At 39.3% G+C, this 243793-nt stretch overlaps 1 protein-coding gene and 1 pseudogene across 1 annotated transcript; both read left to right on the forward strand.

The window, feature by feature from the left end:
• Positions 1 to 3925: 3925 nt before the first annotated feature.
• On the forward strand, positions 3926 to 4002 carry LOC127666429 (uncharacterized; annotated as a pseudogene).
• A 97949-nt stretch (positions 4003 to 101951) lies between these two features.
• Col8a1 (collagen type VIII alpha 1 chain) lies at positions 101952 to 240459 on the forward strand. Its single transcript, XM_052158855.1, has 4 exons — positions 101952 to 102043; positions 185114 to 185232; positions 232288 to 232618; positions 235921 to 240459. The coding sequence occupies exons 3-4, from the start codon at positions 232291 to 232293 to the stop codon at positions 237828 to 237830; spliced, it is 2238 nt and encodes a 745-aa protein (XP_052014815.1). The 5' UTR covers positions 101952 to 102043; positions 185114 to 185232; positions 232288 to 232290; the 3' UTR covers positions 237831 to 240459.
• The last annotated feature ends 3334 nt before the right edge of the window (positions 240460 to 243793 follow it).

Below are 243793 nucleotides of genomic sequence, written 5' to 3' on the forward strand. Positions count from 1 at the left end.
TGCTTATCCTTTGAGTATTTTGGGGAAGTAGTTGATACCTGTGTCTAGAATTCAAAGAAATGAAGCTCAGAGATACAAATGGACAGTGTTCAAAACATATATACACAATTAAACCACCTCCACAAAATTAATTGTGCTGGAGAACTGACGAGGTCCAAGAAATATCTAATGTTGGAGCATCTCAGTGCAATGACCAATAGAAGATGAAGAACCAACAATGGCTTTTATATAACAGCAGCAGCAGCAACAACAACAACAACAACAACAACAACAACAACAACAAATGGAAGCAGAGGAGACTGAAATCAATACCAGAAACTATGGTGTCTGGAATAAAAGTGTTGAAAGAATATTTCAAAATGACCTGAGAGGTCAACATGACCACTGAGAACCCCAGGATTCTAAAACACCAAGGTCATGGTGACACTAACAAGAACTTTAGTGGTAAGGACAGCTAACCTCTCTTTAGAATAACTCCAAGAAAAAATTAAAAAAAAAAAAAAAGAAAGACCACAAGAATGGGCAATCTTTCCAGGAAATTTGTTTCATATTAAATGAAAAATGTCAAAAGATAGGGAAAGCTAGAAGACAAAGAGGTATCAAAGAGTGAAGGCACACACACATGTATAGATGTGTATTATTTCAAGTGAAACACATCACAGTATGACCCAGAAAAAATGTAAGATTTCATGAGATGAATGTAATTTCAAGACCAAGTATAAGCTAAACACAGGCAGCGGGATCTGGGAAAGAAGTAGCAGACTCAGTATAAGAAGGAGCAGGTCCAGATAACATGGAAAAGAAAAAAAAATCACAGTATAGAGACAATGTGGTTATAGAAAAGATAGAAAGCCTTATCCCTATTCTTTTCTTTTTCTGGTAATAGCAAGAAAGGTCAGCAGCTCAGAACAATAGGAGGAAAAGAGTGTCTCAGATGAAAAGAAAAAGAAGGTAGAGAAACAGCTGTCAGAGCTTGAGGACCAGTACGGTGGTCTGAGCGGCACAAATACGGAACAGAATGGTATTAGAGAATATCAGGTCAGTCCTTCAGTGAAGAGCAGTCTGCAGAGGCAGGTGTGGCTCTAAATGAGGCACAGAAAGGAGAAACAGGAAGTGTTTCAGAGGCTGCTTGCCTGTTTCAGTAATCTGACAGATCACCTCAAAGTAGAAAGGGTCAAGGCAGCCTTTCATTGGGATGCCAACGTCAGTCACTAATGAGATATTTTTCTGAATGAAAGATAGAAATATTTGCCTTTTAAAGTAATAGTTCTTTCAATTAATAAGTCAAAATTTTAAAGGGGTGGGGGTCACACTCCAAACCAGCAATTGTGAAATGTAGAGTCCATGAATATTATGACATTTAATTACACAATATATGTATCCTGTATAGAACAAAAGATTAATGGCTTGTTAAGTTGGAGCCATTATTAACAGTAATAATAGCAATCATGAAGTAGTTATATGTTTCTTCCAGGTGCTTTACAGTGTAGGGATTGGAAAGGCTTACTCATTAATTTGAAAACTTCTAGTATTTGTTCTCTATGGTACCTTTTATTTTTAGCTGCTTAAGGCTTTTCTATGAAAAGTCCTCATTAATTCCTTCTGCTGTTTTAGAAATATCTTAACTATGTTTTAGATAAGAGTGAGATTCAAATCTCCAAATTGTTTTTTAGAATTCCCTTTTTCCTCCAGCACTTATAATGCATATGAATTCCATGGTAGGAGATCCAAAGAAAATCAATGTAGAGTGTTGTAGAAAACCTGGGAGCTCTGTAAGCTAAAGGAATCCTGTCATTATGTTCCAAGTAAGCTTTTCACCTAACTGTTTGAGTGGAGGCTTTATAAAAACACACATTTGGACACAAAAGCAAGCATGTGCACACACATTTACAGGTGTCTTTTTTATCTAGTTCAAATGGATATAGTGCAAGTCTGCCTGGCTTTTAGACTTCATTTCCATAAAGTCCTCTCTTATTTGTTTTTCTTGTATCTTTATTCTGAATTAAACTTTCTCCTTGAGGCATCTGACTCCGGTCTTGACAGAATGATCTAAAAGTCATTCAACATTTTCTAAATTTCTAAAAATTTCCCCAAATTTCAGAAGCAAATGGTGCTTTCATTTTCCCCATATAAGCCCAAGCCACACAGTCAGAGCATTTCTGGAGGAGATGCACTATGACACAAGATGACACCTGCATGCACTCATGCGTATGCCTTTGAGTGAAGTCAAAGCCTTCGTGCCTCCATACAGCCAAAACCACATTGGGTCTGATGAAGATCAAAGGGTCCCTTTCATGTTCATTCTGGCTGCCATTATGTAGCTGCTATTCAGGTTGTTATACTTGGGTAATCAGCATAACCAGAGTGCTGATGGAAAACCCATGAGACCAGGCAGCAGATGATAAAGAGTGGAAGCCCCCCAAGTGGTGAATATGTCTCTGGACTAATGCTAGTAGCTTATCCAAGGTCAGACAAATGAAGCTGAGACATGAATGAGAACCCAGCACTGTGACACAAACTACCATGTAGTAATGATACCTGCTACCTTATGTGAGAACTCCAAAAGTAAAATCAAAACATTTAAAGCCTAGATTTTGGAATCAGACTTGTCTTAAGTCCTACCCACACAATTCAGGAGATGTTTTCTTTTTGACAAGCTGCTTCTATCTGACTTAAAATATGAAATTGGACAAAAAAATGTTTCTACCTCAAGAATTATGAGGGTGTAAGACGCAGTGTAAAGATAGCAGGTGCTATCATTTGTATAGCTGTCTCGCCCAAACTCATTAAAGTGCAATTATCATTGCAACAGAATTATAGTGAGATATTAAAGAAAAGCTTATACCCAAAAGCTCTCTTACTCTTGACAAATTGGTGCTGTTATAGAAAAGTGAGTTCAGCTTCCCAGTGTCCCCTGTTGTCCTTTCATTTTCCATCATAGAAAGATGCAAGAAGTCCCTCACCTGATACTCAATGTTCAATCCTGGTCTTCTTATTCACCTTATAAAACTATAAAATAACCTTTTATTCATTTCAAATGACTTAGTCGATGCCATTTTGTTACAGCAGCATAAAACAGATGAAGACACAAATCACTTACCTGCTGAGGTGCATGTTATTCCTTAGCTAGACAAGCTGTAAAGACTTGCTCTAGACACGTTTATATCACCATTAATGTTTAAAGTTTCAGTGAGGTCAGCTATATTTTAATTACTTCTGTTTTATTCTGTTGACAGAGATTAAAATTCTGTAGACTGAATTTTAATTAATTAGTTTAGCTGATGTAATTAAATATCCAGTAGTAAGAGATGAAAATCTGAACCCAGGCAATGTGGCTCTAGAAACTGTCCTTGTAGTCACTACATAATATTGCCTTTCAAAGTTTTTGTTGTACTTGTTTTGAAATTCAGTTCAAATAAAAGTGTCTCCGTGGTTAGAATTGCTTAGTGAATTTGACAAGCAGAGGAGATGGTGCCACTGGGACTCAGTAATATTTGCTGTTTTATGTGGCTTGTCAGAGCAAAGGCAAACCACACAGCAGGTGCTATGGTTTGAATGTGTCCTACAAAATTCATGGGCTGAAAGCTGGATCCCTAGTGTGAGACTGAGAGGTAGGATCTAAGAGATCATTAGTTCACAACGATGTGCTATAATAGATTAATGCCATAATCTATGGAGCAAGACATTGGAGAATCTCATATTCTTTCTCTCCCCCTCCCTCCCTCTACCCTCCTCTCTGTCTCTCTGATTCATCTCTCCCTTTCTTCCTCTTCCTCCCTCCTTCTCTTGCCTTCACACTTTCTACCACAGGGAATGTACCAAGAAGGCCCTTGCTAGACACAACCTTGGACTTCTAGGTCTTGAAAATTGTGAGAAATAAACCTCTGAACTTTTTAATGTTTTATCTTTTAAGAATGTCAGAGGTAGCTTTGCGCAGTGGCAGTATCGTAGCCAATGAGGTTTATCCGAGGCGCGATTATTGCTAATTGAAAACTTAAGAATGTCAGAGGTGAGTCCTGTTTTTACATTATTTATGTCATTCAAGCTCTGTTTTGCCCCAGCATGATCAGGTGGGTCCTGTGAGGGGAAACAAGGCAGGAATAGCTAGGAGCTTTAGAGACCTCAGGTAGCTATGAGTGGGGGAGAACAGACACTCGGGAGGAACCTCCAGTGAGACTGCTTGTTTAATGGGGGAAGCAAATGCTACTTAAACATTTGGGGAGTGGGTAGGGGCTTTAGGGACTGGGGATGCCTCATTTGCATAAAGAGGAATTCCAGGTGCTGCTGGATGTGGCCTTATAAGGGGAGAGGAAGTTTAACCTGGCTACTGGGCTATAGGACTTCCTCTGATTGGAAAAGGGGCAGAATTACCTGCACTAGGACATGCCAGCCTGGGCCAGACTGGAAGCAAACCTACTCCTCCAATCTCAGAACAAGATTTCCAAGGTCTGGGCTCTCTTACTGGGCTCTGCTCCCATGGCTCCATGGCTTCCCAGATTCACTCATTTACCCTGCTTCTTCTACCCCATTCATCTCCATCCATGTCCTGCCTATGCCCCCCTCAAATTCATGACCTCTTTTTCTTTAATTGTTACATATACATATATGTATTCTACATTTTTGTCCTTATACTCACAAAAAAAGTATATCTCTCACCTTTCATCAAAGAAGCCTCTTTTTGTAAAAGTTGGAGAATATTACAGAGATTCACACTCTGGATATTAGCCTGCATATACTCAGTTGGTTTTGTTTGACAGAAGCAAGACTCACAACTCCAGATGAGACAGGAGAGATTATGCTGGTCAGGGACTCCTTTCTCTTAAACCTTGGAGATCTGCTATCCTGTTACCTACTGCCCTCATCTTACACTGACCACTAATTTAAAGTTGCAAAACTGTAAACTCATTTGCTTTGGTTTTGATACCTTGACCAGTTATTTCCTTCAGTGAACTATTGAGCAAGTAGCAAAATGATCACAAGGCCAGGTTGAAACTGCATTTCCTCATTGACAAGTAGGGAAAGCCTTTGTCAGAGTTAATCTTCATCACTTAACCCATCTTCCCTTTGATTGGATTAAGAAATTGGATTTGTGGGCACATCTCTAAACTAGCTTGTGAGAGTGTTAACTGATAGAGGATTAACAAATGAAGCAAATTCAACCCTGAGTATTCGTGGCTCCAAACTGTGGGCTGGAAAGAGAATAAAAAGGGGAAAAGGAGGTTTCTTTCTTTCGTATGTGTATTTAGGTTGAAATATTTATACATATGTATGCATAAACATATAATATATATGTGCATGCATGCATGGCGTGACATATCACAGTGGAAGTGACATATTTGCTTAAGGGGAATAATAAGATACAGTGGAAGATAGAAAAAGGACAGAGAAGACAGTTGGCAGCAAATGAAAGTTGTAATGCCTGTGTGTGTGTGTGTGTGTGTGTGTGTGTGTGAGAGAGAGAGAGAGACAGAGACAGAGACAGAGACAGAGACAGACATACACACACACACACACACACACACACACACAGAGAGAGAGAGAGAGAGAGAGAGAGTGTCTACTTTTTGTACACCAATAGGAAAAAGTGAAAAGATTAATTTTTATAAAGCTAAAATAAAGACAAGCTCCAAAATCTTGTAAGATACCACCATCTCCTCCCCCTACCATGTCCTCCCCACCATAACAGGCTGACACTCCTGAAAGCCCCCACAAGAAAAGTAAATCCTTCTTCCCTAAAGTTATTTTTTTCCAGGTTCCTTGGTTACAACAATAAAAATTTTATTAACATACCCTTCTTTAATTACTAAAAGAAGTCTGGAAAAAATCGCAGTCAATCAAAAAGGACATTTTTACCCAATTTATATCTGTTACTCTTCCCTCTTCTCTTTTCTAACCCTATCTTCCTTCCCTTCCCCCTTCCCTTCCCTTCTCTCTACAGTTACTCTAGGTGAGACCTGTGGGAACCACAAGACTTTTACAGACACTTTTCCTTTTTTTTAATTAGACATATCTTTATTTAAATGTTGTCCCCTTTCCTGGTTCCTGCCCCCCCTGGAAATTCCCTAACTGACCCTCCCTCCCCCTGCTCAATAATCCACCCACTCCTTATTCCCTGTCCTGGCATTCCCCTATACTGGGGCATCAAGCCTTCTCAGGATCAAGGGCTGCTCTTCCCATTAATGTCCAACAAGGCCATCCTCTGCTGCATATGCATCTGGAGCCATGGGTCCCTCCAGGTGTAACCTTTGGTTGGTGGTTTAGTCCCTGGGAGTTCTGGGGGTACTGGTTGGTTCATATTATTGTTCCTTCTATGGGGTTGCAAACCCTTTCAGCTCCTTGGATCCTTTCTCTAGCTCCTCCATTGGAGACCCTGTGCTCAGTTCAATAGTTGGCTGAGAGTGTCCCCCTCTGTATTTATCATGCACTGGCAGAGCCTCCCAGGTGACAGCTGTATCAGGTTCCTGTCAGCAAGCACTTGTTAGCATCCATAGTAGTCTATGGGTTTTGTAACTATATGTGGGATGGATCCCTAGGTGGGGCAGTCTCTGGATGGTCTTTCCCTCAGAGTCTGCTCCAAACTTTGTCTCTGTATCTCCTCCTGTGGGTATTTTGGTCTCCTTTCTAAGAAGGAACAGAGTATCCACACTGTTCTTCCTTCTTCTGGAGCTTCATTTGGTCTGCAGACACTGTTTCTTAATGGGCAAACAAGCAGTAGTGAGTCAGCACCATGACTGGGGACAGCTCCTTCCCCAGGGCTTCCCACCCTGGTTCCCAGTTGTGGTTTTACTGTAGAACTAATGTTAGTAGCTAGGAGGTTCCCCAACTTCCAGCTCTTATCGAGGCTTTTAATATCATAATCAGACCAAACCATTAAATGTTTTCTGCTATAATATTTTCAGAATCCTCCAGGTCTGGCAGTAGACAAATGGAGTTGCAGACTCAAAGTAACACATTTGAACATGGCCCAGTCAAGTATTCAAACATCTACAGTTCTTCACTAACATTTGTTAAGCTTAGAAGTCTCACATACATGGCTGGTTACACTTAAAACCACAGAGAGCATGGATGACAAATAACCCCAGTGTCAGCATTTCACGATTCATCCTTGTCAGTGTTGAGCTTGCTTGGCTGAGTTCCTGTGCTATCCACTCTCTTGGGTCTTGAAAATTCTGTTGTGCATCCACAAACTTTCATGGGCCCCAGAACTATGCAGATGGACCTTACAAGTTCAAACAGGCAGTTCTAGCATAATTTGGATATGTGTCAGAGCACAGTCCAATATCTTAAGCAATCTTTTAGCTATCAATTTCAAATTTATATGGCACACCAACAATGATGTGAGTTGGGGATGCGTTTGAAAGGATTGTTAATTTTAAGTAGTCAGTGTTCAATGGAAGAACTTGGGGACTTAATTAAAACTCTTTATGGAAGTGGTCCTCAACCTTCCTAATGCTTTTAATACAGTTCTTCATGTTGCAGTGACCTCCAACTGTAAAGCTATTTTCATTACTATTTACAAGTGTAATTTGGCTACTGTTATGAACTGTAATATCTAATAAGCAGGATATCTGATATGTAACTTCATAAAAGGGTCATTTGACCCCTAAATGGTATGCAACCCACAGGCTAATAGTGCTTTATGCTTTGTGGCAACCCTAAGTGATACTCTCTGGTATGGTGGTAGAGTTGACAAATAATATTGTGTGATTGCACTTGGAGTCCAGCTGTGGTTCTGAATCTGCTGATTTCATCTTCTCTGGGTATGCAGATAGGGGGCTGGAAGGATGAAGCAGAGTCTAGAACAGGTAGGATTCTAGAGGATCCAAGTCAACCAGGCACTGGGAGGAAGTAGGAGGAAGGGTGAGAAGGCCTTTTCTGAGGTTCTCAGTGTTACAGCTCTTCTAGATGAAGACCTTCTCCTAAATTTTTCAACAAAGCATCTCTCTGAGACGACTTTAGTTGTGCATATACTTGCATGTGGGGTGGGCTTGTATATATACCTTCATTCAGGATGAACCATGAATATTTATGGACCTTGGAGAATGGGAAGGAGTTCTCAGGGCAAATGAAAATCATTGGCTAGAGTTTTAAAGTCCTATGAATGCCTTATTTTCAGGGAGAAGCATCCCAGGAATCCCAGGTACCTGTTGGGTAGGTTCTTATTGGGGAGGAGAGGAAGTTGAATTTGTAGATCTTCCAAGAACTTCTCGATCTTACCAAGGTAGACAGTGTGGGTTCAGGCTCCCCAGTCAAGGTCAGAACAGGGGAAGCCCCACTGGTAAAGGAAGTTCCCCATTTTGTGGGGGAGCTCGGAGAGTTATCCAGACAATGGTACACTGTGACCTTAGTTAGCAGGGTCAAAAAATATTGAGTTGCTACAGAACAGTAATTAAATTATTCAACTTACATGTTCAGTCATACGATTTGATAAAAAGAAAAAAATAGTCCAGCAAGAGGCCAAGCATATACTTTGTCATACATTGTCAGAGGAGTAAAGCATCTGGGTTTATTAGATTGATACCTGGCAACTCACTGTACATATATTTAGGAGGAGAAAATATCTACAGCACAGGTGGTGTAGACTTTCTAGGCTAAGAAAACAACTAAAAACCTTCTCAAACTCAAGTGTGCTAAGCTGAGTACACAATTTTATCTCAATAACAGGCTTAGGGGAAGTCACAGGCTAAGTTCAGGAGAGCTAACTAAGTAAGTGTAGTTAAAGGCTTAAAAACTCAAGCCACCAGTGTAACAAATTAACCCAAAGAGTGCGCTTTCCTTGGCCACCTGTAGGAAGGAGGTGTCTTATCAACCTCTGCAATACTAGGGAAATTACAACTGGATTTTTGACCAAGGTAAATATGTTCTGTTTGAGAAGGAGAATAGCTGTGGTCAATCAAGAAAATTTGTATAGCAATATAAATTCCTTGAGGGGAAGAATTTGCCTATATGGTTTGGAATTTAGTACACAGTGGGCATTGTCTATGTGCTCAGAAGTATTTATTAGTTGGTTACCATAGCAAACCAACACACAATTCAATGACTCCCATAAGCCTGGTAGATAGGAACAAAGGAGCCACAAGAGGCCTTTTTCCTAGGGTATTTTATGAACATCAACATCACAAAGGGAACATTTTTAAAATGAACATTCTAGTGCCTTTGTTCCAGAATTCTGATTTAATAATCTCTTTTTTTATTTTTATTTTCTATATTCTTTGTTTACAATCCAAAAGCTTTCCCCCTTCCCAGTTCTCCCCTCCCTATATGTCCCATAAGTCCCTTTCTCTCCATCCATTCTCCTATCTTTACCCCTCCCTTTTCTCTGTCCTGGTACTCCCCTACAATGTTGGATTAAGCCTTTCCAGGATTAAGGCCCTCTTCTTTCTTCTTCATGGGAATCATTTGATATGCTAATTGTATCTTCAGTATTCAGAGCTTCAGGACTAATTAATATCCACTTATCAATGATTGCATTTCATGTGTATTTTTTTTTTTTCTTTTTAGGCAAAGGACACCATCAAGAGGACAAATCGGCAACCAACAAATTGGGAAAAGATCTTCACCAATCCTACATCAGATAGAGGGCTAATATCCAATATATATATATATAAAGAACTCAAGAAGTTAGACTCCAGAAAACCGAACAACCCTATTAAAAATGGGGTACAGAGTTAAACAAAGAATTCTCACCTGAAGAACTTCGGATGGTGGAGAAGTAAATCAAAACAACCCTGAGATTTCATCTTACACCAGTCAGAATGGCTAAGATTAAAAATTCAGGAGACAGCAGGTGTTGGAGAGGGTGTGGAGAAAGAGGAACACTCCTCCACTGCTGGTGGGGTTGCAAATTGGTACAACCACTCTGGAAATCAGTCTGGCGGTTCCTCCGAAAACTGGGCACCTCACTTCCAGAAGATCCTGCTATACCACTCCTGGGCATATACCCAGAAGACTCCCCACCATGTAATAAGGATACATGCTCTACTATGTTCATAGCAGCCCTATTTATAATTGCCAGATGCTGGAAAGAACCCAGGTATCCCTCAACAGAAGAGTGGATGCAAAAAATGTGGTATATCTACACAATGGAGTACTATTCAGCCATTAGAAACAATGAATTCATGAAATTCTTAGGCAAATGGATGGAGCTAGAGAACATCATACTAAGCGAGGTAACCCAGACTCAAAAGGTGAATCATGGTATGTACTCACTAATAAGTGGATATTAACCTAGAAAACTGGAATACCCAAAACATAATTCACACATCAAATGAGGTACAAGAAGAAAGGAGGAGTGGCCCCTGGTTCTGGAATGACTCAGTGAAGCAGTATTCGAAAAAACCAGAACGGGGAAGTGGGAAGGGGTGGGTGGGAGGACAGGGGAAGAGAAGGGGGCTTACGGGACTTTCAGGGAGTGGGGGGCTAGAAAAGGGGAAATAATTTGAAATGTAAATAAATTATATCGAATAAAAAAAATTTCAAAAAAATGTGTATTCTTTTTTGATTGCATTACCTCGCTTAGGATGCTATTTTCCAGTTCCATCCATTTGCCTAAATAATTCATGAATTCATTGTTTTTAATTGCTGAATAGTACTCCATTGTGTATATATACCACATTTTCTGTATCCATTCCTCCATTGAGGGATATCTGGGTTCTTTCCAGCTTCTGGCTATTATAAATAAGGCTGCTATGAACATAGTAGAGCATGTGTCCTTATTGCATGCTGGGAAATTCTCTGGGTATATGCCCAGGAGAGGTGTAGCAGGATCCTCTGGAAGTGTCATTCCAGTTTTCTTAGGAACCGCCAGACTCATTTCCAGAGTGGTTGTACCATCTTACAATCCCACCAGCAGTGAAGGAGTATTCCTCTTTCTCCACATCCTCACCAACACCTGCTGTCTCCTGAGTTTTTAACCTAAGCCATTCTTACTGGTGTAAGGTGAAATCTCAGGGTTGTTTTGATTTGCATTTTCCTAATAACTAATGAGGTTGAGTATTTCTTAAGGTGCTTCTCAGTCATCCGAATTTCTTCAAGTGAAAATTCTTTGTTTAGATCTGTACCCCATTTTTTAATAGGGTTACTTGGTTCCCTGGGGTCTAACTTCTTGAGTTCTTTGTATATATTGGATATTAGCCCTCTATCTGATGTAGGGTTGGTGAAGATCTTTTCCCAATTTGTTGGTTGCCATTTTGTCCTTTTGACAGGGTCCTTTGCCTTACAGAAACTTTGTAATTTTATAAGATACCATTTGTCAATTCTTGATCTTAAAGCATAAACTATTGGTGTTCTGTTTAGGAACTTTTCCCCTGTGCCCATGTCCTCAAGGGTTTTCCCCAGTTTCTTTTCTATTAGTTTCAATGTGTCTGGTTTTATGTGGAGGTCCATGATCCACTTGGAGTTGAATTTAGTACAAGGAGATAAGAATGGATTAATTCGCATTCTCCTGCATGCTGACCTCCAGTTGAACCAGCACCATTTGTTGAAAAGGCTATCTTTTTTCCACTGGATGTTTTCAGCTCCTTTGTCATAGATCAAGTGTCCATAGGTGTGTGGATTCATTTCTGGATCTTCAATTCTATTCCATTGGTGCACTTGCCTGTCCCTGTGCCAATACCATGCAATTTTTAACACTATTGCTCTGTAGTATTGCTTGAGGTCTGGGATACTAATTCCCCCAGAAGTTCTTTTACTGTGAAGAATAGTTTTAGCTATCCTGGGTTTTTTGTTATTCCAGATAAATTTGAGAATTGCTTTTTCTAACTCTGTGAAGAACTGAGTTGGGATATTGATGGGGATTGCATTGAATCTGTATATTGCTTTTGGCAAGATGGCCATTTTAACTATATTAATCCTGCCAATCCACGAGCATGGAAGATTTTTCCATTTTCTGAGGTCTTCTTTGATTTCCTTCTTCAGAGACCTGAAGTTCTTGTCATATAGATCTTTCACTTGTTTGGTTAGAGTCACACCAAGATACTTTATATTGTTTGTGGCTATTGTGAAGGGTGTCATTTCCCTAATTTCTTTCTCAGCCTGCTTATCCTTTGAGTATAGGAAGGCAACTGATTTGCTTGAGTTGATTTTATAACCTGCCATTTTGCTGAAGTTGTTTATCAGCTGTAGGAGTTCTCTGGTGGAGTTTTTTGGGTCGCTTAAGTATACTATCATGTCATCTGCAAATAGTGATAATTTGACTTCTTCCTTTCCAATTTGTATACCTTTGACCTCCTTATATTGTCTAATTGCCCAAGCTAGTACCTCAAGTACAATATTGCAAAGATAAGGAAAAAGGGGAGCAGCCTTGTCTAGTCCCTGATTTTAGTGGGATTGCTTCAAGTTTCTCTCCATTTAGTTTGATATTGGCTACCGGTTTGCTGTATATTGCTTTAACTATGTTTAGGTATGGGTCTTGAATTCCTGTTCTTTCCAAGACTTTTATCATGGAAAAATGCTGAATTTTGTAAAATGCTTTTTAAGCATCTAATGAAATTATCATATATTTTTTTTCTTTGAGTTTGTTTATGTAGTGGATTTTCTTATATTGAACCATCCCTGCATCCCTGGGATGAAGCCCACTTGATCATGGTGGATGATCCGTTTTGATGTGTTCTTGGATTCAGTTGACAAGAATTTTATTGAGTATTTTTGCATCGATATTCATAAGGGAAATTGGCCTGAAGTTCTCTTTCTTTGTTGGATCTTTGTGTGGTTTTGGTATCAGTGTAATTGTGGCTTTGTAGAATGAGTTGGGTAGTGTTCCTTCGTTTCTATTTTGTGGAACAGTTTGAAGAGTATTGGTGTAAGGTCTTCTTTGAAGATTTGATAGAATTCTGCACTGAAACCATCTGGTCCTGTGCTTTTTTTGGTTGGAAGACTTTGTATGACTCCTTCTATTTCTTTAGGCATTGTGGGACTCTTTAGATGATCTATTTGATCTTGATTTAATTTTGGTGTTTGGTATCTGTCTAGGAAATTGTCCATTTCCTCCAGATTCTCCAGTTGTGTTGAGTATATGCTTTGGTAGTAAGATCTGATGATTTTTTTTAATTTCCTCAGTTTCTGTACTTATATCACCCTTTTCATTTCTAATTTTGTTAATCTGGATACTGTCTCTGAGCCATTTGGTTAGTCTTGCTAAGGGTTTATCTATCTTGTTGATTTTCTCAAAGAACCATCCTGGTTTTGTTGATTCTTTGTATGGTTCTCTTAGTTTCTACTTGATTGATTTCAGCCCTGAGATTGATGATTTCCTACCTTCTACTCCTCCTGGGTGAATTCACTTCTTTTTGCTCCAGGGCTTTCAGGTGTGTCATTAAGCTGCTCTCTCCATTTTTTTTTTTTTTTTGGAGGCACTCAGGGCTGTGAGTTTTCCTCTTAGCACTGCTTTCATTGTGTCCCATAGATTTGGGTATGTTGTTTCTTCATTTTCATCAATTTCTATAAAGTCTTTGATTTTTAGATCAAAATTCTTTGATTCTTTATTTCTTCCTTGACCAAGGTATCATTGAGTAGTGTTCCGTTTCCATGCGTATGTGGGCTTTCTGTTGTTTTTGTTGCTATTGAAGACAACTTTTACTCCATAGTGATATGATAGGAGGCATGGGATTATTTTGATCTTCTTATATTTGCTGAGGTCTGTCTTGTGACCAATTATATGGTCGATTTTGGCGAAGGTACCATGAGGTGCTGAGAAGAAGGTATATTCTTTTGCTTCAGGGTGAAATGTTCTCTCTATATATATCTGTTAAATCTAATTGGTCCAAAGCTTCAATTAGTTTCACTGTGTCCCTGTTTAGTTTCTGTTTTCCTGATCGGTCCATTGAGGAAAGTGCAGTGTTGAAGTCACCCACAATATTGTGTTAGATGCAATGTATGCTTTGAGCTTTAGTAAAGTTTCTTTTATGAATGAGGGTGCCTTTGCATTTGGAGCATAGATGCTCAGGACTGAGAGTTCTTCTTGGTGTGTTTTTCCTTTGATAAGCAAGAAGTGTCCCTCAGTGTCTCTTTTGATGAGTTTAGGTTGAAAGTCAATTTTATTTGATATTAGAATGGCTACTCCAGCTTGTTTCCTGAGACCATTTGCTTGTAAAATTGTCTTCCAGCCTTTTACTCTAAGGTAGTGTTTGTCTTTGACACTGAGGTGTGTTTCCTGTATGCAGCAAAATGTAGGATCCTGTTTACATATCCAGTCCATTAGTCTATGTCTTTTTATTGGGGAATTGAGTCTATTGATGTTAAGAGATATTAAGGAATAGTGATTATTACTTCCTGTCATTTTTGATGTTATCTTTTATATTTGATTGGTTATCTTTTGGGTTTGATGAAAGAAGGTTACTATCTTGCATTTTCCAGGGTGAAGTTTCCCTCCTTATATTGGTGTTTTCCTCCTATTATCCTTTGTAGGGCCGGGTTTGTGGTAAGATATTGGGTAAACTTGGTTTTGTCATGGAATATCTTGGTTTCTTCATCTATGGTGATTGAGAGTTTTGCTGGGTATAGTAGTTTTGGCTGGCATTTGTGTTCTCTTAGAGTTTGCATGAGATCTGCCCAGGATCTTCTAGCTTTCATAATCTCTGGTGAGAAGTCTGGTGTGATTCTAATAGGTCTTCCTTTATATGTTACTTGGCCTCTTTCTCTTACTGCCTTTAATATTCTTTCTTTGTTTAGTACATTTGGGGTTTTGATTATTATGTGACAGGATGTATTTCTGTTCTGGTCCAGTCTGTTTGGAGTTCTGTAGGCTTCTTGTATATTCATGGGCATCTCTCTCTTTAGATTAGGGAAGTTTTCTTCCATAATTTTATTGAAGATATTTGCTGGCCCTTTAAGTTGTAAATATTCTCTTTCATCTATGCCTACAATCCTTAGGTTTGTCCTTCTCATTGTGTCCTGGATTTCCTGGATGTTTTGGGTTACAAGCTTTTTGCATTTTGCATTTTCTTTGACTGTTGAGTCCATGGTTTCTATGGTATCTTTGGCATCTGAAATTCTTTCTTCTATCTCTTGTATTCTGTTGTTGATATTTGCATCTTTGGCCCCTGATTTCTTCCCAAGGTTTTCTATCTCCAAAGTTGTCTCCCCTTTTCATTTCTTAGTTGTTTCTACTTCTATTTTTAGATTCTGGATGTTTTTGCTCAGTTCCTTCACTTGCTTGTTTGTGTTTTCCTGTAAGTCTCTAAGAGATTTTTGTGTTTCCATTTTCATGACTTCTGCCTGTTGATCAAAGTTCTCCTGTATTTCTTTAAGTGATTTTTGCATTTCTTCCTCATTGGCTACTATCTTTTTACCCATATTCTCCTGAATTTCTTTAAGGGATTTTTGTGTTTCCCTTGTAAGGGCTTCAGGCTTTTGATTATTTTTCTCCTCAATTTCTTTAAGAGATTTATTTATGTCCTTCATATGTTCTTGTAACAGCATCATGACCAGTGATTTTAAATCCAAATCTTGTTTTTCTGGTGTTTTGGGGTATCGAGGACTTGCTGTTAATGGAGAATTGGGTTCAGATGTTGCCATATTGCCTTGATTTCTGTTAGTAACGTACCTACGTTTGCCTTTTGCCATCTAGATCTCACTGGTGTTAATTGGTCTTGTTGTCAATGCAGGACTCACCCGTGCAAGCTGCCTCCCTGCAGCCGGCCTCCAGATGCACCGCTGGCCCTCTGCACTGCTTGGGGATGGGTTGCATGGCCCAGGCTGCTCCTGAGCCAGAGGTGGCGACTGGAAGGCTCCTGCCAGAGGCCTCTAATAATCTCTTAATGTAGGATTTTACCCCCAATTTCATTATCACTTTTACTGATTGCTGATTGCTTCTCAGCCTTTTGGCTAAGATCAAGTGTACTTGTGATTGCTGAAACAATTTACAGGTTGAAAACTACTGACCTAATCTCTGCACAGAGGTAAACAAGTTGTCTCAACCCAAAATAGAGACATAGTTGAATTGATCTCCTAGAAAATGAGTACAGCATGCAAGTTTAGCTCTCTCTGTTTTTTTTCTTTGGGAAGAATAACATCATTCTCTGAGAATACTCAGGTGCCTGTTTGAACTCAAGAAAGTAATTGAAAAAAATGTATGTTGAAGGGATGTCTTGAACTTCTGTATCTATTTCAAATTTACTTGAAGAGACAGAGAATATGTAGTATTCAATTTTTGTCAAATTTGCTTGACACAAAGATGTTTTTACTGGGAGTGAAGGTGACTTTACATGCTTCTATAACTCAGTTGAATTCTAATACTGAGCCTCCTGCATCCTCAGACAAGATGAGAAATGACAATTATTAGTGGATGTATAGTTTATGGGAATTGACTACAGACAAGACATTGGTCAAAGTCAATGAACTTATAGGTTCATTGTATATGGGTCAAGTGATGTTCTTACAGGCCTATCCTATGTTAAAAATTCATATGAGCCCAGGAAAGAATAAAAGAGCTTAAGCTCAACTTCAGAGAATCTATTTATTCCTTATCTAATCTAAAATGTGAACATCAGCTTCTAAAGATGTGACAGGGCTAAGAATGTTCTGAAAATTATAAATGGATTTACAATACCTATCAGTTATTATAATTCTTTATAATGAACATTCACAAAGAGTGAGTGACATATTGCAATAGGCATTTATTCAGCTAATGTGATGCAGAACTACTGTTCACTAACAAATCCAAATTGAGCCCTAATAGATGATTCTCCCATGTCTCTATATATTCTTTTGAAACTAGTAAACTGGCAATGCTACTATCTTACTATAGCAAAAATATTAAAAAGCAATTAAATTTATAGAATCTGTATAATTTAAGTTCAGAACTGGAACTGGAATAGACTTGGCTGTGAGTTCATGGTCAGAAACAAGTATGTGATCAACTCCAGGGCAAGAGAGCAGAAGATAAACTACAGCCTCAAATGAGAGATAATGAATAATTATGACAATGAAAATGAACACAGGAAAGTGAATTTTAATACCTTACACAAAGTTAGTCAAATGACCCCAATGAGATTTCTGCAAAGACATGAAAGTGACCAGCAGATCTGTCCCATTAAAATATATGACCTTCACATGACACATCCTTTCCTATTGACTGCAGAGCAAGATTAGACATTGGACTAAATCTCCTCTTGCCAGTGAATTCCCCAAGAAATAGCTCTCTCTATGAATATAAAAACTAATGTTTATCTTTCTTCTTAGACATTAATTTTTAAATTCACTGAGTATATGACTACTTGTACATTACTAAATGTTGAAAGTACTTTACAAATCAATTACTTTTTGGACACAGTGGTAATCACTGGTTATTGTACAATTATAGTAGAAGGAAGAGCAGGCTCTCTCAGACTTTGCCAGGCTCTAATGACCTGACTATCTGGGTGGAGACAGCATGAACTTAGAATTTCTCTCCAGAGATTTCCAGATTAAGCTCTTGAACAGTTTGGCAGTGATTGTAGAAATGATTATGACTACCAAGTGAGAAAGCTATCTGTTGGCTTCTTAGAAGTAGCTAAAAAATTAAATGGAATTCTTTTGAGATTTGGCAACTATGTCCTTGAATTTTGAATAGAGTCTACTATGTCCTTCGAGACTGCTTTTACCTAGTAATCATGTGCTTTTTAAAAAAATATATAGTTGATTTTTAGACTATATTTTCAAGACTGCCCTGTGTCTACACAAACTTTGCTTGTTATTCCCTTTCAAACGTGTTGCCAGAGTATTTTATCTCAGAATACTTAACCAAGTACAGTTTGCCAGCTGTGTTTAGTCAATATCTTCTGGTTAAATCAGTACATGCAGTACAAGCTAAAACTTGCTTTCAGTGTTAGTGTTTAAAGGGGACAAGTCCATGACTACTCTAACACCTTATGCTGCCTCATCAGCGTTCAGCAAGTCAGGATTCAAAGAAGACCCAATCAATCAATACACTCGGTAAAATGAAAGTATTTTTAAAAAACATAAAAAAGCATTAAGGAAAATAAAATCCATAGTCTGTTAGCCATTTGAATTATCAATTATCTAGTATTACTAGAAAACATAAATGACTATGCAACCATTGTCTTTCAAAGCATACAAGTAAAGACACATCAGTACCATTGAATAATACCATGACCACTAGATAATCATCTTGATTTTTGTAAATAAGATGTAGCAGCATCTAACTTTTAGGGCAAAAGTAATAATATTTGCAAATAATTCTTTCTGCTACATAGCAACCAAATAAATATAAACTGTTCCTATGTAGGAAAAATCATGAGGGCTCTTGTGATATTTAAATACTTCTTTAAAGTAGAGAAATAGGCCATTAAATTTTCCAAGTATGACATTATATTGCTAAAGCAGAAGTCATAGTTAAAAACTGAATTCAGACAGCCAGTAGCCACTACTTAGAACAGGGGCTTCTAAGCTCTTTTGGTCATGACATGGTAATATATATATTTAAATGTATAATACCTGATCATACGCACACACACACACACACACACACTTAAGGAAGTGGTATTTACCTTTACTATATAAGGTACATTCTTGTATTTTTTTCTTTTTTACTTCATCATGCTTGTAGATACTGATGAAAATGCACTTTCAAGTGGCTGCATAAACTGTTTGGATTTTGAAGGAGTTGAAAGTTAGCAGATGCCTCATTCTGGGCAAACCCCAAGATAAAGTATTAATGCTTTGCAGAAGTTTTTCTCAAAAAAGAAAACTGAACAAAAATGAAAAGAAATGTTTCAGGAAATGAACAGCGTATAGATGATGAAGCATTAAGAAACTAATCAGTCCATGCACATATGTGTACACACACACACATACCCACACACACACACAGAAGGGCCCTTGTAAGAGTGGTCACATAGCACCAATATCCTTTAGAGGGGTTGTCAAGCTATTGACTTCAAGATGACTGCCCCATATACCTCTTTGGTCAGCTGTAATGTTATCTCCTTTCTTGCCTTCAGATTCTGACACACAATTCTTCTGGGCATTCTTCTCTTGTAATGTCAGACTTGGGCCAAGACTACTGGGACGCTAACAATGAAAGAGAAGATTCCCAAGACCTCAAGGAAGAAAAAAACACAATGACATGGAGGAAGGATAGAAGGGACAGTACATTGTCAGTGTTCTCTATCAACGAGATGGGCTATTATACCATCTAAACCTCAGTCACATATAGTGAGGGAGGCTTCCAAATCTCATCTACTCTAATGGGTAAAACACAGGCCTAAGAGTTTAGTAAGCTTAGGTGCAAATATCTGTGTGAATATTTTTACTTCTTTAATGGGAAAGTAATGATCTTAAGAGTCCTTGCCAAATTCATGTAGAAATTAGAGATTACAGGATTTTCTCAAAATATGTCTTTATCATCTTTATTAGACTTATACATAGTTTCTATTTTGATGCGTGTATAAATAGTGTTTGTTATGCTTTCACTTTTGTTTTAAAACTTCTCATTCCTAAGATTGAAAGGGAAGTTTTCATCACCAAATCATTAATTTTGATGTTAGCATCTTTTCTGCCCACCTCCCTGACCCAGTACTCTTATCATTTGGGGTTTGTTAAATAGCTCAACTGAGAGTCTATGAAACGCTCAACCTCCTCTCTACTACAAGGTAAGGTTTTCTATTAAGCAGTATCTCAAGACATAGCAATTGACAAGCAGGTTACAGACTTCTTGTCCCCATCCTCCATTCCCCTCTACCACCCACCCCTCATCCCCACTGTAGTGCAGAATTAATTAATCCATGTACTTCTCAAAGTCACTCATGAACTAAGGGGAAATTTAAGATGGAACATTTTCTGCCCCTAGGTTCACAAGCTGGGAAGCTTCCAGGTTAATGGGAACCTGTCCAGCCCTACTTACTAGGGACAATGACAACTCGTGGCATGCAAAGAATTTAAAAGCATATGATGAAATTTGCTCTGCTGCTGACAGCACATACTTGAAGAACCCTATAATACAGAGGAATGGCAATAAGCACCAGATATGATCTCCTGCCCTCCCACAGCAGACCTGGCGGGTTCCAGAACTAGAGGCCCTGGAAGGCAGCTCTGCCAACACTTGGGACTGTTGTACTTCTTGTTTTAATCTTTTCAGTATATTTAAGGTTGTTTTTACTTTATTTTTAAAATTATTTCTGTTCCATCTTTTATTCTTCTGACTCTTATCTATTATTTGTGTATTTTCCTCTATTTTATAATCATGTTTTGAAAATGTATTCTCTTCCAACTTCTCACATTCTTTCTGATATTGCTTTCTTTTACTTAAAAATACTTCATATGGGGAATCAAATAAGAAATACACAAGCATAAGAGCTCAGGAATAAATGAGCCGCACCACAACTGCGTGTATAAGCAATGAGTGACAGCACAGAACCAGAAACTACCAATGCAGTAAACAAGGATACCTCTAAGATGACGGAGGGACTGTTAGTATATCCACAATCACCATAAATATAAACAGCCTCAGTTGTTCAATTAAAAGACATACTGAATGGATCAAAAATATGTTGTCTGCAATGATGCACACAGATAATAGGAGAAAGAAGAAAGCACAAAGACCATTGGAGCAAGCAGCAACCACATTCATATCTAATGAGGGACCTCTAGCCAGTTCTAATGAGATGGGATTAAAAAGGACAACACATATTAATAAAGAGAACATTCAACCAAGAATATATAATAATAGTGAGTATATATGCACCCAATTTATAACAAAAAGACTTTTGGCATATAAGATATGTCCAGATACAATGATACTAGGTCACTTTAATACCCGAGCCTCATCAGTGGAGAGGCCATCTGGACAAGAAAAAAAATGTATGAACCAAGAGCTAATCTTTATCATATATCAAATGGACCCCCAAAGCATCTATAGTATAGTCACTTGAGTGATGATGACTTTTTTCAGAAGCCCAGGGATCTTTCTCCAAAATAGATTACATTTAGACTATAAATCAAGTCTTAACAATTTTTTTTTTAAAAAAAATCCAGTCTCTTCTATCTCATTAGATCAGAAAGGAATACATTTAAAAAAATTATCAAGATAAACTATAAACAAATGCTAATTTTTAAAATTACATTTTTGAAAACTTAATTAGTACAGTATTGAAAAAGTTAAAACTTCCCTAGAATAAAAAAAGGAGAAAACCCAGTATACAGAAAAATCAATTAGTAGTGAAAAGAGTTGTAGTCTGTATTGATACTCAACTAAATTATGTGTCTCAATGTCTTTGAAAAACAAAGGGAAGCTAAATCCAAAACTAGAAGACAGAATGAAATAATAAAGATCAGAGTAGAAATTAATAAAACTAAGACTAAAAGAACAAAAACATCATTTGGTTAACGAAACAAATAGTTGGTTCTTTGAAAAGATCAACAAAATCGGCAAACACTGAGCCAGAAGGGGAAATCATTTGCAATGTAAATAAAAAAAATTAAAAAAAATTAAGCACTGGGAAAAGAATAGGAGACACTGGAGCAGATATCACTGAAATACACACAAATGTAGAGACAGAAATCATAGGATCATCTCATTAGATGCTGAAAAGGCCTTGAGCAAACTTCAATATTTCTTTAAAAAAAATGCTGTGGATAAACTAGGAACAAATGGGTCATTACTCAGAGTTATGAAAGCTGTAGACTTGCCCAACATTCAAATTACATTTGAATGGATGTTATGTTAGTTTTCCTGGTCAAATGTAAACAAATATCTAGTCAGCCCCAAAAGCACATAGACAACATATGAAAGCGACAATGTCAGCCAAGCTTGGCGAAGGTATAAGTTTATTGGGCATGGATGATGGGTTCCTTACAGTAGCACAGATGAAACAAAATAGCTACATCACCTCAAGTTCCTGTTCCATGATTCATGACAGCTCTAGGAAAAGTGCTTCATGGAGCCTCCTCTTCAGTTAACCTTCTACCTATTTACTCACTCATGGTTTCAGAGCAGTACAGCTATGTGGCAGAGAAGAGAGGTTTGTAGGGTCTCAGGTGAGGATCTACTGAACCTTTCTCCTCTCCCTTTAGGATACACTGTCAGTCCCATTGCATAGCCCTAGCCAACACTGTATGTTCTGTGTATTTCATTGTCATGATTATGGAATCAAAATTATCCTGTCTAAGATTACAGTTTCCCAATAATGGCAGATGGGAAGAAGCAAAAGATACACTACAAAATAGGGGGAAAGTGGAAGCATTTCCTGACAGCATGGTTACTGGTTACTGCACTTAGCACATTTCACTGTCCCTATACAGTTAAAGAGAACAAAAAGCAGAATTATGCAGAAAACATAGTTTGCTAAGGAGAGAACTGTGAATCCAGTTAAAGTGAAGATAAGTTCAGATAATCCGTCTCAACTGTTAGAAATCGACAAAGGGAAACCAACTTTGTACAGAGGTAAAATGAAAGATGACTGGAGGAGACTCCTGCCCATCTAGCTAAAGGGTCTCTGTAAGAAAGTTTCGGAAGAGTTTCCTCAGTAATCTTTTTAGGGACCCACTGTGTCTTCACCAGAACTTGTGTATCCAAAGCTTTATGTTTTTCAACAATTCAGAAAACTCACTACTACAAACGATCCCAACATGGTAGGCAAGAACTCACTATTAAAAATAATTTAGACATTTCCGAATGGAATATATACACACACCATGAGATAATTTTAGGAGGAGGGGGGAATTGGTTTCTCAGTGAGCAGAGCTGAGTCACATGGCTCTTGTGCAAGATGTAAAACTAGAACAAAGGAAAACAGTCACCAGAGAGAGCCTCAGCTCACAGATGCTGGGAGCCCCTGCTGTGCAAAGAGGGTGGCTGCTTCCCTGGTCAGGTGCCAGGAGGAAGACATCAGAAGCATACAATAAAAGCTGCCTGCCTCCAGCCACCAGATAAATAAAGGACAGAGATTTATAAAATTTGACTTAATTCCTTTTAAAGGTAGAAGAAAGTATAATAGTAATAGTTTAAATGTTCTTAAGTATACAGAGATATTAAGCTCCACAGAAGAGAGAAGTTAGGGAGATTGAATTAAAAAAAATGCTTTGAAGAAATTTAAAAATCTTGCCAGGGCAAATTCTCAAAATCTTTGAGCATGGTCCACATGGGATTTCTGGGATCGTTTAGCCTGTTATGACAAAATAGAGCCTAGAAATAGGTTTATAGATTAAGTAGAAATAGATAATAAAGGCTTTTATTATCTAAATAAACAGATAATTTGAGGCTTATCATGCTTAAAAATTAGATTAAAAGGCAGGGCATAGGGAGCCTAACCTGTCTCAGACAGTAGAAACATATAAATATATCAATAAATTAAAAAAAATTATATAAAGAGGGGAGGCAGCAGAGTGTCTGGCGGAGAGGGCCGCCAACAGCAGAACTGAGGTGACAGGGACCAGGCACGTCCTGCGCCCCCCGCTATCACTGGCCACCGCTGACCAGCTGGGCTGTGTGTGGAGGAGTTGCAATGCTTTTTACTGCACTGAAGCGCCATTAGACCTCTACCTCCTGCCAGCCAGTTACGAGAGGCGCTCTGCCATCTTGGTTCCTGAACACCAGAGAGAACTGACAGAGCTAGGTATGCAGACATAGTCTGAGGCTAACATCACTTGGGTCTAAGCCTGGCAGGCTTTTGCCTGCACCTAGGCCCTGGGCAGCTCAGTGGGCCATCTGTGTACCAACCCGGCCAGGGGGTTATTTGCCCTGCAGACTTCCCAGCACTTGCAGGGGCATGCACTGCCTTCTTGGCTACCAGACACCAGAGTGATCTAAGGGACAAAGCCAGCTAGCAGACATAGCCCGAGGCTAACATCGCTTAGGTCTAAACCTGTCAGGCTTTTGCCTGCACGCAGGCCCTGGGCAGCTCAGTGGGCTATCTGTGCTCCAACCCGTTCTGGGGGTCATTTGCCCTGAAGACTACCCAACACTTGCAGGGACACACCTTGCCATCTTGACTACCTGACAGAACCAGTTAGCAGACATATCCCAAGGCAGACATCACTTGGGCCTAGCCTGTCAGGCTTTTACCTGGACTCAGGGCCTGGGCAGCTAGGCAGGCCGTATGTGCACCAACCCGTGGGGGGATCTTTTGCCCTGCAGAGGGATCAGCACTTGGAAAAGTTCCCGCAGCATCCGCCATCATCACTCACTGAAGGAACAAACAAGCAACACCAGGTTCACAGAGACAACTTGGGGCAGGGCACACTAGGGCTCCAAGGGAACCCAAGAGGAGAGCAGCACATCAACAATCTGTGCCAGGGGAAACCCAGTCATCCAGAGGTGTGGAAATAGCCTTACAGGATCACAGGAGGTTCAAACACCAGCCAGTGACAACAAGACCAACTAACACCAGAGATAACAAGATGGCAAAAGGCAAATGTAGGAACGTTACTAACAGAAATCTAGGCAATATGGCAGCGTCTGAACCCAATTCTCCAACAACAGCAAGTCCTGGATACCCCAGCACACCAGAAAAATAAGATTTGGATTTAAAATCACTGGTCATGATACTGCTAGAGGAACAGAAAAAGGACATAAATAAATCTCTTAAAGAAATACAGGGGAACATGAATAAGTTAGAAGCCCTTACAATGGAAACACAAAAATCACTTAAAGAAATTCAGGAGAATAGGGGTCAACAGATAGAAGCCAATAAAGAGGAAACACAAAAATCACTTAAAGAAATGCAGGAGAAATTGAGTTAACAGGCAGAAGTCATAAAAGAGGAAACACAAAAATCTCTTAAAGAGTTAAAGGAAAACACAAACAAACAAATAAAGGAACTGAGCAAAACCATCCTAGATCTAAAAACAGAAGTAGAAACAACTAAGAAATCACAAAGGGAGACAAGTTTGGAGATAGAAAACCTTGGGCAGAAATCAGGGGCCATAGATACAAATATCAACAACAGAATACAGGAAATGGAAGGAAGAATCTCAGATGCCAAAGATACCATAGAAACCATAGACTCAACAGTCAAAATGCAAAATGCAAAAAGCTTGTAACCCAAAACATCCAGGAAATCCAGAAAACAATGAGAAGGCTAATCCTAAGAATAATAGGTATAGATGAGAGTAAGGATTTACATCTTAAAGGGCCAGCAAATATCTTCAACAAAATTATGGAAGAAAACTTCCCTAACCTAAAGAGAGAGATGCCCATGAATATACAAGAAGCCTACAGAACTCCAAACAGACTGGACCAGAGCAGAAATACCTCCCGTCACATAATAATCAAAACCCCAAATATACTAAACAAAGAAAGAATTTTAAAGGCAGTAAGAGGAAAAGGCCAAGTAACATATAAAAGAAGACCTATCAGAATTACACCAGACTTCTCCCCAGAGACCATGAAAGCTAGAAGCTCCTGGGAGGATCTCATGCAGACTCTAAGAGAACACAAATGTCAGCCAAGATGACTATACCCAGCAAAACTCTCAATCACCATAGATGGAGAAACCAAGATATTCCATGACAAAACCAAATTTAAACAGTATCTTTCCACAAACCCATCCCTACAAAGGATAATGGGGGAAAGCACCAATGTAAGGAGGGAAACTATACCCTGGAAAAAGCAAAATAGTAACCTTCCTTCATCAAACCCAAAAGAAGATAACCACTCTTTTTTAAATTTTTTTATTTTTTATTTTATTTTATTTTTTTTTGAGACAGAGTTTCTCTGTGTAGCCCATGGCTGTCCAGGAACTCATGCTTAGAAATCCACCTGCCTCTGCCTCCCACGTGCTGGGATTAAAGGCGTGCACCACCACTGCCCGGCAAAGATAACCACTCAAATATGAAAATAACATCAAAAATGACAGGAAGCAATAATCACTATTCGTTGATATCTCTTAACATCAATGGACTCAATTCCCCAATAAAAAGACATAGACTAACATACTGGATAAGGAAACAGGACCCTACATTTGGCTGCATACAGGAAACACACCTCAGTGTCAAAGACAAAGACTACCTCAGAGTAAAAGGCTTGAAGACAATTTTACAAGCAAATGGTCTCAGGAAACAAGCCGGAGTAGCCATTCTAATATCAGATAAAATTGACTTTCAACCTAAAGTCCTCAAATGAGACATGGAAGGACACTTCTTACTGGTCAAAGGAAAAATCCACTAAGAAGAACTCTCAATTCTGAACATCTATGTGACAAATGCAAGGGCACCCTCATGCGTAAAAGAAACTTTACTAAAACTCAAAGCACACATTGTACCTAACACAATAATTGTGGATGACTTCAACACCCACTTTCCTCAATAGACCGATCAGGAAAACAGAAACTAAACAGGGACACAGTGAAACTAATTGAAGCTTTTGACCAATTGGATTTGACTGATATTTATAGAACATTTCACCCTAAAGCAAAAGAATATACTTTTTTCTCAGCACTTCATGGTACCTTCTCCAAAATCGACCATATAATTGGTCACAAGACAGACCTCAACAAATATAAGAAGACTGAACTAGTCCCATGCCTCCTATCAGATCACTGTGGAATAAGAATGGTCTTCAATAGCAACAAAAACAACAGAAAGCCCACATACACATGGAGGCTGAACAATATTCTACTCAATGATACCGTGGCCAACGAAGAAATAAAGAAAGAAATCAAAGACTTTTTAGAATTTAACGAAAATCAAGGCACAACATATCCAAATCTATGGGACACAATGAAAGCAGTACTAAGAGGAAAACTCATAGCCCTGGGTGCCTTCAAAAAGAAATGGGAGAGAACATACACTAGCAGTTTAAGGGCACTTGTGAAAGCTCTGGAACAAAAAGAAGCTAATTCACCCAGGAGGAGTAGAAGACCCAAAATCATCAAACTCAGGGCTGAAATCAATCAAGAGGAAACAAAGAGAACCATACAAAGAATCAACAAAACCAGGAGCTGGTTCTTTGAGAAAACCAACAAGATAGATAAACTCTTAGCCAGACTAACCAAAGGGCACAGAGACAGTATCCAAATTAGCAAAATTAGAAATCAAAAGGGGGATATAACAACAGAAACTGAGGAAATTCAAGAAATCATCACATCCTACTACAAAAGCCTAAATTCAACACAACTGGAGAAACTGAAGGAAATGGAAATTTCCTAGACAGATACCAAATATCAAAATTAAATCAGGATCAAATAGATCATCTAAACAGTCTCATAACCCCTAAAGAAATAGAAGGGGTCATAGAAAGTCTTCCAACCACAAAAAAAGCACAAGACCAGACAGTTTCAGTGCAGAATTCTATCAGATCTTCAAAGAAGACCTAACAACAATACTCTTCAAACTATTCCACAAAATAAAAACAGAAAGAACACTACCCAACTCCTTCTATGAAGCCACAATTATGCTGATACCAAAACCACACAAAGATTCAACAAAGAAAGAGAACGTCAGACCAATTTTCCTTATGAATATCTATGCCTGGTCTAGAGTGAGTTCCAGGACAGCCAGGGCTATACAGAGAAACCCTGTCTTGAAAAAAAAAAAAAAAAAACAAAAGGCATACTACTATATGTGCCCACAAAAGTATTATTCTCCATAGTAGGGAGGATTTAAATACACATAGATGTAGAAAATATTGATGCTTTTTATCTTAAATTATAGGTCAAAATTATGGAGATGGTGAAGAAGCACTGTCTCAATGGTTAATACTTGTTTAGATTGCTTTAAATGCTTTGAATTGCTTTAATTATCAAAATGCATGTGGGTATGTTTGGTGGTTATATTAAATTCCTCTCGGAGAAAAGTCAAACTATACCTTTAATGATTTCCAGTTACTGGACCAAGGACATGCTATTTTGGTGGAGAGAGGCTCTGTATTTGTATTGACAGAGTGATATGGATCAGATATTATAAGGTCCCTGAGGATCTTGGCTACATTAAAGAAATTTGAGACAATCAAACAGGACAGGTAACTTGATCTGTTGATTTGTTGACATGGTAACAGTTTAATGTCTAACTGGCTTAGACATAAAAATGTCTATAGGCAAAATGTCAGCTAAAATTAGACAATAAGTCATGTTGGTTATGGAATCCTTAAGATTCTTCATGCCCTCCATATGGTTATATTTATTACAATTGATTATTAATCAAATTAATTCATAAAAGGATAGTTGTCTTTCACCTGCTCAAAGAAGGAACAAAATTTATTATTAACTGATCTGTGCACCTTGCACAATCCATACAAATATCTTAATGGCCCTAACATTTTGGTTATGAGATTCATATATTACAGAATGTATATGAACTTTGGCAAGATTCATCCTTGGAGATGCTGAACTGACCTGCTGTTTCAGCCCCCTGCTTCCTAATGCTGTCCAGAGACTTCTGGAACAGCTTCAGCAATTGCTACTGATTCTAGATGGTCTTGCATCATCTAACCTTTAAGGCAGATTGAGTCAAAACTTCAGTCAATCCTGAGCCTTGTAAGCATTCAGAGACTGGATAACAGATGCTAAAGCTAGCTTTCTTAAGTCTAACCAAGTTTTCTAGTTTTCCTACTCCTCCCTATCCCATTAAAGAATTTCTTGTCATCCTTATTCAGGAGGAAGAAACCATGGAGAGTCATGAGTCAGATTTCTTGGGTTTGGGTGTCTGGCTGTGATTATTTTACAAATTACAGATACATCGTCATTTTAAGGGATAATTTGGAAATGGTTTTAATTTTGAACAGGGAAATAGAGAAAATGGATTACTAAATTGATGCTTGAATAAAGTATTATGTAGATAGCCATAATCTAACATTAATAGAAATCTTTATAATTGATGCAAAGTTGAAGTTATAATTTATTACATTAGTATAGAATTTATATATTAGTGTATAATTAAGGTTTTCATTGGTATAAATCTGTATACTGATATAAAATTCAAAATTGATACTGTTATTCTTAGATAGACATTGTGCCACAGATTCAATGCAATACCCATCAAAATCCCAACTCAATTCTTCACAGAGGTAGAAAGAGCAATTATCAAATTCATCTGGAATAACAAAAAACCCAGGATAGCTAAAACTATTCTCAGCAACAAAAGAAAGTCTGGGGGAATCAGTATCCCTGACCTCAAGCAATACTACAGAGCAATAGTGTTAAAAACTGCATGGTATTGGTACAGTGACAGGCTGGAGGATCAATAGATCAGGATTGAAGATCCAGAAATTAACCCACACACCTATGGCCACTTGATCCTCGACAAAGAGGCTGCAAACATCCAATGGAAAAAAGATAGCCTTTTCAACAAATGGTGCTGGTTCAACTGGAGGTCAGCATGCAGAAGAATGCGAATTGATCCATCCTTGTCTCCTTGTACTAAGCTCAAATCCAAATGGATCAAGGACCTCCACATAAAGCCAGACACTCTGAAGCTAATAGAAAAGAAACTGGGGAAGACCCTTGAGGACATTGGTACAGGGAGAAAGTTTCTGAACAGAACACCAATAGCATATGCTCTAAGAGCAAGAATTGACAAATGGGACCTCATAAAATTACAAAGTTTCTGTAAGGCAAAGGACACCATCAAGAGGACAAATCGGCAACCAACAAATTGGGAAAAGATCTTCACCAATCCTACATCAGATAAAGGGCTAATATCCAATATATATAAAGAACTCAAGAAGTTAGACTCCAGAAAACCAAACAACCCTATTAAAAATGGGGTACAGAGTTAAACAAAGAATTCTCACCTGAAGAACTTCGGATGGCAGAGAAGCATCTTAAAAAATGCTCAACTTCATTAGTCATTAGGGAAATGCAAATCAAAACAACCCTGAGATTTCACCTTACACCAGTCAGAATGGCTAAGATTAAAAATTCAGGAGACAGCAGGTGTTGGAGAGGGTGTGGAAAAAGAGGAACACTCCTCCACTGCTGGTGGGGTTGCAAATTGGTACAACCACTCTGGAAATCAGTCTGGCGGTTCCTCTGAAAACTGTGCACCTCACTTCCAGAAGATCCTGCTATACCACTCCTGGGCATATACCCAGAGGATTCCCCATCATGTAATAAGGATACATGCTCTACTATGTTCATAGCAGCCCTATTTATAATTGCCAGATGCTGGAAAGAACCCAGGTATCCCTCAACAGAAGAGTGGATGCAAAAAATGTGGTATATCTACACAATGGAGTACTATTCAGCCATTAGAAACAATGAATTCATGAAATTCTTAGGCAAATGGATGGAGCTAGAGAACATCATACTAAGTGAGGTAACCCTGACTCAAAAGGTGAATCATGGTATGCACTCACTAATAAGTGGATATTAACCTAGAAAACTGGAATACCCAAAACATAATCCACACATCAAATGAGGTACAAGAAGAAAGGAGGAGTGACCCCTTGTTCTGGAAAGACTCAGTGAAGCAGTATTCAGCAAAACTAGAATGGGGAAGTGGAAAGGTGTGGGTGGGAGGACAGGAGGAGAGAAGGGGGCTTGCGTGACTTTTGGGGAGTGGGGGGCTAGAAAAGGGGAAATCTTTTGAAATGTAGATAAAAAATATATTGAATAAAAAAATGTTAAAAAAAAAAAAAAAAGAATACAAGGCTTTGACCCAGTCTTTCTAATAGCTACTGTAACAAACTGTTTAGGATGACTGACACAAGTAAAGACCAGACAGAAAACCCATGGTTGTGTTAGATTTTGATTTAATTATAATAAGTTGTTTTCAATTTACTCAAATAGAAATGGCTAAGAGTAGTTAGGGTTTAACAGTTCAGATATATTTTTGCATAGATAGATAGTTTTCAAAAACATCAGAAATCCACATAATGTGACATTTAATGTAGTTTCATTATTAAAGATCCTTTGACAATGAGACATATCTGCTCCTGACAGCTTCTCCATTCTCCTCTGAAGAAGAAATTGCACATCAAAACCTCCATATAGAGTTGCTTCAGTAATGGCAAGATAGCCACTGGACAAAATTGCCCCTATTCATCTGTAGACAAAATACTGTCCAAAGAGGACAAACAGATGTGGGATAGACAGTTGCTAAGCTCTGCCAATACAGGGTAAGCGAGTCCTTCATATCCTAGCTTCATTTCGAGGTATTCCAGATGACTCTGGGCCAGAAGGCTGAAGACAGATGCTCTGCTGTTTTGACAAATAGAGGACTATTCCTCAAAGTCAGCTGTCTCTACAGATTGTTTACATTTTGGAAACTATTTTTTGTGCTTCCTAAATATTCAGGTAATATTTATTTTGTATTTCTGATGGGGTTGAAGACTAGCTATAGTCTCATAATCAAACTCAAGTTGTTTAGCATTGAGAGAGACAATATAGAGCTAAAAGGATGGTGCTCTATATTTCAGGTGGTGATATAGGCTAAAATCAGAACACAATTCAGGTACAGAATTATAAGCTATTTAATTAGAATAGGTGGTAGAGTATTTTATCTAATTGACAAATATGATGGAGTGGATATTAATTGTATATCATGCTTTGTAATTTTCATAATTGTTGTGGTTGCCCTCAATTTATGTCTAAGGGATGAGACTTTTAAAAAAAAATGGACAGAAAAGGTGAGATGTTAGGAATTGGTTCTAATGCTTTGAATTAATCAGGCCCCCCTAAATTGGGAATCTGTGTTTCTAAATGTGTTTCTAAATGGGGCCTTATCCCCAATTGTCTTTTGAGTCAATGGCCAATGGCTAGGCAGTTAGACTGAGGCAGGACCTTTAGTTTTGCAGGGGGTGGGAACTGAGAGAAAGGAACACAGAGAATGGCCATGACTGGGCAAGAAGAATTGGATGTAAATATAAGAACTGCAGGAGAGAAAACCAACTAGCCATGTGAGATTTCAAGTAAGTGGCCACTGCCATTTCCTTAATTGGGCCTGGAGTAGCAGGGGAAAGTTTAGGAGTTGTAGGAATACCTGAGGGGAATATTTGCAAGCAGGAGAAGTTTTAGGAGTGCCCAGACTTTGAGCTAGTCAGAGCATGGAAAAATTAACTAACCCCTCTCTCTCTGTCTCTCTGTCTCTGTCTCTGTCTCTCTTTCTTTCTTTCTTTCTCTCTCTCTCTCTCTCTCTCTCTCTCTCTCTCTCTCTCTCTCTCTCTCTCTGTGTGTGTGTGTGTGTGTGTGTGTGTGTATGTGTGTGTTTCATTCACAAATCCAAAAAGTTCCCGGGCAGGTGCATGCTTGTGTTCGACCCAGCAGGAGCCACAGTGGTTTGGCCAATAGCTACACTCAGCCTTCATCTCAGTATTTCTCCATTGTTTCCTCCATCTCCTTATGGAAATGAAGTAAGTCTAATATCTTGTTTCCCCTTTGTATCTTTTAATCTTGTGCATATTTTCCACCCATCATCCCTTAGTGGAGGGGAGTGACATTGATTCCAGTCTTTATGATTGTAGCAAAGTATCTTTGATTCAGCACCCTGTGGCCTTTGTTTTCTGTCATAACTATGCTTTAAAGAAACTCAAACTAAGAGCTGCTAGTTCATACATTTTTAGAAAGATTCTCTAGATTTATTTGATTGTTTAAAAAATTAGCATGACTGCTTATTTTATTGCCTGCTCATTTAAATTTTTAAGTATCATCAATACCATTTTTAGAAATTTTCAGCAAGCAGATTTATTTAGGTATCTAATACATAATAGAATATTTAAATATTAAACTGATGCCAATATTATATATTTAGGTTATTAAACATCAACTATGCATTTATTACTAAATAGCATTTGTTATATCTTAGTTTATTAAATATTTTACTTAATATCCACTTATGTACAATGTTTGTATACAATCCAAGCCTTAGTTCTTCCCTTCCAATTTCTCCCATCCCTCCTCCGAGTTTTGTTCTCAACTCATCTATCTATCTATCTGTCTATCTGTCTATCTATCTATCTATCTATCTATCTATTTATTTATGTATCTACTATCTCTCTATCTCTCTATCTCCTATTTAATATTTATTGAGTCCTTTTTGTGCTTTCTGTATGTGATGTGTGTATAGGAGTAGAACAGTCTGCTGAGGTGTAGGTAGCTAGCTTCCAAGGCCATAGTCTTGGAAGAAAAGTAACTGTTCCTCTCCCAGAAACCATCAGTTGCCAATAGGTGCCCAGACAGGGGTAGAACTTCATGAGTCCTCCACATCCACATAAAGGTTTTATCTGCTATGATCTTGTGCATGTCTTCGGCATGCAGCTCCAGCTGTTGTGAGTTCATGCGTACAGTTGCACTATCATGTCTGTTTCACTACCACAGTCCACTCCTTCTGTTTCTCATAATCTTTCTGCCTTTTCCTTCACAATGACTACAGAGCATTGGGGAAACAGGATGCCATATAGATGTCCCATTTAGAGATGAATACTCTACAGTATCTTATCCTTTGAAGATTAAACTGCTGTTTGTCCCTGCATGAATCTTGATCTACTGTAAAAAAAAAAATGAGCTTCTCAGATGAAAGTTGAGAGTTAGACTAATCTATGGGTATAAATAAATAAATAAATAAATAAATAAATAAATAAATAGTAAGTATTTAGGGAGGCAGTTTGTTACTATGTCCAGTTGTCCAGTTGGTAGAATAAAACTATTAAGTTCTCTTCAGGGCCTGTGACCTAACTATTGTAATATTTTCTTATCTTAGCTTGACCTGATCATTTCTCTTCCTAAATAAAAAAGTTATACATCTGGGGAGGGGTGATGATGGAAGCTTTGTAAGGAAATGATTCTTCACCATTTTCCTATTAATAGAACGCCAAGGCTATGTTCTGAATTCTAGTAATTTGAACCAGAAGGAAAAAAATTATAGTCGTGCATGTGTTCCAAGGCTCTCTAATAATAAAACAACAAAAAAAAGAGAAACAGCTCCTTTATTTTAAGTATGAAAACAATAAACTTGATCATGCAAAACACAGCGAAGTGTTGAAAAAAACAAAACAAACAAAAGAGAGAGAAAAAAATTATACAGCAAAGTTTGCCAGGCAAAGAAAAAGCCAGTTTACAAGTCATAAATATCAGTAGGTTAATACAAAATAAAAATTTCCCATGGCCGTGGGCAGCATCTAATCAAAGCCGCTGTGTTTGGTGAATGTTGCTGCTTCTGTGTGCAGGGATAGGAAAGATGAAACAATGCCAACGTCAGAACTTTTAAACCACCCGTCAAAGTCATCGTGATTCTAAACCATAAAAGTAAAAATGAGCATGCCTAAATGCCAATGTCTTTTTACTATCATCTCTTGCCAAGTTTAAACTGACAGAAATAATTAGAGCAAAAGAGACATTCTCCACATTTATTATCACATTGCTGAAATACCAGCTGGATGATGTTGTGAACTGTCAAGATAATGGCAGCAGTTAGCACATCTCAAGACATGGCGTCAGTTAAGGATCCAAAGTGTTACTTAGTCGCCCCCTTTCTGTTGTAAAGACACATTCAGAAGAGAGCAAGGAGGTTGTTTATAGAACAGATGCCACAGTATAGGAGACATTTTAGACACTGAGTTGGCATGCATACATAAGAGCTTCACCAATGAAAAGGATGGGAACAGAATGCCCTCTCCAATCAAGAACAGCTATAGAGCCAATGGTTGATCATTAGACTGCATACTGACATGAGAATTAGCAAGGAAAAAAATGCTAATCACACACAAATTATGTTTGTCAGAACAGATATGAGCACTGATTTGATAATTGCTTAATCCACTTCAGGTGTCAGGTATTAAATGTGATGATGATTGGAGCATTTAAATCATAAAACATAAAGGCTCGTAATTATTCCACATAAAAAACCCAACAGAAATCCTTATGAAGATCATGCAAGACCAAGCAACTTGAAGGGGAAGAGAGAAAAGCTGAACATTTAAAACTTTGGTTTTTTTTTTATTTCACATGTAATATAAGTTAAAAGCAGGGCCAGACATACAAAAGCATTCCTCAAGAATAAAATTCCAGCCCACACTAAGTCTTTGGCTCTTTGCTCCACAGCGTGCTACTAAGTCAACTATACTACAAAGCCATTCAATTTAGTGAGACAAATAGGAGTGGAGTACTATGGTTTGCCAGGAAGACTCAAGAAAACAAAGAGATAAATTAAACATTCTCCTCAGTAACATAGCAAACATTCTTTATGGAAAGGCCATAAAACCTCATGCAAATATTTAAAATAATTGCATGAGGATTCTCATGCAATTATTTTAAATATTTGTTTGGTGTTTGTGTTCCTGTAGCAGCAGAAATTGCATAAAAGACAGAGGCTCCACAAAAAACTACTGAATGAGTTATTTGGTTTGTGTATTACTTTTTTATTGCTTTCTTATCAAATAAGCACAAACTGTGTGGCTCAAATTATCCACCCATTATTTCTCCTCCAAATTCAGTGAGTCTCTTCATCTTTATGCCAACAAAAGTACTTCAAATCCCTGACCTCTCCTTTTGTTACTGGCCAGAAAAAAAAACTGTTTTCAACATTTATGTGAGTAGATTAGGCCTGCCCTGATAAATCAAGACCAGTTCCTTATTTTAATGTAAAAGCAGACATTGGTAACCTCATAACTGCAAAGTGTAATTACAACTGTCATGGGTCATGTACAGAAGATGTTCACAGTAGTAACATAAGACGGCCCACCTATTTGATTACAAGTAATATAAAACGGCCATGAGTAATTTAAGTCAAAATTAAATAAAAATGGAATTTATTGACTAAGTAGGAACTGTGGGAGTGAGGTGGCCATCATTATGGATGGAGTCATGCCTGAGAACACAGCATCAGGTCTCAATTGCTATCTTCCAATTTCCCAGCAATAGCCACTCTGTGTGTGGTCCCATTATCTCCTACTGCATACAAATGTCCTTCAGCTCCAATTTTTTATATTTCTAGATAAGAAACCCATAAAAAAGACTTTTTTAAATTCCAATATCTAGTTAGAAGCCTTCTGAAGTATAATAGGGTTCATCAAAGGCAGGAAAATGGGTTCATTTAACCCAATGCTATAGCTCAGTCTTGATCCTGAGACCCACAAAATTCTGTAGAGATGTCCTGGTCTTCATGTCTAGCCTAACTTTCTCATACAATTCTAGAAGATGCTACTTATCCTACCTCAGAGAATTACACTGAATAACTTGGAGTACCTAATCCAGAGATGCAAGAGGAGGGAGGCAAGGTCAGGTATCACTATCTTTCAATCCAGTGGGACTCAACCTTCCTAACGCTGAGACCATTTAATGCAGTTCCTTATGTTGTAGTGACCCCCAACCATAAGCGTATTCTCATTGCCATATCATAACTGTAATTTTGCTGCTGTTATGAATTGCAATATAAATATCTGTGTTTTCTGATAGTCTTAGGTGACCCCTGTGAAAGGGTCATTCAATCCCCAAAGAGACCACAACCCAAAGGTTGAGAACTGCTACCTTAATCTAAAATACCCAATGATAACATGGATGTACAAAACTACAGCCTCCACAGATATCTAAAGAGGCGGTTCCTTAAAGGGAAAAAAGAACCAAACAATTTAATTACCTTTAGCTAAATTAACTAAGAAAAGGGGGAAAGACAAATTAAATACAATGATGCTTTTTGAAAGCTCATATCCTCATTCTCAGGTGCATTTTGCTTTTTTATTCAACATCTTTCTTTCTCTTAACTTTAGTGTTTTAATGTGCTCATAAATTCCAATTCTGTTTTTAAAATTAAGAAAAATAAAAGATGAAAAGGGAGACATAGTGACTGACACAACAAAAATCATAAAGGATCAATGGAGAATATTATGAGTAAGTGTACCCCAAAGAACGTGGTAACCCAGATTACAGTAAGAGGTTCATATCTGGAAACACACATCTTGCTTGCCAAGCATGAATCATAAAAAAGCAGAAAACCTGACTAGACCAGTAACAAATAATGAAATTGAGTTCCAGACATCTAAAGAACTAAAGAACTATTCTAAAAAACTAATAACCCATTTTTTTAATAGGGTTATTTGGCACTCTGGAGTCTAACTTCTTGAGTTCTTTGTATATATTGGATATTAGCCCTCTATCAGATGTAGGGTTGGTGAAAATCTTTTCCCAATTTCCCAACAGTGTCCTTTGCCTTACAGAAACTTTGTAATTTTATGAGGTCCCATTTGTCAATTCTTGATCTTAGAGCATAAGCTATCGGTGTTCTGTTCAGGAAATTTTCCCCTATGTCCATGTGCTCAAATTTTCACCTGAAGAATTTCTAATGGCTGAGAAGCACCTTAAGAAATGTTCAAAATCACTAGTCATTAGGGAAATGCAAATCAAAACAACCCTGAGATTTCACCTCACACCAGTCAGAATGGCTAAAATTAAAAACTCAGGAGACAGCAGGTGTTGGCGAGGATGTAGAGAAAGAGGAACACTCCTCCACTGCTGGTAGGATTACAAACTGGATTACAACCACTCTGGAAATCAGACTGGCAATTCCTCAGAAAACTGGGCATGACACTTCCAGAGGACCCTGCTATACCACTCCTGGGCATATACCCAGAGGATTCCCTAGCATGCAATAAGGACACATGCTCCACTATGTTCATAGCAGCCTTATTTAAATAGCCAGAAGCTGGAAAGAACCCAGATGTCCCTCAATGGAGGAATGGATACAGAAAATGTGGTATATTTACACAATGGAATACTACTCAGCAATTAAAAACAATGAATTCATGAAATTCTTAGGCAAATGGCTGGAACTGGAAAATATCATCCTAAGTGAGGTAACCCAGTCACAAAAGAACACACATGGAATGCAGTCACTAATAAGTGGATATTAGCCCAGAAGCTCTGAATACCCAAGACACAATTTACATATCAAATGAATCCCAAGAAGAAGGAAGGAGAGGGCCCTGTTCCTGGAAAGGCTTGATGTAGCAGTGTAGGGGATTACCAGGACAGAGAAGTAGGAGGGAGTTGATTGGGGAACAGGTGGAGGGAAGAGGGCTTATGGGACTTATGGGGAGGGGGGAACTGGGAAAGGGGAAATCATTTGGAATGTAAACAAAGAATATAGAAAAAAAAGAACTAATTCTAACTTTTTAAAAAAAATTTTAGAATTCTTCCACCTTAACTCTACAAGACATGCATTACTCTCATATCAAAACTGGACAATGATGCCACAAAAATGAAAGCAGCAAAGAAAAATACTCAAGAAAATATTAGAAAACTAAATCTAACAATTCACAATTAAACCTGACTCGCTGTGTTCTGCTAGGATTCATACTAGTGATATAAACATGGGTCATTATATACATATCAATAAATGTGATAGACCACACAAGAGAGTTAAAGGCAAGACCAAAATGATCATCTTCATAGGTGCATAAAAGGCATTTGATAAAGTTCAATATCCTTCCAGAATGAAAACACTGAACAAACTAAATATAGAAGAATGTATTTTAACATATTAAAGACCATAAATGAAAAGCTGCCAGCTAACATTACACTGAACTGTAAAAGGCATCTAGATTTTCCCCTCAGATCCAGAAGAAATCAAATATACTCACTTTCAACATGTTTATTCAGCATAGATATCATAGCTAGAAGAATCAGGCAAGAAACAAAAATAAAGAGTACCCAAATTGGAAAAGAGCACATTGAATGGTCACTATATGACTTATATTGAGAAACACAAATAAAACAGAATCTCTTTTATAACTACTAAATAAATTTACCAAAGTCAAGATACAAAAGCAACATTTAAAATCAGTAGCATTGCTATACACCAATAGTTTTCCCAAAAAGAAATCAAGAGAGCTATCCTATTTTAATATATAATTAAAATTATTAAAATATTAATAGCTAATATTTTAAATAAATAATAAGTCAAAGAAAACACAAAAATGGAAATATAACACATTTGTGGGCTAGAGGAAACAGTGTTGCTAAAATATCCCAAGCAGTCTATAGAGTCAATGAAATGCCATAAAAAATGTCAATTACATTCTCTAAAAATCTAGAAAAAATTGTCTTCAAAACTTCAAAAAAAAAATAGAACTGAAAAAAAGCCATAGAACTTAAGAAACCCAGGAAAACTTAAGCCTACGGAACAAAGTAAGAGGTTAAAAGTTATAGTATCTGATTTTGAAATATACTACATACCTGTGGTAATCAAAGCACTATGGCATAGTCATAGAAAAGCAGAAGTAAGACTTCAAACACAAAACTATACATCTAAAGCCGACAAAATTCCAAGGAACTATGCTCAGAAAAATGCATTATAGAAAGCATATCTTCAATAATATTACTTAGAGTATTTGCCTATAGAAAAAATGAAATGAAATCCTATCTCTCACCAATTACAGAAAGAAACTGAAAACAGATTAAAAACATTTTGACATGTAAGACATGAATCAGTGGAATTACTAGGAGAAAGAACAGGGGAAATGCCTCAGGGATATTCAGGAACTCCAGGATACAATGAGAAGACCAAACCCAAGGATTATAGGTATAGATGAGAGTGAGGATTTACATCTTAAAGGCCCAGTAATATCTTCTACAAAATTTTAGAAGAAAGCGTCCCTAACCTAGAGAAAGAGGTGCCCATGAACGTACAAGAAGCCTTCAGAACTCCAAACAGACTGGACCAGAACAGAAAGTCGTCTCGGCACATAATAATCAAAACACCAAATTCACTAAACAAAGAAAGAATATTTAAAGTAGTAAGGGACAAAGGGAAAGTAACTTATAAAGGCAGTCCTATCAGAATCACACTGGACTTTTCACCAGAGATGATGAAAGCTAGAAGATCCTGGGCAGACCTCATACAGACCTTAAGAGAACACAAATGCCAGCCCAGGTTACTATACCCAGTAAAACTCTCAATCGTCATAGATGGAGAAACCAAGATATTCCATGATAAAACCAAATTTACACAATATCTGTCCATAAATCCAGCTCTACAAAGGATAATTGATGTAAAATGTCAACATAAGGAGGGAAACTACACCCTAGAAAAAGCAAGAAAGTAATCTTCTTTCAACAAACCCAAAAGAAGATACCCACACAAACATAAAAATAACATCAAAAATAACAGAAAGCAACAATCACTATTCCTTAATATCTCTTAACAACAATGGACTCAACTCCCCAATAAAAAGACATAGACTAATGAAATATTTCTCATGTAAATCTTCAATTTTATCAGAAAATGTTTGTAATTCCCCTTTTAATTAATTCAGTAATTTTTATGTCTACCATTTTATCTTCATTATTTTTCATGATAATCTTCAATTTTAATATATCTTTCTATATACTTCCTCTATTTTATCAGAAATGTTTTCAATGTAAATCTTTGATTTTATCACAAATGTTTATAATTCCACCTTCAATTAATTTAGAGTTTTTATATCTACCATTTTATATGTAAAATTTTCCATGAAATAGTCAATTTTAATGTGTTTGTCTATATATTTCTTGAATTTTACCAGAAATATTTTCCATGTAAATCTTGAATTTTATCTGAAAATGGTTACTTTCAACCGTCTTAGAATTATCTTTATGCCTATCATTTTATCTATATAATTTACATGATAATCTTTAATTTTAACATGTTTTTCTATATATTTCTTCAATTTTGTCAGAAATATTTTCCATGTAAATCTTCAAGTTTATCAGAATGTTTATAATTCCATTTTCAATTAACTTAGGAATATTTTTATGCCTACCATTATTATATCCATATAAAATTTTCCATGATAATCTTCTATTCTAACGTGTTTTCCTACATTTTTCTACAATTTTATCAGAAATATTTTCCACGTAAATCTTCAATTCTATCATAAAATGTTTCTATACCATATTTCAATTAATTTAGCAATGTTTTACATGTCTACCACTTTACTCTAATTTTCCATGAAAATTGTCAATTTTAACGTTTATCTGAATTATTTTCCATGTAAAACTTTAATCATGAAGTGTTTTTACTTCCCTTTTCAATAAATCAAAAAAATAAAAAACAAAAAAAAAAGACATTTTGACATGTAAGACATGTAACAGTGGAATTACTAGGAGAAAGAAGAGGGGAAATACTATAGGGACATTCAGATAGAAAAGTAAGACAAGACCTCAAAGCACAGGAAAAAGCTCAAAAACAAAGAGGATTAAACCAAAGTAAATGTTTCCACACAGTGAAGGAAACAATCATGAGCAAAGAGACAGTCTACTGATTTGAAGGAAATAGATGCAAATTCTTCATCTGATAAAGAATTAAATGCAGAATAAAGAAGATACTCTCCAAACAAAAATATATCCAAGTAAAAATTAGCAATATATTTAAGTAGATGTATAAATAATAAGCACAAGAACAGTGTTTCATATCATTAAACATCAGGAAATTTAAATCCAAAGTACAATTTTATATCACCACACTCCAGACAGAAGGGTAAAATGACAGAAGAGGTCTAGAGATGGCTCAGTGGGTAAAAGACGTGCTGCACAGGCATGAAGGTTCAAGTCTGGATCCTAAGAACTCACAAGAAAAGCCAGGTGTACCTGCTCCTGGCACTCTTGAGTTGACTGTAGTTCTTTGTCTAGAACTGGGCCTTGAGAAACTTTCTTTTTACAAATTAGTATGTATGTTGGCGCCATCCTTCCCCAGGTAATAGCTACCCAATGTGAATATCCAATCCTAAGAGATCAGCCCTGAGACTATATACTCACAATTAACATTATATGAACTCAGCAGACTGTATTCATGAATTTAGGAATGTGTACTGTGATATCTGGCACAGTGGTAGCTTCCATAGCCCAAACCTCAGGCTTTGCTTAGCATAGGTACTCAGTAAATATGAATAGAAAAGTTGCCCAGAAGTCAATTCCCCAAAGTAAATGTTACTTTTTAAAACATGACACTGTCCATGCTGCCTCTGAGGGCCATATCTCAATCTGTGGTCCTATTACAGCTTAGGGAATCTATTGGTGTCCATGGCCTGTGTAATTACCAAAGGTAAAGTGGATATCCATGGTCTGTGCTGTATCCTAAAGCCAAATTGATACCCATGGGCTATGCAGTTGCTGGAGACCATCTTGATGTGAGTGGTCTTTGTTGCCACCTGAGGCCAGGTGGATGTCCTTGGCTGATCCTTGCAAGGACTAGGATGATGTTCATGGCCCCTGTTGTGACAGAGGCCATGTTGATAGTTCATACTACTACTAAAGACCATGTTAAGGTTCATGGGACATAATGATGTCAGAGACCATGTAGATGTCCAGTGTCCATGTTGCTACCAGAAACCATGTTGAAGTCTGTGATCTGTGCTCCCACTGACTGTAAAGGGTTAGGAAGCTACTTTTGTAGTGGTTACAGACTCAGAGTTGAGAAATAGGGACACAGAAGGCTTCTGTAACAACCCCCAACCCTACCTTCCAACCCCTCCCCCCCCAAATGTAATTCCTACACAGAAAGCTATCAAGATAACCCTTAAAAACTATGGTAATGGCTGGGAGGTGGTGGTGAACACCTTTAATCCCAGCACTCAGGAGGCAAAGGCAGATGGATCTCTGTGAGTTTAAGGCCACACTGGTCTACAAAGCAAGGTTAGATAGGGCTACATGGAGGAGACCTATCTTTAAAATAAAACAAAATAAGGATAAAGATGCTTTCTATAATTGATTTCTTTTGCCCTGGGTACAGGGAGGAAAGGAGTCACTTCTCTTTAAGGGGATAGCCACTGGGAGTTTGACCATGCTCCAGTGAGAACATGGACAACACAAAGTCCTCCACCTCCTTCCCCTCCTCCTCCTCCTTCTCCTCCTCCTCCTCCTTCTCCTCCTCCTTCTCCTCCTCTGTCTCCTCCTTTTCCTCCTCCTTCTCCTCTTTCTTTTTATGGGGGAGGGGGTTGGTCATAAGGGCGAGGGGATGGACATGGGAGAACCTGGAAGTGAGTATGACCAGGGTTCTCAATATGAAATTTCCAATTAATCAATAAAAATACTATTAAAAACAATAAAAGATAACCCTAAGGGCTGAAGCTTCAATTTGCTTGGTAGAGTGCTTACCTAGAAGATCATGGATTTGATCCCCAGTACAGTATAAATTGCCTATTGATGCTGTATATGAAAACAAAGACAGGAAGATTAGAGAGCCAAGATTATCCTCAACTACATAGTGAATTTGGGGATAAACTGAGCCACACAAGCCTTTTTATCATAAAAGGGGGATGGGACAGAGAATAATTCAGATGCAGACAGACTGAAAAGGAACTAAAGTATCATTCATATATAGTAAGAAATTATTACAAATAACCTTTACATACTAGAACTGGGCCTTGAGAGATCCTTTCCTTTCAGGTTAGAATATGTGTTGGTGCCATCCTTCCCCAACAATAGATGCCCAAAATGGTTATCCAATGCCAAGGGGACAGCCCTGAGATCATATATACATGATTAATATCATATAAATTCAATATATTGCATTTACATATTTAGGAATGTGTATTGTGACTTTCATCACATTTATAGCTTCCATAGCCCAAACCATGAGCTTTACTTAACCCAGATCCTCAGTAAATACAAATAGAGCAGTTGCCCAGAAGGCAATTCCAGGTTAAAATCACATCTATATGCATAATTTCATTTACTCTTTAGGGCAATAATGCAAAATGAGTTAGAGCCTTATAGAGGTAGTACTTTGCCCAGTAAGTATGACTACTAAATATTGATCAAGAAAGACCACTCATCAGATCCAGCTGATATTCTGTCTGCTATTACTACAATCTCCCCCATAAAGAGTCACTTTGTACCCTCTGTCACCAACATGGTTTTCTCAAAATCACCCAGACTTGATCCAAAGAGGACCCTGTGTTTCATTTTTCTGGTAGAGAACGCCTGCACTGGTGGCCAGAAGTGTGTGCTCTGAGGCCTGACAGTTCTTTCAAAAGGAAACTGATAATGGCCTGAAGGAAAGCCACAGAGTGTGTCTAGATGACCTAGAGAAGACAATGCAGATGATCCAGGCACAGGTATATGGAGTGAGCGTTCCCCTCCTAACCACAGCCTTTGGAACTTGGCTTCCTGTTCTCTAAATCCTGGTGTCTATTGTTTCAGCTGTTGAGAACTTTGACTTTCTTCTCCTCGTTGACAGCAAAGGCGGTACAATTTCTCTTGCACTCTATAGTTTCACTCACATCATTTAAAATATAATTAATCAGGGTAGTATGTGGCCACTTCCTAACCAGGAGCCAAAACTTCTTTTTTAACCATTAAGAAAATATCCCACCCAATGAGAGAGTACTCCTTATTTCTCTTCAATGCCAAAGGCTGGGAATGAGCACCAGTCATCTGCCTTAACTCTACAGGTATCATCTGGGCAGCACATCTGGCCTTTGAGATTCAAAACACACAGGAGTTCTCTAAGGATCTCCTGAAAAGTCCTCTGCATATCTGTTTGGAGCTGTCTGCTGGCTAGAGCCTTTGCATTCACACCAATGATGTCTGATTTTCCAGGCACTGTTTAATGGCGTCCTTCTACCTGGGGCTGTTGATTCTGAGCAATTTTATTCTGCGGATGTTGGACTTGCCAGCTGGAAAAACAGGCAAACCTTCCCTGGGCATTAGGCTTCCCTGCCTGCCCACCACCCTCTGAGATCCCAACAGGAGTGTCTGTGGTCTTGCCTGGAAACATCCTTAATTTTAGTTAGAAGATTCTTCCAAGTAGAATCCCACACACACAGCGAAGACAAAATCAGCTGCCCTGATTTGTCCTTTGACCAAGAATTTTAAAGCACCTTTCCAAAAACCAAAAAAGTGAAATCTCCCTCCATAAACAATGTTTTTGGCCAGTATTGTTACAGTCAAAATAGCTTCAGCTGCTTTTTTGCCTATACTCTGATCTTAAGGTCAAAAAGAATTGCTTTCCAACTCATCCAGGGCTTCAGAAATCACAGGTGGCACTTTTTGCCACACCGCTCACTCTGGGTCTTAGCATATCTGTTTCCAAAATCCATGTCCTTTAAAAGAGTTTATAACTTATTCTTAAATCACATCAGTTATCTTGGAACTAGATTCTAAACAGCTACATTTCACCCTTTTGCTTTGCATGTGCTCAATATGTCTTAAGACTTATTTATTTTATGTATGTGAGTTCACTGTCACTCTCTTCAGACACACAAGAAGAGGGCATCAGATCCCATTACAGATGGTTGTGAGCCACCATTTGGTTGCTGGGAATTGAACTAAGGACCTCTGGAAAATCAGTCAATTCTTTTAACTGCTGAGCCGTTTCTCTAGCCCCCTCATGACTTCTTACTAATTAATTCTTATTTCTATTCTATAATAACTATTCTTAATTCAAATTCACTACTTCTTAATAACTAATGCTCATTTATATCACGGAAAGATAATATTAGATTAAAGATGGAGAATAAGATAAGAATACTGGAACAATGCTAACTCATTAAAAACATGGTGAAGAATATCAGTGAAGAATAATTCACAAATGTGAGACTTTGAGGGGATATACCAACACTAGTTCAAGCTAGTGAGAGTGGCACGTAATAATCTCTCTGCCAGTGGGTTGTAACAGAGTAGGAAAAAATGACTAGAATCCAGAGAACGTGCTGTGCCACGCCCCTTTATGCATTTTGTCAGTGGATCTCTATAGCCACCCATGTTTCCAAGAAGGATACCTTTCCCTATTGTCAGATAGATGCACATCTTTGACTGAAGGCTCTGTAGTAACCATGGAGATATGACTCTTAGTTCTCCATCTGTAGGAAGAGTAGTCACTAACCCCAAGGACTGCACTTTCAAATCTCCCCTTTGCCTAGTCTCTTAGGTCACACTTTCCTCCAGCTCTTTCAAGACAGACACTGGGAAGAGTACAAGGAAACCAAGCTTTTTTCTGGGAGATGTGGTATCCCTCTGGTAGGCAACTTCAGCTTGACAACTCTTTCTTCCCTTCATTTGCTATCTGATCTGTCATAGCCTGCTATCTTGAGAAGCTGAGACTTTCTCAAACGATCATCATTTTGGATTATTGGCTTTTTCCATAGACCTTTCTTGCAAGTTCAAGCCGGCATCAGTGTCTGCTTCCTGGCTGACGCCACCAACAGACAGCATAGCAGTCTTGCTGAAGTAGTAGTCTTGAATAGACTATTATTGACAGTTATTCTCCATTCACAATGATGAGTTACTACAAGAGATAGAACAAGGTCAATGAAACATCCATGCTAGAATCACTTGCCCTCAAATCTAGCCACAAGTGGTGTTATATGAATAACTATAGGCTGTCAGCTGCCTGCCTGATGCATCAGAAGGAGAGACACCCCTAAAAGGTCCCACCATCCTTTTGTGTTTTACCAGTGGGAATTTCATGCATGTTTCCTGGCAGTGTTTGTTTGTTTGTTTTACAAACTTAGTTCTAAATACAATATCAAACTCTGAGATTTTTTTTTTGAATCCTAAGTAGAAATGGCGTGGTAGGAAGGAGAAAAACTGAATCAGCTGCCCTTGTCCAATAGTTTAAAATATGTATTTTCCAAGCATCCCATTCTTTCCACTGCTTTTTCCCCCAACAGAGACCCCTCCTTCCAGCAAAAGATTTTTGCACTCAGGAAGTCCCACTTGCCTCGGAAGCAGATGACAGTAGCAATACAACTATTGGTCTCCAGAGCATTTTTTTAATATGTAAAATAAACTATTGTGTCTATCCCCCCAACCTAAAGTAGCAAAACTTTTCTTGAAGGTTTTGCACATAGATACTTGACCAGCTTCCTTATAATGCATTCATAGTGAATTTTTGGGATTGCTTAAGATATATAAAGCAGCTAGAGAGATGGCTCAGTGGTTAAGAGCACTGACTACACTTCCAGAGGTCCTGAGTTAAATTCCCAGCAACCATATAACAGCTCTTCTAGTGTGTGAAGAGAGGACAGTGTACTCAAATACATAAAATAAATAAATCTTTAACAAAAATGGGGAGGATCTGGAGAGGTGAGGACAGATGAGGGAGGAGGGATGGGATGCGGAAGAGTTGGAGGACTGGACTGTGAAAAAGATTAAAGAATAATAATAAAAAAACAATTCTTGCAATAGCATAAAAAGATACAAAGCAGAGAGAGGGAGGGAGGGAGGGAGGGAGGGAGAGAGAGAGAGAGAGACAGAGAGAGAGAGAGAGACAGAGAGACAGAGACAGAGAGAGACAGAGAGAGAGAGAGAGACTCATTCTTAATCTATTTATACTCAGTTCTGAAACAGATCTTGTCCAAGCTATTCAACAATCAGAAGACAATTTTAATTCTCTTCCATTTCCTTATGTTACAATCTTTATGGACATCTTATTTTTTAAGTATTGTGGAATACAAAACAACCACTTCCTACTTATACATGATTATTACCTTTTGATCAAGGATGAAGAGGATTAGAGCAGGACATGATGACTTCTGGTTATGCAATTAGTTTACTGAGTAGTTTGAAGGATTTCTCACCTTTAATGTAGACTAAAAATAAAAGTTATCAAACTATTACCTGAGGAGCCTCAAAGTCTTTAAGATGGCTTCCTAGTTGGCAGGGTGCCCCTGGCTTATTCTAGAAACAGTCTGTAAAATTTAAGCAAGAGGTTAATAGAGAAAGTCTGCTTTTCTAAGGTTTCTAAATTACGTGACCAGATGTCTTTACTTGTTACTCTTTTGGCATTTAATGAATTCTAAGAATCTCAGCATGAATTCTGACAAGGACCCAAACATCAATTCCAAGCCGTATCTCCTCACTATTCCCATGATGCTATCTTACACTTAACGTACGAGAGGCCACCATCAGATTCTTGGATACTTTCTTATTTTTTTTTTCTACATGTAGAAATTCACCTGAGAGTTATAATCCTCCCTACCTTATGGTCCAGACACCTCAAATAATTAACTGCATTTGAAAACATTTTGTGGTGGGAAAGAGACGGAAAGTAAGAAAGTATCTGTGCCAGAGTCAGGGGACTAAAATAGCTGTTTCTGATCATTTCAGTGTTGGGACCAAGCCCAGGGCTTTGTGTGTTTTCGGCAACCAGTCTACTACTGAGCTGCAGTCCATTTTGCACAAAGACTCGGGAAAAGCCTATATTTTCTCAGAAAGCCTTGTCTCCTATCTGTATTTATAAAATTGCACACTCTTACCATACCATCCCAATTTGCTTTAACTGCACTGTTCTTCTCTTAATGATGTTGCCTAAAATTAAGAATTAGAAATGTTCTAATGTGGATAGTACCTTGAGCTCGGTAGGAAGCCAGTTAACAGGTAATGAAAATCAGTGCTCTAGGTAAATAAACAATAACATTCATTTTAAGGCAAGTTTTAAATGCTTAGATAGCTGGCCGGTGACTTAATGATTTTAAGAGAAATACCAAGATTTTGTAGAAATAGCCTGTAACGTGGGCACAGGGACTAGTAAGCCAAACGACATTTGCCCTTCCATTTTCAGAACCCACATGAGCAGTGCAGCAACAGAATTGTGAGCTGGTTACTTTTTCTTGGGGGACAACAGAGTCTTTAAAAACAAACAAATCGTTCTCTTCCATAGCCTCTACTCATACCAGAAGCCTTGCTAGAAATTTCTCTTCCAACTTAGGTCAAAAAGTCATTTCTGTGGCAGACAGCTGCAGGAAAAATAAGAGTTGATAAGGGTGGGTTAGCTGAGCTTTGGTGGACATTCTCCTGCACCGCATGAATGGTGTTTCAAGATGGTTACCTGGGAGTCATCCGGCACAGTTGTTTTCTTCTAACTGGGTGGTTAAACTATTTTGAAATTAGGAAGCACCGATCAGAATTTAAGGGTCAATCTTGGAAGCCATTCTTAGTCCACATATAACACCAATCACACTTCTGTTTTGTTTCCTGGTCCCCACCCTTGGAGAGATGGGACAGGAGGAAGGACCTTAAAGAATGTTCTTCGCCATTTCGACTGCTTTTCTCATTATTATATGCAACAAGCTATAGTCCTCGGTAAAGATAAAAATACACTGGGGCTATTTTCACCTGAGAAGAATTGTATTCTGCAACTTAAATCTATCATATGCTTTTCTGAGCACATCTGGTTTATTTAACAGCTTGGATGGTGAAGGATTTTTCACTCCCTCAAACAAAAACACCAGCGGCCACATCAGTAATCAGAATTCTCAGCATCTGAATAGCTCAGAAATTAAAGACGCCCTGGAGCATTGCAGCCTGATATTAAGCACATGCCAGCAAAGACGTAGTTTCTACTGTTTGTAGACGCGTTCTCTGCTTCATTTTACTTGTGGTCTCTAGAGACAGAGCACTGGATTTAGAGCCTCTAGAGCCACGCATGAGCACCAGTGACCACTTACACTTTATAACATTGAGTAGGTTTCTTCCTCTCTCCAAGTCTGCACTCCCCCCACCCTATAAAAGAGGAATATTTTTATGTACCAAACTTAGACAAAAGGGGCTTTGTGAGGCTCAAAAGAGGAAATGGTAGGAAATCATTTAATAAATTATAAATTGCTATAAAAGAGGTTGTGTTTGGATGAATTGGCTGTCAGTTGGGTTCCTTTGATGGTCTCCGCCTGAGCTCCACTCACCACACTAACAGTTGGGTGGTCCTGTTCTAGCCATCAATCCGTGCTCAGGCAGAGAGTCCCTGCTGCAGCCCTGTACCTCACGGGGAGTGAGGATAAACTGGCACCAAATCAAATCTGTACCTGCCTAGTTCCTGACAGACCTCCTGGTAGTTAACAATCCAGGGTTGTTTTCAATGATTGTAAACAAAGAATATGGAAATATATATATATATATATATATATATATATATATATATATATATATATATATAAACAAACAAAACATTCAAACAAAACCCCACTGGGTGAGATGTTACAATTGCCTGGATTTAGATCCTTAAAATATAAGGGATAATCTGTTTCATGCATTCTCTTACACTGGTTTTGGGAAGCCCAAATCCAATGATATGACAAAGGTTATGCACTTCGTAAGAATGGACATAAATATTAATGCTCTCTGCTCAAATTCTAGGATGTGTGAGATGTTTGCTCCTTGGGTTCCAGCAAAGATTACTCTTTCTACTAAATCATCTCAAATTCTCTTCTGTGCCAGTGTGTACATTATATATCCTGCCAGTCAATAGCTAGACAGCAGTGGCATCCTTCCAGATTCTCATTTTTACATAAATGGCTTTAAAACACATTCTCTATATTACACTCTAATCTCATCCTGGCCCAACAAAATACACGCGATTCAATATAGTGCAAATAATATTATGTGGAGAAATAGTTACCAAGGAGTCAAAACGGTGTTATAAAGACTCGCTATAAAATCCATATGCTCACTCTGAAAATATTCCAGATCAGCACTAGAAAGTGACTGATGGCTTAACGTGGCGCTGAGAAGATCAGACCAAGCAGCAGGGGGATCATGACATCAAAACATACGCAAGAGACACAGCTGAAAGATGTCATGACTCCGGCAGAGAAGTCTATACTGCAACAGGCCTGGGTTTCTAGCCTCAGATTTAATGAACCTCTGTCCATATCAGAGTCACAAGGTTTTCTAGAAATATTAAGAAACAGAAAATGTGTGTTTCCTTAATCTAAGAAAAAAAATGAAAATTTTAGCTAAAAATATCTTCTTTAGAATCTATAGGCATGAATCCTCAGATTTTAAATGTGCAAGCATACCAAAATTCTCTCTGTTCACTGGGCATCTAAGTTGGCTGTTCCAATAAGATTTCTTCTTTGCTTGTACATAGGAATCTGAATTCATATTGTATGGTTTTTTTCTGGACTGTGTAGTAATGCTTAAGCATACTTATTGGTTTATACTTTCCCACCACACTTTTGCAGGGTGATGTTCTTAAATATATATTTGTTCTATTAACTGTAGCATAACCAAATGTACTTCTCTTTATAGGGGATGTGAAGGAACTGACAAGGCTTTATAAATATTTAAATGTATAACTTAGAACAGCACTATCCATATATTCTGCCATACTCTGCCATATGAATATTTAAATGTATAACTTATAACACTATCCATATACTCTGCCATATCCCCAAGTGGCAGATGGATAGGTTGAGGCAGAAAGGGGAGACCTTTGATTCTGAGTTTTCAGTGATTCAATCCAGCAACACAGTACGTGTTCCCAGATTCTTTTTCCTATAATCATTTGCTGGACCTGCCTTAGAAGTCCTTGCTCTAGGTATGATCTACTCCGACAAACAGCTAACTGCTTTTAAAAATAAAAAATTGACTCTTGGGATGCCTTCTAATTGGCTTGCATGAAATCAAAAGCTAAGAAAGAGAACTTAATAACTTCAGCAGGGGCTGTGTGACAATTCTGACAGTGAAACTCTGAAACACGTTCAACTTCATTCATATATAAATATATATGTGTGTGTATGTGTGTATGTATGTGTGTGTGTATATATATATATATATATATATATATATATATATATATATATATGGTAAAGAAGCCCAGAAAAATCTGTCTTTCCCCCCTTCTACATTTAACATTGGTAAAGTACCAGCCAGGCTCATCTGAAGTGGGGCCTACAGCCTCCTGAAGGGACATAGCAGAGAATGACCACACTCTCTTTAAAAGAGAATAAGCAGTTACAACTAAGTACTGAATCCGATGCTCTCTCTATTAAACAGACACACACTAGACTTGTGCCGGGCGTGGTGGCACAAGTCTGTAATCCCAGCACTTGGGAGGCAGAGGCAGGGGGATTTCTGAGTTCGAGGCCAGCCTGGTTTACAGAGTGAGTTCCAGGACAGCCAGGACTCCACAAAGTGTATATATATATACACATATATATGTATTACACCTTTTATATATCACCTTTTGAAAGAATCCCAGCACTTGGGAGGCAGAGGCAGGGGGATTTCTGAGTTCGAGGCCAGCCTGGTTTACAGAGTGAGTTCCAGGACAGCCAGGACTCCACAAAGTGTATATATATATATATATATATATATATATATATATATATATATATATATATATATATATATATACATATATATGTATATATATACACATATATATGTATTACACCTTTTATATATCACCTTTTCAAAGAATAATTAGAATGAGACATAAATAGCAGTGTCACAGAAAAGGGCAACAGAAATCAGAGCCAGAATGGGATTTTCCAGCCTTGCTCAGCCCTACAGAAAGAAGTTGGAAAACAAAAGAACAAAGCAGAGGTTGAATTTTTAAGATCCTATATGTTGTGGATACTGTCAAAGACCTTTAGATTCAAATTCAAAAGTTACTAATTTTCAGAGTAATGTTGGTAACAATGTATGCTTAGGAAACAGTGAGTTTTATTCCAAAATTGAGAGGTCATTCCTGTCTCAAAAAATTGTATTGGGGAGATAAATATATACTTCATTTGCTATAGTACTTGCTTCCAATGCACAAACCCCTGAGTCAGATCCCCAGCACCAGAGACACACAATGGGATGCTACTAGTTTGGAAGCTGAGTACTCAGAAGGTGGAGACTGGAAGAACAGGCAGTATCATTCATCTTCAACTACACTGTGTGTTCAAGGACAGCCAGAGATACATTAGAACCCGTCTCAAGCTGGGCGTGGTGGCACAAGTCTGTAATCCCAGCACTTGGGAAGCAGAGGCAGGGGGATTTCCGAGTTCGAGGCCAGCCTGGTTTACAGAGTGAGTTCCAGGACAGCCAGGACTCCACAGAGTATATATATATACACATATACATATGTATGTATATATATATACACATATATATGTATTACACCTTTTATATATCACCTTTTGAAAGAATAATTAGAATGAGACATAAATAGCAGTGTCACAAAGAATTCTGTGTGCAAGAATAGCAAGAAATATTTTTAAAAACCTCAAAATTGCTAGTTCACACATCATCCCTTTTTTATAGTGTTTAGTACAGCATAATATAATTTTACATTTACCTATCTCTTGAGATAGGCTCTATCTCATGACAAGTTCCACATTTGGTAATTCATTTTGAAAATATTTTAAAAAGCAGAGTTTCTTTTAACCATTGACTCCAGAGGAAAAAAACTGAGCCACATACAAGCAATGTTATGGGCCTAGATTTAGGCCCAGGCCTAAATCTAACTTGAGGTCCTTTGATGAAATCATTTGGTAATGTGTACGCTGGGATTCTATACATTCAAACATACCAGTCTAGGGGAGGAAACTGTTTGTAAAGACTGTATAAGCTTCAATTCTCTGGAAATCACTTCTTTAAATCCCTCAGAAGAAAATAAAATGGAGTCTATGGTACATATTCTAAGCTTCAGTGTGACAGTTTCAAATAAAAAATAGGTCTATTAGCACGTTGTTAATGACTTTTTAAAAACATGTTTGAAGAATATTGTTCCTCTGTTGAAGGCATGCTCCAACTCACTAACTAAAAAAAACATATTTGACATCATATAACTTGCTTCCTTAAATATTAGGAATCATATGCAACCATAGAAGGTCTTTATCTGTTGGACTTTTACATAGATATACATATATATTACATATATATTTTACATACAGTCACACACACACATACATATATATGTGTCCTTTTTTTGTCCTTTAAGATAATTGTTTTAAGTTGTATATGAGAAATTGTGTGTGTTTGTGTATGTGTGTATGTGTCTGTGTGTGTGTGATTAGCTGTCAGGAACATAATGGAAGCACGAATAGACGCTCCCTTCTGACATTTGAAGAGGACAATAATTAGTATGCACAACTACCAGCATAATATTTTCACTGTTGAAATTATTGTGACATTTCCGTGGGGAAAGTGTTACAAATTTTCCATGATTATAGCAGATGTGACATGAGTAATGCCGGTCAGCTGTGCTTTCTTCTTGCAGAGTGTATAGAATTCATGAGTCTAAGCCAACATATCAGACTATGCCATCTCAAGCATCTTTCTTTACTCCAAGAAGTATTTGTTTGATAACTGGCCCATTACGACAGGTAACTCTGGATCATAAATGCCCATCTTCCAGAAAAGGGGAAAGCAAATACAGTGCACTGACGCCCGAGAATCTGCTGCAGCCAATGGAGACACCTGGGGTCATCCCTGTGTTCCGTTTCTTCAGGCAGCTTTGTTCTGCTGTGTGCAGTCACCTGCCACCCTCTATTATCTTTTTCCAGAGAAATTATGTATAAGCAAAATCAAAAGAAAAATTTCTGAATAAGTAGAAAAGTATATTTGGTCTATTTCCCAAAACATTGTTTGAAAAGTTACAGTAGTCTAGGGTTACTGCCCAGTGGTATTGTGCATGTACAAGGCCTGCGATTTGATCCCATGTACTACCCAAAATATAAAATAAGAAAATTATACTAACTTATAACTTCACAAATCCAATCTCTACCAGACTTTAACACTGTCTTCTGAAAGCTTCTGAAAACTTGATATTTGAAACATTACATTTGTTGCTGGGCTGTGTTATGAACTGATTTGTGAGGACAACAACCCAGAAGTTACCACTGCAGATCTCAGGATCCACCCAGTATTCTACTTTGAACCCATTCTGTGTCTATGCTCCCCAGTATGAAGTTCTGTCATTGATCCATAGCTAACTCTGACTTGTGGTTATAGGAAATAAAGCTGGCTTTGAATTTGTCAAGTAAGCACTTTGACTTCCATACTTTTCATTAAATAGTGATTAATCACCTATTAGCCATTCCTTGTATTTCTCCAGTACATTTCTGGCAGCTACTGAAAGCATTTTGACTCTTATTAGCTGGGTGATTCCTAATAAGCAGGGCTCATATGGGCTCACAGAGAAAGAAGCAGAAAGCACCAGGCTTGCAAGTAGGTCTGTGCCAGGTCCTCTGCATATATATTACGGCTGTAAACTTGGTGTTTTAGTGGGACTCTTTATGGTGGGAGGAGGTGTTTCTGACTCCTGCTCTTGGAACTCATTTCTTCCCATTGAGTTGCCTTATTAAGCCTCAACACAAAGGCTTCCCCCTTATCTTATTATATCTTGTTCGATCCTGTTTGTCTGCCTTCTACTGTTCGTTGAAGACGAAATGGAGGGGGTGGATCTGGGAGAGAGAAGGTTGGGGGGAAGTTGGATGGAGTGGGGGAGGGGAACTGTCGAGTTGTATTGAATGAGAGAAGAACTTATTTTCAATTACACACACACACACACACACACACACACAGTCCTACTTCTGTAGAAACTCCCAACATCAGATAGTGCTTGATGATGCTCTAGTCCCCCTCCCATTTCATTACCTTAGCAGCCAGATCCCTACTTACACCAGTGATCTAGCCAGTAGGTTACCTAACTCCACAGTTCCATTTTAAAGGTGCCATTTATTAGATTACTCTAAATGGAATTTACACAGAGTTCTCTGGGAAACAAATTCTAAGCTGAAGCAACACCAGGAATAAAGACAGAGGACTAGGAAGAAGGAGAAGTTGAACTGTAATGTACAGTTGTTATCACCAGAACCTCATTTGGTCTTATTGAGAAGCTGTGAAGCTAAACTGGTCCTTCAGCTGTTTCTAGAATTGAGGCAGAGAGGCAAGCTCTCTGAACACTCTTATTTTTCAATTATGTGGCATAAGCTGGCTCAAAGGAGAAAGAACACTTGGGAATGCAGCAGCACCCTTTGCCTGAGTAATCTTGAAAGAGCTTCCATGTTGATGCTACCATGAGGTAGCTTCAGTAGTGCTCATCACCACAAATGTAGGGACAGGTGCCTCAGATCTGAAGGGAGCATCTGGAGAGGTCACAGCATCTATTACCCACTTCAGCAGTAAGGAGTTTAAATATTACTTCCTGAAATATTGGGAAAACGTGGTTATAAAAGTCAAAGAAGGACAGCAAATGATATCTACCAAGTAATATCTATCAAGTAAGAGAGAAAGAATATGCTCAATATCCTCAAACTGGCAATTTAAAGATTGGAGTTATCAGGAAAGATATTCATGAAAAGCAGAGTAACAAGCAGATGGTTCGATATATTTAGTTATGATATCCTTCAATGAAATAAAAATATCATATGGCGTTAGTAAATAAAATTTAGGAGTGACTAAACTTTGTCTAAGGACCTAAGAGCTAAGCTTTCTCATCCATGAGATGTGTTTTCTTAGTTGTACAGACGCCTCACCCAATCTCTCACTACTTTCAAGTTGATTTGCTTTGTATGAGTTACCTTCTGCTGCTGTGATAAACACTGACCAAAACCAATTGGAAGAATGGAGGTGCTTATTTCACCTTACAATTACAGCTAACCATTCATCACTGAGAGAACTTGAGGCAGGAACCTGGAGGCAGGAACTAAATGACCATGGAGGAGTGAGTGCTACTTGCTGACTTATTCTTCATTCACCTCTACAGCTATTGCTTTTTTTTTTTTAATCCAGGACTACCTAACCAAGGGTATTTCCATCATACCTTCACAGGTCCTCCTACATCAATCATTAATCAAGAAAAATGCACCACAGGCTCCCTATGGGCCAATCTGATGGAGGCATTTTTTTCTCAATTGAGGTTTTCTCTCTTCTCAGATAGCTCATTTGTATCAAGTTAGCCAAAACCTAGTCAACAGAACTGCCTTAAAAAAAACCTTACCAATGTGAATATTCACCTCTCCATCTCCCAAGGTTACTATTTCATGCTCAGCTCTCACAGGGGGCCCTAATGCAGGCAGAAGGTCACAGTCTCCAAACAGACACCATTTTATATAGTGCCCTAAACTCTTTTTGGTTACCTGTCTTAACTGGGAAAAGGTAGTAAAGGGAATATATTAAAACTTCTTCAAATCCTGTTCTATTTCTTTGAACTGATTTTATTAACTAGCATACCTTTTATAAAAAGCATTCATGTGTATGGTTGAGGTAATCCTGCCCAGTTGTCTAGATTTGCTTTCTTCATTCGGTGTTCTATATAAACTATTCTAGTTCAACACTGCTGAAAACTGCCAGTCCCACTACTCTTTCTACTGCGCCAAAGTAAATGCTTCATGAATTAATGGAAAAAAATGATACTGTTTCAAATAAAGAGCCAAATTAGAAGGTTTATGAACTTTACTATAGTCATAAAATCATGCTATTGAAGAAGTATATAAAATATTATCATAAATGTAAATATTCTACTAACCACCCGGAACTGTCATTTCATTTTGTTGTTGTTATATTGGTTTTGAATTTTCTAGACAGGGTTTCTGTGTAGCACTGACTGTCCTGACTGTAGGTTAGGCTGGCCTCGAACTCACAGAGTTCTACTGCCTCTGCCTCCTGAGTGCTGGGATTGAAAGTATGTGTCACCACACCTCCAAACGACAATATGGTCTAGTATGATATTTGGATTTCAGCAAGACTGGGTTTAAATTCTGACTCCAACTAAGTAGCTTTATTTTTATGAGGAAATTCTTTAACTTCTCTAAACCTCAAAATCAAGTTACTTCTTTCATCAGTGTGTATACACACACACACACACACACATACACACACACACACACACACACACACAAATGCTATTTTGTAGCATGGAAATAGGATTTGCTTTTGCAATAACATCAGCAAATAATGCTAAACCGCCCATCTAAGTAAACAATGTCTATACTGGCTGATATTTTAGTGTAATACTACGCATTTGTATTAATAGCAGTATTAATCTCCTCTCCCAGTATTCTCGGGCTGTGAGGATGTAACCTAACAGAAGCAAAGGTTGTTTTCTCATTGTTTTAAATTGTGGCCCTCCAGAGGACCAGCAGCTCAGCTCTGCTTGTTTAATGTGGTTTGTTCTGCACCATATGCGTGTGGGCTTTTAATAAATGCAATTTGATGATGATGATGAGTTCCTGGAGACAGAGCTGTGTTCAGCAGAGTCCCTACATTATGCTTGGCCTAGCTTTCCACTACTCAACTCCAGGAATGCTCTTGTGAGCGGTAGAGAAACTTCTGAAATTTCCATTTGAGGTGAACACCCTTGCCAGCAAGTCTCTCGAAGGGAGTCATTAACCCTCGCCTTTTTTTTTCTCCTGACTCCTTCCAAACTGACCGTCAGAAGGGCTTTCTCAGCAGGCTGCCCTGGAGCTCACGGGCAGCATTCCAAGGCGGTGCTATCTGACATGCTTTCTGAGAAAGCCAGGGAACACAGCCACTGAGCTGAGCAAGCCCACTCTTGAGGTCCAGCTATAGAGAACAGTGCATTACACCTCCATCATGAGAAAAAGCAGAACCCAGGACTGGCTCTCTATGGTCCCTAATTTGGTACAAAAGGGAGCTCTCAGTTATGGAGACTCACAGTTTCAACATGGTGGAGATGCTTCCATTAAAAACAATAAAGCCTCTTTCCTGAAACCCAGGATCAAAAGCAGTCTTTTCCTCCTCATACCTCACATTATAGTAACTGGGTGGTATAAAGGGATTTCAATCTCTTTTTTTCTACAGTGTCTTCCCTTCCTACTCCAACATGGGCTTTCCACTGTCTTTTATCTTGATACATCCCCAACTACTATAAAAATGTAGTTACCAACTGTTTCTGGATTAAAAGTCCCCTTGTTTCATTTGTCCATCTAGTCCCAGTGTCTAAGGATAAAGGAACCATTGCTGGATGAAATAGTAGCTCAGTGACTAGGCTTAAATTCTCTCCCGGAAGGTTTGTTGTTGGAAAGATCCTGGAGAGCCCAGGACAAGCCCCGAGAGCAGGAGTCTTTGGATGACCTGCTGTACATGAACACTGCTGCCTTTCAGGCTACCTGGGTTCTCCAAACACAGTTATCTGTGATGTTCTGCCAGGTCAAGAGAGGAGCTTGAGTTTAATAGTGATGACCTGGTCTTTCAACAGCGCTATGAGCTTTGTAGACAGTCTGTCTGTGCAAGCCAGGACCTGGTTTTCAAGGTTCCCTCAGACTATTGTCTAAAGTAGCAGAGAGGAGTGAATGAGTGTCAAGTGTGCAGAAGGACATCATTAGGCACAGAACAGACACAGGGGAAAGCCTGAAACAGTTGTGACTCTACTTTAAAAACAAGGCTCAATGCTTGCTGTTGCAAGCCCTGGTCTTGCCTTGCTGTGCTTGAGGCTATAAGTTTACAGTTACACTCTAAGCCACACTGTTCCTTGACTAGTCTGATCAAATTTTACAGCCAGTTGATCAATCATTTCATCAAGTTTTAAAATTCATCCATACAGACTTTGAAACAATATCCCAGATTTTTTTTCTTTCTTTTCCTTTTTATTTTTCTGCATTGTGAACAGATCTGTTGTTACTGGCAGTGTGTGTAGGAACTAGTCCTTGTGACCTTTCTGTGAACTCATCAAAAAGTCAAAATTTGCAATTTCTTGTTCAGTGTAAAACTGAGCTTTGACCTTGAAGGCTGTGTTGTGGTAGCCTTTCCCGGGAAATCAAAGAGACTGATCCTTTCCCAAGTCCCCCAAAGCAGTTCTGTCCTCAGAATCTCTTAAAGACCTCTATGTAAGAATCTTGCATGTTAAGGATACAAATAAGGGTTTTCACTGGTATCCAGATACTGTGATCTAACTTTCAAATCTTTCCAGGGTGACATGAAGACACACAAAAAAGAAAATGCAGAAGCAGCCACTTTTGAGACAAGAAGTAACAGAGCAATAAAAAGAGAAGGTAGAGGACCTTGTAAACTGCCCTCGCCCTCTGTTCTTTCCCAGAATGCCCAGCTTCTTAGGCAGAGATCTCTGGGAACTGCCTCCACCCTCTGCTCTTTCCCAGAATGCGTGGCTTCTTAGTTGATTCATTTCCATTGTTCTTGTTGGCTCTTCTCATACAGAAAGCAAATACTTTCTCTGTCAATTACAATGGAATCTCATACATCTCACCTGAGAACTTTCTGGATATTGGGTTTTAGGGCAGTTTACTTGTGTGCCCTTTCTAGTGACTTGCTTCTCTCCATGTATCAGTCCTGTATCTTCCCTTAAAAGTTAGGTACTTCTATTCTACAGCTCCCTCCGATGTTAACACAACTTTCATCACTAACAGTTACGCTTGTCAGAAGCAGTTATGTGTACTATCAAATGCCCAACGCTCAGCAGATCATCTTTACAATGCACTTCAGAGAGACACTCAATTTGTAGATTTATTCACCCATATCCTTCTCTGCTTGTCTGCCAGCCCATGGGACCACTTGTCTCCCTTAAAACCACAAGACTCTGTGAGGGCCAGGATCGGTCAGTATTCATTGGATGAGTACCCATTATGAGTCAAAACTATATGTGAGAAACAAAATATAAATCTTGAACAGAACTGGAAAAGAAGACACAACTTTAACCTAAAAACTTTGGCATCTTAGGCAACAAAATTGGAAACTAGAGAAACAATTTTTCAAGTCATTTACAATGTTGTGGTATTTAGAAGAAAAGAATTCTTATCAAGAATACTGGGCTTCCAATATCAAATTAAATGGAGAAATACTTGAAGCAATACCACTAAAATCGAGGACAATGTAAAGGCTGTTTATTCTCTCCATGTGTATTTAATACAGTACTTGATGTTCTAGATAGAGCAATAAGACAACAAAAGGAGATCAAGGGGATAAAAATTGGAAAAGAAGAAGTCAAAGCATAACTATTTGTGGATATTATAGTATTCATAAATGACCCCAAAAATTCTACCAGATAACTTCTACCAGATGATAAACAACTTTAGCAAAGTGGCTGGATATAAAGCTAACTCAAACAAATCACTAGCCTTCCTTTGTACAAATGATAGGTGGGCTGAGAAAAAAATAGAGAAGCAACATCCTTCATAATAGTCACAACATAAAATATATTGGTTTAACTCTAACCAAACAAGTGAAAGATCTGTATGACAACATTTCAAGTCTCTCAAGGAAGAAATCATCGAAGACCTCAGAGAATGGAGAGAGCTCCCATACTCATGGATGGGCAGGATTAACATAGTAAAAATGGCCATCCTACCAAAAGCAATCTACAGATTCATTGTAATCCCCGTCAAAATTCTAGCATAATTCTTTACAGACATGGAAATAGCAATTCTCAATTTCGCATGGAAAAACAACCCAGGAAAGGGAAAACAATTCTTAACAATAAAAAATTTCTGGGGGAAATCATCAACCCTAACTTCAAGCTGTATTACAGAGCAAAAATGATAAAAAAACAAAACAAAAAAAACCTGCATGGTATTGGTACAGAGATAGGCAGGTAGATCAATAGAATAGAATTGAAGACCCAGAAATAAACCTGCATACTTATGGACACTTGCTCTTTGACAAAGAAGCCAAAAACATACAATGGCAAAAAGAAAGCATCTTCAATAAATAGTGCTGGCCTAACTGGCATTCTGTATGTAGAAAAATAAAAATAGATCCATATTTATCACCTTGCACAAAGCTCAAGTTCAAATGGATCAAGGATCTCAACATAAAACCAGATACACTGAATCAAATAGAAGAGAAAGTGGGAAAGAGCCTTGAACTCATTGGCACAGGAGGAAATTTCCTGAATAGAACTTCAGTGGCTCAGGCACTAAGAACAACTGATAAATGGAACCTCATGAAACTGAAAAACTTCTTTTTTTTTTTCTTTTTTTATTCGATATATTTTTTATTTACATTTCAAATGATTTCCCCTTTTCTAGACCCCCACTCCCCGAAAGTCCCATCAGCCCCCTTCCCTCCCCCTGTTTTCCCACCCAACCCTTCCCACTTCCCTGTTCTGGTTTTGCCCTATACTGCTTCACTGAGTCTTTCCAGAACAAGGGGCCACTCCTCCGTTCTTCTTGTACCTCATTTGATGTGTGGAGAAAAACTTCTATAAGGCAAAAGATGCCATTAATAAAACAAATCGACACCCTACAGATTGGGAAAAAAATCTTCACTAACCCTACATCCTATAGGGGGCTACTATCCAAAATACATAAAGAACTCAAGAAGTCAATCTTCAAAAACACCAATTAACCCAATTAAAAAAATGGGGTACAGAGCTAAACAGAATTTACAACCAAGGAATCTCAAATGGCCAAGAAGCACTTAAAGAAATGTGCAAAGTCCTTAGTCATCAGCGAAATGTAAATCAAAATGGCCCTGAGATTCCCTCTCACACTAGTCAGAATAGCTATGTTTAAAATCTCAGGTGACAGTACATGCTGTTGAGGATGTGGAGAAAGGAACACTCCTCCATTGCTGGTAGGAGTACATATTTTGCAATCACTCTAAAAATCAATCTGGAAGTTCCTCAGAAAACTGGAAATATATCTACCTGAAGATCCAGCTATACAACTCTTGGGCATATACCCAAAAGATGCCCCACCATAGCACAGGGACTCACACTCCATTTGTTCATAGCAGCCTTATTTGTAATAGCCAGAAGCTGGAAACAACTCAGATATCCCACAAAGAAGAGTGGATACAGAAAATGTGGTTCATTTACACAATGAAATACTATTCAGCTATTAAAAATGAGAACATCCTGAGTTTTGCAGGCAAATGGATGGAACTAGAAAATATCTTCCCAAGTAGGGTAACTCAGACCCAAAGGTACATGCATGGTAGATACTAATAAGTGGATATTAGCCCAAAACTATAGAATACCTAGCATACAATTCACAGAGCTTAAGAAGTTTAACAAGCAGAAAGTACAACTGAGGATGCTTCAATCCCACTTAGAAAGGGAACAAAATAATCACAGGAGGCAGAGGGAGGGAGGGACCAGGAGAACAGGGAACAGGGTCAGATTTGTGGTTGGGATAGGAGAAAAGACAAGAGAGCCAGCAGAATGAATGGAAATATGCAGGCTCAGGGACTGGAAGGTTGGGGGACCCTCCAAAAAGTACCAGAGACCTGGGAGGTGAGAAACTCTCAGGACTCAATAGGAATGACTTTAGATTAAATGCCCAACAATGGGGGAAAGGAACTCAAAGAGTCTACCTCCAATAGATAGACAGGACCTCAGTTGGAGGGACTGGGTTACTAACTCACAGCCAAAATATCAGAAACTGGAGGAGATGCGAGAGGGGTATAGAGGGTCAGGAAATCGAACAAAAATAGGTAGCAGAGAGGATGAGGAACTGGGATAGCTGCTGGAGGGTCCCAGACACCAGAGAAACATGAGGCTCCCCAGCACCCAACAGGATTGACTTTAGCCTTAATGTACAGAGAAAGGGTGAGATAGAACCTGTTGAGATCACATCCAGTATATAGGCACCACTCCTGGTCGAGGGATGGGGCCGCCCACCCATCTCAAAGTTTTTTAACCCATAAATGTCCCTGTCCAAAGGAAGAACAGAGACAAAAAATAGAACAGAGAATGAAGGAAGAGCCAACCAGAAAAGGCCTCACCTGGGGATAGATCACATCTGCAGACACTGAACCCAACACTGTTGCCATGGTCAAGAGGAAGCTCTCACAGACAGGAAACAAGTGTGGCAGTTCCTGGGGAGGTCTGACAAGCAACTGACCAATTCAGATGTGGTTGTTTGGAGCCAACCATCAGACTAAACTCAGAGAACCTAGTGGAGGAGTTGGCAGAAGAACTGGAGGAGCGGAGGGGGATTGCAACCCCATTAGAAGAACAACATAGGCTGACCTGACTACTCAGTTCTCCCAAAGTCTAGACCACCAACCAAGAAGTGTACCTGAAGAGCTATGGCTCCAGATACATATATAGCAGAGGATGGCCTTGCCTGACAGCAATAAGAGGGAGGCTGTGAGCCCCCCCCACCCAGAGGAGGAGGATGCTGGAGCATTGGGGCAGGAGAGTGTGGGTGGGTGGTGGAGCACTCTCATACAGACAAAAGGGAAGGCAAGGGCAGATATGGGATATGGGGTTTGTGGGGAGGTAACTAGGAAGTGTGATATCATGGGAAGGGAGAGGTTGGTGGAGTGGGTAACCAGGAAGCAGGATATCATTTGAGATGTAAATGAATGGAATGATTAACATAAAAAATTCTGACCCAGAATTGATCCTATTTAAAAGAACTGCAAGGACAAAAGCAGAAGAAACAGAAAAGGAGGTCTAGTGTCCAGCCCAACTTGGGATCCATCTCTTGGGGAGGCACTAAGGCTTGATGCTTTGGTGTGCTTCCAGTTTAGGTGCATGGCAACTTAAATTATGTAATATCACTATTTGAAAGCATTCTCTATGAGCTTATATGGTTCTCTGAATTTTAAAGTGCTGTTTGAAATCATCTGATGCATTGTTTTCTTAAGATTTAATGCAACATATTTGCATGCAAGCATGCGCGCGCACACACACACACATACACACACACACACACACACATACATGCACATACTGCATGCACACATGCACTCCTCTAAAAGGAAAACAAATGAGTTGTTTAATTCTTTTCATTGTTGGAACGCATGCTGATGTCATGGGTTACAGAACATCTTCTCTATCTTTGACTCTAACGGAGTTATAAGGTAACAGACAAGTCAGGGATGATCTCAGAGAACTCAGAACTACATGTGTCAAGAGCTCTGTAAATGGAAAGCCTCATAAATTTATGTGAGAAATGAAATGTGCTTAATTTTTAATAACCAATAACAATGTTGGTGAGTTAGGTTTGGAAAAGCATGTTGTTTTGTCCAAATGTCTTTCCTAAGCTAATCCATTCATTACCAAATATATGTGACTCAGATGAGGTCCAGAGTACCTTCAAATTGTGGTTGTGTATGTTTGTGCATGTTGTATATGTATGTGCATGTTGTATCCACATGTGAATCATTTCATTCATCCACCCATAATAATGAGAATCTGTAGATGAACTCCAATGTGCAGCATGAAGGAATGGAAGAACTTGAGCGCCTTAGAGCCTGGGCTAGATCTTCTTGCTGAGGCCTCATACTTACCCATATCAGTGGTCCGCCTTCTGGTGGGACTAGATCCCAAGTTTGGGGAAGGAGACATGAAAAACAGTTCTTAGTTCTTCAAATTTTTCCTTCAATTCTTAGTGTAGTTTACTCTTGCCTCTGCTACTTCGTGCTACTTTTTCAAACCTCTGAGTCAGTTCCTTAATCTCTTGTTCTGCAGATTCTTGGCTTCTCTGACTAATGCTGTTTTGTGTAATACTACCTGGTCAAGATTTCTCATTTCTTAGCCAGAATTCACATAGCCCCAATTCCTTGCTAATTTTAACCGAGATAACACTTAAATCATGCTTTTCTTGATGGAATGATGCTTGTACCTTTATGTCTTTCCCATCAGGTCTATTCTTGGTATTTGAAAAGAGATTCATTTTGACAAACAGAGAGCACATGGGTAGGGTCTTAAGAGCTGACTATTCATTTGTTCAGTGATAGCTGTTCTGACTGGGGAGGGATAGCCTTTAGAGAGGAGAAGAATAGACTTTAGAAGTGGACATGAGTAAGGTAATAAAGGACATATGAGAAACAGAAAGGGAACCCCCAGGTCAGATGAATACAAGCAGGGAGATGAGAAAAGAGTTGGGAAGCACATCAGATAACAAAGAGGATCAACTTAAAGTGAGGATACACAGAAACATGGTAAAGAAACCTGTTTTTTGTACATAGAAAATAAACACAACTTTAAGAAGACTAGCAGACAGCAAATAAAATTCTACCACCATGACTGAGGAAAAATTCATATGCCTTTCAAATGATCATAATTTATAATATGTTGAATTTTTGTCAGAAAAAGTAAATGTAACTAAAACTAATTGGCCTAAGGAATCTGTTCTAAAAATATTTTTATATGTGTGTATCCTCAAGTCACTGAACATACAGAACTATCTCTTCCATTGTTCATGTTCAACTCTAGAATTTCATATTCATTGTACTAGAACAGTATTTATTCATCAATTAGAGATTAAAATGCCTCCATATCCTTGTGAAGGCTTTGATGCATCAAAGATTTACCTAAGCTAAAAATTTAATCTCTTAATTTTTCAACAAGTGTTATGAAGCTAATAACAAGTTATGTTATCAGTTAACCAAAATTTTTCAATATTGAAGATAATAGAAATATTCTTATCTGATTAGCTAAACGTATTTTTAATTCTCAGTTACTGAATCTATGTTCCTTAAAATGTGCCTACACTGAGATGAAACCAATATCTACCACTAATTATTTTTTATTTGTATACAGGTGTGTTTGTGTGGAAGTAAGTACATGAGTGTGTGCAGAGATATGTATGTGTTGGTTGGTTGGTTGGTTGGTTGGTTGGTTGGTTGGTTCATTGGATGGTTGATTGCTTAGTTGCTTGGTTCATTGGATGGTTGGTTGGTTGGTTGGTTGGTTGGATGGATGGATGGATGGATGGATGGATGGATGGATGGATGGACAGACGGTTGTTTGTTTGATTGGTTTGAAAAGAGTTCTCTCACTCTTCTGGAACTCACCAGCTGTGCGAGGCTGGCTGTCCAGCAAGTTCCAAGGATCCAGCTGTCTCTGCCTTCCCAGATCTGGAGTTAATGTATTCACCACCCTGTCTAGCTTTTGTCATATGAGTTCTGGACACTTCACTTGGGCCCTATTGCTTGCACTTTGTCATTTACACTATCTCCCTAACTCCTCTACAACAAGCTACTCTTAATCTAAAAATTTATAGTCTTGAAGCTTGATTTATTTTATTTGTAAACTGGGAGTGGGCTGTGTTTAACTAGGAGACTAAAGTCTCTTGCAACTCTGAAATATTATTAAGTGAATTCTATAACACTATTTTTATATTACCTAAATAGAAATCCTGTCCTCCAGCAAAACACACAATAAAATCTTACATGACCTCTCGGCTGTACTAACAGCCTGCAATTCTCATTGCATCTGAAGAGTTCTGCAGCTGTGGGTGAAAGAATATAAATAATGTTTGCCTCTACAAAGTGAAACTGAATGGCTGGGAACCAGCCAGATTCACCAACAATGATTTCACTTAAACTTCAAATTGATACCTGGTACTCAAAGCAGCTGGACCACAATTCCTGATTCACACTTGTTGGTGGCAAAAATGTGCATGAAAACCAGAAGCAGAATATGTATTTGCCTATAGAAGGTTAAACACAGAGATGCCACAGTTAACTTGCAAGCCTTTGGTGCCTATAGAAAATTACTCAAAGCAGAAATTTACTAGGTGTATTGGTCACATTGCCATTGTTGTAAGAAGATACCTAAGAAAATAAAGGATAAAAGATTTACTTGGACTTATAATTCCAGTGGTGTCAGTCTATTGTTCTTAGACAGGAAGGAGAGCACATGGTGAGGTGAAGCAAGCACCCAAGGTGCTAGAACAGCCAAGGAAGATGAGGATGAGAATGGTGAGAAGCGGCGGGGGGCGAGGGGCTAAGTTCACAGTACTAGGCATGGATTCTCTCCTATTGACCAAGTCTTAAGTCTAGTCAGATAGGCTAGATAGTCAGATAGTGAGGTAGGCTGTTGACTAGCCTCAAGATACAAATTTCACATGGCATTGCCCCTTTATGGATCTCTTGCTTTGGTAATTATTATAGCTCATAGGCTTCACAGCTGGGTAGGACTATTAATTGCCTTTCTCCCTTGGCAGCTTGCATAAAACCTTGCATACCATACCAACTGATTCTTAGAGAAGAGGCTTCCAACTCAGTTCCAGCTCTATTCCCTAAAGCCCCGTGTCCAGCCTGTGTGGTATTTTCACTGATAGGGACTTCCTTTTTCATTCTGGGAAACAATTGAAGACAATTGCAATAGCTTATATTGCTTGGGGTTCTTTTGGACTTCCTTGACCAATGGTTACTGGAACTTTTGTTGGGTAGCTGTATTAGTCAGGGTTCTCTAGAGTCACAGAATGTATGTGTAGTCTCTCTATATAGTTAGGGACTTTGTTGATGACTTAACGTCTTAGTCCAACTCCCCAACAATGATGAGCAGCAGCTGTGGATGGAAGTCCAAGGTTCTAGCAGTTGCTCAGTCCCATGAGACAAGCAGGCAAAAAAGAAATTCTTCCTTCTTCCAATGTACTTATGTAGGTCTCCAGCAGAGGGCATGGCCTAGATTAATGGTGTGACCTTGAACTCAGAGATTTCCCTGTCTTAATCTTCTGGAATTCATAGCCACTATGCTTCAAGATCTCCAAGCCAAGATCCGGGTCAGAAACTTGTATCTCTCAGCCTCCAGATTAGGATCATAGGTGAGCCTTCCAATTCTGGATTGTAGTTCATTACAGATATAGTCAAGTTGACAATCAGGAATAGCCACTATAGTAGCCTACTGTTCTTTTGGGAATTATTACTCTTTAGTGGCTTAACTACATTTTTAGCATATATATATATAGTATCTATATATATTATATTGCAATATATTGTAATACATTTTATGTATATTACATATATAGTTATAATATATGTCATTATATATAGTTTATATGTCATTATATATAATGTCATATATAATGATTATCTATGGCTTTTTCAAATATTCTTGATATTATTAATACTTTCTCTCTCCCTCCCTCCCTCTGTATTGCTTTCTCTTTTCCCTCCCTAGTTATAGTTCCCCCTTATTTTCAAGCTTTCCTCTTCATAATACCTGTGTCCTACTGTCTTAGTCAGGGTTTCTATTCCCGTACAAACATCATGACCAAGAAGCAAGTTGGGGAGGAAAGGGTTTGTTCAGCTTACACTTCTGCATTGCCGTTCATCACAAAAGGAAGTCAGGACTGGAACTCAAGCAGGTTAGGAAGCAGGAGCTGATGCAGAGGTCACCCAGTAAGGAGGGATGTTCCTTACTGGCTTGCTTCCCCTGGCTTGCTCAGCCTGCTCTCTTATAGAACCCAAGAATACCAGCCCAGGGATGTCACCACCCACAAGGGACCCTCCCCCTTGATCACTAATTGAGAAAATGCCTCACAGTTGGATCTCATGGAGAAACTTCTCCAACTGAAACTCCTTTTTCTGTGATAACTCCAGCCTGTGTCAAGTTGACACACAAAACCAGCCAGTACAATTGACCCCTTGTCAACTAGACAAACAAACACATCACTATTAATCCTCAACCCTTAGTTTCTTATTCATCCCCAAGATCTAAATTACTTTAAAAGTCCCACAGTCTTTACACATTAAAAGTTCAATCACTTCAAAATGTCCAATATCTTTAAAATTCAAAGTCTTTTAAAAATTCAAAGTCTCTCAACTCTGGGCTCCAATAAAATACTTTCTTCAAGAGGGAAACATATCAGGGCACAGTCACAACCAAAAGCAAAACTCAAACTCCAATGGTTCAATGTCTGGGATCCAACTCATAATCTTCCGGGCTCCTCCAAGGGCTTGGGTTACTTCTCCAGCTCTGCCCTTTGTAGCACACAGGGCTCCTCCAAGGGCTTGGGTCACTTCTCCAGCTCTGCTCTTTATAGCACACAGCTTGTCTTCTAGGCTCCAGCTGCCTGTACTCCACTATTGCTGCTGTTCTTGGTGGTCATCGCATGCTACTGGCATCTCCAAAATGCTGCTATCTTCCACTGTAATCAGGCTTTACTAATAGCCTCTCATAGGCTCTCTTCATGGTGACAAGCCTCTACTCCTATGTATGACCCCTTCAAGTCCTGGGTCATCAATTGCAACTGAGGCCGCACCTTCACCAATGGCCTTCTGTGGACTCTCACTGTGCCAAGAGCCTCAGCTGCTATTCATGACCCCTTCATACCTTCAAAACCAGTACTATCTGGGTGACTCTTACACAGTACCAAGTCCAGCCACAGCACAAAATACAACTGTTGCTATCTCTGGAACACAGCCTCTGTGCTCTCAGAAAACACTTCCCAGAAGATTTCACCTCAGTGATGCTGATCTCTTCTTAATCGCTGCTAATTTCTTAGCTCCAGCTAACCAGCATCAATAGTCCCAGTAACACAAAGGTTTGCTTTAGTGGTTCTGGTATCTTGTTAATCACAGCTGATTCTTCAGACCCAGCTAACCAAAACTACAGAATCTTCACAATCAAAGCATGGCCCCTTTAAGAATCTTTAAATCTTCCCTCTGAAATTTCACAAGCCAGGCCTCCATCTTCTGCACTGTTCTTAACATTGTCTTCCAAGCTCCTACAGAACTTTACACAAAGCTCTTAATATCCTAATGGCTTTTATAGCTCAAAGTTCCAAAGTCCTTTCACAGTCCTCCCCAAAACATGGTCAGGTTGTCCCAGGACAACTGTGACACTACGCTGGTAACAATTTGTCTTAGTCAGGGTTTCTATTCCTGCACAAACATCATGACCAAGAAGCAAGTTGGGGAGGAAAGGGTTTATTCAGCTTACACTTCTGCATTGCTGTTCATCACAAAAGGAAGTCAGGACTGGAACTCAAGCAGGCTAGGAAGCAGGAGCTGATGCAGAGTTCACGGAGGGATGTTCCTTACTGGCTTGCTTCCCCTGGCTTGCTCAGCCTGCTATCTTATAGAACCCAAGAATACCAGCCTAGGGATGGTACCACCCAAAAGGGACCCTCCCCCTTGATCACTAATTGAGAAAATGCCTCACAGTTGGATCTCATGGAGGCACGTCCCCAACTGAAACTCCTTTTTCTGTGATAACTCCAGCCTGTGTCAAGTTGACACACAAAACCAGCCAGTACACCTACTATCTCCCTTTCTAGGAACAAATGTCCCTCAGTTTATGAATTATTAATGAAAATGTAGCATATATATATGCAATGGAATTCTATTCATTGAATAGAAACATTAAAAAATTTAATGATTAAAATGATTTAAATGATAAAAATTTAATCATTAAAATTTTAATGATTAAAACATTAATCATTAAAAATAAAACAATTAAATTTTCAAGCAAATGGCTGGAACTAGAAAATATATACTGAGTGAGTATCGTAGTTAAGGTTTCTATTGCTGGGATGAAACACCATGATCAAAAAGCAAGTTGGGGAGAAAGGGTTTATTTGGCTTATACTTCCCAGATCAAAGTGCATCACTCGAGGAAGTAAGGACAAGAACTCAAGCAGGTCTAGAACCTGGAGGCAGGGGCTGATACAAAGGCCATGGAGGGGTGCTGCTTACTAGCTTGATTCCAATGGGTTCCTCAACCTGCTTTCCTTATAGAACTGAGGACAGACACCAGCCCAGGGATGGCACCACCCACCATGACCTAGGCCTTCCCCATTGATCACTAATAGAGAAAATGCCTTACATCTGGGACTTGTGGAGGCTTTTTTCTCAGCTGACTCTCTTTCCTGTCTGATGACTCTAACGTGTGTCAAGTTGACACACATTCATTACATTGAATGGATTAACCCAGTCCCAGACAAAGGTTGCATGTTCTCCTTCACGCGTGGCTCTGAATAATTTTATGTGATTATATAACATGGAGTAAATGGAAACCAGGAAACTAAGAAGGGATGGAAATAAGGAAGAAAGAGCTCTGGAGGGAGAAATAGTGGCTTACTGTTGCCCTATTAGCATTTCTGATTACTTAGACAAATCGTCTAATGGAATGACGAAACTGACCCTTATCCATAAGTAATCAAAGTCCCTGGTTAGTCCCTTTATTACTTAAGATTTGGCATGGGACCATCAAGAATGCCACAGTGGATCATATTCTCCCTTTCTGCTATATAACAGTAACTGATAAGCAGGGTCACAATGATCCCTGCCATTATGGCACTTCCTATCTTTGTCTGCAGCTATAATAATGAGTCCAGTACCAGAGGTCATCCATGCTTTTAAGTTAAATTGAATTCTTAGTGCATTCCAATCCTGGTTTTCTGGGAACCAGCATGTATAGACAAACACATTCATAATCTGTGTAGTAATGGTGGGTTGGATCATCTACTTCCCAGATTCATCTATTCCACATAGTAGGGTCCATAAAACAAGTAATTCTTTTTTTTTTAAGTTCCTTTTATTTTTATTTTTTTATTCGATATATTTTTATTTACATTTCAAATGATTTCCCCTTTTCTGGACCCCCACTCCCTGAAAGTCACATAAGTTCCCTTCCCTCCCCCTGTTCTCCCACCCACCCCTTCCTGCTTCCCTGTTCTGGTTTTGCCCTATACTGCTACACTGAGTCTTTCCAGAACCAGGGGCCACTCCTCCGTTCTTCTTGTACCTCATTTGATATGTGGATTATGTTTTAGGTATTCCAGTTTTCCAGGCTAATATCCACTTATTAGTGAGTGCATACCATGATTGATCTTTTGAGACTGGGTTACCTCACTTAGTATGATGTTCTCCAGCTCCATCCATTTGCCTAAGAATTTCATGAATTCATTGTTTCTAATGGCTGAATAGTACTTCACTGTGTATATATACCACATTTTTTGCATCCATTCTTCTGTTGAGGGATACCTGGGTTCTTTCCAGCTTCTGGCTATTATAAATAGGTCTGCTATGAACATAGTGGAGCATATATCCTTATTACATGCTGGTGGATCCTCTGGGTATATGCCCAGGAGTGCTATAGCAGGATCTTTCGGAAGTGACATGTCCAGTTTTTTGAGGAACTGCCAGACTGATTTCCAGAGTGGTTGTACCAATTTGCAACCCCACCAGCAGTGGAGAGTGTTCATCTTTCTCTACATCCTCACCAAAACCTGCTGTCTCCTAAGTTTTTAATCTTAGCCATTCTGACTGGTGTAAAGTGAAATCTCAGGGTTGTTTTGATTTGCATTTCCCTGATGACTAATGAAGTTGAGCATTTTAAAGATGTTTCTCTGCCATTCAAAGTACTTCAGGTGAGAATTCTTTAACTCTGTACCCCATTTTTAATAGGGTTATTTGGTTTTCTGGGGTCTAACTTCTTGAGTTCTTGGTATATATTGGATATTAGCTGTCTATCTGATGTAGGGTTGGTGAAGACCTTTTCCCAATTTGTTGGTTGCTGATTTGTCCTTTTGATGGTATCCTTTGCTTTACAGAAACTTTGTAATTTTATGAGGTCCCACTTGTCAATTCTTGATCTTAGAGCATACGCTATTGGTGTTCTGTTCAGGAACTTTCTCCCTGTACCGATGTCCTCAAGGGTCTTCCCCAGATTCTTTTCTATTAGCTTCAGAGTGTCTGGCTTAATGTGGAGGTCCTTGATCCATTTGGAGTTGAGCTTAGTACAAGGAGACAAGGATGGATCAATTCGCAGTCTTCTGCATGCTGACCTCCAGTTGAACCAGCACCATTTGTTAAAAAAGACTATCTTTTGTCCACTGGATGTTTTCAGCCCCTTTGTCGAGGATCAAGTAGCCATAGGTGTGTGGGTTCATTTCTGGATCTTCAATCCTGTTCCATTGATCTGCCTGCCTGTCACTGTACCAATACCATGCAGTTTTTAACACTATTGCTCGGTAATATTGCTTGAGGTCAGGGATACTGATTCCCCCAGAATTTCTTTTGTTGTTGAGGATAGTTTTAGCTATCCTGGGCTTTTTGTTATGCCAGATGAATTTGAGAATTGCTCTTTCTACCTCTATGAAGAATTGAGTTGGGATTTTGATGGGTATTGCATTGAATCTGTATATTGCTTTTGGCAAAATGGCCATTTTAACTATATTAATCCTGCCGATCCATGAGCATGGGAGGTTTTTTTCATTTTTTGAGGTCTTCTTCTATTTCCTTCTTCAGAGTCTTGAAGTTCTTGTCATACAGATCTTTCACATGTTTGGTAAGAGGCACCCCAAGGTACTTTATACTGTTTGTGGCTATTATGAAGGGTGTCATTTCCCTAATTTCTTTCTCAGCCTGCTTATCCTTTGAGTATAGGAAGGCCACTGATTTGCTTGAGTTGATTTTATAACCTGCCACTTTGCTGAAGTTGTTTATCAGCTGTAGGAGTTCTCTAGTGGAATTTTTGGGTCACTTAGGTAGACTATCATATCATCTGCAAATAATGATAGTTTGACGTCTTCCTTTCCAATTTGTATCCCTTTGACCTCCTTATGTTGTCTAATTGCCCGAGCTAGTACCTCAAGTACAATATTGAAAAGATAAGGAGAAAGGGGGCAGCCCTGTCTAGTCCCTGATTTTAGTGGGATTGATTCAAGTTTCTCTCCATTTAGTTTGATGCTGGCTACCGGTTTGCTGTATATTGCTTTTACTATGTTTAGGTATGGGCCTAAAACAAGTAATTCTTATTAATCAGTATAATGGCTACATGCTTAAATTAGGTGTTTAATATTTTAAAATGTCATTGAGTCCCAGAATTGCATGGTCAAACAGTGACTCCATTGCTTTATCAGATCAGCAGCTTCCAGAGAAGGCTGCAAGTGAAAACCATTACCAACCAGCCAGCATACACTGGGGCCAGAGACTGTGGGCACTAAACTACTAAGGGGAACTTGGCAGAGCACCAACAGAGTGGGCTACAGGAAGATCAACAAAAATTGAAAATTGAGCTGATTCATATTTCAGACCACCCAAAATACTGAGGATTTCTAGGAACTGAAATACTTGGAACAACAAAAAGAATTAATCAAGTGCTTAGATTTTCAAAATGTAAAAATGAAATGTGGTTACATTAAAAGGAAAAGGGATGCTTGGAAAATACATATACTAAAAATAAGTTAGCCTTAGGAAATAGAGATGTATGTCATAGTTAATACACAAAATTCAATGGAGCAATTAGAAGATGAACCAAGAAAAAATTTCAAAACTTCAATAAAAATTAGAGAAAATAGGCCAGATGGAAGTATAAAAATTCAGGATTTTCAGCATTTGATAGGTTTTTTTGAAAAGCACATAACAAAATAAATGCAAAAAGAAAAGTACTGGGAACTGGGAGGGAAAAGGGGGAACATGTGTAGGTGTCCAGGGGAACAAGACTGAAGCCAGCAGAAAAAAATAGAAACAGGTAACCTTGGGAGGTAGGAGGCAGAGTGGGGTGGGGTGGGGTGGAGTGGGGTGGGGTGGGGTTACCCTTTAGAATATACCAGAGACCTAGGAGGTGAGAGACTCTCAAGACTCAAATGGAGGAACCTTAGATAAAGGGAACTTTTAGAGTCCACCTCCAGTAGAAAGAAACGGTGTCAAATGGAGGGATGGGATTGCTATCCTACAGTCAAAACTCTAACCCAGAATTGTTCCTGTCTCAAGGAACTACAGGGACCAAAAAATGGAGTAGAGCCCGAGGAAAAGGAGGTCTAGTGACAGGTCCAAATTGGGATACAGTTCAAGGGGAGGCTCCAAGGCCTGACACTATTACTGATGCTATGCTGTGCTTCCAGACAGAAGCCTAGCATGGCTGCCCTCTGAGAAGCCCAACAAGTATTTGCAGCTGAAAGATGTAAATACTTACACCCAACTAATGGACAGAAGCTGGGGACCCGTGTGGTTAAATTAGGGAAAGGCTGGAAGAAACTGAGGAGAAGGGCAATCCCTTAGGTAGACCAGCAGTCTCAACTAATCTGGACCACTGAGATCTCTCAGACACTAAGCCACAATTATGCAGCATACAGGAGCTGATATGAGGCCCTGACACATGTACAGCAGAGGAATGCCTGGTCTGGCATCAGTGAGAGAAGACACACCTAACCCTTGAAAGACTTGAAGCTCCGTTGAGTGGGAAGGTCTAGTGAGGATGAGGATGATTATATCCTGTTGGAGAAGGAGGAGAATGTATGTGATGAGGGACAGTCAGAAGGCAGATCCGGAGGTAGGTAATAACTGGACTGCAAAAAAAAAAAAAAAAGATTAAAAAATAATAATTTTTAAAAATGGAAAAATATTTAGAAAATCATTCAAGATTTCATTCTTTAAGATATGCTTCAACAGATAAGACTATCCAGTAACTGTGTACATTATGATAAGTCCCTTGGAGCATGCAATACCACCATGTAAAAATTCCCAGAACAAAAATTTTCCAGAGAGTAAAAAGTTGCATACAAAAGAATGACAATTATATTTAGATTCTCCAGAGTAAGTCTAGAAGCTAAAAGATAAAGGAAGGTGCCTTTTTTGAGAGATTGTTTTCAACTTAAAATTTCATATCTAAGTAAACTCTCAATTGAGGATAAGGTAAAAGTAAAATATATGTCATTTCATTCATTGGGAAACTAAGAGTATGGTTACCAAAGACAGACAGACAGACAGATACACACACACACATACACACACACACACATACACACACACAAGAGAGGAGAGAGAGAGGACAGTTAACACATGAAGATTGGTAGGGAAGCCATGGGATGGATGGATAAGGAAGGGGGATATAAGAAAGAGTAGGGAACTGAGAACAATTAAATGTGAAATATGCATGTATAAAATTGTCAAAGAACAAAGTTAATTAGCTTTAAAGAGAGACTGTAAGACAATGGATGTAAAAGTGAAAACCTGCATAATAGATGTGCAAAATGCTGAAGGTAGACCAGAACTCTAGCGTGAAGAATGATAGAGACTCAAAGGGCATAGTCTCAAGGAGAAAAAAGCAATACACTAGGATATACTAGCCAAATGCCCAAATATGATGGAGAAGCTGGGAAAGAATCAAAGTAGCCAAAAAGAGAACTGCATAGAATAAAAGTGGAAATAAATAAATGACTAAAGAAAATGTTTCAGGGAGGAAATGGAATCATAATACATTATAGATTAACACTGATCACATTTACTTAGTGCTATATTCAGATCATTATAACTGTCTATTTGTTTGAATAATTGAGAGGGTATGTGGTATGTGGGAGCACATAGTTGCTTAAATCCTCTTATATCACAAGAGCAAATTAAAAATAATGTCTCAAACAGATAACTCCAGGGAAGGTTTACAGTTTAGAAATCTGGAGGCAATTATCAGAAGCAGAAGCTAACAGAGTGACAGATCAGTAATAAGGAACGAGTCAGAGAATTACTGATTTTTCTAAGCTCTGCCCATAAGCATTGCCTTATGTGACCCTTTATGGACATCATGTTGATTAAAAATATAAACATTAAGGAACTGTAATATATGATATCTCATGTTTGTAAATGACCTGAATAGTAGACCAACTAATTCTTGACATATAAAAAAAAAAAATTTGAGCCAAATATTTAGAAAGCAGAGAAACCAAAACAAATAAAATAAAAACTGAGCCCCCAAACTGCCTTCATCTCCTCTTTATTACTATGCTTAGGGTCCTCATCTTTCTTCAACATTATTTTTAGGGTTGTGAACCTAGCCCTTAATGGCTGAGCCATCTCTCCAGCCCAACATTATTTTTATAAGCTTAAAATTTTAAGGAAATGATATTTGTAAACATAGGTTACAAAAAATTGCACTCGTAACTTTACAAGTCAAAGTATGATGACAAATATTGATAAGCATATGTCTGATAAGAGGCTTGAAACAGAACTTTGATAATGCAGCAATACAAAGCAAACAGCCCAATTTTTAAAACAGGCAGGATTTGAACACTCACTCTACCAAAGAAGATATATGGATAACAAAAATAATGAAAATATTCATATCATAATTTGCCTTTATAAAAGAGATGCTAAAATTCATGAGATACTTTAATTATTATCACAATAAAGTTCAGATGGATAATGCTGATTTTTCACTGTTGCTGTTAAGAAAATGTATTATTCATATACTACTGAAAAAAGTTAAAAATTTAATCATTTCTGAAAATAGTTTGGTATTTTGAAGTTTAAAAATACCATATTTAAGTATTAAAGTATAGGATATAGCCATTTTATTCAATTCTAGGCATTTATTCAATGAAAAGAATGTATGTGTCCAGGAAGAGATTTATACTTGAATTTTCATAGAAACCTTATTCATGATGGTCAAACCAAAACAAAAAAAAAAACAAACAAACAATCTAGATCATTAGTAGGTCAAGAAATAAACAAATTTGTATATATCTACATCTTATAGGTTGGATATGGAATGCCCCCCCCCCCAGAAAGATCCACCCTCTATTTTAAAGCATGGCCCCAGACTGGTACTCTGTAAAAGTGCATAGTAAGGATTTTAGGCAATTGATAGTATATATATGTTCATATACAGACAATACATGCTCTTAAAGGTAAATGAGATGCTAGACTCCTCCTTTTCCTTTTAGTTTCTTGTCTACCATGAGGTGAACAGTCTCTTCCAGCACATGCTAACATCATGATCTGCTGCTTCACCCAAAGCAATGGTTCTACACAGTGGTGACAAGACTCTCAAAACTGTGAGCCAAAGTCAGTATTTCTCCTTACGACTAGTTTAATCTTATGAGTTTTATTAGAATAACACAGATGAGGAACACTCCATATAATAATGGAGTATTTCTTAGCAATGGAAATTAGCAAACCTCATTCCAATTTAACATTTTTGAGAATTTTATGAACTACTGTGTTTATACCATTTCCATCCCTCCCCCTATCTCCAATTCCTCTTGTGTCACTGTCCCTCATATTTGTGACTTCTTCTTTGAATACACACACACACACACACCAGTTGAGTTCATTTAAATTTGCATATATATACATATACATATATACATACATATGTTTTGTTTTTAGGAATGACCATTTGGGATTGGATAGCCTTTCATAGAGCATATTTCTTTTTTTTTTTAATTTTTTTTTATTCGATATAATTTATTTACATTTCAAATGATTTCCCCTTTTCTAGCCCCCCACTCCCCGAAAGTCCCATAAGCCCCCTTCTCTTCCCCTGTCCTCCCACCCACCCCTTCCCACTTCCCCGTTCTGGTTTTGCCAAATACTGCTTCACTGAGTCTTTCCAGAACAAGGGGCCACTCCTCCTTTCTTCTTGTACCTCATTTGATGTGTGGGTTATGTTTTGGGTATTCCAGTTTTCTAGGCTAATATCCACTTATTAGTGAGTGCATACCATGATTCACCTTTTGAGTCTGGGTTACCTCACTTAGTATGATGTTCTCTAGCTCCATCCATTTGCCTAAGAATTTCATGATTTCATTGTTTCTAATGGCTGAATAGTACTCCATTGTGTAGATATACCACATTTTTTGCATCCACTCTTCTGTTGAGGGATACCTGGGTTCTTTCCAGCATCTGGCAATTATAAATAGGGCTGCTATGAACATAGTAGAGCATGTATCCTTATTACATGGTGGGGAATCCTCTGGGTATATGCCCAGGAGCGGTATAGCAGGATCTTCTGGAAGTGAGGTGCCCAGTTTTCGGAGGAACCGCCAGACTGATTTCCAGAGTGGTTGTAACAATTTGCAACCCCACCAGCAGTGGAGGAGTGTTCCTCTTTCTCCACACCCTCTCCAACACCTGCTGTCTCCTGAATTTTTAATCTTAGCCATTCTGACTGGTGAAAGATGAAATCTCAGGGTTGTTTTGATTTGCATTTCCCTAATGACTAATGAAGTTGAGCATTTTTTAAGATGCTTCTCAGCCATCCGAAGTTCTTCAGGTGAGAATTCTTTGTTTAACTCTGTACCCCATTTTTTAATAGGGTTGTTCGGTTTTCTGGGGTCTAACTTCTTGAGTTCTTTATATATATTGGATATTAGCCCTCTATCTGATGTAGGATTGGTGAAGATCTTTTCCCAATTTGTTGGTTGCCGATTTGTCCTCTTGATGGTGTCCTTTGCCTTACAGAAACTTTGTAATTTTATGAGGTCCCATTTGTCAATTCTTGCTCTTAGAGCATACGCTATTGGTGTTCTGTTCAGAAACTTTCTCCCTGTACCGATGTCCTCAAGGGTCTTCCCCAGTTTCTTTTCTATTAGCTTCAGAGTGTCTGGCTTTATGTGGAGGTCCTAGATCCATTTGGATTTGAGCTTAGTGCAAGGAGACAAGGATGGATTAATTCGCATTCTTCTGCATGCTGACCTCCAGTTGAGCCAGCACCATTTGTTGAAAAGGCTATCTTTTTTCCATTGGATGTTTTCAGCCCATAGAGCATATTTCTAAGTAAGAGTAATTCTCTGTCTCTCAGCAGCCATTAATTGCCTGAACTTCTTCACCTAGGATGGACACCTTGTCAAATTTTCCCCAATGGCATCTAGACTACTATTCTTATTGTTTAGGTTTATTTCAGCAACCACATTTTTTAGCTTCTTTAAAATTACATATGCATAATACATATAATATGCACACACACATATATATATACATATATTATATATATATCATGTATGTATATATATATTAGGTAAAGTTATGCTTCTAAGAATTTTTTCCTGAGAGCCAGAGACTACCCTAACAACAACAACAACAACAGCAAAACAAAACAAAATAGTGCAAGGCATATGAAACTTCAGTTGTTGGTCAGAATTCAAGAGACTTCAAAACAATGTAATCTATTTCCATTTTCTTTGGTTGCCTCCAAAATTTGAAAGTAAGACCTAATTTCTGAAGATACCACATACTTAACTAGAACAAAAATGGTGAGGTATAATTTTCCAGTTATGACAGGGAAACTAAACTTGAGTATTTTTATTTTTTTTTGATTTTTTTTATTCGATATAATTTATTTACATTTCAAATGATTTCCCCTTTTCTAGCCCCCCACTCCCCGAAAGTCCCGTAAGTCCCCTTCTCTTCCCCTGTCCTCCCACCCATCCCTTCCCACTTCCCCGTTCTGGTTTTGCCGAATACTGTTTCACTGAGTCTTTCCAGAACCAGGGGCCACTCCTCCTTTCTTCTTGTACCTCATTTGATGTGTGGATTATGTTTGGAAGAGGGATTCTTAATTGAGGAATCGCCTTCATCAGGTTGTCCTGTGGTTATGTCCGTGACTGTAGGGCATTTCTTGATTGCTAATTTTTTTTTTCATTCTTTTTTTTTTTATTCGATATAATTTATTTACATTTCAAATGATTTCCCCTTTTCTAGCCCCCCCCCACTCCCCGAAAGTCCCGTAAGCCCCCTTCTCTTCCCCTGTCCTCCCTCCCACCCCTTCCCAGTTCCCCGTTCTGGTTTTGCCAAATACTGTTTCACTGAGTCTTTCCAGAACCAGGGACCACTCCTGCTTTCTTCTTGTATCTCATTTGATGTGTGGATTATGTTTTGGGTATTCCAGTTTTCTAGGTTAATAACCACTTATTAGTGAGTGCATACCATGATTCACCTTTTGAGTCTGGGTTACCTCACTTAGTATGATGTTCTCTAGCTCCATCCATTTGCCTAAGAATTTCATGAATTCATTGTTTCTAATGGCTGAATAGTACTCCATTGTGTAGATATACCACATTTTTTGTATCCACTCTTCTGTTGAGGGATACCTGGGTTCTTTCCAGCATCTGGCAATTATAAATAGGGCTGCTATGAACATAGTAGAGCATGTATCCTTATTACATGGTGGGGAATCCTCTGGGTATATGCCCAGGAGTGGTATAGCAGGATCTTCTGGAAGTGAGGTGCCCAGTTTTCGGAGGAACCGCCAGACTGCTTTCCAGAGTGGTTGTACCAATTTGCAACCCCACCAGCAGTGGAGGAGTGTTCCTCTTTCTCCACACCCTCTCCAACACCTGCTGTCTCCTGAATTTTTAATCTTAGCCATTCTGACTGGTGTAAGATGAAATCTTAGGGTTGTTTTGATTTGCATTTCCCTAATGACTAATGAAGTTGAGCATTTTTTAAGATGCTTCTCCGCCATCCGAAGTTCTTCAGGTGAGAATTCTTTAACTCTGTACCCCATTTTTTAATAGGGTTGTTCGGTTTTCTGGAGTCTAACTTCTTGAGTTCTTTATATATATTGGATATTAGCCCTCTATCTGATGTAGGATTGGTGAAGATCTTTTCCCAATTTGTTGGTTGCCGATCTGTCCTCTTGATGGTGTCCTTTGCCTTACAGAAACTCTGTAACCTTATGAGGTCCCATTTGTCTATTCTTGCTCTTAGAGCATACGCTATTGGTGTTCTGTTCAGAAACTTTCTCCCTGTACCGATGTCCTCAAGGGTCTTCCCCAGTTTCTTTTCTATTAGCTTCAGAGTGTCTGGTTTTATGTGGAGGTCCTTGATCCATTTGGATTTGAGCTTAGTACAAGGAGACAAGGATGGATCAATTCGCATTCTTCTGCATGCTGACCTCCAGTTGAACCAGCACCATTTGTTGAAAAGGCTATCTTTTTTCCATTGGATGTTTTCAGCCTCTTTGTCGAGGATCAAGTGGCCATAGGTGTGTGGGTTCATTTCTGGATCTTCAATCCTGTTCCATTGATCCTCCTGCCTGTCACTGTACCAATACCATGCAGTTTTTAACACTATTGCTCTGTAGTATTGCTTGAGGTCAGGGATACTGATTCCCCCAGATTTTCTTTTGTTGCTGAGAATAGTTTTAGCTATCCTGGGTTTTTTGTTGTTCCAGATGAATTTGATAATTGCTCTTTCTAACTCTGTGAAGAATTGAGTTGGGATTTTGATGGGTATTGCATTGAATCTGTATAGTGCTTTAGGCAAAATGGCCATTTTAACTATATTGATTCTACCGATCCATGAGCATGGGAGGTTTTCCCATTTTTTGAGGTCTTCTTCCATTTCCTTCTTCAGAGTCTTGAAGTTCTTGTCATACAGATCTTTCGCATGTTTGGTAAGAGTCACCCCAAGATACTTTATACTGTTTGTGGCTATTGTGAAGGGGGTCATTTCCCTAATTTCTTTCTCAGCCTGCTTATCCTTTGAGTATAGGAAGGCCACTGATTTGCTTGAGTTGATTTTGTAACCTGCCACTTTGCTGAAGTTGTTTATCAGCTGTAGGAGCTCTCTAGTGGAGTTCTTTGGGTCACTTAGGTAGACGATCATGTCGTCTGCAAATAATGATAGTTTGACTTCCTCCTTTCCAATTTGTATCCCTTTGACCTCCTTATGTTGTCGAATTGCCCGAGCTAGTACCTCAAGTACAATATTGAAAAGATAAGGAGAAAGGGGGCAGCCTTGTCTGGTCCCTGATTTCAGTGGGATTGCTTCAAGTTTCTCTCCGTTTAGTTTGATGCTGGCTACCGGTTTGCTGTATATTGCTTTTACTATGTTTAGGTATGGGCCTTGAATTCCTGTTCTCTCCAAGACTTTAAGCATGAAAGGATGCTGAATTTTGTCAAATGCTTTTTCAGCATCCAATGAAATGACCATGTGGTTTTGTTCTTTGAGTTTGTTTATGTAGTGGATTGTATTGATGGATTTCCGTATATTGAACCAACCCTGCATTCCCGGGATAAAGCCTACTTGATCATGGTGGATGATCGTTTTGATGTGTTCTTGGATTCGGTTGGCAAGAATTTTATTGAGTATTTTTGCATCGATGTTCATAAGGGAAATTGGTCTGAAGTTCTCTTTCTTTGTTGGATCTTTGTGTGGCTTTGGTATCAGCGTAATTGTGGCTTCATAGAAGGAATTGGGTAGTGTTCCTTCTGTTTCTATTTTGTGGAATAGTTTGAAGAGTATTGGTGTTAACTCTTCTTTGAAGGTCTGGTAGAATTCTGCACTGAAACCATCTGGTCCTGTGCTTTTTTTGGTTGGAAGACTTTCTATGACTCCTATTTCTTTAGGCTTTATGGGACTGTTCAGATGGTCTAGTTGGTCCTGATTTAATTTTGGTATTTGGTATCTGTCAAGGAAATTGTCCATTTCCTCCAGATTCTCCAGTTGTGTTGAGTACAGGCTCTTGTAGTAGGATCTGATGATTTTTTGGATTTCCTCAGTTTCCGTTGTTATGTCTCCCTTTTCATTTCTAAGTTTGTTAATTTGGATACTTTCTCTGTGCCCTTTGGTCAGTCTGGCTAAGGGTTTATCTATCTTGTTGATTTTCTCAAAGAACCAGCTCCTGGTTTTGTTGATTTTTTGTATGGTTCTCTTTGTTTCTACTTGATTGATTTCGGCCCTGAGTTTGATGATTTCCTGCCTTCTACTCCTCCTGGGTGAAATAGCTTCTTTTTGTTCTAGGGCTTTCAGGTGTGTCATTAAGTTGGTAATGTATGCTCTCTCCATTTTCTTTTTGGAGGCACTCAGGGCTATGAGTTTTCCTCTTAGCACTGCTTTCATTGTGTCCCATAGATTTGGGTATGTTGTGTTTTCATTTTCATTGTGTTCTAAAAAGTCTTTAATTTCTTTCTTTATTTCTTCCTTGACCAAGTTATCATTGAGTAGAGTATTGTTCAATTTCCACGTGTATGTGGGTTTTCTGTTGTTTCTGTTGCTATTGAAGACCACTTTTATTCCATAGTGATCAGATAGGAGGCATGGGATTAGTTCTATCTTCTTATATTTGTTGAGGTCTGTCTTGTGACCAATTATATGGTCGATTTTGGAGAAGGTACCATGAGGTGCTGAAAAAAAGGTATATTCTTTTGTTTTAGGATAGAATGTTCTATATATATCAGTTAAATCTAATTGGTCCAAAGCTTCAATTAGTTTCATTGTGTCCTTGTTTAGTTTCTGTTTTCCTGATCGGTCCATTGAGGAAAGTGCAGTGTTGAAGTCACCCACAATTATTGTGTTAGGTGCAATGTGTGCTTTGAGTTTTAATAAAGTTTCTTTTATGAAAGAGGGTGCCCTTGCATTTGGAGCATAGATGTTCAGGATTGAGAGTTCTTCTTGTTGTATTTTTCCTTTGACCAGCAAGAAGTGTCCCTCAGAGTCTCTTTTGATGACTTTGGGTTGAAAGTCAATTTTATCTGATATTAAAATGGCTACTCCAGCTTGTTTCCTGAGACCATTTGCTTGTAAAATTGTCTTCCAGCCTTTTACTCTAAGGTAGTGTTTGTCTTTGACCCTGAGGTGTGTTTCCTGTAAGCAGCAAAATGTAGGGTCCTATTTACGTATCCAGTCAGTTAGTCTGTGTCTTTTTATTGGGGCATTGAGTCCATTGATGTTAAGAGATATTAAGGAATAGTGATTGTTACTTCCTATCATTTTTGACGTTATTTTTAAATTTGATTGCTTAACTTCTTTTGGGTTTGATGAAAGGTTACTATCTTGCTTTTTTCAGGGTGAAGTTTCCCTCCTTGTATTGGTGTTGTCCTCCTATTATCCTTTTTAGGGCTGGGTTTGTGGATAGATATTGGGTGAACTTGGTTTTGTCGTGAAATATCTTAGTTTCTCCATCTATGGTGATTGAGAGTTTTGCTGGATATAGTAGTTTTGGTTGGCATTTGTGTTCTCTTAGAGTCTGCATGAGATCTGCCCAGGACCTTCTAGCCTTCATAGTCTCAGGTGAAAAGTCTGCTGTGATTCTGATAGGTCTTCCTTTATATGTTACTTGGCCTTTTTCTCTTACTGCCTTTAATATTCTTTCTTTGTTTAGAACATTTGGTGTTTTGATTATTATGTGACGGGAAGTATTTCTGTTCTGGTCCAGTCTGTTTGGAGTTCTGTAGGCTTCTTGTATATTCATGGGCATCTCTCTCTTTAGGTTAGGGAAGTTTTCGTCCATAATTTTATTGAAGATATTTGCTGGCCCTTTAAGTTGTAAATCTTCACTCTCATCTATGCCTATAATCCTTAGGTTTGGTCTTCTCATTGTGTCCTGGATTTCCTGGATATTTTGGGTTACAAGCTTTTTGCATTTTGCATTTTCTTTAACTGTTGAGTCCATGGTTTCTATGGAATCTTCAGCATCTGAGATTCTTTCTTCTATTTCTTGTATTCTGTTGTTGATATTTGCATCTCTGTCCCCTGATTTCTTCCCAAGGCTTTCTATCTCCAAAGTTGTCTCCTTTTGAGTTTTCTTAGTTGTTTCTACTTCTGATTTTAGATCCTGGATGGTTTTGCTTAGCTCCTTCACTTGCTTGTTTGTGCTTTCCTGTAATTCTTTAAGAGATTTTTGTGTTTTTTCTTTCATGACCTCAGCCTGTTGACCAAAGTTCTCCTGTATTTCTTTAAGAGATTTTTGTGTTTCGTCTTTCATGACCTCAGCCTGTTGACCAAAGTTCTCCTGTATTTCTTTAAGTGTTTTTTGCATTTCCTCCTTGTTGGCTTTTGTATTGTCCTGGATTTCTTTCAATGATTTTTGTGTTTCCCTTGCAAGGGCTTCTAACTTTTGATCCATTTTCTCCTGAATGTCCTTCATGTGTTCCTGTACCAGCATCATGACCAGTGATTTTAAATCCAAATCTTGTTTTACTAGTGTGATGGGGTATCCAGGACTTGCTGGTAGAGGAGAATTTGGTTCAGATGTTGCCATATTGCCTTGATTTCTGTTAGTGACGTTCCTGCATTTGCCTTTTGCCATCTAGCTCTCACTGGTGTTACTTGGTCTTGTCAGTGCTGGACTCACCAGTGCAAGCTGCCCCTTCCCCGTTGGCCTCTGGTGCACAGCTTACACTCTGCACTGCCTGTAGACAGGGTGCTGTTGTCCAGGCTGTTCAGATCCCGAAGCAGGCACCTGAAGGCTCCCGCTGGGGCCCGCAGGATTTATTGGAGCACACTGACTTCTCCCAGCTGGCCGCCCGGAAGCCCCCACTAGCCTCTTGAGGGACCTGGAGATGTGGCGGCCACCCAGGCTGATCTGAAGCGGAGAGAGTTGACTTGAGGGCTTCTGCCTGAGGCCTTGCCCCAGATTGTGTCTGTGGGCCAGATGGAACCCGTGTGCACCCCCAGGGAGCTCCGAAGGTGTATGTTGCTGTGACCTCCCCTGTGTTCCGCTCACTCCGCTGGGCAGCCGATTTCCCCAACTGGGCTGGCGCACACTAGGTTTCCAAACTCTAGTTATCGAAATTATTATAGTAAGATAAAGAAACTTAAATAACTATGGAGTCACATGTCTTGATGAGCAATATAATTGTTCCATCTAACACCAAAACATCACAAGATCTCAGCTTTGAAGAACGATTTAGGTGTTTCTAGAAACAGCAGGCTATTCCCTTGCTGGATTTTTCACAGCATTTGTTTTCTTTCTTGCAACAACATCTAATTATACTGCAATATCAAATTAAATATAAATGACTACATATCAAGAAGTATCAGATTGAGGAGCCAACCAAGTCTTATAATCTGTGTTCTCTAGAACTTTGCAATTAAAAAGCCAGTAATACTTTACTCAGTCTATAGCTATTTGTTTCATCACTGTAGGTTACATGTTAGAGTTTTGCCCATTTTGAAGTGTGTGTGTGTGTGTGTGTGTGTGTGTGTGTGTGTGTGTAAGACGTGTATCTAATTTAGCTAGCACCATTTGCTGAGAAACTGAATTTTTTCTTTTCCCCTCCAAATTAATGACTATTTTTGACATATTTGTCAAGTGTATGTGGTTATGGTTATATGGGTTATAGCCCATGTGTCTGTTTTCTTACCAAGCAGCATATTGGTTCTGTCACTGTGGCTCTACAGTATTATTTGAGTTTTGGTATTATAAGCCTCCAACATTGCTTTTCTCCTTGAGACTTTTCTGGCTATTTGGTATCTTTTGTGCTTCCATATGAATTTTCATAGTCTCTAGTTCATGAAAAATATCATTACACTTTTGCTGGGAATGGTGTCAGAGATGTAGGCTGATATTGGTGATATAGCCATTTTCAGAATATTAATTGTGCCAAAACAGAAACAAAAAAGTCCTGTCCTTCTAGTGTTGTCTATAATCTCTATCTTTAACTGTAACATTTTGTTCCTGGGTTTATTTCAAGATAGATAGATAGATAGATAGATAGATAGATAGATAGATAGATAGATAGATAGACAGACAGACAGACAGACAGATAGATAGATAGATAGATAGATAGATCTTGATATATAGTATATAATTGATATATGTATATTGAGATATATATAGTATATAATTTTTCTTGATTTATTTCTAAGCAAGTTTTTATATTAGCACATAAAGACTACTGGTTTTCTATTTTTTGTTTTGATTTTGTATGTGCTACTTTGCTGAAAATGTTCATTATATCTAAGAATTTTCAGGTGACATCTTCAGTCTTTCAAGCAGAGGTTTATGTCATCCCGTAAGAGATAAAGTAGTTTGACTTCTTCTTTTTCTATGTACGCCCCCTTATTTCTTTCTCTTTCTGTAGCTTAGACTTTAAGCATTATGTTGAATGAAAGTAAAGAAGGGGTATATTTGTCTTGGTCATAGTTCTAGAGGAAAAATGTGAAGGTTTCCCATTAATTATAATGTTTGTTATAGTTTTGTCCTATATAACTCTTATTATGTCAAGGGAGGTTTCATTTATCCCTAGTTTCTTCAGTGTTTTTTTTTTTTATCAAATATGTCATACTATATCAAAAGCCTTTCATGTTTCTGTTTAGATGATCATGCGGTTCCTGCTGTTATCTCCTTTCTGTGCTATATTACATCTATTTACATATGCTGAGTCATTCTTGCATCCTTGGAATGACACTAAATTGCACATGGTATATGATCTTAATTTGTTCACAAATTCTATTTGTAAGAATTTTATTGAGAATTTTCATATCTATGTTCACTGGGGAATTTCATTTATTGTTTTCTTTTTGTTGTGCCCTTATCTGGTTGGGATATGAAGGTAATGCTGGCTTCTTAGAATTAGTTCATTAGCTTCCCTTCCTTTTGTTCTTAATAGAGTAGGTTGAGGATTTTTAATGTTAGCTCTTCTTTAAAGATTTGGTAGAATTCAGTAGTGATTCCATTCAGTGTGGGGACTCTCTTTGTGGGGAGTCTGAGAACCGCTTCCAATTCATTGTTTGTTATGAATTTACTTAAATCATTTATATCTTCCTGAATTATATTTGTTCATGTGAGTCTAAGAATTATTCCACCTCTAGATTTTCCAACTTGTAGGAATATCACTTTTCAAAATTTTACTAATGATTTTTCTGGATTTTATTGATATCTATAGGACATCCACTTTTTCATCTCTAGTAGTATTAATTTTGGTCTTCTCTTTCATTTGGTTAGATAGGCTAAGGATTTGTCAATCTTGTTTATTTTTCAAAGTAATGACATTTCAGTTGATTCTATGCATTCTTTTTTTAGATTTCATTTAATTAATCTATATCATGATATTTATTCTCTCTGTCTCTGAATCTTCATCTCTGTATCTCTGTGTATGTCTGTGGGGGGAGGAGTAGATGTCTAGCATTTTTGGTGTACCTATATCTTGTTTTTCTAAGAGCTTAAGGTCTATAATTGGGTCATTTTATATTTGTTCAACTTTTTAAAAAAAAGGAAATACACATATATATGAACTTTTAGAATTCCCTCAGCAATTCTCCAAAGATTCTGGTAAATTGTTCATTGATTTTTATTTGATTCTAGAAAATGTTTAATGTTTGTGTTTTACTAATGATCTTTTTGAATTTCATTGGAATCTCTATCACATCTACATTTTTATCTCTAGTGGTATTTTTGTGTGTTTTGTTTTGTTTTTGCATCCATATAAAAACACAACAAAAACTTTTGTGTTTCTGATATTTATGTTCATCAACCATTAGTGAAATGACATGAGAAGACAGTAGTTTGTCATTTTGCTGATTCATGACCAAAAATGTTTCAATAAACCCCTATTTCAAGAGAGTGTACTTCTACATATACATAGTACATATGAAGCTATTCTCCAACGCTTCTTTGGGAGAGTTAATAGCACATATAATCACACATTTAAGGCTACATAGTTTTCTTGTTCTAGTTTGAATTTTCATTACTGAGATTAAAAACCATAACCAATGGCAACTCAGAGAAAGAAAATGTTTAATGTTAATTGCTTGATGGAACAGCAATGAGAAATTAGAAATTTCCCACCCAGCCATAGTTTTCTGTTCTTTTGCAAATGGCTACAACACCTCCCACCTTGGAAAATGTTTAATTCATCATATACTTTACAGTATAAGTATATCATGAAGAAAAGTCAGGAAAGGAATTCTAGGTAGGAACTTTGATGCAAGAACTGAAGCAGAGGCTATGGAAGAACACAGCTTACTGGACTATTCTTTATGGCTTGCTCAACCTGCTTTCTTATACAACCCAGGGGTGACATGCCCACAAGGAGCTGGGCTCTCCAACAACAATCATTAATCAAAAAATGCTACTGCAGACTACATTAAAGGCCAATCTGATGAAACCAATTCTTCTATTAGCATTCCTATTTTTCAGATGATTCTACCTTATGCCCAGTTGACAAAATGTTAACCAGTACATTCATTAAATGGGACTTTAAGACTAGTTTTAACATCGTGTTGAGAACCCAAAGACTAGGTTACTTTTAAACCAAGTTATTGCTGATTTCATGTGCATGGCTCTTTTAGAGTCATGTGCGTGAACAGTGACTTTGAAGATGAAAACTGCTCCACAAGTCATCTAAGGAACTAGGGTGCCAAGCCTTCAACCAATAGACCTGGATATTTCATAAGTTTCTAACATTTTGAAGCTGGTTGTGTTTCTATAGAATAATCTATCCTTCCTTAATATGAACTTAAATGAATTCTTTTTGTAATGTCCAAGATGCAGATGGAATGGGTAATGATTGTTGTTTAACTAGAACGTGCTTAAACACAAAAAACTGAACAATAGTGTCAGATAGATGGGTTTTGGCCAGCCGATAATGGGAAAAATGGCTTGTGAACAAAATTGTGGCAAGAAAAAGAGAAAGAAACTAACACCAGGGGTATTTTATTTAGTATCCGACATTAAGGCATGAATGCCATCTTGATCTGAGGTCTAAGAGAGAAGACTAACAACAGAGGCCACAGTAGAGATGACACAAGGTGGGAGGTGTTGCAGCCAATTGCGAAAGCATGGAAAGCCATGGCTGGGTGAGAATAATCTCCCACTGCTATTCCATCAAGTAACCACAATATCAGTGGATCAAAACATCATAAATTTATTATCTTACAGATCTTTTAATGGTGTGTCGGATATGCATCTCTCTGGCTAAAATTAAGGCATCATCAGGCTGATAGCCTTGTAGGGTCTCTAAGGAATAATCTGTTCCCTTGTCTTTTCTAGTTTCTAAAGTCTACCAGCATTACTCAGCTGAAGAAGCCCTTTCACAAAGCAAGTGAAGAAGCACCTCGTCTCTTGTTCACTTCTGAAATCTCTTCCTCTATCCACAGCAAGGAAATCTGCTTCACATTTACTTCATGCTAACCTAGCTAACCTAGGATAAAAGTCCCCAGTTTAAGGTTCATAATTCAAACATTTTCACTAGGTAAAGTAACACGTCTTCAATGACAAGGACCATTACCCTTCATATTACCATAGCTAAGTATAAGAACAAGATGGTCAAGTTATAGATAAGTAAGTATGGTAGTAAATAGAAGAATATCTTCATTCTAATATATTCTGAACTGTAGAAGGCCATCCTTGTGCATAGTTGCTCTAATCCTGATAATCTGAAAATGCCATTGCTTTTCAGAATGCCTTTTATAAGATAAAGGAGAGAATGTATTGGAAAATAGATACATGCTAGAACATGTAAGGATTTTATTTATAATATAAGAAATTGTCTTACTCCTTTGCTTTGAGAGCAACTATTGATCAGGTGTTTCTCTGGAAACAAAAATGAAAAAGGACGGAAGTGTGTTGTCATAGGGGAGTATAGCCACATGTACATAGTTGTTATCTGTTAAGAAATGTAAATAGGCAAGGCCATACTCTGCTTGTGAAATAACCTCTTTGAAAGAGAAAGCTTTAGGTCTGTGCTGCATCTGAGTTTGCCGACTTAATGTGCTCCGGTAAAAACTGAAGAAGTATAGTAATTCACAACCTCTCCAAGAAACACCCGGTGAAATTTCCTTCTGGCTTTTGCACAATGGTGGCAATGGCTATAGTCCAAAACATAAATAAAAACTCATATGGAAGCAACAAACACACTTAAAATAAAACTTATATTATTCCCCAGTCCAAAGATCTTTTTAGTCTAAGACTTCATGGTTTATTTATACGACTGAGTAACTCTATCCAGTGAATACAAAGCACAGATGAATACAGAAAGGCAGCATTTACATAGTCTAATGATTCCCATATATGGATAATAGATGTTCGTGCCAAGACGTTTGGCAATTCCCTTTTTTGAAACTGGTTTTAATGAGTTGGTGACAAGTGAAGCACACAGAATCAGTTTCATGATAACCCAGACATTAATATACTCATCTTTGGGAAACCAAACCATTCATTCTCCATTACCATATGCTATAAACCGACATGTAAATAACAGGCAAACTGCCACAAGTTGGATTTGTTAAAAATAATCCTGTGTCATAAATAGGAACCAGAGCAGCAAGGCCTGCTAATTCATTTTTTGCGAGCTGATGGGAATGACATGAGTCTTAAAATCTAGTCTCATGAATCTTGCTCTAGGGACTTGACAAACTATGATAAACTGGGAACCAAAAAATCAATTTAGCCTTCCACTAGAATTACAGGGTCTTCTGGACTTTGATGTTGAGTTGATATTTCAACTAATACAGACTATCTCTGGCTAAATTTAAACCACCCAGATAAGCTTCTTTACTGCACAAATGTCTGTCCAAATGCAAGGTGAAACTTAAAATTGAAAGTCTCATTGGATTTCTCACTTCTTTGCCAAGATTTAAAGGGTGTCTACTGTATGTGGTGAGAGGAGAAAAATACGCATGTTGACTCTTAACTTGCCCTAACAAAACAAGTTTCCACCTGGTTCCTCTAGCTATGTTCTTTGAGTCATGAATAATTCAACATACCAAGAATCCTTTCTCCAATACTTCACATTACTCATTAAGTAAGTGTCCCGAGCAAACTGAGCCTAATTCTCCAGCCAGGGTTCAAAAAAGATCTGGATAACATCAGGGTCTCAGTTTGATTTTGGCACTTGAGCATCTCACTCCACTGGAATTTCTACTTTTGGTGTCAGAATTGCTGCTTTGGTGTATTGCTTAATGCTTACAATCTTAGACTACTTCTGTAAGTTTATTTCTCTACCTTATTCTTATGTTAAGTTTAATGACTGTATCAATCTGGGCCATTCAGTGACATCAGGAATTGAATCCCTTTGGTGCCAGTCACTCCCTTTCCATATAAGACATGGGAGTAAGGAGAATTTTCCAAATGGTCTCCAATGAGTTTCTGTGACAAGTCTATATATAATATTGAGCTGTGGGTAGGATGCTCTGGTTGGATTTCAGGAAATACTCCCTTTGATGAAATTCCATTATGAACCAACATTAAGTTGATTTATTTGGTTCAGGCAAAAGTCTTGACATAGTGACACCAAGTCAAACCAGCTAAAGCATATCTCCTTCCATGTGGGACTAAGGTATCTAGAATCATGAAGCCATCATGCTGCACATTAGAAATGGTTCCTCTGAGAACACTAGAGGAAATGTTTATGGAATAAGAAACAGAGAAAAGCTTGACTCCATGATTACAAATGGTGTCCAGCCACAGCTCTGTTTGTTTTCCCACAGAGCCCAGTTTTCTCTAACATTAAAGCAGCGACTATTACATAATGAGTCCCTTTCTTCATCTATCAAGTTGGAAAATGATACTGAAACTACACAGAGCATAGCTAATGGGAAGAAAGGAAGTGAAGAGCATGGAAATGCTTTGAAAAGTCTTAAGTGCTATCTGCATTTATGGATGAGTAATGTTTATATTTGTGGTCTCCCTACTAGAGCAGTTTAGTTTGTGTTTGCTTGTTTGTTTTTGTTTGTTTTTCTCTTTTCACAGGATTTTCCAACTTAGGGGCTTTAGTGTACCTCCTCTGGGAGACATCCCTTGGCAAGCTGTCAGAGTACTGGGATTATTTTTGTGGTCAATAATGTTAGGGGGAGAAAGCAAATATAGTATCCACATTTCAGAATCTGAAAAGATACATCGTCCGGAGTCAAAGTGTGGCTAAGCTGTACTGGTGCAAAGCCAAGACTGATACATCTACACCATCACTCCTATACCTAAGACTCAGGGAACATTACGAAAGAAGAGAGTGAGAGGTGGTACAATTCAGAGTGCCAAGATGTCTGCTTCAAGATAGTTACTTCTTTAAATGACAGGGCCCCATGAAATCCTAACAATTTGGTCACCTAAGTAAGACCAGCACAAGGACACAGTTGGCAGTCCTAAGGGGAAGGTGAAAGTCTCACATGGCCCCAACTGCTAAATGAAGAGCCACAGATGTACAATGGCCACAATAAGAGGAATAGTCAGTGTTCTTCAGGGACAAGCCCCATAATAGGCTATCTAGTGTCAGTTCTAGACAGTTCCAGTCAGTTCTAGACAGATACACACACACACACACACACACACACACATACACACACACACACCCGCGTATGCACGTGTGCACACATGCACATAAAAGCAAAGCTAGATGAACTCATCATGTTGTAATTCATACACACACACATACACACACACATGCACATGTGCGCACATGCACATAAAAGCAAAGCTAGATGGACTCAGCATGTTGTAATTCATACACATACACACACATACACACACACACACATATACATCTATAATAGTTAAAGAAGCATTCACAAATTTGAAGAGAAGTTGGTAGAGGGAGGACTTGGAAAGGAGGGAAAGGGAAATTATATGAATACAGTACTCATGTATGAAATTCTCAAAAGACAAAAGAAATATTTTAAAAGAAATCTGCAGCCAGACAGTGGTGGCACACGCCTTTAATCCCAGCACTTGGGAGGCAGAGGCAGGCAGATTTCTGAGTTCGAGGCCAGTCTGGTCTACAAAGTGAGTTCCAGGATAGCCAGGGCTATACAGAGAAACTCTGTCTCGAAGAAAAAAAAAAATAAAGAAATCTGCAAAGCCTAGTGGTGGTGGTAGGGGGTGGCATGCCTTTAATACAAGCACGCAGAAGGCAGAGGCAGGCAGATATCTACACTTGAGGCCAGCCTGTTCTACAGACAGCCAGGGCAACACAGAGAAACCATGTCTCATATGAAAAAAAAAGGAATATGCTTAATTTTAATGATTCAGAACTTCTGGAACACAAATGGATAGAAAATATTTTTCTGCATAGCATCTTTGACTATCCTAGGAGTGGAGTTCCACAGAGCACCATGACTGTCCAAGGAAGAGGAAACATGATGCTCATCTCAATGAGGTGCCTGTTATAATAGACTAGGTCCACTTCCTGTCAGTCCCTAAATTTTAATTTATGAGTAAACCCATTCATAAAGGTATTACCTTTTAAAATTATGATCCTTACTTTTAATTCCCAGAACCCCTTAAAAATACCCATATTTCTGAACTAAAAGGGATGTCTAAAATAATCACTATTTACTATTTATAGACATAAGCCTATATTTTGTCTGCCATGAAAAAGAATAAAGAAAAATGCATTCTGGAATCTTTAAAATGTATAGCATGCAAAGGCTCAAATGGAAAGAAATCACCAAGTATGTGCTAGAGTGTAGGCTGTACTTGTGTTTTAACTTACAGTTTCATTATTTCAAGTTCATAGTCTCTGTTACCTCTAAAGTTAGGAACTTAATTATCTTCAAGATAGAAGAAAAGCAGGGTATCACAAATTAAGATGAAACTAGTATTTATTTATGCAAAGATATCATAAGAAGTGCCCCGCCAGTAAGAACAGTCCTGGTCCTCGGACAAAGAAAGGAGGGAGTGAAGGCAGCCTTGTCTCATCCTGAACAGTCTTCTTATTGACTAGAGATATCCCAGCATGTACCTGAAACAAGTCTAGCACAGATGGCCAAATAAAAGTAAAATTCTGAAAGTGTGCAAAAATAAAAGGCCAATGGAATTTAAAACTTAATAAAACTAAGAAAATTACAATGCAGAGTATAAAGAAACGTATGAAGCCAAAAGAAAATGACTCCAACTCTCTTGGTAAAATCTAACAGGACCAAAACTAGCGGTTCATAATATCTACATTTTCCCACAACCATTGAATTAATTAATCAAACACACAGAGAGAGAGACAGACAGAGACAGAGACAGAGAGACAGAGGCAGAGAGACAGAGGCAGAAACAGAGAGACAGAGACAGAGTTCATTAAGGATAGGCTAGAAGGCCTTGTAAGAGAAGCAGTCCTGGTCTTCTTCCTTTCAGCCGCAGCAGCCATCTTCCAGTAACTCACCAAAATGGCCAACACAAAAAAGTAAGAAAGAGGAGCACTCGGTATATGTTCTCTAGGCCATTTAGAAACATGGAGTTGTTCCTTTGGCCACATACATGTGAATCTACAAGAAGGGTGATATTGAAGACATCAAGGAAATGGGCACTGTTCAAAAAGGAATACCCCATAAGTGTTACCAGGGCAAAACCGGAAGAGTCTACAATGTCGCCCAGCATGCTATGGACATCACTGTAAACAAGCGAGTTAAGGGCAGATTCTGGCCAAGAGGGTCAGTGTGTGGACTGAGCACATAAAGCAATCGAAGAGCAGAGACAACTTCCTGGAGCGGGAGAAGAAGAACGTCAGAAGAAAAAGAAATCCAAAGAGAAGGGTTCCTGGGTTCAGCTGGAGCGCCAGCCTGCGCCACCCAGAGAAGCACACTGTGTGAGGACTACAGTAAAGAGCCTGAGCCGCTGGAGCCTATTCCATACGAGTTCATGTATGTACAAAAGAGAAATAAGGGACCTGGACTGCAAAATGTTTTCCGCGAGGGGGGGAGGAGGGAGGAAGGGAGGAAGGGAGGAAGGGAGGAAGGGAGGAAGGGAGGAAGGGAGGAAGGAAGGAAGAAAGGAAGAAAGGAAAAAGGAAGGAAGGAAGGAAGGAGGGAAGGAAGGAAGAAGAAAGAAAGGAAGTAGGAAAGAGAAAGAAAGAAAGAAAGAAAGAAAGAAAGAAAGAAAGAAAGAAAGAAAGAAAGAAAGAAAGAAAGAAAGAAAGAAAGAAAGAAAGAAAGAAAGAAAGAAAGAAAGAAGGAAGGAAGGAAAGAAAGAAGGGCTAGGAGGTTAAAATTAAAATAATTCACATATTTCAAATAGATTTCAAGACAGCGCATATCAAAACAGTATTTCCTTCCTGCCTGACAGATGCTGCCCATTCCCATTTTGATGAACAACAGCAGAAGCAACTTCACTGAGCCACACTGTTAACCCCAATTGTACTTCCCCACAAGAGAATTTATTTCCCACACAGAAATTTATTAAAGAATAAGAAAAGGTTGGAAGTACTTCAGATGAAACTTGTTACAGGAAGCTAAGGTGTAGAAAAAGGTTCAAAAATCCCTAATAAAATCTACTCTTTTGAGAATCTAGAAAACCCCAAATTTTTAATTTTGTCCAAGTGAAAATGGTGCTCAGGGCTGAGGATGTAGCTCGGTGGTGGAGAGTTTCCCTAGTGTGGTTTTTCACTCTAATCATCGCAAAAGAGGGAGCAATACAATCTTCTTAATTGAATTAATAAAAGAGCATAGCTCTGAAGGGAAGGAGGTGCTCACAGTGAGGATAGAATAGTTTCTTAAGTCATCAAGCACATTTTCTTGGCTGCCAAGCACATCTGGCACAGCTGGAAGACTTTTCAGAGCACAGGCATCTCTACGATACAGTTATATTTCTCTCAACCGAAAGAAAAGTGCCTTGTGATTCCAAGGAAAAGAGTTAAAAGGCTAATGGCTATGTCTGGGAGACGTCTGCCAAGCTGTGAAATTCAGAAAGGCAATGTTCCTGGTCATGTGACAATACTATAACTTCACCTTTTAGGAATCTGAACCTAGAATACAGATGAGGTGTATCCCCTTGTTGCAAAACCTGGGATGAGGGATTTTAAAACTTACTCCAATGCCTGAAATCAAGCCTGAGTATCACTGACTGTTGCTGGATATCACAGTCATGCTGAGTTTGCAGGGTATCCACAGACCAGATGTGCGGAGGAGGGAAATACAATGAAGGGAACTATAGAGAGGGCCTGGATAAACATCTTCATTTTATACTAATGGATACTGATTTCGAACCTGATACAGTCTGTCACCAAGTTCCCTCAGGTGGTTGGTACCAGTGCTGGGTATGAACCTCAGATCTTCCATCTTGTTACCAAATGCTGTTTACAAAGCCAGTGGGAGTCGGAGGAGGTCATCTGTGGGATCATGTCAGTCAGCTCTGGTCTCTAGAGCCAAAGAGAGAAGAGTGACACATAAAATCCAACAGCCTTTAGGGATAAATGGTAAGTGTGCTTTCCTTCCGTGCAGTAAAAGGGTTTTCAATCTTTGTAAACAAAACCCTATCTTAAATACCTAGACATGTTTCGAGTTTAAGAGCCTTCCTGACCAGGTTTGCATTTGTTGATGTCTCTCGCACCATCTTATGACTGATGGGCCACATGATAGAAAGCAAATTTTTACCTACCATACCTGAAATTGTCCTATTTGCTTCAAGTAGAACTACCTCTCTGTGGTTCTTGCTTATACTAAAAACCAGTCTCATGTGCATTTTTAAGCACCTGTAAATGACAGACAAGAAGACTCTTGAGCTTGAAATCTGCTGGGGGGGGGAGGGTGGGGAAATAGATACACATAACTGAAAGTCAGCTACGTGCGAACACAGATGTGGATAGGCAGCTTTTCCAGTCAGATTCCATTTTGTTCCAACCAGAAACCCTTGAAAACTGAAGGATGTCATGTATGTTGGAGGTCACTTACACGTACAACAGACAAAGAAGTTGGGCCCCTCTGACACATGGAGCAGACCCTAACATTAGCCCCATATAGCATTCTGCTTATGCCCTAGAGAAGTCACACCTCTCCATCTCTGTCTTGCAGCTACACAGGACACAATAAATAAGTAGAGCTAAAGCAACCACTGTTTATGCCACCACACTCAGACTTCCATATCTGCAAAACACGGGCACTTTGTTTTTCTCTGTGTATGTGGTGTCTCCGGAAGCATAGATAAGAATTCATTGGCAAGCATCTGTAAAGTTACAATAAAAGAACCTATTATTTAAAGAAAAATGAAGCCTTGATAACTCTTGATTATGGTCTAGAAAACAGTTAAACAAATGATGGGGCATTTAAGATCTTCCACACACTAATCTCATTACCCCCTTTACACTGTTTAACCTCATCATTCTACTCTATGTCTAAAGTTCTGACAGCTAGTCCACATGTTCCAAATATCCCTACACCTTTTCTAGACATTAATGCTCCACTCTTGTGCAGAAAGTACTACCATTCAATCCCGGATCTAACCAAATGCTACTTGATATCACTCAGCTCAAAGCTGCCTCTGCCTTGGACTCTCTACTACTCAACTGTCAGGAATTCTCGCATTTTCCCTTCTGTGGAAATAAATCTATAGGCTCATTTTCCTTTGTTTTAAATACCCTACACTACCATGTCCATTCTTAAGATGTCTATGTGTATCAATCAATCAATATACTTGATTGATTATAAATTAATCTCACACACACAACACATGAGAAAAGGTTTATATTCACCAAGGACTTGGAAATAGGCCATCAAGTGTAGCTCTTAGTATAGCCATAGCAAATTTAGGGCATAGCATGTTGTCATTTGGTCCTTGCTTTCACCAGGGAGTCCACTTCAAGGCCCAGTAGTCCCCTTTGGAAGATTCTAGGAAAAAGCACCCTGAGAGTCAGCACAGAGATCCAGTCCTGGATTCACAACTTGTTGTCCGGATCTGCTACTGAATCAGACGCTCAGACGCGGGCAAGTGTGAACTGGAGAGATGAACTAATCGTTGGCACCATCCAGACAAAATGAAAGGAGTGCCTTTGCTATGTTGGCTGGGTATTCAAGTTCAGAATAATGGGGTAAAGGATGAAAATGGGAAAAGAAAACTCCTGCCTGCAGCTGGAGGCTGCCTTCTCTTCAAACGTGCTTTTCTTGTCTTGCTCCCCCCAAACCCCGCCCCTTATTTTTCACAACTATGTGATGGAACTGGAATGTGTGAGACGCATTAAAGGATTATTTTCTATAATCCTGTGGGAATAATTGCTAATACTTTTTTATCACCCAGACCCTCCTCTAGCCCCTCTTTTGTTTGCTCAGAATACATTTCCTTACTAAATTAAAGACTCACAAGAAGTAACACTATGCTTGTAAAATCATATTTGGTTTCATGGTTCAGCCCCAAAACAAATAATGTAGTCTTAATTCTCAGTTCTGGTAACGAATGTCATTATTCATCTCACAGACTTCACGTAATAGGTTTAAACACATCCCTAAATGGTATACTATTTAGGAAGGAAAATTGAATCATTAAAGAAAAGAGAAGGTAACAACTAACTAGCCAATGGTGCAAAGAGTTCATGTGAAAGTTTTAGCCTTCTTTGTTCTTTAGTTATCCATTAAATGAACAACTACTGCTCATGTCTATGTGCTCAAGCTCATTAGAACAGTGTATTCAGCTAGTCCAAGTAACATATATTGAACATTTATATTTTGCAGGCTAGTTAACCAATAGATATAACATGTTAGAGCCAGAGACTTTCCTGAATAAAGCTGAGTAGGAGATCCAAGAAAATACACGCACACATTGCATGTGTGTGTGTGTGTGTGTGTGTGTGTGTGTACATACATGTGTGTATGTAAGCAATGTGACAAAGTTTATAAATAACCTTAAATATCTGATTTGATGTCAAATTTGTAACTTGATGAAAATTAAAATTGCTTGCATTTCATGAAACGGCTCTTCACCATCCTCCCTCTCTGAATCGCATCAGTTTCTGCATGTTGACTTCCCAGCGTATCCATTCGAGCTAAGCTTGGAATCCTTACAAAGGAAGCATCGGCTGAGACGCTGGGCTCTCCGGGCAGACAGATGGGAGTAAGTCTGTAAAAAACTAAGTCCAGTGTAAACTGAGCACATGTGGTGGCAGGTATTATTATCCCAGTGGCACGCACTAGTATTTTCTTAATAGATTCTTTTAAAATTCTTTCTTATACTGTGGACCTTTACTAGGCTGGTAGCTCCTAGTGGAGAGGCATTTTTGCCCGTCAGAATCCTATGGCTAAATCCAAGGCCATTTTTTTTCACACCTAACAGAAGGAGACTGGGGGGGAGGTGGCGGGGAAAGGGTGTCATCCTGTTGAAGAGAGGCTGAGGATACTGAACAGTCTTCAGGTCTCTGCAGAGGTCCCCAGAACACTGAACAAGTTCCAGGCACACTGAAGTGTGCAAGAGGTTTTAAACTCCCTAGTTCAGCCTGTTGCCAGCTTGGGTTCGCTTGAAAACAAGACAGAAAACAGCACAGCATGGGTTAAGATTGTGTGTGTGTGTGTGTGTGTGTGTGTGTGTGTGTGTACACGTACACTCAATGATCAAGGTCATCCCCTCTTCTCCGAGGCGTCTATCCGACCCTCATTTCCCACTTCTGAGTTTCAAGTCCTCTTCTAAAATGCTTTGATTTCTTTGGTGGCAAAAATCGAGCTTGGGCTGGGAAGTGAGTCACCGCTCAGCAGCGAAAGGACCTTGTTTTTCTTTCTCTGAATACATTTTTTAATAACTTCAGCATGACCCTTCGCATTTGTTGGTTAAATCCTCTCTATGCCTATGACAAGTGGAGAGAGCTATGGCACCGAACATTTTTCAGTTGCTAACTAGGAGAGAATTTTTTTTTTTTTTTAATATCGAAAATAACCAGAGGACAGCGAGCCCTGGCATCCTGTGTTACATAAGCAGATGTTGATGTTGAAGGGCCGAGCTGAGCCGGTGCGGAGCTCTCTCCGCAGATGGACCTCACAGCTGCTCCTGTCTCTGGAGCTGCCTGGATGTTGCTCGCTTAGAACTTTCTGTGAAAGGAGGCTGGCAGGAGTGAGGAGGGGTGGACCAGGTTGCAGCAGCCAGCTCCCAGAGGCAGGGCGCCTGGGGCTCCCGAGGACGATCCCCTCCCACCTCTGTCTGGGCGTACCAAGCATGTCTTCCCCCCTTCCAGAAGCCCATCTTCTTAGCCTGTACCTTGCTTCAAAACCCTTCAGTTCTCTTGGGCGGTTACTTGGCTGTTCGATCCCAGGGGAAACACCTTTACTATTGACAGTCGCCCAGGTTCCCCTAGCTGCCAAAAGCTGTCACACAAAACCGAAAAATAATCCAGTACCCGCTCCATCTTCCAGAATTAAATCCCCCATCTCGCTCCCCTCCCCTACCTTTTCTTCAGCTTCCGCGTCCCCAAACCCCATTCATTTCCTCCCCAACCTTTCCCTTCTGCTTTTCTCTACTCTCCCTCCTTCATCTCTACTCCTGTCTACACCCCGCCGCCCTCCAAAGTCCCTGGCTCTTCCCACTCCTGCAAGCTCGGGCTCTACCCTTTCTGCCCCTCCCCAGACAAGTGTCCAGCTCCTCGGGGGCAGCCCGCCCGCCCGCCGCCCGGCTCAATCCCTGCCCACCTACTGTGAGGAACAGCTCCGCCCACCTGTCCATAAAAGCCAAGTGCAAGTTACCCGCGGAGCACAGAGGATCAGAGCCCTTCCACGGTCCTCTCCCTCCGTGGGAGCCCGAGTCCCTGTCTCCCAGATCTTACGTGCTCAAGGTAAGATAACCCTTCTCAGGGCAGCTGACCTGCAGGGGGTTGCTGCCCAGAGTGAGTGAGTCCCTGCTGGTCAACGCTGTTACTTAAGAGTTGATTCATAAGGATGCTGGGATGAACAGTGAGTGAGTTTCTTAACTAGCAACTGGTTTGAAAACAAACTTCTGTTTGAACAGTAAAATAAAAATTCCTTTCTGGCAGAAACAGCAGCATTTCTATTACAAAAATCTTGTCTCTTTTTAAGTCACACTGCCCCCCTCCCCGAACGCCCTGTCTGTCTGTCAGTCTGTCTGTCTGTCTCTAAGGTTAAATGTATCTGTTTGCGGTATTATGCTTATGTTTTTTAATTGTAAATATTTCACATATCAGCAGGAGCAGGGGAAGCTGTCCCATTGTCAAAAATGCACTTTAAAAGAGCACAATTAGTTCTCTAAAAATAGCACAGTCAAAAGGTCGGCTGACGATTTTGCTGACGATTTTGTGATGTTTTCCAACCCTCCCCTCTCCCCAAGACAACTTCTGTGAGTCCTTTAAGAAGTATCTTTCCAGGTTTAACCGCTCGGAAAAAATGATGTGAACCAGTGCCCTTTGCCCGAGGACAGTAATCAGGTGGCTGGTAGATAGGAAAGAATAAATCCCAGTTTACAAGCTAGGGCAGGATGAGCCCTTCCTGGACTACCTTTCCACTACAGCCTAAAATGAGACTCGTATTGAGACTAAGAAAGTATAAGGGAACTCTGTGATGCCTAGACGCACACCTACCACATGAAGTGTTCCAATATGTTTCCCAGAAAGCATGCAGGCCAGATTACACAATTCTTCTGTGCACAACTGACTGATGTATGGAGAGAGCAGGCAGAAAGACTTCAGATGAAAGTTTTCATTCTTGCCCCTCCTCTAACAAATGCCTGGTTATTGACTGACTCTCCCAGAACTCTCTAGTGGGGAAGAGACCTTGGATGTGTGTAGGAGTGGTTTTGGTAGGTGGATGTGTTGGGTGCATTGGGGATTGATCTGTTCTTCTTCTAGAGTGTTGTGCACCTGTGAGAGGAGAAAACAAACCTGACAGCTTCTTTGGAAAGAAAAAAAAAAAATCATACTCTTGGGCCATGAAGCAGCGACTATATTCTGTGGGTTTTGTGGGATGAAAGGCTCTCATATGGGAGAAAAGCCCTCTTCAAATGTTCCTTCTGGGCAACTCCAGGGGGAGGCAAGCCCAGGCTGCCAGTCAGGAAACCAAAGCAGTACTTTAGTCCTTAAGGTTCTTAAAGGGAGAGAACTGCCTACATTTTCATGTCTGTTGGGTGTGTGTCATTTCAAATGGGAAATTTCACTATAGGTATAAAACCGAAATAAATTGGACATGTGGCTTGGGCTTTTCTAAACATCCTTTTCATCTTTCACATATCAAAAGAAATTTAAAAATATTAAACACTGTTTAGCATGAAAGGGCTAGCATAGAATTATTCAAGGGAAAGAGTTACACATGAAGCATTCCCCCATGCTGCAGTATTTCTCCCAGTGGAAAAATACTGCAGAATGTGGTTTCCTTTCAGAAAATGATATAAAATTACTATTGGCCAGGATAATCTGTGATCTGTGCATGTTCAAATCCCTTTATCTCCAGCCACAGTGCAGTCTGCTTGTTCTATAGCTGACAGGAGCAAGGAGCCATGGAAGGCGCAGGTATGACACTATACCAACCTAAGTGTTGGGTTCATCCACGTTAATTCCTCCTTTAAGGTAGCACTGGAGTCCTGCTCAGCTACATCAGTGAGAAAAGACAATAATTTCCTCCAGAGACTCCTCTGTCAAAGTTATCAGCACTAAGGGGCAAAAGCTTACATTACAGCGCTCTATTCAAGCTTAATTTGAGACTTATGATTGTTCTCTGAAGTTTTGCTTCTGTGCTCCCTGACTGTCTGAACGGAGCATTTATGAACAGTTTAACAGTAACTGCCTTCCCTGTGCACCATGACGCTCCACCCCCTGAGCTAAGTGGGTGAGATCATCTCAGACTGTTCATGATCTAAACTTCCAAGGGGGCATTACCAGTCAAGGGGAGTCTTTCCTTAAGGTATGTACCAGGCACAATGGAACTTTCCTTCTTATGAGTTTAGAAAAATCAAAGTGAAGGTGTCATTTGGTTATCCTAACATCACCCTTTTCTGCACAGAATGTCAAAGGACAGCCTGAGTCTCCTCTTCCTGTGTGTAGCCATGTCCAGCCCACCGCATTGCAGCAGGCTGCAGATAGCTCCCTAAAAGAAAACAGGAGTGGGTGACTCCTTGACCAGAGACACCCAAAGGAGTTCCTACAATTTTGAGGACCTGCTATACTTACAAAAGCACACATTTTAGATTTCTCTTTCTGTTTATGAATTAATAAAATATCTACATGATAGGAAAGCATATGTATATTTTTATTTCAAAAGTAAAGGATCAAGGACAGCTCTGAAGGAAATACAATCAACCAGAATTGAGTGGGAAGGTAAGAAGACTCCCAGACACCCACTAAGAGAATAGAACAATCTAGATCTGTTATCAAACCACTTGCTATCCTCACTTACGTAGAGCCATGGGGGATGAAGAAGAGAAAAAGTGTCTGCTCTAGAGTTCCTGTTTGAAGTTTCCTTTCCAGTCAATCAGAACACTGTCACTGCTAATGTTGACTCTTCTTTCGCCGACGGAAGACAGCAGCATAGTTCTGACACCTGAAATGATTTCAGGTGTGCCCACTTCAAACTCACAGGCACTTGCCAGTTCTAGTCTTTAAAGCTGTACTATACATACCAAACACCATATTTTTATCTTATGCTGGGAGTATCTACAAAATGAACCCTAGCTCTTCTAAAGGGGACAGTGATGTGTGAGTGTCTTCAAGTTAGGGGTTATCAATGACTCCTTTTCCTTGGTCACTACCTTGGTACGGCTACTTAAAGAATGACTAAGACTTCCAGTCTCTGCTCCTCTAAGAAACTATGGAGAAACCTATCTTACTATGTGCTTCCAAATCCATACATGTGGATTTAAAGAAAGTACAGACAGAGCTTGAAGCTGGAAAAGGAGTCTTGCAAGAACTGTAACTGTTGTGTAAAAGTAGAGTCTCAGAATAGTTAAGGGGACAGTGAATGCTTTTGGAATTCAGAGAATCTTTCCCTTAGCATTGTGCAAAAGGACCTCTCACTACAGGAGGCATCCAGTTGGGGGAAGGGGCATGAGAACCTGCTTACCAGTTGTTACCAAATACTAAGGATATAATTTTTAAAAATTGTTTTAAGATTCCCCAGTTAACTGCTGTTTACATCTCTCAGTCCTAAAGCAAAGCTTTACTGCTCCCCTTCCATTTTTGGAGAGATGAGGAGGTCTGTTAGCCACATTTCAGTACCAAGAGAGAAGCTTCTGGTCAGAGACCCCAGCAGTGTGGCGTCAGGATGTGCTTTCTGAGGCTCTGTATAGTATTTCCTTAAAGAGTAGAAAGGACTCCCTGGAGTCTGGAATGTCTACAATCTGGAAGCTCTGTGTACTCCAATCCAGGAAGCCATTGACACTGTATCAGACCAAATGAAGTAAATAAAACAATAACATCCCCCAAACTAGTCAGTGCCATCGCCTAAGATAATAACAAGTCAAAGTATTGTTATCTCAGTTGGCATGAATGTTTTAGAAGCTACTAATTGCGCTTATGTAAAGTGATGGAATACACTACATGACTTTCAGTGTTCTCTATTTGTTTACTCACGTCTATTGTTCTTCCTGGAAAACAAACACTGGCCTCTCTGCTTCATGCAGCCTCTTCCGGTCTGCAGCTGCTGTTACAGACCCTAGGTGCCACTAGCATTGTTTCTTCAGTGGAAGGGATCCCCCTCAATCTCTACAGATGGCGATTTGGAGTAGCACTCATTCTTGTGGTTTTTCTCATTACCACGAGTCTCTGAGTCTCTTCATTACTTCTTTCAAAAGGACTATGAATATTGACTTCACCAAATCAGAAAAGGTTTTATTGTTTTTTAAACTTTAGTCCTTATGCATGGATTAAAAAGTCATCGCGAAGCTCTCCAGTAAATTATTGCTTCCAGTAAATTATCTTAGGTGAGTTTTCTGGGAACTTTTATTTATCTATTAAGTTCAGACTTCTGGAAAGTTCAGAAGGACCCAGACAATGCAAAACATAATTTTTGGAATGAACTTTGGAGCTAATTTTAACTAATAGTTCATTTTAGAGGTGGAAAATGTCAAGAAGGTAGATATCATTCACAAGTCACCCAGTGGAGCAAACTCCCTAGCCAGGACCTCATCTTCAATCATTGATGTTTCTGCCCATGCAGTGAGAATAGGTGTCCCTAACTATGTTGAGGAGCCTGTTAAGAACTTAACATTGGGGCTCTCAGAAGGATAGAAGTTTGGGATACAGCGTTGTCTTTACTAAAGAATGTGTCTAAGAGACACGAAATAAACCTGGTGAAGACTGAGGTTACTGATCATCACCATCTCAGGGACCTTGGATGCCGTTCTCCATGGCAGAATCTAAAATATTTAGCTTTTTTGGTAAATCTGTGTTGAGTAGAGGAGTGAATGAAGGACAAAAAATGTTATGCAGAGAATATCCATTATTTCTAACTCCTATAAAAGACCTAGAAGTAGTCTTAGGAACATATAGGTACTCAAATCCAAAATGTATCAAGTTTAAGATTCCCTTTTACATTAGAAAATGTAGAACTCACTTAATCCCATGGGTGGCTCAGATATCATCTTGCTGCAGGACTGGTTAATTTTTCCTTCCTTTTCCTGAGCTCTAGAATTGCATTGCTTTAGCATGTTTAAGATCTAATTTCAATATTTATGTGGAACAAGAATGATAAGTAATCTTGTCCAACCTAAAGACGGTATGTTGTCAGCTGATTTTGTACTTCTCCAAGGAAAGGCAGAGAATTAGAGAAACCATGGATATACACTGATGGAAGAGTGCAAACGGCGGGCGTGAAGACCAAAGGGAGAAATTCAGGAGCTAAGGACTTAGTGAGGGAATGGCACGGTCCCAAGGGATCACACTGCTGGCATGGAAGAGGAGGAGACTGCAGAACAATTTGGAGGACTGGGCAACAGATTTCTATGAATGATCAGTCCTTCTAGAAGATGAACTTTCTATACCAGTATTCATTAGGCATAGCACCATTTGAGGGCTGGTCACACCGGTGAGAAGATTTACATGCCTCATGGGCATTAAAACTCTTGTTTACCTTTGACTTCAACTGGGAAGAGAGCCTGGTTTGACCTCACTTTAAACTTAACTCTCACCCAGAGTAGTAAATTAATGGGAGTCAGGACATCAAGATTTTCCTTGCTGAGATAATACAATTATTAGTAACCCATAAAGTCACACCACCAAACACTATGATGATAGAAAAGAACATTCGAGAATCATTTCCTAGAAACAATTCACATTGAAGAAGTGGACAGATGTTATCCCAGATCTTTATTCAGTTAACTCTGAGCATGCCTGGCAAGCATTGGCCTGTCTTTGAAACAGTAATTATTTTCAAAAACTGATTTATTGTATGTTAAAAAAATCTACACAGCCTAGGTTTAAACAGCGTTAAAGCATTCTTTTTAAGTCTTTTCTGAAGAGTCCTTTCTTGCATACTCCATTATGTGTTTATATCACATGTTTAGGCATTGGGTCATTAGTGTTCTGAGACTACAATTAATCATTTTATGTGCTCTAACTGAATAGGCCTGAGTGTGGGTGTCAGCTTTTGGCTTCTCCTGGCAGTAGCTTGTATCCAATTTGTTGAAGAGCTTCTCCAATCCCTTCTATTAGCTAGATAAAATGGCCGTTTTTCTGGGAATTTGTGTCAGTGAATACTTGAGCTAACTAAGAACGGTTTATAAGAACTTCTTCTCCCTGACCACAAAGGCGTTAAGTCTCAGCTACCTTCACCTTACTGAGATGACTTCAAAGCTTAAAGGCTAGGCAAGGAACATGTGAGTGGGACAGCTGGAACATTTGCAAGCCCACATCCCTTTAATCTTCCATGCCTCCCATTAGCCTATGCCCTCTCATAATAATTCTGAATTTCCTTCATAATTCAGAGTGATAGCTACACATTAGTGTATTTTTTATAATAGATATTTACTTCTTATTTTCCCAGTCTTAAAGTCTGGTCATGGTGTTGACAATGCCAACCCAAATGTCTGGCTTTGGTCTTGGTTTGTTTGTTTGCTTGCTTGCTTGCTTGCCTAGGCTGATATAAGTCCTCCAAGAAGTACAAGAAGAGAGACACTAGGTGGAGCTAAGAATTTGTGACTGAGGTAGCCAAAATTGTTGAGGTTGGAAGAATGAGAGAAGAAAAAGGAATCTTAAGCAAAATAAGATATTGGATCCTCGACTCTTACTTAAAAATGGCGTGCCTAGTCTCCCTCCCAGTTCCTAGTTTGTTACATCCCCTCACTGCCCAATGAGTAGGTGGGGGAGTTGCTCATCTCTCTCATCTTCTATAGAAGATGCTAGATATGCTGCCAGAAGGGACATTTAAATTTAAGATTTTTTTCTGATAAAATACAGAGGTAAGAATCATTGTAACCAGTGGCTAGAGTGCTCCTTGCATTGTTAGTTTTCTTTTTCTTTCTTTTTTTTTTTTAAACCTAATTTAAGCTTCTAAGAATAAATCACTCACTTCTCAGCAATGCCAGAAATGTCCAGGCTTGCAGAAGTTTATTTGAAAGAAAACCAACACGGTCTTAGAGAAAGTTCTTTCCAAGGCCACCACCAGCCAAGCCTAAATCTAAATGCTCAATTCAGTAATAAACAAACCCTGGCAGCTGATGATCAATGAGAGACAAGCAAAGAGGGTAGAAGAGGTGCCATGACTAGACCCACCCCTGCTGCAAGGAAGCTGGAAGAGAAAAGACAAAATTAGGCCAGCCAAGCGGTTGGAGAAATCAAGATGCCCCGGAACCTCTCCCCTGCATCTGGATCTCCCCAGGGAGCAGCCAGGGTCTTGCCTAGACTAAAGTGAATGTCTTGTTGAACATTTTCATTGCACAGCTGTGGGGAGATGGCTTGTTAAGACTTGAGACACTTGCATATTTCAGAATCCTTTGGGGGATAGAGATCAATTAGGACCACAAAAAAAAAAATCCTTGGCACACCAGAGAAAGGCTGCTTGCTTTGTGAAAAATTATGGCATTTGCAGGAAAGCAGAATAATCCTCTCGCTGAGTCTCTGTGTGATGTCACCAGAGATGAAGCTGTGAAACTGGTGGTATGTGTGTGACTTGAGACTCCACCTTTCAAGACACTCTTTTAATATTTTAATCCCTAAATCATCTTGACTCTCTGGGGCCCAGTGCAAGCCACTAAACATCTATGCACTTTGGTTATTTATCTTCAAAAGAAGAATACTTCTCAAACAACCCCCTTGTTAATCAGAAGTACATGGGGTCTTCCCCATGGTACCAACCATGGATTATCAAAGCTATTTATTCAAAATGCACAGTGGAGGACACACAGTACTTTGGGAAGGGCTTGTGACATGGATAGAGAGCCTGTCAGCATGGGATCAACTTTCAAATAGGTGTGTATTCATCTAAGATAGAGCAGGAGGACTTGTATTTTTTAGAACACAAGGAAAAATACCACCTATACCAAAAGACCAGACAAGATCAAGGGTAAGTAGAGAAAGAAAAATGGTGAATAATTAAATTATAGTTTAAAGAGTCTCAAAAGAGCCTATGTATTTAGCAAGTGATGTTACTTGCAACAAAAAATGTGATTAAAATCATATTTTAACTAGAGAAAGATGAAGCTTAATACCTGTTGGGACAGAGAGATGACTCAGAGAGTCAGTAGGCTGACACCAAGCCTTAGTACCTGAGTTTAGTCCCTAAGACCTACATGATGGAAATAGAAACTGAACTCCCATGAGTTGTCTGCTGACCTCTACATGCAGCCTGTTGCATGTGTATCCACACATATCCACACACATATACATCTACACAAAAGAAATTATATATCCTCACATATATACATATCCACATCTACACAAGGGGAATTACAATCATATATAAAAACTAATGACTACTATGTTATATATAATCTAGAGTTCTTTTCTCCATACTTTCTAAATTACATTTTAAATAATTGCTGCCAGGGATATAAAGAGGCATTTAGTTGATATTTGATGATAAATCTCCTCTACTTTAGGACATCTCCTGGTAATCACTTCCTATTTTAAGTTTTAAGATCTCCTGTGATCTGGGATTTGCAGTACTGTTTGTTATTGTATAATATACACTGAGAGGGTATTGCTTTAACATGCCGTGAGTAAGGAACCACACCAGTATGGTAAGTTTCTAGAAAGAGTCTGACGAAAGGAGAATAAAAAGATGAGATACCCATGCCTTGTCCTGGGCATCAGTTCTTCATATGGTAGTAATCACAACAGCAGAAAAGTTATTCATGCTCTTGTTCCCTCTCTCCCTCTCTCTTTCTTTGCCTTCCTCCATCTCTCCCTTCTTATCCATTTCCCTCTCTTGCTTTTATTCCTACCAAAACTGAAGTCCTGGATATGTTGAAATTGTCTTTTGCTTCTCCCTTTACTTTTGTTTCCTGATATTGTGTAACAGAGGCATGGCTCACGGTACCTGATGAGTGTCATAATAGAGGCACTTAGGTATTTTACCTAATTCCGTAAAACAGTTCGCTGAAATCTGAGATGACAATTCTTATCTTTGTCACCTGGGACCGTTAGTCAGATTTGCTCTCATCCTTTGCTTTCATATTATCAACAGGGAACTAATTTCAGTAATTCGAAGATTCATGTTGATACTCAAGTACAACTTGCTATATCATCAACTATTGAGTTAATGTAAAATGTTCAGACTTGCTGCTTCATAAACTTCTCTGTTTCTCTTAGGACTTCAGGAATTCTCTTACCCTTCACATAGTTAGCATAAAGAGGCCAGTATGCATAGATGTGGTAATTAATCACCCTCCAATCAAGCAGATAAGTAACTCATTGACATACTAGAGAAAAGAAAGCATAAGCCCACCCCTCAGAATTAGAAGAATAGATGCTCTATGGTTAGGTGTGGTGACATATGCCTTTAATCCCAGCACTTGGGAGACAGAGGCTGATGGATCTCTGAGTTCAAGGCTAGCCTGGCCTACAAAGGAAGTTCTATACAGCCAACTCAACACAGAAGCTTTGTCTTGGGAAGAAAATAAAAATAGATGGTCTGTGTATTCTAGAGAAGCACGGTGCTGCACTGGTCCAGCTATCTCTCTGTTCTTCATATTCTAGCTTACCCAAGAAGAAAACAGAACATCTGCTCAGTTATGGCAAGGACTTTTCTCCATGCCACACAGCTTGGAACCAGCAGTCTGTATGGCCATGTAGGTCCCACTGCAAAGCCTGTCCCCAGCCTGCTTCTTCTTCTTGCCTCTAGGGATGTCCTATCCTCATAGGAAGAAACAAACCCCCAGCACTGTGAGACAGAGCCTCTGACTCATAAAGGGAAAGGATTCCAGTGGCTCTGTTCCTAGACACTGCTGACTGGCTCTGTTTCTTGTATAAGAGTGTCATTTTAATTTATTTTTCTTTTTTGTACTTTTTCTCGAAAAACATGCTGTAACTCAAGAGCCAAAAAAGTAAGGGTTTTGTAATTAAAAAAGAAAAGAGGAGGGGAAACATACTATCATTTCTTCCTGGGGTAATTTTGGAGAACTAAATTTTCTCCATCAGTTCCCTCCACGTGATTGACTACCGGCTGCTTTGGCACCATTCTGGTAAGAACGACAGTCTAAGATGTCATTCCTAAGACAACAGAAATTAATGAGATTACATGAGAAACAGATTATAACACAAGTGCTTTCACATGTTCAGTCAACTTGAGTGTGACCCCAGATCATTCTCCTTGGGGTTATTTTTACTATAATCTATCACCCGATGGTGAAAGTCAAGACCTCATAGATGATTCTTCATGCTATTTGAGTCACCCAGACAAATGTCAACAGTAGTGTCAGCATATAGGTAGACTGATATAGACAGTGGGGCACATCAAACTCTTCCTTCAAAATCCACAAGAGAAACAAAGGCATACAAAGTCCAAGATCTTTCCAAACTGAATTTGCTTTTGTATTTTACCCCCATTCTGTGAATGAAGTATTCTCCTGTTTCATCAATTAGCTTAATCTATACTTCCCTTCCAAGATTCAATCACATGTCTTCTCTGTGCAGATCCGACATGCCTGCAGCCACTGTGCTCTGGTTGCTCTATACATCTCTCCATGCTCCTTACTAATGTATGCACAATCGGGAATTATAGCTTATTATCACTTAATGCCCAGTCCCAACTCCTCTTCTATCTCCTTGCAGAAGGGTTCAGGTTTTATTAATCTCTGTACCCTCAGTGTATGCCATATGTGAGAATTTAATAAGTGCAAGGAAAACAAAGAACTTGGTAGTGGGTAATGAGGTGGGCGCCAACATAAACGACAGGACTCTGAATGTTCATTTTTCTATCCTGATAGAGTGTGCTAAGAAGATATAGGTAGTTTGAGTCCTTGAGGCTTTGATATATCCAGAATACTTCTAGACAGGATAGAAACTGATTCCTATATCACAAAGCTCTTAACCAAAATGAGCAACCTAGAAAAACTGAAACTGCTGAATAAAATTTAGAATACTTGAATTTTCTGGGTTTTGTGAAATGACCACCAGCTAACTCATGGTTTTCTATGGTCTTCTGAGAGAACCAAGAATGAAATAAATCTTCCCTTGTCTGTCTGTCTGTCTGTCTGTCTCTCTCTCTCTCTCTCTCTCTCTCTCTCTCTCCCTGACTCTCTTTCCATCTGACTCCTCTCTGGCCCTCACCCCCCTACTCCCCCACCACAGTACACCACACCACACAATATACACACAAAAACACTCACACCACACCATACCACACAATAACACACACACATACACATTCACATTATACTATACCACACCACACTATACCCACCCAATACCCACACACACACACAAAAAAAAATATATAGACCACACACATACTCACACTCACACCATATACATACACACACTCACGCCACATACACACACACTCGCACCACACCATACACACACTCGGTGTATATTGTTAGATCTTTGACTCAACTGATGAGTTAACTATTGGAAGATGGTGCAAGATGAACTCCCACTGAAATAGTAATACTAAGCATTGGCCTCCTACATACCAAATTATGCAAGATAAAAAGATTTACTTCTGGTCTGTTGTTACAGAATTGTCAAAAAACCCTTACAAAATATGTAATGGCATTCTGAAATAAAGAACAAAGACTTTATATTGACAGTCAAGTCTCTCATTTTACCTAACCCATCATTCCATCTCATTTACAACATTTACAAGTTTCTAGCAAGAATTTGAACAAAACCAGATGGTCTGAGGTTTTGTTTTCAAATATTTCTTTGTGTTTTCTTTACTTAAAAAATGTAAAGCTCTAATTTTTACCTGTCAACACAATCTTACTTCACCATCATATTAAGTAAAGCTTCACTAGATATTTTTGCTTACATTCATCATCTTTTCTTGATCTTAACTGAGTATTACTGCAAAGGTCAGTAACGTGTTTCCTTGGCACAATCTTGTCAGGGGTACTTGACAGGTTCCTGCCATGATAGAAAACTTCTGTATCTGACATCTCTATTGTAGTAGACACCACTCAGATATGCCCACCAAGCACTTGAAATGCAGCTAACATAAAGGAGATATTAACTTACTTTCTTCTTTTCCCTTCATTGGTTAGGTTTTTTGTCAACTTGATACAAGCTAGAGTCATCTGAGAAGAGGGAACCTCAATTGAAAAAACACTTCAATAATATTAGCCTGAAGGAATGTCTGTAAGGAAATGATTGAGGTGGGAAGGGCTAGTCCATTGTTCGTGGAGTCATCCCTGTGCAGGTGGTCTTAGAGTGCATAAAACAGCAAACAGAGTAAACCAGGGAGAGCAAACCAGGAAGCAGCATCGCTTCAGGGTCTCTGCTTTAGTTCCTGCCTCCAGGTTCCTGTCCTGCTTGAGTTCCTATCTTGGCTTCCCTCAATAAATGATGTCCAGGAATAGATAAGCCAAACTTCAGAGACTTCTTCTCTCAAGTTGCTTTTAGCCAGGGTCTTTACCACAGCAACAAAGAACAAAGTAGAACAATATTAATACATCTTAATATCTTTTATACATTTAGTAGTCACTTGTGGCTAGTAACTACTGTGTCAAATGGCACAGAGTATTTCATGTCTTATGGCATGTGATCATTTATACAAATAACCACTATAGAGACAAAAACCAGTAAGACATGCCTTTTAGTTCCTTCTCAGTGAATAATTGTGACTTCAGTAATGTTCATTAAATATTGCTTGATGCTTGGGCATGTCTATAACTCTCATCAAAAACTCCACTTTTATAGTTTAACAACATTGTGCCTACACAAATCAAATGAGATGTGGAATCTTTTAAACTGAATGAGGACATTCAGTCATGAGGACATGAGTACCCCCTCTTAGCTTCATCGTTTTTGCCCTTGTAGTAAAGATTGTTTTAATACCGACTGAGATGTACAGCTACTTCTTCAACATGACCCTCTCTGCAGAGAATGACTGAAATAAGTTCAGCTGACAGTCTTGAGGTCTTCACTCCCTGAGACTTCACCACTTTCTGAAGGGAAGCAGTTTCTTTTCACAGAGTTTCCTGGAGCCAGAAGGGCAGAGGAGGTAATGTGTCTCTGGAATTTGGCAACGATGTGGCTCTGGCACATACTGTCTCACTAAGGGCACTTCAGGAGTCTGTCCATTGCGCCAACACACCAGCCATGCAATACAAACTCTGCTGGGCAAAGCTAAGAGCAAACTGACCAAGCTGTCTGGCTGCAGGATAGATTCTGATCTATTAATGATCCTTCAGAAAATACATTCAAATGAATTTCTAATAGCAATGGTTTATAGAGATGTTTAGTGATATTAGATGCCAGCTACACTCTGTGTGACTCAGCAAAGATCAGGACAGGGACAAAAGAGCCACTGTAGAAGCCAAGCAGTCAGCTGTGTCTTTTCCATTCAGAGCTCAATTTATTTGGAATGATTGGGAAAATCTTCAATAAAAACTGTTCTAAAATAATAAAAAAAAATTATCCTGATATTGTGAGCCAGATGGCATCAAGAAATAATTATGGGTGTGTATGTTCCCCTTCCTTATAAAATACTGACATAGCATAAGCAAGCATTAGAGATGATGGTAAAGACAGTGATAACACTTAATTTGTTAACTTTATTATCTAGCTATACAATATTTACGGTGTGCTCCTCACATTTGAGCACATGTAAGTAAAATTCTCTTCTGCAAACAGGAGTCAGACAGAGGCTAAAGAATCTCCCAGCATCCCTCAGTCTCTACCTGGAATACCCTGTCCTCCATCCTGGACTCTCCAGCCCAGGGGCTGGGCTGCCCTACTCCCAGAGGGAGAATCCTGGGAGTACTGGGTGGCTCATCTTGTTCTTCCAATGGTGCTGCAAATCCCTTCGACTCCTTGGGTCTTTCTCTAGCTCTCCACTAGGGACCCAAATTCACTGTTTCTAATAGCTGAGTAGTATTCCATTGTGTAAATGTACCACATTTTCTGAATCTATTCCCTATACAATCCAGATATTTCGGTCTTTCTTCTTCCTCTTTGTGCACATTCCCTGCCCCTGCTTGGGGGCCAGTAAACTTGCCCACCAGAGAATAGTTTCCAAATAAATCTACCTATAATATAATCAATCTATTCTTTCTTGAATTGGCTCATTGACAGCGGAAGAGATATAATCTATCAGTAAGGTTTTTTTGTTTTGGTTTGGTTTGATTTTTATTCCTACCATTTTATCTGCTTAATTTTCCATGAAAATCATCAATTCAATGTATCTTTCTATACATTTCTTCCATTCCATCAGAAATATTTTCCATGGAAATCTCCAATTCCATCAGAACATATCCACAATTGTTCTTTCAATCATTTCAGAAACATTATTCATGACAATCAATCCAACTCTATTATTTTCCTTGAACATCTTCTATTTTAACACATTTTTCTACATATTTCCCCATTCTTTCCGAAATATTCTCCATGCAAATCCTTGATTTCATCAGAAAATGTCTACAATTCTCCTTTCAATTAATTTTGATGTGTTTTTATGCCTACCATTATATCTGTACAATTTTCCATAATAATCTTCAATTTTAACATGATTTTCTATATATTTCTCCAATCCCATCAGAAATGTTTTCCATGTAAATCTTCAATTCCATCAGAAAAATTTTTCTCTTTCATTTTTCAATTATATTAGAAATGTTTTTTATGTCTACTACTCTATCTGTACAATCCTCCATGACAATCTCCAATTTCAACATGCCCCTCCATGTATTTCCTCAATTCTACCAGAAATACAATCCATGTAAATCTTCAATTTTATCACAAAATATTACCACCTATTACTTCAATAAATTTAGCAATGTTCTTCATGTCTACCATAATATCTGTATTATTTTCAATGAAAATCTTCAATTTTATTTTATTTAATATTTTTATTAGATATATTCTTTATTTATATTTCTAATGTTGTCCCCTTTCCTGGTTCTCCCCTCTGAAAATCCCATAATCCATCTCCCCTCCCCCTGTTCCCCAATCAACCCTCTCCCACTTTCCTGTCCTGGTATTCTTCTACACTGCAGCACTGAGCCTTCCCAGGACCAAGGGCCTCTCCCTTTGATGTCCAACAAGGCCATCCTCTGCTGCCTATGTGTCTGGAGCCATGGGTAACTCCATGTGTACTCTTTGGTTGATGGTTTGTCCCTGGGAGTACTGGGTGGCTCATCTTGTTGTCCCTCCAATGGCGCTACAAATCCCTTCAGCTCCTGAGGTCCTTTCTCTAGCTCATCCACTGGAGACCCAAATTCATTGTTTCTAATAGCTGAGTAGTATTCCATTGTGTAAATGTACCACATTTTCTGAATCTCTTCCTCTGTTGAGAGACATCTGGGGTCTTCCCAGCTTCTGGATAAATAAGACTGCTATGAACATAGTGGAGCATGTGTCCTTATTACATGTTGGAGCATCTTCTGGGTATATACCCAAGAGTGGTATAGCTGGTCCTTAGGTAGTGCTATGTCCAATTTTCTGAGAAACCGCCAAACTGATTTCCAGAATGGTTGTACCAGCTTGCAGCCCTACCAACAAATCCTACCAGAGGATTCTCCACATCCTCTCTAGCATCTGCTGTCGCCTGAGTTTTTAACCTTAGCCATTCTGACTGATGTGAGGTGAAATCTCAGGGTTGTTTTAATTTGCATTTCCCTGATAACTAAGGATGTTGAACATTTCCTTATGTGCTTCTCAGTCATTAGGTTTTCCTCAGTTGAGAATTCTTTCTTTGGCTCTCTACCCCATTTTTAATAGGGTTATTTGTTTCTCTGGGCTCAAATCAATGGCCTTCCTCTACTCAAAAGACAAACAGGCTGAGAAAGAAATTAGAGAAACAAAACCCTTCACAATGGTCACAAATAATATAAAATACCTTGCTGTGACTCTAACTAAGCCAGTAAAAGATCTGTATGACAAGAACTTCAAGTTTTTGAAGAAAGAAATTGAGGAAGATCTCAGAAGATGGAAAGATCTCACATGCTCATGGATTGGCAGGATTAATATAGTAAAAATGGCCATCTTGCCAAAAGCAATCTACAGATTCAATGCAATCCTTATCAAAATTCCAACTCAGTTCTTCATAGAGTTAGAAAGAGCAATTTGCAAATTCATCTGGAATAACAACAACAACAACAACACAGCATAGTGAAAACTAGTCTTAACAGGAAAAGAACCTCTGGCGAAATCCCCATCCCTGACCTCAAGCTATACTACTGAGCAATTGTGATTAAAAACTGCATGGTATTGACACAGTGACAGGCAGTCAGTAAGGATCTTAACCTGGAAACTTTTAGATGTGAAGAAAATCAATCAATAGTAATGACAGTAACAGCTGGTCTTTGTTGAGAAACAATCTACACCATGTGTTTAGTGCCTAGTTCATCATTAGATTTGGATGGAGAAGCATTTGCCTATATTGCACACATGAGACAGAAGATGTTTAGAAAGACAAATTGCTCCCCATCATTAGGAGAGTATTGGAGCTCAAACAAGAGCCTAGCTTGCCACATCTCTGATGTCTTCTTTCTACTAATGTGGGCTGAGCCTTGGCTACTACTACATCCATGCTTCAGAGCGTCTAAGAAGCCTAGAAGACAAGCTACAGTGCAGGACACAAAATGCTCTGCAAGGGGTCAAGATATAGATAGATAGATAGATAGATAGATAGATAGATAGATAGATAGATAGATAGATAGACCACATACATGAAGCTTGTGCCTGTATATACATGTGTATGTCCCTCAGTCTGTGACTATGGCACTGTGAAGAAGTCAATGGATACCATAGGCACATTATGTATGATCAACACACGGGCTTGTGAAGTTCATGCTTTAGTGCTCTTCAGCACTTTCATTGAGGCTGCCTGAATGCCAGATGTATCCTGATCCCTGTACCTATATGTTTGCCAAGCCATGTTCATAGTCACTGCAACATTAAATGTAAGAATTCTACTTTGTTTGAATTTCATTTTCTGTGCTGAAAAGCTCCTAATCTCTTTACCCCCATATCTTGAATATCAAGAAATCACTCAATTCAGGCTCCCTCAGGAAACTCTAAAAGACCCATTGCCTGAATAGGAAAATTACAGATGAAATGGAACTCCTAAATCCTAAAGACAATAGAAGGAGAGCCTTAAGAATTTCAAAAACTGTCCCTCAAGTTCTATACTTATATGTTTGATTGGCTAGAACTGCATTCCCAATCTCATTTATCCTTTTAACAAAAAGCTATTGGACACCTATCACAGTCTGAGCCCATGCAGACACTTGATTTACCCGAACACATTGCTTATGGCTGAAAGGCACAGGAATCAATAACATGTCACTTGGCACATAAATGGGCAAGGAATGTGAGAATGACTCATTTTTCTAAAGGGAAGGCCATTTTTCATGCTCTTTAAAAATTTTTAGTCATTGTTCTAAGCCTTGCCTAGGGCCAGTTTTCACTTACAACATACCTGTTCCCATGCAGCAAAAGGCTTTCACCTGGTGACTGACAGGGATACTAAATTACAGCTCCACCCATTCGGTCAAGCCAGAAGCATGGTACATGTCTTTTCAGACACCCAGTATACACATATGAATATGCAAAACACGACACTATCTTGCATCTCCTGATCTTGGGAATTTTAAAAATCTTTTGGATCTGTTGCCAAAAAAGCTTTAAGGAATGCTGCTGTCTCAGAGATGACTCTGAAACACTGAGAGATCAGAGCTCCTGAGGCAGCAGTTTGAAATCAGAAAATACATGGTAAATTGAAGAATATAAATCACTGGGGGGAGGGCAGGGACTGAATTATTGAAAGCTGTTTCAGAACTAAACTGTATTTGAAGTTTGCATCTCATTTATCTAGAGTACTTCTTTATGAAAAGTATACTGCTACAGTATTATATTTAAGAATAAAAAATGTTAAAATTGCCCAGGAAACACAAGACAGCAGGCATTAGTATCTCAAGCTCAGCGAGCCCTCACTAAGCCTGTTCACCTTTACAAATAATTGTAACACGCATGGGTTTCTGAGTTCAAAGATCATCGTAGATTTGAAGCATCGTGGAAAAAGGAAAGATATTGCAATGAGTGTGCTGACGGAGGAGACAGAACTATGGAGGACAAGTCACCAAGCAAGAGGGAAAAGAATTAGTGTAAGAATCTCAAAAGCGTAGTGGGGCTCACAGTGAGGACAAACATCCGTTTGACTTTAGGAAGCCATTACTGATCACAGCTGGCATGAGTTCGTTAACATATGTAGTCTCATCTTTTTTAAATGAGGGAACTATGTGTTTTAAATGCATGAAAAAAAGTGATTTTGGTTCTTAAACATGTTAGCTATTAAGAACATTTTAATGAGGCAAAATGTCTCATTTCCTAAAGAGTCTGGAAGCTGGAAAAAACTCTCATACAATGACCTCATATGTGACTTTACGTAAACATGTATGCATATAAATGACATGAAATAGAATTAGTCCCAAGCTAGCAAATCTCATCCCCTTAGGATGTAGTGTAAGAGACAACTTCTTAGTTGTCAGCTTCCAGTAAAAGCATGATCAAAGACCTTACCTGGAATCCTAAACCTTGAGTTCATCTTTTGCTTCTTTTCATCTCATGCAGCTGAGACCATGGAAATTACCTCACTGTTCAGTGTCTCAATTTATCTGTTTGTATAATGAGAAAAACGAAAGCTGGCCTCACAGGGATCCCATTGACTTTGTTCCTATTTCAAAACTTGGAAATACTTACCATAAACCCCAATAATGGCCTAGTTTGGGGTTATTATTTTTTAAGCAAACAATCCTCAAGAAAAAAGAAGGATGTAAAGGGAGTCTTTCTTTCCTTAGTCTTTCTTTTCCAAAGAACACAACAAAGAAACAGAGCCAAATGCATTGACTCATTTCTTTTTCTAATAGTGTTGTGGTCAATCTGCTCATGCATAAAAAAAATAGTAGTGATGCTTTGAACTCTTAGTTTTGGAAGGGCATGAGTGGAAAAACGTCTTTAGAAAAATCAATCCAATGTGCATTTGGAAGTCAAGTCCACTTGGGCACCCTGTCCCTACTAAAGTCCCTTTCTGTTGTCTGAACTTTCTAGGGTCCCGGGAGTTTGAACTTTGCCTTTGAATGAAATCTTGAGTTGTTTTTTTCTGTATTTTTTTTCAGGCTTTATTCATTTTAAGTCATAGATGTTCAGTCCCTCAGCTTGAACTTATTTCTAGGACAAATAGGAAAACAGGGTAGGCTTTGTGCCTATAAATAACGGACTCCTTCTAGAGCTAAAGTTACATAAGCTTCATTCATAAAGCTGAATAGGAGCTGAGAGTCTTCACTCAGACTTCCGATCCTAAAATTAGTCAGTAGGCCCCAAGGTTAATAAGATGTATCTTGGCTTTTTCTGACTGTCTCTTCTACAAAGGCTGTCACAACTTAGCATAGTACATGTTGATGTCTCTGATAGACACTACATTTCTCAGTGCTTTATCATGGTTTCTTGGGATTTGCTTTAATGCTGAAAGATGCTGTCACTCTGAAAAAGGATAGTATTGATGCATTCCCAGATAGTTGGTATTATTCCTACTAAGACTATGTAGATAGCTTGCTCTATGTACCACTCAGTCGAGAAATTTGTCTTAGTACTAAAATCTCATGACTAAAAATGCTCTCAAAGCTGTGCCAGGATGTCTTTATTCTTCTCCCCAGCAGAGAAAAGACACACACACCTTCGGTATATTGCTACTGGGGACACGTCAGTTCTACAGACCATTCTGTACTTTGCTCTTTCCCTCCTGCCATGGTGGCACAGACTTCTCTTCCCAAGGTTTTTCTCTTGCCCATTCTCTGACCCCTCAGCGTCACTGCCTTTTGAGACTTACTAATTCTTTGTCCCACTGCCACACACAGCGTACTTTCCCAGTATAGACCAGATTGTGACTCACTCCTATTTCAGACTTTTCAAAGATTATATAATGCTAAGAATCTAAACTCCATAGATCTCCAACACTTTCCATTGACAGCAAGCATCTCTTCTGTCTTCCCAGCCCCATTCTTTCCCACATCAACTTACTGTTACCAATCATATACTAAATCATATACAATAATTATAAGTTTGTTTACTTATGGACTTTTTCTGCATGTGTGTTTGTACAACATGTGCATGTATGGTACCTTGGGTAGCCTGGAAGACGAATGCAGGTCTACACTTTCCTTTTTCCATCTTTTCTTCGATCCCCAATCCCAATCTATGAGATGGTGCTTCCCAAGATTCAGGATGGGTCTTCTGCCTCAGTTAATACCATCTGGAAATATATGTACAGGATCACCCAGAGGTGTGCTTCAATAACTAATACCCTGGGTGATACCTAATCTAGTCAAGTTGACAATCCAGATTAACCACCGAAGCAAGGTATAAAGTCAGTGTCTAAAACCATGCCTTACCCATAATGAAAATAAGCCTGGTCATCACAGCACTTAGCTACTCTCTCTCATCCTCATCCCAGGGGTTCCTCAGTGTGGTTCAAGTTTGGTCCAAGGACAAGCCACAGCATGATTCCAGGTCTCTGACTAGTCCTGTTTAATCTCCATCTCATGATGGGCTAGTGGCCAGAAATCTGCATATCTAACAAGGATTCTCTGTAATTCTAGATGCTCTAGAATTCTAAGACAGAAGTGAAACAAGATAGTCACTGGCTAACCAAGGAAGCAAGAATAAGGAGTAAAACACCTCTTTTCTGATGGTAATTAATGAAACACAGTGAGACCTTAGGCATGTGTGCGTGTGTGCATGAGAGTCTATGTGCATGTATTGCACTATTAGACTACCTTTCCCTGCTTCATCCATGATGTGCTAATGACCAGTTGACTCACAGTTGACCCCTAGATGTCCCACTAAGAGTTGTGTATGCAGGAGCCAGAGCAGGGGGTTCATGGGACTTTAATCCCCCCACTTAATTTTTCACTGTTGCCTTCTTTTTCCTGTTTGAGGCATGGCCCAGTAAAATCCATCTGAATGTTTTGTCTGGACAGATGAACATTAAATAACGCAATCCCTTGCCCAGGATCTGGACAAAGTGCTAATAATAACTATTAATTCACTATAAATGATTATACCTCTGAGAAGACAAACATGTCCCACTGAGACTATGGTTTTAAAGCCCTTTCCAATTTTGTATTGTTTTCACAGAAAAATAATTAGATATGGTTGACTGACCAAAAAAAAAATATCTAGAAAGTTCTATATGAGGAAGTGAGGTTCACTTCAAACCAGTGTTTCCTGTTTTGATCGTGTGTTCCAAATAGACTCACTTTTTCCTTTGGGTTTTACATATATTTTTGTCATTTATGGTCATGCCCACAATCTGTCATGCTTACAGTGAGTCCAGAATAAACACTCAATTTCTGTGGCTCTTCTATTATTTGTAGCTTGAGATTATCCTTCACCTTCCACCCAAGACCCTGTTCCATCGCTGACCATTTGACGTCAGTGCACTGCACCTTAAGTTCCTGATAAAACAGAATGCATGTGCTGTGGGCAATAAAAACAATACATCTTGACTTTCCCAAAGTAGTCTGCATCAAATGTTTTATGTGTAATTGAAAACATATTTTTACAAGCAAATGGAGCCAATAAACTAGGAAAGCCATATGGAGGCAGCAAGTCCAACTTCTCTGGGTTTTAATAAACTGCAACAGAGGACTGCAGGAACTGTAAGGCATGACGTTCCAACCCAGATTCAGGAAAAGTCAGGGGTACCTCATAAGTGCTCTGTACAGAAAGTTCCAGCAAGAGGAAGGAGAGGAGATACATACATGCAGTGTGCTAGTTTCCATGTGTAAATCTCTGTGTACAGGTGGGGAGGTTGAAGGAGGAAAGCCAAGAAACCTCTCTGTCTCTCTCTGTCTAGTTTCAGGATCTAAAAGCAAAACTGTCATTCTGTGATTATTGTTTCTAAAATGTAACCACAAAGGAAATATCTTTCTTAGCAAAATCCTGTCCTCAATTGCAGCAGCATCTTCTCCCAGAATTCCTGTCTTATCCATGTAATCACGCAGCCTTCCCAGCCCTTGAACTTGAAAGGCACACAGTGTTACAGTGATGCTCACTATGGGAAGAATTCTAAGACCTGCGATTGGATCCTTGGCGTGTATTATTGTATCACTATGGTCTACTGCCTTCTTGTACAAACACACTAGCTATGAACTGGAACTGACTTTTATATTTGAATTATAAAATAGCACAATTTATTAAAATCATTTTACATAAAATGCTATAAAGCCATTAGTAAAAATTAAATAATGGGTTTTAACCCTGGGGATAGAAGCAATACCAACATATGAGTTATATGTTTTAATCAAATATACCTTCTTAACGTCTAAGAAATATGAATTGACTGAAATTTATTTAATAGTTAAGCATAAGTAAACAGGTTTATGAACTCAATGGTGACGTGCAGAAATATCCTTTTTCAATTTTCATGCCAATGTCAAAAGTAGATTTCTTTTTTTTTCTTTCTTTTTTTGTTGTTTTTGTTTTTGTTTTTGTTTTCTGTTTTTTTGAGACAGAGTTTCTCTGTGTAGCCCTGACTGTCCTGGAACTCACTCTGTAGACCAGGTTGGCCTCAAACTCAGCAATCCGCCTGCCTCTGCCTCCCAAGTGCTGGGATTAAAGGCGTGTCCACTACTGCCCGGCTAAAGGTAGATTTCTGTGTTGAAAAGAAAATCAAGAAGGGGAACAGCCATAGATTCTTAGTAATTTCTAAGTCTAAGTTGGTACAACTTTTATAGATAGATTCATAACTACTCAAAAATCTAGTCCACATATACAAAGGATGCATATACAATGACTCAGGTGTGTGTGCATTTGTGATACAAGAATATTGTTGATAACAAAAAGTCACAGAAGGAAAGGGCACCCTACAGAATGGAAGGAAATACCTAAAAGTCATAGACCTAAACATGAAATAGCATTCGAAATATAAAAAGAATGCATCAAATGGCTATAAAAGCATATTGAATAACACATAATTATTCATTTAAAGAAAAATACAAATGGCCAAAAGAGACTTGAAAAGGTATCATTAGAGTAGCATTTTTTTCTACAACTGATAAGCCTACATTAACACATTGTTACTACCCAGAATCTATAGTTTACATTAAGGTTCATTGTTGGTAAGTTTTATGTAGTATTTTTCTCCTGTGTTTAGAGAGAAGAAAGATGTTAACTACATTAGTAATGAAAAGAGAGGGGAAATATAAAAGCAAGTCTTTCACATGGGAATTGGCCATTGCATAGAATTCACGCAACCAGTGAAAAGATGTTTTATATATGCTGTGCTAATTTGGAAAGATGTACTGGATCTATGTTTTGAGTTGGAAAGCAAGTAATATGCTTAGCAATTCTCTGAGACTAACATAACCATAAAAATCTAACAACTGAGTAATACAGAAAAAAGGTCTAGCCTCTGGAAGTCCAAGATCTAGACATACAAATGGTGAGTTTCTTTGGAAGGCCACAGAAAGTATTTGTCTCTCTACCAACATCTGACGGTTTAGTGGCAATCCTCAGTACACCTTAGTGTGCACATAATATCTCAGCTTGCTATCTGCCTTCATTCACCTCGATAACTCCCCTCATCTTCACCTGCCATTCTCATCGTGTGAATGCTTATCTCTGTCCCCAAATTTCTGCTTTTAATAAGGACATGTTGGATTAGGAACACACACTATTCCAATATAATTTTATCCTAATTACCAAATAAAGTTGCATGCTAAGTTTCTAGTGGTTAGGTCTTCAAATTTTGGCAGGATATAATTCAACCCAAAACAATAATCTCATATTATTATAATGATTCAAAAAGTTAAATGCATGTACATATATATATATGCATGTAAGAGGATGTTTATATATATAAGTTATGAATATGTGTAAGTAGAACTTATAAAGGACTGACTTTAAGTTACTTCTTATGAAATTATAGGGCATATAGAAAATACAAGATCAATTCTTTTGATCTCTATGCTTATGAATTTATCAAAAAATGTTCAAGCTGCACATAAGCTATTGCTATTTTAATCAATCAATACAAAATCTTGTAAGGTTTCTAATGGACATACATCAGGGTAGCCGCAGGGCGGCCTTGAAAACAATGGGGGCCACAACAGAGGGCTTCAATTCTTTTCCAATACTTTTCAGACAATATTCTAAGCAGTAATGTTTTATATGTTACCCTAAATTAGAGCTTGTAACTTAATCTAAGACAGTAATTAGTTCTGAATTTATGTCCTGAATGCCAGATGTGATTCTGTTCTGGGAAATGGCTGGGTGACTTTAAGTTCGTAACCACACTAGCGTCTGCATTTTTACTTTTAAATATCTCTTCAAATTCAAATATGCAATCTCTTGGTCTATATTTATTCACATCTGGCTCTTGTATGCATGTTGTATATCACAACAAACTTTAAGGCTAAAAATAAATGCAAACACAGATCATGGGTCTGATCTCGGTAACTGAAAGCCAACATGTCACTATTATCTGATTAGGCAACCAGGGTCCTCTCCTCAGTCTCTGCAACATGTTCATGGTATCCTCCATAAATTCTGGGGAAAGACCCACTCTCCATAGCAGACAGTCACACAAAGACTAATTTGAAGCACAGTGGGTTATTACTTTTTTCAATCTTTGGTTCAATCATAAAAATTTTATTAATTACCCACTATGAGATAAGAGTGCTTCTCAGACCTGCAGATTTGCCCTTCTTCTCTCAATAAGGTCTAGCTTTTACATAGCATGAATTATAAAACAGGTATTTAAAAGAAAATATGAGATGTTTTGGTAAAGGAATTACATGATTTCAGAGAGCCTAGCGCTGGCTCTCTCTCTCTCTCTCTCTCTCTCTCTCTCTCTCTCTCTCTCTCTCTCTCTCTCTCTCTCTCTCTCTGTAAGGAGTTTAACTCAGACTTTAAAAGGTTCCCAGAAGTTTCTTTTGACAGAATTGTGCCAATTCAGCTTCAATATTTATAAGTTAGGCAATTCTGCCCTCTGGTTTTCCAAAAAAAATGCTGCTTCAGTGTGTCTATAGCTGTTGGATATGGATAGGACTTGGGAAAGGAAAAAGCTCTCAAAGTTCACTAACACAAAAGAAATAATCCCATCTCTGGCTCGGATGTGTTCTAATTCTAGGGAATTGAATCTTTCTGCCAAGCATGAAATAACACCAGATAAGAATAGTGGGCACTATGATTTGTACAGCATCATAGTTAAAATCTACCATTTGCCTACCCCTCACAATGCTATCCCCTCAAAGTCCTGGAGTGTGTGCATAGTTGCTCCTGCCACAGCCCATGCCAGGGTGACAGGCTTCCCTTCCTTTGATGTTTGCCCTTGGCCTCCTCATAATTAATGTTTCCTGTTCTGTGTTCCTTAATTCTGATTTCTTTTTCTTTTTTAAGGAACGTTGCTCATTGTGGTGGCGGCAATGTTTTGGCTTTGTCATTCATTGCAATAAACTATAAATTTACCACAGCCCTAACCAGAGCAAGCGAATGTCACTCTTTTTGACTTTTAAGTCTTTTTCCCCAAACAATGTCCACTATCCATTTTTTCCCTCTAGCTGACTTCTGAAGTTAACTACTTGAATCAGTAAGAAAGTATTGAAGATGCTAAATATAAATTTCCTACAAGAAATATAGACCAAGATTCCTTTATTGAAACCAGGTTTTGGTTGTGAATGGGGCTTGAAAATTGTTTTATGTAGACTGTTTTGTAAATTTTCATGCATCTCAAAAAAATGAGTTTATTTGCTATTTCATGCCATTTTTGAGACTACGGCGCCCTTCAAGTTTTGCCCTGCTATAATTGTCTCTATTCCTCTCCCACAATTTTCAGCAAGTGACAGACACTCCACCAGTCCACTGATTGGAAAATAACAAGATATCAAAACTATGTTACTGTGCAAGTCCTATGCATAATAGCGACCTTGGGCCTTAGTCTGAGAAGAAATCTACTGGGATCTAAGTAGAATTTATACCCATTGAATACCGTTTACAAGTAGAGTCTGCACCATCAAATCTATACTGATGACATCCAGCAAACAACTGTCTGTACCTTGTTTGTCATTGTGGGCCTTCTCACCTTTGGGTTGTAAGAACTTGTTTTAGCTCCCTATTCGTTGCAACTCTAAGACATAGGACAATGCTAGGTACATTACAGGCCTTCTTCCACTGTGGTATGTTAGACAAATGAACGTAACAACATGTTTTTCTTCATAATGGCTCTATGGAATCATCTTTGCCTGCCCTTTAATGGCATTTTCAATAGATTCCATATCTTTCTGGTTACTTTAAACAATAAAAGACTCAGTCCAGGTTAAACGTGAACCTACGGTGAAATACAAATCTCCCTCTTCTCAGCCAATGGAGAGATTTTTGCTCTCTCATTCACTCCTGCTCTCAGCTGAGTACTCTATAGTGGATGCTATACATAAGCCAGCCCTGCTCCTAAAACTCATCACTATGGTCACCAAACTCCTCAAGTGTCGCGCCTATCTCGACCAGCGAGGAAAGACACAACACACGAACTCTTCCTTAAGCAGTTTATTCAGGAACCCTTGAACAATCTTCTGACTACTTCTGACCCCGGGAAACACCCCTGCAAAGCTTAAGAACCCCCTAGGCAGCCAACCCATGTGAGCCACGTGGCGCAAGCAGATAGGTTCACATATGCGGAAACAACCGTAGATCAACAGCCACAACCAAATAAGGAGCTGTTTACCACAGAGAACACTCTCTGTGGCACAGGAGAAGGCAGAAACGGGCGCCATCTTTAAGGTGCAGTACTGCACAGCTCTCCACACTCAAGTCTTTTTAGAGAGGAAGAAAGGGTGTTCCCTTGCTTCACCTGCCATTCTTGAAGGACTTTCACATTAATTGACATAGCTTATTTAAGTAGTACCATCTGGCCATTGAAATTCTGTATATGCCAATCCAGGCTCAATCTTGCCTCCTTCATGGGACACATGGGCAACTTTTTGATTCATATTGGGATAGGGGTGGGGGTTGAAAAGGATCAGTCTAGTTCTCTGACATATACGTCCTTAAAATAGAAGCCGCATCTGTCATCTCTCAGATGCCTTATTCACTGTAGATCCTGTACCTGCCTCAAAAGTCCAGCAGAGCTACCTTCTTTCAGGTCCATCTGATCCTCAAGACATTCAATCAGCCTCATCACCTCCAAAATATAGGAATGTGAATTCCTCCACACTCTTTTGTCTTCTAGGTATTATAATTTCTCAAACTTTCAGGCCAAGGAGCAGACACAGGCTCCCCTTCTTATAGGCAATCTCAACATTTACCAGAGGAATACTTGAAACACTCAATTCTAGCCCCCAGACTCTCACTTGGCATTGGGAGAGAATGTATCTACTGTCGCATTCCTAGAGGAAGGCATCTCAGTATCATGTTTGACTTCTCCTAGGTAGATGCTTCAGTCCCCAAATCTCGCTCATTTTGTTGCCCTTTCACAGACATACATAGAAAGGGAAAAACACATTAGACTTCCCGAATACCTTATTTTTTTTTCATGGCTTTTTAGTAAGTCTACGTTAGGGTGTGAAGAGCAATCAGTAAGCCTTTTCAGATTGATCACCTTTCTGTTCTCAACCCTACTCCTCTGTATTCAAGTTTATTGTGAGAGGAAAAGTATCACTATCCTATTATTTATGCTTCTCTCTCTCTCTCTCTCCCTCTGAGACTTCAGACTCCTACAGATTTAAACTCCTTCTGAATATTTATAGGTTTTAGTGTTGGGAGAATTCGTGAAGGAGCTGGAGGGAAGACTGAGTGCTTAAGAGCCCTGCTGCTCTTGCAGAAAGTGCATGCTGCATTTGGTTTCCAGCACCAACATGGCAGCTAGCAACCATCTAATAATCTAGTTCCAGGGTATTTGATGCCCTCTTCTGGCCCCTGCTCTACCTTCAGGCACACGATTCCCAAATATAAATGCACACAAAACATCTGTATGGTAACATAAATAAATAAATAAATAAATAATAAATTTCAAATGTATATTTTTAATTCAATTCATGCTTTAAGATGTATTTAAAAACAAAACATCTGACAATGAGAAAGACTTCCATCTTTGCTTGACGCCAGCAAATATTTCCTTAGCTACTGTATCTAATACCATAATCTCAAGAGGAAATCTTGAGCCACAACTCCTGTTTATACTCCTCCTTCTTGGGGTTGATTCCCAGTAGGGTATCTTTGGGCCACAATGGGACAAACTAAAGTGCTTGGTTTTTGTTGCTTTGCTTTCACAGTCAGACATGCACCACAAGTTTTGGATCTTCACTGATCATCTTAGATGTGCAGACATATATCCAGAGAATAAAAACTCACACAAGCATGGAGAGGTATTAGAAAGGAACAAATTAGTCTAATTTTGTGTTTTTAATTTTCTATTGAAATTTGTCTCACCAGTTTCTTGAGGTGTCTATTACTCCCTCAGCAATAACAGGAAGCAGCCATTTTACTCAAACAAATACTACGGTAATTAAGTAGAATATTGTTCCTCTGGCAATCTGTAAACTCTAATCCTCATTTTCCTACCTGTAACTTAGACAAACAGATAAGATCTACTTTTTATTTCTGCAGCAAGTTCTATGGGATACATTTATTATACTATTGCCTTGTTTCATGTAAATGTATACATACACATACAAAATCATAATCTGAATTTTGTTGATGCAAAAACAGATATAGGAAAGTCACTTGCATAGCATTAGCCTGCCTAGCCAGTGACAGAACCAGAATCCAAACCCTCAATTACTATCCAAACCCTAGTCCATAAGAGCTAGAGTTTGCTATTTCAATAAATGATCTCTGAACTTCTTCAATGATTTCTTTGGCTTCTACTTTTAGAATCTTGCAGATGTTTTATTTTGTTATAAGAAGTATTGTTGAGAAAGTATTATTATTGATCATTCTGTACATACTTAAATTTTGTACTTTTTTGCAGTTATGTGTTAGTAATGGTGGAAGTAAGAGGATTATCAGGAAGACTTATCTACTTTGACTTTTTCCTTAAAAGATACAAGTGATTTTTGTCTTAGTTTGACTATTCCCTCAAGTAGATACTCTATAACCTTCTTTAGATGGCTATTTATTGTTTACCATTAAAAATAAGAACTTTTCAATTTTAACATTTTGTCGCACAGGTAGTTAATATTGTATAGTGGGTTTGATGATTGTTTTCTGTTCCTTCCTTGTGATAAGAAATAATAAGAAAAAATGTGCTTAAGAAGAGATACAAATATTGTATTGAAATGGCACAAGGATTGTTAATACCCTTTCAATTGCTATTTCAGTGATGGTCAGTTTACAGAGATTAAAATAGAAAGGGAGAATCCAGACACAGGCAGAGGAGGGGCTCAAATCTTGTATAATAGATGGTGGATTTTATCATTTCTTCTTTTAAATAACAAACAGTATCATTGCGCTTTTTCCCCTTCTTGGAGAAACAACACATGAGGAAGAGGGTGGAGAGGAAGGAAAGAAAAATCCAACTAAGGAATACAATGATTTCATCAAGAATTATCTAATATGCTTAATGAGAGTTATCCCCTCCACATGTGCTGGCCCAGAAAGTGAAGGATCTTGACCACTGGTCTTTGAGACTGTGAATCCTGATTTTCCTATCAGCAAAGAACATTTGGAAAGATAACACAGCAAATTAAAAAAAAAAGAAAGAAAGAAAGAAATGAATGAGAATTTGTAGACTTTTTCCCCCTACTTTGGCAAAGCTATTATAAATAGCATTTTTTAAAACTGTCTGGCTAAAACAAAACAAATGTTTCCTGTCAGCATGGAAAAAGAACTTCCTGCCTAAAACTGTGTTATCTGGTTCTTAGTTCACTTAATTAAAAAGCTGTAAAATGTCATGCTACATGTCATCAATTGCCATTTTTAAAACTGATTTCAATTTTTTATAGGTTCATTCCAACTTTCGTGTTCTCACTATTTAATCCTTTGGGGGTTTAATTTAAGTAGAGTCATCATGTCTAATATTCATAATGTCTTCCGCCCACGAAAATTAAAAAGATAGCACAGCATGGAAGTAATCTATTGTAAATCAAGCCATCTGCTAAAGCATAGTACGATCTCACACGTGTCATTAAATACCTGCTCTGAGGGAGAAAAACTAGATAGAGAAATTTCTGGAGCCAAGTTAAACTATATTGTGTCTAACCCTTTAATTTTTCCCATAAACAAAAACCTCTGAGGCTAAGAACATGAAGGAAACGAGGAACATAGAATTGGTTTCAGCTGATTTCCATGCTGTGCACCTAGTGGTCTTGCTTTGCTGCCACCTCTTTCACAATCATGGGTAAATGAGCTACTGTATGCCAGGCAGTGTCATCTCCTGGGAATACAAAAGAGATTAAGGTAGGGAGGGTGTCAAGTCCAAAACAGGTATCATCTGAACTAGAGTGGAAAAAAAATGTTGACCAACAAATTTCTGCATGGCCAATGGCTTAACACAGAGCACATTCATTGGCAGGATTTGTGTGTGTGTGTGTGTGTGTGTTTAATTATAAATTTTTTCTTTTTTATTTGATATATTTTTAATTTACATTTCAAATGATTTTCCCTTTTCCGGCCCCCCAATCCCTGAAAGTCCCATAAGCCCTCTTCCCTTCCCCTGTTCTCCTATCCACCCCTTCCTACTTCCCTGTTCTGGTTTTGCCCTATACCGCTACACTGAGTCTTCCCAGAACCAGGGGCCACCATCAAAAGGACAAATCAGCAACCAACAAATTGGGAAAAGATCTTCACCAACCCTACATCAGATAGAGGGCTAATATCCAATACATACAAAGAACTCAAGAAGATAGACCCCAGAAAACCAAATAACCTTATTTAAAATGGGGTACAGAGCTAAACAACAAATTTTCAGATGGCTGAGAAGCATCTTTAAAAATGCTCAAATTCATTAGCCATTAGGGAAATGCAAATCAAAACAACCCTGAGATTTCACCTTACACCAGTCAGAATGGCTAAGATTAAAAATTCAGGAAACAGCAGGTGTTGGCGAGGATGTGGAGAAAGAGGAACACTCCTCCCTGCTGGTGGGGTTGCAAATTGGTACAACCACTCTGGAAATCAGTCTGGCGGTTCCTCAGAAAACTGGGCACCTCACTTCCGGAGGATCCTGCTATACCACTCCTGGGCATATACCCACAGGATTCTCCAGCAGGTAATAAGGATACGTGCTCCACTATGTTCATAGCAGCCCTATTTATAATAGCCAGAAGCTGGAAAGAACCCAGGTATCCCTCAACAGAAGAATGGATGCAAAAAATGTGGTATATCTACACAATGGAGTACTATAAGGTCACCGGGTCATAGCAGTTAACTGAAGGCTCCTAGGACTACCTTGGAATAACTGCCTCTTAACCAATCGTGCAAAATAATGAGACTGTCAAGTGACCGTGTTAACAAGGTGCAGGTGGGGTTAATTTAGGTCTGTGTTAAGAGTTTTTCTAGAACATGATAAATGCTATAAAATAGAAAGTTATGGGGCAGGGAGAGTTTGGGGAAATAGACTAAGCAAAACTGAGAAGATGGTGATATCATTTCAGCCCAATTTAAAGGATGAGGGTTTACCAGGTAAGCGATGGTGAAGACTGTCGCTCATTCCACATAGGAGCAAGCTCTATAGTTGCATAGGAGCATTAAAAATCATGGTTCATGTCTTTCTCACTAAGGTGAGATGATTCAACATCAGAGAACAGGTAGAAGATATAGATAGATGGAGATACACACACAGGTTCAAACTGAAGAAAACATGCTACTGTTTAGATTAAACAAATTCAGTGTTGCAAATTCTAAAAAAACTAGCCTCAGACACAGAAAGCTATTTATAAAAACTCACTAAAATTCTGTTCTAGGGCAGAAAAGCGTAAAACTCTTCTTGAGTGGGCTCATAAATTCTTGTAATTGACAAGTTAAAAATTCTACATATATATTCACATACATATATATAACCTATGAGATGACTAAATTAAGGTACTTTTCATATAACTGACTTGAATACACCACGTCTTGTAGTAAAAATGTTTAAAATCTATTCTTTGCAATATCTAGCTCATTGTATTAATGGTAGTAGTCATTATGCACAGTAGATATCTTGCACTTAGTTTGACTGCCTGACCCTTTGTGCACTTTGACAGTCTTCTCCCTAACATGCCCAGCCCCCTGCTCCTGTGTCACAGCTTCCTCCCCGTGCACTCACCTCTATTACAGTCCACATGATAGCAAGCACTGGGTGGATAAGGACAGGAAACCTTCTATGCTGTTAGAAAGAATGTACATCAATACAGCTAGTAAAGAAACAGGAAGAGGGATCATCAAAAAATTAAAAGTATGATCTAGTGCACATTCAAAGGACATGAGGGCCATGGATTAAAAAGATAGCTATACTGTGATATTCAGCTCAGTGTGAGTCACAGCGGCTAAGAGATATACAGGGAGTTTTGAGTCGCATATTCAGTTATCTAGGTCATACCAAAGCTGGTAAAAGGGAGGCAAAAAAATATATATATAACCTTGGGGGCTTTATCCAATTTTATTCTCTTCTTTAAAAAGTACATCAGCTTTAAAATCCAAGAAAACAGACAGCAAATCCAGACCTTTGAGTCCTCAACAGGCTTCCTGTCAGCAACCATGATGCTAACCCACAGGGATTCTTTAGTTTGCACATAGCTTAGTTATTAGAGTCACCTTTGTTTTCAGAAAACTACTGGGAAGAGAGGTTAGAAAACCTGACCTGTGTCTCAATGTTTAAACTTTGTCTCTTTGATTACATTGCAACTGCTTTGCTGTGATTTAAGTCTTGAGATTTTTAGTGTAACTTTTCCCTTTTTAATAGAACATACTTCCTAAATTTGCATTTGATTCCTTTTCTCTATAAGCTGTTTTTTTGCCCGTTGTTCCATTTTTCTTTTATTCATTCTGTTGTTAGTGAAAATTCTCCATATACATACTTGTAAATGTATTTTAGATAATTATACTTTTAGCAGTTTACCTGATAGAATCATTCCTTATTCATACCAACTAATTCTTAAGGCAATGGGTTTCTGCTTATGCTTTGTACTTTGGGCTGATGAGCTCATCTTGAGAGAAGATAGCTCTCAACCATCGCTGTGCTTACTACTCCCTGATCCCTATCTCTGTGCTTACTACTCCCTGATCCGCACCTGTATACTTATGACTCCTTGATCCCCACTTGTATATTTACTACTCCCTGATCCCCATCTCTGTGCTTACTAATCTGTGGATACTCCCACAGGGTTGGTTTTCTGTTCTCCTTTGCTGCACTGCTATAAGACTTAGTGGTTCTAGAAAGCAATTTTACTTGTAAAACTTTTATTTGTAAGTTGCTTAGCTATGTAAATTCAGGTCACTCAAATAACTGAAATTTGACATTCTAATTTTTAACAAAAGCCCCTCGACTTTTAGATCAAGGGATACTGGCTGCTTTATAGCACATTTCCAAGAAGTATCTCAAGACTGCCTCTCACAGAGACTTTAGGCATCCTTCATGAATGAAAGATGATTTCCCAAAACATCTTCCAATGATACAGAACTTTAGAAATTAGCTTCCGTTTTGTATAAGTATATATCATTCATTCATTCATTCATTCATCATATATTACAATCCAACTGAAGTTTCCCCTACCCCATCCATCCCCAGTCCTTCTTCACTCCTCCCCATCCACTCCCTCTCCTTTAACTTCAGAAAGAGGCAGGTCTCCCAGAGACATAGACCAACCATGGCATATCTAGTTGCAATAAGTCTAGGAACAGCCCCTCTGTTTAAGGCCAGACAAGGCAGCTCAGTATCCCAAAAGCGGACAAAGGAGTCAGAATAAGCAGTCTCTGCTCCAGCTGTTAGGAGAGCCACAAGAAGACCAAGGTACACAAACATAGCATCTGATGGTCTGGACGAGTCCTGGGCAGGCTCCCTGATGCAAGGTTAGTCTCTAGGAGACCCTGGGAGCCCAGGTTAGTGGACTGTGGGGCGTGGATGGTAGTTCTCTCCACCCTCTTGCTTCTTCCTTCCCCTCTTCCCCAGGGTTCCCTAGCTCCACCCAATGTTTGACTGTAGTTCTCTGCATCTGCTTCCATCTGTTGCTGGATGAGACCTCTCTGACATTAGCTTCTGAAACACATCCATGCTAATACCTTAGGCTGCTCGGCATGTGCCATTGTACTCTAAAATCACTTGAGTTGTTAGTGATCTCCTTTTCTGGCTTTTGAATTCAGCTTTGTAGTTTGAAGGAAAAAAAATCATATTGTTGCTACCATTATTACATAGTTTGAGTTAGAAAGTAAGCCTGCCACATCTTCTTGGCTATGAATTCTTCCATAAATCAATTTACAGCCAAAAACACAATAAATGTGATGATTCTACATCTAGATAACTTACTGACACAGTGCCAGAGAAGTAAGAGTGAGACTTGCTTCTTAAGGCTGCCGAGATAAGTCAGATTGTAAGTGTTCACAGTGCAAGCAGGAACACCTACCTAAGTCCAATCTCTAAAGCCCACACTAAATAACAAATTAAAAAGCTAACCGTGGTAGTCCACACTTATAATCCAAGTGCTTGGGAAGTAGCTGGAAGGGGATCCCTGGTGCTTGCTGGCCAGAGAACCTCAAATATTGGTAAGTTACAGGCCTATTTAAGAAAAACAAAAGGTCAAGTGGAAAGCCCCTGAGAGCCCACACCCCAGGATGATGATGCTCAAAGTTGACCTTTGACCCTCTAGCCTACACACACACACACACAGATGGATGTGGGAGGAGCAGCAGGGAGCAGTCGCAGTTCTTGACTTGTTAGTCTTCCATTCTATTGATGCTTCTACTTTTGCAGGCTAACACTTAGGAAACTCTCTATAATGAACAAAAGGTTATAAGCAGAGGCATCGTGGCACTTCAGAGGCAGAAATAGAACAAAACTTTGTGTAAAAATCATAAATCCATCAAAATTACGACACAGGCTAGTATGGCCAGGCAATGCAATTCAGTATTACCTGTTTTAGCATCAAAATGAGAAAGCCTTGACTGTTCTTCTTTACTAGAAGTCCTTGAGTTTTCTAAACAGTGTCCTGAGTTGTATTTTAGACTATGATATTAGGGACAACATGCTCAAAATATATTGTGAGACTATCACTCATAAATTTCTCTGTATCAATACCATCTGTCTTTATATATAAAAGCAACTCCTTGCTTTTAGTGTCAATAAAATAAAATTAGTGTTTATTATGCTAAACGGTATTAGCCCTTATCATAGATAGGAAAGGAAAATTTGAAGAAAATATTTTAAAGAAGAAATTCCTGGTTTTTTACTACTTTATTTACTTTTTATTTTTATTATTTCACTTTTCTGGCTTCCATTTACTCTGGTTCTGAGCCAGTTGTGAGTTTGAGGATATTTCTTTTAAAACTTCAATTTATTTGCAATACCTTAAAGAAGTAGCTGAGAATTTTGTTAAGGTTTCCTGACTCTGGAATGTCTAATTCTAGCCTCTATTACTGACAGTATGACCTTAGGGAGTACTTTTTAACTTCTGTGTGCTTCAGTTTCCATAGCTACTACCCACCGAAGACTGTGATGAGAACTAAGTGAGTTAATACCCAGAAAATACCTAGGATAGCCCTCAGTACCTCTTAGTAGCCACAATTCAAATTTCCATCCTGCTATCTACAGATTTCTGTAGAACTTACTTAGCCTGGTGCTTTCATGGATGTGTGTGCAACTCTGAGATCACAATATTTCAAGGCATATAGAAACAAAAGAGCATGCCCTGGCTGCATCTTTCGTGATCGCTTGACTTTTCATTGAATATATGATTTGAAGACAATGACTACAAATAAATTTTTCTTTTTCAACAAATTTCTTTTGAGACTGCTCATAGATTTCAGGAATGGAGGAAGTGAGACAAATTTAAAACCCTTCAACTTTGTGACCAAAGAAGGCGCTCACCTCCCTACCAGTCTTGTGAGCCAAGATCAACATACTTGGCAAGGAGAGCCTTGCTTACTCCGCCCTATCGACTGAGAGGTAAAGGGTTTAGACTCTGGAACTGCTACTCCACCCAGCTTCTTTTCCATTTTTAATATACCTTTGTGATAAAATACATTGTATCCATTTTTAAAAAAATTCTTGAAGGTGTGGCTGACAAGAAGAAAGCAATATCCTGCCCTGCCTCAAGCACTCGGGCCCTCCAGCCCCAGTCCATGACGCACCCGCTCCAGTCTGGCCTCTAGCTCAGTCTCCACATTTTGTTCAGAAAAAGCCACAACATTGACAAACCCCAAGACCTGGGAAAATGCCAGAAATTGTCCCTGGCGCACACTCAGGTATGTGAATGAGTTCACAATGGCCAGTCACAGAAAGGGTACCCGAATACCTTGTTTTAACCAGCAAACCTGCTCCTGAAATTCTCCATCAAAAGGCAACATTTGCAAGTTCACTTATTTCTTAATTTTGTGCTGGAAATCTGTTAGTGCATGTTGCTAAGAGTTATTTATTAACAGCAAAAGTCATGTATGAAGTAACCAAAACCCTTTAGTGTACCTGTTTTTCAGTTTAGAATTTGGGGACCTGGATTTCCTTAAAGAAAAACTCTCCTATGTCATCAAATATGACATTGCTTGGTTTTCTTTTAGAGAATATTAAAGTTCTGTAGTGATTTCTATAGTCCCTTCCAACTTAAAATGTTCTCTGTCAAAAGCAGACTAAGAATAGGCATCTAGCTTAAGAATAAAGCCATTTAGGTTAGCTATCTCTGGCTTCTCACTCTATCCATAGTCTCTGTGAGGAGGTGCTTCTGTTCTCAGCTTCTCAAATGGTTCCAGTTGATACTTCACAATGAAATTGTCCTCACTTCCATGGTAGACATGAGATAAAGAGCCATATTGACATTAATGTAACATTTGCAACATGACTTTCCTCAGAGATTTTCTCCCATTGTGGCTGATTTTTCTTTCTTTCTTCATTTTTGGCCATGTGAAAAAGAAATCATTACAAAAGGTCAAGAGTGCTTCTGATAGATTCATAGATTCATACCAACTTCCTAGATATATTCTAGAATATAAGGCACTGAATATAATGTTTTTAGTTCACTGTAAGCAGCATTGATGACATAACAAGACAGCAGCATGAACTACAGCTCATATTTTATAAACCAATACTGTATGACTGGAGGTATAGCTCAGGCAGTAAAGCGCTTCCCCTTGTGTGTATCAGATTCTACCTCTAATTCAGCTGAACCAGGCACGATTGAACAGGTCCTAGTACTTGGGAAATCAAGTCAGAAAGATGAGAAGTTCAAGGTCATTCGTGATTACACAGTGAGTACAAGGCTACCTCAGGATACCCAAGACCGTATCTCAAAATAAATAAATAAATAAATAAATAAATAAATAAATAAATTGATTAAAATAAAATGCAAGTGAATTAGACAACAACAAGCAAACAGAAACCACTGCAGGTTAGCTTGTCTTCCTGCTAGTGCCATCCAGCGGATTCTGGATGCAGCCAATGATGCTCAATTTTGTGGTGGAATTGCTAGGTTGTACTGACTGAGGTCGAGAGGCCTGGATCCAGGGAAATATGAGTTGGTAGCTATCCTAGCATCTCCACTATACATAGAGCTTCCCCAACCCCAAAGGAGTGCACATACCCACTAACTCACCCTGGAAATTTTTTTCCTGGAAGTAAAGTATCTCACTGCTGGCCTTTCAGTCATTATTGAAATAGTCACTGCGGATCTCAACTCACCAAGTTACAAGACAAATATCAGTAGTATTTTGACCCCGTCTGTAACTAAATACATACTTTCATGTTACTGCAAGCATTTGAAGTTAGAGATACAAAAAAGGTATGATTCACAACAATATTATTTTAGAGTGTCAGCGGTATGAATGAATGTTAACAGACCATTTGAGATGTCTTAAAAAATTCAAAGAGCTGATAATAATATTATTATTCATTGTGGGAATCGTGACATTATAAAATATCAGCAAACATTGTTACAGTATAAAATAGCTTATGCTAAGAAACATGATAATTTATATGACATTAGTATCAAACTGACACAGAAATAGAAAAATATTAATATTTTATGTTAGTAAAGAAATTAAATCTATTTTTATAAACTTTGTCACAAAGAAAATTCTATGTCTGGGCCAGCCTTATTAATGAATGTCTGAATAATTTAAAGAAAAAATAACACCAATTATTATACAAACTTTCCAGATAGTAGAAAAAGAGAGATAGGGACCACTTTCCTAGAACTTACCAACTCAATCTGACCATGATACAAAAATGTATCAAGGATAATCAAGAAATTATACTTAAAGCTGTAGTAATTAAACTAGTCAAGAAGTGGAAATAAAAGGAATACAAATTACACAGGAGGAGCTAGGGTACTGGGTAAGCGCTGAGAGCACTGCTGTTCTTGCAGAGGATCTGAGTTCAGTTCCCAGCACCTATGTCAGCTGACTTCCAACCATCTATTAACTCCAAATCCACGGGACCAGATCTCTTCTGACCTCCACAGCTACCTGCACATGCACATGCACATACCTACACATAGAAACACATATACACATAAATAAAGAGTAACAAAAACTTTCTTTTAAGAATCGGAAAGAAGAAAGTTTAATTTCTATTATTTTTAGAATTAAAATGAATTCATTTATTAAATCCACTGAAAATAGTATGTAGATTCTAAAACCAAATTAACTTGTATGCTCTAGGTAAACAATAAACTAAATGAAACTTTTAATAGACAGGATTAATTTTGATAGATAGAAGCATATACTTTAACAAATATATGTGAAATACCGTTAAAAAAAGAAACAAGAGCAAATAACCATTTCACGAAAGGTCAGTTGTTCACAACATATAACAGCAGCACTTGAAACTCTGAGATAGGGGGATTACCAGAAGTTTCAGAACAGTTACAGCTACATAAAAAGACCCTGTGAAGGAAAACAAAGAGAGGAAGAAAAGAAGAGCTACTACAACTAAACTATTATGAAAACTAATTATGAAAACTAATTATGAAAACTAAATGGGACTAGTGCTTGAAATAGATACAAAGCTAAGCAAATGCATTTCACATTTTTTAAAGGTAGAATCCCACTATTTAGTCCTAGATGGCCTAAACTGGGCTTGACAGTCATAGAAATCTACCTGCCTTTCTCTCCTGGGGGCTGGGATTAAAGGTTTGAGTCACCATTCACAGTGCATAGTCGTTTTTTTTTTTTGTCTTTTTTTTTTATTTGATATAATTTATTTACATTTCAAATGATTTCCCCTTTTCTAGCCCCCCCCCACTCCCCGAAAGTCCCGTAAGCCCCCTTCTCTTCCCCTGTCCTCCCTCCCACCCCTTCCCAGTTCCCCATTCTGGTTTTGCCAAATACTGTTTCACTGAGTCTTTCCAGAACCAGGGACCACTCCTGCTTTCTTCTTGTATCTCATTTGATGTGTGGATTATGTTTTGGGTATTCCAGTTTTCTAGGTTAATAACCACTTATTAGTGAGTGCATACCATGATTCACCTTTTGAGTCTGGGTTACCTCACTTAGTATGATGTTCTCTAGCTCCATCCATTTGCCTAAGAATTTCATGAATTCATTGTTTCTAATGGCTGAATAGTACTCCATTGTGTAGATATACCACATTTTTTGTATCCACTCTTCTGTTGAGGGATACCTGGGTTCTTTCCAGCATCTGGCAATTATAAATAGGGCTGCTATGAACATAGTAGAGCATGTATCCTTATTACATGGTGGGGAATCCTCTGGGTATATGCCCAGGAGTGGTATAGCAGGATCTTCTGGAAGTGAGGTGCCCAGTTTTCGGAGGAACCGCCAGACTGCTTTCCAGAGTGGTTGTACCAATTTGCAACCCCACCAGCAGTGGAGGAGTGTTCCTCTTTCTCCGCACCCTCTCCAACACCTGCTGTCTCCTGAATTTTTAATCTTAGCCATTCTGACTGGTATAAGATGAAGTCTTAGGGTTGTTTTGATTTGCATTTCCCTAATGACTAATGAAGTGGAGCATTTTTTAAGATGCTTCTCCGCCATCCGAAGTTCTTCAGGTGAGAATTCTTTGTTTAACTCTGTACCCCATTTTTTAATAGGGTTGTTCGGTTTTCTGGAGTCTAACTTCTTGAGTTCTTTATATATATTGGATATTAGCCCTCTATCTGATGTAGGATTGGTGAAGATCTTTTCCCAATTTGTTGGTTGCCGATCTGTCCTCTTGACGGTGTCCTTTGCCTTACAGAAACTCTGTAACCTTATGAGGTCCCATTTGTCGATTCTTGCTCTTAGAGCATACGCTATTGGTGTTCTGTTCAGAAACTTTCTCCCTGTACCGATGTCCTCAAGGGTCTTCCCCAGTTTCTTTTCTATTAGCTTCAGAGTGTCTGGCTTTATGTGGAGGTCCTTGATCCATTTGGATTTGAGCTTAGTACAAGGAGACAAGGATGGATCAATTCGCATTCTTCTGCATGCTGACCTCCAGTTGAACCAGCACCATTTGTTGAAAAGGCTATCTTTTTTCCATTGGATGTTTTCAGCCTCTTTGTCGAGGATCAAGTGGCCATAGGTGTGTGGGTTCATTTCTGGATCTTCAATCCTGTTCCATTGATCCTCCTGCCTGTCACTGTACCAATACCATGCAGTTTTTAACACTATTGCTCTGTAGTATTGCTTGAGGTCAGGGATACTGATTCCCCCAGATTTTCTTTTGTTGCTGAGAATAGTTTTAGCTATCCTGGGTTTTTTGTTGTTCCAGATGAATTTGATAATTGCTCTTTCTAACTCTGTGAAGAATTGAGTTGGGATTTTGATGGGTATTGCATTGAATCTGTATAGTGCTTTAGGCAAAATGGCCATTTTAACTATATTGATTCTACCGATCCATGAGCATGGGAGGTTTTCCCATTTTTTGAGGTCTTCTTCCATTTCCTTCTTCAGAGTCTTGAAGTTCTTGCCATACAGATCTTTCGCATGTTTGGTAAGAGTCACCCCAAGATACTTTATACTGTTTGTGGCTATTGTGAAGGGGGTCATTTCCCTAATTTCTTTCTCAGCCTGCTTATCCTTTGAGTATAGGAAGGCCACTGATTTGCTTGAGTTGATTTTGTAACCTGCCACTTTGCTGAAGTTGTTTATCAGCTGTAGGAGCTCTCTAGTGGAGTTCTTTGGGTCACTTAGGTAGACGATCATGTCGTCTGCAAATAATGATAGTTTGACTTCCTCCTTTCCAATTTGTATCCCTTTGACCTCCTTATGTTGTCGAATTGCCCGAGCTAGTACCTCAAGTACAATATTGAAAAGATAAGGAGAAAGGGGGCAGCCTTGTCTGGTCCCTGATTTCAGTGGGATTGCTTCAAGTTTCTCTCCGTTTAGTTTGATGCTGGCTACCGGTTTGCTGTATATTGCTTTTACTATGTTTAGGTATGGGCCTTGAATTCCTGTTCTCTCCAAGACTTTAAGCATGAAAGGATGCTGAATTTTGTCAAATGCTTTTTCAGCATCCAATGAAATGACCATATGATTTTGTTCTTTGAGTTTGTTTATGTAGTGGATTGTATTGATGGATTTCCGTATATTGAACCAACCCTGCATTCCCGGGATAAAGCCTACTTGATCATGGTGGATGATCGTTTTGATGTGTTCTTGGATTCGGTTGGCAAGAATTTTGTTGAGTATTTTTGCATCGATGTTCATAAGGGAAATTGGTCTGAAGTTCTCTTTCTTTGTTGGATCTTTGTGTGGCTTTGGTATCAGCGTAATTGTGGCTTCGTAGAAGGAATTGGGTAGTGTTCCTTCTGTTTCTATTTTGTGGAATAGTTTGAAGAGTATTGGTGTTAACTCTTCTTTGAAGGTCTGGTAGAATTCTGCACTGAAACCATCTGGTCCTGTGCTTTTTTTGGTTGGAAGACTTTCTATGACTCCTTCTATTTCTTTAGGCTTTATGGGACTGTTTAGATGGTCTAGTTGGTCCTGATTTAATTTTGGTATTTGGTATCTGTCAAGGAAATTGTCCATTTCCTCCAGATTCTCCAGTTGTGTTGAGTACAGGCTCTTGTAGTAGGATCTGATGATTTTTTGGATTTCCTCAGTTTCCGTTGTTATGTCTCCCTTTTCATTTCTAAGTTTGTTAATTTGGATACTTTCTCTGTGCCCTTTGGTCAGTCTGGCTAAGGGTTTATCTATCTTGTTGATTTTCTCAAAGAACCAGCTCCTAGTTTTGTTGATTTTTTGTATGGTTCTCTTTGTTTCTACTTGATTGATTTCGGCCCTGAGTTTGATGATTTCCTGCCTTCTGCTCCTCCTGGGTGAAATAGCTTCTTTTTGTTCTAGGGCTTTCAGGTGTGTCATTAAGTTGGTAATGTATGCTCTCTCCATTTTCTTTTTGGAGGCACTCAGGGCTATGAGTTTTCCTCTTAGCACTGCTTTCATTGTGTCCCATAGATTTGGGTATGTTGTGTTTTCATTTTCATTGTGTTCTAAAAAGTCTTTAATTTCTTTCTTTATTTCTTCCTTGACCAAGGTGTCATTGAGTAGAGTATTGTTCAATCTCCACGTGTTTGTGGGTTTTCTGTTGTTTCTGTTGCTATTGAAGACCACTTTTATTCCATAGTGATCAGATAGGAGGCATGGGATTAGTTCTATCTTTTTATATTTGTTGAGGTCTGTCTTGTGACCAATTATATGGTCGATTTTGGAGAAGGTACCATGAGGTGCTGAAAAAAAGGTATATTCTTTTGTTTTAGGATAGAATGTTCTATATATATCAGTTAAATCTAATTGGTCCAAAGCTTCAATTAGTTTCATTGTGTCCTTGTTTAGTTTCTGTTTTCCTGATCGGTCCATTGAGGAAAGTGCAGTGTTGAAGTCACCAACAATTATTGTGTTAGGTGCAATGTGTGCTTTGAGTTTTAATAAAGTTTCTTTTATGAAAGAGGGTGCCCTTGCATTTGGAGCATAGATGTTCAGGATTGAGAGTTCTTCTTGTTGTATTTTTCCTTTGACCAGCAAGAAGTGTCCCTCAGAGTCTCTTTTGATGACTTTGGGTTGAAAGTCAATTTTATCTGATATTAAAATGGCTACTCCAGCTTGTTTCCTGAGACCATTTGCTTGTAAAATTGTCTTCCAGCCTTTTACTCTAAGGTAGTGTTTGTCTTTGACCCTTAGGTGTGTTTCCTGTAAGCAGCAAAATGTAGGGTCCTGTTTACGTATCCAGTCAGTTAGTCTGTGTCTTTTTATTGGGGCATTGAGTCCATTGATGTTAAGAGATATTAAGGAATAGTGATTGTTACTTCCTATCATTTTTGACATTATTTTTTAAATTTGATTGCTTAACTTATTTGGGTTTGATGAAAGGTTACTATCTTGCTTTTTTCAGGGTGGAGTTTCCCTCCTTGTATTGGTGTTGTCCTCCTATTATCCTTTTTAGGGCTGGGTTTGTGGATAGATATTGGGTGAACTTGGTTTTGTCGTGAAATATCTTAGTTTCTCCATCTATGGTGATTGAGAGTTTTGCTGGATATAGTAGTTTTGGTTGGCATTTGTGTTCTCTTAGAGTCTGCATGAGATCTGCCCAGGACCTTCTAGCCTTCATAGTCTCAGGTGAAAAGTCTGCTGTGATTCTGATAGGTCTTCCTTTATATGTTACTTGGCCTTTTTCTCTTACTGCCTTTAGTATTCTTTCTTTGTTTAGAACATTTGGTGTTTTGATTATTATGTGACGGGAAGTATTTCTGTTCTGGTCCAGTCTGTTTGGAGTTCTGTAGGCTTCTTGTATATTCATGGGCATCTCTCTCTTTAGGTTAGGGAAGTTTTCTTCCATAATTTTATTGAAGATATTTGCTGGCCCTTTAAGTTGTAAATCTTCACTCTCATCTATGCCTATAATCCTTAGGTTTGGTCTTCTCATTGTGTCCTGGATTTCCTGGATATTTTGGGTTACCAGCTTTTTGCACTTTGCATTTTCTTTAACTGTTGAGTCCATGGTTTCTATGGAATCTTCAGCATCTGAGATTCTTTCTTCTATCTCTTGTATTCTGTTGTTGATATTTGCATCTCTGTCCCCTGATTTCTTCCCAAGGCTTTCTATCTCCAAAGTTGTCTCCCTTTGAGTTTTCTTAGTTGTTTCTACTTCTGATTTTAGATCCTGGATGGTTTTGCTTAGCTCCTTCCCTTGCATGTTTGTGTTTTCCTGTAATTCTTTAAGAGATTTTTGTGTTTCCTCTTTCATGAGCTCAGCCTGTTGACCAAAGTTCTCCTGTATTTCTTTAAGAGATTTTTGTGTTTCGTCTTTCATGACCTCAGCCTGTTGAGCAAAGTTCTCCTGTATTTCTTTAAGTGTTTTTTGCATTTCCTCCTTGTTGGCTTTTGTATTCTCCTGGATTTCTTTCAATGATTTTTGTGTTTCCCTTGCAAGGGCTTCTAACTTTTGATCCATTTTCTCCTCAATGACCTTCATGTGTTCCTGTACCAGCATCATGACCAGTGATTTTAAATCCAAATCTTGTTTTACTGGTGTGATGGGGTATCCAGGACTTGCTGGTAGAGGAGAATTTGGTTCAGATGTTGCCATATTGCCTTGATTTCTGTTAGTGACGTTTCTGCGTTTGCCTTTTGCCATCTAGCTCTCACTGGTGTTACTTGGTCTTGTCAGTGCTGGACTCACCAGTGCAAGCTGCCCCTTCCCCGTTGGCCTCTGGTGCACAGCTTACACTCTGCACTGCCTATAGACAGGGTGCTGTTTTCCAGGCTGTTCAGATCCCAAAGCAGGCACCTGAAGGCTCCCGCTGGGGCCCGCAGGATTTATCGGAGCACACCGACTTTTCCCAGCTGGCCGCCCGGAAGCCCCCACTAGCCTCTTGAGGGACCTGGAGATGTGGCGGCCACCCAGGCTGATCTGAAGCGGAGAGATTTGAGCTGGGGGCTTCTGCCTGAGGCCTTGCCCCAGATTGTGTCTGTGGACCAGGTGGAACCCGTGTGCACCCCCAGGGAGCTCCGAAGGTGAATGTTGCTGTGACCTCCCCTGTGCTCTGCTCACTCCGCTGGGCAGCCGATTTCCCCAACCGGGCTGGCGCACACTAGGTTAGCCTTGTCGCCTGGGCCCTGAGTCCAGGCAAACGCCTGGGAGGCCAAGGTCCGAGCAAAGTTCCCCTAGGGCTATGTCTGTTATTTGGGTCCACCAGGTGACCCGGATGGCGGGCGTGCGCGTCCGCGCTCCGCGAAAGCACCGGGAGAGTCTGTTGTGCTAATAACCTCCTGGGCTGGTTGACACACAGATGGCCCACCAAGCCGCCCAGTTCTTGGGGTCAGTCCTGTGCCTTTTGGGGCCTAGACCCCCGTTTTGTTAGCCTCAGGCTACGCTTGTTAGCAGTCTCTGCCCTCCCGAGCACTCTGGCTCCTGTAGGCAAAATGGCGGCGCGTGCACCGGCCGGGGCAAAAAAAAAAAACTCCTGGCTGGGTTGGCGCCCCGATGGCCACTCGAACAGCCCAGGGCCTGGGTGCAGGCCAACGCCCGTCTGGCTCAGACCCCTGCGGTGTTGGGCCTAGGATTATGTTTGTGTACCTCAGTCTGACCGATCTCTGGAGCCCGGGATCAAGATGGCGGTGAGTCTCTCCTGACTGGCGGGCAGCCGAGTTCTGAAGTGGCTTCCGTGCAGCGAAAGGCTCCGCAGAACCGCAGTTGCTTGCCGCCCGGCTGGTCAGCGAAGGTCAGTGGTCGTGGGCGCAGGGCCTAACTGGACCCTGTGTCGCCTTGGTTCCACTGCTGATGGCCCTTCAGCTGGAGCAGCCACTGCTACCGCCGCCGCCCAAGAGAAGCTGTTTAAGAGAGCAGCCGCATAGTCGTTTTTAATCATTGTGTTAAAACTTATCCAAGTCTTTCTTCTTCATCATCTTATTGGCAAAGGCAAAATATGTTGTAGCTATTTGAAAAGTCAACAGTGATGCTCTGATAGCATAGACTAGGAATGGCCTTGAGGAAACTTTCCATGGAAACCTTTGAGTTTATGTCTTAGATGGCAAGTATAAAATTAGCGTAAGTTAGTAAGTGATAATTTAAAAGACTCTTACATAATCTTCCATGAAACCAGGATAGCTTCTTGATGCAGAGTATCTTATAGTATGTCACATGAAAATTTACAAGATGCTTAGGGAAGCAATTTTAAAGTAATAGTAAAATTCTAAATGCTACCTCAGGCAAGGGTTAGAGTTCTCAAACACTGTCATTCGTTATGATGAATTTGCTAGACCCCAAGGCCAACTGCAAATCCTCTCTTTATTCCTCTAGACTTTCCATACAGCTCCTCACTCAGAACAGTTCCAGCTGTCTATGGGAAGGCTCCACAAGACAAAGGGCTAGGATTTGGCCATGTACACACAGACCACAAATGAATTACCCAGAGTATGTTGGCAGAAGGACTTGAGCAGAAGAACATGGGAAAATCTCTACAGGTTGCCAATGGGTTATGAAAATTGTGAGAAAAGAGAAGATTTTTTAAAAAAAAAATCTTACAGCATAATTCACATAGACAACATGTGCACATTCCAGTCAATCCACTTCATAGACATGATCTCACTGGTCTCCCCAACATCCCTACAAGGAAATGAGGGGGACAAGTATTGTCCACCCTTTAGGACAAAGCTCTATCCTTCCGTCCCACATGTGGCTATGAGTGGGTGGAACACATTTAAACAGGGGAACAAATTACCATCTCCCTTGCTTCTGACCCCTCGGTATGTGGGTGAACAAGTTTGCTTTTCCCTGCTTGAGGCCACACAATTCCCAAAACAAGTCGTCTGAAATGTTGGGGGACTGAGTCATTGGCCAGCGATAATTCTCAAACAACTGCTGGTTTGTTTCTCAGCCATGGCCTGGCCATGGTGCCTTGGATACATTACAGCATGTAATGAAAGTGCCTGGAATGATAGATTCCTCACTGGTGCAGAGGAGACTTAGAAAGGAAAGATGGTTGTGAATATGGAAGTAGAGGCATCTGTGCCTTTGTAAAGATACTGGGCTAAAGACAAATTCAGACAGCAGCAAAGTAGCTCATTGGCCACACAGAGGTTCTACTGAAGTGTAAAATAGATCTCTACATGTCTGATTTTATTTTGTTTTGTAAAGTGATATTGCCTACCAAAACCTTTTTCACTTCTTTCAAATGCATACTATTTTTAAAAGAAATCTGAGCTAGGGATGGTGTGCATGCCTGGGATCATAGCACTTGGGAGGTGGAAATGCGAGGATTAGAAGTTCAAGGTCATCTTCAGCTACGGTTAGTCTGAGGCTAGCCTGGGCAACAGATGACCCTGTCTCAAAATAATAAAATAAACAGTAAATAAATCTGTGGAAGAATTGTCCAAATTCTCTATCAAAACCAGTAACTATAATGCTGAGGAGAGGCCATTGGAAAAGAAAGCAGTAAAATCAGAATTAATTAGATGAGTCCTTTGCATTAGTATGCACAGGGCAATTTATTCAGAAAGCGACTCTTTGGGACTTGCTTGATTACTTCATACTTAAAAATGTGTTTAGATTTTTTTCTGTCTCTGTTAGAAATAAAGGTGTATCAGATAAGAAGGGGAAAAATATTATTGTCCATTTAAATATTGACACACATACTCACTTTTCCCCGTGAGACTACCTGCTGTGGATAAAGACCCCAGCAGCTTCTGGATGTCATCTGAGATCACCACCCCGTGTGGCACAAAAAAAAAAAAAAAAAAAAAAATGCATAATTTCACTAAGGTTTTCAGAGCCTGTGGGGGAAAAAATAGTCTGAATAATAAGACTCTTGAGCCAAAGTTGCAATTTTCTAAATCCAAGATGTGCCTAGAAACAGTCATTTGATAATTGTCAGAACACTGGAAGATCATTTTATGAATATGAAATAATATTTCCCCTGACTGTTCTCTGTGTTTAATCCAGGTGGCAGTTGTGCACATGAGAAATGGCATTTATATAAAAGTCAAGGAAAGGACAAGCAGGGGATAGCAACCTCCCCTGACTATCATGTTGCAATTTCCTCTCTATCGTACTCAGGAAGTAGAAGACTCATATCTGTTCAATAGGCATAGAAAGTCTCCCAGAATAGTCTGACACTGTTAAGTAACCGCATGTCAGACTAACCTGCAGGGATCAAGAATAGCAAGAAAGGGAAACCCTTACAGTCCTAGCGCTTACTATTCCACTCACTCTGTGGAGGACACCTTAGTAAGTCTCCCTCAACCTCCTCTGTCAAGCAGAAGAAGTGATTTCCATGGACCATACCAGAATATTCTTCTCTATTTTCGAGTCAGTTCTCATGAATAAAAAAGGGTCCCATCTATCTCTGACACAGTGTTTGTGAAGCCAGAGTATCTTTTTAGGGTAAAACAGAAAGGCAAAACATCTACAAGATTTATTACTGTGGCTAAATGATACATGGATATGGTTGGGATGTCTTTTGAATGTCAACAGAATTTTCCATTCCTGGATTACTTCATTAGCAATTCTTACCTCACCTATCCCTCATTGAAATATTCCAGTACCTCTAGAATTGTAACCCTCTCTTTTTTTTTCATCCATTAAAAAAATTTTAAACAACTCTTGTATCTTCCCCTCTGTGAAATTTTCACACCAGTAGCCTTGTTCCCTAGAATCCAAATGGGATGGAGATAACCAAGGTATAAAAATAAAACTGAAAAAAAAATATTTGTGAAAAAAAAAAAAAAGAAAACAAAGTTTAGAGGAGGTGGGAGGTTTGCTGATGGAGCCGTGTATTTAGTCTAGACCCAAACTTTGAAGTGTGGCTTAATAAGATCCTCAAGCATATGAAAGACCAGCTGTTCTTTATTTCCCCAAAGATGAAACCCCCTGAGGAAACTGTCTTCAATTAAAACAGCAGGTGGCAATTTGATTCCAACCCAAGGAAGAATTTCCTGGTTGAGTCTCTGAAACAAGGCACCATGGAAGATGCTCGCCACCTCCCAAGGGTATATGGAAAGCTTGGAGAAGCTACCGGCCAGCATCAGCTCACGTTTATGAAAGGCTTGTATTCAGGCTCATGCTCCGGAATATAACATTCATTATCTCCTTTCATCTTGCAACAACTCTCAGAGGGACGCATCATCATTTCTCTCTAGATGGCACTAACAAGGCAAGAGCAGTGAGCTGGGTTCCACAGCCAGCCCCTTCCCCAACCCACCCCCCTTTCTGCTTTAGATTGGTTCCTGTATAGTTACTTCTATCTTGTAACATGAAAGAAGCTTTCAGATTCAACCTTCAAGTGTGAGAAGATGTTTATTATACAAAGAAATATAATCTGGTGTTGTTCATCTTTACCATCTCCAAAGTAATTGAAGATGGCTTCCATGATTTTGAGTTGGCTAGAGAGAGCAGATGTCCGATTAGCGACCTTGGGCTTCCCACTCAACCTTTCTTCAGTTTCTTCTTTTACCTGTTCAGCACTGTTTACTGAGTATTTACTTATATCAGAGCTTGAATGGTAAATAAAACCTGGAAAACAAGAAAATTAGTAACTTCCGCCCAGAATTTCCCTGTTTTTCACTCATTGACCATGAATGAGTTTTCTCTGCAGGTGCAAGGGCGTTGGGGTACCGAAAAAGCCCCTGCCTTAAGAATGGTCGTCCTAGGAAGAATGGAGGATTGTTTGACTTCTGTACAGAAGGCAGTTTTTGAGTTTTGGTTTGTTTTGTTTTTGTTTTTAAAGTCCAGAGGAAAAAAATATCCACCAAGGTCATCATTTTTGTTTTGACCCTCAAACATTTTCCACATTTCTATTATGTGCATACTGTGCTTTAATTATTCTTATGCATGCCATTCTTCCCCATCAGACAAAGAATAGTGGAGGACAATATCTTATCCTTTGCTGTTTTCTGGGCTTACCAAAGTTGTTCCAAGCCAGGGCCTGGCATGCAGTAGACACTCTTAAATATTTTATGAATGAATGAATGAATGAATGAATGTTCTTCATTGGGGAAAAATAAAATCATAGAATATAAAATATAAATTGAGCCGGGCAGTGGTGGCGCACGCCTTTAATCCCAGCACTTGGGAGGCAGAGGCAGGCAGATTTCTGAGTTCGAGGCCAGCCTGGTCTACAGAGTGAGTTCCAGGTCAGACAGGGCTACACAGAGAAACCGTGTCTCTAAAAAAATATATATAAATTGAAACATACTTAGCATATTAAGACTGAAATTTTATTGTGTTCTGTATGCCTTCAAGTCTGTCGTGAAGCAGGTAGTATAAAACCAATGCACTATGTGACTGTGTTTAAAGCATTAATCTATAAGGGTTCTCCCTTCATATTTAATTGCTATGTGCCAAGCATATCTGGGGACAGTACTAGATATATTTTATGTTCTATAAAACACTAAAATATAATCTGAGGAAGACTGGGTTTATAATTCCCATTTTAAATATATAGGGACAGGATAAAAATTCTTTCTATCCTTTCTAACTACCAAAATAAATAGTATTTGGGTTGAAATCTATCACTCTGTTGGCCTTCCTAAAGTGGGTGAAGGGTGCTATTGGATTGTCTAAAACATATGGGCCTGAAATCTGTGGAGAGACAGACCAGAGACAAAGGCATTTCTGATTGAGAGATATTACTCCCCCACTTCTGCTCTCACTCACTTCCAGGCCAGCTAAACATCTTCGTCCTACTAATCGGGACCACAGCCTGCCTCCAACACTTTTGGAGATTTTCAGTATTTATTTTATTAATAGATTCATCTCTTAAGGTAGAGTTGCATGTTTTCTTTATACTGTCTGCATTTGGCACTTTATAAAGTCATTTTCTGAACGGGAATTGTGCTTCCATTACCTAATTGCAAAAAGTTGCCAGATTGTAGGAAGGGACTAGGAAGGGGGGTGTGCAAGAACTGAAGTTGCTCTTGAGGTCTTACTCTTGGAGAAATGGAAAGATTTCTGGACTGGATTGGTATGACTGTGTTGGCATCCTGTTTGTTGGTGTAATTACAGCTGAAAGGGTAGAATGAGGAGAGAGTGAAGGATATTGCTCTGCTGCCCACTCCCTCCAGTTATACTTAAACTGGATTATACCATTCACAAAGAAAGCCATTCTTGGTATTTTGCAGAGCTTACATTCTTAAATATTCTCAATATAGCACTAAATAAAAGATGAGTGTGCCCCAAAGAATATTTCCTAGAACACAAGCCAAGTAAATCTATGATCAACTAAATTTGAGGAGATACTGTTAAGGTTAAAAGCAGTTCCTAATTTTAAGAGGTTTCGATATTATCTCATATCTTATGAAGCTAAAAGGAAAAAGAATACTACTCAGTCTTAATTTTATTTATTCAAATTTAATTTAAAATATTTATCAGATGTGGGAGATGGCTCAGGATTTAAGAATACAAGCTGCTCTTCCAGAGGGCCCAGGTTTGATTCACAGTTGTCTGTAACTCTAGTCCTAAGGGATCTGATGCTCTTCTCTGATCTCTATCAGCAAAAGGCAAACATATGCACAGAGGGGAAAGCAGGCAAAACACACATTTACAGTACATACTCACCTACACACACACACACACACAACACATCAGACTTAGACAAATATTTGTAGCTGGACATTTTTTTTCCCTTAGAGCATTTTGTGGAATGAGTCCTCTAAAATACATATACTGGAAAAGACTGATCTCTCTATATTACAGAAAATTTTGGGTAATAGATATTTTTCAAATGCATTATTGTTTTTAAGTATATAGAGCTGGAAACATTCTGAATTTATTTTGTTAATCACCGAATTGGACCTCTAGGGACAAAGATAATACAAGATAGGAATGAAGAGTGAATGTAAGAAAGAAGATAGAAGTTCTTCCAGCTGTCTGCAGTGTAGCTTGCACTGGCTTCCTTTTTGCTTTGGGAAGTAATTAACTTTTCACTTTAACTCATAACACTCCACAGAATGTGAACCTGGATAATATAAAAACAATCTTTCCCAAAGCTGCTATTACTTGAAGAATGCAAATGGGCAGCTGTTAACATTCTATGGTGTCAGCAAGCAATTCATTTCTCCTAGATACTTCCTTTCTGGCCACTATGTAAGAATCCCTTCAAGGGTATTTTACATAGAGAAGAAGACCATGAGTTGAAAATTAGCTAATTTGTCAAAATCAATTCAAAGAAACTACTACTTACAGTTAATGATGAAATTGCCCAAACGAATTAGTGTGATCAAAATACTGTGCCCAGTATGTCTTCTAAACCAGATGAAACCACAAACGCAAACACACACAATGGAAGAGAGTTTTCACATTCAAAAGACAGAAAAGATGTTATAGGTGACCTTACCACCAAAGGATAAGTCATAATGGGAAGAACGACCCTAGGGAGCACCCTACTCAATTGGGTGAGCTTGAGCAAATGGTTTTGCTCTTCTTGGCTACAGTCTTATTTGCCATGGAAAGGTTAAGGGTAAAAATATCATCTAACACCTGGATAAGAAAGTTGTCCATAGATCACCATCATCAGCATTGGCTGAGATCTAATTACAGATGTGGAAATTCAATACTCAACTAAGACCTCCCGAGTGCATCCACTTTATGTGGTTGGCTTATGAGCCAGAACATGATTTCTAACCATGTTTCCAGAACATCAGGCCGCTGAGTTACACCTGTTACCACCAGCCACTCTGTGGTACCTTATTCTAAGGGTACAATGAACATTCAGAATTTTTAGTTCTTAATAAAAGAATAATTTGCAGTAAGGATTCTGGGGCCCAGAAAAGGTAGGTGAGTACCCTAATGCCTAACATCTAAATAGGAACAGGACCCAGAAGTCATTATTAATTTCATTGTACTATTTCAAAATTATGTTACCAAAGTGGTAGAATAAATTTGCCAAGTATTAATGTTACAACAAATGAACAGCAATGTTTCTCTTCTCATTAAAAACAACAGCTTTTGTTCTCCACTCTCCCACACTCTCTCATCTCTCTGCCCCTGGGGCTCTTCCCCCCTCCACGTGGTCATGGCCCCCTTCCACTCCTCCCCCCCCCTCTCTCTCTCTCTCTCTCTCTCTCCCCTCTCTCTCTGCCTCTCTACCACTAACTCCCATCCCCTACTCTGAATAAACTCTATTCTATACCATGAAAAACAACAACAACAACAAACAAAAACAAACAAACAAAAAACGTTTTTTAAGTTTACAAATGCCTACTTTTAAAAGAAGTTTCATTATTTCTGGAGGTGTTTAGAGAATTGGCTTAACCAAAGTCTCATCTTTTCATAGGCAATAGAGAGCCTCTGTACACAGGGCAGGTGCTTGCAACCCTCTCCACTAGATCCTCAATCACACCCTCCCCTCTACACACAACAACAGCACAGCATGTGTAACTCAATAGCAAATAAGGATAAAAACCAGATGAGTCCACAGTACAGGGTGTGACCGAGTTCCATTTTAATTCACAACCTCACTAGCAACCAGCATTTACCTCACCTAAAATGCAAACCTTATGTGATTGGACAACGAAATAGAGCACAAACAAAATAGGTGACGTGTATCTCTTTTCACTTCCTGGCAACCTTCTCTTCTCAACTTGCCTCTTTTCGCCTTTTTCATTGGTGGGAACCCAAACATGAGGAAGTAGTACTGCCAGAGTAAGAAGGAGTAGCCAAGCCCTTTGCGTCAACACCAGAGGATCATGGGTATTGCTTAGCAAGCCACAGGAAGGCTTCAGTTTGCTTCATCACTATCCACCTTTTGCCTAGAAAAATTTCATACTGCTTTACTTAAAGAAGAAAAGACAACAGTTTCATGATACCTCATTGATTCTTTGAAAATGATATTTGCCTCTCAGTATTTAACATGATTTGCATCAGAGATCTGATAAATGTAGTGTGTTGAATTAAAAGTTAACTTTACTATTTCTTTGATGCTTGATAAATCTAAAATATCATTACCACTATTGTATTATTGGCTTTATTTTGCTACAAAAAAAAACGGTTATATTGACTGTGTTTTGTTATTGCTCTTAATACTTCTGTCTAATGCTACATTTCAGGATATATTTGTTGATAGCATACTATTTTTCTTCAATGTTACAAGATTAAATAACATACAGTTTCACCAAATAATAATAATAAAATCTAGCATGTGAATAGAAATCCTAAGAAATGAGCAAAATGCAAACTCTGCTTTCAAAAAATGTTGACTATTGGCAGATTTTTATAAAAGATGTGTATAAAGATGTGTAATTGACATCCAATTAAATTACCCTTTTCTTATTTAATAGCAGTTCTTAACGTTATTTTAAACTACAATAAGTCTGCCCAAACACTAAGTAAATTTCATAATGGGATTCTGCTACAGTGCTACTAGAAACCCAGAGCCACATGTGCATACCATATAGTTTCTTATAACAAGTAAAATTAATTTCAGTTATATATCTTATTTAACCCAATATGTTGGAAGTATTATTCACTATGTATCAAAAATAAATTTTTCTGAGATACATTTTAATCTTAAGACATTAGCAAAAAGCTGGTTTGGATTTAGAGAAAATACTATAATTTTTATACTATTATGAAAGCCATTGTCAGTGATAAAAGTTACATAAGCCTTAAGATAATTGAGTTGTCATGGTCTCTTGTTTTTGTATGAATAAATCCCAATAGAAAACCAAAAATAATTTTCTCCTCAGCAATTACTCATTCTGTGAATAAGATTTTCAGTTAGTGGTCAAATTTCTCCACAAAATATTAAGATAATTAAAAATAAAACAGCCCACAAGATGTTCTCACTCTCCCTCTCTTTCCCTACTGTCCCACACTAGAATTTGTTTCTGTCACAGAATCACTACAAATTGTACAAAACAATTTGTAATTGTTGATGCTGTTGGCTTGTTGTAGTTGTTGATGATTTGTTGGTTTCTTTTTCTTTGTATCCTATAGAATACAAATTCCAGACAACCACTCTATCCAAACTTCCCACATCTTTACCCAACACATACAAATCACTGAATATTTTTAGGAAAAAAAATAGCAGGCAAGGTAAAGAATCCAGTAGGTCAAATAAATGTCTGATAATGAAAAACATTTTCATTAGTAATGCTGACATCAAACCAACTAAGAAACGAGTAAGCATGAAAATCTTCTACTTCTATAGCAATGTCCTATTCCTGGACTTTCCGTTTCCAGATGTTCTCCAGATGGGTAAGATTTAAATCACCCTAACCTTCAGGGTTCAGAAGAATGTCCGGGTTCTCTACGACCAGAATCCTGGACCACTAAGGGATTGTCTGACTTTGGATATCCTCACCCCAAGCATCCAATAGCATTAAGTCTGAAGAAGAACTAGATGGAAGGCTAGAAGTGGAACAGATGCCTCCAAATGAAATCTCCCTCTAAGTGGACATATGGAGGGCCCATAGACACTAAAGGCCTCTTGCTAGCAGCCAGCAGCAGGTGGGGGACCCACCCAGCCTCCTGCACAGGGAGACTGACCAGCCCTGTATAAGCTCCCAGGCTGGCTAGTGATTATACATGATACAGAGAGTAGATTCAGCCATATCATGCCAGATTCAGACTTCCAGATCCTGATCTCAAAGTCATAACTAAAGTTTTAAAACCAGGAACATTATTATGGAATTAATCTGATACATTGGGCCAGCATGTGATCTATTTTGTAATACTATTATCAATTCTTTCTCTCAAACTCATTTTTCTTGATATTTTTTGCAGTGGAAAAAGTAATAATATATTCATTATTAAATGCAAAACCCACCTAAAGTACATCAAATTAAAACAACACACAAAATATCCAAGTGTCTGTGAAATATTTTCTGCAGGCTATGCAAGACATTAAAGGGTAGCCGTTATGAAAAAATGTTTGGCATCATGACTATGGATTTATGACTCAGAATTAAATTAGTCATATTAGGAAGTTAAAAGATAAATTCACAAATTATTTCAAATGTTGTCATTCCCCTAAGGAGAGCCAGGAGTCTGAGATAAAAACCATTTAGGTGGTTAACTGAATATGTATTAGCAGTGGAGAGAACGTTTGAGAATCTTCCAGCACCTAGGGGGATCACTAGCTTTAGAAGTGGAAAAGTCTAATAGTGAGAATTGTAAGTTCTCACTGATGAAATATAATAAAAATATTTAGATATATAAGATTTATTGTAGTTGTTCACATCTGGAAGGCAAATCTCTCTAGATACATGTGTGAACACTGCTTCGCCCCTGGTTTATATGTCTCTTTACACAAAACCAGAAGGTCCAAGACACCTAGAAGTTTAGGAAGTAAGATGCTAAATGTTGGTAGAAATTCACAGAAGGCAAAGTAAATGTGTCTACACTTTAATTCTAATGAACAAGACTGCATTTCTCAAAAACAGACACAACTTCTGCTACCCTCTTTCCCACTTACCTGACACTATCCTGTTTCTAGATCTCCCAAAATAAAGTAACAATAGTTACTTCACCCACAAAATGCCGGCTCCCATAGACTCCTCCGGTAATTTTAATCACAGCCAAGTTTTAGAATTGCTGTGAGAGTTTATTTGTTCACTTAGCAAATTTATAGTTCCCCTGTTATAGGTTAAAGAGGCCTCAGAGGGCTCAACTTTCATCATTTCTATAGGCAATCTGTATTTTCCATATTCAACTGCTCATTTATGTCCTGGGGAACCGTTCACAGTAGCAAATAGAGAGTTCTTTGTATTAGTTCCTTCTTGGGATATTCACACTACTTTAGAGTCTATGAGAAGGGTTTGCAGGCCACTGTATTTTATTTATACTATATTTCATTATAGCTGAATTATGTGCATACATTCATATGAGAATCTTTGTTTCAGTGGTTTCAATAAGACAAGTTATAAATAACAAAGTTCATGCCTTTTCTTAAAAGTTAGTAAATAAATTTATCATTGTCCAGGGGTAATGGTAAGGCATGATGGGAAAGCTCATACTTACAACATTTTTATTGAGGCCTCAAGAGAGAAATCTATCACAACACCTGTTAAAAGAATTGCAATACACAATAGATCACCTGATGCACAAAAGTCTGCACTCAAGAATGTGATTCGTGTTCTTAAAATGGCAGTGTGTCATAATGTGAGGAACCTTCTCCTATTTGGGGAATTTATAAACCCTGCATCCAGTTATGATCCTTAGAAGGCAGAATGAAGGTGGAATAATGGCTTTATTTATGCAATTCATCCAGTTTGTCATTTTACCAGATTAGAAAAAAATAAGATGATAAATAATGCTTGTTTTCCAAAGCCAAAATCTTGTTTCTCAGCTTATTTCTTATATACTTCTATCATCTTTTTATTCTGTTTTCATAAATATCTTGGGTATTTTCAAAAAAGTATCCAAATTGTCTCTAACCATAAATACGCTGACCTAAGGACTAGGTAAATAAATTAATGTCAGGCCAGGAAAAATATGTAGCCTAAGATGATGGACTGGATGTTAGGTGTATCTTACACTTCATAAATTACAAAATGGTAAATATATATATAAACTAAAAGAAAAGAAAAAAGAAGGAAAGAGTGAGAGGGATAGAGGGAGGGAGGGAGGGAGAGACAGAGAAAGACAGAGAGGGGGAGAGAGGGAGAGAGAATCAGTCTACATACACACTTTGGAAAAGGAAAAAGCAAAGGCGCCTTGACCCGCCCATAACCTCCCCTCCATCACCTCCACGAGCTCCACGCAGTTTGTGTCTGTACCTGCTCTCCTCAGCCCTGGAAAAATGCGGTGTGAACTCTTGACACCTGGCATAGCGTTCATCTCCAGGTCAGGTCTTTTATTTTCCGAACAGTCTTACACAAAAAATCACGGGGGTCTCAATGAGAAGTATCTTTGTTTGTAGGGTAGGTTTTTTTTTTCCCCTTTTTGTTTCCTTACCTAGAATACAGGTATGGCAAATGGCAAGTTCAGAAGTATTTTCTGAAATAGGACATGTTCATCCACACTTGAAGAGGAGGAGAGGAAAACTGCCCAATTCTGACTATAATTCCAGCATCAGAGATACAAAACTTCAAATAAGTTTTCATAGCACGATGGGCATGGTGAACAGCTCTGACTCCTTAGCTGTCTAGAACTTCTAGCAAAGACTTTGTTGGTTGCCTTCTGGGCAAAGCATAGATTACTCTATTCAGTCACCTTTGTGTATATATTTTCATGTCTAAGTTACTGAGCCTCAGATCCATTTATTTTATTGGAATCACTGAACCAAATGATCCTCGAATAAAGTGTCAAGGAGACAAGCTCATTGTGTGCAAGGGTGCTGTGCTGGGCCAGTCTTGTTGGGGGGTGAGTGTTGTGAATTTGGCGTGTGTATGTGTGTGTCTGTGTGTGTATCTGTGTGTCTGTGTGTGTCTATGTGCACGTTTGTGTGTGTGTGTGTATGTCTGTGTGTATGTGTATGTGTATGTGTATGTGTCTGTGTGTGAGTGTATCTGTGTGTGTGTGTCTGTGTCTATGTGCGTGTGTGTATGTGTGTCTTGTGTGTCTGTGTGTCTGTGTATGTGTCTGTGTGTGTGTCTGTGTGTGCATGTGTATCTGTGTGTCTGTGTATGTGTCTATGTGCATATGTGTATGTGTGTCTGTGTGTGTGTCTGTGTGTGTCTGTCTGTGTATGTCTATGTGCATGTGTGTGTATGTGTGTCTGTCTGTGTGTATCTATGTGTGTGTCTGTATATGTATGTGTGTCTGTGTATGTATGTATATGTATGTCTGTGTATGTATGTATATGTATGTCTGTGTATGTGTGTTTGAGCCAGCATACAATGGGGCAGACAATATAGTAAGGTAAAATAGAATTTTAAAAATCTGAGTGAAGAAAAAGAATTAAATGAGTAAAAAAGTGAAATGTTGTGTTGAGGACAACGGTTATAATTGAGTGTCATCTGGGCAGGCTGCACAGCTGCAGGAGGCAGGCCACAGAGAGCGGTCTTTTCCTTCTGGCTCAAATAAAACGGTAAATGTAATAATTATTCTCTGTCTCTCTGTCCCTCTCTTCCTCTTCCATCCCCCTCTCTTCTTCCCTCCCTCCCTCCCTCCTTCCCTCCATCTTCCCTAGCTCTAGTCCATCATTGACACAAAAGGTAGCTTTTCTTTACTCTAAAGAGAAGGCTATTAACATAGCGCTTACTGATAGGGCCACAAAGTCTTGAATCTTCAGATGCTGAGTTTAATTTTACACCCATACAAAGAACCTGACTGCTTTAATTGGTGTAGAAACTGGAGAGCTTCAAGCCCACACAAGCTGACCATGGTTGTCTTTGCTCTCTCCTGGACATCTCCAATCACTCATCAAGGAGCAAAGGCACTTAACTGTCTTCCTGACAAGCACGGCCAGAGTGCTCAAGGACAGGTCACTGGGCTTCCTTCTCAATTAAGATCTAATCTATTGGAGAGGGGATTAGACATGTCAGGGAGTCCACATGTAGATGAATAAAATAATAGTTAACGTTAATTGTACACTTACACAGCTCTAAGACTAACAACTCTCTGAGATAGATGTGGCTGTTTGGTGCATATAGAAACAAAAAAGTTAGATTACTTCTATCCAAGTCACAGAGCTAAGAAGTGGCTAAGGCTGTATTTAAATCCTCAAATTCCCACCCCAGAGTTGTCTTTACTGCGAGTGCCAGCATCCACTCACTTCACCCTTACAGTTCACACACATTCCAGGTAGAGCCATCTGTGACTTCCCTTTCTTTGGTTTGGCCTGATTTCTCTTCCAATAAAAAGGGGAGAGGAGAAAAATCTCTGAGGGCTGTTTGTATGGCCCCTACATCATCTGGACTCCTTTCTCAAAGACATGGCCATTTAATGTGATGAACAGACATTTGAGGATACACTGGGTAAGCCCTGCCCTAGAACTGGAAACTGAAGGAGATGCCAGATGCCTCAAGACAGTCTGTGGTCAGAGACATAACTCAGGAAGAGCGTCTCTCCCCAATTCTCTGTTTCTCCTCCATTATTGGGTCCCAGTTCTTGTTTGCCCACATCAAAAGCCAAGATACTCAGTTCTCCACTTAGCCCATGGGTTTGCCCTGCCAAAAACTCACCAGCCTGAATTATTCTGATGATAAAACCTTCCGCCTGAGCCTAGAGCCCACTTCCTCCGCCCTGCTTTGATCTCTTTAGAATTTTTCTTTTTCGGAAAAACCACACTGGCAAGCGCACCAAACTCCTTCTACATACTTGGGATTTTACAGTGGCTTTTTTGGAACTCCATTGGACTTTACATGTCAGTCGATCTCGCCTGGATAGAACCCCACAAGGACCTGCTGACACCTCCCGGCACAATTTCACAAAATGTTCTAGGAAAAGATAATTTTCTAATTATAACACCAAATTCTGCCTATGAAGGCATTTTCCAACCACTCTATCTCCACTGGTGGAGCAGTCTGAGGGTGAAATTGGACCCTGGTCACATACTTTCTTTTCCTTTCTCCCTGTCTAATTCATTCTTTCTCACTCCTTTTTTTTTTGTATTAGAAAATATTCAATACTGTCTAGAAAACTAGCTTTTCTTTCCAGATGCTCACAGAGAGTGCACCCCTAAAGAAAGGCTATTTTCCCCACATGCACACCCAAAAGCCATAGTCTAGGCCTTTCCTCTTAACCTGTTAGATTAGGACCCCAAAGGAACATGACCTGTTTCAACCCCTTGGGCCTTTCTGTGCTCTCTCTTTCTCTCTCTCCCTCTGCCCCTCAGCCTTTAGACCTTAGTTGATATTTACTTTCAGATTAGCTTTCCCTAAAATATTTTTAAGCAAATATGGAATCAAATAGTGCTTATTGGAGTCAGGGGGTGTGACGTGGAGAAAGGACGCCGGTAGGCATATGAGCACAGCTGGACAACAGTAGATTAACCCATTCTTCATGACAGGTAGTAAAGGAGATCTTGAGTATTCCCAACATAAATCTATCACCTCAGAAACATCATTTCTTTATGTTGAAACATTGCACTGCACCTTATACATATGAACAATTATTTGTGTCAATTAAAAGGCATGTTTTAGATATACTTTTCAAATGTGGTGTGTGCATGCATAATATATTAAAGTATGTGTATATCCTTTCTCTGATTTACTATATCGATGTTACCCAGCTATGGCCTATGGATTCTCTATATCCAAGAACCAATGACAAAAATTTTAATGAAACGTCTCGAAGCTTCCTGTGTACTGAAATTTTAAGTACCCCTGCTCTATAGAGAGCTCTACCTTCCTATAGCCCTTCTTATGACACTGAAAATTTACCTATTGAATGTGTACCCACTCCATAAAACCATAACCCCAATCAGCACAAGGACAAAACTTGCTAGCTTAAATAGGTGCTCAATAAATATTTACTGACCGAAACAGACAAAAATAAATCTTTAAACGCTACCTTTCCTCTTAAGGAATCCTCAAGTTTAAGAATTAACTCTTCTTCTCTTCACTTTTAAGAGAAAACACCCAATAAAGCAAATAGAAGACATTTATATGAAGAATTTAACTTTTGAAGTTAGCCATGACTTGGGCTGGGGAGATGACTCGGTGGATAAAGCACACACGCATCAGGACATGAGTTCAAATACCCAGCCAGGGCCCACATGCATTCTTGGGTGACAACCTGCCTATAATTTTAGCCTCAGAAGAAAGGGTTCTCCAGAGCAAGCTAGCTAGCAAGAAGAGCCGTGCTGGTGAGACTCTGGATCAGGTGCATGGCATGCAGTGAAACTGATTTTCAGCATCAGTTCAGGGCCTCCCATTCCCTGCACATACATGCATGCATGCCTACACCAGTGCTTCTCAGCCTTCCTAATGCTGCGAGCCTTTAACACAGCTCCTCACATTGTGGTGAAGGCCAACCATAGAATTGTTTTTATTGCTACTTCAGAACCGCAATTTTGATGTAAACATCTGTGTTCTCTGATGGTGTTTCTAGCCCACCCCTGTGAAAGGGTTGTTCAATTCTGCAGAGGCCATGAAGCACAGGTTGAGAACTACTGACCTAAACACACGGTACCCACATATGCGTGCCAACACATATGCAAAACATGTCCCCATACATGTAAGAATAGAAAAAGAAATGGCGTTTAATTTTTAAAAGCAATATCTAAAGAATATTCATGTGTCTGATTATATAGGTATTATGGCCACTCTGTCTGGCCTATAGTGACACAAGAAATGTTCTAAACAGCAGCAGAGGTATTGCCAATGACTAAAGATAAGCTTTATTTGTGTTTATTAAGGATTTCCAAGAATGTTTGGAACACAGAAGGATTTTAATACAAAATTTAAAGGAATCCAACTACACATATGAAAATTTCTTTTAACACCACAGATAGCTCCCTCTTCTCCAGTGTGAAGAGAGGGATAGTATAAGGTGGAAGGGGCCATATTTCAGGATAATATATTTATTGTCTTAGTGTTTTATTGCTGTGAGCAGACAACATGACCAAGGTAACTCTTATAAGTATAACATTTGATTAGAGCCGGCTTACAGAGGTTTGGTCCATTATCATCAAGGTAGGAGCATGGCAGCATCCAGGCAGGCATGGTGCAGGCAGAGCTGAGAGTTCTACAGCTTCATCTGAAGGCTGCTAGTGAAAGACTCGCTTCCAGGCAACTAGGATGAGGGTCTTATAGCCCACTCCCACAGTGACACACCTACTCCAACAGGGCCACACCTCCTAATAGTGCCACTCCCTGGGCCAAGCATATACAAACATACAAACCATAATATATGTCTATTTTAAAATATGAGCATCCACTCATTAAAATGTCATTTAGCGTTGTATTTTGTAAAGGACATGCATGTGTGTTTGTGTGTGCAGACATATTTAACTCACTAAAAAGAAAGTTTTGAACACAAAAACAGAACTCTAAGTTCTCTACTGAACCAGAAGATGACTCGGGAATTCCCAAACTAACAGCAACACTAAGGTTGTCATCAGTGGAACTGGGAGATTTCCCAGATTCCAGACTGGGCTACTCACCAAATATTCTCTCTCCTTACCCCACCCACTTGACAAGTGGCACATGAAGAGATGTGGAAGCAGGTTGTGACCAGTGAAAACCACAGCACATGCAAAATGAACTCACAATGTAACTTCTGCCCCTGTTAGCCACACATAGAAGTATTTAACATGCAGAAAATAATAGAAAATGTCTTTAGTTTAAGGATTGCCAATTATATCTGAATAAAGGGAGGTATTCTTGAGTTAAGTTTCTGGTGGCCCATAAACAAGATTCCAAATAGCAAGAAATATGCTGAAGCTAAGAGGAAATTCTGAAGCAGTCCTTTACAAGCATAATCTACTTGGTCAGCTGCTGTCAGAGACAGGGTCCATCTGCTGAGGCTACGTAGAGGATGCTGCATAGAGGATTCGTATAGGAAGGCTAACACTAACCTGAGACACACATGCTTGCTGATTTTCTTAGCATCATCAACACTTGCACTCCTATCTTATGAGTGAGACAATCAGTAGCGAGTCGGCATTCGTACTAACACTGAGGACAATTGAATAGTGACAACTAAGATGTGTGAGTCCAGGATGCCTGCTTCTTCCCTAACCCTCCCAACTGAGTCATAATTTCTTGATGAATTAGGCAAATGTGCGGTAGAAGAAATAAAAATCTTACGTTCATGATGTAATTCCTGACTCCACTTCAGGGCATTACCTACAAGGTGAAAGCTACCATTTTAAACTTTCTGTAAATACCAACAGGGAAGCCTGCCCTCCAGCCATGCACAGTAAGAAAGGTCTGAGAAGGTGTGGTGACTGCAGCTTTCTAAGTGTGAGCATTCCGAGAGATTCCAGCGCTCTCTTTTCCCAACTGCCAATCTAAATGTAGGGTTGTTTGTTTGTTTGTTTTTCCTCACTATTTTACAATTGAAGTTACTTCCTTTTCTTATTAAGAAGACAGTTTAGCTGGGTGGTGGTGGCACACGCCTTTAATCCCAGCACTTGGGAGGCAGAGGCAGGTGGATTTCTGAGTTCGAGGCCAGCCTGGTCTACAGAGTGAGTTCCAGGACAGCCAGGGCTACACAGAGAAACCCTGTCTCAGAAAAAAAAAAAAAGAAGAAGAAGAAGAAGAAGACAGTTTGATAGCCTGGAAAAGCAACAACATACAAGAGGAGAAAAAAAAAACACACAGTAAGATGGTGAATTCAAAATTAAATTTAAAAGAATTGTACCACAGTCTAAAAATGCAGAGCATGTCCATGATCACTTTGGTAGAAACAAGTGTCAAGGCCACCACATGATTAATTTTTGTGGTTTCAGCCTTCTGAAAACACATTCTCTTCTATTCACAGGGTCTCCCTTCACCCTGATTCCCTTCAAAAAAAAAAATAAATAAAGTAAAATAAAGTAAGAACTCCTGGGATTCTTTGCACATCTGCAAACTCAATGTCAGTTCCAGGTTCCTTATTCCTGTGTTGAATCAATCTGGCTTTCCACCTCATAAGAGAAAGCCAGTCCTCACCCCACAAGCAAATGGGGGTGACTTAATACCTGGGGAACTCCGGTTGATAGATAGCAAAGGAAAGGGTTTCCAGCCTGTCTGGTTCTCGGACCATGGACAAATGGAACCATATAAGAGCTCGGTGATCAACTGATGGAATCATTAAAAAAAAAAATCGTGTGATTTTAACTTTGAGGGTACTGGGAAAGGATATGGGTTAGAGAGAATCATAGGACAAAACAAAGCAGTATGAATCCTACATTGGTAAATTATTTTTCAAAAAAATTAATCATCAACGTTGGAATAGCATGTTCTAGCTGTCCATCTCCCTAATTATAACCTTTGTCTCCCAACTGAGGTTATTGGGGGGGGGGGGGGAATGGCATTTGGATGCTATCAATAAATACAAGTAATGCTTCTGGTCTATGCTATAAATAAATACAAGTAATGCTTCTGGTCTATGGCTTTCTGTCCACTAATAAAAATATTTGAGCCTTTCAGGGTTTTGTTGACCTCTATTAAATTCAGGTAAACTTGGAAGTGATCAAAGCAGAAAACCTGCACTTGTTGGAAAGGGATAAAGTCACACTTTGGAAGGAGGTTTTTAAAAGTTAGAAAATGCATTCAGGGCCATTTGTGTGGAAGAAACCAAAATCGGATCTTAATATCCCCACCAAGGCTATGAGGAATTGTTTGTGACTGTTAAAAAAGAAATTCTTTTTGAGGGGGAAAAAAAAGATTCAAACAATTCCTGGAAACCGTACCTAAGAAGATGGCATTTTTGTGAATTGAGGATAAAGGCACCAACTGCATATGGAGTACATTTTCCTGTTTAACATTGATTTGTTTAAAATTAAGGGGAAAACCACTTGGCAAGATATACTGGCCGACCCAATGGCAAAAGTCATTTCAGTTTATTCTCATTCCTGTCTACGGTTCACCTCCCTGCTGACCGGACATCCGGGCCCAAGATTATGAGTCCTGGATTGGAAACTGGCCAGTTCAGAAGTACCCAAAGAACTCCACTTTCTCTTGGCATGTGAACCCCAGTGCTGGCTTTTTGTCTCATATCTACAGAGAAGACCTAAGGAAAAAAAATCTAACAATTTTCTAGAAACAAGGCATATTTCAAGGAGCCTTGGCAGTGATTGGTTTTGAAGAAATCCCATAGCATAAAGGAGAGGTCTCAGAAGTGGGATTTAGGCTTAGATCCTCTCCAAAAGTACAGTGACTCGGTCTTCCATTTGGCCAGGCTATCCTTGGTTTTATTGCCAAAGGTCTCAAGTCCTTGAAAGGCCTCTCAGTCTGGTGCAAATAATAATCGCATCAGTCACTTGGGATCGTTTAGATGTAGAGAAAGCAGAAACTGGGGAAACTTATACAGCCTGAAGCAGAAGGTAGTGACCTAACCTCTGAGAACAGTAGTTAGCGCTCTAAGTACTGTTCTTGGTTTGAGCAGGGCTCTTGTCAGTGCTTTCATAAATGCTTACTTTCACACATCGAAAACTACATATCCAGCTGTAACATGGTAAGAGGATAAATATTTAGCTCATCTCACCATTTCAGACGGTTTAAGTTCATTATAGTGGAAGACGCAGTGACAGAGCACATTCATAGCAGCAGCAGTGAGTGACAGTCACATCATGGTAGACCGGAAAGCAGAGCTACCAAAGCTGAAGGCCAGATTATAACCTGCAAAGCCCTACCTCTGTTACCTCTTTCTGTCATTAAGGCACCACGCTCCTAAACGCTCCTGTCTCCCAAAATAATGCCACCAAGATATAGACAGCAAGCATTCAAAGCGTGAGCCTGTGGATATCATATTCAAACCATAACAACAGACATGTCAGTTAATTCTGGTAACAGCCCTGAGAGCTCCTTATGGTTGTCCCCATTTTAAAGATGAGGAAAGTAAGTTAAGGCATATGCCTAAGTCCCCACAGGTGGTTATAACAGAGCCAGAGTAAATATCATGGAATAGACTGAACTTAAACAAGAACAGCTTCCTCTTCCTCTCAAAGACTTCTCACTCGCCATAGCTTCTTTAACTTTTAAGATGCAATTAGTCTAGGGTATATTTCTTCTATTTTTGCTACTCCAGGACCTTGCTAGATGCCAGATGCTTCCTCAAGCAACAGACTAAGGAAGAGAGAAACCAGTAAAGCAAATGCTTGTTAAATGCCAATTGGTTTAGCACCTCCTAAAACAGAATCCATGAGCTTCTATGGAATAAAGCTATAAAGTCTTATAGCAAGGTTACTTGAAACCTGCATCAATAAGCTCTGCAGTGCTTTCTCTCGGAAGAATTCTTTCAGCCATTGATCCTTGGGCACCAAGGAGCCTGTTGTGAGCTAAGCACCCTGCCAGATGGCTTCTGTGAGCTCTGTTAAATCCCTGCTCAAGGAGCAGTGGTATTGTTTGAATAAAGTTGCCTCTGTTGCTATTACTTGGCTCACCACTTAAGAGTATTACAAACTCTGAGAAGAAAATACATTAAAAAAAAATTAACAGTATTCCATTGAATAGAGTCACAGAACGTGCCCTAGGCTGGCCACAGGAGTAATCTTATTAAGGAAAGTTGTTCTATGCAACCTGGTTTTCTATATAAAAACAGAATCCTGGAAACTTGTGACTTTGATGGGAGGAGAAGAGAAAAAGGCAGCCTGGACATATGTCCAAGTTAAAACTTAAAATCAAGGCAAATGGAAAATACATTCAACTGTGAGTCTAACCATAGATGTACTTAGACAACAATTCCAGTCTTTCCCACTATAAATAAGGGCCTCAGACATATCTCTCCCTAGGCATGTCTAAAACACATGTATTTATGATCCACGGATCAAAGACCACCACCACACAATTGTGATTATAAGGCAGCTCTCTGTCCTTCCTTCCTTCCTTCCTTCCTTCCTTCCTTCCTTCCTTCCTTCCTTCCTTCCTTCCTTCCTTTTCTTTTTCTTTCTTTCTTTGTCTATCTGTCTGTCTGTCTTTTTATCTACACAATCTGCTTTTGACTTAGTTCTCTTTTTGACCTCCTAAACTTTGGCCCACCTCAATGTCAATACCACAGTATTCTGTTTCCTCCAAGGGTCCTGTGAATGCAGGACATAGACATTTGAACAAGGTAGCTAGGAGGAAGACATTGCTAAAGTCCATCCCTTGAGGAAACAAATGACTCATGGCATTCTTGATTTAGGTACCTAGTGTTTCCTCAAATCTCAACAGAAATAATGGAGAAATGGAACCTGAAGAATAGACTTCTGCTTTGGGGTCTTAGAGCTTAAATACATTCTGCATCCCGATAGCCACCTGTGAGCAACTCCTTTTACCTTCCTTTGTCATTCCTTGGCAATAATCCTAGAAATATATTTCTTTCCATCTACCATCTATTCATCTTTTCATACATTCTTCATTCTATCCAACATAGATATTAAGTTTCATCAAAGAAAAGAGCAGCTGATGTTCTTTCAGTTAAGGGATTCTGAGTCTAAAATTGTATCATAAATAAGAAAACAAGTGAATAAAGTATTTTCATATGATAAGTGTCTTAGAGAATAAATAGGATAGGCACATGCCTTTAATCCCAGCATTTGGGAGGCAGAGACAGGTAGATCTCTGAGTTCAAGGCCAGCCTGGTCTATAGAGTCAGCTCCAGCAGAGCCAGGGCAACACAGGGAAACCTTGTATACCCCACTCCACCCCCAAAAAAAGAAAAAGAAAGAAAGAATAGGAGAATATAGCCTAGAGAGGAAGCTGCAGCCACTTTACATAATAGAGTAGGAGATCCTTCCTGAGGAAATAATAGCTTAGTTAACACCAGAAAAGGTTAGATTTAAAAGAATACCATTGCAGGCCCAAAGGCTTTGTATATGAGAAGCCCTTGAAAGCCTCAACAACCATGGTGTGTTTCCAGAACATCAGGAAGCCTCTGTGGCTCAAGGAGTAGCTCAGTGAGGTGAGGCATCAGTTAGATCTGGAGGCTCACAGGGAACTTTCTAAGCCAAGGGAATTTGTTTTGTTTTAAATGAATTAGAAAGCCATGCAAAGGAAAGGTGAGAGGAATGGCAAGATCCGACGCATAATTTTAATAAATCCTTGTGGGTGCTGGGTAGAGAACAGGAGCAAAAACAGGAAGGATGCTTAAGACGCGGTTGTTAAACAAACAAGAGATGTAGTGGCCTACACTAACCATGGACTCCAGCAGAGGTGAATACATTAATGGAATACTTGAAAGACAGAGTTGGCAGAGTTCCTGGCTGATTTCTATGAGGGATAGAGGCAGGGGTAACCTAGAACGCCTTGCCTACCAGGTATCAGTGCTATTTAGTGAGAGTGGCTCTTTGTGAATAAGCCTGAACCAGGTAAATAGAGTAAGTTAAGTGTTCTCCCTTTTAGTCCATATTTTCTTGAGATGTAAGAGAGTGGCTATGCTTCCAGAAATTTGTACCTATTGTCAGAGCTCAGCTTCTCGATGTAACTTTTTAGGCCATGTGCCTCAGGAAAAGCAAAACATTTGTTGGGACCAGAGCTGCACAAACTCATAGGAATGAGAAATAAATTCTCCCTGGAATGCAGGAAAATGAGACAATAAGAAAAATCATGAATTTTATTTCTCATTGCTGTCAGTGAAGGTAGCAATTGAACTGAGACATTAGCACATAGACACACAAAAGGGGGCGTTAGAATGGAGAGCTGAAGTGTTTAGACTCAAAATCAGCTTCAACACTTGTGGACTCTTGGAGCTTTGCCTCTGAAATGTCTATTATAGCTCCATATTTTATGGAGTTGGCTATGGGCTTGAATCTCATGCATTAACGAACCAATGAACGACTATTGTCATTAGAACCTTACATATTATATTGATGTATTTCTTTTTACAGTTAGCAGACTGCTTTCTATCTTAACATCTATTGGAGTCCTACTATGCCACATCTCAGCTCACCATACTCGGTTCTACTCACACATTGGTAAATATAGGTTCAGAATAACATAGTATAAATATATACGATTCTTTTAGTTGACTTCACTAATTACAACTGATGGGTGCATGGACATATATTTTGTCTGAATGGTTAGAAACAAAGGGCAAATTAATTGACTGTCTAAAGATAACACATGTACTCATCTGACTAGAAATGTTACATGCATGTTCTAATCTCCTTTACAAAAAAACCTTATTCAACTGTGAGCATTCCAGCTAATACTCTATGTTAACAGTGCTGTACACAGACTGAAAATATAGCAGGTGACCTCCCTGTAGACCATATGGTTTACAATAGTCCCAGAAGGTCCATTAGTAAGTAGAATCAGGTACAGCCACAGTCAATCATCTGCATTTCTTTGCATGACATTTGAACCTAGGAAAAGAAGTATTTTTATAACCTCCTGGAGCTGAATGTTTGACCTTAGAGCTTGCTGTCTGTGCCTTTTTTGTGTCAGTCCTCATGACTTACAAATGCTATTATTAGTCATAAGACTGTTCAGGCCCTTTTAAATGCCAGTCATGCTATTTGGCACTCTGACCTAAGCCTAACAGGAAATTCAAAATCCTAGTTATTTCCAAGAAGTCTAATTCTTTAGGATTTACTTTGAATTTTCTCTCCTCTGTGTGTAACTCGGAACTATGGTAAATGTCCGCAAGGTTGTACCATCACATTCCACAGAGCAAAGAGTGAATTTCCCAGAGGAAAGTGAACAAGTCTGTGTACCATGTATCCCGGAACTAAATCACAATTGTTGTTGGTAAGATAAGTGGTCTTAGGAAAGTCATCACAACTCAATTTTGTGTAATGAATAGAAAATGTTGTTTATTGAGTCAAAGTCAGGCAACAAGAAAGGGACTCATGTGGCAAGTAAGGGCATGTGGGAAGAGAGACAAGGGAAGAAAATGTTAGGAGATGCAGTGGGTGATGAGGTGACAGGATGGAGTGGGGAAGGGTGGGAAGCAGAGAGTCAAGGGAGAGGGAGAGAATAATCCAGTGAGTGCAGAAGATTCATGAACACCCTATGTGAAAGTCTATAGCTTTGTAAGCCAACTCAAATGATAATTTTTTAATTTAAAAGAGAAAATATTTACCTGAAACCTTGAAAAGGGATACAGTTCACAAATAAAATTCAGCGCTGAGTGAGCATCAACGACTCTCCTCGTTGGTTGACACCATTCACCCACGCAAAGGGAGCAGCCGTCTGAGCATCACTTGCCATTCTGCCTAAGCTCACTCACTGGGCCCTCCACGGTGGTATTTGCCTTAAGCCAGCTCAACTTTGGCATTCACTTGCATATATCTACACTGTTAGTCTTCACCACTAGAATCATAAATGCCTGTTCTCAGAGACAGGCCTATCTTTCACAATTTGTGGCACAAACATCAATAGGACCAAAATTATCCTTAAACTTAGGGATACACATCTTATAGGTATGCAGGGATTGCTTAGAGAACATACAGTTAAATCTGTTGTGTCAGAATTTCTTTACTTTTTTCATATATATTTCATAGAGTCGTTATTTCATGGAACATGGGCATGGGTGAAAATGGTTATAGAGAAGTATAACCATTCATTTATATATAATATATACATATATTATATGTGTATACATACATATATTATATATCTATACACTTATGTATAGGTATATATATACTATACCAAATATATCATTATGTATTTTATAATATTATGTATGTATACATACTTATATAGTAGAGGGGTATAGTATATATTATATATAATATTATATATGTATACACATACACATACACACATAGAATAGGGGTGTAGTATAGGGGATGCACATGTCACAGTGCAGATACAATAATACATGTGTGAAGTCAAGGGACAACAGGTGGGAGTTAGTTCTCACTTTCTATCATGTGCATTTTATGGGTTGAATTTTAGTTTTTAGATTTAGTGGTAAATCCTTTTACCCACTGAATCCTATCACTGACTGCTTGGTATTTTCCTGACACCATATATTATTGAACTAGCAGATACTTCTCTATAACCATTTTCACCCATGCCCATGTTCCATGAAATAACGACTCTGTGGCTTCTTATATGAATAAATGCCTGGGCTTTGACTAATTTCTGTAGCTCATAACTCATTTTATCATTTCATAGCTAGTCTGAGTCATGACACGTGGTTCATAACCTCTCTTTCAGTTCCATGTGTTTGTGTTCCTCAGAGTTCCCTGCGTCTGACTCTATCCCATAAATCCTCTGTCTGTACTGGAACTTGTACTTATCTCTCATTTCCTGCCTAAGCTAACAGGACCATCGCATTTTATTGACAGGTGATGCTTCCAACCATTGCACCAGAGATTGTCTCTATACTTCTTTGCCACTATTTTGACAAAGGAAGCAAGTTAATTGAGTATAGTTTGTATTGACTTCTAATGCTCAATGACAGGCAGAGAATTTTCAGAAGCGGAAAATACAACAAAGGCATAGACTCTTACACATGCTGTTTCACAGATAGATTCTATGACTCCTGTGCATTGAATTATTATGAGTAGTTTTCTGATATGAGCTCCCTGCTAACTTGAAATTTTCTTTAAGGTGATAAAGGATTGTAATAACACATAGGTCTTCAAAAGGGAGTTTCCAGGGAACTATATTCATATACATGTACAAGCTGTTATCAATTAAAACCCAAACAATGTAGTTTAAAACAGTCTTTGCTACCTCCCTGCGCCACATGTGAATTGTTTCTTGTGGCTGCTTCTGTGCTTAGTGGGTGGAAAAAATGAATGAAGCCATGTGACCAAAAGCTAAGAACTGGCTAAACTGTGACTAAGAAGAGGCAAGCAGTATATTTGGAATCAAAACCAAAATGAGGGGGAATCCTTTAAGTCAAGAACTTTAAAAGATAGTAAAGAGTTTCTGAGAGACAAAAATGAATGAGAAGACCTGCATATGAAGTACCTTAGCCTCCATTTCTGGGACTTCTTGTTTTCTTGGTGATTGCCGAGCACAGAGGTGAATAAGAAAGGAGGAGCCATCTTTGACTACCCAAGACCAAATAGTATTGGATAAGCCTGTATAGAAGCAACCAACCTTAAATAAACTCAAACAAGTTGTACTGTGTGTGTGTGTGTGTGCGCACGTGTATAAATAATAACTCATGAAAAAGAAGCCATGAACTTGAAAGAGGTTTCCAAGCTATAATGGTAAATGAGAAAATTGGCACCTACTAGATCACTGCAAAAAGGAAAGATCATCCCTGCAAAAAATTAACAATTCTTTCAGTGTGTGTGTGTGTGTGTGTGTGTGTGTGTGTGTGTGTAATCTATAGTACCTAATTTGAGAAATAAAGGGAAATATGTGTGCCATCATAGTCTCAAAAGATTGATTTTGTTAGTGTGTACTTGAAAGATCCCAGGGCATACAAGGCAGGAAACATTGCCATGTGGACGGAGATTTATAACTGCAGGTTTGCAGCCTTCTATCCTCCTTGCCTAAAAGCTACCTGAAAAACAAACAAACAAAACAAAGCAAAATAAAACAAAACCTACCTATTTGGTATCCATGACCTTGCAAAGCCATTCAGGAAATAATTTAAGAAATATAGCATATGCAGAAAACAAACTGAAAATATACATACCATATGACCAAAATTATATACCTGCAAGATATATTAAAAGTATTTAAATATTCCTTAGTAGAGAAACTTAAGTTGTAATTTAGAGGTTGTTGCAGGAGAAATCAGCAGTAAGATGCAAATGAAAATAAAAGTAATTGCCATTAAGGGACAATGGCTTCTTTTTGCCCAAAATAATACTTAGAATGTAGTCACAGACCACTCTGCAAATCAGTCTGGCGGTTCCTCCGAAAACTGGGCACCTCACTTCCAGAAGATCCTGCTATACCACTCCTGGGCATATACCCAGAGGATTCCCCACCATGTAATAAGGATACATGCTCTACTATGTTCATAGCAGCCCTATTTATAATTGCCAGATGCTGGAAAGAACCCAGGTATCCCTCAACAGAAGAGTGGATGCAAAAAATGTGGTATATCTACACAATGGAGTACTATTCAGCCATTAGAAACAATGAATTCATGAAATTCTTAGGCAAATGGATGGAGCTAGAGAATATCATACTAAGTGAGGTAACCCAGACTCAAAAGGTGACTCATGGTATGCACTCACTAATAAGTGGATATTAACCTAGAAAACTGGAATACCCAAAATATAATCCACACATCAAATAATGTACAAGAAGAAAGGAGGAGTGGCCCCTGGTTCTGGAAAGACTCAGTGAAGCAGTATTCGGCAAAACCAGAACGGGGAAGTGGGAAGGGGTGGGTGGGAGGACAGGGGAAGAGAAGGGGGCTTTGCGGGACTTTCAGGGAGTGGGGGATTAGAAAAGGGGAAATCATTTGAAATGTAAATAAATTATATCGAATAAAAAAACTATAAAAAATAAAAAAAATAGGAAAAAAAAGAATGTAGTCACAGAATGGTTGGGTATTGAAGGTGTTTACAATTGTAAAATTGTTTGAACCATCATTTTATTTTGTAAGTATAAAAAGAGTATCTCATTCTTCCATCATTATGTTTAGAGGTGAGTTACTCAAATTGTTTTTATTATTAGATATTTGCTTTATTTACATTTCAAATAGTATCCCCTTTCCCTCCCCCGGCTTACCAACCCACCCCCACTTTCCTGACCTTATGTTCCCCTACACTGGGGCATCCAGCCTTCATAGAACCAATGGCCATCCTCTGCTACATATGTAGCTAGAACCATGTGTCCCTCCATGTGTACTCTTTGGTAGGTGGTTTAGTCTCTGGAAGCTCTGGGGGTACTGGTTGGTACATATCATTGTTCCTCCTGCAGGGCTGCAAACCTCTTTAACTCCTTAAGTCCTTTCTTTAGTTGCTCCATTCGAACCCTATGTTCATTCTATTGGTTGGCTGTGAGCCGTTAGTATTTTGATCCACTTTCCAATAAGGATCAAAGTATCCACACTTTGGTCTTCTTGAGCTTCATGTGGTCTGTGAGTTGTATCTTGGGTATTCTGAACATCTGAGCTAATATCCACTTATCAGAGAGTACATACTGTGTGTGTTCTTTTGTGATTGGGTTATCTCACTCAGGATGATATTTTCTACCTCCATCCATTTACCTAAGAATTTCATGAGTTCATTGTTTTTAATAGCTGAGTAGTACTCCATTGTGTAAATGTACTACATTTTCTATATCCATCCCTTTGTTGAGGAACATTTCGGTTCTTTCCAGCTTCTAGCTAACATAAATAAGGCTGCTAGGAACATAGTGGAGCATATGTCCTTATTACATGTTAGAGCATCTTCTGGGTATATGCCCAGGAGTGGTATAGCTAGGGTTGCTCAAATTGTTAAGAGCTAGTAAGTGTGCATCCATATCTTGAGACATCATCTCACCCATTCCAAAGAAGCATAAATTCCAGAATTCTTTAGTTTTATATGACCTAATTAATCAATTAAAACCTGGCAGGAATTAGAGAAATTGAATATACTGACATGTCAATATTTGTAGAATAAAGCTCATTAAACCAACAATAAATCAACAATTTTAAGGGCTCTTCGGCAAATTATCTAACTATCTATTTTAGAAATAAATAAATAAATAAATAAATAAATAAATAAATAAATAATCCAGAGGCCAAAGTTGGGAAGAGCAAAGAAAGATTACAAACAGCTGACAGGTAAAACAGAAGCCATGCACGTCTGTGGAAGAAGCCCAAGCTGTGTTTCACAGCAGTGTTTAAAGAAATCATTGGAGGTCGAGTGGGGAGTTGTGGTGTGCTGTCTATGACAAAAGAAGAGGAAATAAATAGAAATTATAAATAAAGGAATTTAAATTAGACAGAAAGATTTTACTGGCAACAAGGGCTTTACAAACCCTGGGAAGGATTACTGGGGAGGTTTTCAAATTCCCTATCTGGATGTATTTACAAGAAGCAAGATAGCCATCAGCCTTGGGTGGCTGAAGCAGAGACCTGCAGGAATTTGCTTCAAGCTGGATCCATTTCTGTCAAACACAGCGAAAGCTGGAGAATGGAGTGGCATTGCCCCCTGAGAACAACCTTACCCAAAGGAATCATTTCCTTGGAAAATCAGCTGGCGTCTGCTCATTGGTTATAAGTGGAATGTACAATTATAATACATTCTGGTTTTTATTTTCTTTTTTAGCCTGGTTTCCAGTGGAAAGAAAGAAGGCTTATGAAATCTCTCTGGCAGGCTGTATACTGCTTAATACCTTTTCATTTTCCTTCTGCAGGCTGGTTACAACCAAGTCCCTAAGAAAATAGAGGAGACCAAAGTAGCATTACATGAACCCTTCCACTGGGGAGTGGGAAGTTCTCTGTCCTCTCCTCCAGAGGGAAACTTCTTTCCCTCCCCATCAACCTTTCCTTTCTTACCACTATCAAGACTCCACCAAGCTTTCCACAGGCTGAGAATTTCAGGAGCTTCAGTATCAGCATAAAAACAGCACCCCAACACTAGCACTTTGTAGCACATCCTCTAATTGATTCTGTTTCTCTGCTTACACAGCTGCACACCTGTTTGCCTGGAGTTTTTGCTACAACAATTGTCTGGTTTTTATTGTGAGCTCCTAGGGGCAAGGTGTGCAGTCTGTTACGTTTACTTTATATGACACTATGTACACATGTGCAGGTGTGACTGTGTTTGGCCAAAAAAAAAAAATGGTTCCTGGTATGAGTGGATGTTCAAAAATATATTATTGTGCAATTCATCGACGTTGTAAAGAACAAACTCTGAGTGAAGAAGAATCTTTCTAATTTCCTGGCTCTCCTGTGTGTGGCACAACAAAGCCATAATCACTGTCAGGGATCAAAGAACACTGAACAGTGTGAGCAGGGTCCAGCCAACCACTGGAAAGGCTAATAAATCAGGTTAGAAATTGAACACGACAAAACAAACAGGGTAGCATGTATTTAACAGTTGGCCCCCAAGCATCACTTTCCCATCTTTGTGTGTAGGCGCCATCCTTCTGGGACTCTCAGTTCAGAGCATTGGTGGTTAACATCCACTGTCACATGGGGCTGGTGCAGTTCATGTACCCCAATGAAGACAATAAGTTCATAGCATCCTGGATGTCTTATTTCTTCAGTTATTTTTTTTTACCATAATTAGTATTTTTACCTTCCCACTAATTCCTGTAAAAAACACCCTCCAATCTCTCCTTTTATCTATCAGTCATCCTCACTGACCCAAAAAGACAGAGATGAGTCAATTTACACTGCCTATTGGGTAAAAAGTTTCCATTTTTGCCTTACGGATCTTCAAAGTTGTGTTGTTTTTTTTTCAAAGGGCAAAATGACTAATACAAATCCATCCCTCAGGATAAGTACAAGAAATAACATTTTACATAATCTAAGAAATATTTTCTAGGCACTAGCTATGAAACAAATCATAGCTTCTGTCTTTAAAATGCAGACTATCAAAGGCGAGAGAGATCTTTGATAAAAGTATGTCCTGCCCTTCCAAAGCATCAGGGTCCTGCCTCCAGCAGCCACTTTGGGAGTTCACAACCACCTATAACTCCAGTGTTAGGAATAACTAACTCCTTGAATCTACATGAGCACCTGCACTCACATACATAACCCATACATAGACACACATGCACAGACACATATGCATGCACACATATCTGCAATTAGACAGACACAGCTACAGAAATGTGTTTGTACACATGTGCACACACATGCATATATATGTATATATACATATTCATAATTAAAATACTAAAATAGTATATCTCAAAAGCATGTGTACGTGCCTTAAGATTTTAAAAACATTTTAAATGATCTTAAATGTTTGTTCTTAATATTAGAGGAGTGTGATGAAGATTAAGTCATACATATTTAAAGTACACTTATTGGACATAAGGCATAATAAATAGTAGCTCTTACTAGTATTGTTTAGTACAATTTCATTTATAACTAGTTTTTAGGGAAAAAATTGTAAATAAGATTTTATCTTAGATTATTGGCAATTTGGTTTAATTGTTGAGGGGAAGAAAGAATTATCACATTCAAAAAAAAAGAAAACAAAAAACTATTGTCAAGAATCCTGAAGTCAGGATGACCACACAAGCTTGGACCTTAACCTCGCTTTGATGTCTGGAGTCTGGTTCTCATCCTGTTCTTCCTAGGATGTTTCAAAGTCTTGATCATGTCCCAAGATCACAGAAAATATTTTTCTCTCCTTCATGCTTCTTCCAACCCTGGTCTTAGTCATGGTTATTTTACAAACAAGTAACAAGATAAACTTGAAGTTTTTCACATATGTTTTGACGGCACAAGAATCAATTAGACAGGAATATGCAAACATTTAATTTCGAAAACAAATTGCTTAATAGATTATTGTGGGTAAAATATTGTACTTAATGAGTTTATTACCAAATCAATTATTGCCTAGATGGCTATGTTAGCTGATCATAATGCAGGTAATAAGATATTCATGCAAAGGTATTGTAATACAATTATCTCAAGCAAAAAATAATCTACATAGTTTTTATATTTTGGCTCAATTTAGGGTTTGTTCTTTTTTGCCAAAAGTAAAAGAAGACTTCATATCTGGTTCTCCTTGACTACTGACAATTAAAAACACATAATCTTTGTGTTTTCATCTCTTATTGGTGACCTCTGGCCTATCTGAATCATCATTATATTATTATTATAGCCTATTTGAAGGTTCATACCATTGTTTGCCTTACTGAAAAAGAAAGCAAGTGCCTATTTATTTCCTCTTTAAAGATGAGATGCTCATGAGAAATAATATACTACAAGAATGATTGACAGGTAAATCTACAGCAAAAATTCTGAGAGACTATCAGACATCACCTCTTGAATTGTAGTGGGGGCCAATTTTAAATCCCAACCACACAAGCTCCTCTCCTCTAGCCTTCTAAAGTAAGTCACCATTTCTTAAGTATATTCACCTTTTGAGAAGTTGATCCCACATTCCTTGTGTCCTCATTCCAAATTAATAAAACCCAAACATTTCATATATACCTTATAGATGTAGGCATTTTCAGGTTGTAGCAGATCAATTAGTGTTGCCTGCTTTGAACCTTATAAGTGGAGTCATGAAACCATTAATTCATTTTATAAGCAAGAGGAAATGAGTGTCTCACTAATCACACTTAAAAGAAAAGCAGTGATTTGGCAATCCAGATCCTCAGTGTTGGCTTAATATGACCTTAGAAATGTCCTCCTTTTTTCAATTTACCAAGACTTACTTGTCAATTAAGGTTTGATACTGTTCCAATAGAAAGGAATTTTGCAGAGTTTTGTCTAAGAATATACAACCTGAGTTTCTCTTAATTAAGTTGAAAACAGGCTCTCTCTGCTTTCAAACATTATATGTAGCCATGGACCAAATCAATTGATTTCTCAATAGAAAAGAAAGATTCACTTCCAAGTACTTCAAGGTGAATAACCCATTTTTTTCTGAGACCATACATTTCTAAGCAACTCAAATGTGCAGTTGAAATACTGTATCCATTTTCAGTATTGATCAATGGACCGTTATGATGTTCTTGATAACAGCATGCATTAGTAAGGTAATATTTAGTCTCCTTTTAAAAATTTCATATTTAGTGCCCAAGATGATGTTGATGGGATAAGACTGAGGAGTTTTGTTTTACTGATTCCTTGTTCACCAAATTTTTCCCTAGTAATGTGAAAATAATAGAATCTTTCATCTCCCTGCCTTTATTCATTTGTTGCATAGTTGTAGGATTAATTGAGAGTAGGCAGAGAACAATTGGCAAGAAACTGGCCCAAAGAGGACATTTATGTCTTCTTTCTTCCTTCATAAACACTAAGAATATAATAAACCTGCTTTATGTTGGAAATTCAAAACTATATTGATATATGTATTGAAACCTATATCTGAGTCTGAGATGTCTGAGAGAATGTTACATACTTTGTGAAATACTCTGCCACATCTATAAATAGCAATGTGAAATAGCAATTCACATTATACATAATCATGGGTTTTATAAAATTAAATCTCAGTACTATAGAATTTTATAATCATACCTCATTACTGGATCCCAACCCAAAGCTCTCACATCCCAGAATGAATGGTACCCTAGGGAACAGTTCTAACTCCATTTACCAAATGCAATATATACCCTACCTTATTCTAGATGCTTGAATTAAGACAGTCTCAAAAACTAAAACAATAAAGTTAAAAAAAAAAAAGACTGTTTCCAACACTTATAGTGATAAAAGAAAAGTCTTTTTACTAAGACTTGCTCCTTATCCAGTAAATAATTGCATGTTCAACAGCAATAAAATACTGCTGAGAGATAAACATTCTTCATTTCAAAGCAAGGAACATGTTGAATGGTTATACAGTTTCAAAAGTATGTGATTTGACAAGAGAGCTCTCATCATGCTCCTGAAAAAATTTTACGCTGCTGTGATTTTGTTTGTGGGTTTTTCTTTTCTTCCAAATTGAAGGAATGTGCTTAACTCTAATCAGAACCATCAGAGCCTTTAAAAATGCCCATAGAGTTTTAAATTTCTGGCTCAAAAAGAAAATAAAGTGTTTAAAATCTCAAGTGCTGAATTTCTTTCCCTGTTAAGTTCTGTATTTAAGAATTGCAAGATGTGTTTATTTATAAGGTGTCTAACAAGTATTTATAAATATATGTGTAACTAGTTCTAGTTACAAGGAAGGTTTAGTACAAAAGAGACAAGTTTTCTGCACCCAGGTAAGGAACTGGAGGTGCGTGCGATGGTCCATGACAGTAATCCCAGCACTTGAGAGGTAGAGGAAGAAGGAATTCAGGTCATCCTCAGCTGGATGGACTTGACGCTGGCCTGGGCTATCTGAAACCATGTCAAATAAAGAGAGAGAGAGAGAACGAGGTTGGAGAAGGAATTGTAGACAGAAAGGGAACAGAAAGGAAAGTTACTGGAAGAGAAGAAGAGCTCATGTTAAGGCTGACTTTAAGTGAAGATGGTGCATAATTGAGGAAGAAAGTTCTAGCTGCTACTGAAGAATTAAAGAGAGACTGAAGAGCCATGAAAATGAGTGTTTTATGTTGGAGCAGAGCAAGAAAGGCCTCTCTGAGAAAATGATGTTCAAAGTGAGATTTAAATGATTAAATGTCCATCCATATTGTGGTCTCAGGGAAAGTATTCCTGGGCAAGGAACCAAAGAAAGGCTGAACTTAGCTGACAGTATAAACTGTAAGAAAGACCAATATAAGGGTTCTCTGTATGGTCCAAAAGTGGTCAGACTTCCTAGTCAGACGTTCATGCCTCCAAAAGATAATTGCCAGCAGGCAAGACAGCTCCTTGTTCTTCTACAAACCACCTTCAGAAGTTATGCCAGGTGTGGCGACACACTCCTGTAATGCTAGCAGCTGGAAGGAGACAGGAGGATTGGGAGTTCAAAGTCATCCTCAACTACATATTCCAGACGAGTCCAAACTACATGAGATGCTATCTTAAAATAATGAAAAAGAGAGTGACCAGAAGAAAGAGAGGGAACAAGGATAAGAACGCTGTACTATATCTCTTCTACTGTGATGGAATGGTCCAAGTTACCATAAGTGCTCCCAAATTCATTGGAAGGAACACAGACAAGAGGTCATGTGAAAAACTTCCGGAGTATAACAATTCCTCATGGACTAAGGTTGTCTCCACTTCACCTTTTAATTTGCCCTTGATGAATTTTATGTATAATATTTTTGTATAGTTTTTCATTATGGCTGTTTCTAATACCCTACAATTCCTTTGTAAAGAATCAATTTTAAAATATATGTTCATAAAAACTAAGAATGGGGCTAGAGAAATGGAGTTAGGAGTTAAAAGTACTTGCTGCTCTTGCAGAAGATCAGGATTCGGGTCTCAGAACCCATCTTGAGTGGTCCAGAGCAAAGACACTGTAACGCCACTTTTGGGATATGCAGCACTGTCTTCTGGTTACCATGGGCTCACGAACACACAATGTTCATAGCCATACACTCAGACACATACACAATAAATAAATGCATTTTACTCAAAGGATTTATCTATTAATATATTTGAAAAGACACCATGCTATTGTCTTCAGCTACTTTAGTACTAGACATTGTTATTGCAACCACTTCATTCTTATCCCTTTCATCCTAAAACTCTTGTCAATGAAGACTCATCTAATATACACCTAATCATATGACTTTTGTGTGAAGAAGAAAAAGAAGTTTGAACATTTCTTGCTTAGTATTTTGCTGTGGTTCTAGCTCAGTCTTCCAAAATAAACTGAAATGTGATGAGTTTTAAATTGCCTGTGTAGGCGATACATCCACTCCCATCTTGCAGTGTTTGACTCCTGAAGACTGGTTTGTTTCACACCCAGGTCTCTTTTCAATAGTGTTATGAGTGGCAAAGTAAAGACGAAAGTCTCCTTAGTTGCACTAGCTGCATTTTTAAGGGCCAAACATATAAGTGGATACTATATTAGACAGCATAAAATATGAAATGACTGTTTTATTACAGAAAGTATTAGAGTATCATTCTAGAATGTGCTACTCGTTGCAAAACTACAAATCAGATACCCAATTCAGCACTTGATTCCTAATCAACAAAAGCTGGCTATCAAATCTTGATCTACATTCTGAAGTTGTTTAAATCTTTTTCTGAACACATACAGGTATCTCCTAGGCACATCTCTGTGAAACACAATAAGAGAGAGAGAGAGAGAGAGAGAGAGAGAGAGAGAGAGAGAGAGAGAGAGAATGAGAGAGAGAGAGATCACCTGTTAGTAAAAGCAGTGAAATTCTGAAATTCAGCTCGACTGGGAGAAATCTCACATGATTTGTGAATCATCTAATGAGGGACAATATAAGTGTATCTCTCCTTGAGTTGTGTCAAAATTAATAGAAAATCTAAACAAATAAAAGCCTATTTGACAGGTATCTAAGAACACCCTATTTGACAAGTATCTAAAAACAAATTCTAATTCAAGGTGTATACAATGAGGTAGGGAAAATGTATCTTTCAAAAGTTCACTTTTCTTAAAGGAGATTATACTTTCTGAGACATTACTTCTTCACACATTTGCTTTCTCTATAACAAATGTCTACATCCTTTCTACATGATCTCTAATCTGTGTGAGCAAGAGTAGAATTAATGGAAATTGAGTATGTGAGGATGAAAACAAGGACGCATGGTAGATGGTCTATTTGGACTTATGAGTGTATGCATGTTAGCTTTGTATCACTGTAACCAATACTTTAAAAGAGGATAAATGTTTCTGGCTTATAATTTCAGAGGTATCAGGTCATAAGCTCTTGACTATTGTTTTGAGTCTGTAATATTATGGGTTAGGGTTAGTGAAGTGGAGGCTTACTCACCTTGTGATAACTAAAAAACAAAACAGACATCAGGGTCTCAGTATTTCTTCAAAAAGACTCTCCTAATGACTTAACTACTTCCCAGTAGGCCCCACCTCTTAAATGTTCTACCACCTCCCAATGACAGCATAGACTACTGAGGTGTTTAGCATATGGGAGTCTGGAGAGATTCCAAATCTAAACTATAGCAATATATTATATAAAAAATAATGTGTACTTGTTTAAATAAAAGCAAAGCACATGTTCTCTCCCTCTTGTTAATATATAAGAATCTCTTATTAGATCTTAAATGTGCACCTAAATCTTATATGTGTTCATACATTTCTACTATACATTTTCTTATATGGTACAGAAAAATAGTTTGATAATAATTCTTCATCTTAATGCTTTATGCAATTGAATAAAAGCATCTTCGTCTTTCCACTTCAGAAGCTGTTCTGTAAATCAAATAAACTCTGTGAAGAGACTGGACCCAGTCCCTGTGGTATCACAAGAAGAGTCAAGCAAGGACTTTGGTCCTCGATTCTACTGGCCAGCCAAGCCTAAATGTAAGTTTGGGGAGGGGAGAGAGAATGGAGGGAGGGAGAGAGGACGGAGGGAGGAAGGGAGGAGGGAGAGTACCAGCCATGGATTGGTCCACTGGTGAAGCAGATACTTCTAGCTGTGCAGTACATAAACAATTAGGCAGATAGGTACCCAGTCTTTCTTCAAGTGTGATTATCCTGTTTCCAATACTATCTACACTGCTGAAAAACACTTGAAACTATCACTAATATTGAATTAAAAAGTAAACTTACAGTAAAATACAAAGTGTATGTCTAGTTGATTTTTAAGTCCAGGCATGTTGAAATAGACTCTTAGAATAATCATTTCCATAGGACCTGAATAGGTATCCATGTGTCCACCAGATGCTAGCAGCTAGATTGTACAGGGAAAAATTGCTAGCTTAAGCTACTTTTCATGATTCAGCAAAGGATTTTAAGTAATAAAAGATCTGGAGATTTGTAAAATAAATAATTCCAGTGCAAATGGGAAAATTAAAATAATCTTATCATCTCTCAGACATGTCTATATGTGTTTTTCTACCATTATCATATTTCTCTTAATTGGGCCCATTTTTTCCAGCTGATATTTTATAGTTTGAAGTTATGAGCTATAATGAAGAAATTATTCATTTCAGATGATTGAAGTGATATGCACTGACTTTTCGCAAAGACAGGCTAGGATGTTTGAAACTCAGCATGATATAGCAAATGTGGTTTTATTCACATGTGATATTCAATATATCCACAGTGAAACGTAATAACAGCATGCCAGAATCTCTTTTATTTTTTAATTGATGTCTCAGTAGAAGCAATAAAAATACAAAGTACATCATTAACTTTTGAACTTTCATGGAAAAAAAAAGAGCTCACAACATACCATCCATTTCTGACAAGTAGACATTATCTCATAGCACCCACAGCATCCTGTGCCTATTATGGTTGCCTGGTTTTAAGTGTGACTTTTGGACACATGGCTTGAGAGTTCCTAATATATAATAGCACAATGACTTTTTACAGTGCGCTTTTATTTCATAATTGAAAGACTGATTGGTTAAGCTTCTTCAGTTTGTGTTTGTGTGTCTGTCTGTGTGTGTGTGGGGGGGGGGGTGGGTGGGTGTGTGTGTTTTCCTGTGCTGGAGATACATCACTGGAAAAATAAGACACACACAGCACAGCATCCAGACACACGACCATGTCCTGCCTGGAATGGATCCATTCAGAACGCCTGGAGGAATGCAAATACTTCAATGACTTTACTAAGATATTACATTTTTGATGTAGATGCTGCCCACTCTTTGTACTGGGTCCCCTCAAAGCCAGATGTTCCTCAAATAAAATGTTTATAATGTAAATCTACTGAATTAAAAAAAATGCATGTTTGTTTAAGCAGCAGAGTATAGGAATCAAGTGAATGGAGGGTGTGAAGACCCTGTGAGGAGAGGCAGGGCAGGTGCTACATCACTCACAAGGAACTAAGTCCAGAGAAACTCTGTGGGTCTTACAACCAGCTACAGACTCAGCTTCTGGACTTTTTTGTAACAAATTCTTGCTGCCAAGGACATTGATGGGCTCACCCAGTAAAAAATTACAATAATAATGTTCAACTAAATCATAAAAAAATGCAGAAGGTGATTATTACAGGGCAAAGGAGGGGAATTGCCTGTAAAGTTGTGGTAGAAAGATCAAAAGTATATTTTATTGGACTTTTAAAAAATTAAGTTCTTTGTTTTTAAACTAAGGTGCAAAGCAATAAAGTGTAAAGGTGTCTCAATAAACTATTCCATTCAATAGTCAAGAGTAGAGACTCCACAATTCCAAGTAAAAGTTATTGTTACTCAATATGGCCAATTGAGGCAAGCCTGAAGCTTGAGCTGCCACTTTTCTAATGAAAATAACCATCTGGAAGTCATTTCAAAAAATTTTAATTGAAAGAAGTATAAAGAACTTCTTGCATATACATCTTTTTCTTTGTCAAAATGAATTGGGTTTATGCTTGCTTTCACACAGAATTTAAACTGAAAGGTGCTTTTTTAAGCACCTTTTTCAGTTCTGCCCAGATATTTGTTTGACATAATATAGAAAAATGACAAAAAACCTAAATACACAGGGTGAAAGGCATACAGTTAGGGAAAAAGAAATAGATAGTGATCTATCTGCCTCTGTGCTTTCCAAGATTATAAGGGAGCTGTCTAAAATGATTTATAATTAACTAGAGCTACTTTCCTAATCAATGATTTACCTTCCAAAGTACAGCTTACCTAAGCATATACCACAGACATCTGGGTACACACATTCCACACTTTCTTCAAATGGGGTAACATAGCTGCCACTGAGAAAAAAATAATGGAAGCTAGCTTCTTCTGACGATGAAATATCTAACATGCCTTATACATGGTAAGCACCAAATAACATGGCTTGGACCTGTAAATCCCTGCTTTCTGTTTATCATTAATGTGTCTCTTGGAGTCACACTATAAGTGGTGTTGTCTCACACATGAGGACTAATGAAGGACATCTGTAACCAAAAATATCCATGGAAAACTTGCAGCACTGATCCATATCTGTGTCATTAATCAAGTCCAGTACAGAAGGACTTTCTTGTGGTTGTGCTGTTTTAGAGATAGAGTTGAGAAATTACAGTTTAATTCAAACGTTGCTTGAAACTTTGAAGAACATGGGGTTTTATGTTATATGCCGGCAGTAAAGTCCAGTCATTGAGGGCTATAATTCTAAGTATATAAGGATATAAATATCCTTATATATACTTTAACTGAATAACATTATGCAAGTAAATTCATATGGAATTTACTTCTTAATGCCACGCTCCTCTGTCCTCAATCTTTTAAATAAAAAGATCTTTGGGGGGAAAAGGGAACCATTTTAAACTAGTTTGGTATGAGCAGTGTTTAGCTGAAGCAGATGGCTGGAAGTCAGAGGCCCCAGATACTAACCTTCATTCCCTACCAATTTAGAATGTGGCCTTGGGCAAGTCATGAGAGCAAACTCTACGATAAAAGACATAATAATGTCTTACATGTGCATGGCATTTTATGGTTTAACATCACACTTTCACATACAATATGTTATTGGATCTTACCCCCAGCCTCCTGGGAGGAATATAGTAGTCATATAAAAATTTTCCATTTTAAAGAATAGGGATTTGAGACCCAGAGAAACTAAATCGCTTCTTCGTAGTCAATAGCAAATCAATGGCAAATGTCAGAGCCAGAAAACAGTTGTAGATGTGGCGCTAGACCATATTGCCAGTCTCTGGTGTCTTCCAGTGTGATAAACAGGCAGCATTTTTAATGTGGTGGTCACAAACCATATATGGTTATTGAGCACTCGAAATGTGGTTCAGCCTCATCAAGATATGCTTTTAGTAGGAGACATACGATAAATTCTTAAGGCAGGATTAAAAAAAAAAAAAGAATGTGTGCTGAAATTATATTTGCAATATCCTGAATTCAATGAAGTAACATGGTTTAGTGATTTATGTGTTAATATGTGTAACTCAGTATGAATACGTTTACCTGTCTCTTTACATGTTTTAGCACAGTTACCAGGAAATGACTTTGTATATTTCACTCACACGCTTCTGTGGTGTACAGCTAGGCCTGAGAATTCCAATCCTCAGTACCCACAGTACGATCTCATATTACTGGGCTTGTATATGCACCTGCCTTAGTGTAGCTTAAACAAATTTCCCAAGATGCGTTAGGCAGTAGTGTAGATGAATGTTAGTGCTCTAGTCATAGTGTGTATCTTCTGTAACTAGGATGAAAGATCAGACTTTACTCTCTGATACTTCCAAATGCTCATTCATTGTAAGATTCATTTTATACTTACTTAAATGCATGAAAGGTTTAGAAGCTAAAATTCCACAGAAAAAATCATAAATTATATCTGTGGCTATGCATCTCTGTTTATTTTAAAACATGTTCTCCTATAAATATCAAGAGTGAATTAGATACCTGGATGCCATGCTAATATAGGCAATGCTAAAAAATAATTATATATAAATTTCCTATCTGGTGAATTTTATCTGTTCACCATAACCTCAAAAGTAGATTTTGAATAAAAATCTAACTGAAAATCCCCAAGGGAAAATTGTATTAGCAAAATAGAACCCCAAACCCTAATAACTAGCTAGCATCTACCTGTCATTTACAATATGGGATGGGCTCAATTCCTACCCTAAAAGTTAGACTAAGATGATCTCATTTAACCTCCACAGAGATTTTAAAATCAGCAACAAAAGAAACAGAAAACAAAGCTTCCCTTACTGTTGCTTCTTACTTTGATGCTACCTGAAATCATGAGGCAACCAACCAAGACGATATTAGGGTATCTGAAATTCATCCAGTAATACTGACATCAGCTCTGTGTTTGGGCCAGGGACAGTTCTAAACACTGTGAGAACATTACGCAAAAAAGATTGTCCCCAAAAAGTATACCAGAATGGTGTACACTTAAAAACAAGAGTTAGAAAAGGGAGAGTCACATTCTAAAGGTCTTCTTTACAGTTTAATAGAAATAGTTACAGTTCTGTTCCAGAGAGCTATAGCTTTGTGCATAAAGGGGAGTGCTCATGTAAAAGAAAAAACATACCTGGAGTAAACTACAGAAGTTTGGTTTCCTAAAAGGGAGGAGGAAGGGGTAAATATTTTCTAGAACAAGTGAACCAAGGAATAACACCAAAAATCATATTTTTAGATTTTTAGATTTTCAAATAGAATGTGTAACATGTTGTCACATTTTTGCTGCTTAACCAGAATAAAATCAAACAAACAAAAACTGTTAACAACAGCCAGCTGTCTGTCTGGGTGAGAGAATTCAAATAGTTCTACATCTTAAATTTTTGTGCAAAATTTTCTAACTGACTGTGTATGCGTGTGTGTGTGTGTGTGTGTGTGTGTGTGTGTGTGTGTGTGTGACAGAGAGAGAGGGAGAGAGAGAGAGAGAGAGAGAGAGGGAGGGAGAGAGAGAGAGAGAGAGAGAGAGAGAGAGAGAAACATTGACATTTATTGTAATTGTAATTGATTCTAAAATTGATGCAAACTAACAAGTTCCCAGTATGGGAAGTGGTTATTAAATGTGATTTTGTTTTCAGTCACAGATGTGCCAGTAATAATAATAATTAATAATAATAATAATAATAATGCTTTGTAGATTCGTCTTCCTTGATCATATTTCCTTTCTACTTCAGAACAAAGCACCAAGCGGATTATTCAAGCACCATAGACAAAAAAGATACAGTATTTGGGTTTTCTAGATTCTCTTGAGGTAGCAGGGCACTTTGAGACACAAGCATAAGTTTAAAGATCAAAGTTGTAATTTGTGCATGAAGCAGAAATGGCCTGGATCATTCTCAGAAAGCACAGACAGCCCTGTGTGAGCTGTACCTCTTCTGCCTTCAAACAAGTGGACCATGAACCACTTCTAATGCAGTCTGTTCAGAAACTGTCCTGTGTTAGTCAGGAAGATATGTGAAAAGTCACATGGAAGTAAATCATGTAAGCGCTGAGGTCGATAGGGTCTACCAAACCTAAAAGGTAAAACACAGGACTGTTACAAGAATCCTATGTGAGTTGTAGAGTCCTAGCCAGTCTAATAAATTCTTCTATTAATGTAACACTAAAATTTTGCTGCCATGAAAATTCAGAAATGAGTCATCTGTTTCACTTACGTGTTATCTCACAAATACACAGATCCTCAGAGCTGACGGGGTCTTCTTCTAAATTATTCTACTCAATACAAATATTCTACAGATCAAAACCTACATTATAGAAAAGTGATTTTTCTCAGGGAAAAAGTTAAATAGCTAAAAAAAAAAAAAAAAAAAAAAAAATTCTAACGAATTCTTGACCATCTGCACCTCCTGTCATCCCTGTTCAGAACTTTGAGTCCTGCCAGAATTTTCATTACAATTTGAATTTCCAGCTTAGTAGTTGGCACTTCTGTCCAGTGAAGATAAGATGCAAATGTTGACTGTGAAAAATCACATTCACAGTGAGTGCTTATAAAATAGAAACAAAAGTGTAATAAACCAGTGATTCCAGAGCAGCTACTCACTCATGACTCCACTTCCTCTTCTTAGTGACTCAGAGGACTGCAATGAACTCTCTCTGCCACTTGCCCCTTACAGTTTGTCTATTATCATGACCTGGTCTCTTCCAACATTCCAAATAAATGAAGAATAACCGGACACTCGGTCCTTGGGTTGAAAAAAAGAAACAAAGAAAAACAAAAACCTTTCTGATTTTATGCTTTAAGAAAAATATGCCTGTGATAAGATTACCTAATGGTCACCCCGGAAAATAAGTTTGTACTTTTGTACTTAGGAATATATATGTGTGTATAGTGTGTGTGTGTGTGTGTGTGTGTGTGTGTGTGTTGCAATAACATTTAAATATACTACACACACACACACGCACACACACACACACACATATATATATATATATATATACACACACACACACATATATTATATGATGCAATAGCAATGACTTTTTATAAGACCATGAATTTGAAAGAGAGCAATGAGTGTTTAGAGGGAGGAAGGGGGGATGTAATTATAATCTTAAAATTTTAAGAAATAATTTTTTAAAAGAAAGGGAGGGAAGCCAATGGTAGTCTTCTGACCGTCTAAGGGCCTTGCTCCGGGAGAAGTGCCATTCCAACCTTCTCAGACCCACTCTCACATTCTCACTAAAACCCAGACTCATCGCCAACTTCTAGTCTTAGCACTGCATTTGCTAGGGCTGTTGTTACTTACTGGTTGAATGGCCTAAGGAAAGCTGTTTTACAGAGATGCTAATAATTAATTTTATTTTAATTTAGTGTAATGTACTATAGAAGCATTGTTGATTAGTGTCTAGTATCTAACTAGTAAAAGTAACAGATAGTAATTATAAATAGCCACTGAGCTGAGTGAGAAGGATCTATACTTGCTTGGAGAGATCTTATTTGCATAAGATAAAATTAGGCCTAAAGTATGTAACTCACTTTAATAAAAATCAAAATTGGGGGGAAGATTATATATATTAAGAATGTATTCATCTTTCTCTACAAATTTATACTTACTTCACATTTCAGAGAATGAAGAAATAAATATTAAATCTCCTTTCTAAGTGTAATAATATCTAAGAAATGGAAATAGATACAGTGATTTTTTTCAAGGAAAATATTACAATGAGTGTGTGTACATTATAATCAGTAATGACTATATGGCTAAGAGTCAATGTGTGCAAAGGTGTTCAAGGATTAAATCAACCGATAATAATTACAAAATGCTCAGCACTGAGTGAACATAGCCAGCATTTAGTGTGTGTCAGCCTTGCTTAATAGACATGATACTACTGCCAATAACATATTGACTACATATCCCGCCTTTGTGCAAATTTTCCTATTCCCCAATTTCATAGCTCTGTGGCCATATATGTGCTAATCCTCATACTTCCTCTACGTCATCCTGTGAGTATTTACCCATACCTAAAGTGTAGCTCTGAAGTCTCCTCTTGCCTTTCTTCCCTAATCCCTAGAGGCATTCAGCTGTTTTCCAAGACTCTGCAATTTTTTGCATATGCATATTATTTTATTTGATTTCCCCCTCACTCCTCCACATACATAAATCTACACTTCAAGGAATGCTCTATGCAGGCTGTCACACTGCCATAGAAATGTATATTGAAATAAACTCATTTAAAATTAGATGCACACCTGACTTTTTCTTCTTTTTTTCCCATTAACATTTTTATTAGATATATTCTTTATTTACATTTCAAATGTCCCCTTTCCTGGTTCCTGCCCCCCTAGAAAATCCCCTAACCCATCCCCCATTCCCCCTGCTCACCAATCCATCCACTCCAGATTCCCTGTCCTGGCATTCCCCTCTACAGGACCATGGGCCTCTCTTCCCTTTGATATCCAAGTATGGACATTTTTCCAGTTAGTACACAATGTGTTATTGATAGCCTCGGCCTGGAGAAGGAGGGTGGTAAAGTGCATTGTTGGAAAAGCTGGAATATTCAACTTAGCATCAAGTCAGCTCTCCCACATCTAACGCTGGGGACTACCGTCATTTTCAGTCCATCTTCTTACTTTTCCAGTGAGTCATTTAACTTGGCAACCGTATCATTTTAGACAAAACTAAAGTGGGATACAAATATTCTCTGATGAATCTTCCAGTGTCAACATTTATACTACTTAAAACATTGTTATCTCTGTGGGTCTCACACTCAGAAGGCACAGGAATCACCTGAGAAGACTGTTAAAACACATACTTCCTGATCCCCAGATCTAAGAGGGTCCAAAATTTGCATTTTGAATAAGTAACCAAGTGAGTTACTGAGGCTGCTAGCAGGGGACACACTTTAAGAAGCACTGATGGTTTTAGCCTTTTGACTCTGTGTTGTCACCTGGCCTAAGACACTCCTGATAAGTATATTCCCCTTATGATGACTATGGTGGTAAGTGAACCCAGGCTCAGAGCAGTTGCCTTTAGAAGTACTAGTACCTATAACGTTGCCTCAAAAACACCCACAGAAGGTAAGCTTTGCTGACTGCAGTTTTGTTTAAGGCTCATGGTGTTAGAAGAAAGAACCACCTGAATCTATGGCTACAAGGCACAGGAAACACTTGCCAAGGTCAGAGCCATGGAGGCCAACCTTGTGCAGCTAGTTTTATGACTCGCAATTGCCATCTAGTGACGCCTTTGAATTACTACATTGGTAAATGACTGGATAAAAAGACACTATCATTTGAACGTTGATTCTTCTTTCCTTCTGTCTTTATTTCATTCATTATGTTCAAAATGAGGAGCTCTAGAAATAAACTTTAATATGCTCTGATCATATCTGTATTTGTACCACTGTACTGAAGAATGAATATAGGTCTAGTATTTATTATGAGTTACCTCTACGCTTAATATAGACTCAATTATTCACAGCAATTCAATGAAATACAGTTCTTTTCTCCATTGTAGAGAAAAGAGACAATGATTAATGTACAAAACATTTCTGAGATTTGTCTGAGAATGTCTGTCTAGCAAAATGGAGGGGCCAAGATCAAATCAAAGTAGTTGCTGACAAACATGCTAGGCAGCCTCTCATAACAGTAACATACAGAACCAATCAAAGTGTCCACTGGTAAATGAACTGGGAACGAGAATGTGCCATGGTCGCATAATGGAATACTTGCTATTCAGGAAATCCTGTCATTGTGACACTTGGATGAAGCCAGGTGATATCATGTTCATTAAATAATCCAGTTAATAAAACAACAAAAAAAATCCCTCATAGTCTACCTCACTGAAGAAGCTAAAAATTTGATCTCATAGAAATAGAGAGAACAGTGTGTCTTGGATGCTAGTACAGTTAGGGGAGGGCTAAGGAAGATGTTGTTCCAAGGTGACAATTAGAAGGAATTAATTCAAAACCTCTGTAGGAGAGCAGGGCAATGCATAACCACAGTGCATTTTTGGAAAAACATAATTACATGAATGTTGTGTTCTCCTCACACACAAAAACTGTGTGAAATAATAGATATATCAATTAGCTAGATTCAGCTATTTCATGATTCAGAACACTATACCATATATATATAAATTTTATGCATAATTTATAATAATCCACACATCAAATGAGGTACAAGAAGAACGGAGGAGTGGCCCCTGGTTATGGAAAGACTCAGTGTAGCAGTATAGGGCAATACTGGTAATACAGGGAAGTGGGAAGGGGTGGATGGGGGAACAGGGGGAGTGAAGAGGGCTTATGGGACTTTGGGGTAGTGGGAAGCCAGAAAAGGGGAAATCATTTGAAATGTAAATAAAAAAATATATCAGATGAAAAATTTTTTAAAAAAAACCCAATGTTTTTTATTAGCGACAGGGTGCCCCTGCTTCATTAGTTCAAAAAAAGATTCCTATAGATATGCTTAGAGTATCCAGAATTCATAATCTCTATCAAATGCTGGTTTCAAGTTTCAGGATAACAAGTGACTATGAGTCTCTTGTGCTCTGGTCAACAAGCCCTTCTTCATAGTCCTGTAAGTAAATGCAATAAAGCTCATTGATTAATCCAGTTAAAAAAAAAAAAAAGAAAGAAAGAAAGAAATCAGCTCCTTCGGCTTTGTATGGAAGCAGCATTCCTTCAACAGCCCTCAGTTCCTTCAGCAGCCTTCTCGTGTCTCAAACAAGGTTCCTTTCCAGTGGGGTATTTCTGAGATAGACACTTGTGCACCTACAAGTATCTTCACAGAGGGAGAAGAAACGGAAGTTCTAACAGCTCTGTAAAAATGGAGTTCTATCTCTGCTGCTGCCTTCTCGGCAAGTTCAACTATGCCTGGCATTTGTATGGCACTCAGCAAAGCTTTGGTGAAAGCCTGAAGATTTTGCTAAGCTGAGTGGGGTGGGAGTCACAGGAAGAGAGGCTTCTATATCCAGATGAGGAGTTCTCTTTTGTAGCACATTCTTCCCCTGTGGTATAGCCTTAAGCTCAGTGACAGTGAGCTTTACCGGATTTCTACCTTAGGTTCTACAGGTCCTTATGTGACTTACATTCCTTATCCATTTTTGCACTTTGAGGTGGCGCTGTCAACCTAAAGAATTTTTGGTTTTGGTTTTCTTTTGGCAGGAGGCTGTTTGTTTCCTAAATGAATGACTGGCAGATGGACAGTTCTAAAACTTTTTAGAACTCTCCAGCTTTTTTTTTTTGTTTTTGACATTCTTAATTGGCATATGCTTACAAGTTCTAGGCCTATGATTCTAAATTCCTTAAGCTCATATGCATACTTTCAAAGTACCAGCATCATGGTCAGTGCTGACTTTTTATCCATTGCTATCATTGCATTTGCCCAGAACTATCACGTAGGTATGGATAAAAACTAATAAAAAGAGAAAATTGAGACATGAAAACCGAATTGGATGAGATACATGTGTTTCCAGACCAAGTCCCTTTAAGGAAAGTATTTGATAGAAAAACAGAAGTCTTACACTTCTGAAGCACAGAAACCAGTCTAGATTTTTAAAATCTGTTTTCATTCAGCCTCAGGAATCAGTATGAATCTCTCCTTATAGCCAATGGATTTTATTGTATTTATTTATTTTTTTGAGATCCTTGAATCTAAGACTTTTTAAAATGCCCATGAGTCATTCCAAAATGAGAAAATAAAGGATACATTAAAAGGGAAAGCCAAGGAGAGGGAATGAACTGTACTCATCTCCCCTTTTGAGGATATCATGGTTTAAAAATAGGTATATGGAGGAATTTTAGTTAGTCAGGTATACTTACAAGTAGAATGTCTTCTAGGATACAGAAGCCTTTGGCAAACACTGGTTGGCATTTATACCTAAAAGGTAAAAATCTGTTTTGTTCTTTGGCATGTTTTAAAAGGGCACTGAAGAACATCAGACATACCTTCCAAACTATACATAGCCAAAAACTGGGTAATCCAAAACCACAGCTTCCCCAGACAGATCAAAACCCAATGAAGTTAGTCCTGAGGATTTGAGGAGGTAACTGTGAAATGTAACTCCATGATATACAATGGGTCTATAAACTAAACCGAACTCATTGGAAGTGTTGTAAGGTGTCCCTTCCACTTGAGACAATTTCTTATTCTTGCTGCCATGGAAAGCACTAGATCAAAAGAAGTTACAGTTTAGACCTAGACTGTCCCTTAGTCATGAGGGTTTCAAGAATCAACTGTAGCAAGTTTACTCAAAATGTAGATTACTGACCTCTCCCCCAATGCTTGCCTAAGAGGGCTCCATGGGGGACAAGATTGGGGACAAAGAAGGCCAGTGAATAAGAAACCATGGTCTGTCACCATGCATGGAAAAACATTGCTTGGTAGTGTCACGGGAGGTCCTGGAAGTCAGTCTCTCTAATTCCCTGAATCTTCCAGGAGACTTGAAGCGGTAGATACTCGGACTATTTGGTGAAGGAAAAGCAGTTTATATTTTATAGATTCTAGACAATGATCTACACACTCTACACGTATTAATCTATTCATCACTTCCAGTGGCGGACACGCTGCCTGCACTCTCTAGGCAATGTCCTATGGCTGCTTCCTTTACCCACCACCTCCTCAGGAGGACCCTTGGTTTGCTCCCTATTGTAATTTATCCCAATCTCACTCTCATCCCATATTCCCATTCTTCTTCCTTACATCTTTTCCTGCTGTCCAAAATGACCTTATTTGGCAAATTGCCTGATCCCCCACTAAAACAGAACTCTGTGAGATCAGGAAACTGATTTGTCACTGTATGGAAACACAGTGCCTGACTCATATTAAACATTGAGAAGTATTTGTTATATAAAATGCACATAAAAATGAAAAGGAAAATGAGTTGCATTTGCCAAATACTTTTCTAAGACTTCCAAATTCTATTACACAAGTGAAAAAGTTCAAATTCTGATCCCGAAATGTTTTAACCTACCCTGTCCCATTCACGGCATGAACAGGAGAGAAAAGGGTGAGGGGGGAGAGTAAAAATTAGTATGGAAAGCCTGCATAGACTTCCTCAATCTGTGGCTTTAATATTTCATTTGAAATGAACTCTGGAGATATCAGACAGGCCTGTGTTCATACATATGTAAAAGACATATTTTGAGATCAAAGGTGCATACTTGTTAGATAAACCAATGTTTTTAAATGCTCAACATCATTAGTCATTAGGGAAAAGCAAATCAAAACAACCCTGAGATTTCACCTTATACCAGTCAGAATGGCTAAGATTAAAAACTCAGGAGACAGCAGGTGTTGGCGAGGATGTGGAGAAAAAGGAACATTCCTCCACTGCTGGTGGGGTTGCAAATTGGTACAACCACTCTGGAAATCAGTCTGGCGGTTCCTCAGAAAACTGGACACGTCACTTCCAGAGGATCCTGCTATACCACTCCTGGGCATATACCCAGAGGATTCTCCAGCATGTAATGAGGATACGTGTTCCACTATGTTCATAGCAACCCTATTTATAATAGCCAGAAGCTGGAAAGAACCCAGATATCCCTCAACAGAAGAGTGGATGCAAAAAATGTGGTATATATACACAATGGAGTACTATTCAGCCATTAGAAACAATGAATTCATGAAATTCTTAGACAAATGGATGGAGCTGGAGAATATCATACTAAGTGAGGTAACCCAGTCTCAAAAGATCAATCATGGTACGTACTCACTAAGAAGTGGATATTAGCCTAGAAAACTGGAATATGCAAAATATAATCCACACATCAAATGATGTCCAAGAAGAACGGAGGAGTGGCCCCTTGTTCTGGAAAGACTCAGTGTAGCAGTATAGGGCAATACCAGAACAGGGAAGTAGGAAGGGGTGGATGGGGCAACAGAGGGAGGGAAGAGGGCTTATGGGACTTTCAGGTAGTGGGAAGCCAGAAAAGGGGAAATCATTTGAAATGTAAATAAAAAATATATCGAATAAAAAAATTTTTAAAAAACCAATGTTTTTATTAGCTACAGGGTGCCTGTGCGTCATTAGTTCAAAAGCTGCATCTCCATGGCTCTCAAAGAACAATTAAGTCAATGAAACTCAAGCCAATTGTTTTAAAAGTAGAAAGAATAATAGGCCAATTTGTTCAAAATGGAGTGTGTGTCAGGATCATTGACTGTACTGCTGTGCGCCAACAAAACCATCACCAGGACCCAACTGGCTACAGTCTCCAGAGACAGAATGTTTAATTGTAAATGGATTTTAAATGAGCTTCTCACGTAGTATGGCTCAAACCTTGGCTCCTTTAAGAGGCCCTACTTGCATGTTGAGGTCATTGATGTCCACCAATCCCCGGGGGACAAATATTGCTCTTTCTACGCTATGTTTATGGGACTGAAGCAAACGAGAGTGGCTGAATGAAACTTCTTGTTCCAAGCAATTTTTACCACTTTCACTAAAATGCCAAAAAGTGAATATTGTCAGTGATATTGCTAGATAAAAAAAAAATATTAAAAAGAAAACTTACTAAAAGCTTTTCAAAAACCAGCTCTCTTCCTTGTTTAATTTTGAGGATGTCTTTTTCTGTGGCCATGCATAGAGTTGGCTAGACAGGAGTTGGCTTCATTAGTTTTCCCACATCGTGTGCAGAGGTCATGGAAAAAAATCTTTCCGTTTTGGGAGGATTGCTGGTGTCCAGTCACATTCATTTCAGTCATCAAAACTTAGAAGTACCAAAGCAGCTGAGAGGGGGGGCAGAGAATGGAAAGGCACAAACAGAGTGAGTGATCCCTTACTGTGAGGAGGCAAAAGACTTTTCATGGCAAAGACATCTACATGGGACAAGATTTTGCTGCTTTTTCCTCCCATTAAGAAATATTTAGTCAAAATATTTAAGATAGTAATTTGTTTTCATTTTTAAAATGTCTAAGTACAATCTAGTCAAGAACTGAGATAATTTCTGTATCCACTACCCAAGCCCTCTGAAAACCACCTGGATAAACTCAAAGCCAAATCTAGCACATTTTGCTTTCCCTTTTGTGAGCAAAACATGATTTGGTTTCTGAATTTCTCTGAGCTCTATGCATAGAGTTGAAGGCCTCCGACATTTCCTTATCAGAAGCAACAAGGAAAATTCCAGATATGAAGAGTCACAGAGATTTATTGCCTCCCTTCCCAGCCTGACACTTGGCTCAGCACGAAGGAGCACTAGCCAGGAAGAAGTCCTCTGGTAAAGGATGAGGGAACTGGATGTTTGTGAAGCCCAGACTTGGGAGTGACACAAAAGGAGGTCTGAGCTTTTACACAGCCAGCAAAATCTAGTCTGTTTGAAGTTGGATCAATTGATTTCTTAAACATTTCAAATAAGCAAAGTTCTACAGGAAATGGGAGCCAGATGCATTTCTCACTCAGGAGTTCCTTGGAGGAAAGGTATAAAATAGTCACACAACAGTTCCTCATTTCATGTTGGCCTCCCTTACGCTCTAGAGCGAGGCCTGCATGGAGTGAATGTGGAGATGGTACTGAGAAGGAAGAGACTTTCTTGTTCAAACAAAAAGACCAGTAGAAGGTTCCTGATACAAGACAACTTTTCAAATACTATAGCTGACATTAAAAGAGATCAAAAAACAGAGGAGGAAACATCAGAGGTGAAGCGGGCACTATGTTTGCAGTTTTATAAACCCTCAGACACAGGCTCTTCCAGCTTTCAGTCTATGGCCAGAAAAACCGAGGCTCCAGGAGAGTGTCTGGTTTACCACAGATGACTAGGATTGTAAATAGAGAGACTGAGATTCACTCATCAAAGGAGATTCGGTCGAATATGGAAGTGAGGTCAGATGAGAGGAATTAATGTAGGTCTCTAGCACAGACCTCACAATGGGTGCATAGCTGCTCCCATGTCTTTGACCAAAGACTGGTCCTTTGTAAGGAAGGTGGGCCCTATTGCAGCTTCCACATGGAGCTGTGAAGAGCACAGGGCTTCCTTGCTGAAGCCTCCAGAAAGCATCTCTGCAGTGCCACCTCATGAAGCAGCAACAGACTCCACACATTTCCCTGAATAACCCAAAGGAGACAATGAAGGCTCTCCCCTCTCTCAGATCTAAGAAAACCTAAGAAAAATGGACACAGACAATGTCACACCTAGCTAACGTCTTAAACACTTTGTTCTGGTCATTGTAACTTTTACAGAAAATGAAATATTCTTGGTTTCACATATGCTTCCCAGAAGCCCCGAGGTTTCCTGGAATTTTTAGTAAGAATTTCAGCTATTTCAGCCATCACTTTCAGAGATCACAGCTCCTGCTGACAGAGAATAGACATACACCATATTTAGAACAATTGACCTCTAGGGGTTTTCCCTCTGCTTTCTTCTAGGTTTTTCTTCTCATGAAACTATCCCACTATGGTTTTGATTTACTTGTATAATCGTATTCTTTTTCCCAGAAATCTCATTTTCAAGATAATGGAAAAATGAAAATGGTAGCATGCAGACATTCTCATATTATGCTCTTTAATTTGAATTAAGGCCCTGATTCTTCCTCACTTCTGTATTGGCGAAGGGCATTTTAACGTGTGTGTGTGTGTGTGTGTGTGTGTGTGTGTGTGTGTGTGTGTGTGTCTGTGTGTGTCTGTGTGTGTCTGTGTGTGTCTGTATATGCGTGTGTATGTGTGTGTGTGTCTGTCTGTATATGTGTGTGAGTGTGTGTGTCTGTGTGTGTTCGTGTGCATGTCCACAACTTATGTACTTGTTATGGTCATGCAATGCACTGAGAAGAGGTCAAAGAAAAGCCTACATACCATACAATTTGATATGTAAAACTTATTGAGCCAACAAACTGTTGAATAAAATACTCTACACCTCTACCTTGGAAAATAAACATGCCTTCATAACCACATGGAAGGCCATGTTCAAATGAAATGTGATAAGGACACATGCTCCACTATGTTCACAGCAGCCCTATTTATAATAGCCAGAAGCTAGAAAGAACCCAGATGTCCCTCAACAGAGGAATGGATACAGAAAATGTGGTATATTTATACTATGGAATACTACTCAGCTATTAAAAACAACTCATGGAATTCTTAGGCAAATAGATGGAGATAGAAAATATCATCCTGAGTGAGGTAACCCAATCACAAAAAAATAACACATGGAATGCAGTCACTGATAAGCAGATATTAGCCCAGAAACTTGGAATACCCAAGACACAATTCACATATCAAATGATGCCCAAGAAGGAAGGAGAGGGCCCTGCTTCTGGAGAGGCTCAATGCAGCAGTGTAGGGGAATACCAAGACAGGGAAGTGGGAAGGGATTGATTGGGGAACAGGGGGAGGGAACAGAGCTTATGGGACTTTCGGAAAGGGAGGATCCAGGAAAGGGGAAATCATTTGAAATGTAAATAAAGAATATATGGAAGAAAAAAAAGAAAAAAATAAGGAAAAGTTTTCAGATTCCTTCTAATTTTGCATCAGAGTACAGAGATTTGGGGAGAGCAAATTGCCCCCCCCAGGTTCTCTGCTCCCATCATCAGCTCTGCCTGGGACCACAACAGATTTCCAAACTATGCATGTGACCTCCCAGCTAAGCTCCATTCACAACCCCCAGAAAATACGTTGCTCCTGGGCACCATGTGTTTTCCAAGAATACATATGCCAGTTGGACAGTCAATCTTAGGAAGCTGGATACTGACAAAGTCCCATTTAGGTATTAGAAAGGTCTCGAAATCATAAAGACATAATTCAGAGTTCTAGGTATCCAGGGCACTTTTAAGAAAGATGTAATTTCTGCATAACATAGTCCCTTGACTTCTTACATCAGTGAGCTTGGAGAAAACGGGGCTAGAAGAAAGGATCAGAGAGTATGTTCACTGTATTTGTGTGATGCTTGGAAACGACTTTCCAACAACAAGTCCCTAGTGAGAATTAGCCTGTTCCCTACATCTCACTCATCCTTCCACATAGCCATGAAATATATCTCAAAACATCTGAAACCAGAGGCCCAAGAGCCACAGCTTAATAGAAGACAAAGTATTTGTACCTCAATAGTACTAAGGGTTATGCAATTTGCAATTTGAATTATAAGTTTGGCCATCTGATTTCCTGCTCCAGTGCTCTAAAACTAAGGAAGGGGCATAGTGCATGACATATTCTCAAAGAGACACCACGACAGAGACAGTGACAGCCCCTGGAGAAATAGGACCAGGGGTAGGTGCTTTGGTTTATATTTGTTCCAAGTAAGGCTTCTCTGCCTGTCTAAATGTCTGCATCTACTCCTGCTTCTCTTGGTAATTACAGCGTAATTAACAGCTACTGCATTGCTCTCACTCCCTGTGAGAGTCCATGGTAAGCATTTTACAAACATTCTTTTTTTTTATTCGATATATTTTTTATTTACATTTCAAATGATTTCCCCTTTTCTAGCCCCCCACTCCCCGAAAGTCCCATCAGCCCCCTTCCCTCCCCCTGTTTTCCCACCCAACCCTTCCCACTTCCCTGTTCTGGTTTTGCCCTATACTGCTTCACTGAGTCTTTCCAGAACAAGGGGCCACTCCTCCGTTCTTCTTGTACCTCATTTGATGTGTCGATTATGTTTTGGGTATTCCAGTTTTCTAGGTTAACACCCACTTATTAGTGAGTACATATCATGATTCATCTTTTGATTCTGGGTTACCTCACTTAGTATGATGTTCTCCAGCTCCATCCATTTGCCTAAGAATTTCTTGAATTCATTGTTTCTAACGGCTGAATAGTACTCCATTGTGTATATATACCTCATTTTTTGCATCCACTCTTCTGTTGAGGGATACCTGGGTTCTTTCCAGCTTCTGGCAATTATAGATAGGGCTGCTATGAACATAGTAGAGCATGTATCCTTATTACATGGTGGGGAATCCTCTGGGTATATGCCCAGGAGTGGTATAGCAGGATCTTCTGGAAGTGAGGGGCCAAGTTTTTGGAGGAACCGCCAGACTGGTTTCCAGAGTGGTTGTACCAATTTGCAACCCCACCAGCAGTGGAGGAGTGTTCTCTTTCTCCACATCCTCGCCAACATCTGCTGTCTCCTGAATTTTTAATCTTAGCCATTCTGACTGGTGTAAGGTGAAATCTCAGGATTGTTTTGATACAAACATTCTCTTAATTCGTTCCTATGTCTTAGGATCTAAACATTATTTTTACAGAGGAGGAATGTGAGGCAAAACTATATTCATTTAAAAACCAAAATGAACAAAAACAACCACCTTGCCTTTAATCACATTGAGTGATAAGGCACCAAATTCCAAGTTGAGATGTGAACTTAGGCATTGTAGCCCTGGGATCTATGTACCCAGCAACTGTTTTTCTGCTTCTTGAAATGGCATGTCATTCTCCAGTTCCACCCACTTGCCTAAGAATTTCATGAATTTATTGTTTTTAATAGCAGAGTAGTATTCCATAGTGTAAACATACTACATTTTCTGTATCTGGAGAATGTAATTCTGAGTGAGATAACCCAATCACAAAAGAACACTCATGGTATGCACTCACTGGTAAGCAGATATTAGCCCAGAAGCTTGGAATATCCAAGACACAATTCACATATCAAATGAGACCCAAGAAGAAGGAAGGAGAGGCCCCTGGTCCTGGAAAGGCTCAGTGCAGCAGTGTAGGGGAATACCAGGACAGGGAAGTGGGAAGGGGTGGATAGGGGAACAGGGGGAGGGAAGAGGGCTTATGGGACTTTGGGGGGGGGAATCCAGGAAAGGGGAAATCATTTGAAATGTAAATAAAGGATATATCGAATAATAATAAAAATAAAGAAATGGCATGCCATCTAAGAACTCACTTAGCTAACTGCTCACCCTCTGCACTCTGCAGTGCTCCTAAGTAGTCAAGAATTTGGCCTTGGTAGAGGAGGTTGGACCTAGACAAGACATCTCTTCGTCTGGCCTCATATGTTCTGCTTTCTTTGGGATAAAGGCAGTTCCCCTTTTTCTTATATCCAATGGCAATCATCCAGCAGGGGCCTAAAAACTGTAGAGGTCTCCTAATTAGATGTAAAGGGAGCTTTGTGGATGAGAATATTTTTTAATTTTAGGGTTGTAGAACATTGCATATTGTACCTTATCCGTCCCTTTGTTCCAATTCCTCAGAAAGGTTCTTTGCATATAAAAGGCATTTTAAAACTTTTAAATAAACTTTTAAATAAAAAAGGTGGTGGTATACACCTTTAAGCCCAGCACTTAAGAGGCAGAGGCAGTCAGATATCTTTGACTTCAAGGTCAGCCTGGTCTACAGAGCCAAGTACGGGAGACTCCCAAAGCTACACAGAAAAAAAATAAAAAAATAAAAAAATAAAAAAAATAAAAAACCCTGTCTCAAAAAGAAAGAAAGAAAGAAAGAAAGAAAGAAAGAAAGAAAGAAAGAAAGAAAGAAAGAAAGAAAGAAAGAAAGAAAAAAGAAAAGAAAAGAAAACAATGCCATTTTCTTTAATAACCTTGAGTGTCAATCTGGCATTCAATTCTTTGAATACAAAGAATAGAATGATGTGTAGAAAATTTCCAAATCCAAATATTAAATGTGATACAAATATGAAAACATCACACACACACACACATACACACATACACACACACAGAGGAGAGAGAGAGAGAGAGAGAGAGAGAGAGAGAGAGAGAGAGAGAGAGAGAGAGAGTAAAAGGCCCTGATTTGAAGATGATCAGTTTTAGATTGTACCTAAAATCTGGAAACCAATTTCATGAGTTCAAATTCTAGTCCTATTATTTGCTGATTCTAGAATATGTACAGGCATTTAAATACAGTGTTATCTGTTCCTTTCAAATGATTAATATGCTATTCTAACTCTCTATGCCCATTTCTTCATAGAAAAGAAGGAAGTAGGAATAATATACAGTGGTAGCTTCTATCTCAGAAAGACTTTGAGGGTAAAAATATCAGCACAATGGGTTACATGAGTCAATTTACAACATGTAAATAAAGCTTTCAAGAATGGCTGGAAAAGAGTAATTTCTCCAATGAATACCTGCTATGTGCCAAACTGTCCCACAGTTTCAAGTACAAATATGGTATGTTTCAATGTAGAAATGGCTTTGTCTCCTAGGAGACTGATAAAGTAACATCAAATCTTTATGATCAAGGTGGATAGGGTTTAATACATGGTTTCTCTGTGTATCTCTGCAGTCCTGGAATTTGCTTTGTAGATCAGACTAGCCAAGAACTCAGAGATCTGCCTGCCTCTGCCTCCTGAGTGCTGGCATTGAAGCCACGCACCACCATACCTAGCTCTCTTTATGATTATTAAGAGAATAGTCTATGATCGTTAGCAGGAATCAAAGAGTTAACAGCATATAACAAGTAACATCATATTTCAGTACATACTACATTATCAAGTGTGGTCAATGCACACTTGAAAATAAAGCTCAAAAACACATTGTTAGCCATTAATGTACTACTTCCTCTCTCCTTCCAGCAGCTTGTCTGTGAGAATAATGGGAAACAGAGGCATAAATCTTAGCACTAGCCAGCAACAATTGCTGAAATTAGGACCAACTAGAAGGACAAGAACTCCCCCCCAACCCCCTCCCCCATAGTTCCCAGCCAGCATGCCATCTATTCAGCTAAGGATATCTAGCAGAACAAGTAAGACACTGAAGTCCCACAAGCATGCATTTTTCTGTTTCAACTCTCCACGGTGAAGCTAGATGAAACTGCAGAAGGACCACAGCCTCCAAAGCATACATACCAGTGTTGTCCTTTTCGTAGCCAAATTCCTTCCTTCATGCTCTTAACCTTTGCACCAAGGTAAAGCACAAAGCACTTATTACACAGCATCTTGTTTGCTGTTGATGTCATTGGCACAAGGCATTTTCTCAACAAAGTTAGCCTAAGTGGTAAGCTAGCCAAAGTACTGTTTGTTCAGTTGCTTCTTTAATTTCTGGTTATCAACACTTTTGACCTGGCCAGGGCCAAAGAGTGTTAACATTTCCTACTTCCCTCCTATCTCTTTTCTGTGATTTCCATCTCTTATCTTAATCCTTTTCTCTAATGTAGCAGATGTCTCTTCTGATACCTACACAAAATATTAAAGCATCACCATTATTGATCTTATTTCCAGAAGGTGTTTTAAACATCAAATTCAAGTTCTAATGGCTGTTTCCTTGGGAACGTCCTTCCTGAAGCTAATATGAATATACTTTATATCAGATGTTAATTTATCAAACCCAGGAGATATTGTTTCTTTTGTGGTTAATTTTATTGTGGGACTGTGTAAGATAGCAAAATTGGTTGATTAAAAGAAGTTTATAATCTTCCTTTGGACTTTAGAACCATAATGGTAAGAATATAAAACTAGTTGGTGTGTGTTGTGAGAGCTGTTCCTCCTTGAGTTTCTCCCAGTTGGTAGGCAGCTTTATAACCTTTGTTACCAAACACGATCTCCTTAAGGATTATCCACCCCATATTGTAGTATTATACAGGCAGTAAGGACAGTCTGGAGCCAAGTCTAGGAGTCCTGGGTTCTGCTCCTCTCACTGTCGGTGAGACCATGACTCTGAGTCACTGTCAAACACTTAGCAGCGAAAGCTGAAACTGCATCAGCAAAGTCAACTGGGAAACAAGCTGTCACTGTAATTAATGGGAAAACGGGTTTAAAGTTCTCTATCTCTAACTTGTATCATTCCTCAGCCATATCTCATTTGGCGTCCATGTTTTCTTTGGGGAAAAAAAAAAACAGGTAATAAACTTCAGAGAGAAATGTGTCACAATTAGAGTTAATCATCACTCTGATAACTGAACTTCCTTTTAAAACTCAGCGCACTGAGTTAGACGATGCCCTCCAAAGAAAGAAGACTCTCATGATAGTGTGCTGTCCATCCAGGTGAAGCATTAACTCCTCGGGATTCCTCAGATATTTTCGTGTTCCACCTCAGCAGTAAAGAGTATGGTACCAGGAATTCTTTAAAAACATGCTGCCTCTGGGAGGCTGAATTATACAACTGTCCACCACTGCCCACCATTTCCCTGAATGGTTTAATCTCACATCTCACATCTCAGAAAGTAAGGGCTCACAACACGCCTCCTTCTCTTACAGTGACTTCTACCTCAGATGATATAAGGCCTTACCTATCTTACACCAGTTATTAATCCCAGAGTTCCTCAGACATGAGGTTTTCATTTACTATTTCACTTTGGCACCGAAACATTTTTTTCAGTTTCTTCAGTCAAACGCTTGGAAAAGAACACAGGAAATGTAGCCAAGGAGAACTCTACAACAATATTTTTTAAACCTTCATATGTCCAGATTTAAAAATACATACATCTATCTTTTCTTCAGGAACGGCAATAACTCTAAGCTGACAAAATTTTTATTAATGTTTTGAGTAACAGCTGGTAGGCCCAACATGTTTTTGGATTAGGAAAGAAAGAGAGAAACCTCAGATACCTCCCATCCACCCAGAGTGACCTGGCTCGGTCCTGGGGAGGACAGGGAGCCTTCCTTTCATAAAATCACATTTCATTAGGGATGAACCTTTTGCTCCAACCCAAACATATTTCAGCCCATCATCGCCGTGTCATTTGATTATTAAAACAACAGTCGACATGTGGCTTGTCCTGCTACTGAGCTTCTGAGTCACAATAGTAAAGGCCAGAGGTACACTATTAATCTAGAAAAAGACAAAGCGGTTCTCCAACATACAGAGATAAGAGTAACAGAGAGGTACTGATAACAAAACTTATCTGAAAGAAGCAGCACAAGAAAACAGTGCTAGAACAGTTATTTCAAATTTCTAGACCTGAAAAAAGTGTTGCCACTCTCCCACTGTTGATTGAAAAATTAGAAATTTGTCATAGATTATAAACCACAAGGAGGGCCCATCCATATATAACTAAAGTTAGACTGATTAGAGCACTATTCATCTATCCCATTTCAAACTCAGAATAGAACTCTAACTGGTTATTTATTAGATCACTTACTAGTAAAGATGTAAGAGCCAAATATTCCTTTTAGTCAAAAAGGTCCCATGTTCCTAGACTTCTATACACAGGGTCACATAAACTCAAATTCTTGAAAGGTACACCAAATCCTTGAAAGGAACACCAAAGGAGACATGACTCCACTTTGTACAATTGCTCCCCCAATCAAGTAGCAAGTCATGTGTTCAAGATGCTACAATAACGGCATGAAACTCATAGCTTACAATATGTCGATGACCGCAGAAGAGCCACAGACAGGGGCCACTGAACATTAGAGAATCTCTATCCTCCAGGTAACACTCAGAACATTGACTATGGGAAAATATCATTTACTTCTCACAACTCTCAGGTGTAATGTTTATTACTGGCTTACTAGTTATTAACATTTTATTTGTTTGTTTATTTGCTTAACTTTACTTTATATCCTGATCCCAGCAACCCTTCCCTGTCTCTCCCCAATCCTTCTCTTTCCTCTCCCCTCCTCAAATCTTCCTCTCTCTTTCTCCTCAGAAAAGGGGAGGTCTTCCATGGATATCAACCTGCCTTGGCATATCAAGTTGCAGTAAGACTAGGCCCATTTTCTCCTATTGAACCTAGCAAGGCAGTTCAGTTGGGGACAGGGGTCAAAGGTCAGGCAACAGAATCAGAGATAGCCCCTGCTCCAGCTGTTAGGGGTCCCACATGAAGATTAAGCTGCACATCTGTTACATATGTGTAAGAGGCCTAGGTCCATCACGTGCTTGCTCTTTGGTAGGTGGTTCAGTCTCTGTGAGCCTACACTGCATGTGCCTAGTGTTTGACTGTAGGTCTCTGTATCTGTTTCCATCAGCTGCTGGGTGAAGCCTCTCAGAGAACAGTTATACTAGGTTCCTGTCTGCAATGGGAGGATACCATTCATAGTGTCAGGGGTGGGCTCTCTCTCTCATGGCATGGGCCTCAAGTTCGACCAGAGATTAAATATCTTTTATAGAAAGGAATGTCCAGGAAGGCAAGCTTATTGCCTAAACCCTTGGGCCAGTCCATCTAGATACCTTATTGGCATGGAGAACTAGTCATAGCTATGCGCCTAGTGGTCATGATCTTCATGTGGGATGCCATGGTCACATACCCCAGGACAGGAACCAGGTCAGGAGCAGATGAAATGCCTACCAATCTCAGATATGAGAACACCAGGGTTTCTGAATCCATTCAACCATCCAAGTTTTTGGCTAGTTACATGGTTGCACTTGCTCCACACAGGGAACCAGAATTGCAAGGCTTCTGATTGCTTATTTGGGTAGATGGGATAACCTTCTGTTATCCATCTCTTTGGCAACAGGTAATAAATATATATTGTATGCTCATTGACAAATGGGAATCAGTCAGTGAGGTCTTTAGAAAACTGATACAACCAGTGACGTGCCACTGCTGCTGTACTAGACTAGTGACCATGACTTAAGCATTACACTGTATGTTATGCTATAAAGGAGAAAAAGGCATGACTGAGACTCTCTTGGTGACAGATTTGGAAGAGAAAAGGATACAAATTCACTTCTTGTAAACTATATGTAATAAAATATGTGAATTTTTATGCACAATCATACATAAGTATCACTGAAAAAAGTATGATCTGATGGCAATAAACAAAGAGGGGCTTGGCAAGATGTAATTGTCTAGATTCTTCTTGATCTTTGGGTATAGGACATGACAGTTCTAAGGGACTTAGGGTCCTTTATGACCTTTATGAATAGGTGGGTAAAATTTACTTGTGCCCCATTTCAGTGGAGAAAGACAGCAGACAGACAAAAGGTGACCTTCCTGTATCTAAGATTTCCTTATTGCCTTCAGTTTAAAATATACATTATATATCATGGTTGATAATTTAGAGTAGTGGGCAAGACTTCTGTTCAAAGTTTATTTTTTAATTTCATGGGGGTCGGGGCATGCTGCCATCTCCCAAATACAGAAGTCAGAAGACAACTTGCAGGAGACAGATCTCCCCAAGGACCATGTGGATCTTGGAGATTACATTGAAGTCATCAGGCTTGGTGGTAGCTGCGTTTACCTGCAGAGCCATCTCAAAGGCCCATGAGATTTGTCTGAAAAGAGATTCATACCCTGCAGTGCTAACACACATCTTTAATCTCAGCACTTGGGAGGCAGAGGCAGACAGATCTCTGTGAGTCCAAGGCCACCAGCCTGGTCTATTGAGATACTGAGATAATTCCAGAATAGACAGGGCTATACAAATAAATGAGAGAGAGAGAGAGAGAGAGAGAGAGAGAGAGAGAGAGAGAGAGAGAGAGAGAGAGAGATTTGGCTACAAACCTTCACCAAGTCTCTCAATAATGTACTCACAGACTGCTATCTCACAAATGTGCTAATCTCTGAGGAATTCATAAGCCAAAGAAAGACATGGAGACTGATGTTTGTTTCTTAATAGCAGAGATTAAAAAACAAACAAAAACAATGAATTCATGAAGTTCTTAGGCAAATAGATGGAACTAGAAAATATCATCCTGAGTGAAGTAACCCAATCACAAAAGAACACACATGGAATGCACTCACTGATAAGTGGATAGTAGCCCAGAAGCTTGGAATACCCAAGATACAATTCACAAACCAAATGAAGCTCAAGAAGAAGGAAGACCAAAGTATGGATACTTTGGTCCTTCTTAGATGGCGGAACAAAATACCCACTGGAGGAAACACAGAGACAAAGTGTGGAGCAGAGATTGAAGGAAAGGCCATCCAGAGACTGTCCCACCTGGGGATCCATCCCATATACAATTACCAAGGCCAAACGCTATTGTGAATGCCAATAAGTGCTTGCTGACAGGAGCCTGATATACCTGTCTCCTGAGAGGCTCTGCCAGTGCCTGACAAATACAGAAGTGGGTGCTCACAGCCATCTATTGGACTGAGCACAGGGTCCCCAATGGAGGAGCTAGAGAAATGACCCAAAGAGGTGAAGGGGTTTGCAGCCACATAGGAAGAACAACAATATGAATCAACCAGTACTCCCAGAGCTCCTACCAACCAAAGAGGGACCCATGGAGGGACCCATGACTCCAGCTGCATATGCAGCAGAGAATGGCCTTGTTGGGCATCAATGGGAGGAGAGGCCCTTGGTCCTGTGAAGGCTCCATGCCCCAGTGTAAGGGAATGCCAGGACAGGGAAGCAGGAGTGGGTGGGACAGTGAGCATGGGAAGGGGGTATGGGATGGGGGGTTTTTGGAGTGGAAACCAGGAAAAGAGATAACATTTGAAATGTGAATAAAGAAAATATTTAACAAAAAAATAAAACAAACAAAAAGCCAAAGAAAGATTCACACATGTATAAACACTCGTAATATACTCAATCACACCCAAGAAACAATGAGAACCATCAATAATATAATTCACAAAGCCACTCATGTCTCACATTTGGATCAAACCACACAGTGATTTGGAAATGAAACATTAAATTAGATTAAACAAATCTCATTTATCTATGAACTTAGAGATATATTAGAGCTGTATATCTTATAGAGGTACAGGGAAGATGAACAATGAGGAAGTTAAATAAACAGGATAATGTCAAAAAACTGCTGTGAATGAGATATCTTGATACTAACTAGATTTGGGCACCATATTGGCCAATCTCATCGGAAAAGACTTCTCACTGGGGTTGGTATTTGGGTGGAATCATAGTGACACAAAAAGGCATCAGCCACATGCTAGAGTCTATTCTTACAGAAAGAACAACATAACCAATCTGATAAATTCAGTGAAGAGAGAAGCCAGCGGGTTTTAGACACAGAAAGGTAGAAACAGCCTGAGACACAGAGCAAACAAGGGACAGAGAAGGAGACAATACTATCATTATCAGTCATGAGTACCTTCCAGGTTTTCTTAAATTAGAGATTTGAGAAATCAAAATAAGAGTTAAAAAAACTGTCCATAAATAAACTGTAAAGCCAGCCGGTGGTGGTGCAGGCCTTTAATCCCAGCTCTTGGGAGGCAGAAACAGGCGGATTTCTGAGCTTGAGGCCAGCCTTGTCTACAGAGTGAGTTCCAGGATAGCCAGGACTTCACAGAGAAACCCCGTCTCAAAAAAAAAAAAAACCAAAAAAAATAAATAAATAAATAAATAAATGGATGAATGAATGAATAAATGAATGAATAAACTCTAAAACATCCAGCCGGTGGAATGTTATTCAGTGCCAAAACTAAACAATCAAGCCATAAAAACACATGAATGGAGGAGTTTACATAAATGCATGTTTCTAAGTAATGAAACAGATACAAAAGGCCTCCTTACTCTTAGCTCCTGTAAATGCTTAAAACATGATTTATTGATTACAGAGGCTAGTCAATTGGAGATGGATAGGCAGGCAGAACATAAAGGATGCTGAAGGTGTTAAAGCTATGCTATGCAATATTAGAATGGCGATGTGTGTCCTTATCCCTTGTGCAAACTGAAGAACGCAATGCCAAGACAGGCTCCGATTGTGTCTGACAGTGTTCCTCTCTGGTACAGGGTGTTGATGATGCACAGGCTATGCAGGTTTAGAGAGAGGGAGGATATAAAGGAACTCTGCTCTTTCCCTTCTATTTTGCTGTGAACTTTAAAATTACCGTAAGTCCATTTTTAAAAGTTAAATAATACAAATAATAGTAATAATGATAGAACTTCATTGTATGTAAGAAGAGATGAAGGTGGCCCCCTCATGTCTCTGATGACGTCATATGGGTACCCCAACTCTACAGTGAATGCTGAGCTAAGACTTCTTTAGCACATTATGGAGTCAGTAAACAAGCCCTGGTTATGTTTCAAGAGTCAGATACAAAATAAATTTAAAATCTATCATAATTTCTACGCACATAGATTCTTTTGGTAAGATCCTGGAGAGATGGCTCAGCCACTAAGAACTCTAGCTGCTTTCCTGACAACAGGTGCTCAACTGCCAAGACCCACACAGAGCAGCTCACAGACACTGTAACTCTCACTCCGTGGGACTGAGTGTCTGTAAGCGTGTGGCACACACAGAGACACACACATTTAAAAGTAAATAAACGTCAACAGAAATGGTGTAGTAAGGCAAATTCTTGGGAATTTTTTTTCACATGGTATATACTTTACCTGCTCAATCGAAAAGAGCCTTCATTGGCTGCAGTAATGGAAAGGAAGCAAAACATCGTTTTTAATAAATACGGTTTTCTACTCTGAAAAAAAAAAGAAAGAAAATAGCATTCATATTATGCATTTTATTGAGAGCGGACCAGTAGAAATAACCCCAGTTTAGCAAAATAGTAGTTAAGACCCCAATTTATTAAAAGTCTTCATAGGAATACATACAATCTGGGAAGTATATGAACTATAAAAATGGCTACCTTTAAAAAAAAAAAGAGCATTTAGCATGTGCTGAAAATATCCACGTCTGTACTCATCAGAACTCAAAAACAGGCAACAATTCACCTCGTCTGTCTCTGTGTCAAATATCTGCATTGATAATGATAGGTAGAGGGAAAGAGAAATGATAGGTTCTAAGATAAGAAGGGGACTAGATGGCGCATACCTTTTTAAACTTTTAAGTAGAAATTTTCCTCATGGGTTATTGTATTAATCAAGGTTCTGTAGAGGAACAGAATCTATATAAATTTAGAAAGAAATTTATTGAAATGGCTTACAGGCTGTGACCCAGCTAGTCCAACAATGGTTGTCTACCAAAAGAAGGTCCATAAATCCAGTAGTTGTTCAGTTCACACGGCTGGATGTCTCGTCTGGTCTTCAGTATCCACTGGTATCCTGAAGAAGTTACCGGCAAAGGAATGAACTTGCCAGCAAGAGGGAGAGACCGCAGGCAAAGAGAGCAAGCTACCTTCGTCCATGTCTTTTATATTGATTGCTACCAGATTAAAGGTGAATCTTTTCACCTGAAAAGATCAGGATTAATAGTGGATCTTCCCACTTCAAATAATTTCATTAAGAAAAAAAGTCGTGTACCAGTATAACCAGACACGTGGGTTTTAGTTAATTCCAGGTGAAGTTGACATCCTACTAATTCTAATTGACATCCTAGAATAGCCATTATTACAGTTATGAACTTTTGACACTTCAGAAGTTAGAACAAGTAATAGTAGAACTTATTATAATATATTAAGATTGCTTTAATATCATTGTATGCCAAATAATATGTAAGTGTAGTAACTCTCCAATTTCTTACAGTTCTCATAAATAACTTACTGTTCCTTGTACTCCTGTATAAGGCCATATGCTCAGATAATTCAAATGCTACTTGTGTTTGCTATGCAGCAGTGTCCTCTGTTTACATTCCTTGCAAGCCTTGTCAGACGGATCTTGAAATAAGTTTGTTTTCTATGGATACACTTCAAGGACCGACGGTAGAAGAAGCCCAATCACATGCTGGGAGGTGGAGGGGAGGCCAACATGAGATTGTAAAACTGCTGGCAGTTAGCATCTTAGTGAGTCAGCCAGCCCAACACACAGGACCAGGAGTTCAATGTTTCCCTGTTACTAACTCACAGAGGTAGAACTGACCAAGGGGAGGAGTCTGAGTGGCCAGGGCCTCAGCCAAGTAGCCCTGCGCTGTGAGTCATTCCAGGACAGGGATCTCACTCTCTGCTCATTGTTGTGTCTCCAGCACCTGCTTGGCATTTGCTGGATATTGAACTGTATTGAATGGATGGATTAACTAATTAATTACCAGATGAGCACATCTCTCTCCCGCTCTGTGGAGTACTCCATTCTCTTTAAATAGAATGCTGGACAGTCTCTGAAGGTTGTTATGCAAACAAAGGCAAAGGGCCAAGCTGTGTTTATTAGGAGAAATTTATAGAGAGGGAAACAGTAGTGAATGTGTGCATCTCCCGGTTATCCTTGGCACATTCCAGACTGGGAATATGCACAATGATCCAGCAGGCTCATAAGTCGGACTCCAGGAGAGGGTGCTTGCCTCTTGGACTGTGAGGTATTTAAACTGCTGATTAGAGAAGCATTAGCTCTCCCCCCTGATGTGATCAGAGACTAAGATAAAAATAGCCTAGAAGAAGCTTGGTTTGGGGCCTCCTCCTGGCCACTTGTCAAGTGTAGCTAGGAGCAGGGGGGAAGGGAGAGAGTTGGCTTCTTTCCTACCTGGAATACGGCGCCTATGCTTTGAAACTCTAGCTATGTAATGTGACAGAGATGTCAGTAGTTTACTCCATACATTCGCACGTGTTTGGGAAGCAGCAGCCCCTGCCATAGGAGGCTGGGAAAGAAGGCAGAGCTCCAAGCCTTACCAAAAGCCAAAATTTCTCATCTGGAGCCCAAACCTAGGGGACAATCAGTCTCCAAAGAGCTCTGCTGGAGGCTGGCTCTACTTCTATAAAGGTAGACTACAGGAAATCCCTTTGAATGTATTCACACTCACCAATTAGTGGTAATGTAACAGCCACACATCAACCAGAGCATCACAACCAACCACACTTCCCCAGGATCTGTCAGGGGCTTTGTGGCAAGGCTCAGCTTCATCCCTCCATCTAATGCTTCTAGTCTCTCTCCAAGGCGCTTGTGGCCTTGAAACTCCACATTATCCTTTACACAGCCCACCCAAATTTCCCAATACTCTTACATTCCTAGTCTCTTCGCAATCAAAGATCACTCAGTGATCACAATTCTGAGGCTGTGCTAACTTTCCTAGGTTCTAGAAATTTAGTTGGAATTCCACACACTCTGTAGAGCTATGGAGAATTATTTTGTCTTGAGGCAAAGATGACTGCTTTAAGAGTCTACCTGAACCTTCCCGCATTGGCATGTCTCCTTGCTTACAAGAACTCTGCCCTCGATCCAACAAGGAGAGAAGGTGGTTTGCCTCGTGTATCTCACCATGCTCTTGGTAAAGCATTAGTCTTTATTCTAGCACAGATTCAAAGTGATCTGATGAGACTATAAAGTGGGAGCCAGATAGCTGGTAAAGGGCAAAGAAATCAGCCATGATGGTTGGGCACAAATGAAGAGGAAACTAGAGAGAAAAGGAACAGATGCGGCACTGGCTTTGTTTGCATTTCTTTTTCAAGTATGTTTGCCTTTGCCTGGATATCCACTGAGGCAAAGGTGGGGTCCCAGTTGGTGTTGAGACATTTTCAGTTCCTCTCACAATTGTTGAATGGGACAAAAGGAAATTAGAATGGTGTGTGGTAATGCACTCACCTTCTAACCCTAAGAACCTGGAGGAAGAGGAGGAGAAGGAGGAAGAGCGAGAGAGGGAGGGGGAGGGAGGTACTAAACCCTAACAGGCATTCTGTCCCAAAGATGGCATAGATTAAATGTAAAATTCAGATGAATTATTAAGTAGAATATGTAGGCAGACTATGCAGGGCTGAAATGTGATCATGACAACAGATCCTTAATCTGTTTGCTATTAGGGTGGAGAACAGCTTTCTTTCCTTCTGGAATTTGGACATGCTTTCTGGTATTCAAAGGGCTATAAGGGGAATGCTGCACAGGCTAAGCTGGGTCTCCTTGTAATGTAAATACTTTTCCAAGGGAGAAAAAAAAATGAGTAAAAGATGGTGATTTTTGCCTTCTGACAACATCTCCCAGACTCTGTGTGTGTGCGCGCGCGCGCGCGTGTGTGTGTGTGTGTGTGTGTGTGTGTGTGTGTGTGTGTGTGTGTATTAACAAAGCTCTCTTGGAGTATAACTAAGTGTTTCTGAGGAATGGTAATTTTAAAACGGAGAGAAGGAAAATTTCAATAAGAACCAAGCTGCCCCAACTTCTCCCTTTATTTTTAAACAGAACCATCAAAGGGCAGCTAACGGAAACATACTTAAGTGGCATTAATTCATCCCTAAGAGGGCTCTCCAAGAGTTTTATTGCTACATAAGGGAAAGCCATAAACCAGCAGGAGGAGAAAGCAAAGAAAATAAGTCTGAGGAGTCGCCCTAAGAGGTGGGTAGGTGGCCAGTAATGTAGCCTTGGCTGGTTTCCACAAGAAGAAACAGAAATTCACGGCAGAGATGTGGTCCACAAACAACCACAGTACAGAGCACAGAGCAGTGCAAAGTGCTGGACACTGCACAGGAGTATGAAACAAATATCCATCTCCCTCCTCCTCCTCCTCCTCCTCCTCCTCCTCCTCCTCCTCCTCCTCCTCCGCTTCCCCTCTCTCCCCCTCCCCTTCCCCTTCTCCTCTTCCTCCTCCTCCTCCTCCTCCTCCTCCTCCTCCTCCTCCTCCTCCTCCTCCTCCTCCTCCGCTTCCCCTCTCTCCCCCTCCCCCTCCCCTTCTCCTCTTCCTCCTCCTCCTCCTCCTCCTCTGCTTCCCCTCTCTCCCCCTCCCCCTCCCCTTCTCCTCTTCCTCCTCCTCCTCCTCTGCTTCCCCTCTCTCCCCCTCCCCCTCCCCTTTCTTCTCCTCTTCTTCCTCCTCCCCAGCTCCTCATCCCCCTCCTCTTCCTCCCCCGCTCCCTTCCCCCTCCTCCCCTCCCCTCCTCCTCCTCCTCCTCAACACATGGGATTCCATGCTCATTCTCAAGCCCCCACCTACTGTCTGACCCTTGTCAGGTCCTAGCATAACTGCAGATAGCAGCATGGGCAGGAAAAGAGCAGTGACTATTTGGACCCTCAAGTACGTTAGGGATCACGCATGTCAGGAATTGCCTTTGTGGAAGGAGAGAGCTGCTTGAGATCTGAAGGCCTTAACATAAAATCAGACCAGAGATTTTGAAAACTGCCTCCATGGTACTCTAATCTATGGCCTTCACCATAAAGAGAGTCTTACAAACATCCCAGAAATCAATTAATTGCCACCAATCTCATTTGTTCTAAAGCCAGCCAATGCCTCTCTGTTCTTTATAAAGTTTATAACATCAAAATCAGCACTCTTTATTAACTTTGAAGGAAAATGGCTATTATGTAGGATTTTCCATTCTTATACTCTGGCGGTACACATAGACATCAGTTCACAAAATTAGGGGCATGAGGTTAAAAATAGTATGCAGATAAATGACCTCTATTGATACAAGGTTGGTGGCTGTGCCACTCCCAGTTGAGTGGGCGTCTATGTTAGATTGAATTTGTCACAATCAAAACTCGTGTGTGTGTGTGTGTGTGTGTGTGTGTGTGTGTGTGTGTGTGTGTGTGTGTGTAAGTAACAAAGGTGGGGAGTACATTTTTCAACAGAACTTAAAATAAGAAAAACAGGAAAGATCTCACTACGGCAACATTTATACTACTGAAGTAAACCAGGAGAAAGAGTGAGCTGATTGTTGTAGGCTAGAAACTTGTAGCCATTATTTGTGAAGTTTACTCCCTTCAACAATAAAAGTAACAGCTCTGGATTCTGTAGTCACTTCTGTGCTGTCCCCATAGAAGTCAGCCTGGTTTCATAATCGGGAGCAGAGCGAATAAACACATTATTATCATACATATTCTTCAAATGCAGCAAGATGTGCATTTCTCAAGTTCCTCCCTTCCTCCTGCTTCCTTTCCTTCCTCTTTTCCAACCCTCTCCTTTCTTTTAACCCTTTTCCTCTTCATTTAAATAAAAGCTAACATAGTTTAGTGCCCAGCCCTTTACTTAATCTAAGGACCATTCTAAGCACATTCCTGTGTTAATTCCCTGAATCCACCAACAACCTCATCCTTTAATTTTCATATATTTACATATATATGTATCTATCTAGATCTATATGTATATATACATATAAACACATATATACATATATAAACATGTGTATATACAGATAAACACATGTAACATATGAACATATGTGAAAACGCACACATTTATATGTATGTGATGTGTGTGTGTGTGTGTGTGTGTGTGTAATCTCATAATATTGCACCTTAACCTTTGTTAAAATGTCTGAAATTGGTAATTAGATTAATTCACTGATAGTGGGCAGATACAAAGATAGGAGTTTAAAATTTTGGAAAATAATATCATGGTCCAGGAAATATTGGAAACAGCATTTTAGAATGAGAGATCTATCAGACAACCTGGTACAGAGGTATCCAGCAAGTTAAAAGAAGGATCTGGGGAAACAGGGTTGAACCCTTTTCAGTATTTTCATTTTTGGCAGAGGGGTGAGACCATTCACTTCTACCAGATAATGTTAAAGTGGATCAACTTTTATTTTTAATTCTTTAATTTTTTTTTTACAGTCCAGACTTTATCCCCCTCCCGGTCCACCCTCCAACTGTTCCACCACCCACACCTCTTCCCCACCCAACCCCAGTCTCCAAGAGGATACCTCTGCCTCCACTCCCACCCCCACTTCCACCCCCACCCCACACCCTACCAGATGTCCCCACTCCCTGGGGCCCCAAGTCTCTCAAGAGTTAAGTGCATTTTCTCTGAGTCCAGACCAGGCAGCCCTCTGCTGTATAAGTGTTGGGGGGCTTCATACCAGCAGGTCTACACTGCCTGGTTGGAGGCTCAGTGTCCGAGAGATCCTGGGAGCCACATTTTATAAATTCAGAAATTTTAAAGCATGGGCTGACTTCTGGCTTCCCTCTACAAACTGGAAGAGCTGCCCAAATAAAAAGAAGAGCATTCCCGTGACAGGAAGGTGATGGGCAGTTCAGAATGGGCCGCTTGCACCACTTTCACCACAGACCAGCACCTCCGCAACCCCCCTTCAGTCACTGGGCTTACGTCTAATCTAAGTGATCCCCTTCATTTTATAGTTCAGTAAAACAAGGGCTTCGAATGCATGTAAGGTCACAGACAAGGCAACCCACGGAGTCTTTTATCCGTGCCATCGTCCTGTGGCAGTCCTGTGCTAGGAAATCACACTCGGGAAGCATCTCTACAGCGTCGCTCTATATGGTTTTGTACACTTACTTACTTATGCCTCGTGATGATGTCTGCTCATAAAAAACGTCCTTGCGCACTTCCAGCCTGCATAACTCATGTAGCCTTCAAATCTGGCATCCTTTACATAGCTCTCTAGCCTCTCTCCACTTCCATTTTCTCTGAAGAATGTTCACCGGATTAACTGAAAACCGTATGATTTCCCTCCCAGACAGCACATCCATCTCTCTCTCCCTCAAAATAAATCCCACCCTTTAAATAAATGGAACTTGCAATACCAAGATAGCTGTGGTTTGGTTACACTGTGTGCTTTGCCTGTGTTGAAAGGGCAGGATGTTACCAGGCAGGCTAATTATCTCAATGGAGCTGTGGTTACAAAGTGGAGGATTTTAGAGTCTGCCCTTTCTGTGGCTGACAATTTATCACAATTTGGTGTTTTAGGCTTAGTCCCAGATTGAGGACTAAATTATTTAAATTTTAAAGTCTTTGTTGGGAACAGTCATGTGGAATGATTTCTTTGACCCTCTGGAACCATGCAATGGAAGAAAAAAAAAACATATTTTCACTGACCAAGAAGCTCAATTTTTTTTCTATAATTCTTTTACAATTCAGAAATTTTCAGGACTAACTGTAGTAACTTTAGAAAGACTAGTGTTCTAATCAGAATTAATTCTGTGTGTGGAGGCATATAAGGAATGGGAGTCACCAATTTTGGAAGAAAATTATTAGTTTTATTTTCTAAGAGTGGTTGATTCAATTTAATGTTCTGCATATGTATGATAACAATTCTAGGGATTTCATTTTATTATCAAGTTATTAATGGTTGTATGACTCAAATAAATGAAATGTCAACAAATGAACTCCTCAAAACAACTGTCCCAAAAGCTAGAAGGGAATGCCAACCCTGGGTATAACCCCTAAATTCTTCTCTAAATCCACAAGACACTGACACCACATGCAGAGATTCAATTAATAAATATTTTAGTGTACAGGAAAAATGGATTAAGCACTCACATTTGACCCTTGATTTGGGGAATTTGTTTCACAATTTCTTATTAAAATACCAACGTGACATAACAACTTATTCATTCAGAGAGAATGCCAGAGCAGGGCTTGGCTTTATCTTCTTGGTATACACCAACAGAGTATATACAACAGCTACACAGACCGGGGCATATGGAAAGAACGTTCTTGTGGTCTGTCCTCAGAAGTCACCAGCACACACATGCCTGTGAAGGGCTTTACCATCTGATTCCAGGAAAGGCCCAAGCCAACTGGAAACTGAAGCACTGTACTTAACAGCTCAGATTTCCCAGTTTTCAACAATCAGGCCAATTTTCTAGAAACACCATTATATCACCTGAGTTTCCTGTAAACCCTCAACCTCTCCAGGAAGAGTCCTGTGCCCTGATGAAATGCCAGTTGTATTACAACAGAGGAGAAAAGAGGAGCTAAAGTCCAACATTGAGTCCTCCTGCACCCATGCCTCAGGTCCACCCTAGGGCTTCCCCGTCCTTAACACTCAGGTGAGGGCCATTCAGGAAGCAAGACTTTCTGCAGGATAAGATTTTAATTTTGTGGCATTTATGGCCTAAGATGCTTTAAGAGGGGCCTAATTTTTATCACCTTACTTTATTAAATTAGTTCAATTTATCTACAGAGGACCACTTCAACGGCCAGTGCCCTCTCTGTGCACACATACTGGCAATAACTTTTTCATGGGAAGCCTTTGCCAATGCTTGTATTCAGGGATTCAAACCTGGATCTACTTTAAGAGCACCAACACGTGTTCTTAATGGCTGAGCCACGGCTCCGGTCCATCCTCTTGCCACTCTTACTTCAAAGTCAACATTTACTGAATGACTTTGCAAGAGTTTTAAGGTCACATAATTGTAGGAAAACATAATTCACAGACTTTTACTTTATTTTTTATTTTATTATATTTTATTTTATTTTGAGAAAGGGTCTCACTGTATAGTCCTGACCTAGAAGTTGGTAATTAGGCCAAGCTAACCTTATACTCAGCAGACATCTCTCTGCTTCTGCCTCCTGAATGCTGGGATTAAAAACCATATCTGGCCTCCATTACAGAGAAATCTCAACAGCTACATTTCAGAGAATTCTCAACAAACTTCACATTTGTATTTAACCTTTGAATCCTCTTTAAGGCAGGCATTATGAGCCAAACTTTGTTTTTTATTTGTGGGTCTTCCATTGGTGTCTCATCCAATATTGCTTGTCTCTCAAGGAAAAGAATTATGAAGATATATATTCATATATAAATTCTATCTCCAACTGTAAGGCAATTGAAAAGCTATTGGAAGTATGGGATATATCTAACGTTCCAAAACAAAAACTTTGATCAACTCCATCATAAGTCCATGTACCAATGAAGGGTATAAGTTTTCACATTATTGGTTACTAGGAAATGTCAGAATTAGGAAAGACCTGTATTCCACTAACCAACGTCCTCATTCTGCAAGCAGAGGAAGTGATGCTCAGGCAGAATGGGTGACTGAGTCAGACCTACAGCTCAGGCGCTCTGTGCTCGGAAGACAATGATACTTTCATTCACGGGAAGGGAGAAATTCCACTTTAGAATGCACTCTTTCAAGGTTTCTCTCAAGTGTTTTGTAAGCTGTTTAGCAGCTGACAATATTCCAGTTAGGGAAACAAAGGGAGTTAATTACAGGCTTCAAATATGTGAGCTATTATTTTAAGAGAAAATATTCTCCAGATGTTTCCCACCTCCTTTGAGAATGGAAAAAGGAAATGAGCCTACAGTCCAGCAGACGAGATTCCAATTAGATATTAGGAAATCTATGAAGTACTGTAACTGGTTACTCAGTGTATTGTGACATCTCCTCCAGAGACCTGCTGGAATGCACTGCTTGGCCATTCGTTTCAGGGGGGTTATGTGTGTGGCCCATTTTGGTAGCAAAATATAATGGGCTTCTCAAGTCCTGTATGTCCCACAGGTCATGGCTGCTTGTGGGTGGATTCTTAATTATAATAGGATCTGGGGTTATAAGGGAAGCACACAACTCAAGCTTAGTTTTCATAAGTTCTGATTATGTAGATGGAAAGATGAATTAAAATCATGAAATGTTTGTTGAGTGACCCTACGTAATATATCTGTTGGACTAATTGGCCAAGATCTTTTGGGGTCATTTTATTTGGGTTCTATTATATGGTTCAGCCTATTCCCAACCCCAGTGGCTTCATGATATCATGAATATCTAGTCTTAAGGACAAAGAGTATCAAACTCAATTCTTTTGGGGGGGGTTGGATTTGGTTTTTTTCTCTGTATAGCCCTGGCTGTCCTAGAACTCACTCTGTAGACCAGGCTGGCCTCGAACTCAGAAATTTGCCTGCCTCTGCCTCCCAGAGTGCTGGGATTACAGGCTTGCGCCACCACCGCCCGGCTTCAAACTCAATTCAAGATCCTATTTTATAATGCTCAACTTCTCAACCATCAAGCTGGGTTGGTTGTGTGGAGGACAAAATTGAAAAGAGAAAGGATGCAATTAGCTAGACCTGTGCCTCACAAAATAAGATGGGGATCCGGTGCTGGAAGTAACCAACCAGAGTTTTAATTTTCCATCTTGAAGTATAACAAGGATAAATATACAGTTCTTAATTTCTGAGAAGCAACCAATCATATAAGGATGGGAAGATAGCAATTGAAAGAATCTAATAGCTGAACAGGTCTACGGATGCTGGCATGGTTGTGCTTGCCCATAATCCCAGCACTTGGGAGTGGGAAGGTGAAAGCAGTAGGATCAGAAATTCAAAGCCATCCTCAGCAAGTTCGAAGCCAACCTAGACTACATGTTACTCTGGACCTAATGAATTAACTATGAACTTATAAACAACTAATAGTCAAAATGATTATAACTGGAGATGTTCACTGCTGCCAGCCATTCTCCAGTTCCAATTTTCCCATTTATAATCAGTTTCATTCAAAGCCAATCTGGGCACAGCACTGAATGATTGATTCCCCAGTGATAATCCATCCCCACAAAAGGATACAATTTTTAGATTTCAATCTATAAAAGAGAAAAGGTGTGATTTACAATATATGTCCTGTGTGTGTGTGTGTGTGTGTGTGTGTGTGTATTACATGTATACATATATACAGGATACAATATATACCCTGTAACAAACTCCTGATATGTATTAATTTTTCTTCCCTGCTACTGCAGGGAACCTCTTGCTCACTGAGTACCCACAAACAGCAATGAATGCTACACACTTATCCAACGCTGGAGTCCCTGGAAGGACAAATATGTTTCCCTTCATAGTTTACAGTTGGCCCTATCTTCCTTTGAAGCCCAGGAGTCAGCCCACTCAGAAGTTCAGTTCCCAGCCTAATGCGGATTTTGAAACAGCATGGTCTCCCTCTCCTGCTTTGTTTTTTCTCTTTTCCAATCACATTGTTCAGATTTGCTGTGTCTACATCAAAGCATAATCCTCTAAGTCTTTAAAATACAGTTCCCATGACAGGTTAAACAAAAGTCAGAATTGTGTTTAATATGATGACAAAGTTGATTTAAAATAAAGCATAAAACCTTAATGTTTGAAAATCACATAAAAAGAACATTGATATTATGCTAAATTATATCAAAACTGGTTAATAGTGTAAGAGAAAATGAGACCATAATCCTAAGAGTAATAATCAATTGTGGACTAAATTGTATCTGTAATATCTATGTTATATCAAAGTTCAGATCTCTGCTTAACCAAGGAGTGGACAAGAGGGTAGTCACAAGGCCTTTTGTTCCCCACCCCCTTTATTGAAAATACATTCTTTTCTCATTCAATACATCCTGATTAGTTTCCCCTCCCTCTCCTCCCTGTTTCTCCCCACCTCCCTCCCTTTCAGATCCACCCCCTTTCTGCCTCTCATTGGAAGGGAACAAGCTGCTAAGAGATAACCACCAAACATAACAGAATAAAATATAACAAGACAAAACAAAACCCATCACAGCAGAAGCAAGGCAAACCAACAGAAGGACAAAAGCCCAAGAGAAGGTCAAAACCTCATTGATCTAAAATACCATCCTGCCTGCCAATCACGCTAGGACAATGGTGGCGCAAAACTTGTGGCAGTAAACAACTTATTCACAATTTGACTTAAGGCCCACCCGACAACCTGGAACCCATTCCTGACTCAGGTAACCAGGGTCTGCTTAGAAAACCAGGAACTAGAGACTAGATAGTCCAGAAACCTAGGCCAAAACCAAATAGTACTGGTCTTCTTTAAAAAAAAAAAAATTGATAAAATGAATCTTAATGATATTCTGCTATATTCATAGATTGGTGCCCTATTTTAATTATTTATTAATTAACTTCTTTACTTATTTACTGTTTTTTTTCAAATACAGGGTTTCTCTATGTAGCTCTAGCTGTCCTGGAACTCACTCTGTAGACCAAGCTGGCCTCAAACTCATAGATCCACCTACCTCTGCCTCCTGTCCTGGGATTAAAGGCTTGCTCCCCCCCCCCCCCAACCTGGCTATGATTTTAAAACATTACGTCTTCCCTACAAATTACTCACATAATTTTTAAAGTAACAAAGTTATGTAACAAGACAATGGATTGCCTTATGAATGTGAATGTTCCCATCATTGTTAATATCCAAATGGAAAATATTAGTGCTTTGTGTGCTTTCCCAACCATTGTAGGGAAGATTGTAAGGAGGGGCTGAGATTTGGTGAACTATTTTGAAAGTGTCTCAATCTCAAGAGCTTTGATTATGAAGATTTGTTAATAGTTCTGAGAAAACACACCCCTCCCCCCAAAACATTTCCTTTTTTTCTAGAAGCTCAGTCATATTGGCTAATGGAAGAAGCAATAGAAAGTTGGTTACAATTATGTTTAACTTTAAGTTAAATAATGGTGACTGAGAAGGCAGAGAAGGCTTAAAACATAAGCTAGAAATTGAATTGGTCTAGAGAAAGTAAATGTTCTGAGTTGATTCACCCATCTCAAAATCTTTTTTAAAATACTAATCCATGTTACCTCCGTATATGACTATATTTAGAGAGAAGATTTAAAAAAAAGAAATTAAATTAAAGTGGGGCCAGTAGGGTGACTGCAAAACAAAGGCCACATGCAGACATAGAATGAAGACTACCAATGCAGCCTGGAAAAGCGCTCAGCAGAGCCACACCCTGACCTTGGAAGTCTGTATCTACTTCATAGCGGGAGAGAAATGTCTGTTATTTAGTTACCAGCTTGAAGTCTTCATTATCCCCAGCCCAATAGTCCAGTTGGCTTGAATTCTGAGAGGTTAAAAAACAATAATACCCCTAAAGAGAAAGCAAACCTAATAAAGACATCGACATGCAGGTGATGGACAAGGGTGAGGGGCATACTTTTGAAACAATTAGTGAAAAATGCCCACAACTATACTGTAATAAATAGAATTACCCCTCTGTTCCTATATGATATCTTAAGGGATAGTATTTTAAAATAAGCAAAGATGACTCAGAGCATTTGTTCTTACAGATTCGGCTCCCAGCATCCATGTGGCAGATCATACATATCTCTAACTCTAGTTCCAGGGCTTCTGAAAACCTAGCCGCTATGGGCACCAGACATGTATGTAGTCCATATACATACATGCAGGCAAAACAGTCACATGTTAATATCAAAATAAATGAATCTTTTTTAAAAAAAAATCTCAATAATCAAATCTTTACTCATCATCTCCTTCCATGGACGTTTTCAACTCTCACCCTTCCTAGTTTCTCCCACTGCAAGTCATCCTTGGGTGTTTTCCTCCACTCTATGCACCATGAGTTTGTGCCCAGGTTCCTGTGATTTGGGGAGATGCATGGGATATGATTGGGTCACAAGAGCAAAGAGGCCTGTGGATTGGAGCCCTTAGGAAAGCCAAAACAGATCCTCCTTTCCCCCACAGGAGGGTAGAGATTCACCGAGTGAACCAGCATGCAGTCCTCCCCAGACACCTATCATCTGGCTTCTTATTCCTGGACTCTGCAGTCCCCAGACCTTTGAGTTCCCTTGTTTACCACACCCAGTCTGAGATGCTGCATCATGACCACTTTGGTGAACAAATGCTGATTGTCTACTGTGTATTTGCTAGAACCTGAGTAGATTAGACACGTCCACTTAACTTTGTCTACGGCTCTTGTATCCAATATTCACAGTTATCTTTACTTGTCCATTTCCCGTCAATACTAGACGGCAAGTTCAATAAGGTAAGACTCCATCTTTTTAAATTAACCATTATATCTTTCGACCCCTAATCAAAAGAAATTAAACCTGTAGCCCAATAAATAGCTGTATCTAATGAATTAATTGCTCTGGTAAGTACAACCAAGAGATAATTTTCTTTAAGGCGTATAGAAAAACAATTCTGGGAAATACTGGGAGAATGTTCTACCTCATTTTCCCTTTCTTCAAGGCTCTTGAGAAACTACAAACCCCAGGTCAAGACAAAGAGGGGCCTGGCAGATAAGAGGGACTTGGCCCCCACTACACCATAGACACGCATGCACGCACAAGACTGACTTAGATACAGAGCAAAGACTGAAGGATGAATATTGAACTATCATTTTTGTACAGCAATCCAAAATTCCATGAAGATAAATGGACAATGGGTATGCTCACAGCATCTAGAATAATATGTATCATGTTAGTCTAGTATGTCTATCACAGATTGCAGGAGGAAGCGAAATCTCATTCCAACCTTGTCCAACTACAAGTAACATTCAGGAAGGTATTCAAAGAGATGGAGATTGACAATTCTGACACCCAGATAAATGACAGCCTTAGTTCAATGGGTCTCTCTCTCTCTCTCTCTTTTTAATTTTTTTGGTCATATTTAATAAGTGTGTTTTAATGGCCATCCTGGCCTTGCCTTATTCACATTACGTTTATTATAGCTGCAGCTAACCTCACGTTTACTTTGGCCGGAATCTTCTTTTGAAAGTCTCAGTTGGTTTTGATTTGTCTCCTTGGTTGTGCTCCATCAGTCATAACTTACATTTAAATGGTACCGTTCAGCTTACAAAGAATTCATATTTTTGTCTGTCACGGCTCTGAGGAGCGGGCAGAGATTGTCCTTTCTGGGTCATGGGTGAGAAAACTGAGACCCAGTGGGGATGAGGGATCTGCCCAGGGCCTAGGCATGGAGAATTGCAGACGTAAAACTCACACGTAAGTGTTTGGAGTTCTAGAGTGTATGGCATATGGCACGAGAGCCGTCACTTTGCCTACCCAGCTGGTGAAGATGCCTTGTCTACACCTCTACACCCATTATTCTTATTGTCCTATAATGAGTGCGCGCGCGCGCGCCCACACACACACACACACACTCACAAAGGAAAAACTAGAAAGCAAGGAAAATAGCAGAGAAAACTCACAACATATCGTGCTCTTCAGAAAAGCCAAGAGTGGCGCAGGAACGCACTACCATGGCGTCTCAGCAGGGCCCCTAAGACTGCTTCTTCCCTGTAGGCGGTTCTCTACTGTAGGGCTTCTGATATTCCTCGAATGATGTGAGAGAACCACGATACCACGTTGACCACCAAAACTCTCCTCAGGGACCAGAAGGAAATTAGTAAGGATAAGTCAAGCGGTAAATTCCTCCATAAATTTTCAAGTTAAAACTGAGCAAAGTTTACTTAAAACAAGGAGCCAAAGAAACGGCAGAAGGCCGGCTGGATGAGGTGGTTTGAGAGACAGGAAGGCCAAGCCAGTGAAAGGCAGTAGTGGGGGGTGGGAAGCTGGGTCCTGCTGCGCCTGGGGGATCCACCTGGCTTTTAGGCATCTTGTTCGTCTCATTTTCTAGCATTTCACAAGTGTGTTCTGACTTAAAGACTACTTAAGTATAAACAGCGCATCAGGTGTGTTGCTAAAAGGGCAAAAGCCAAGCATGTAAGTCTATTACTAAAGGCAGTACCACACGTTTAAGGTTCGATCATGGAATCTGCTCACCTCGGAAGGCAGAATTACATCCGAATGAAGTCCCTGGCTTCTAGGTCAGTAGGTCTTACCACACATTTCTGGTACGAGTTAACGCTTTCAGATCACTGGTGAATACCTTAAAGATACTGAATACTAAAATCAGGAGGGATGTAAAATAAAACACTAAGACCTACTTTTAACAGATGAAGAGCAGGATGGGATTTGTTTATTCATATCTAGACCAAAAAATAGGGCCCAGGAACCAGTCTTGGCGGGGGCTAGGGGACCAAGAGTGTGCATAGTATGCTGCGTGTATGTTTAAAAGACGTTTGTGTTGCACTACATATTTATAAACTGTCTCTAGGGGGAAAAAATCGTGGAGAAGCAATGAACAACATTGCTGCTTCAAAAATAAGAGATTTTAGCCGGACAGTGGTGGCGCACGCTGTAATCCCAGCATGCTGGGAGGCAGAGGCAGGCGGATTTCTGAGTTCGAGGCCATCCTGGTCTACAGAGTGAGTTCCAGGACAGCCAGGGCTACACAGAGAAACCCTGTCTCAAAAAAAAAAAAACCAAACCCAATTAAAAAAAAAAACAAATCTGTTAAAAGAGAGAGAGAGAGAGAGAGAGAGAGAGAGAGAGAGAGATTTTAAAGAATGAGAGTTGGGGGAAAATGCGTTTCCTCTGTCTTTGGCTAATCTTAAAGGTGCACACATGTATCATGTCCACCTCAACAGTGTAGCTCCCTGAGGCCAGAACTCACTGACCCTGCCATAGTAAACCTTGCATTCTCAAGTGGGCCTAGCACGGCTTCTGATAGGAATTTAATAAATTTCAGTTCAATTTTTACCGTAGATGCTCTTTTACACCAGAAATAAGTTAATATGAATAAAAATAAATCAGTATTAATTTGGGGGCTCTTTCCCAATGGCTTCTAATAACCACTTAATCACTTAGAGGGACAGAAAATAACAATGTTCTGTCTGCGCCCTCTTACCAGTACATGCATTATTCAGAATCTTGAAATAAACAGTTCTTCCTTGTAACTAGGATGATTATATCACAGAGAATGCTTTATAAATCATTTTAATGACTAATGTTACATCACTTATTCCCTAGAGGAAAAGAACGATTAATTTGTATATTTGGAAAAATGGGAATGCAATGAATTTTCTGGTAGGGATTCATTTCAAATTCTTTTTCTTTTTAATTAACCAATCCTTTTGTATTCTGTTCAGACTTTTGACATTACCCTTCAATAGGATGTCACAAATTCAACACAGATTTTTCTAAAAAAGCAGGACACTATAATCCACAATTAAGTTAGGCCGAATTATAATGGAAAAACTCTCATGGACAGGGAACTTAAATCACTGTACACAAGTCTTTTTGAGGTGTTCCAGGAAATCGTTGCATTAAAGATTTAGAGGCTTTTGCTACTTCTCATTCTCCAGCATTGGGACACTTTCTAATTTTCAATTAGTCCATTAATAAGGTGTGAGTTTACACCAGCTTCTCAGAGACAGTAGGGTCAGCCATGGTCAGTGGAGGTGGGGAGCACTGAACAGACTTCCAAGTGTGTCATGCCTGCCCCCTGGTGTCCATTTTCTCACATTGCATTTTTTTTCTGAACTGGTCTCCAGCCTAGGGTGTTACCAAGCAGAGGTCTCCTCAGGCTGGCTTTTATAAACAGATAAAACCCATTTATATTTATTCGGTTAACTGTTTGACTTGCAGAGAGAACCATTAAATAGCTTAGAAACAGTTTGTTCTTGTGACTAGTCAGTCATCTCCCTGTATCTTATTTATGCAATTAATTTACTTTGTAAACTCCCTTCGCTTCATAAAACTTCAAAGATAAACTTTAATGGACTCTCAGTGCAGTTAGCCAAATTCTGAACCAGTTACTTCATAGTATTCAAATAGAAGGAAACAGTACGTAATTATGATAGCAGCTTTTACGATGACCTCCTGGCACTATCAAATGACATGCTCTTTCTCTGTAGTGTTTGGTGTTGCATTTTGTTTGTTTGGTTGGTTGGTTTTGTTTGCTGTCTTGGAACTCACTCTGTAGACCAGGCTGGCCTCGAACTCAGAAATCCGCCTGCCTCTGCCTCCCGAGTGCTGGGATTAAAGGTGTGCACCATTACAGTCCGGCTTTTGGTTTTGCTTTTACGCTTATTGTGCATTCATGTTTATACGTATTTATGACAAATGTAAGCATGCATAAAAGCATTAATTAGGAGAGCAATCTCAGCTCCTGTCATCACCTACACATTTTAAATGTTTCCATTTTAAAGTGCTACCCAGTCGGAAGACCACCCCATTGAACAGTGAGTTAAAAAGATAAAACTCAAATTCTCGCTTCCAAATTTAATGATTTGATGTAGCTACCACATGATCAACCACGGCTCTACAATCCTCAATGCACAGCTTTTACGAAATGGTCCAAGGGTCCGGATCCATTTCCAGGCGACATATCAACATTGCAGCGTGCAAGGCGGCAGAAAGGCAGACGCATGCTTACTGCATGCGTCTAGGAAGGAGCATCTGGTCCAATGATATTCAGTTGGCAGAACTCATTCATATCATCACACCTACCTGAGAGTCTTCATTCTGGATTGTTTTATCCCAGGCTATAAATCAGTTTTTCCTGACATTATGGGAAATTTGTAGAGTTGGTATTTGGAGAGACTAGCAATCTTTAGATTATGTTTCACTTGACAGATTTAACTCCTCTGCCATTTGTTCTAATTCTTATTAAAAGATAGCATCTTCACTTTATGGTCTTTTCTCTTGTAACAACAGAGACTGTGGGTCGTTCCTCGGTCCCTCACCCTTCTGTCTCTAAACAGAGCGCAGGCCCCTGGCCTGGAGGTGCTCACTGTGTTGATGTGTTCCTTTCTCCACAGGTGATGGCTGTGCCACCCAGGCCTCTGCAGCTGCTGGGAATACTGCTCATCATTTCCCTGAGCTCCGTCAGACTCACTCAGGCCGGTGCCTACTATGGAATCAAGCCTCTGCCACCTCAAATGCCTCCTCAGATACCACCACAGATTCCACAGTACCAGCCCTTGGGCCAGCAAGTACCTCACATGCCCTTGGGGAAAGATGGTCTTTCCATGGGCAAGGAGATGCCCCACATGCAGTATGGCAAAGAGTACCCACACCTGCCCCAGTATATGAAGGAAATCCAACCTGTGCCAAGAATGGGCAAAGAAGCGGTGCCCAAAAAAGGCAAAGGTAACATCATATTGCCTGCCCAGTTTCAAAATAGCAGCTCTCCAGACTCCTAAACTATAGAAGTTGATGAGGAAACAATGTAGACACTTTTATTTTTAAATTTGCTTTTGCTGTGAATCAAGTGCCATCTTTTTCAAGGTTCAAACTTAGAGAAAGATCCAAGAAAAGGACTTTCAGATCAGTTTATCCAATTTCAAATGTTCAGCCCTGAGATTATATACATGCAAGCAACACTAAATTGACTCAACAGGTTTTACTTATATATTTATGCATATATATATATATATATATGCAACCATAATTTTAAAAAAAGAAGCCATGTATTTGTGAGGAATGGGGTGTTTATGGAAGGAACTGGACGAAAGAAAAAGGAAGATGGGATGTAATTATATCTTAATTTTTAAAATAATTTAATTAATTAATTAAAAAGATTAATACAGGGGTTTGACCCTCAGCATCATAAAAAATATAATTATAATCTATTTTTTGTTTTATTATTTTAACCAGCAAAAGATCGAACAGAGCATATTTAGCCACAGTCTATCCTTATGTATATTATTAATTTATTTAAATATCCAGTCACTTTATGTGGTGTGAACTCTGAGTCAGATTCAGGGAGTTCATAGAGCAGAAGGAGCAAGCTATGCCGGTTAAAGAAACTTGACAAGACAGTCTTCCAATCTGAAACAATGTCTTCAGGAACTTATATAAAAGAAAAATACAATGAAACATTTCTCACACTAGGCGAGATACAGTTAACAGTGTTCAGCACTGCTCTAAAGTAATCAAGTCAGTCACCAAGCCTTCAAAAAGCTCCCCGTTACTTTCTAGGAATGTGTGTTAGGTCTATTCCAGCTACAAAGTACCCATTACTGTGAGATACTTTCCCTTAAATTCAGCTTGCTTACCTGGAGTTCTCAGAAGCACAGCATCTGTGGGGAACACTGAAGCATCAGAGGAGCGAAGTGGGGGTCATCTCCTCTGGTTTCCCCCGACAATGGCAGAAACCACTGTGCTGGAGAACCACTTGATCTGACATTACTAAGCCTAATCAAAGAGAGCTGTGAATGCACGCCTTTGACCTTTAAAATAAGACTGTTGAATCAGTGCTGTGGGGCAAGTGTTGCTCAGTAAGCTCTAAAGCACGGGGGTGGGAGGGTGGGGGGGTGGGGGGTGGGGGGGTGCTGAGTGGTCACAACTGCCAGTCATTCCAGATGCTCATGCAGGGAGACCTGTTCCAGGCACTGTGCATCACACGTACCAGACCCAGACTAATAAGGTGTGATTCTTAAGAGTGGTGGTGTTTGCCTGTAGAGAGGAAGCTGAGGCAGTAGGATCAATCACAAGAGTGAAGCCACCCTGGGCTCCACAGTAACATGTAGTGTCAAAATTCAATGATGATGATGAGGATGATGATGAGGATGCTTCCTCAGATTCTCCCTTGATTACAATTTGCTTACTAATCCTATAGTATGTGTTAATGTAAATATTCCTCACGGTTTTACTCTTTAGGAGATGGCATGCCATTGAGAGAATCATCTAGGTCTTTTTTTCCTTCCTGGATTGCTTGGCCTGCCTGGGTTCCGGTGGTGCATCTTGTAATCAGACAATTATTCCTACCCAGGAAGAATATGATTTGTGAGGTTCTCTTTTGTTTCCTGGCTAGTAGTTCTGCGAATAGCACAAGACTTAAATGCTACGGTATAGTTGAGAGACAACTTTGGAACCACGTATTTCATTTCTTTATGTTCCCTGCTCTTCCCAGTAGCACGGGGCATCATCCAGACTCGTTGACCTGCAGAGCGCAGCAAGCACTCTCTCACATGTGCTTTGTATTTCAGCATCAAGCCGCACAGTTCTCCTATCTTTTCTCTGGTTATGTAGAGTAGCTGTATTAATCTGGCTAACGTAATAGAAGAGCAGGCATGCCGGCAGCTTTAGTCATCCAGTCCTGTCATGCCAGAAAGATAAACAAAACTTCCTGTTCCTAAACAAAGTTTCTTTCCTTGTTTAAACTGCATGCCACCCTAAAGTGTCTTATTCACTTCTGATCAAAAGCCTGATTTCCAAGCAACATAATTTATTCCAAAACTTATATTTGAGGCTTGAGAAATCCTCTAGTATGCCAGAGACACTAAGCACATTCATTAGGTCTAGGAGACTGATATAGAGAGATGTTTATCAGAGCACATGTGAAGTAAGAGGCTTTTCTTTTTCCTGGGTGCATGGGAGAATGATATTCATCACCCACTTTTTAGCACACAAGGACATATTTGGCCCCACATTATTACATTAAAAATAATACAAGCCAGCCAGGCACAGACCAACAAGAACCATGGATCTTACTAGCACGCAGCAGTATAACAATGTACAGAAGCAGAGAATAGAATGTTAGTCATTCTTGTAGCAGAAGCTAAGGGACGCAAGGAACTGAGAGGAGTGGATGGAGAAACTAGAAGACAAGAGGTGCAAAGCGTAAGACAGGCATCAAGAATATGGTTTTGATTTTGTCTTTATTTCTAGATCTACCACCAAATGTGGTAAATACAGTCAGCAATATATTATATATTTAAAACCAAGAATAACTTCAAATGCTGTCCCTACAGAAAATAAGTATGTTAAGTGACAGAAATGTTGATTCACTTGGTTAAATTTTCCATATTTTATTCATAAATTATACCATCACCTTGAAGTCCATGAATATATACCATGCAATTTGCTGATTTATAATGAAATCTTTAAATTAATAGGAAGGTCATGGGAAAATGCAATATAATTTTTAAGTAGAAAAAATGTTAAACAATAAATAAAAACAGGATGTGACTCCAACACTCTCTAAAATATACATAAATGTGTGCCTGAAACAAATGAGATGAAAACACCATGTCAAGTGGTCACCTCTACTAATGGGGCTCAATGGAGATGCTCCCCCCCCCCCCCCCGCCATTATATAAATTCCACCTTCCCAAATTCTGTACAATGGAAAACAATAGGATTTTCAACTTTTGCGCTTGGAAATTTTTTGTTAATTTTATTCTTCAACCTTTAAACTTTAACCAATGCTGACTATATAAGCAGTTGCATGTAAGAGTTTTCAAACCAGGTACATCACAGAAACTGACAGTTTGAATTTCCTTTAAGGACTGGTAGAGTACAGGGGAAGACTCAGGAAGGTGACCATATTATCGCCAGTCTTCCCATTCAATGTACAATAGACAAATGTGTCAAAATTAAATGGCTGCTATTACTTCTTTATATTAAGAAATAACTAATACCCCCTGCCCCTTTCTTCACTTTTCCAGGAGAAATACCATTAGCCAGTTTGCGAGGAGAACAAGGACCCCGTGGAGAACCTGGACCGAGAGGACCACCTGGGCCGCCAGGTTTGCCAGGTCATGGAATGCCTGGCATCAAAGGAAAACCAGGGCCCCAGGGATATCCAGGAATTGGAAAACCGGGTATGCCTGGAATGCCTGGGAAGCCAGGAGCCATGGGAATGCCAGGGGCAAAAGGCGAAATTGGACCCAAAGGGGAAATCGGACCAATGGGAATCCCAGGGCCACAAGGACCTCCAGGACCTCATGGACTTCCTGGCATCGGGAAACCGGGTGGGCCAGGGTTACCAGGGCAACCAGGGGCAAAAGGTGAGAGAGGTCCCAAAGGACCACCAGGACCTCCTGGCCTTCAGGGTCCCAAAGGAGAAAAGGGCTTCGGCATGCCTGGCTTGCCGGGTCTAAAGGGTCCTCCAGGTATGCACGGCCCTCCTGGCCCAGTTGGGCTACCAGGAGTAGGAAAACCAGGAGTGACGGGCTTTCCTGGACCACAGGGTCCCCTGGGGAAGCCAGGGCCTCCAGGGGAACCTGGACCGCAAGGCCTTATTGGTGTGCCAGGAGTTCAAGGACCTCCTGGGATGCCTGGAGTTGGAAAGCCAGGTCAGGATGGGATCCCTGGACAACCAGGATTTCCGGGTGGTAAAGGGGAACAAGGTTTGCCAGGGTTGCCTGGACCCCCAGGCCTCCCAGGGGTCGGAAAACCAGGTTTTCCAGGACCCAAAGGGGACCGGGGTATTGGGGGTGTTCCTGGGGCTCTTGGGCCGAGAGGGGAAAAAGGACCGGTAGGTGCTCCTGGAATGGGGGGTCCACCCGGAGAGCCAGGCCTACCTGGAATCCCAGGTCCCATGGGCCCTCCAGGTACTATTGGTTTCCCTGGACCCAAAGGAGAAGGTGGAGTTGTTGGACCACAGGGTCCACCAGGTCCCAAAGGAGAGCCTGGCCTGCAAGGCTTCCCTGGGAAGCCAGGTTTTCTTGGTGAAGTAGGTCCCCCTGGCATGAGGGGTTTGCCCGGTCCTATAGGACCCAAGGGAGAAGCAGGTCACAAAGGCTTGCCAGGGCTTCCCGGTGTTCCAGGGCTGCTTGGACCCAAAGGAGAGCCTGGCATACCTGGGGATCAGGGTCTACAGGGTCCCCCAGGCATTCCGGGGATTGTGGGACCCAGTGGCCCTATCGGGCCCCCTGGGATTCCGGGCCCCAAAGGGGAACCAGGCCTCCCAGGGCCCCCTGGGTTCCCTGGGGTGGGGAAGCCAGGAATAGCAGGACTTCACGGTCCCCCGGGGAAACCTGGTGCCCTTGGGCCTCAAGGCCAGCCTGGCCTTCCCGGGCCCCCAGGCCCTCCTGGGCCCCCAGGCCCCCCAGCTGTGATGCCCCCTACCCCATCACCCCAGGGAGAGTATCTGCCAGATATGGGACTAGGAGTTGATGGAGTGAAACCTCCACACGCCTATGCAGGCAAAAAGGGCAAGAACGGAGGGCCCGCCTATGAGATGCCCGCGTTCACCGCCGAGCTGACTGTGCCTTTCCCACCGGTGGGGGCTCCAGTAAAGTTTGACAAGCTGCTATACAACGGCAGACAGAACTACAACCCGCAGACAGGCATCTTCACCTGTGAAGTCCCGGGCGTCTACTACTTTGCTTATCATGTTCACTGCAAGGGAGGCAATGTATGGGTTGCTCTCTTCAAGAACAATGAGCCCATGATGTACACATATGATGAATACAAGAAGGGCTTTCTGGACCAGGCATCTGGAAGCGCAGTACTGCTGCTCCGGCCCGGAGACCGGGTATTCCTCCAAATGCCTTCAGAACAGGCTGCTGGACTCTATGCCGGGCAATATGTCCACTCCTCCTTTTCAGGATATTTATTGTATCCCATGTAAAAAAAAAAAAGAAAAAAGAAAAAATAAGAGATTTAATAGAAGAAAAGAAAATGATACACACACAAAAAAATTCAATTGAAAACAATGCTTCTAAACATTTATAATAGTTGGAAAGTTATATTGAAGTGAAAGTTTGGACCATCATGTACAGATAAAAACTAAACTGCATGTTTAATCCTGTGCACAGCAGATTGTAATGGAATGATGGGACAGTTGTATGGATCAAGTACTGACACGTGTGTTGTACCCAGTGGCCTCATATTAGCTGTTCCATGTTATATGATTTCATAACCTGCTTATTCAAATCAGTCAAAATATCTCAGTCTGGAACATCGTAGCTAATGAAGCTTTGTGCTCCCCTAAAAGGGTATTTTTGAATATGCCTTCCGAGGTTGGTGGTGACAGTTACATACTGTATTTATTTGCGTACTTTCCTCTCTATTCATGCAGGTGTTTTGCTGTGGGATGTTGAAGGGTTCTTCTGTAGTGCAGGGTCCATGGTAATCTCTAGTCCAAAGGATATTTCTCCATGTTAGAGGCAATGCTTTGAGCTGCAGGACTACCTAGTCAGAATTATGTATGTATGTGTGTGTGCTGTCCCCAAAAGAAGAGATGTACCAATGGCCCATTGTGTATTCGCTCAGCAGTCTGCTTGCCTAGCCGCTGGGTGAGATGCCAGCATGGGATACAGGGTAGAGCTCACAGGAGTTCATAATTTAACTCAGAGACATTAACGTATCAACTCATCTAAAGCATTTCAGTTTGGGAATTTTCTGTAACTTGATTTTCTTTTCATTTTTCTTCTTCCCTTCATGTAATTTATAACATAGCCTAAGCAATATAAACATTTTTTTTACAAAGCCTTCCCTCAAATAACTGCCAATTTCACGAATGTTTATTATTAGTAGCAATTATCGGTTGTGTAAAATAAAACAAAAAACCCTAATGTGCCCACACAGCCAAGTGTAGTGAGGTTTTACCTTGTCTGGACATGTTTTAGTAGCTGTCATTTTTCCCAGTAACACTGAATCTTATGCCATGAGGTTCCAAAGTCAATTGCCAAAATCCAAGCCATTCTTTTTTTTTTTTTTTTTTTTTAATTTTGGGGAAAAATATTTCCGAATTACATAGGAAAAATTATATTTTACAAGAGTAATTATCAGGTTTGGTATTTAAAAGCAGGCATGTTGCCTCCAGCAACAGGGACTACAGTTGCAGGAAAATAACTGTTCTTTTGACATCAGCCTGTGGAAGAGATGGTTGGGAGGTCATAAAGCAGTAGCATCCCAGACCTATGATGTCACTGCATGCTCAGCACCACAGCCGAAACAAGTTTGAAAAGAGAAAAAAAATTTTTTTCAGATTCTAAGTAAGGTTCTTTGGGAGCTGCTCAGATCACACTCAGTTGAACGTTTATTGTTCATCTGCTATTAGTCGCTTGGAGGAATCATGTGGGACTACAGTGATAGAATATATTCTACTTTCCTCAAAAGTTAAAAGTCAAGAGCTAAAGATAGATATAGATTGGAAAATACACAAATAAATACAGTATAAAGCATGGTCTATTTAAAATCTGAATTATTTTTACCACCACAGTTCTTCGTGCTATGGCTTACTATTTGTCTTTTCCTTTTATGATGCACAGGCAACATTTCTTCTTGAATTTTTATAAAAGAATATGTTTATTAACACAAGGTTTTTTTCATTCGTTGTTAATTATACAAAAGCACCTTTGAATCCAAAAGAATTTTCTACCAAACCTTCACTTGCAAAGTAAACAGCGTTTCCTTGGACAGCTATCCTCGGGGTCACTCCTGAGGACACTGGCTTGTAGCTGGTCACTATGGAAGTCCAATGGGTCCCTTGCTCCATCTGCTAAATAGCTACATTGAAATGGTCTGGCCGGATGGGTTGTAAAGTTGCTTTTATCTGTACATGTATGGTATTTTAGTTTCCATAAAGAAAGACAGAAACTATCTCTTAAGTTAAACCAAATTTCACTTTTTGAGATATCTTCCAACTTATTTATTGGTTGTTGCTCAATTGCCTCTGTGTGTGTGTGTGTGTGTGTGTGTGTGTGTGTGTGTGTGTGTGTGTGTATTATCAGGCATATGCTTCTAAGCTTTTAAATGGAGGAGGAGCAAAATCTATGCCAGATACTGTATATTCTACCATGGTGCTAATATCAGAGCTAAATGATACTCCATTTAATTTAAAGAAGAGTTTTTAAATAGTTATCTATATACCTGTGTTTCCCTTTTGAGTGTCGTTCATCATGTCCACAGTGGTGTGAAAGCAGATGAATCAAGTATATGTTCTACTTTCTAGGGACAGTACTATGATCCCTATTTAATCCAAAATTAACTAGAGCTTTTCCATGTGAAATGGACCAAACTGGCATTGTTCTATTTAAACAGAGAGTTTTAATGCAGTATGATGTCCCACAGGGGAAAGGAAATTTCTGTAGAGGACAATTGTCCTCATATATCTTACAGAAACAAAGAATGATGAAAAGACCGGTAACTTGTTTGAGTTTCCATGATAGATTTGAGACTTAATGGCAAATCAATTTTGTATTTAAATTTTTGTACTGATTTGAAAAACAGATCATTAAATATCTATAAAAGTATGTTTCCTGTCTTGTTCATATCACTCAACGGATGCTATTTGAACCTGAAGTGTTTCTTAATAACACATTGTAGTAATCAGCCACTAAATTCAGGGTCTAAAGATAAACACAGTTTCAACAGGACAGTTTATTCGTCTTCAGTTTAGTAACTGTAAATAAGCGGTCCAGATCTCCTCTGTGGACCTAGTCATCACCCCACATTCTTTCTGCATTCTCATCTTTCCAAGCAGGTGTGTTGGTCTCCCTCCCCATTGCTGGAGGAAAGTGGACCTTAGCATCCCATGCCAACTGGCAGGAGGGTCCAAAACTTTTATCTTTAGGAAACCCAACCCAGCAGCTTAGATTCCACCTTCCATACCCATGGCCCTGAATTTAGTCACATTAGAAGTTGCAAGACATTAATAGTTCTCAGTAAGCCCCTGGCTTACAAAAGGCTAGGAGTTCTGTTCAGAAGAGAGAAGGAAGAACAAACTGTACCCTCCTGTATTGGTCAAACCCACCATCACAGAAGAAATTGCCATAGATCTCTGTAGGAGACAGCAGTCTTCAAATACTCCAAGTTGAGGGAAAAATATTTGTCAGTGGATCTTCCAGGCTGAAGCACATGTGTTTCAATAACTTAAAGCACTGGTAAGAAAAGCATTGTATTGTGATCCGAGTCCAGTGGGAAAACCCAAGAGAACTCAGGAAGTGCGGAGTCCTCTGCAAGAAGCACAAAGTCTTTATTGAAATCGAAGCATGCTTGGGTCACAAACCTTCCCACAGTGCAGGCTGGAATGCAACCCCCGAGTCCAGAAAGCTTGGCACTTATATAGAGCAAGGTTAGAGATTCTTTGAATGTTTAGGGCGATGGGGGTAGACGGATGATACAAGTCATAATTTTAACACGATACCATTTGGCAGAGCGGAATTGTGCAGCTGATAGGGGGATTCTTCTGACCTAAGGAGTTATTTCCACTGCGTTATTGGGGGCCAGTTTTATGACTGTCTGAAACCTCTGGTCACCTCCCTTTCAAGATTCAAATGTGGGACCCTAATCTTTCTTTCTCTGAGGTCCCAAGGACAAGGGTCAGCTGCACCTAGGAAGAGTTCAGCTAGTTTATCAGGGACACAGAAGCAAGGGAGGCTGGAACTTGCTTCCTTGAGCGAGCGTTTGTGGCCCCTCAGGATGTCTTGTTAAGTGTGTGTGTGTGTGTGGGGGGGTGCTTTCATGGGTAGTGCTATTCTAAGGCCAGCTTGGAGCCCAGTGCTTGCTGCAGGAGGGTAGAGGGCAGCACAGAAGCCAGCTGTCTGCATACTTTGTCAAAGTATGGAGGCATGATTTGTCACAGAAGCATTAGGAAGGAGAAAAGGGGATTTCTGTGGGAAGGCACAGAAGCTAACTATCTGTACCTACACACTGAAGTCTCTTTGGTGAGGCTTCCAAGAAACAGAACATTTAACAGCAGAAAGCTAGCATCAGCAAATGCTGGGCTACAACAGTGACTGGTTCTGAATGCCTAGACTATAATAAAAAGATTGTTCAAATCACTGGAGGAACAAGTGTGCACCACCAGTCTGAGTGTTAACTTGTTTGAACCATCTTACCAGAAGATCGAGATCACATCTATCCTGACAAAGCTCAAGTTTCTGTCCACAACAGAAGATGCTGCTGTCAAATTACTTTTGGTCAGGGACAGGATCTAGGTTGCTGGCCTCTTATTCAAAGGATTGAAATAAGGGCTCATACTGAAAAGAATATTTATCCAAAAGTAAATCAATAGGACAGATCAGAAAGAACTATACTATGTAGTGACAGTCATGTACATGAGAAAGTACCCAGGGCCTTGGTTATTGTTTGGGACATCCTTGATGGAGTTCAAGAAGAGGGGATCATTTAACTAAAGAGGGATAGCATGAACAGCCCTCTATTATGATCAATAGGCTAGTTACATAATCGTTTTTCTGATTTAAATGTCCCTTCCCATAGTGTCTTGATTTCTATTGATGAAATGAAACACCACGAGCACAAGCACCTCAGGGAAGAAATGGTTTATTTGGCTTCTGCTTCCACATCACTGGTCATCATTGAAGGAAGTCAAGATAGGAACTCAAACAGGGCACGAACCTGGGGGCAGGAGCTGATGCAGAGGCCATGGAGGAGTGCTGCTTACTGGCTTGCTTCTCATGGCTTTCTCAATCTGGTTTCTTATAGAACCCAGGACCCCCAGCCCAGGAGTGGCACCACCCACAGTGGGCCCAGCCCCACCCCCACCCCCCCCCACCCCCACCCCCCCGCAATCAATCACTAGTTAAGAAAATGCCCTACAGGTTTGCCTACAGCCCCATCTCATGGAGGCATTTTCTTAATTGAGGTTCTTTCCTTTCAGATGATTTTATGTTGTGCCAAGCGTATGTAAAACTATCCAGCACACATAATAATGTCTGTCACACGTATGCCCAAGTACACCCAGGCATATGATGGTAAATAGGGGATTCTCCCTAAAGCTTTACTTGAGAACATAGTCTTGGCCTGCTGTGCACACACACAAAATCAGTTAGGCGTGCAACTGACTTTCTATTCTTTGAACCTGAATACATAGTAATTATGTTTGAAGGGAAACTAAGTTTGGTTGATTTTACATAACAGAAATTTACCTTTTTGTTCATAGAAGTGTATATATGTATAGTTAGATGCAGGTGAAGGTCCAAAATGGATAGGTGCATTTCCTATGAGCATATATAGTGTATAGTATGTCGCTACCAAATCCGTTCAGCGGAATAAGGGAGATGACACGGGAGACTCTTCTCAAAGCAGTTTATTCAGGAAACCTTACATCAGGAAGCCCCCGATCCTAGCCCGCGCTGCCTTGGTACTGAGTATTGGGCGTGGGCCTGGGGGATTAAAAAACACAGACACAGGTCATTCTGCAAGGAGAATGCCCAAAGCCTTACTGAGAGACCAGCAATATATATACTAGAGGCCAGGGAAGGGAACAGGAAAAATCAATTATAGTCATAGGTCAGGCACCTGGGAAGTCCGTACCACACCAGGCAGGAAGGCAGGAAGGCAGGAATCAAGCTAAGCCACAGGATGTTTTGCTCTCAAGAAACCTGTACAAAAAGCTCAGCTGCGGGTGTTGAGCCAAGCTCTCTGGTTCCCAACAATAGTACATGTACATACAGGAACTAAGCTGGCTGTCAAGAGCATTCTTAGAAACAAAAGTGTACATAACCCAAACCTAGTAGAATCTCAGATTGCTAAACGCTCCCATATCTGTTGGTCTGTGTGTCTGCTCCACTGCTGGGATGCCAAAACAGCACCAACATTCGGTTCAGGGAAAGCAGAACTCTT

The sequence above is a fragment of the Apodemus sylvaticus genome, chromosome 15 (genome assembly GCF_947179515.1).
Source record: "Apodemus sylvaticus chromosome 15, mApoSyl1.1, whole genome shotgun sequence".
Lineage (NCBI taxonomy): Eukaryota > Metazoa > Chordata > Mammalia > Rodentia > Muridae > Apodemus > Apodemus sylvaticus.

Excerpts from the sequence above, each read along its gene's own strand:
- Col8a1 (XM_052158855.1), top strand. The coding sequence starts at position 232,291 with ATGGCTGTGCCACCCAGGCCTCTGCAGCTGCTGGGAATACTGCTCATC. Across the intron at positions 232,619-235,920 it reads GGTGCCCAAAAAAGGCAAAG|GAGAAATACCATTAGCCAGT; the intron begins GTAACATCATAT and ends TCACTTTTCCAG.